The sequence below is a fragment of the Neolamprologus brichardi genome, chromosome 20 (assembly GCF_056152115.1).
Source record: "Neolamprologus brichardi isolate AB-2024 chromosome 20, ASM5615211v1, whole genome shotgun sequence".
Lineage (NCBI taxonomy): Eukaryota > Metazoa > Chordata > Actinopteri > Cichliformes > Cichlidae > Neolamprologus > Neolamprologus brichardi.
In genome coordinates, this window is record NC_142123.1 from 3,256,142 (window position 1) to 3,528,524 (window position 272,383).

The 272,383-nt window shown below is 41.1% G+C and overlaps 11 protein-coding genes across 18 annotated transcripts; 3 read left to right on the plus strand and 8 right to left on the minus strand.

The window, feature by feature from the left end:
- The first annotated feature begins 3,716 nt into the window (after positions 1-3,716).
- On the plus strand, positions 3,717-7,586 carry ptges3a (prostaglandin E synthase 3a (cytosolic)). Its single transcript, XM_006785599.3, has 8 exons — positions 3,717-3,883; positions 4,709-4,822; positions 4,917-4,986; positions 5,075-5,173; positions 5,724-5,813; positions 5,904-5,960; positions 6,073-6,100; positions 6,644-7,586. Coding segments are annotated over exons 1-8 (480 nt in total). The 5' UTR covers positions 3,717-3,881; the 3' UTR covers positions 6,664-7,586.
- Positions 7,587-9,949: 2,363 nt separating this feature from the next.
- Positions 9,950-14,092, plus strand: mipa (major intrinsic protein of lens fiber a). The gene is made up of 4 exons (XM_006785598.3): positions 9,950-10,664; positions 10,862-11,026; positions 11,152-11,232; positions 11,336-14,092. Exons 1-4 carry the CDS (start codon positions 10,305-10,307, stop codon positions 11,519-11,521), a joined length of 792 nt encoding a protein of 263 aa, XP_006785661.1. The 5' UTR covers positions 9,950-10,304; the 3' UTR covers positions 11,522-14,092.
- A 972-nt stretch (positions 14,093-15,064) lies between these two features.
- Positions 15,065-39,492, minus strand: stat6 (signal transducer and activator of transcription 6, interleukin-4 induced). 2 transcript variants are annotated; one of them, XM_087833987.1, is made up of 22 exons: positions 39,088-39,492; positions 30,538-30,683; positions 30,249-30,393; positions 29,864-29,944; positions 28,708-28,876; positions 26,777-26,877; positions 26,367-26,515; positions 24,881-24,997; positions 24,597-24,764; positions 23,634-23,721; positions 23,426-23,548; positions 23,183-23,275; positions 21,556-21,759; positions 21,387-21,481; positions 21,173-21,306; positions 19,216-19,365; positions 19,063-19,123; positions 18,939-18,983; positions 16,986-17,021; positions 16,759-16,821; positions 16,188-16,274; positions 15,065-16,093 (listed from the first exon to the last, which is right to left on the minus strand). In XM_087833987.1, exons 2-22 carry the CDS (start codon positions 30,669-30,671, stop codon positions 16,066-16,068), a joined length of 2,271 nt encoding a protein of 756 aa, XP_087690113.1. In that variant the 5' UTR covers positions 30,672-30,683; positions 39,088-39,492; the 3' UTR covers positions 15,065-16,065. The 2 variants fall into 2 exon arrangements, with proteins under 2 accessions (XP_087690113.1, XP_087690112.1); XM_087833986.1 differs by having other exon boundaries at positions 19,063-19,126.
- An 8,316-nt stretch (positions 39,493-47,808) lies between these two features.
- fignl2 (fidgetin like 2) lies at positions 47,809-62,736 on the minus strand. 2 transcript variants are annotated; one of them, XM_087834465.1, is made up of 3 exons: positions 62,609-62,736; positions 61,155-61,295; positions 47,809-52,243 (listed from the first exon to the last, which is right to left on the minus strand). In XM_087834465.1, the coding sequence occupies exons 2-3, from the start codon at positions 61,177-61,179 to the stop codon at positions 50,196-50,198; spliced, it is 2,073 nt and encodes a 690-aa protein (XP_087690591.1). In that variant the 5' UTR covers positions 61,180-61,295; positions 62,609-62,736; the 3' UTR covers positions 47,809-50,195. The 2 variants fall into 2 exon arrangements, with proteins under 2 accessions (XP_087690591.1, XP_087690592.1); XM_087834466.1 differs by lacking the exon at positions 61,155-61,295 and having other exon boundaries at positions 62,609-62,724.
- A 40,647-nt stretch (positions 62,737-103,383) lies between these two features.
- On the minus strand, positions 103,384-157,388 carry scn8aa (sodium channel, voltage gated, type VIII, alpha subunit a). 5 transcript variants are annotated; one of them, XM_087834470.1, is made up of 27 exons: positions 157,048-157,388; positions 153,707-154,040; positions 149,291-149,409; positions 147,564-147,653; positions 146,976-147,104; positions 145,393-145,484; positions 142,393-142,614; positions 142,070-142,133; positions 141,761-141,902; positions 138,782-138,988; positions 138,410-138,691; positions 135,305-135,586; positions 133,617-133,752; positions 133,141-133,379; positions 129,599-129,772; positions 128,733-129,089; positions 127,220-127,693; positions 123,930-124,047; positions 122,299-122,453; positions 121,647-121,820; positions 116,696-116,818; positions 110,510-110,794; positions 110,089-110,142; positions 109,402-109,539; positions 109,209-109,313; positions 108,835-109,105; positions 103,384-108,717 (listed from the first exon to the last, which is right to left on the minus strand). In XM_087834470.1, the coding sequence occupies exons 2-27, from the start codon at positions 153,983-153,985 to the stop codon at positions 107,561-107,563; spliced, it is 5,868 nt and encodes a 1,955-aa protein (XP_087690596.1). In that variant the 5' UTR covers positions 153,986-154,040; positions 157,048-157,388; the 3' UTR covers positions 103,384-107,560. The 5 variants fall into 5 exon arrangements, with proteins under 5 accessions (XP_087690596.1, XP_087690593.1, XP_087690597.1 ...); XM_087834467.1 differs by having other exon boundaries at positions 135,272-135,586; XM_087834471.1 differs by lacking the exon at positions 145,393-145,484 and adding an exon at positions 145,700-145,791.
- Positions 157,389-157,962: 574 nt separating this feature from the next.
- LOC102793534 (transmembrane protease serine 12) lies at positions 157,963-162,926 on the plus strand. Its single transcript, XM_006785594.2, has 5 exons — positions 157,963-158,100; positions 159,100-159,283; positions 159,413-159,690; positions 161,786-161,928; positions 162,015-162,926. The coding sequence occupies exons 1-5, from the start codon at positions 158,028-158,030 to the stop codon at positions 162,252-162,254; spliced, it is 918 nt and encodes a 305-aa protein (XP_006785657.2). The 5' UTR covers positions 157,963-158,027; the 3' UTR covers positions 162,255-162,926.
- A 1,509-nt stretch (positions 162,927-164,435) lies between these two features.
- On the minus strand, positions 164,436-211,235 carry dip2ba (DIP2 acetate--CoA ligase B (putative)a). Its single transcript, XM_087834338.1, has 38 exons — positions 210,969-211,235; positions 189,398-189,469; positions 187,926-188,081; positions 187,300-187,425; positions 186,937-187,173; positions 186,712-186,840; positions 185,788-185,907; positions 185,412-185,609; positions 185,012-185,103; positions 184,822-184,932; positions 184,336-184,459; positions 184,079-184,188; positions 183,793-183,895; positions 183,643-183,707; positions 183,444-183,537; positions 183,130-183,249; positions 182,898-183,012; positions 182,495-182,634; positions 181,191-181,327; positions 180,595-180,675; positions 180,383-180,510; positions 180,019-180,133; positions 179,735-179,936; positions 179,488-179,600; positions 177,194-177,274; positions 176,915-177,038; positions 176,659-176,780; positions 175,897-176,008; positions 175,424-175,533; positions 172,435-172,565; positions 172,178-172,346; positions 170,097-170,267; positions 169,825-169,886; positions 169,652-169,709; positions 169,449-169,523; positions 169,102-169,276; positions 168,715-168,838; positions 164,436-168,619 (listed from the first exon to the last, which is right to left on the minus strand). Exons 1-38 carry the CDS (start codon positions 211,051-211,053, stop codon positions 168,367-168,369), a joined length of 4,740 nt encoding a protein of 1,579 aa, XP_087690464.1. The 5' UTR covers positions 211,054-211,235; the 3' UTR covers positions 164,436-168,366.
- A 4,784-nt stretch (positions 211,236-216,019) lies between these two features.
- atf7a (activating transcription factor 7a) lies at positions 216,020-235,750 on the minus strand. 2 transcript variants are annotated; one of them, XM_087833401.1, is made up of 12 exons: positions 235,696-235,750; positions 229,129-229,200; positions 225,247-225,343; positions 224,933-225,045; positions 224,352-224,516; positions 224,018-224,166; positions 222,079-222,172; positions 221,857-221,976; positions 220,727-220,870; positions 220,243-220,431; positions 219,681-219,786; positions 216,020-218,991 (listed from the first exon to the last, which is right to left on the minus strand). In XM_087833401.1, exons 2-12 carry the CDS (start codon positions 229,174-229,176, stop codon positions 218,759-218,761), a joined length of 1,458 nt encoding a protein of 485 aa, XP_087689527.1. In that variant the 5' UTR covers positions 229,177-229,200; positions 235,696-235,750; the 3' UTR covers positions 216,020-218,758. The 2 variants fall into 2 exon arrangements, with proteins under 2 accessions (XP_087689527.1, XP_087689526.1); XM_087833400.1 differs by lacking the exon at positions 235,696-235,750 and having other exon boundaries at positions 229,129-229,931.
- Positions 235,751-239,844: 4,094 nt separating this feature from the next.
- On the minus strand, positions 239,845-243,331 carry LOC148096883 (uncharacterized). The gene has a single exon (XM_087834296.1). The coding sequence runs from the start codon at positions 243,114-243,116 to the stop codon at positions 239,856-239,858; it is 3,261 nt and encodes a 1,086-aa protein (XP_087690422.1). The 5' UTR covers positions 243,117-243,331; the 3' UTR covers positions 239,845-239,855.
- Positions 243,332-249,441: 6,110 nt separating this feature from the next.
- Positions 249,442-254,706, minus strand: LOC148096884 (uncharacterized). Its single transcript, XM_087834202.1, has 2 exons — positions 252,562-254,706; positions 249,442-252,423 (listed from the first exon to the last, which is right to left on the minus strand). The coding sequence occupies exons 1-2, from the start codon at positions 254,044-254,046 to the stop codon at positions 250,315-250,317; spliced, it is 3,594 nt and encodes a 1,197-aa protein (XP_087690328.1). The 5' UTR covers positions 254,047-254,706; the 3' UTR covers positions 249,442-250,314.
- A 10,104-nt stretch (positions 254,707-264,810) lies between these two features.
- On the minus strand, positions 264,811-270,453 carry asb8 (ankyrin repeat and SOCS box containing 8). Its single transcript, XM_006785593.3, has 4 exons — positions 270,262-270,453; positions 269,243-269,419; positions 269,044-269,148; positions 264,811-268,376 (listed from the first exon to the last, which is right to left on the minus strand). Exons 2-4 carry the CDS (start codon positions 269,369-269,371, stop codon positions 267,741-267,743), a joined length of 870 nt encoding a protein of 289 aa, XP_006785656.1. The 5' UTR covers positions 269,372-269,419; positions 270,262-270,453; the 3' UTR covers positions 264,811-267,740.
- Between the last annotated feature and the right edge of the window lie 1,930 nt (positions 270,454-272,383).

Consider the following 272,383-nt stretch of genomic DNA (forward strand, 5'->3'; position numbering starts at 1 on the left):
AGGTGAAGTTGCTGGAACGGCCATTCCTGGGAAGATTGTTAACTGTCCTGGGTGCTGGAACACCCATTCCAGGGAAGATTGTTAACTGTCTTGGGTGCTGGAACACCCATTCCTGGGAAGATTGGCAACTGTCTTGGGTGTTTTCCACTTGTGAATAATCTTTCACACTGTAGAATAATGAACTTTAGATTGTTTGAAAATGGTCTTATAACCCCTCCTAGGCTGATTGGAAGCAACAGTTGCTTAAGATCATTGCTGACACCTTGCATCCTTAGAATTGGGTAAACAAACACGTGAATGCTCCACACCAGAAAAATGCCCAAACCTCTGCTTTTACAGAGGCGCTCACATTTAAAGGTGATCAATTTGTCAAGTGCATTTATTAACAGCACCTAGCTGCTACTTACACTTTTAATTCTTATGGAAACAGTAATAGTGTGCTTACTTTTTCACACACTACCTTAACTTTTTTAAAATAAATAATGACATAGTGTAATATGAGATATTTTGTTTTTTATATGTCAATGTTTTTACCCAATTTTAAGACCTGCTAAGAACCAGATTACTTTTGTTAAAGCCTAATACAAAAAACCTGACAAATACATTCAGTAAAAACTTCATGCAGCAATCCCTCCTTGGAATCAGCTGTTCATAGTCTACCACACCTTAATAAGCTGGAGTGAATGAAGGACTGTACTTTCACCAGTGACCTATACCCTTCAGCAGAATGCATGAGGCATGCAAAATGTGCCATTACTGATTCACATAGCTCCCCTTTCAAATATTAACTACCTAACTTCACTGCTTCTGTCCCACGCATTCAGAAGCTGCAGGCATTGTTATTCTACCCGTTATCATCAGTGTCATCTGTGGCTCCGTCCTGACTGTGTTGTCCTCTTCTTTCCATCCACTGGCTTTTGTTCTATTTGTGTTTTTTCTGGCAGCTGCCAAGCCTCATACTGGCTATACTGCCTCTCTCCTCTCCTGTTCAAGTACAACTGCTTGAAGCAGCTCCCAAAGTGACATCAGCTCGCCACTGATTACATCCTCCGATGGCCTTCTGTCAGTTTTCATGTGATTTTCTGTGAGTGCTTAAGTGCTTTAGTTTACAAAGAAAGCCACTAGAAGTAAAACACAGAAGTAGCAGGTGCATATGACACCCTCTATTCCCGTGGGCCTAAAAAGCTGTGCTTCACTATGATTCATAGCCGAGGACAATGCTAGAAAGTCGTCTATCGAGCAAGCTGTGAAGCTAGATGCTTTGGTTTCCACCACTGTATCTCGGCCATTTCTTGTCTGTTTTGTAGTAAGATAGGCGTCACTACATTCACTCCTTCAAAAAAAATTTTTGCTCATATTTTAACTTTGTGTATGAGTCTTTTGTGTGTATTGTAGCATGACGGGAGGAGTACTTTGTGTGAAGACTCCATTTCTATCCAACGTTTGCTAACATGAGCAAAGCATTTGCAGTGAACCTCTCCTGAGAGGTGGTTTGCGTCCCGTTAATCGCACAGTACCAAAATTGGCTGCAAATTGATGGCACTCAAACAATCATTCTTAATGAAGCGAGCAAGTGAATAAGGGAGTAGCTTTTATTCCCTTATTCACTTTTATGTTTTTGTTTTTTTACTGGGAGGTCAATTTTGCCTGTAGAACACTTTCTACTTTAAGGATTTACAGCTATATGCTATATTCATCGCTTGATGAAGGCATATAAAATAAGAATGAAGCTTTCCAGTCTAAAACCCTGCATTATTTGTAATGACCAGCAGGAGGGAGAATCCACTGCATGGAAGCTTGTTTACACCAGTGAGGGAAAAAGAAACATTCTGATTGGCAGAGCTAAGTTTAACTTTAATGTTATCTCAAAATGATGATATAACTCAAAATTTTAAGTTATATTCTCACAATTCTGAGTTTGTAAGTCAATATTTTAAGTTAGTATCACAATTTTTTGACTTATCCATGGCAATTGTTTTTCAATTGAACAAACAAGCTTCTATAGGTCACATATGAAGGGACCCAAGATTTATTTTACTAGACTGCTATACAGTTTCTATATAGTTTCAAGTTATTTTTTTACTCACTAACTCAAACTTGTAAGAAAATAACTTAAAATTTAAAAAAAAAAAAACTCAAATAACGGCCGCCAATATACCCAGTGCATTGGTTGCTTCGTGCATGGGTGGTAACATTATCACAGAGTCACTTCTATTTATGCCGTTACAGCACAGGTAACCACGGTACTCTCCTGAATGATACATGTAGCCACTCAGACAATACCTCCACATCAGCACTGATATAGGAGCAGAAGAAGTCAAAACCAGAAGTAAAGAAAATTGCAGTTGAAGTTTTTGTTCAACCTTGAGACCTCAGAATTAGGGAGACATTCGGGGGGGGGAGTGTACATATATATACAAAAAACTTGAATTTTACAGTGTTTATTTATCGAATAAAATAAGTTAAATGTCACCGTTATTATTGTCCGGCGGACACGCCCTTTGCGGTCTAAGTGGGCCAGGTCCCACCAGGTAGACTGGAAGTGAGCAACTGTGAAATGGGACGGTCTAGCCTTCAGAGTTACGTCATGAGCTCTCTCGGTGGAGTGAAACTCTGCCGTCTACTCCTTGCTATCCAAAATATAACCGGACGCTAGCGTAAATTCTCGACCATCTCACACTTCTGTTTAATCCGTTTTCTGTTTTATTCAGCTGTGTGAAAAGCCCCGGAGGAACCCTCCTGAGGGATTAATAAAGTTTTATTTAATCTAATCTAATCTAATCTAATCTAATAACTTTAATCTCAGACAAACCGATTTACTCACGAACAATCAAAACACTGACAAAAGCCAAACAATAACATGTTTAAGTTATTTAAGTGACTTATATATCATGTTTAACCTGAGTAGCAAAAGACCGCAGGGGTTTGAAATTGATGTGCCGGGAGTTCGCTGTTCTCGCCGGCTCAGATATTTGAAGTTTACACAGCTACATTCTCGCCAGAAAATATGTTAAAAGTTTATTTTGCGACCCAGGAAGAGTAATAAGAGTAATATTAAAACTAAGTAGCTGCAGTAGTAGTAGTGGTTTTTCAATTTTGTTGTCCAGGTGGAAAATCGGGAGAAATTCAGGAGAATGCTGGCTCCGGGAGATTTTCGGGAGGGGTACTGAAATTCTGGATTCTCCGGGAAAAATCAGGAGGGTTGGCATGTATGGCAGTGACAGCAGCACAGCATACCATGTAAAAAAAAAAGAAAAGTGCATGACCTACAGAAATGGCAGCTACCGACAGCAGACGTGACACCAACTTAGTCCAGGGCCATGTCCATCTTTTATATACAGTCTATGGTTGTGCCAGAAATGGTCAGCTACTACTACGATGTGTGAACTCAAAGCAGTAATTGATGTAAAGTTTAAAGTGACAGTGAAAGCACTAGTTTGCACCTTGAGCAGCTCGCCCAGTTACAACAATCAATTCGTTTTCATAGTGACCCAGTTATCCTATTACTGTAGAACTCAAGGAAGCCTGCTTTCGTGGAGTTGTAAAACTCATAAAAGTATGAAGTGTCCTCGCTCGCCATCAGGTAGGACGACATTATTCAGGTGGTGGAGCTCTTTCACTGCTCTGGTTCCATGAGTACACTCTTTCTAGAATAATCTCCGGCGGCTTCGATCTGCCGAATACCGTGCTCACGTTCCAAATACCGGACGTCACGAGAGAACATGAAAAACACGCGATATTTCCAGAGACACCAGCGCATATGTTGTAAACCCGAGTTAACTGTTTAGTTGTCAGTAGTCATTTTTGCCGGGCACTACTGCCAGACAACAGTGTGAATACCGTGGTTCTTCGAGGGAGCTTAAATTGCTAAAACAGTGAATATGTAAGTCTTGATTTACCGTGTTTACCTGGTAACTAACTAGCTACTTGTTAGTGCGGATCACCCACCTCATACTAGCTAAGTGAGCTAGCACACGAGTTAGCCTCAGCAGTTCAGCCGTACTTAACACTGTTGCCGAGACAAAAAGGCACAGCTCTTCGTTAACGCCACAGGCTACAACTTTCCATCAACCTACTGTATTTTTGCACAATCCTGTCTCAAACTCCTAAACGTGAGCTTGCATTGTTTATGGACCTGACAACAGCTCAGTCATCGTTAGCTAGCATGCTAATGTCAACGAACATGACAAGGGTAATACTAAGAGTGGAAAAGCATGGTGTCACGCTCCGGGTAATTCACTTTAAGCTAACATAAGCTAACACGAGCTTTCACTTTAAATGTGATTGCAAGACATTCTTCTCTTAACCCCGTGATACAATGGCCTCAGTGTGGTTCACATCTAACAATGGCGGATTATGGTAGTATTACCCGAAACCTTTCAAGTGCGATAATCTAATTGTACCTCCGATATAAATATATATCTCAACAAGTGCATAGTTTGGCTTAAAAGATATTGTAAACTTTTTATTGGCGAACAAGTATTAGTATAGGACGAATAAAGAGGGCGTTTGGGAGGCCTATGTGCTAATCTCAATGAATGAGTTACGCCTTTCTCAATTCCACAGTGTGTGGGTACTGCACCCTATACACGTGGGCCATGATCTTATAATGCCCACACTAGGCAGTGGAAATATGAGATCAGAGAGATGCATTGGTTGTTTTGGATTGTCTTAATGTTCATTTTTCATTTTTGTTCTTGGTGTATAGGCAGCCTGCAGCAGCCAAGTGGTATGACAGACGAGAGTCTGTCTTTATAGAGTTTTGCATGGAGGACAGTAAAGATGTGCAAGTAATCTTTGACAAGTCAAAATTCACTTTCAGGTAATTTGCATTGTTAGCATATTAAATGATGACATTGTTAAAACCCTGTTTGCTGAAAGTGTCTTTAAAAAAAGTCTTCCATTTCATCTTACAGCTGTGTCAGTGGAACAGATGATATCAAACACCAGAATGCAGTGGAGCTTTTTGGGGAGATTGACCCTAAAGTAAGTTTTTAACTTGTGCAGACAGTTCAGGTTGGACCCTGCGTTTCCTTGTTAGAAACCTTCACCAGTTTCTCCTTCTGATATACAGGAATCCAAACACAGACGCACTGACAGGTCTGTGTTGTGTTGTTTACGAAAAGCAGAGCCTGGGAAGTCATGGCCAAGACTTACCAAAGACAAGGCAAAGGTAACTCAGCAGTATAACATTTACAACAACTCAGAATGCATCAAAATCTCATAGTATACATCATTACCTTATTGTTAACATTGTCTGTTACATTGACCCTCAAAGAGGTAAGATCAGGGTTTAAGTTGAAAGGTGGAGCATGTAATTTTTTTAATTTTATTTTTTTAAATGGAAGTAGGTATAAGTGGTTGACATTTTTGGGAGAATCAGGTTGTTCATCTTTCATTCAATAAAAAGAATTAAGAAAAAGGAAGTAGATAGGGGTTCGTCTCCATCAGGTTGCACTTTTATTAAGTATTTTACAACTTGCAACTTACTGTTTAAAAAATAAAATAAAATAAAATGACTCCACAGTTTCATCTGTCCTATGAAGGACTGTAGTATAAACCGTAAGCTCTCTGTTGCACAAACACTTTGAAACCATTTCCACATTACACCCAGCATTGTTCTGTTTAAAAAAAAAAAAAATACCTAAGTAAATATCAAAATTATAAAGTGACTGAATTTTAAACTTTGCCTAACCAAAACATTTTAATCTACTTGCTTTTAGTGCAACTGGCTAAGTGTGGATTTCAATAATTGGAAAGACTGGGAAGATGACTCAGATGAGGACTTGTCAAGTTTTGATAAATTCTCAGAGGTAAGCATGTCAAACATGCACAGTCTGCTCATTGTTTGATTATGTTCGGTTAAACTAACATGTTGATTTGTGTCCCGCACCTTCCTCCAGATGATGAATAGCATGGGTGGGGATGATCTACCAGATTTAGATGGAGCAGACGAGGAGGTATAATATTTTTTTATATATATATATAACTATAGTACAGCTGTAATTTGGCATTTAAATTTTATGTAACAGGTGTTACACATAATTTTAATTGTTTTTCCTTTTTTTGCAGCATGAGTCTGCAGACAGCGATGATGAAAGTACGTAGCGATCTGAAAGGGCTCTGTTGTGATTTATAATCTGTAGTCACTAGATCACACGAGTCCCAAATGCCTGGCAGTGCGGAAAAAGTGTCAAAACAGATGATTAATTATGGAATAATTTGAGTAAGAAATTATGCGTGTGGGGGGAAAAGTCACAAGTTATGAGATTTTATTTAATAGAATAAATTTTTATTTATTCAATGTTTTTGTTTTTATACAACAGGGACAATACATGTTAAGATTGCTGCGTTTAAACAAAATGCAACTAATGCAATGTACATAAGACTTTTAGCCACAGCTAATTTGCAGACCTTGTCCCTGGTTACGCTTTTTTCAGACAGTAATAATAAGAGAATTAACAGCAACCATGATAAATAAATCCCATAATTCATAGCACTAACACACATTTGGTATATCAGAAATTGTTTATTAGTTTAACAATCCACTTTATCCAAAAAGCCCATGGACTTTTTTTGTAATGACCATAGCCATAAAAATCAAATTTCATACTTAGATCATGTTTTTAACTTTCTCTTTCAGAAATGCCTGATCTTGAGTAGTTGAATATGGATGCCACCTCAGTAGTTAACAAAGTGAGTTCTAAGTTTGTTGAAGAGGGAGACTAGGCATGAGTTGGCATCCACGTTGAAGAAGAACCTAATCTCGACGCAGTTTCCAAAGCGACACCCCTGAAGGGAGTGGCAGGGAGTGACTGTTGGATGGAGACATGCACAGAAATCCATAGCAACATACAGTGCTGTGCTTTGCTGTTTTGTTTTGCATGGACAATTCTGTTCAAATGAAAATGTTATTGTTCATTGACTTAAATGATGATGTTATGGGATGTACTGATGTCTTACAACTTCTCTCCGTCTCTTTTTTTTTTCCTTTTTTTGCCGATGTCAGGTTATGTATTAAACGTTGTGATTTCTAATGAAAAGAAAAAAAAACCTCAAAAATGCCTATTTTCCAAAAAAGTAGATTTTTTAATAACAGATTTTCCCCTTTAATGTTTGTATTGTAAATTGCACATATTTTCTTTGTTAATTTAAGAGGCAGGAGTTCTGCTTGTAATGGGTTTTTCAAATGTATGCCAACATCTACGAATATTTAACAATAACTTTTTTTAAAAATATGTTTCAGCATTTAAAATAAACATGCTTGTGCAACTTAACAGCTTGTGTTGAGGTTATGGTAGTGGAGTGCTGCTGTTGTTCCTTAGCAAAGATGAGTTTCTTTATGCTGTTATATGAATCATCAAAATTAATTTTTTTTACAGCTATTCCGAGGTGACGGCAGAGATCCTGTGTAGTTAACAAAGTCACACAAATGGTTTAATCCCGTATAGATTATAAATGTTTATCATATACAACAGAACTATGATTGGAGGTTTGTTTGATTCAACATGTGTTGAATTCTTTCTTTGTCTTATATTGTGGGAGTTTGGCTATTAATTTCTAATAAACTTTACTGGTCACTGTAATTGTTCTCTTGCCCATAGTGGCCATAGTCTTGCCTTCCTAACAGTTCCATTGTAAATGATGGAAGACTGCACTAATATGCAAGTTCAGCTTCATTAATATTGAGACTTTTGCCGTGTGAGTCAGCGTATTATAAAGCTTTCCCTTTAAGAACAAAGTTCTCAATAGATTTTGTTTTTGCTGGAGCGATGGCAAAGCTCAAAGAATTGTATTAAGTTACTCCAATTTGCTCTTCAAAAGTATTTCACGCAGAACAAAGACTGCAAACATACCATAGTTCTTAAATTGAGCTTCATAAGGAAGGGGTCTTTTAAGGGTCAGTGCTAAGAGATTTGCAGCAATTAAAAGTCCATGTGGATCTGTAAGTACTGCATTAAAAAGAACTCTGAAAAATCTTTATATCCCACGATCCAATTTCTAAAATGAGAATGAGAATATGAAATAATGGATTAATCACTTCATAGTGTCAGGCTTTTCACAGAACTGCACTCAACTTTTCTCTAGCCTTTAAAAGGGAAATTCAGGGGCTTTCCATCGTCTTTGTTTACTAGAAGGAACTACCCAAAGGTCACAAGTACTGTAGCTCACCTCGGTGAAGTTCGTGGGCTAGATAAACTATTGCTATAAGGTTATAGTTTATTGATGAAAGATGTCAGTGATGATCCCAACTTCTCATAACAAAAGCCTGTTATATATATATATATATATATATATATATATATATATATATATATATATATATATAAGACATAACTTCAAGGAAGTTGGCCCATTTTTTATTTGAGCAGCTTCAAAAGTTTATGTTGTGTTTGCAGTTACCGATCCGTGTCCTGTATTCTGCAGTTCACATTTTCACCACTGTGTGGTGAGTATATTCCAGAGCTTCTAATCTAATGTGAGATGTTTAGGTGCTGCATGTTAGGTATGCGTCAGCAGTCTGGACCCAGAGACCAGGAAAACACAATGCAAGCACCTTTTCAACACCCTCCCCAGTAAAACTGAACTGTGAGCTTAAACCCACAATAGGTGGCTTAGGGAGTCACGAAAAGGCCATAATGCTACTCTCAATAGAGATGCCCCAACTGGACCAAAGTCATAAAGTGTCAGAATTTTTTTTTAAAAAAAGAAGAAGATAAACACTATTTAACAAAGAGTTGTTTTATTTAAAAGTTGTCTGTTCCATCATATTAAACAGACAACTTCAAAGGTGACCTGCTGTAGAAAATTAATATTTCTACCAATTATATTTGTACATAACGTTTACATCGAGCAAAAACAACCCTGGAACAAACATATAGTCACTCTGGGCTGTGGAAAAGTGAACTCCGATTCAACATCGAGGTTAATGCAAACAGATCATAGAAACTAGCAGAAACTGTTACTGCCAGCGTTTTGTTTAAATGGCTGAAAGGAGAAAATCAGTGAGCTCAGCATAATCCTTTCAAAGCACTGCAGCCGTCCCTTTGGCTGTCCTGGTCAGCATGATGCTCCAGTGCAGATGCTCAATGCCAGGCCTGCTCTCCCCTCTTCCTCTCCAACCGTGGATTTTCCACCGCTTTATCTGACCTGAGCCTCCAAACTATTCCAGCTCACACAATGTAAAACTCTGCCTAATCAGTTCTGTTGCCATCAGCCCAATTTGTACCAATCCAGAGAACAAATGGAGAAATTGAGAAATTCCTCGTGCTTTATAGATCACACCTCTGATTAGTCAATGTGAACTGCTGATGCTACTTTAACTGGATGAAATAAAAAGAAAATAGTTTAAAATCATTAAAAGAAATTTCACACAGTATTAATATTATCTTCAGTGCTTGGAGAAATATCTGGAGCTGGAAAATCAAACAAGTTAGTGCAGTTAGTTCACTGCACTAACAGGTCCTTCCCAACACTTGCTCACTGCTCTTGTTTTTGAGGTTCAAGACCACTGCAGTTTCTCAGGGGGGGTTCAGAGTCAGCGATGGGTTACTGATCGGTGTTTTATTGCCAGCTTTTTTGGTTGAATGCTTCAGCCAGGCTGTTGGAGGTACATAGGTGCTCTCATTCTCCTGCAATGAACCCAGAGTTGTAGCTGAAGCCCTAAAAAGCTGGAAAACCACATGGAAATGTAAGAAGTCCAAACTGTAAATGCTTGCCAACCATGATTTTTGTTCTCTGGCCCACTTTGATTAGTTCATGGCTTTTTAGGTTTGTGTTTTTCTTTTACAATAAGCTGAGGGTAATCAGGGCAAGAAAAGGGTTAAATTGCTTTGTTTTGATTTGCGGTATTGTGCAGTGACCCCTCCCCTGGACTGTGTGGCACTGCCTTGGACCTGGGGTGTTATAAAAAGGCCCCCGAGCTCCCCCTGCTCTGGTAAAGAGGCTGAATGTCTGCAGGACATGCTTACCGTTTGTCTATCCATGTTCTTCTACTAACAACCAGCGGGGTTGGCATATAGATGCGCAGAGACTGGCGTACTGCTCCACTCAGGAGCTCTCTATGACAGAAAGCAGAACAGCAGATTATTTGCAGTTGCACGAGAGTTGCAAGTTAGTAAGGTGTAAATTTTGTCGCTATTAGATTGAGAGAGGTCTTTTTTCGGTTTAAGAGCAAATTTTGCTCTTTGTTTTTTAGTGTCAAACTCAGTCAATCCTGTGGAGAAACAGCTTCTCCTTTTAGTTGATTAGTTGTTGACTTTTCATCCCTCCACTCAGAAGTTGCTTTTTGACCTTTCGCCACCATGTGGGAGTTCAGGTCCATGTCTTTCTGGCGGGCGGTGTTTGCTGAGTTCTATGGCACAATGTTCTTCGTGTTCTTCGGGCTGGGGGCGGCCCTCCGCTGGACCACCGGGCCCCATAATGTTCTTCATGTTGCCTTTTGCTTTGGTTTGGCGGCCGCCACCTTCATCCAGTCTATTGGCCACATCAGTGGAGGACACATCAACCCAGCCGTTACCTTTGCCTACCTGATTGGCTCTCAGATGTCCCTGTTCCGTGCTTTCTTCTACATCATCGCCCAGTGTCTCGGAGCGCTGGCTGGTGCTGCTGTGCTCTACGGGGTCACACCCAACAACATGCGGGGAAACTTGGCACTGAACACGGTAAGATTGCCGTCACCTGCTGTTACCTATCATTTTCCCATACACGGAAAGGAACTCTAAATTAAAATACTTTACAACTAGGTGCACTCTTTCTTGAGACAAAAGCTAAATGTCTGTTTCAATTTCAAACAGTGTTTGTCTTGATTTTGAATGTATGCACTTCAGTTCAGTCCATCCCTCTGTCTTTCCCTCTGCAGCTGCAGCCAGGCATCAGCTTGGGCATGGCCACCACAATTGAGATTTTCCTCACCCTCCAGCTTGTCGTCTGCATCTTTGCTGTGACAGATGAGAGACGCAACGGACGCCTGGGCTCTGCTGCTTTGGCCATTGGCTTCTCTGTGCTCATGGGGCATCTTCTTGGGGTAAAAACCAACCCGGGGTCTATAAATTTGAAAATACACTCCGAGTTCATACAACGATATCCTATCAAGCTAAACAAACATCTTTACAGTCCTAATCCCGACTTGTCTTTCTTTCTCTTCCCTAGATGTACTACACTGGTGCAGGAATGAACCCTGCAAGGTCCTTTGCTCCAGCTGTTCTGGTCAGGAATTTTGTCAACCATTGGGTAAGATAACTGTATCTGCAAAATTACTTCACACCATAGCATGAACATGACATCCTCAGACTAAACAACGCTGTCTGCTCTCTGTCGTATCTGTAAACAACAGGTGTACTGGGTGGGTCCTATGATTGGTGGCGCCATGGGTGCCTTGCTGTATGACTTCATGCTGTTCCCTCGTTTCCGTGGCCTCTCCGAGAGGCTCGCCACATTGAAGGGCGCCCGAACCCCAGAGGCCGACGGCCAGCAGGAGACCAGGGGAGAACCCATCGAGCTCAAGACACAGGCCCTATAAGCCCGGAGTTAGAAGATTGGCTTTTCTGAACCCCCTCTTCCCGCCCACCTCATCCCTCACCTGTCACGCCTCCCTCTGCACCCTCAGTCCTGGTCCATCCTCAGCCCACACACTATTTTTGCACACATACCTCCTCCCTGTCTCAACACATGCTACTATAGATCCCAAACGTTTTGTTTTCCTTTTTTTGAATCTAGAACTGGACTTCCTGATTTACAGTAAAGGGGCACCCACAGCCCTGGTCATCCTTTCTGATTTTACCTCTACCCATCCTACATTTTCTTCTTCTCCCCTTGGATCACAGGACAAAGATGGAGGGTTGGAAGAAGACTTGCCACTGACAGAAGCACCCTGTGCCCTGTGGTGTGGGGAGTCAGTCACTCCTGGCTGACCAGGTGGCTATATACTGCTCAGGACAGGGGCTGCTATTGCTGTCTTTCCTTTGCTTCCCTTTCTCTTTCTTTTCTATTTTCCCCTCCTTCCTATTTTGTAGTCTGCTAGGAGTGACGCTACAATAGAGCAGTGGACTTCTGAATGCTTTTATTTCCCCGTTTTGATCCAGTGTGATCTCGCCCTTTGTTTGTTTTGTTCCATGAACTTTGGATAAATTACACGTAGTTATTGTTCTTCACTAGTATTTATTCGGCTTATGTGCAAGTGCATGCGTGATGAGGAGCGAGAGAACGACAGTGTGCTTGCGTGTCTGTGTGCATGTGTATGCTTGTGTGTTTGTTTTAACTGATCATTCCTTTGTTTGTGTTTTGAGTTTTCTTTTCATCTATTTTGCCAGCTTTTTTTAGAGAAAGACGCTCCCTTTTTATTGCGCTCGCTAAAACCACAAAAGTCCAATACACCAATTCAATCAATTCCATGTTTAGAGTGGTCCTATTGTTTTTTAATAGCAGCTGAAGATCATTAATGCATTTGAATCCAGTCAGATTCAGGAAGTTCCAGGTTTGTGTCTCATCTAGTGAAGCACACACACTCACATTCATATTTGTATTAAAATAAACAACAAAAACACCAGTGAAATTATTTGAACTTAGTTATATAGTTAGAGTTATAATTGCAAATCCCTAAATTGTATTATTGCACCCATATATGCTAACCATTGTTTGTTTTTCTTAATTATTTCATTTCAGTGGGAAATCCGCTGGTTTACATAACCTCCACCATATCCCAAAACAGCTTCCTGAGAATTTGTTTTGGATGGTGACTTCCTGAGTTCATTTTTTTCTCCAAGCTTTAAAGCAGCGCTTACCAGATATTCATGTACAAGTGTGTAAAACTGGTTTGCTTTTACCTTTACGTGCCTGCCATGGTCAAACAAAGAGAGCGAACCTGACAGGAACAAGCATTTTCTCTTTGGACTGTGCCGTTTGACATGACTGAAGGGTCGTTCTACATCAGCTTGAGGTTAGAAATGAAAGAGTGCATGAGGTGTGACGGCTTCTTGCTGGTGTTAGCAAACACCTGGTGACTGGGTGGCTCTCAAAGAGTGAGATCACTTCACTCGACAAGGCCCTCGGATATTTTGGGGGAAGAGACTGAACTCTTTAGTGTGCTTGTACAGGGCGGTGGATGTACACCTTTATTTTCATACAGTCTACACATGAGAGAATGAACTTTGAAGTTGAATTGGCCTGATGTCCCCTCTCTCTTCCATCCCTCCTTCACTCACCCTACCTCCTCCCTTTGTTCACCAGGCAGCCACTCTGTTCCTCTGTCATGAGGGAACATCTTCAGCTGCTGGGATGGAGGGAAGGGGACAAGGTACCGAGATAAGTTAGCATTTTACAAATTTCACCAGAGCAGTCACTGAACCAGATATGTAAGCTGATTCTCTTTCTGCTTCCTCTACATAATCTTTGTGTGTGTGTGTGTGTGATTTCCCTGGCAGTGGTTGAGTAGAAATTACATTTTAATGGCCTGTTGAAACTAGAACTTGTTTTCTAATGGGGGGAAAAAAGCTTTGTGATGTACAGTGTATAGTGTTTTTTTTTTTAATTTCATGACTGTTGAAACTGGACAGACAGGAAATATAATACGCTAGCTATGCAATGTCTCCCATTTGGCTAATGGATTATGGAAGCGAAGCTGGTTATGTTATACAGCAATATGGTTTAATTCAATAGACAGCCTTTGTGGTAACAGGCATACCTTCCCAATCAAAATGCCATTGATTATTTTTATATTTAAAAAAAAATCTGAAAATTATTAAGTTTCCAACTCCTGTTTTGTCTCCTTTCTTTTAGAGTAAGTGTAATAAAAAAAATACAGGATTTAGATATATGCTTTCAGTCAGCATAGACCAATAAAGCAATTCTTATATTTATACAGCAATCGTCATATAGTTAATAACACACTTCTCACTCCCAAACGAATCATTTCCATAAACAAATCAGACGAGATTTTTTCCCCCGAAAGCTGTAATTCATCTGTCCGCAGCTGCTTGTACTGAAGAATATTCTCCACTGTGCAGTGATAACTCATGGATCTTGACTTAAGGGAGAAATGACCAATTTCTTGTAAATAAATTCAAACAAATGTTTTTGATTATTTACAGAAAAAGTGAAATTTTATTTGTCTCCACAGTGAAAGACTATAAGGATTGTAGTAGTATCCCCAGGGTGATATAAACAAAAGTCACTCCACAAGATATGAAAGGTTAAGTATACATATAACATCTGTTCTCAACATCCAACACACACTGTTATGTGATAACATGCACAGCACTGGCAGTGACGATAGGTAGTGCTAAACTTGTTGTAAAAACATCTTTTATGGGAATGACTGGTTTGGGTTAACATTCAATGCATATAAAAACAGCCATAATAAAATAAAAATTAAATTAAATTAAAGCTCGGACGAGTGAGAAAACACTATAATGTGTCAGAATTACCGTTAAGTCCATGGGCGTTTGTACAACAGCACAATGTTTGTAGTTTTGCATCTGTACTCCACCCCAGGGGTTTCTAAACCTGACAATCAACATGTGATTGAAGTGCAGATTTTCAGCTTTAATTCAAAGACTTTATCAAAAGTATTGCATTAAATGATCAGGAATTACAGACTTTTATAGACTATTCCATGGCAAACCCTCTGCTCTCATCCAAAATGCTGCAAAACAGTTTAAAATAGTGTTTCACATTGCAAAGGGACCCAAAGCAAACTGCTAAAGCAACCCAAGAGTTTGTAAAGGCAAAGAAAATAGGCTATACTTCAATGGCCAAGTCAACCACCTGATGTCAGCCCAGTACAGCACGATTTTCCTTTGTTAAGTGCAGAAATTTTAGTTTATCTAGTCATTTTAAAGCCTGTACTTTCCCAAACTGTTAATGCAATATTTTTGAAGCTATAAGTCTGCACTTCGATCACAACTTGAATATGTGATTTAAAAATCCACCGTGGTGGTGTACAGAGGCAAAACTACAAAGATTCTATTATTGTCCAAACATCTATGGATTTAACTGTCTGTTTTCCTGAACTGCTTACTTAATAACATTATTGTTGTGCTTGAAAATAAAGGGAAATAAGGGGAAATCGGTTTGAAAATATATTTTTACTTTGACTCTTTTTTGGTATTTTTTTTAGTATGCTTGGGCCATCAAAATGAGAACTTAAAAAAACATGCACAGTGGCACAAAGTTAGTTGAAAACAATAAAACTAGAACTACTAAGTATCAGCTGACATTAAACAACAAATTGCTTTGATAGAACAGAAAACACAAAATTGAATTTTTAATTCAACATACAGTAGATCTAATATAAACTTTGCCCGTCACCCTTCATAACTTCTGACATGTTGTGACAGTCTCACAGTCACCACTGCCAGAAAAGGTGTTTATTCCTTAATGAGTATTTACCATGCATTATATGCAGAGACTGAATGAATAATATACTGCGAGAAAAGTGAAAACACAAAGGGTTACATACAATGTATGACTAAAATAGACCAACATGCAATATACTCTAAACACTAATAAAACAAAGTCCCCTGGTGTCTTAAAGTCCACTGGCCAGCAATGTCATGAGCCATTGCCCTTTTTATACCCACTGTCACACTTATGGCCACTGTTGGAAAAATGCTATAGTCTGTACAGTAATCCAAATCTTTTCCTAAATACAAGCAAAGACACACACACACACACACACATACACACATACAAAACAGAAGAGAAAAGAAAAGCAAAAAGAAAAGACATTAACAGATCTGCCACTAGGCAAGAAACATACAAAGTTCTTGTTGACATGCACACAAAGGCACAGATGGCTGCAAAAAAAGCATTTTTGTTCTGGTTTGTTCTCAGTTTTACTTTGGATTTAAACTGATTTTCTCCTGTCGTGTAACACTTTCTTAACATGTTGAGTCCCAGACAAATCAAGTTTGTCTCAAAAGGTTCACTGGTCGTAGTCCAAACTTTAGCTGTTGAGAGTCAAGGAAGAGAATCGGCTCAAATGGTGGCACGTTTGTTACATGACACAAGTCTGGCTTCAATCTTTAGCTGGCTTCTTCTTTGCTCAGCCCACAGGAAGACTCTAGATTAATCAAAAAAGTTCAAATCTGGTAGCCTAGAAAAAGAGAGCGCAAGAATAAGATGTTACTGTCTGATAATCAGTAACTATTGCGGTGGATGTCATACAGAAATTAACCAAAAAAACGTACATGGGTTCCAGGCCAGAAGCTGTTGTTGCACCATCTATTATTTCATCAGGGAGGTCTGGTGAGTTGAACGGTGACTGGAACTGTTGCCTGAAAGAAGTAGCAATAGTAAAAAACCACAAAAATAATAAAAATTTAAAAAATTTAAAAAACGTATAGACCGCAGAAATCCACGATATAGATTCACAGATAAATGCGCGATGTAGTGAGTGCATGAAAGATGAACCGCGGTGTGAAGCAGGAATACACGCACATGTATAGATGTTTATTTCCGCGGCACCGTTTATTGTAAATAAAATGTTTTCACATTTTTCTCAAACAGACTGTCAAGTAGCATCGTAAATGTGGTACACAACAGTGAGTTTCCTGTAGATATGCGGTTTTCAAGACGCAATAAAGAATATTCAAACAAAGTTGTACACATTTCAATATTTTTTTGTGCCCAGAATCTGAATATCTGATAATTTATAGATATTTATGTTGAAACAGGGAGTACGTGGTACGGAAGTGAAATATATAGAGCTATCACATTATCACTGGTTAATATGAACAGATGTGTAGGCTTGATACTTACATAGAGAAGCTACTCTGTGAGGTTTCAGGCCCTTGTACTATAGGTGTTGGGGCAATAGGCTCCCTGCAAATGTATGTAAAATGAAAGGTAAGAACACAATGTGAAGCAAAAAGAAAGTCCAGATCAGTAGAAAAAAACAGTGGCTCAATCAGTTATTTAAAAGAAAAACACTGAAAGATTTAAATTAAGTAATTTGTGTGGATGTTGAGTATAAAAGCAACACTTACACATTGAAGCTAGGGTGAGGCGAGGGCATGGTATCCCTGGACATACAAAATAAAAGCACATAATATGAAGTGTAACCAAAGTCCAAGATAGCAAAACAAAAAAGGCAAACAGTCCAACAGCAGAGCTACTGCGACATTATCTTTTCTAACTATTAACAACAAGAACAAAATGAGACATGAAATGAAACATGTTTAGGCTGTGTGCAGGCAGGAGAGGACCCAAATGCAAACTCACAGGAAAACAGGACTGAACTCAAAATACAGCTTTATTGCTGACGGAAGTTAAGGTGATACAAAATAATATGAAACTAAACTGGGAAGTCATGAAGGAACTGACTCACGAGGAACCACACAGGCTGTATCCCAATTCAGGGTCTGCAGCCTTAAAGGCTGCATTTTAAGGCCGATTACGTCACCGCGACGCGACGAAGGCTGTCCCAATTCAAAGGCTGCTCGAAATGCGGCCCTCAAATGCGTCCTTCATTTCCCTGAATTTTAAGGACGTGAAGGTGTAGACTTCGTGGCCCAACATATCCCAGAATTCATAGCGCCGCGGTGGGTGTGGATAATTTTGCCGAAAAAAAACGGCGGATGAGGGGCACCCGAAGAGTAAACTTTAAGTAAGTACTGAATATTATGTCACTTATTTATGTGCAAATGTTTAATAACGAAGAACATGAAAACATTACTGTTGGCCACATGTCGGCAAAGTCATGTGACATTAGTGACGTTTGTACTAACTTGGTTTTAAAGCCTTTACTTTAAAATATACGCCGTTCAATAGCTGAGCTTAATCTTACAGAGAATGATCAAAGCTCATGTAGAAACAAACAAACAAATGAACAAAAGATTTTCTCCTTCATTTCTGTCAAACAAAGCTGTATGAAACGTTTCCAGCTGTTAGTATCATGGTTGCTAGGCAACCTGGGCAGCGCAACGGAGGCTAGACCGTCCCATTTCACAAGCCTCGCACTTCCGGCCTCAGCGGTCTTTAAGTACGCGGCCCTTGAGGATTGTTGAGGCTGCGTACTTTAAGGCTGCAGACCCTGAATTGGGATATAGTCACAGAGGGGCGCACAGTCACGAGGGAGACGCGGACATAAATACACAGAGTGTTAACGAGGGAAGTGGGCGCACACGGGGAACACAGCTGACACAGATAATCGTAACGAGACAGGGCAGGAGTGAACACCACATGACGCATACTGACGAGAGACTGTCAAAATAAAACAGGAAGTACACAGAGGTTCAGACAGGAGGAGAGAGAGAGCACAGACATAACGGGCTGGGGAAAACATTGAATGAAACATGAAACACAAGGAAGGGAGACGAGGGCTCACAGATACACAGAGGGGCACACAGGGGGTAAAAGTCACAAGGGGAAATCACATAAGGAACAACTTAACAGAGCAACCCAGGAACCGTGGCCTAAATAAAGAACAAAATACAAAAATACATGAAAACTAAGAATGCTGGGCCAACATGGCCCAGGATCACGACATGATCAGGCATAACTGAAGTATATTTTCTAGATTTGAAGCTTCAGTGCATTATGGCATTAAGCATAAATCAGGATGTTTAATTACACCACCTAATGTGATATTTATGCCACACCTACCTTAAATTAACAGTATTGTTCATTACCGTTAATGTTAAAATATAATTACTGTTGTTATCAATGAACCTTCAAATGCACTGTTTTATAAAAAAAAACATATCTATCTATGTAAAACTTCAATAACTTTTAGCTTTAAACACTAAAATGTTTGTGTTTTCTTATTTTCATGACAGGTGACCTCATAGATGTCATTGTAAATATAATTGTGACTATAATTGGGTAGCATTGAATTGCTGCCTGTGCTAAATGACTCTTCCTTAAATAGCAGAGGTGAATGATGGGTTCAGCTGGTGGTATGGAAATACTGTACCAAAGACTGTACAAGTGACACTCACATGTTGAAGGAAGATGGTGTACTGGAAGTTGGGCGTTGGGCATCCCTGCACACATAAAAAGATACACACACATACACATGACATGTTCCCTACATGTATTATTTTGTTATGAAGAGATCCTTACATGCCGACTTTAAGTTGGAGAGACACAGGGATGTAACCCCCGCCGATGGGCAACGTAGGCTCTGCTTCATACCACAAAAAGAGGTTAGTTTTTTACTTTCACTTTCTTTTCCTAAACTGAGAACAAACTGTCTTTGTGCAGGACAACCATTACCTGTGTAGAATTTTCTGAAAACATCATGTTTAGAAAATTCAGGATACAGATACGTTATGTGGTCAATGTCGCGGATGCGGTCCCCGAGGCCACGGATCTCAAGATCTCTCTTGGTGAAAGGCTGGATGTTTTGGATTTTTTGTCCCCCATCTGGAAAAAAAAGATTGATCTGTCACTTCATGTTTATAACCGCCAATTGCAAAAAGAGTCGAAATGCAGTGTAACATGCAAATATTTTACACAAAAATACTGGCTGCCAACAGTGCTACCCCTCAGCCTCCTAGTAGATGCACCTTTGGTACAAATTTGAAAACTGTAGGTGATTTTCTTGAGGTCAAAGTCACTGAGATTCAAGCTTGTCAAAGATTTTTAGCAGGTGCACATAAGGAGCTTGGAAAGAAAGTGATAATAATAATGGATTGGATTTATATAGTGCTTTTCAAGGCACCCAAAGCGCTTTACAATTCCACTATTCATTCACTCTCACATTCACACACTGGTGGAGGCAAGCTACAGTTGTAGCCACAGCTGCCCTGGCGCAGACTGACAGAAGCGAGGCTGCCATATTGCGCCATCGGCCCCTCTGGCCGTCACCAGTAGGCGGCAGGTGAAGTGTCTTGCCCAAGGACACAACGACCAAGACTGTCCGAGCCAGGGCTCGAACCGGCAACCTTACGGTTACAAGACGAACTGCCAACTCTTTGAGCCACGATCGCCCCGTGAAGTGACTGACTTCTTTAAGTTTCTTGAATACGTTTCACTTCTTATCCAAGAGGCTTGGTCGGTTCTACAACCAAAAGGTGGAGAATCTCAGGTATTTCAACCCTAGTTGGGGTTATCTCTTAAGAATGTCACTGACCCACTTTTAATCCCATCACAAGGTAAAAGCATGGGTCATTACTGACAGAGATTTTGGGTGAAACCCCTGTGAGATAATGCCTCACCCTATCATGTGACCTTTTGAGGTCACCTGAATGCAAGATGTTCTTCTTGCACTTGCACTTTGGGAGGAACACCCTTCAGTATGAAAGGGAATCAGGAAAACTAGTGGACCCCCTCTTGCTTTGACCTGAGAGGCAGACAGGCTCAACATAGAAGAGCAGGTGAAACCACTGTGAGAACTTGCATTATGCTATCACGTGAACTATTGAGGTCACCTGAAAGCAACATATCAGTGAAGCTTGAGACTGCATAGTAGGTGGCAGAGAGTTGGTGTCTGTTGGTGTTTGATGGTTGTTCACAGAGAGCACAGATGCCCCTGTTTCACTCCTCTTTCAAACCATCTGTCTTCTCTGTCCAAACTTTGAAAAGTGGCCTTTATCCTTTAGGTCAGTGTTCATTTTGACAGCAGATTTTGCTTTAGTTTTATTCATAATCTTTTGACTAAAATGTCGTTTAGTTTTAGTCATAATTTAAACATCTAAATTGTTTTCAGTCTGGTTCTCGTAGACTAAATATCATGGGATTATCCTAAACTAAATCTGATTTCTGTGAGTCGCTCCACAAAGTGTCTTATTTTCCCTGATGTTAAATGTGAAATGTGGTCACATGTCTGCTATTCTCTTATAACATTTTGATACATTTTCGTGAGAAACAGGGAGCACCTGTTTCTTGGCAGCAGATCAGACGTGTGCATCTAACCTGACTCCACAAGGATTTAACGATTGAATCACTTCCGAACTTGTCCAGCCTATATACACAACTTAATTAGTTCTGATTGGATCCCATGACTCAGGAACATTTTCATCGCGTTTTTATTTATCGACAAAAGTGTCATCATAGTTTTTGTCGTCGTGCATTAGTTTTTATTTAGTTATCGTCTTATTTTTGTTAGGAAAAAAACAACAAGTCATTGACGAAAACTATGATGGAAATTACTAGTCAACGAGATTAACATTGCTTTAGGTGCTGAGAAAACATTGAACTGAACATTAACCGGTGGTCTGTCAACACCTACTTTCAGTAGCAGACACATAAGCGATGGTGATGCCTCCAATTTCCGAGTCACTAAATCGAAGCAGGAATGTTCCATTGGGCCTGTCTTTGAGAATCAGGTGGAGATGCTGCTTCCCAATAAAACCAAATATCAGCCTGTTGGAGCAAAACACTGTAAGCTATTTTATCACAGGCTATTAACATTCACTGGTGAAACAGCAGCAGAATCTTCCAACCCTTCGCTCCAGTAGGTCTTCAGGTGTTTCTTGGTCAGCTCCATTACTCCCTCAAACCACTGCCAGAAGGTAAACGGTCGACCTGGGAGAACCTCCTGTAATGTTGAAAGGCACCGTAAGATTTGTAGGTCAAAGTGACCTGTGCCAGCGAATAGAAGCACATGCGTACCTTATTAAACTGGGCCCAGGAAACCATCATGTTGCTGAAATCCTCATTAAAGTCGGGCTTATCAAAGATCTTCTGTGCCAAGAAGTGTTGGTTGTACTGGTCCAAGTTGTGCTGCGTCCCAACCTCAGATGTAAATTTGCTGTTGAGAGTGTTGTACATCATCCTCCACGGCACGCGGTCCGGCACCACAAAGGGTATTCTGTCCTGATGGCAGTGACATAAAGGCTGATAAAGCGAAAACACTGATACACATATATATTTTTTTAAAATGTGTGAGGGGACGAGTAAAACCAAATTTAAAATGGAAAGAGAAAAAGGAAAATATATAAACGCACTATTATGGATATGTTAAATGCAGACTTTAGAATTTTGGTGAACTGCGTTTATTCCCTCATGATAAATGTCTGCTATTTATTTATGTTCTATTTTTATGACATTTCCACTTTCCCACACACGGGCTCTAGGGACACTCAACTCTTGCCAAGTTCAGGAAATTGGGTCAAGTGTGTCACTGCACTCATATTTTTTCCACATGACTGCTGCCACACCTCTTATCTAAAGTTCAAGTTTGATTTTTTTTGCTACATGCAGTGGCAGGTTGCCCTGCAGTGGAATGAACCCCGCCCCTGACCTTACACAAACAACACAGACATCACATGGGGATACAAGTCAGAGAACGGTTGCATTACAGGAAAAAACACTGAAATATACACTACAATGGGAAAGTACAAGAGGAAAAAAAGAGACCTCTACTCATGCTGGGCTATAGGAGGCAGCATGAGAACAGGAAACAAAAAAACTCCTCTGCACAGAAAGCACAGCAACGGGGTTGGGTAGGGGATGAGGAGTAATCCCAGGCAACACAGCAGCCATCCTGCCACTGCGCCGACTCTCCAGCGCAGGCCCAGACCCACCTCGTGTTCCCAGGAGGCAACAAGCATCGAAGGCATAAAGTATATGCTGTTAGCTGCTGCTTCTCCATTTGTGCATTTTATAAGCCACAGTCACCTCCTAACAGTTGCATCTGTGTTTCTTCCACCGCACCGGGGAAGTTGATATAATGCCTCGCCAGTCCCTGCAAAGATCAACCGCCATCTTGACGTCTTCCAACAACGTTGTCTTCGACGGCTGCTCAAGATCACATATCGGGATCGCGTTACCAATGAAGAAGTATATCGCCGTGCGGGAGTAGAGCCACTCCATGTCCAAGTCGCCAAGTGTCGGTTCAGATTTGCCGGTCACATCCTTCGTCTAACCGAGACCTGCCCGTGTCGCGGTTCTGTGGAACCCGAAGAATGGAAAGAGACGGCGAGGAAGACCTAAAATAACATGGAGGAGGACTTTCCTTGAAGATTTACGTTCAGTCGAACTGTCATGGGATGAAGCAACAACTGCCGCGATAGAACGAGTTCGATGGCGCTCTCTTGTCGCCCGATGCGCCGATCGGCGCGGGAGGATCTAAGTCTAAGTCTAAGTAAGTCCCTGCTGAATTCCAGTTCAGGGGTGAAGTCGAGAGTATGAAGCACATATTGTATGTCGTGGCTTTCAAACACTTGTAACAGCAGAAAAGACAAGCTGCAATACTGAATGTAAAAAGGAAAAATCAAAAGAAGAACTTCACACTTACTTGCTCAGAAAATGCACAGTCCCATATGATGGTGGCCACAGCATTGTTGTCTTGACTGCCGTGAACAATAACAACCACTGGCTGAGAGATCACCTGTAATCAGACATGTTACGTAATAGTCAACATAACTACACCGTGTGTGTGCTCAGCATGCATTCAACAAAACAGATCATAAGTTAGCAAAATAACTCAAGTCAACTGTAAACAGTTAAACAACAGTCAGAATGCCGGATGGGGTCAAACCTGTATCCTGTACGGAGTCTCACAGCCTGTGATGTTGATCTCTGAGGAGAACAGGAGGGCAAATTTCTCCTCTGTCACAGACTCTGATCCTTTTCTGTCTGCTCTCTTGATTTTCTTGATGGACTGTTAAATCCAAAACAAAGTTTGCATTTCCCAACGATGCTGAACATCAATCAAATATGAGCTGTAAATGTAGACCCGCACATACCATGTTTCTGAAGTTGGAGCACGTGCTCTTGGTGGCTGCGTTGTGTTCTAGGACGGCCGAATTGTTGATGAGTTCACCAACATTATCACTGCAGGTAACATCATTTTATTGTCAGTTATTTCCTCATACAACTACTGGACAGTCAGTACCTTGATATTAACCACTTAAAGTTTTAACCTCTGTAGTTAATTTGATTTAATTATGTGCTAATCTACAAGATGCTAAAAAAACAAACAAGATCGTGACATACATCCTGCACAGCCTCAGATCAAATTTGCACAGCAGAAATGCTTGTTGACAATATGAGGTGTTCAGTGTTAACTAATGAATCCAGCCAAAGCGAAACCAAACAGCTGACTCTGTTGTTAATGTTACTGTAGATAAACGCTACAATTGTATAGTTAGGCTTACTCACACTTTTGCCTTTCAAGTAAATAATAAATGGTTGCAGCTGATTTCTGTTATGTATCCACATTATTGTGTTAAAATAATGTGGGAAATTATTATTTTAAGAATTTTGGTGATTTTAATTTAACTGTGAACACAACATTTAAACTTTAATAACAATTAATAACTTTAATAATCCAACATGTTCCACAGCAAATAACAGGAGCTATAGAAGAGCTTTGAAAGTTAGGTGTGAATGTTTCCTGCCAATTGTGCTATAAAGAATAAGTAAACATGCCCACAGCTTCCACACTTCCGATGTGGGAAGATTGCAACATCAAGTACATGTTAGATCTTGTCCCATGCTCTGTTTGCTCTGTGGCACAGGCACACCTTTGGGGAAGCAGACACGCAGACCTAACGCTTCTTATGCATCCATGACAGAGACAGAGAGCAGAGGAGAGACCCAGCGATGGAGCTTGGTCACAGTTTTTATTTCTTCCCTCACATTTTGCCACAGTGAGGATATTCTGTCAAAGTGTGAGGGGATTTCAGATTCGGAAACACACGACTCACCCATGTACATTCGCCAGGTTCCTGGCCTGTATTTCATTAATGATCTGCGCCTTCACCAACACAGGCTTCCCAGGAGCTACCTTCTCTCCCAGCAGATATCGCACAGTTGTGGAGAACTTTGACTGTGTCTTTATCACCTGTGGGGGCTGCTTGTCCACTATAAGAGAGCTGAAAGGGTTACAGCGTTAGAAAACTGTCTTCTTCTTTTAAAAAAAAAGGTAATCAAGTGATTCCTTTACACTGCTGTTTGTGAGACAAGAAAGGAAACAATGGGACTGTGCTACCTTTCAATTAAAACCTGCACAAGTTGCGACAGCCCTTCCTGGAGCTCCGAGGTCAGTTCCCCAGTCAGCATCAGCTCTTGTCTCAGGTTTCCATTCATCCCAAGAAGCTGCTCAGCCCTAACAGAGAAAGTGTAGAAAGAAAGCAAAAACACAAACACCCAAGCTGGTAAAAAATGCAAAATATTTGTTTAACAACTGACCAATTTATACATTTAGAATTTATGCAGTCATTCTCCATCAGAGATTTTTTGTCTGTGTTAAATAAGCTGAAATTCTGATTCGGAGTCATTGGAGTGTCCAGTAAGTGGTGGTAAAAATCGGTAAGTATTCAAGAAAGTGATTACAATTGATCCTGAGGAGGGGTATAAAAAAGGACTTGAATCTAATGGTAGATTGGAGATCACCAAATTCATCATTTTCTCACTGCACAAATTATATATAAAGCAATAAATAACCTGCTTCCTGACAATATTCTAAAAATGTTTTCTAAAAGGGAACGAGGATACAATTTGAGGGGGGAATTAAATTTAAAACATCCTCGTATCTGTACAACATTAAAACGTTTTTGCATCTCTGTGTGTGGAGTGAAGCTGTGGAACAGACTAAGTAAAGATATGAAGCAATGTCCGAGCATGGTGCAGTTTAAAAAGCGGTTTAAGGAGATGGTTTTTACAGGGTACAGGGAAGAGGTAGAGATTTGATAGGGTGTTCTTGTCCAATATTTTCATGTGTGTGCGGGTGCACGGGTATGTTGGTATGGGTATATATATATCTGTAGGTTGTGTATCCTTTGAGGTGTTAATGGGGTTATTGAAAATGTGTATATGTGCGTATGTGTATATACGTATGTATGGATAGATAGAAACATATATGTATATATATTAAAAAAATGAATAATAATAATTTTAAAAAAAACACATGACATATAATGTAATTGCAAGGAGGTATTTCTGTAGTCTATTGATTACTAGATAGTGGAAAAGGGGTGGGATTAAATAAGCTTATGCTTCTTCCTGCTCCTTTTTGAACATGAAAGTTATTTGTAGTTGTGGTTGCTCATTTTCCTTTTGTTTTGCTTTGTTCATTTGTCTCTTTTAATTCTACGTTGTTGTACTTTTTCAACATGTTCAAAATAAAGATTCAATCAAATCAAATCAAATCAAACTGCAATCCATCCAAAAGTTCTAATAATTCATATTTGAGCAAAATGAAGATTTAAACAACAGATCAAACCGACTTTGCTACATCTGGATACTGATCAATAAAGTTTTCAAATAAATCCAAAAATCACTGAAAATATACAGACTTCAAAAACCCGTCTCTTAAACGAGAGTGCGCTATGTTACTGGATTGTGTGCATAAAGGTGCCCTCTTTTTAGTGTTTTAGTGTGTGTCAAAGACACTGAATTGTGGGTTTTAACCAGGACGGCATAAACCAACACCACAAAGGCTGTGAGTACAAACAGTGGAGTGGTGTGCAGCTCACCAGGTCTGCAGGGGGCTGAGGTTGTCATCAAAAGGAAATCCTATGGCTGCTTTGCGCTGCTCCCACCTCCACTCGTTCAGCCTGTTAAGAAATCGGTTCTGGCAGATGCCCAGCAGCTCCATAGACTCCTTCAGCAGCTGTGAACGTTTCTACAAAAACCAGAATCCAAACACATTGCAATTTGATTATTAACTGAAAACAAGTAATCAAGTAATAACTGTTTATCTATTAACTACCAGTATATTTAAATGAGCTGAGAAACATCGAAAAATCAAACAGGTTTAATTAAACGGGATGAAGATCTCGTCTTGTTCTTTAGTGTTAATAATCTGAAAATGTCTAAAGACATTTAGTTTAACTTCTCTCGAGGATGCCAGTAATGTTGATGGTAACATAAGCCCCTGGCTCACCGTGGCCATTGCTTGTATATTGTACTCCAGCTGTTGGATGTGAGTCTGAAGTTTCTTGATTTCTGCATTTGCAGAATCCAGTCCATTCTGCTGGAACGACCCTGTGAAAACAAGAAGCAACATGACATGTCGAGTCTTTCCTGCATTGTTGGGAAATGCTGCTTTGCTTTAAGTTAAATAATAAATTTATTCCTGTGCTGTACGTAGAAAACGTTTTTTTTTTCCCTCAGAAACAAGCTTTCTGGCAAAGAAAAGATTGCACAACCTAAAGGTGAGTTTCTTTTGACAGACTGACTTTTATGTTGCAGCGGGACACACAGACCTAAAAAAAAGGGAACATTCATCCTCTTCCACTTATGCAATTCAGGGTCACAGAGGGTTGGAGCCTATCCTAGCTATCACAGGTAATGTCTAATGTCTGAATTATGCCTAAGTGAAAAAGCCACATTGTAACCCTATTCCACAGCATTCCACCCAATCTGACCTGCATCTGCCAAGAAATGTGACAACACACTGAGTCGACAGAGTCCGCAACTACTTGAATGACGTGCAAGGTTGCGGTGAGGAGTTTTCAGATTCCAGTGAAAGTTAGTGTTCCCACAGAAAGACTAGATTTGCAAACTGACTTAATCCATGTATGTCTTTGGATGTGGGAGGAGTTCCCAGAGAGAATACACAAACTGTTCACATAAAGGGCACGGCCAGCCACTGGATTTTAACCTACGACCTTATTGCTGCAATGAATAATTAAATGATCAGTATTTATTCAAGTTTGGATGCACGCGTTTGAAAAAAACGTTTGCATAACGCTTTCTTTAAAAAGTGTAATTTCAATACGGCACATGAGCACAATCAAAGGGTTTAACTGCATATATGTGTTCGTTCATTCTTCTCTTTTGAATGTTTATTATCAGTCATTATTAAGACAAAAGTATTTTTATCCAGTTACTTGATTAATAAAATGAATAATTGATAGATTACTCTATTACCAAAGTAACTATTACTAAACTAGCATGCAGCCAGTTTCATTTGCTCCAACTTTTTGTTCCTTTTTTCTTTGTCCTTTACTTCGTACTTTAGACCGTTCGTCTGTTTTAATAGCTTTCTTATCAAAAATATAATCCTTAGGGATTAGTATTCTGATTCTGATTCATCAGTAGCTGCAGCCCTACAAACAAAACAACCTTGTGGTTAAATGCATAATAAAAATTATATCTAATCATACTTCTTTGAGAACATCATGCAAGTACTGTTTATGATGAGGGTCAAATGACCAACATTAAACAAAAAGCACCACGTAGAAATGCTTTGGTAGTGGGCAGCACCTCCTCTATTCATCATTCAGTTTTATTGGGTCTTCAAAAAGTGAGTGTGTGCTTCACATTTGATCTTACTACATTAGGTCTTGTATATAATTAGACAAAGCTTGACCTCAAAAACGGTTCGACACATCAAATGAGATAAAGATAAAAATAAATATCACTAGCAACATGTCTGGGGTTAAGGTATCTAAAAAAACCAAAAAAACGCCAACATCCACGTAACTGTGCCATCTCTACTTATTCTGCTTTGAAAAATGATAACATCTGCCACTTCCTACTGAGCAGACCAGCTAGAGCTCCAGTCGCAGCACCTGGATGTTTTTAATTTATGTCGCCGCCAGAGAATGATCTTCTAAATAAAGTTTTTATGAAAAATCTTTCTTTTTCAAGCATTTAAAAACAAATCCTCCAAAAAAATGAACAAGTGGAATTAAAATAGCTGAACAGACTCAGAAGCAAAGGAAGCAGAAAATAAAAAGAGATTATGATTTAACCTTGAAAAACAGGAACTCTGTTGATGTAAGCTGTAATTATCGCTGCGGTCTGACTGCTTACGGTATTTAAAGCATGCAATCATTCATGTATTGCTAAAGGAAAACATGCGTTTACCCTGTGTGTGTGCACTCTCAAAGTTTTGCCTCTCCCAGTTAAGCTCCTCTTGTATCTGGTGCATCTTTTTTCGGATCTCCTGGACTTCGAGCACCTTCAGGACCAGTTGGTCCACGTCCTGCTTGGATATATCGTTCGTCGGGTACGTTGGGTACTGTGCAGGGGAGGTCTATAAACAGAAAAAACATTAAACGGACTTGCAAAGCACCACAGCTTGACCTTTTTTGCTTTTGTGGGTTTTTCTACACAATAGTTTACACAATTAAACATAAACTGTATCTGGTAAACACATCAGCTTCACCTGGTTCCCCCTGAGATATAACCTCGTGGCTTGTGACTGCCAGCTATCACCAGTGTATTTTTATAAGGGTAGAAGTAAACTTGAAACAATGATGTCTTGTGGGGATTTCTAAGAAGAGCTAAGCTGTTTTATGTTGCGATATGCAAGTTAGATTTGATCAAAAACACAAGTATCAGGTCAGCATGCGTTATGACTCCTGGCTAATGATTATATAAAGAAAATAATGTTGTTTTTTAAATAACTGCACAAATTTTATTGCCACTCATTGCACAAAACCAACGCCTCTTCTGGTAGATAATTCCACTACCTAACAGATATGAAGTTCATTAAGGAAGATCTGTAATTGGTCACCTATCTGCTTTCGTGGGTGTCAGGCTGTTTTTCTGTTCTTAAAACCGCTCGCTCTCACTACCACTTTCCCACACTGTCAATCTCAATAATGAAATAGTTCCTCTAGTTCAATCAGAGCCAATCAGCCTCCACTTAAGTCTGTGCTCTCTGCTTGCGACACGCTTCCTCCCCCCATTTCCACCCCACCAACTTGCCACACCTGCAATAACACTGTTCCTATTGACAGACTCAAAGATGCTTTAATATCAAGGATTTGAACTGTTGCTACTACTGCAGCAGGAAATCTATGCAGTGGGTACATTGTAATCAAAATGTAACCACCCTGGAAATATAACAACACGTCTCAATAATAAGGAATAATAATCACAGTATCAACATAAGGACTAAAAACGAGAGATCGCCAAAATAGGCAGAATTGAGGTGAGGACGTGGAAAAACTTGAGGGATAAATACGTTTGCCTTTGAAAGAAAACTTTAGTTAGACTTAACATAAAAGGGACTTACTCCGTTTATCAGAGCCCTCTCCTGCCTGAGGATGTCTCTGACCATCAGTGCAAACTTCAGTGGCTGATGGTGATACAGTTCCTGTAAAATAAGCAAATAATACCACTAATTATAAGTATGCAATGCAATAATGAATGCAAATGATATCAAAGACAATGCATTCCTAACATGTATGTTGTAGCAGGTTTAAGGAAGTTTCTAAAGTTGTCATAAAGGCTACCAAGGTTTTTGCATTCTTCAGAAGCAACAAATGCTGCAGAAGGTTGAAAAATCTAAACAGGAATTTCTGCAAAGGTGAAATTTTATGGGTGATGGTAAAGCCCAAAAACTAAAATAAAATGTCACTTTCTTTTTTAAAAAATGATCATTTCTTTGGCTTTATTACCATGTTCCTGCTCATCTGCATCAGCTTCATCTTCTCGACAACATTGGCATTCTGCTGAGCAACGGATTGCAGCATGCTGATACCCTGGTCCAACAGAATTTGAGCTTGACTCTCTTGCTCTATCTTTTCCTGTGAAAAGTCCTCCCTGTGAGAGCACACACACACACACACACACACACACACACACACACACACACACACACACACACAGTCCCTTATGAATAAACACATGCAATATTTATTAAGAATAAACAAGCATGTACATGTACAGTATGTGTGTGCGTCATACCATCGTTGGTTCTCTATCCATTCAGATATGTAATGCCTGACTTCAATCGGGAAGGAGTTTGGTGGATAGAGGCTGCTGACTGTCTCATAAGGCAGATGCTGCAACATCTGGGTCATGTGCATCCACTGGGCCATGATCACGCAGGGCTAGGGAGTAAAAAGAAATGACATGTTTCTAAGCTTTCCCATGACCGTTTTTTTAAACACAGTGGAACTAAACAGCTCATCTTTCTGATTTAACAGCATATCAGCATTCAGGTGCTCCTTCATTCACCAGGTGACGCCACAGTCAGTAGTGTTTGATTTGATTTTTTACTCTAGATGTCCATCCTGACACAACCCCCAAGGGCGCTGTGCCTCCTCTGGGATCAGACTAGAGAGCTTTTCCTTGTTAGGCTAATGTGTTAACCACTACTTTATGGGTCCAGAGGGAGAAAGAATACAGATCAAAATTATCTGAATGTTTGTCAAAGAGACAAGAGCTGGATTGTTTAGGTCGGCGTCACTCTTTATGGAGAAAAGGTTAGGTTTTTTAATTTATCACCCAATAGGATTTTCATCTCTATGCAACGCTGTTCGTGTTTTTATAAACAAGCCAGCCATTGCTGTGATTCCCCTTTAGCCCTGCCAACCATGAGCACATTTAAACAATGAGAAATAAACTCCGAGCTGCTCTGTTGACACCATATTGTATTTCCTACCTAGTCGCCCTTTCCTGCATACCAGACAGCACATAAGCCAAACAACAGTAACTGTGAATCTCTGTGATAGGCCAGTATTGGTTGGTCATACTAAGGATCCACTGAATAGCATAACAAAGCAACAAATTGTTTATTTTTTATTAATTTGTAATATCTGCAACAGATATCAGAGCTCAACTGCGCCAGTAGCAAACATGCACATACGCTGTTCTTAAACAGTTTGCACAGCTGTGGAGATATAAATGTTTTTAAATGATCCTGCTGGGATCAACCAACTACAGTCTAACCGCACGCTTGTTTTTCTAAGGCTAACATGAAAGTCAGACAGTTGACCATAAGTTAAACTTTCCGACTGGCATGTTGATGAGCCGTTTGATTTTCACTGTAATACAAAGCCTTGCATATCTTTTGACAGTAATACTGTAATTATGTAAGTTGAAAAGGATTTCCTGATTGATTATTAATGTAAGTTGGTGGAAACATGAGGCACATGTTGTAGGACCTCTCCAACAGAAATGATATGCCTTTTAAGGCGGTGTGACACAAGCAAGAAAACTGCCATTCCCGAGTCACGATTTCTGTTTTGTAACATTGAGCAACTTTTTTAAAACTTTTGTATCTTAACTGACAAAACAAAGCATTGCGTAACAGCTTTTCCACCGAACAAGCCAGAATTCCTCAAATCCCGCAGCTATCACTCCACAGCTGCAGAGATTAGCAAGTCTGCACGTGTGTGTTGGATTGCGTTTGCAGTGTTACACATTCACATGTATGTTTTTGCATTTTGAATAGCAAACCTTTGACAAAGTACACTGCTTCAAGAGCCTCTTTAATATAAAAAAAAAAACATCAATTTTTATTATGTCATAGTCTCACATTTATCTTTTACTGAAAATGTAAAAAATGCATCGTCTCAGTGTTGTGGCACTTTTCAGCATGCTATCAAAAGCTTTGTCAAATATAAACAGCTTTTCAGATCTTTATCTTTAAAAAGCATGTTAAAAACAGTAACTGGCACAATCACAAAGGCAAATGCAGAAGTCTGTCTGTGTGTAGACATTTTGTAAACACAAAAACACAGCAATGTAGCAAAACACAGTAATAAAACCCAGTTTAAACACGGTTGTAATCTAAAAGCTTATCCGTAAAATTAACAGTAATTTACCCGTTACCTGTTCCAATAATTAAATTCTTCCAAGTCCCGGCATTCTTGTGGACGTCACATTAATATGCAACACCCACGTAAACATTGCCGTAGATCTGACAAACCCCATAAAACCCACTCCTTCCCTATAAGGACGACACACACCACTAAGGATGAGTCATAAACAGCCACAGGAGATTCAAAGCTGTTAATCTGATACAGATTAAATAAAATCCAGCAGTAAAAGTCTATTCCACAAAAGTGCCACCCCTCAGGTCACAGAATCCCAACATACTTAGGTGCCGTGCATCATTACACAACAATGCAGCCAGTTTTAATGTTTAGAAGAAACTTATCATGTTAAGAGTTTTAGTAGAGAGCAGCTGACTCTAACCCGACATGATCATTTAGTAACCAGTCTTTACATGCTTATGAATACTACAACTACAGATATGATGTTTGATTTCCCCACTTCACTCACAGTCGGAAAATGTATGGTAAATGTTAATGTTAATGTTAATGCTGACACCAAGAAACCATCTAAGAAGAGACGTTTATAACAGTAAAGGACTTTATAACTTTGACATAGTCCTACATGAATATGATTGAACATTACTAGTCAGATGGTAGCAAATCGGTCGATGAATAAATGCACAAAGAAGCCGACACAATGTACATGTTTAATTTGACTTTTTACTATAAAATAGAAACAGCATAACATAAATAACTTCACTGTACATGTGATTTTGTGTTCCTAGTCCCCCTGGTTGTGCTGTAACATTAGATTTGGGCAACACGGGACCCAAAACAGCTCAGAGGGAAATGTGTGGAAAAACCCTACATGCTGGAATGCAGGTCTTTCTGATGACTGAACTGGTTCTAGAGCTATAATTATGCAGGTGTGTCCAGGAGAATGAAAAAGACAATGGAATTATTTGAGTCTTTTCCTCTTGCGTTGGCCCTGTGTTTATACTGGGTTAGGGCTTTTTCAACGTGGCTCTTTGTTGTAGCCAAAACGCTGGTTTGTTCGACAGTTTGTTTGTATGTTTACACTTTATAAAAGTATGTTTACACTGTCAAGCAGCAGTTAATAACAAAGTTCTTATTCTCTCAGTTATCTAGAACCTCGCCGTGCTATACTTGCTATGCTGGTTGGGTTAAAGATTAGACCCTAATAATGACTTTGTTTGAGTTTAAGTGTATAATCCATCACTATCTTAGCTATTTCCTCTTTAAGCTGCTTAACAAACATAACTGAATTACTGCCAAGTCAGAGGGTTGCAAGTTTCTGCCCCTTATGTCACTAGTTTGTAGATAGACGTGGAAACTCGTGCCTGCCTGCCAATTCCTTGCTTTCTGTGCCTACATTTTCTGTCATTTGTTTAACATTTTTCCATTGAAGAACACTAATCGGTTTATTTTTTTCAAGACTTTGCATGTTTGTATTGTGTGATTATACGATATGATTATACTAGCGTTATCTCAACATCAGGAGCCTGCTGCACGTACATCCCTCTGGTGTGCAGAACAGCTTTCCAGCATTTATCCCCTGAGAGTAACTCAGGATGATTAAGTTTCTTCTGTCACTATTTGGCCTCACAAGTTGACATAGATGACAAAACTGCAACAAGTCCGGCTGAAATCGTTTGCCAGGCCAAATATTTACTTCCTATTTCTATGATAATGTCTAATATAGGCTAGATGTGAGTGGACGTGTCATATCGTGGGAGTTTCCCCAGTTGGGAGGCGGGGGGGCTCTACAGTGTGGAACAAAGTTAAAGAAAGAGATCACTTAAAATTGTCTTCTAACATGTAAACTTGCTCATATTATTCAATTCTACACAGATTATTTTATGGGAGTTTGCTTTTTCAAGCAAATCTTGATCACGTGGCTACAATATTATTGTCTTTTCTGGTTCCATTTAATAAAGTTACCCAAAATGTGCAGCGTAGAGAAATCCCCCTTAAACGGAAGCACTGCATGATCAGCAAATGAAAACAGTAGTTTTTATCTGACTGGCACGTTTGCTGTGAAATGTAACAATTTAAACGAGAATCCATCAGGACAGCTGAGAAAGTGTGCAACAGTTGTATTATGTTTTGTACTTTATCACTTTGTATTATTTTTCCATATTCATTATTATTATCAGTTAATGCATTATTCAAAAACCTTGGCCAGTGAAGGCTTTTGCAGTGTTGCAGAGACTACGCTGTCTGCAGACTGCTCTGGTGAATTCAGTCAAAATACGAAGGGTGACAGACGCACTGCTACACAGACACTGAGAGAAAAAGCATTTCTGCAGAAGCTCATTCGCATCTTGTTGTTGTGTTGATGGCCAAATGTGTCACCAGGTCAAGGTACGCTGTCATAAACAAACAGTGCCATAAAAAAGCCCCTTTTATTTTCACAGCTCAACGCTTTAAATTGTGTAATAAAAACAAATATTCAGCTTTTCACCAGGGATACAATATATCTTTTTTTTCTGAATAAACATTACTGGGTGAAATAGGTAAAAACCCAGACCTACCTGAAGACCTTCTGTTCATATCATTATATATGATAAAATCTGTTACGGGGTAGTCAAACCATAACTGGTCTTTTTCCACTGGCATTCTCAGAAACCAATGTGGGGAAATTTGCTTTTCTTATGCGACTTTTTTAAACTCGAATCGAATTATATGACTAGAGAAAATCCTATAATTTGGCTCATGGGAAGAAGAATGACTCCTTTAAGCCTTTTCATTAACTTCACTTTCTAAATACACACCCTTCCTAACACAATCTCCTACCACTGACAGTAAATAAAGATTACTTCTAATTATTTCATCATTTCAATTCTAAATCATCCATTCAATTTCTGTAAAATGGTAGAAAAAAACAAAACATCCCATAGAAGATTAAAAATCTTTGGAAAATTTGGTGATGAATTCAATTTAAGTCTGAAACAGCAGAGCGACTCATCAGTGATCCAAAGTGCCTCCATATTTCAAAAACGTGTTGCTACTTTTTGTCTCAAACAATAGCAAATATAATATAATATAATATAATATAATATAATATAATATAATATAATATAATATAATATAATATAATATAATACTGCAGAAAACACACTCAACCTTTACTTTTGGTGACTCATACATATCAAAAAAATTCTGACTAATAGTAAGAGTAACTGATTAATAAAATCAATTGATTACTTGATGAGTTCAAATCAAAATTCAATTCTTGAAAAGCAAAAGTGAAATTGCTGCTGAGTGATATTTTTTATTACAGTTTCCAGAAGATTCCTACAGATCTACAGTTATAACTATAACCATTCAGAAACAAATCCTAGAAAACATCAAGATCGAGTCAAAATTTTGCTTTGGCCAATGTTGAGAGCATTGCCAGAACTCGAGCTGCTCCGCAAGTCAAACTAGATGATTTGCTAACATTATGCTTTATAACCGGTCATGCCATAGTAGAGTCATACACAAATGGATCCACGCATATCTAAAAGAGGCAGAGAATCCCCTTGAAGCCTGGACATGTTCGCCATTTAATCTCTTAAACGAACTAGTGAGTAAATATACAAAAAAACATAACAAGTAATGATTGATACTTGTTTAAAAACATGGCGGGATATGAACAAATACACTGAAAGTAATCCTATACTGAGTTACCTAACACCTTTTATAAATTATCGGCACCTGGAATGACAAGTGCAGTGTTTCAGAGATAGCTTGGCGCAGGAATACGTGTGGTTGGTGATTTGTTTAATGGGAATGATTGTCACTTAATTACTTCAAGTTTTGATACTTTACACAATACAATGCAACTAGGACCCATGGAAAATTTCTTTTTACATTTAAATGCAGATAAAAGTACTATAAGACAGTCTTATAATACACTACAAGGCCATAACAAACATAATATTAGAAAACTTATCAGAAGTTGGGAGGGAGACCTCCAGTGTCATTGTGATGATCATGCCTGGAGCGAGTGCAGACAATCTGTGCATTCTTTATTCCTTAATAATAGATTTAAAGAAACACAATATAAAATTTTACATAGACACTTTTCTGAATAAAATTGATCCGAGTAGGTCAGCACAATGTACTAAATGTAAATCTGCAGCGGGGACCTACTTGCACTGTCTTTGGACTTGCTCAAAAATTTAAAAATTCTGGCTCTGAGTAACAAAAGAATTAAAGGGTTTTACTTAAAAGCAGAATACAAAAAGATCCAGCTCAGTATTTATTGGGGCTGCCAACTCTGAACAAATTTCCAGATAAAAACAAATATAAACTACTATGTAAATTATTGTTCTTGGCAAGAAAATGTATTGTTTTTAATCGGATCAATGAAAAACCACCAACAATAACTATAAAGAAATCTTTAGTCTTACCAATGGAAAGATTGACTAAGCGGTAATGACAATATCTTTTATATGGCGCCCTTTAATAATAATAATAGATTGCATTTATATAGCGCTTTTCAAGGCACCCAAAGCGCTTTACAATTCCACTATTCATTCACTCTCACATTCACACACTGGTGGAAGCTACAGTTGGAGCCACAGCTGCCCTGGGGCAGACTGACAGAAGCGAGGCTGCCATATCGCACCATCAGCCCCTCTGGCCATCACCAGTAGGTGAACTGTCTTGCCCAAGGACACAACGACCAGGACAGAGAGCACGGGGATCAAACCAGTGACCTTCTGGTTACAGATGCGCTTCCCAACCCCCTGAGCCACGGTCGCCTTACCTGACGATCTGAGGGAAATTATACAAACCCAACCTGCCATCAGCAGCCCCACTCTGATGGCAGGTTGGGTTTGTCAGGGTTTGTGGGGTTTGTGATACAAAAACAACAAAAACAAACAAACAAAAAACCCAAAACAAAAAAAACAACAACACAAAAAGCAAACCCAACCTGCCATCGGAGTGGGGCTGCTGATGGCAGGTTGGGTTTGTCAGGACAAATGTGTAAATGGGTGGTAGACCCAATTATTTACTATCTACCTAAATATATATATATATATATATATATATATATATATATATACTACTGTATTAGTTTTATATGTCTCAGACTGCTTTTTGTGTTGTTGTTTTTTGTTTGGGGTTTTTTGTTTGTTTGTTTGTTTTTGTTTTTGTTGTTTTTGTGTATCAAAAAAATCAAATAAAGAGATATTTAAAAAAAAAAAAACTAGATGATGGCAAATTACTTTCAAATTAGCAAAAGGATTTGTTTCTACATTACGTTCTGAAAAAGAAAAGTTCCAGTATACAAACCAGTCTGGCAGACCAATATCAGCTGGCCAATACATCAGTCAGGCAAAACTAGTTTTAAATGCTGAATGTGGCATTTCTTGTTTCTCAGCCTGACAGCTAACTTCACAACGAAGTCAACCAGAACATCACAACTAAAGCATTTGCTTCCCCTACTGACCAAGCAAACCGTATCTTTTGAAGCTAAACGCCAAATCATCCTTTTTCTGATAAGTAAGGCTAAAGTTCCCTGTGCTTGAAGTGAGATCACCAAAAATTACTTCCCCGGCAACTGAAAAAATTGTGCACAAAGCTGAAGTACAACATGTAGAGTGAGCAAGGCTCTCGGTTTTGACACAAATAAGGAGAGATTTCTCCTCCAAGGCCAACACAGATTATGTTGTGTACAGCGTAGACAGACGCAAACATAAAAGCCAAGAAAATGCAGAAGAATGTAGAGAATAACCACTTTTCCATGTGCAAAAGCATCTCCCTCTTTGCAGCTTATTCTTGGACTCTTTTGTGTGAGTGCAATAAAATAAAGGTTGTAGAGTCACAAACAACAGTCACACAAATCAAACTATTTGATTTGAAAGAGAAACCAAGAGACTTCCGCTTGTTTCTTTCGTGTACTGTGGGAAGTAGTGGGGAGGACTCTCGTGTTTCTAGGACTGCTAACTGATGGCAAGTTTATAGTGCGAATCATTTTCATGATAGTGCCCATCTGCCTGCCAGGAGCGCTGCCTTATCTCTGAACATTTGCAGGACATATCCTTGTCTTCACACAGCACCCATCAGCTACAAGGTGTGTGTTGTTTTCACAGCGGTGCCAGGCTGAAAACTGGACCCCTGCCAGAGTAACTATCTTTAGTTATTCTAAAGTTATTTTAAAGACTTAAAGTGCACACTTGCACGCAAAGGAAATGTGGTTTTACTAGAACTATAAAATTTGTGAGATGTCATAAGATTACTGCACTAGATGATATGAACTTGATGCCTATAATTATTTCTGGTTCCATCCAGTATAAGTGTTGATGCCACAAAAACGGCACACATTTTGGAGTAATGAGGGTACAGGATGAAACAGTTGGACAGCAAGGCATGAAGGGAGGGACTAAGGTGGCAACATTCATGCTGCCTTGATAATTACACAACTCCCTTCCACGTTTCGTAAAAGACAAGTATTTACCAAATACTTATTTATAAGATAAAAATATATTTTAAAAAAATCCTAATCACTGTTTTGGTGTTCAAAAAAATAAAACGTGACAAAACTGCGATGTAAGGCTGTGTTTAAGGCCGACGGACGTCCATCCTGCCTGTTGTTACACAAGCAAAACATGACAAACACTCGCACATCATCCATTACGCGCGATTCTGGGAACTGACACGGTTTCGTGCTGAGCGGAGATAACGCGAGCAGAATGAAACAAGGCACATTGACGCTTACCTTCGGCTAAGTAGAGAACTCAAAACATTGAAAAAAAAAACAATAGCTGCAGCTCGTCGCCTCTTCCCTCTCTGCTGGGCTTCCAAGTCCACCGAACAGTCCTACAGAACGTGCCCTTCTTCCATCACTCAGTGTCTCGGTGTAAGGCTGAAGCTGAATTCGGAGAGCTGGGCAATACGCGTCGATAAAACAGAAGAAAACGGAACTTTCGGTGCCAGCCGTTCGCGCTGGGCGCAGGCAACTTTAAACAACGTAGAAACTAGGTTAGACTCACTTCCCTGTTACGCACGAACAGAGGAGCGCGCTTTATTTCCTGCCTTCAAGTTCGCACATGACCTGTGTGTACTGTGTGTTTGCAGTTGGGACAGCTACCAGGGCTGCTGTATGATTCACAGCGAAGTGTTCCCGAACAGGAAAACTGCTTTTTTTCTCTTCTTTTTTTTTAGTCTGGGAATCGTGTCTGTCTCGTTATTGCCGTGGAATTTAGGCTACGTGAATTTTGCACTGTGTGGAAGACCGCGGGAGGGGGTATACTGCTGCCTCGGTATTTATCATTGCGCTGAAACAGAAACTGTAAGTGAGCGCAGTGGGCATGGTGAACTTCCAGAGAACGAGTCGTAGGCGGAGTAATGTTGAGTCATTTTGCAACATAATGTAGTCTGACTTCCAGTAAGGAGACACGTGATACCATATCTGCAAATGGCAGTGCCTTCAAGAGGGATAACTTCCCAACGGTAAAGCAGAGGGAAACTTATCAGACTCGCACTATTCGTCAACATGAAGGATTTAACTTTCTTTGAGCTCCGTGTTCGTGGTAAAGTCGCCCTTCGGTGGCTTAAGATTGTCGTTTTCCCGTTGAGCTCGGCGCAGTCGCATTCAGATATCTTCTGTGACTAACGTATGACTCAAAAATGCTGTTGACATGCAGTTAATAAACATGTATTCAAATAGCGTACTTAAGTAACGCAACTTCAGTGCGCAGATATCGGCCTCTCTGTTTTGTTTGACAGCTAAAGATAAATTAAATAACGAGGATTTTGCTCATAAAACGTCACAGCTTAACTCCTTGCTTCAGTTCACTGTTTTAATACTGACGAACAAAGCCGGTGTTGTGCCAAAGTAGGTATGCCCGACAGAATTTGTTTCCCCTGTGCTGGGAGCACGCAAGAAGTACTGATGTTTTCATTTTGTGAAAAATTAGTATCGTTACATTACCATTCAGTTTGAGGGTTACAACGGAAAATTATATATTTATTGCTCACGGGTGTCAGGTGGGATTATTTTAATAAACCATTAACATTTTGGCTGATAACTATTTTTATTCTCCTGTAACTTTACTATATAAAGAGCTAAATCCTCCAAAGTTTCAGGAGTAATGCGTCATAATAAGAAGTGTTTGTGAACGAAAAATCAGCAATGTGGGATACTGTTTGTCCGTGATTTACACAGGGGGAACAAATTGTGGCAGGATCAGCCTGATATTATTTGTATCCCACTATAACTTCGTTGTATAAAGAGCTAACATCTCAAAAATGTCAGGAGTAGTTAGTCATTATAAGAAGTGTTTGTAAACTAAAAATCAACAATGTGGGATACTGTTTGTCCGTGATTTGGACAGTCCAGCGTGTGCTCCCGACGCAGGGGAAACAAATTCTGTCGGGGATACCTAGTTTGGCACGACACCGGAATCAGAAGATAAAATGCACACTTGCCCACTCCAACAATGCAGATTAAGTAGCAACATTAACAAACTACAAAAACTTCTTTGAGTGATAAATGACAGATCACAGAAATAAAAGTACACCACATCTAAAAAAACAAAAACAAAAAAACATTTGGTTTTTTGAGAGAAAACCAATTTTTTTAATCTAATATAACATAAAAACTGATCATAATTATAAATTCTTAGGTAACACACTATGCTATTGCAACACCGAAGTGGTGGTTATAAGCTCTGTGTTTCTATCCATTAAAAATCATAAATTATGTATGACTAATGATCCCATTAAACATTAAATGGACATTGTGCATCATCACTCATCAGTTCATGTTTCATAAGATTAAAAAGAAAGTTGTTCACTTTTGAAAATAAGAACATTATAGCACTCTCAAATGTTTTTCTTTGATATGTGTTTTTCTTTAATGGCTCTTTAAACTTCTACACCTTACATAGAAAGTGCTGTAGGGCCAAACTCCATTTAATCTATACACACAGTACTGTGAAATATTTGATTTCCTTTTTTTTGTATTTGTCACACTTACACGTATCATATTATCAAACACATTTTAATATTAGACAAAGATAACCACATAAATACAAAATGTTTTTAAATGATGATTTCATTTATTAAGGGAAGAAGTACCCAACCACTGCCCATTCTTCTGTCCAAAATTAGAATTTTAATTCAGACACATTTGGATGTTTTTTAAGCAAGAACGACCTCGTTAAGATTCAAGTCTGTTCAAAACCTTCATCATGCTGTTTTAGTCATCCAGAGGTGGACTTGCTGGTGTGTCCTGCTGCATATCCTAACTGAGATTGAGCTTCAGTGCATGAACTGGCCGTTGATTCTCTTTCATGATTTTCTGGCACAGAGCAGAATTCATGTTTCCATCAATGACAGCAGGTCATCCTGAAGCAGCAAAGCAGCCCCAGACCGTCACACTGCCACCACCATGTTTGACCGCTGGTATCATCTCTTTATGAAATGCTAACATGACTCAAACCTTTCAAAACGTTCAGGTCTGTCTCGTCACAGTGACAGCGTTGTTTTTGTTCAGCAGTGGTAGTCACCTTGGAGCACTCCCATGGATGCCCAGTCTCTTTCTTATTATTGAATCATGACCTGAGGCGAGTGAGGCCAGGGTTCCTTTGTGATCTCCTGGATAAGTTCTGGATGTTCTCTTTGAGTGATTTTGTTGAGCTGGCCACTCCCGGGAAGGTTCAGTATAGTTCCATGTTTTTTTCCATTAGTGGATAATGGCTCTCACCGTGGTTCACTGAAGTCCCAAAGCCTTACTAATGGTTTTGTAACCCTTTCCAGACTGATAGATATCAGCGACTTTGTTTCTCTGCTGTTTCTTTAGCTCGTGGCATGACGTGTTGCTTTTTCAGATCCTTTAGTCTACTTCATTTCACACAAGTTTGGGCACAGCTAGTGAAACTGAACTCGCCTTTCCAAAAATGTGGTTAATCACAGTGAATACACTTACTTTTTCACACATGACCAGTTTGGTTTGTATAGCTAAATTGAATCTTTATTTAAAAACTGCATTCTGTATTTGTCTTTGTCTACTATTAAAATTATTTTGAAGATCTGAAACATCTGAGACAGATATATATATATATATATATATATATATATATAAAGAGAAATTAGGAAGGAGGCAAATGTTTTTGTTGTGAGCTTGGTTGAGCGACTAGGTAGGCAAAACAAGGTAGTCATAACAACAGGAGGAGTCTGAAATATAAAGCATATTTATTTTCCCAACAAAAACAACACAAAACCACATTTCTGGCTAACAACAACACAAACAGCAGAAGTTTTGGCAGTTTGCTGGTCTGCAGCAAGTGTTTGTAAATACAGTGTAGCAAACACTTCAATCTTTGGAGTGGACATACCACCAAAATAAGTCCAAGGTCTGCCCTACGGTGCTCAGAGAAACTACACAAAATCCAATAGCTACATCCCAGACTCTGCAGGCCTCAGCATTTTAAAAGTTAAAGTTGAAGACTGAAGAAGTGCAGCTTGTTTAGACAGGCTGCCAGGAGATAACTGCTTCAGTTTCTCTAGAAACCACAACACTCCTAGAACAATGTCCTTTCAAAAGACAAAACCAAAGGTGTGTCGATTTTTGGACATAATACGCAAACACTTCATGCTAACGCTTCAATTTAACAAATGTAATAGTTATCACCTTCTTTCTATTTAGGAGAATAATGCAAACTAAAACTACATAATAATCTTTAATCAGGGGTATAACATGGCATAAGATAATATTATAATCCCACACTAGCAAGACAGTGATTCCTCTTTAATTTGTTTTGCAAACACAGCACCTGGTCTCCTTGCAGTCCTGGTCTCCTTGCAGTCCTCCAGTTGTTGTTTTGCAGCAAATCTACAACAGAACTACTGGAAAACAAAAGATGTGTTGCAATGGACGAGTCAAAGTCCAGACCTCAGGTCACTGAAATGCTGTGGTCGCAGTCCAGAGCCACAAACCTCAAAGAACCCAAGCAAATTCACAAAGAAGAGTGGGCCAAAATTCTTCTAACAACGACGTGAGAGACTCAATAGTTATTGAGCTATTGCTGCTAGAGGTGGTGCTGCAAGCTGCTGCTGCATGGGGTGTACCAAGGATTTACAGCACTGCATAGTCAAAAAAAAAAGAAACCTTCCATATGTGTGCATGCATTCATAGAAATCTTGTGCATGCAGCAATATGTACATGCAAATCTATCTAAGTATTACTATTCTATGCACATTCACATTTTTGTAAATATGGGCACTGATTCATTACTGTCTTAGTTCAGAATGTAAATCCACTTTACTATAATTCTGCTTTTACAATTTATATTTTATTAACATCCCTAACATTTTTACCTCATGATGATGGCATTAATAGTTATAGCCTTTATCTTATGCACTGTACTTACAAGTAAATGCAATAACGATACAGATTATACAGTGTTTATCACACAGCATTATACAGAAACATGCACAAGCCATTCTAGCTATTATCTGTATGAAAAAAATATGTAAATATATACATATGCCTTCAGGATCTGATGCATCTGCACACTAGAAATCGTTAACATGAATGTAACAGTTCACTCTTGCATCACATGTTTATTACACACTGTAGATTTAAATTTTGACATATTTTTAAAATAGCTTTATGAATTATTCCAGCATCATTACAAGGTTGAGTCCTTTCCAATGTAATTTGTATTAAAGGCTTTTAAGCACACGCGTGAAAGTCTTGCCAAGTGAAGCCAGCAGGGGTCGTCGATGTGTTGAAAAAGCTCAGCTTCTGTTTTGCTTTTTCTGGTTTTGAATTTGCAGTAATTGAAAGTCGTTGTGGTTTTTTGACAGCGCCGGTGTTTCACATCCTATTTTATTATCACGGTTGGTGATTTCAAAACAACTCGAGATTGAATGTAGTGTCCTTTTGCTGAACACACAGCAAATTATAATTTAATAATCGGAGAAAGAGAGAGAAGTTTGCCTGAATGTTGATGGGAATTTGCACAAGAATAAAACAAAAACTCTGCAAAAATTCAGGGGAATCAGGAGTGGATTCGTTACATAATTTTGTCACTTGTGGATCTGCAGTTTCACGGATTAGCCACAAGGGGGGAGTAGTGACATACATACAATCTGCCACATGTTCAGGGATATGAAATAGCGCCATAGAGCAAAACCGCACAGGAGCATCTGCAGGCTTCCCAGCATCAAGCAAATCTAACCTAGTAGAATATCTAATGTTAACCCTTTGATCCCCTTCTATAAGTATCCCTGTCTAAAGCTCTTCTCTCACTGATATATATTTTTCGTTGTTCTTAAACACACAGTCTGTTTTTTCTCCTGTATATCTATTTACTATTTATTTATTCAGTGATCACACTTTGGTCATGTGAGCGGGGGGCAGAGGCCAAAGTATTTTAGCAGGACATTCCACCTGTCAGATCTAATTTCCTGAGAGCTTTGATTGACCAACACAGAAACAATGCTGCTGCAAAGGCTCGAGCTTTTCCTTTAAAAGAACCTGAGCAGTTTCTTTTGTGTCCTTTGTTTTTTCTTGCTCAGTGCCGATTTTCCATCACGTATGTGGCTTGAAGGTGCAAACTTTGCATAATAATTGTGTTGATGATTACTCTTTCGTTTTCCCGGTGTTGTCTCCTTAGCCCTTGCCTCTCTTTTCGGAAATGGCAAAATATTGAAAGCCTAAAAGATTAGATTCAGGTATTTATGGTAACAGCCTGTTATTAAAGAGAGAGCCTATATCTAATGTTAAATGACAAAGAGCTTATTCTGTGGGAAGGCTGCACACACAATATGATTTCTCTGTCACCAGTGTGGCAGGCACTGGAGCATGTTCTTTAGATTTCTGCAGCTCTGTGCTTCTCTGACGCTGTTTCGGGGTGCTCTTAGGTAAAGGACGCTCAATGCAAGTTTGCAACATCTGGAACCAATACAGATGTGCTAGCTATCTGTGGGACCGGGGGGCTCGGAGGTTGTAGGCTGATTTGGGTGGGTTGGGGAGTGAGGGGCTGGGCTAGTTGCTGCTTTGGCCCTGGGGGTCTGTGTGTCCCTGACTTCAAAATAGACTTGATTGCTAACAGCTGGCAGTCCTAACTCACCCCGTGTCAGAGCTGCCCTCTGATGTCAACCTTGTCAGTATCAAGGCCTGTACAATGGAAGGCCGGCAGCGCGTATAGGTAGGGAGGAGATCTGTGTCGGGGTGAAGTGAGATTCAGAGAATGACCCTTTTTTTTAATGATAGTTGTTACCATAAATAACATTCAGGTTTTGGGACCTTCAAATCGGGAACATTCAATGACGATGAACATCAAGAAGATTAGTTATGAAGTCTGAGCGCACGCTGAAAAATATTCAGTCTTATGCTGCCTGATCTGAGAGCACAACATCAAATACACAAGCAGATATTAAAAACACGTATTATCGGTCCACGTCTTGGTTAGACTCATTTGAGAACATCTTGTTAATCTTATATGACCACAATTTCATATTAAACCCACCCAAATAAAGAAATTAGTCTGGCAATGAATAAATATAAATTTTTAATTATTCTGAATCTTTGCTTCTGTGTGCCGCCGTCAGGGAAATGTGGCTGAGCTGTGTCCTGCTATTCACTACCACTTTATCAGTAAATAGGACAGCGACTCATTAGCATCTTTTATTATCCAGTTAGAAACTCTGCTCGCCTAATTACCTCCAATCAGCAGGGGGACAAAAATGATTGACTTCCTGGAGGACAGAACCCACTGTAGGACAAAAAGGACAAATTGCTTTTCAGGCTCTTCCCGGATGGACGTCAGGATATAAAAGTATTAAATGCAGAAGGTAACAATATGGGTTTTTTTTAAGTACCATCATTTGGTCAAATAATTGCAAACCCCCCTCACTGCAGTATCATCAAGTAGTGAGGGCAGCACTTTATAGCTTTATATGCGTCTGCTGCTTGCAGAAAAACGCGTTGGCTTCAGACCACAGTTGGTAAAATATTAGAAGCGTATTTATTCTTCATTGTACTCTGGAAACTCTCCCACAGCCACCGCGTGATCCGTCTACCTTTACAAGGTTATGTTGGTCTGCAGATAATGTTATCGGGATTGTGACAGCAAAAGATATTAAATAATTTTTTAAACAGCTGCGGAGACAATTATCCTTCACCAGAGGATGAAGGGCAGCTGCTGCACAAGGTTGTGCTTATAACAGAGCTATGTATCATTATTAGACAATTAATTACTCTTGTCATTAACGCCAGCAGCACCACGCTTCCACCGGGATTCATTCAGATGTTTCAAAACGCCCTTTAACAACCTGTAACCGAGAAGTGACGGAGTCTGTTCTCAGACTTAAGCTTTCACTTATTTGCATGGAGTTGCTCAAATTTACTTTTTAGTTTTGAGTGTTTGAAAGATGTCAGGAAAAGGCCAGAAATAGCGCGGGCTAGGCCACTGGGACGAGCTGTTGTTTACAGACAGTGACAGGGATGAAGGACCTCTGTGCTCTGGTGTTGGGCCTTAAGCCTCAGGGGTGTGTTCGCACTGCTTCTGGATGCTACAGCAGACACACACACACACGCTTGCAGACTGGCAAAATTATGTGCACAGTATCCTCGGCTGCCTTATCTTCATTACTCACATTTACAGGAGCCTTTTCTGTCTTTAACAGCACTTAATATGCCGACTGTACAACCAACTGTGTGAATTCAGTCCACGCTAAAAAGATCCAAAGCCTTATGATTTAACTTTGTGCGTAAAACACGCAAAACACACCGTCTATGTAAGCAACTGACCTCGATGCCGGTGTCGTGCCAAATTAGGTATCCCCGACAGAATTTGTTTCCCCTGCGTCGGGAGCACACGCTGGATTGTCCAAATCACGGACAAACAGTATCCCGCATTGTTGATTTTTAGTTTACAAACACTTCTTATAATGACTAACTACTCCTGACATTTTTGAGATGTTAGCTCTTTATACAACGAAGTTATAGTGGGATACAAATAATATCAGGCTGATCCTGCCACAATTTGTTCCCCCTGTGTAAATCACGGACAAACAGTATCCCACATTGCTGATTTTTCGTTCACAAACACTTCTTATTATGACGCATTACTCCTGAAACTTTGGAGGATTTAGCTCTTTATATAGTAAAGTTATAGGAGAATAAAAATATAAAAATAGTTATCAGCCAAAACCTTAATGGTTTGTTAAAATAATCCCATCTGATACCCGTGAGCAATAAATATATAATTATATAATGTTGTAACCCTCAAACTGAATGGTAATGTAATGATACCAATTTTTCACTTTTTCACAAAATGAAAACATCAGTACTTCCTGCGTGCTCCCAGCACAGGGGAAACAAATTCTGTCGGGGATACCTACTTTGGCACAACACCGGGATCAACCATAGCTATTACTGTTCCGTCAACCAGTGAAAAACTGCAACGAAATAAGTACAAAGTAATATTGACAAATTCTGTTTAATATTGTAGGATACTCTTATCTTAAAATACAGTCTTTTCTGAGGTAGACTATTACAGTTCAAGAACATAATCATTTGTTTTTGTTTTTTTAAACAGACATCAAAAAAGACATGAAATAAATACTTTCATGTACAATATGCCGCAAAAATGAGGTAGAAATGGTTACAGAAAATGTACAATAACCAAGAACAAAGTTACTGTGATAACAGATCCAAATGTACACAATAAAAGTTTGTTTTGTTGGACAAACTGTGAGAAGTACAGGGGACAGACGATCAAAAGGTTTTTTAAATTTATGTAATTACCAAATGAATTATCGCTTGCAGTTCCAGCACAACGCTGGCGGGCCAGAGGCTGTTCTGCTGGTTGGAAAAAGTGTTTTTTGAATTTCCAAGAGGGCAATCAGTTTAGTCAGTGGGGGCTGTATGGCATGACTGAAGCTACCAACTGGAAATGGAGGTCTGCACTGTGCTATAGGATTGCTGGACATCAATCAGACCCCTTCCACTCCAGAGGAATCGGTATAAGGAGAGGGGAAGGGGGTGGGGAGAAGATGCAACGCCACATGGCCACTGGGTTTTGTGGCCAGGGGGCAATCCAATCTAATGAGATTGCATCGGGGAGTGAGAAAACCAGAAAAAAATAAAAAGAAAAAGAGTGATGAGGGCGGGAGAGACGGAGAGAGGAGAAGGACGGTAGGAAATATTACATCATTCTGTTTATACCTCCTCAGGACCATGGCAACAGTCTAATGCACACAACCTCTGCTGCTGCAGACAAAAGACGGGTTTTCCCCACTTATTAAAACAACCACAGAGCTGCTGGAAAAGGGGAGATTGCTTTGGATTGTCTACATGTTGGGTTCTTCCACAATATGTACACATCAGCTGTGAATTTTCATACTTTGGGATTTGTTAAAAGCTACACATACTTCTCAAAACTCGTCTTTTTGGATGGCATCTTGTGCTTCGTCGTAGGCGATTGTGTGTGTTTATTGTATTTACAGTTTCAAGTGATGTTACGCAGCAGTGAAATCATAAAGCAGACATGCATATGCAGGATGTGTAAACACTAGATATCAGATTTTTGCAAGCAGTTTGTCCAACAAAAAAGGAATATTTTCTGTATTCTACATAGCATTTCTTCAACACAATCGTCACTTCACCATAAACTACAATAAAAATAAAGGTTAAAAGAACAGGGAAAAAAAATGTATATATTCATATATAATAATACATGGATTTATGGCATCAAAAATCCTTTGAAATACCTGAATTACATTCAATGTTACTCTTTGTAGCAGATTCAAGTTTCTCTCCCGAGGTAAAAGCCTCGTTGAAGTGGGTACTACAAGACCGTCAGGTTTCTCCTCGCACCTTTATCTCACGCTCCGCCACTCTCTACTAAGACCCTACGATTACATACATTCTTTATTTCATATTTCTGAGGTAAAATTCTTCCTGAGCATTTCAAACATGACTACATATTACCAAAAAAAGAAAAAGAAAAAAAAAAGCAGTAAGTGAAATCGAAAAAACAGACATGCTGAAGGAGAAGCTGGATGTGCAGGTGGATTAATGTGGCTCTAACTGAAGATTGAGGGAAACTGGACTTAAGGCGGAATGTGAATAATACAAAATTAAGTATGTGATCTTTAACATGACAGGAAATAAAAGATGCAGAATAGTAAGGAGAAGCTGCTGTTTCATGATTTGGTAACAAGCTGTCAACATCAACACACCGATTTGAAGAACCAGCCCATTTGGAGAAATTTGAGACTACTGCTGCTTTTGTATTTGGTTTAACAAGTTTTTTTGGTCAAAACTGGTTTGCTGAAATGTTGCAGATCCCAAGCCCTTTGCACTGAATGATTAGTGGCAATTCAATGAGTAAATCAACATTTGGAAAGCATGGAAGTGGACTGGTAATAAATAGGATCCTGAGAGTAGCAGCCAAAGGGGAGAGGGGGGAGGGATTTTCCAAACCCTGATTATCCATAAGCTTGGACCGCTTCACCTTGCAACAAATAATTGATTTTGTCCTGGACCCAGGCTAATCAGGATCTCTGAGTCATAAACAGCTATCTGATTTTCCCATTGGCCAAACTACTGATACACTTTAAGCCCCGTCCTTATTTTCTTTGGGAAAAACAAAATATTGCGGGTATTTACAGCAAAACAAAAACAGCACATCATTGCATGCTTCTGCCAGTGAAACAACCTTGTCATCTCTCCCATATTTGTGAGCTTCTCTGGCTCTTTTGGCTGTATAATCTGTAATTACAAAAACAAAAACATTCCAAAGGCTTTCTATGCCGATGCAGAGACAGGGTCATAATGCAGTCCGAGTACTGGGACTGGCTGCTTTCTCAGTGGCTATACATCTTGCTCCACTCTACGCAAGTGTCCAGTTCCTTTGCGGTGGTGTGTGGCCGCACCTTGCAGAAGGCGTTCTCGAAGTCTGTAAAGTCGGGGGGTTTGCTGGCCGTGGCGAGGCCGTGCATGGCTCCAGTTGAGGAGGATGCTGACGAGAGCACCTGCTGGCTGAGCTGCAGCAGCTCCCGCACAGTGAAGCCCTCCGTGCGCTGCAGCACGCCGTTCAGCTCCCTCTCGCTCAGGCTGAAGCCCTGGGGCGACAGCGCCTGCAGCAGCACCTCTCTGCGCAGAGCAACATCTGGTAGGCCGACGAGGTATCGCTTAGCAAAGCTCCGGTGGACAGCATCTTGCAGCAGATCTGGCCTTCCAGTGGCGCATACGAGAATCACCAGACCTGTGGTCCCCACCTGAGCTTTCTCCAGGGTGCTCAGCAGTACCTGCCTCAGGCCCTCCTCTTCCATGGCTTCCACCTGACTAAGTAGCACAACTGAGGGTTGCCGTGCCCCCGCCACCTGCAACAGAGACCCCAGAATGTGTTCTGCCTCAGGCTTCCCTTTAGAGGCCAGCATGGTTCCACTCAAACGGTAGAAGGAGGCCCCCAACTGCGAAGCCAGTGACCGAGTCAGTGTCGTCTTACCCCCTCCTCTGGGGCCGAACAGCAGGACGGTTCTTGGCGGCTGCACCACTGGACTTGGCCTCAACACGGGCCACATCAGGTCCTCCTCCAGGGCAGCTTTGGCATGCACGAGTCCAGCCAGCTCACCCCAGCCCAATGCGGGGATGCAGTCCAATAACTCCCCATTGATGAGGTCTAACAGTCGCGGGTCTGGACTCTTCATAGCCTCAGCAGTTGGAGCACATAATGGAGGGTGTTTGACAGCCTGGGAATGCTGCTGCTGCTGCTGCTGCTGGGTGAATCCCTGTTCTGTCATGCCGTTCTCCCCCGTCATGCCTGTTGGAGGGCTGTACTGCCCTGCCGCCCCAAACTGAGGAGACACCAAGGGCTGAGAGGAGGGCTTACTGGGCTTGAAGGTCTGAGGGTCTGTGCTGCCTGAACTACTGAAGCCATTTCCATGGCAATCCGTTTTATCATTCACGCTGTAGGGTGAGCTTCCCCCAGCCTTCACAGGGTCATAGCTGTATTTCCTGTACCGCGACCGGTCCCCACTCTCGTCATCTTCAATACCCATCTCAAAAGCTTTTCTTTTCAATGTCCCTCCAGATTCAGACGTCCCAAGACTCGTGCTCTGGTAACTATAGCTGCCTCCTACCACAGTGGGCCTTGAGGGAACAGGGGTAGGGGCCGGGAGACCTGAGGGGAGGTAAGCCGAAGAAGGGTGGCTGTAGCCAGAAGCAAGGCTGGTCTGAGGAGGGTATGTGCTGGGGGGGTAGTTGTAGACTGGCGTGGCAGGGCTATAGCTGGGCACAAGAGTGGGAGTGGATTGGAGAGTGTGGAGAGAGGCAGGGGGAAGTGCTGCGTTGGGTTGCGGACAAAAACCTGAGGAAAGATAGGTGCCATTGTAGCGAGAGGGGTACTCAGTGGACCCACTGCAGGAGCTGCTGCCACTGTAACCTGAGTCTGAAAGGTTACTGTTCAATACTGACGCGCTGCCAAGCCCCGGAGGGCCCGTGGTCGTGGCTGTAGTCTTGGACCCCGAATGGCCGTCATGGCCTCCAGGAGGCCCCAGGGGATAGGCTTCAGTGCTGTGCGTCAGTGGCCAAGGCTCCAGCTCAGTCTTTTGGTTATTTAGGCTCCCAAAGGCCCCAGACTCTGGATAGGTGCCCACAGCAGAAGGCCGGTCATATGGCGAGTCCAGCACGCCGGCATACTTCTCAGCATAGCGCTTCAACAAGTTGGAGGCTGTAAGGGCAGAGATGTCGTCATTGGCCCAGGCGTAGTTGTAGGAGCTGCGGCCACGGCCAGAGTAAAATTCTGACTTGTGGGCCGGAGAGGAGGTGGTGGAGGAGACGTCCAGGTGCTGCTCAGGCCACTGGCTGAGGGGCTGGGCATGCTCTGGGTTCCAGTGCATCTTTAACAGGCCTGATAGAAACAAAACAAAAAAATTAGTAAATAAAACAAGTTATATTTTTCTTTTAAGTAGACTTGCATCAGAAAAAGAGTTATTAATCATTACACTTTAAATTTAGACAGGAAAGCCTGAAGTGTCCACTTTATTGGTCATCATATAAGTTCATCTACGGCCATGTTTTTCTCCACAGTAGACGTTTACATGGGCATCTGGGTGCAGTAACAGCAAGACTTTCCATGATCTTAACTGTGGTTTTATTTATTTATATATATTTAAAACAAAGTGTCAGAATGCCTAAAATTCAGTTTTTCATTTTAATTTTTAATTTGTGGGCAAACCGGGGGGAGCTGATCAGTGGGTTGGATGTGTTGTTTCACACTTTCCCAGCTTATGTTGGCGTAGCGATAAGATCCCACTACTATTGCCTGTACTGCAAGCATCTGCAGATCTCCCAGAGGAGCTATTGTTATCTCCCTGTGCATGTTGCTCTGAATGCCTGCTCTCTTCGCCCTGCCCCCCCACGTACCACCCACCAATCCACCCACCCACCGTACACCAGAGCTCCAAAGGCCCAGTGGCCGGCTGGACACGGGGAGGGGAGAAATGAACAAGGGTGTGTGTGTGTGTGTGTGGACAGTGGTGTGGAGAGAGTGAGAAAGAAAGCAAGAAAGAAAGGGGGGTGGGTGGGTTTGGAAATGCAGCATAGTGTGCTATTCATCAGCACAGTCTCCTATGGAACATTGGGAAAGTGGAATGCCTGTTCCTCTGGCTGACTTCAGCAGCGGTCGTGGTCTAATTGATCATCGCTGAGTTAACAGGACAGAGAAGAGCAAGAAAAATCTGTTTTTCGTGTTTCCCCTCATGCAACGGATGTTTACAAAAAACAACAACACAATCTTATAATTATAGGATTGTTCATTTCATGGAGAGTGCTGCATCTTGCTACGGCACTAGCTTGACATTCCACACATAGCTTGGCATTACTGAACTGTCATGATTTACCCCAAGGTGAGGACTACGTCAGTCACAAACCGGGAGGTAAAAGGGAATATGGCGAAAGTCATCATTGCTGCTGTCTCTGCCTTTCCTTCAGCAGACGCCTGATGTTTCATTATTCATGGCTGTCTGTGTGTGTGGAGCCAGGACTCTTATTGCCATTTAAATCAAAGCTCAATATCCACAGTCCAAGATTAGAAGCTGCTGCTCTCTTGGTCTCTAGCTCACGCACAAACTTTGGCCTCCCTCCTCACCCGATTTCCAAACCTCCGCGTGTGTGTTTTCAGATTACGCCTGTTTATTCAGTCAGATGAGACCGGCAGACCAGATGGCCATTGGATTATCATGTCCTTCATATTCAAATGCACTGCCTTAAGTTCTCAATGGCCAAACCAGTTCAAGCGCTTCCCTAAGCTTCACCCAACCCACAGAGCCTCACACCCACAGCAGCAAGATGTACAAGAACAGTCTTGCACTGTGTTCACTTCTATTTTTAAAAACATGCTGAAGACATTGGCTTGTCCACACCCAGATGACCACTTTTTTTTTTTGGTCTGACTTGCAGGTCTTTGTCCAGGCTGCAGAAACCATATACATGTCCTGCAGGCCCTTCCCATCTGCAGCCCAACCAGTTTGTGAGCAGCCCCAATAATGGGGCCTGTGTGTGACAGAGATGGATGAGAGCCCAGGGGAGCTCATAAAACCTGCAGTGGGAGGGAGGGATGGTAAAGGCAGGGATGGAGGCAGGGAGGGGAAAGAGTGGACAGCAGGCACTTCGTCCTTTCTAAGCAGACTTGCGCAGACATTAGAGGACTCAGCGAGGCGGGCTAACTGCTGTCCTCTCCATCATTAGAGCAGTTCTAATACAGGATGGTACACTACCCCGCTGACCGGAGTAATGACCAGCTGCCCGTAACTGAAAAACCAATTCACTGTTAAATCTGAGCGTTATTATAATTCTTCCACAGAGCGATGCGAGTGATCGTTCACCCCTGATGAAAACAGCGGGGTTGCTGAGCAGTTTAGCGTCCCATGCAATTAGATCTTTCCCAGTGCTGGACTGTGGTTTTAGTAGTAGGAGTCGTAGCACTCCACAATGAACTGAGCGAGCGCTAATCTACACTTCTGCTTAAATCAGAGCCATCGTGCAGATTAATTCACTGGAGGGACGGGAAGAAACCTAAGATTAGAAGTAGGAAATCAGGACAATGTGGACATACTGAGGATAGCAGTGCAATCATTAGATTAACTTCAATGCATGCTTTAATGCGATGCTGGGTCGTGACAGAAGCATTAGCGCTGCTAATGCAATCACTAAATGTTGTAATCCATTTGCAAGTAACACTGATGAGCTGATATTTTTATTTATGCGCCACCATCCCCTGAACTCCGTCTCATATAAAAGACGACTTTTGTGATTTGAATAGTTTACAAATATGAATCAACACAATCGAAGCTTTTCTTCATGCTAACAACACAAAGTCAAGCTCCTCTGATCTAAATATAAAGTGTAATGTTTTCTCTTTCATCACTTACACTGTTAAATTTAAAGTGAATAAAAATCTCTTGCAGTGACCAAGTTAAATATACACAGATAATGACAGGGCGCTTCTGTTGAGTGCGACTGAGTGTGGGGAGGTTGATAAGAACCTTCTGTGTATGCATATAAAACTTCCCACTGTTTGTGTGTGTTCTTGGCCCCAGGAGAGACAGATGTTCTGACCGCCTTACTGTCTGTGCGGCCATTGTGGCGGACGACCATCCAGCAGACGTGCGCGGATCGGACAATCCAGTTGGCCCTGAGACAAAGCCTAAAGGATCCTATTGTCAGGGCCCTGTCTAATTATGGAAATCTTATTAATCTATTCAGCAGCAGTCTACTGACAGCTTTTGTGTCAGCCTGGGATTTATTGAGGAACTTGTGTGAACTGCATCCCATTGTAGGAGTGTGTGTGATGAAGACAGTGGCACAGCTCACTTCAGCAGAGACCAGCTTTCCTTTGAGGAGGCCCTAAAATTAAAATTAGGCTACTTATGCCAAACGGGGGAGCGTGTGGGGAGTGCTGCGATTTCTGCCCTCAAATGCTCAGATCTGCCACCTGCAAAGTCACAGAGTCTCCTGTTGACTGGCTGAAACTGAAGGAGCTCGTGGCCCATAAAGGCTAGTATCGCTCTCGACTGCGTTGTGGTTTCCTATAAAATAAGTATCAGTGAGTGAGGTGAAACCTTATCTTGGCTGGAAGCTCCGAGACGGAGGGCTCCAGTGCCATTTCACAGCTCCCCTGAGGTTACTGCTCCCCCCCTCTTCTCCATTCCCGGCACTTTTGTTTTCCCGGCCTCAAGGAACAAAACGGACACGGATGCAACAAGCCGCCTGGGACAGTGGGCTATTAAACCGCACCGACTGCGAAGAGGCCGCTTGTAAACAAGAGAGCTTTGGATCAATTTAATCTGGGATATATTCAGAGTTCAGCTCCACCCCATCCACAGACCAGAAAATAAATACATCTACACACCGAAGTTAATGTATTTGTTACATTGTTTCTAATATTTTATTTATTAACAAGAAAAGCTAAGCTGATAGAAATGATTGCTTAAATAAACTTAAAATTTGCAGTCTTGGAAATATAAGGAGTTACCCTCCAAGTCTGGCCAGCTATTCTACCTGAAAGTAAACATGAAAAAGTAGACTTTATGCCTAAAACAAAATTCTTTCAACACCTATGAACAAGACGTTGCAGAGAGCACAGTGTCGAATTGTTCTGAGAATGCTGCTCCGGCTGTTCTGGCAGTGTGTCAGGAATTCAACTGAGACAACTTCTCAGAAAACAGCCACTTCAAAAAGGGGCGCAGTCACACAAAGCACCGCACACCGATATTGCAAAAGGGGAATGAAAGTAGAGAAGGGCAAAGTGTGACGGGCGTTGTGTTTGTGCTGATAAATCACAAAGTTGATGTTCCAGTGACCGCATCAGTCGGGACGTGTTCAGCGAGCACAACCTGATCGATGAGTTATTGGACGAAACTCACGCTTGGCACTTATAAATACGTAAGACAGACTTTTCCCTTTTTCGTCTGAAACCTTTAAACACAACTGCTCGTTTTCAAAACCCAACGCACTGCTTTGAATAGGAAATCTCCCAAATGATCATCAGTTTCGCACGCAAACCACGAAGCAACTGAAAATCTCTTGTGTGTGTATGTATGTTATCTTGATTTGCCGTTTCAAGCCCTTGAAGTCCTCTGCTCTCAAGTTCACTATGATTTATGATACTAATATCAAGCAGGGCATTCTTTCTAGGCTGTATGCTGCTGCATGCTACCGGTGTGTCGTAAAAACACCAATCGGAGACACCGGCCACATTTCACGGCCTCGCTGGTGGACAGAGTAGAAAATTGTCTCTGGACGTTTTCACACTTTGGTATGAAATACACATTTTATCAGCCCCTTGCACAGTTCAGACCTGAAGACGGTGATAAAGATAATAAATTCCTGCCATAAATTTTGGATTATTTCATACGACACTCGTGTTACGCCGTGTTGAGTCACCCTGTGCATTATTACCCCACAGTCGCCTCTGTGATTGTGTGGGGTATTGCCAAAACGCTGTTAGAGGTCGGCTCTCCAGACCCTCGTCAACCACGTTAAAACGGGGATAATGCGCACCCGACCAGCGGGGATCATCATATATCAGGCATGCCTAATTGGAGATTGCTGAGGAAAATGATTATAAATCTAATTCTCAGTCGCAGGCCTGCTATTACTCAAATGAAACACAATCCCGCGCTAGGCCTCTCGCTGCATCTGGCTCATCTGCTCCCTCTTCATGTCCCTAAAAAGATGTAATAACAGAAGAGTGCGGGAGCTCTGTTGGGGAGTTTTCACACCTGCTGCCCAGAGCGCGAGCAGACGCAGCTCTTTTCAAAGACGCCTCACCAGTACACTCCCAGGAGGACGGAGCCCATCTCCTGCAGTGGCATTGAGGGATGTCCTCTGTGTGTATGTGTGTCTCTATACTTTCATCTTTCTGTGGATAGAGCTATCTGCACTCCATGCATCAGCATGACAGTTTGACTTACTCCTTTTTTGTTTCACCCTCCTCTGGGATTGTTCCAGGCCAGCTGTCAGAAGAGTTTTTGTCAGCGTGTGAAGCTAATATTACTTCACAAGAGGAAAAGGACAAAAGTGTGTGCGGGGTTTTAAACTTAATGATACAATTTTAATACCTTTGTAATGCCATGTAGCTAGGATAAGTGAAAAAATAAATATCGATTCAAAATAAAACAAAAGGGTAAATTAGAGGCAGATTAAAGTTCTGTGGCATTAAAAGTTGCTATTTTAAGCAAAGTGGATGGAGGTGGAGCAGCGGCGAAACTACCTGATGGCATTTTGCTAAACATTGATTAATTGACAAACGTGTTTAGAATTGCTAATGAGAGTGCAGCAAAACGCAAAGTCCTGTCTGAGAGCGAGCGCGCTCGTTTTGCGCTGCTTTTCTCAGCACTCTCCAAAAGTAGAAAGCCTCCAGAATAATTGCTGGATGCGTCACTTCATGCTCGTAATTTTAGAAACAACTCCCCCATCCCCCGTGCCTGCTAATGCACGTCCACAAATGGCAGTGGGTCCGTCGACCCCCCACCCGCCTTCCCTTCAAGAAGGAAAAAAACAAAAAAACAAAACAAAAACAAAAAAAAACAGGGTCCCTATTTTCTGTGACTACAGGCTGGCTTTAGGTCATTGTGTCCACTAATATATCAAAGAACAGCTGTCCTAAGGCTCTGTGATGACCAATCACCCCTTCCATCTGTCTCACCCACCCAATCTCTCTCTCGCTCCATCTCCTCCTCTTCAGCTCCGTCTTTTCCCTCCAATCTCCTATCTGTGTTTCTCCGCTTCTCCACCTCCCTTATTCCCCCACATTCCCACTGAGCATCTTGCACCCCCCTCCCCTCTTTTCTATCCAAATCCCTTGGTCCCTCTGTGCTCCCAGCTTATACTCGCGGCACATGGACAGCTTTGGGATTTGTTGTTTTCTGTTGGTACACACACACAAATTAGAGAAAGCTCGAGTGACATTCCACAGCCTCTCTTCTTTCCAGCAGAGCGTTTTCTGGACACTAGACTACAAACACCTACAAACACTCGACACACGACAATTAAAGTATGTTATTTCTCAAGTGTAGTAATTTACTAATTAGCTCTGCTGGTGTGGACGACGTGTCACATTGTCGAGCTCTGAATTCTGCTGCCTCAGGAATCCAGCTCAGCGCTGCCACCCGAATGAGCCTCAACACCCTGCTTCTTAATTGGACCCTTAATGGGAGCGGAGGTCTCCTTAATGAGCTGATAAACCCGTAGAGAGACAAACCGCAGAGCCCGTGAACTCACAGGGCCTGGGTTCCTAACCTTCTTTTCTTGTGGACGTAGACGCAAACGCACACAAACACACGCACGCACACACTCTGGTGGCTAATTGGAACCCATTCACACCCAAACTAATGATCCTAACACTTATTCGCACACACTTTAGGCTGTGTGTTTACTCAAGGGCCTCACAGACCTCCTTCTACTGCACCACTCATACCACTCTGCCTACAATAGAGATACGCGCTGGCGCGGCCCTCCGACCTCCTCCTTCAGGAGCCGGGATGAGATCTAGTCTTTTTTCCTCCATACAAAAACGCTCCATGACTTGCCGGAGTCATTCACAAAGACACTCGCACAAAACACAAAAACAGAGCAAGAGAGAGAAAGGAGAGGGGTCAGTCAGAGGAGAGAGCTATAAAAACTGGCAGATCTGGGCTCTTGTGTGTAGTCGCTCTGGGAGTGTGTGTTTGTATATATGTGTGTGCGCATGCATTTTGTTTTAAAAGAAAAGGTACTGCTACACCAGCAGGGGCCCCCAGCAACAAGAGTTAGGGCACTCTTGGGTTGGCGGCCTGGGACTGATTTAAGAGTGTGTTTGAAGTGCAGATTACAGATTCTTTGCACCAAATCCCTCCAGGAGTATCCATGGCCCCTGGAATCTCTCTCAGGTTTCTCCTCAGGTCCGGCCATAGCTGCTCACCCCAGCTTGAAGTATTCTGGACTGGCCGGAGACGGGACAAGGGCTGAACATGCTGATATAGAATCAGACACCGAATAAATATGACATCTTATTCATTAAGTCGAAGTGGTTCTGATTCCCCCCCCCTTTTTAAACTGTGTGTCGGTGTACCTGTCCTAAGCACATGTCACCTTGTTTGTGTTCATACAAGGGGACTTGACTCAGAACAGAACAGGAGGAGTCAGAAGTAGCACTGGGAAGCAGGAATGCTCCACATTCCCACAAAGGGGATTCCAGCATGGAAGTGAGAGTCTTCACATGCACTGCACATACTCAACGTCCTTATCTAAAAGACAGTACGCTGAGACATCACAATCAAGCACAGGGGCATATTTGTGTGTCACACTTGGTCTGAGAATAAACGGCAAAGCCTACCGAACCCTGCTGCACATGCTCATACAATCCCTGTGTGACCTTTGCATGCACAAATACTAGCAGGCTGCTCTGAAACGAGCTCGCCGCTGCAGAAACACTGCAGAACAGAAATGCACCACACATGAAAACCCATCAAGCTGTTGATCTGAGATGAAAAGAAGCACTGTGTGTCCTGATCACAACAGCAAAACACACGCAGAGGCCCACAAAGCCTAGAACATAATGTACCGGAAGAGTCCTATGAAGGCCCAACAGTGTGTCATCTCCGAAGGCATGCTTACTATTCCACCATCACTTTGTGACATTCTTAGACTCGCTGTCCATTTCAGCAGCGCCGAGTATAACTAGTGAGTGTGGACCCGCAGGTTGCAGGGAACTAAAGGAGTGACCTGCGAAACAGGCCTTTCAAATGCACGGCCAAACTCGGTCTAATTAGGGTCTGAACTATAAACAGCGTTTAATCAAAAAAATTAAAAGAAATTCTGGGAGCTGGCAATAATTCAACCACGAGCCACTTGTGAACGGACCTGTTTCAAAACAAAAACGAGAGGTCAGCTACTTATTTGGGCATTTAGAGGGTGAAATTCACCAAAAGCAAACAAACAGCATGGTTACTGTCAAACATCTGCTCGTGATGCTTTAATCAAACTCTGTTTTCCAGTTTGAATTCGCACGCCCACGCGCTCACCTACACTGCGACCGAAGCCACATTTAAAAACACGATCAAAAGTTCCGACAAACCGTTTTTTTAAGTAATACTTTTTAAATTGACCTTTCCATGTGATTTCTCCTCCTTTTCTTGTAACTGTCAAGCCAATAATGTTCCTTTGAGGCCATTTAAAGAGATGGGAAAAAGGCGCTCGAGGCCGAGGCCACGGAGGCAGCCCCATGCTGGCCGGCGAACAATGCCGTTTCGGAGAGCCGGAGCACTGGACTCTGACTCAAATGAAACCTGGTGGGAGGGTGCAAAGGGGGAGACGAACACTGGACATGTTAGTTATTAGATCAGCATTGAAGGAAGAATAGAGAGAGGGGAGGAGGAAAAAGCAGAGAAGGCAGGAGGCCGTGCGTGCAAGTAAAATGACACTTTGAGGACTGAAGGGTTTCTGTAGCTTAAACCATCAGCCCTCCAACCTCTTCCTCTCCCCATCTGTGTCTTCCGTCTGCTGATGAAACATTCACACAGGGCCAGTGCCCGGGGTTTAGCGTTTCCACAATGCACGTCAAGCAGGAAAGGGAAAAAAGAAAAGGGGAAAAAAGCCCAACACGTTTCTGATTGCACGATCAACTGTCAATTCTTCCTCTGTTTGCAAACTACACGAACACGATGTTCGCTCCTGTGTATTTTTGGAACGGAGACTCATTGATTAAGGCAAAGTCCAAGTCAGGGAATGAGGCTGTTTGGCGTGCAGAGCAGATAGAGAGAAGGGTATAGTGTACTCACTATAAGGGACAATAGGACTCAGCATTCTGTGGAGCTGGTCTCAATAAGGAGGAAGGCTGTTTTGTGAATGCCAGCTAAGGTTAGTGCCCGTCCGGCTGTAGTCCATCACTGGCATGAGCTTGCACTGACAACAGAACAGCCCTGAGAGAGCGAGAGAGAGAGAAAAAGAGGTGAGGGAGTTACTGGCTGCTGCACTGTGTGGACACTCAAACGTCAACCAACACTTGCAAGGCGAGCTCACAAGCCAACACGCATCCAAACACATGGACCTGAGAGCACGATCAGCGTAACAAGAACAGAATCAAACTTATATAAACACAAACGGACGCACGCACTCAGTCTACCAAACTGAGGCGCACAAGGGCGTTCATTATAGGCAGGCATTAAGCTGATTGTGAGGCTGCATCCAGCCTCTAAAGAGGGCTTTCTAAATCTGCCTCACAAAAAGACTCATGCATACCATTGCTCTGTGCACTGGGGCAATAAAGACTGCATTCTTAGCACACAGAGCACTTTTGGAGCCGTACTAACAAAATGCAGGAGAAAGATATAGCCAAAGTTCCAGCTTTCAAGCTGTCCAAACACATTGGCTTCAGCTGTAAAATGATTTAAAATGTATTTTTAATGTGGAAATTAAATATAACCAGCTATTGTTTTTGTCTGCTTTCAAAGATAAAGCGCATTAAATTACACCAAGTCTCTATTTAAGTTGAAAAGTCAAGTTGTGAAAGAGATTTTGATCACACACCAACTCAAATCAGCTTAAGCTTCTAGTTTTATTATGCTTTTCTCATCTGGAGCACCTCTCTGAAAAAGCCGTGCAAATAAAATATTTCCATGAAAGTTTTTTCATTGAGCTTTTGGGGTCATTAATGCTTTCTGTGAAAACCACATCTGTAGAATATTAAAAGTCATAAATTATATAATCTCAGAAACCAAGTCTTAAACAACCGTTTTATTTAATGCTCTGTTAAGACTTTTGGCAGCACTCTGTTTGCTTTAAAACAAACCTATCATACACAGATTTATATTCACAAATGTACTGTTCACATAGAAGAGAAATTACGCAATGACCACACGGCTCTGTGGACACCAACAGGCTGCACGTACAACACAGTATCAGACTACAAACCCACTCTGCTGCGACTGACAGTCAACTTTTACCACTCAGCCCAGAATAACATGCACACTACAGCGGCAAACCACAGTTCCCACTTAAAACAAACACTGCCCTGCATCAGCACAGGTCGGAGTGAGGCTGAAGGGAGAAGGCAGAGAAAGCTGAGTTTTCTCATGGAAGTGTCTCATGGTCAGCGGCCAAACAGGAGAGCTGTTTCAACACGCTCAGTTCCCGTCTTCCTCCAACTTCAGCCCGGCCAAGTCGAACAGCGGGGATAGCAGCGGGCTATGACAGCAGATAAACACATAGATGCAGAGAAGACCAGCAGTCTTACCTATTCATGCCTGCATGTCCTCCATCAGATCTGAAAGCGCTAGGATAATCCCTGGAGCAGACCAGACCTGCATGTGCACTGCTATGCTTTTTTTTCCCCACATATGGGACACAATTCGTCTCTCTCCCTCCCTCTCTCTCTCTCCCCCCCTCCCTCCCTCTTTCTCTCCCTCGTCAGTGACAGAGCGAGCGCTCAGCTCCCCTCCCCCATGGATCTCCCATCCCCCTCCCCTCCTTCTCACTCTTTATGCTAAAAGTATTTAAGTAGGAAGAGAGATAGAGAATAAGGGGAGTGCAGCAGGGAGGGTGGGGGACTGACCAATCATCCTCTGAAGGAGAGCGAGCGCGAAGGTGCTCGCTCATAATGAAACCTGGACACGGAGGACAGCAGAGTTTTTATTTGGAGGGAAATGCCCAGGGTAAGTTTGCTTTGACATAGGAGGATTAAGAAAGCTCAACAGCGCTCAAATTGCAGTGAAAACACACCGAGGAGCGAGCTCTTATTTCTTCACCGGCTGACTGAAACAGACACTTGAAAACTGATCCTTGAAAAATGATATTCATCTCTTATTACTAATTGAGAAGACAGTATTTCTCAAAAGCAGAATAATGCATCTTAGCCTGGTATGAGTGTATTATTATTTTCTATTTTTCAGCCAAGCTCCAAAAAAACCCAACAAAAAAACAAAAATGCCTTCCAAAAATTCCTAAGCTGCCACACCCACACAACATCTTGTATGTAACACGAGGAAGACAATGTGGTTCAGCAAGCAGCCAGCTTGGAGGTATTTACTGATCAACTGCCACATTAGCCATACGCCCACATCCCAGAAGACTTGTCTCCACAAAGCCCTGATGCATGACCATCACACCATACTTCACCATTCAGCACATCGTCACAGATAAGGTGACCTCGTGAACAAAGGTTCAGATGAGTAGAGCCAGAAACAGAAATAGCTCAATAAACTTTGACCTTAGTATAACAGATTGGATTTATTATGGACAAATTAATGCACGACTACAGCTGGAAACATGTGTCGAGCAACGGTCGCCACCGATACAAGCAATAAGCAGATCTCTACACATCTCCTGCACTGTTGTAGTTTATTTATTTTATGTTTGCATTGCTTAAAGGTCTTTAATTTATAAATGCAGGCTACATGGTTGATTGATAGATGTGCATCTTAAATGGAGGTTTAGAGTTTGTGAGAAAGAGCCAAAAGGAAGAACAAATTAACAAATTTATTAGATCGCCACCGATTTTAAGGGTTGTGCCACAGCTGCACTAAATTAACAGTACTGGTAAATTACCAGACTCATTTTAAATGTTTCGGTAATTGTAATTGTTAATGTACATACAAGCTCTATAATCAAAAGGGAATTTTAAATGGTAAATATAGTTACTGCTGTTAGCTTGAATTTTCAGATTCGGTGTTTAAAAATAAATAAATAAAAAAAATACAGTAAAGCACATTTTTTGATTAAGATACCAATTTAAATGTATTGCATATATTGCATTACTGCAGTTTAGCTAAAATTTGAGTATGAAAACATACATTCAGTTTGTTATTTGCCTAATAAATAAAATAATTTGTGGTTTAAGTTTTATGACAGGTGGCCCAATACATTTTTTATATGCACATCAAAAGATATATGTGGGGTTTTCTTGTTTTTGTTTGGGGTTTTTTCCCTTCTTAAATTATATTATATAAATTGGTTTAAAGGTTTAAAAAGTTAAAGAACTGAATCAAATAGAAAGAAGGCATTACTGACTGATAAGGTGTAGGCTGAAGATTTTTTTTTTTTTGTAAACCCTTTAAATTAATAGATTTAAACAAAACAAAAACCAAATAAATGAACTAAAAAACAACAAAAACTAATCTTTCAAATATAGGGCGATAATCATACTTCAGTCTTAACCTCACCACTAATTTTTAAACCTTTTCAACATTTGAACAGTGAACTACAGTCTTAATTGTCCCTTTATAACAATTGAAATGTCTGATTAACAAAGACTACAGAGAAATACAATTAAGTGCAATATTCACTTTCTCCAAAAAACATTGGACCATAACAATTCAGTGTTCTGCTGGAAAAAGTTACATCTTAGCCTTCTGACACATATACTAACCAGACAATTTACAGATCTAAGGATCCTGATAAAGAACCCAATGGCCTTAACCCTTCATCAGACCCCTCCCAGATTCCAGTCCGCCAACCATGCAACCCACTGGACATGCCACAATAGGTCAGGTCTGCTTTGATAAGGCAGGTGGATTAATGTCGTGGTAGACATGAAAAATATGTTCCACTAATGATGGTTTCAAAAGCACATTCTACTAATGAGCAGACATGATAAACCATTTAGATACCCAGTCGCTTCATCTTTTTTGTAATCAAACATTATTGCAGTGGGACCGCATCTGAGGGGGAAGTTGTAAAAAGCATAATCCACTACAATAAAGACAACAAAGGTCAACACAAAAACTGCAAGAAAAGAGTAGCTCAGCCTCCTAACTCCCAAATCAGCCCAGCATCTGGGGGCACCAGAAGAAGTGGCCCAATACACAGAAGTCCTACTTGGCACAGGACCCAAAAATCTGTTGCCATTGTCCTGGTTCCAGACACCAGAGTAAACCGCAGGTCTTTTGTGTACACCCCAATGTAGTGAAACCTGTGTAAAAGTAGGCAGATGGCTTTCATGTTGTGGCTGAGAAGTGAATATTCCAGTCACTTGTAGCAGAACCAGATGGACTGCTTATAAGTAGCATGAAGGGAGCTACTAAGTAAGTAAAGTTGCACAGGTTGGTCTTAAGCTTCAGTGTCCACAACCTCAAAAGCACAATCCACTTCTGTCCTTATCCTGGACCAAGATACATCCAACAAGCACTGATCAGCTCACTTCAAATGCATAGCAGACCTGTCACATCATGAAGAGCTCTGAAAGACATCACTGAAATCTTAAACTGAATACGAAATATCACAGAGAGCCAATGAAAACAGGACAGAACTGGTGTCACATGGAGTCTTTTAGTGGGCCGGTGAAAAGCCTCGCAGCAGCACTCTGGACAGCTTTTAAGCAATCAAGGAACAACAAAATGTTATAATCGAGCCATGTCAGAAATAAATAATGATAAATCCCATTTCAGAACAAGATGATAAAAGCATTATAAGACAACGAACATGTTTATCAAAGGTGAACTGATCCAAATCAATGCCCAGATTTCTGACCGTTCGCAGAACTGAAGATGAAACGGGGCCAAGAAAAGGATGATGTGACAATAATGACCGTTTTAAGATTTCTGATTTGCTCATGGTCAGGTGGCGTTTCATTTACTCACCTCTCAGACACACACACACAGCTGCTGGGCTGTTTTTAGCACCACATGGCCCAGTGATCTCCTCTTGTTACATGGAGCCACTACTCCACTCAAGCTTCAGCACTACACATGTTACAGCATGCCACTCTCACACACACACAGCGCGCACCAAAAATATTCATATAGAAATTAGCAGACCCAGTCAGTGGGCAGGCTGAAAATAGAGAGGGACACTGATCACGTTAGGCATGCATGGACTTTATCATACGACAGCATTAGAGAAAGTGTTTGCCCAGAGGAGGGTGGGTGTAATAATTTATACTGCACTGATCCTATTATAGCTCATTATGTTGTCATGTGATATAACCGTTTATTACTGGTGAATAATTGCAGTTGATAAAAAATATTCTGATGTTCCCATTTTGCTCCCCGAGTTTAATATTTAAAGCTTAGACAAAAAGAAATATCAGAAAACCCACATATCAATAAATCCCTCATTGTTAATAAAAACAGAAAAAAAACCTCCATTATTAACTTTTACAAACAAACTTTTTGGTTAACGTTGACATTTTTCCCCCTCAGCCCATCTGGTCATTTGTGTTCCTCGTTAGGCCGCCTTCTTTTAAAATCATCACGTTGTCAGGGCCTCAGAGTCGTTTTATTGTGTACGGCGTTAAAACCGTACTGGCCTCATTTGAACCATGTGGTTTGAGCTTTTTTAGGAGATGCTCCAGCGGTCAGTGACATGACTTAAATTGGAATGCGGTGCAATAAACCCATAGGAGGAAACACAGCAACTCATTAGAGGGGTTACCAAACTTACCACACCCAGGGAGACCCAGTTCAGAACCACAATTAGACTTTTTCCCTAATATGGGATCCTTAAAAGATCTGGTAATGGTGTCTTTGTGGGGGAGGGCATTAGGTAAGGGTACGGTTGAGTAGGGACGTTGAAAGCAGACAACTGGCGCTCCCTCTATCATACTATTGCCTTATTAGTGCTGAGGCAGCAGTGTGTGGACACAGGCAGCATGCTGAGTCCAGCACTACCACAGCACAAAGACTTCAGGGCCCCAGGACTTGAAGCAAGCCAAAAAACTGAAACACCGACAGAGTAACAATGAAACAGCAGGCATTATCTGCACAGACCACTTCCCCTGTCACAGAAGAGTTTGGCAGGTGCCACAAACATGCGTTGATACACGACGACACACCTGTGACAATGTTGGCTCTCCAAATTTCCCTGAAGACTTTCTGCACAGGAGACAGTAAAGAACACGGGTTACTGTCGGGGCTCGGAGGACTCGTCGAAGCCCAGTGGTTGAAGGTTAATGGAAAGATATGAGAGGTAGACAAAAGAGCTGTGGCGGATGAAATTACTCCTGAATGGACAAAGGGTACAGGTCAGCACGCTAGTGTTTGACCTCATACGCCAGCTCAACACCTCCATTCAGCAGGTTGTTCACCCCGATGATGAACTGTGGGAGCAGGTCAGCCTTTTTACATTGAGCCAAACCGTTGAATCAGGCTTATATTTAATTTGGTTAAATGAAAATCTGCATGCAGAGCAGCCCCGCAGGGTGATTAGCTAAGCAACATGTCACACTTATCAGCTGCATGGACAGAAATTATTTGACACAAAGTCAGTCCAAGTTGCAGTTTCACTGTGAGCATGCAGCAGGTGAGACATCCATCACCTAACACCTCAAAGCCGACATGATCAACGAATTATGTGGAATGAGTACTTTCAGCCACTCACCTTACATTACCCAAAAATATAATTAAACAATGTAAAAAAACAAAACAAAACATGCTAGTGTTAATTAGGGCTGCCACAAACGATTATTTTGATAGTCAACTAGTCACCGATTATTTTTGCGATTAGCCAACTAATCAGATCATCATCCATTAGACATAAAACGTACAGCTTACTGCACCAGCAGCATCTGCTCTTATATAACTATCATTAGCTTACAGCTTTAAGTGTTTAAGGTATGTGCTAACTAAAAATAAAGACAAGATCAGTTTATTAAATTTTAATGAAATTTGCAGATTGTTCCGGTTAAGTTTAATAAACTCCTTGCTATCTAAAATATAACAGGACACCAGAGTATATTCTCCAGTATCTCACACTTCTGATAATCAGCTGTCTCCTTGACGTTTATTCAGCTGTGTAAGAACTATAACTTTAATCTCAGCCAAACCGATTTACTCAGGAACAAATAAAATACTGAAAAAAGCCAAACAATAACGTTATTAACAAGTTATCTAAGTGACTTATATATGTTTAACCTGAGTAGCAAAAGACTGCGGTGGGTTTGAAAACGATTTGCCGGGAGTCCGGTGTTCTCACGGCTCTAGTGAGCCTAGCCCCCTGCTAGCTATCGAGCTAGTGGGTAACAGACGTCTCCGAAAACGTCGGAGCTTTTGAAAATATGTGGTGTCTTGATAAACTGAGCATATATTTGAGCTTTACACAGCTACATTCCCACCTGAAAATATGTTAAACGTTTATTTTGTGACCCAGAAAGAATAATAAGAGTAATATTAAAACTAACTAGCTGCCGCCATTGTTGGAAACTGAGCTGGGCTGCGCTATGAATTCTGGGACAGAGCTGCTTCTTCTTCTTCGGGGTTTAACGGCAGCTAGCATCCTTGTACATGCAGTGCTGCCATCTTCTGTTTCAGTCCATTATTACACTCTTAAATCCTACTACTTATTCCTGCGTCTTTTGTGATCTTACAAAGCTTCAAACGAGCGTCGACTATTAAATCAGTCGTCGACGATTTTGATAGTCGACTTAATCGTGACTAGTCGACTAATCGTGGCAGCCCTAGTGTTAATATCAGTAACAGTTACAGGTGACGTCTTTCTTTTTCTGGCTATTCCTGACCCAAACATGAAAGGCAGCTTCAACATGTCAGTAATTACTCATTGAATAACCTCTTTAAGAATTGCATCACTCAACTTGATTCTTAAAACATGTTTTTCTGCTGTTATTGAGAAAATTCAACAAATTTCAGATAAAGCTGAATTCATAGTTCTTCACCATTTCAAAGACCTACCTACACTGACCCCCATGAAGATCACACCAATATTACGTTTTCAATGCGCTGAGGTATTCAGAAAAACTGACATATCGTCAGTTGGCAATTACTTTCCCGCTAGTGTTAATACATAGTCTATAAATGACATTACTACCACTGCAAACAAGCACTAAAGTAAAAGCTAAAGAGGAGTGTGCCTCAGGTGGGTGTGAAAACATTTCAAAAATCCCCTGTGAGCCAAAAGTTTAAGCTTCAGACTTTTATGAACAGTTTCAAACATTTTTTTTCTCTGCATGATGTCATTGTCATTAGAGCCAGGATATCACTAACAAAGCACAAAGACCCCACCCACCTACACTCTGAGCCATCTGTTTGCAAGGGGGAGCCAATCAAAAGAAAGCTGACTTAAAGGGCTGGTGGCCTAAAAAAAGAACCAAACCTGCTTTTTTTCCAGACACAGAATGAACTGAGCAGCTGCAAAAAAAGCATGTAAAAGATAGACTAGGATTATTTTGGAACTGTGAATCTCAAAGCTACTCCGAGAAATGATCACATCCTTTTTTCGGGGAACTGAACAAACAAAGAAAACACATACTAGAGTATTCTCTTCCCCGTTTCTATTTTAAAGCATATATTATCATCATTTCCTGTATTCTTCTTCCTGTGGCAGAATTTTAAAGCTGACAGAGGCTTGTTTGTTTGAGGAAACCAACAAGAGTTTTTCCAGATCCTTTGCAAACGTACATACATATCCTGAGGAGTGTGTATGACAAATGTAGGTGCTTTAAGTATCTACAAATCATCCAAATGTGCATGCGTTTGTGTAGCGATAATCACTTCCAGGCTTACAAAGCTGGCCAATATCATTTCATTAGGGCAGAGGAGCGAGTGCTGAGGCTTCGGCTGAGATTAGGGTGGACAGAGAAACTCTACCCCGACCCCAGTTGTCCTGAAGACGGGGGCGGCGGGTGAGTCAGTGGGATTATTAGTGGGAGGTTCAGCTGTTTATTATTCCAATTCTATCTCTAACAGCTGAAAATTGCAGAATTAGGCAACAGCCCTGAGCAACCCAGGGATCAATGCAGCGGGGTTAAACCCTGTGGCATTGCTGCACACACCGACAGCGCTTTCAGATACTGACGCAGCACACACACACACCCCACGCCGCAGGGGTCATTCACAAAACTTAACAGACACATCAGATTTACCGCTCCGAAGTGATAAGACACTCATGGACTTCACAGGTCGATGAATAGCTTCGCACTTCAGTCGTGGAAGAGCCTTTGAAAAGCGTAAGGATATAGTAGATGGTTAAAGCTTTAGATTTTGGTGAAATCGTATGTCTCTTTTCAAGTGAGAGCACAGCATCTGAAGCCTATAAAAGAACACACGTACGACTCTGTACACCTTATCGCTTCTGACCGAAGGGTAACTACAAAGAAGGCAGTGAACAAGGTCTTTAAACATTTATTTTTTAAAAATAAAAATCACAGTTTGACCGTCTCTAAATACATCCTGTGACTTTCTCTGCGATCGACATAAACCTGTAGTGTCAGAGGGTCTGTAGTCACGTTCATGCATGTTGTTAATCTGGATAGGGTCATGTGACACTGGGAACCTGAACTTTCCACACCATGCAGGCATGCAGTCTGATGGCATGGAAACAGAGCTCTGGACATATGGAGGTCAGGGAGTTGAATTTGGATTTTAAATTGGTTTCAGGTTCAGATTTGGGCTGTTTAGGTTGGTTATTGTAATGAAGGAGGACAGAAGACTCCAAGTAGACAAAATAGAGAGAAAATAGAGCTCTGAGCTGAAATTAAATACAATGAGAGAATCCGCTGGCTGCAGGACCCAGCTCCAGTTACTGTCAATAAAAGTGTTTTTCCTGGCTCAGAATGAGCCTTTGGGCGTCGTTGACATGGACTCGTTACATTTACTTTCCGCTAAACAATGAGGTTCATGGTTGTGTGGAAAGTAAATGTAACAAGTCCATGTCAACAAATGTACTTTTTCCAATTTTCCAGTTATTTCTGACTGTTAATCGATAGATCAAACAGATTCTGCATGATAGCAACTGACGAGAAAAATACAAATTTTGAAGATGGGAGGAGGCAGCAAATATGGTTATATGGAAAAAAAAAAATCTGCATGTGATTGAATCTCAGCACCTACACAGTGCAGCTCTGCATGCATGCACTCCTGTGATATGTAGTAACTTCTATCATTTGAATCTGAGGCGTGCTCTAAATAAAGAAAGAGGCACGGCATGTCTTTGTCCTACAAATGAGGGCAGCTTCATCAGTAATGATAACTGTGCTTACTGAGGCAGATTGTAACTTGATGCTACAAGTCACTGACATTAATTTGCAAAAATGCTTACTTAATGAAGGTGATTTCCTTAAATAATGGCATGCATTTATTCACTGTGAATAGGTCAGCTTTAAATTGCATGAATGCATTCATTATTTCAAATGTCTTCCAATAATTTCAGTCTTTTGGCAAATGGCTGGACAATGACTCACAATGTGCATTTTCAGCCTACTCAGCTGGTAGAAACAAACTTTATGCAAGTAGCTGAGTCACGATCGCACGATCGAACGTTAAAGAGTTAACCGAGACAAACTCGGAGCTTCTTTCTACAAAAATAATTCAAAGGACGCCGATCAGATCATCTCTACCTGGCAACTAGCGTGGTACAGCTATGTTTGGATAAAATCTCACTTAATGACTCAGCTGTACCAGCAGGTTTTTATAAATTTGTGATAGAAAAGACTTTGAGAACATCGACTGAAATTGATTTTACTTTGAGAGGCCATTTCATAAATGCAGTGCAGGTATGAGAAAAATCAATGTTTGCCATCTGCTTGCAACCTTAACAGTGTGATTGTATCCAGCATGACATCACAGCGAGAAAACACAGGCAATGCGTTTTACAAATAAGATGGTAAGAAAGAGGATCTTTGCCTGCACATGTATATGGAGTGAAATGAAGAATGGGGTACGGCGAATACACAAAGACGCGAGACAAGGCAAATCAGGAGACACACGCGCACACACCAAGCCAGAACTTCTTTAGATATTGGCCGATGAACATGACCGAGAGAATGTAAATTACATCTATTACGCTTTTCCTGATTTATTGTCAATATATACCAAGACCCAGCTTAAACCTGTCCAAATTTTCAAATAATGAGGTCTGTTTATGTACATTTCAGCTGCGTGAGCCAATTAGGCTTCAGATTGTTCTAAATGATCCATTTCCAGAAGTTTCTCCCTCTCTTGGATCTCTATGTCAACGAGAGGGAATATCCTTAATATGGTGATGTCAGTGTTGGGGAGTAACGGAATACATGTACCGCCGTTACGTATTTAAAATACAAAATATGAGTAACTGTATTCCGTTATAGTTACCGTTTAAAAAGGTGGTATTTAGAATACAGTTACTTTGTTGAAATAAATGGATTACACGGCGGTACTTTCCTGTTTCATATTGTGGCGGGTCAGGACTGTTTGGGTTTTGTTTGACAGCTACGTTCTGTTGTTCCAGGTGGCAGCGTTACGGTTGCCATGGTTACAGGGTGACGCTCTCTCTCTGCGCGTTTCCTGGGTGAGAGAGGCCTTTTTGTTGTTGTTGTGCTAAGCTAACAGGCAGAATGCTACAGGTATAGCTCTAAAGAATGTAGCATCATGGGCAGTGTAGTCCGTGCTGCAGGGAGAATGGACTGCCATACACGTTATGTGTCTGTGAGCGAGGGAGGGAGAAAAAGGAAAAGTACGAGCTGTCATCGAGCAAAAACGGGAGCTGGAAGCATGTAAATATAATAATAACCACTGCAGCCAAGAAGAGAGCCTGACGAGCCCAGCTGTAAGTAAGCTATTAAGACTCGACTGTACACCGTGTTCGTGTTTTCCTCCGAAAACAATAAGTTCTGTTGGAGCAGCCTTTCAACGCCTCTCTCTGTCTCTGCTAGCAAAGTTGACCCAGACAACAAAGTAAAGCTAGTTTTCAGCTACGAGCCGACACAGAACCCATCATATTAGCCAGAGGTCCCTTTACTACGGTTCGGAGCCGCGGACCTTCAGTAACAGTAATAAATCTCAGCAATAGTACATTCATGTAGTTGTAAACAGCATGATAATATATTAAGTAATCCAAAGTATTCAGAATACGTTACTCTCATTGAGTAACGTAACGGAATACGTTACAGAATACATTTTGGGGCATGTATTCTGTATTCTGTAATGGAATACATTTTAAAAGTAACCTTCCCAACACTGGGTGATGTCAGGTATGCATAGAGGTCAGGGTATGAGCACAGCAGCCCCCCAGTAAGGACCGATCTGAACCGTGAATTAGGCCACTAATTAACTAACAGGTTAAAAACACTGTTGCAAACAAGTGACCGATTAGTGTTCTACACCCACTAGTAATTTCTTTGCTGTTGACTATCAGACAATATGATAACTGCACAGCTGAAGTTAGTTGCTGGGATAATTTTGATCTAACCACTGATTTTCCAAACTCTAGGTAATTACATTTTGTAATGACTGTGGCAGTGTTTTCTGCTCTGAACTGGTGGACAGGCTTCACCCTCAGGAAAAGGGAATTAGTTTCCTCTGTGATGTGATTGTCACAAGCTCCAATAGTTCATGTTGGTCTATTGGTCCCTCCATTTTCTCCTCCATCAACAGAGGCTGGTAGGGAGCTAATGGCTATTCTCCACTCCTTATTAAACCTTTTCTCCAGGGGCTAACCCGTGCCCAGTGTTCAGGGAAACAGGGGCAACAGAGCGGGGCATGGCTCACCGGGGTGTCTTTTCTAAACTGTCCAGCCTGTTGGAAAAAGACCTGGATAAAGCAGGAGCCCGGTGAAAGCTGCCTGTTGTCCACCTAATCCTGGCTATGGCCTCGTCTCCATTGACAACGCAAACCTGAACAATGCTCTCTTTCAAAAGTAGCTCTCTTCACTGACACACTGACATACCAACAAGAGAAGAAGACACTTGAGAAATGGAAAGAAAAAAAAAAAAAAAAAAAAAACCTCTTAAAACTCGTCCATGTGTTTTCCAAAGATACAGGATGAAGCAAGTGGAAATGGCTTTTAAAATGTATCAAGATTCTTTTAACAAAAACCAAGAGCAGAAGTGTAAATCCACAGACGTTCATACCTTCACTGATGAATAAAATAACCAGAAGCTTAGGATAGGCAGCTTGCACCAGGCCAAGGGGTGAAATATGCTTCACTGTGTGGTCTGCTACGAAATGATTTCTCTTCTTTGAGATCAGCTTTCCTCACCTTGCTTTTCCTTTCCTTTGAACACATTTGCTGACCAACAGAAAAGGAAGATGAATGCTTCCATTTCAGCCTCCCCCCCCCCACCACTCTCATCTTCTGCCATCCAGATTTCACATTAAACTTGTAATAGCATACGACCCTGCAAGGCACGATTCTCATTCAGGTAGGCCATGTTATATGAATGAGATTTGGTGAAATGCCAATATTTATGCACATACATTCGCATTCTGAGCCTCTCTCATCATTGCGTCTGCTTCGGTGTTAAAGGAAGAGCAGCTGTCACTTGATACATCAAATTACACTGAGGAATGCACAAACGCGCGCGCGCTACAAATCACAGCCGCGACAGGTACTACCACACCGCGGCGTCCAGATCCAGGTTAGTGTGAAATAAGCTTCGCACTACTGCTCACCACAGCGCTATCCAGCCAGCTAGCTGCGCAACCAAAGCTACAGTTGTTGTGAAGGTCAACTGTCAGAGTATGAACTAGGATGTGGCCATCTGCCATCCCAAGAAAGAGAGAGGAAAAAAGCAGCATCTCTGAAGGACACTTTCCCTCCTCTCCTGTGCTCTAATTCAATAGTTGTGACAGGGTAGTGGTGTCCCAGTGTCTGCCAGCCCAGTAATCTCTGTGTAATCGAGTTCCCAATTGGCCATCCATCAATAATGCATCTGGTTCCATGAGGGAAGAGACGACCACACTGCTCCAGCCCTCTGCAGGGAGGAAGGAGACAGGCTTCTGCTACGACAGGCCAGGGGTATCCATTACTTCCTGGAGTTCACTCCTGGCTTTGTTGGTTTGTATCACTCCCAAAGATTATAAGCTCCTTCAGAAAGCGGTTTGTTACATCTGACAGTACGTTGGTGGAGGCTGGTTAAGATTGAAAAGTAATCGGCCCACATATAGAAATGATTCAGCCTGTTCGATAATGTGTTGTGCAGAGTTATAATGGGAAGAAAAAAAAAAAAAAAAAAAAATCAATGTTCAGAGATACTGAAGCACTTCTACAAAAGGCTACTTTTTTCTTTTTTAATGGTGTTCAATAAAGCTTTATTCAAACAGCACATCCATGAAGACTCACACCTGTTCAACGTCTACCCATCTACTCCTCTCACTTCAACTGCTGTGCATCCCAACCCATCAGTTAGTGACCAAGACGTGGTCCAAGGTTAAAACGTACAGCTGTCTGAATGATTTTCAATTATACAGCCAGGAAGCCCCGACAGCACACAGACTCAGACCTCTCTGGTCCCACTGGATCATTTATAATACCCAGTGTCTTCCACAGATAAACTGTAAATCATCGCTTTGTTTCCCCCTTCCTGCACAACGTTATCTCCATTCCTGATTTCTAATCTTAGAGCACCTGGTGTCTCCTTTTAAAGCTTTTCCTCTGGCATTGTGCGTGATGAATAAAGTGCTTTTGATTGAACATGTTGGGGGAAAGAAAAAAAAAAAAACTAAGTTGTTCCCTGTATTTACTGTACATGTTATTAAACCTGCTTTGGTGCAAATTAGTGCTCACAGCCCAGCACCATGCAGACTGACTAGCATTCACCTGAGAACACCAGAACTTGCAGATCTCTTCATCGACAACAGCTTCACACTGAGCACATACGACAGACATCAAGGAGTCAGGACATGCCGCTGCGAAAGTCATCATCCAGCATGTCCAATTTTGCAGTGGGCCAGCGATGGCCTAGGAAGGCATCTGCTTAAAGTGTCACACACAGACCCATGTGTGAGTCTGTCGTATGCTGCTCCTGGTGCAGGACGATGCACGGCATCATGTAGCCAGAGTGTGTAGGCAGTTTCTGGTTGATGAAGGCATTAACACCTCTGACTCATCCTCACATTCTCCAAAGCTGAACTCAATGGAGAACCTCTGAAAAATCATGTATCAGCTGATGTGATGCTCAAATATGGGAGGAGACCCCCAATGACACCAGGCAGCGCCATACACAACACTGAGTCACAAATATGACACAAGAAGGATGAGTAAATGATTTAAGTCCTCAAACAGTAGATGAATTTGCTCATGCATCACATCAATCTCAGGGAGGATTTTCAACTTGAATATTTCATTAAATGCGTGATGTGCTGTATACTTCATGCAATTTACATTTCACCCTTGGGTCTGCCAGATTAATGGCTCATTTAAGTCTCCATCACATTACGTTATTCTACTCCAGCCAGGCCATACGACACACATTCAGAGAACATGTTACATGATGAAAATATGAATCAATCTCAATAAATCTCTGGATAAAATCAGTTTGATGTTAAACACTGGGACAAAAAGGTTTATACTGAGAGCAGCAAATTACTGTCACGGACAGAGAGACTGACTCTAATAGCTCCAAATCTATCAGCTTATCATATCAATGCGTCTAAAAAGCTCAGGCAGAGAGAACATTTGTATGTGTGCTCAGTTTTTTCTCTTTTCCCCCAGAGCGCTGCATTTCACTATTCAGTGGCTGATTCCTATAGTTGGCTGGTTGGGCCAAAAGTCACAGAACGCCACAAAACAGCACTGCTTGCCCAAGCACTTTAGAAAACAGACTCTGTGCTATATAATAGTGTGACAGTAAGTTCTCGGAAAAATCTCAGAATCGCACTCGTGAAAAAGGTATACGAACAGTTACACACACACACACACACACACACACACTCTCCCAGCTGGAGGTTAATTCAATCCCAGCGTGTTTCATTTTGAGGCTGCTGTCAGGCTCTGGTCTGCAGTGTGACATTGTGAGCTAGAGGTAATTACATTTTGGTCCAGTTCGGCGACTCAGCGTCTATTCAGAGGGTACAGACAGTGCCCTCCTCCTACAGACCACAACCACCAGAGGAATGTCCAGTGCTGGTCACAATGCCTTAAACAAACAGCTGCGCTGACTTCACCACTACACTTCATGAGCAACAGTGAAATTTAATGTTTAATCTGAAAATACTTGTCAGATTTCTTTAAATGGGTTAACTCTCCCATTAAAAACACATAAATGCTGCTTTATGATTAATAAGCAGAAAACTAAAGAAACAATAACCACGATGGGTTTTTTTGAAGAGCGACAACACTGAAAGAGCACCCAGTGAAGGGGGGCCAATAGAAAGAAAAATAAGTGACACATCCACAGGATGTGGGCTTTCAGGTAGGAATAAATACACTTTAAAAAAAGAAGAAAAACACCACCCAGCTGTTTTTATGGTTGGTATGTGGTTGCTAAGCGCAAAACTTTGTGACAGATTTATAGCTTTGCTGAGGCTCTCAGTTCACGTGTGGCCATGTTGTACTTGTCCATTGTGTACTATTGATCAGGCTCTGGTGAAACTTGTGACTAAAGCTTAGCCCTATCCCAGCAGAATAAATCACAGTATTGACCCCGTGGTTATCAATAAAGGTAATGACAAACATCTGGCCCCACCTTTAATGGAATCGACAGAGTCTTCCTGGCAGCAGCCCAGCGCCGGCCGCACATAGATTACCTTGATCTTTTCAGTGGGAACCCACTCTTAGTATGCAAATGAGCAGGGAGAAAAGCAATCACCATCCAAAGCAAAGCAAGGCAGCTATTGAACTATGAGCTGAAAATCTCCATAAACACCAAAGAGGGGTGGAGAAAAAAAAAGAAAGAAAAAAACAAACTTAAAATGTCTGCTGACAGTGGGCCTGTTTAGACAGACTTAGATTTATCCCGCCAAGGAGCCGTGACACAGTGTATCTGTGTCAATCGAGGAATGAGCGAGGAGATCAAATCAATGGTCGCTCCACTGAGGTCCAGAGGTGCTGAGCTGGACTTCTGGCTGCAAAGGAGACATTCTGTCCTGTGTGAGTCCTGTCAGGCCTGGATCTACTCAGGTTACAACAACAACAACGATAATATTATACGGGCTTCCATTACAATATACTTTAAGCTTACAGAACTATATCCTATATTCATTTGTGTAGCAGAGCAAAACTGTTTTTTTACTAGTTTTTTGTGGGTATATAAATAAGAAGTGGGGAATACACAGAAATGTATCATACTGAAGGAAAACACACTATAGGTAGTTACCCTGCAGCCCACTTAGTGTTTTACTGCAAATGACATTCAAAAAGCAGCACGCTCAACTAATAGTAAATGACAGAATGCAGTTCTATTGACAGTATTGAATTCTTAAAGGTACTGCGACAGCAAGCAATTACAGCTCTCCACCACATACAATTTGGAATAACATCATTTTTGCTCTAATGGAAATGTTAGATGTGACATTTTCTTTCACAAAAAGGACGACAAGGAAATGATGCTGGGGTGGTGGTGGTGGTGGGAGGGGGTCCACATAAGGAAAGCAATGTTATGTGTGTGATGTTGGATTTGTGCAAAATGGTGAAGTACACGGAGTTTAGACGAGTAAATATTTAATTACGTAAAAAGAATGAAGACGGGTTTGACGTCTCGAAACGAAGTGGGAGCACACGAGGCAATAACATCTTCAGTTGTAACTTTCCTGATGTTATGAGACAAGAGCTAGTGAAATTTTATTAGCACATCATAAAGTTCAGCCATGCGTCTCCAGGTTTCCATGATTTCTTTTGGGTTTTCACCTCATTTAGTAGATGAGGTGAATCCCAGCGGGTCAGTGACTCATAAAGAAGAGCTAGCACCACGACAAGCAGGCAGAAAACAGATTCACTAGAACAATTTCATTGTGAGACTAAGGGCTTCTGGGTCTGCCATCATCTCACTCAAACCTGAAGCTGCACACCAAAAAAGGACACGTGCAGGTTTATAAGCCCCCGCCCCCCCCAAACAGTTAATCCACCACAGAAGCACACTCGACCCGACAGCTGAAATTTGGCTAAAGTATCAAATGAAGATGACAAGGGCGTACAGTGTTTGCAAACTGCTTTCAATATTGGTACCACTTTGGACTGCAAAATGTTAGCGTTCCAAAGTTTCTCCATTTTGGAGAGATTGTTGGATTATATGGACCAACTGTTGAAATGCAATTTGCCCAGGTCACCAAGACTGTGTTGTTTGGGGACAGGGGTGTCCTATCACAGCTGAATAAGTATGTAATGGGAGTTTTGATGGTAGGTTTAGTGATTCGTGAGACGGATTCTTAAGTTTTAGAAAGAATCTTAAACTCAGACGCTGAAAATGTCGACCGGGATGCTTGGAAGATGTTTGGAAGGCTTAATTAAGCTATTGTGCAGAGGTCTGGGGCAATAACTATAAAACCACATTACATTCACTTTTTACTCTTCAAAAAAAAACAAAAAAAAAAACAAGCAATTCGAATCATCCACAATGCAGGTTATAGGGAACATACAAACTCACTATTTTTGCAGTCTGAAATATTGAAAATTGACGATCTAGTGAAATTCCAAACAGCACAAATTCTATTCAAAGCAAAAAATAAAGAACTGCCAGGTAATATTCAGAGTATGTTTTTTTTGAAAGAAGGGAGTTATAATTTAAGGGGTTTTTGTAACTTCAAAACAATGAAGGTACGTACTACAAGAAAAGGCTTTTGTGTTTCTGTTCATGGAGTGAAACTATGGAACAGTCTGAATATGGAATTAAAGCAACGTCCAAACATAAAACTGTTCAAAAAGAGTTATAAAAATATGATCTAGATATAGATATAAAGAAAAGGAAAATATTTAAATTAAGTGAATGTCTCTATTTAAAAAAAAAAAAAAAAAAACAACTCATGATGTGATATTATAGTATATGGTATATCAGAAATCTGTTCACTATTTTTATTACAAATTATATCAGTAAGGAAGCTGACTAAATATTAACTGATAATTTATGGCAAAGGGGTGGGATTAAATAAGTGTTTACTTCTTCCCACTCCCTTTCAACATGTAAATTAATAATTTTTTTTGTATGTAATTTGTACAGTATTTTTTTTTTCTTATTTTCTTTTCTAAATGTACCTGTATATTGTTCACATGTTGAAATAAATTACCAATCAATCAATCAATAAGAATATTAAGGAGCAATGGAACCTCTTATCTAAAGAAAGTGATAGTGACTTGACATGAACCAGACAGAGTGTAGTGGACATTTGGCAAGTAACTATTATCCAATAACTTACTATACACCTCACTCTGTCTTGGAACTGCTTTGTTCCATTTTGCCGTTTCATCTACGATTCATTTAAAATTTAAATTTTTAGAAAAGTAAAATATTTTCTGGAGCTACTGATGGACAGTGGTAACACTTCTACTCCCCCCATATTTCCTTTTACGAGTGAAGCCAAATTTTTTAGCTGACTAAACGTATAGTAACAAACACGAACTCTTGTGACTCCCCCGCCTCATATTTACGGTAAGGTGAGGCAGCGCTGAAACCTTCCAGTTTCCTCCCAATCCTGTTACCGACAGGATTTGTTCTGCTGTCCCTATAAAAGATTAGTCCTCGAGGAGAAAGAATTGACTTGATTAGCTAGACAGCAATTTAATGGGATTGTCAGAGAGCCTACTATAAATCAGCTTTTGTGATTAAATGGGATCTCCAGTAAAAGTTAGACGTCTCCAAATCAATAACTATTGAATGTTTTCCCTTTGTTCCAGGCAAAGATAAAATAAAAGAAAAGGATTGGAAAAATAAAAAAAAACAACAAAATTTCCTGTGGTCTAATGACCCCACAGCCAGTGGTGGGAAGCAGCTTACATGTTCAGTGGGAATTGGAGGAAAAGGGCAAGGAGCCATTCAGCCTGGAGAGAGAAAGAGGGATAGAGTGATTTGTATTTGGAGTAAAGAACAAAGCATCAGGGAATTGTTTGGGCATTAAGTAAAAGCAAATGGACTTAAGCAGAAGCGGATGTATAGCCATAATTGGACCGATGCTGTAAAAGCTTTGGGCATCTCTGTAATAGCTAAACACAGACAGCGCTGTACTACCTTCCCCGTCTGTCTCTGTCCACGAGCGCACAGGGATATGAGCGTATCCACGGAGATACACTCCATGTGCATCTCTCTGGTTGTGATTGAGCACAGGAAGAGCCGGGCTTTGTCTATTAGTGAAAAGCAAAACGGTGTGGAGGCACAAAGTCTCCAGCCAGCTCGTGACCCCAAGGATGGAGAGTTGTCCCAGTCAATTAAACGGCACAGCTCCGACTCCTCACTACATTCCCAATAAACAGAAGCACAGGCGATTCCAGTTTTAAAGTGAGGCACAGCTGACCAGGCAGCCAATTTAGGTCAATTAACATTGGACCAAAGTGATGGAGGGAAAAAAAAGAAGAAGAAAGAATCGTAGCTCATCAGTTTATGAATTACAATGAATCAAATACTATTATGCATCAACTAAAATGTGAGTTCCAGCTTCATTAATCCGGTGACGGCCACCTTATTTTTAAATTGAAGAAGTCAAAAATAAATTAAAATTAAAAGAATAAAAGAAAATTAAAAATCGGCAGAGAAACATGTAGTTGGCTTAGCCTTCCGGACTTAGTGATTTAAGTTCATAAATTAAATCACAACATCTTTATCCCTTCAACTTTTGAAGCTTTAATTTTCTGATAAAATCCAATAATGGTTCAAATCTTTTCTAATTAGAAACGCTGTGCCTTCATTAATAATGAAAAACCAGCTTTTCTAACTTCTAAAGCCGGCGTTCCACAGGGATCTGCCTTAGCCCACTCCTTTTTAGTTTATATATGAATGAATAAATGCCACAGTGATTCTCCGTTTCTTCCCAATCATTTACAGAGTGTGGCAGCATGGATTGAAAATTCTTCTCTTACACTAAACATCAGGTAAAAGAAAGTGCCAGTTTGCCCCCCCCAAAGTCCTCATTCTTTAAAAGAAGCTAAATTTAAGAGTAAAACAGGCTTCAGAGCTCAAATATCTTGACCTTATATTGGATCCCAATCTAAAGTCTGAGAAACATTTTAAAAGTTGCAAAAATAAGCTGTTACAGCTTGTAAGACTGTTACCATTTCATGCACATTATGATTTTCTGTCATTTAAATTATTGTACAGCATCCACAACTCTCAGGCCCATCATCATTTAATTTTTTTCCTTTCTTTCTATCTCTCTCAATTCTGGATTATCCTCATACGACCTGGTGTCCACATATGTGGACATCACATTTTTTGGGTTGTTTAGACCAAAATACTACATTTTGCTCTACAAGGGCCTGATATCCACATACGAGGACATTATACTGTCACTGTTCTATCGAAATTTAAAACAAATGTCCTCATATGTGGATCTCATTTTTGTCAAAAACAAAAAAACAGAACAAAAATCAGGTCCCAATCAGCCCAAACAGCAAAGGGAAATTAAAAATGCATGCTATGAAAGAGTTCGGGTCCTAGGAGGTTAAAAAGAAAACCATAATCAGAATACTTTGATAATCCCCAAACAAATTATGTAGAGCTACCTCACTGCAATGTGCTTAAACTAAACATGTGATTTTATCATATTCACTAAGCTAAAGTTACCGTATAAATGTTTACATAGTCAGGTGCTCAGTGACCTCATGGTTCCTCTTAGAGTTGGAGGCTTAGTAACGTGTTTATCATGAAATTGGAAATTGTGAGGTGCCTCTATGGAAATGTTCATTTGGGCAAATGGCAGTTTGTTATTTTATTGACTGTAGGTTGCCTTTTCTGGCTAAATAGATATGGGATCTGAATTTTGTAAGAGGCACCAAGGGGTTAAAAGATTTACTGACGTTCCACGGTATTCGGCGCTTTGCGAAAGCACACGAAAGACGACGCTCAAAGTGCATCATATGCTCAAGCAACAAAAAAAATCAACGTAGCAAAACACTGATTACTGTACTCCGAAAGTAACATTTAAACACTGGTTTAACAAGCAGGTCTGGTAAGCAGCTGTATGTCTATGTCCCTGCTTTGTATCTCAGCTGTATGCAGCGCTAAGCTCCAACTCAGCCCTCCACTTCACACATCACATCAGATCTGAGGTTTAGGAGAGCGTTCCAGGTCTCACCAGCCCGCTCTACATTCCTGCTGCTTTGATACTGAGGTGTGGGGGGGGTGGTCTCCCCCATGTCTGTCCATCATCATCGGCTCCCCTCTCCTCCACCTAAAAACCTTCTCTAATCCCCCCAACACACACACACACACACACACACACACACACACCTCTCTGCCTATCCTCCCCCAGCTCAGAAGAATTCTCCCACTCTCTGGACAATGTTTCATTTCTTTACAGGCCACATCTTTGATAGCTTAATGGCCCCACCAAAGAGAAAAGAACATGCACAGGGGAGGTACAGGGAGTCTAACCCAGATTCAACACCGTTTTGTTTGCCTTCTGCCACAATGAAATGATATGGGATAGCAAATTCTGCTCGCGGAGGGATGAAAGGAGCACGTCGACACCATTTCCATATGAGCTTGTATTATACAGCATGCTTAAATCGATGCAGCTTTCACAGGCTGCAGCTCAGAACACAAGGGCAGTGTACATAAAGAGGATAGCCTTGAGCATTGTCCGGCAGTGAGTGAAAACATTTTACACAATCAAGCCATGTGTATGAGACCGCACTGAATTCCATCTCCCTATTCACAGCCGATTTTCAATGAGCCATGGCAGCTCTGCTCTTTGTCAGCAGCATTTCATTTTGACATCACCACAAGTGTGCGAGCTGTCTACGTAGCCCTCTGCACTCTGAAGGTCTGTTCATTTTCTAAGATGAAGGCGCAGCAAACAGAGAGCGGCAACACACGAACTGATCTCTTTAGAAGAATTAAACTCTTTTTAGCGAGACATTTCAAAGCGTCTAGATCTAAAGCTGTGTCTGAAAAGATCAAAACATATTGATTTCTTTTCCTTCTTCTAGTGCTCATGGAACAACTCAAGAATTTTAAAGTATGACATCTCAGACATATCACTCTTTACCTCGAGCGATTTAACCATTTTTGAGTGTGCTCAGACACACTGTTCTGAAATTACAATAACTAATGATCTACATCATTACCCAGGAGGCAGCACGGCAGAGGAGCAGAGCTATCATTTTCCTTGGCAATATCCTGCCATCCTTTAAAATAGATTGTTTGCTTCTGGACTAACTAGTAGGAGTTGTACCACCTCCGTGTTGAGGGCGTCGTGCTGGATGCACGTCCACTGAATAATTCTGAATTGGCATATTCAGGGTGGATCTGCCACTACCTTGACCAAATACACAAAGGCTTAAATTGCAAATGGGATTCAAAAGAACCGGTGTAACAAGGTATTCAGCGAGTAGGAAGACTGGATCACATTCCTGGTTGAAAGCTTGTGGACTCCAAGGATAAAACCAGTTAGTCAAAGAGCAGGAGCACTGCTGATTATCGTCTGTCTGAAGTCCTTGAACTCCTGTCGATAGCTCCACCTTAAAATTCTACATATTATCGTAACTGGCTTCAGTTAACAAAAACTGAAGTTCACCTGTGGGGGGTTCATTAAACATGTCTCTGATTGGTGAAATCACAGATGGAGAGTCGTGTCCGACTGCTGACCTTCAGCTCCGTGATGCTTCTTTTACAACAGACCCCATCACTCTGCCTCTGTCTGTATTAACAGGGCTTATAGTCAATTTAAGCTATTGGACATTTTATGACAGCCGTAGTTATTATTGGAGACCGGGCCGCTGGCAGCAGCAGGCTGAATTTATACAACAAGGTGAAGGCTGACCCTGAACCAGCCCACACGATTGGCTCAACCCCGCAGGAGAAAAAAAACGAGAACTGGTAGACAGGCGGGATTATGGCAGGAGAGGGTGGGTTAATCTCAGGTGTTTTGAGAAGGTTTTAATACAGATGGTCAGTGAGGATGTGATATGAGATAATTGCTTCTGGGGTTGTCACAGATGGTGCTGGTTGATCGGTTAACTATGGCCGGGCCGGAGCGCAGTCAAGGACATTTTTACTGCTCTGATTTTCTTATCTCACCTTCACAATGTCAGTCAGTACTCGTGCTGCAGAGGGATGACTGTGTCGTTCATTGTGTTCTGCGTTTTATTTCCTTTGTTTAGCAGTTAAAGGATATTTGCAGCTCATATCAAATCTCTAATAAAACTGAATGCATTAAAAAGAAAATCCTTACGTATAACTTACTGTTCCGTTATTGCCACAATAGCGCATTTTTTTTCCTGATGAAATCACAATGTGCAAAAAGACAAACCAACAGCATGCACTGTAACAAAGAAATAAAGCGAGAGTGACAGCGAGCAGCAGGAGAAGGATAAAAAAAAATCTGTGCTCGACTCACATCAGAGATATTTCAAGAGGCCACCCTGTCAGAACACGCCCCAGATGAAGTCTCACAAGGTGGAGAGTGAGCTGTCATAGCAGGACGCCTGGAGGGCCGTTCCATCAGCTAAACAGCACTGAGAGGTGTTAGACACACAGGTCCTACCAGCGCGTGATGGTCCTGGTTATAGCCAGAGAGCACAGCCACGCAGACAGAAAACAATCATTCAGAGGCCTTTATCTCGCTCTCTGACTTATCCCCTCTTCTCTTGTTTTTCTCTTTCCTCTGAGGATGGAAGTGAGGGAGCGCTGCTGACAGCTTCACTTAAATATTTATGCTGACAGGGAAAAGACAAGAATGTTATCTCCAACAACTGACTCAGCCACTCACATGAAATATTTGCTTTCTAAAACCCTTCCTCCTCCTTTAAGAGATAGTTAAAAAAGGTATGCACAGAGACTGAAAACCCACAGATGGTCCCAAATATATGAAGTCGCTGTCAAAAGGTTTGGCAAATATTAATGCAATCTAAAATGACTGCAAATGTGTCAAGTCAGGAATTGTGACAATAATAAAATTTCACCCCCTAGGCGTTCGCTCCAACTACGTGAAATGACCTGCACCACCTTCACCCTACTCCCCGCTCAGACTGCCCTGATATTCACTCTCAGAGTTAATTTCGCTGTCCGGTTGAAACAACTCAAGGTCTAGCGTTACAAAAACGTGCTGGACCCAGGGGACGTGTGCGAAAAAGAGGCAGCACTGTACACAGATGCCAGATCTCATGTGATGCATATCCTATTAAAGGAGGGTGGACAGCTTCTCCAATCAACAAGATCACCTTTTCAAACAGGCCTTTGTTCCCTCGACCCATGGGCAGCTGGCAGCAATTATCTGCCAGGACAGGACACAGCAGTCCAGCTAGCCAGTGACTCCATTATGGTGCAGGGCCGAGTGAAACAAGTGACTGCAAGCCCGGGAAGTTATAAACAACAGAAGTGAGTACACCCCTGTGCAATATCACATGCTTGCCTAATCTCTCCCAATAATTGCATTAAAACCACAATTAAGTAAGAAAAAAATTTAATATTTGAAAAATTTAAGGACATTTGTTACCTCTAACCAACCGAACTGCAAGAACGTGCTCATAAAATAATGTGATTTTCCCAGTTTTTGATCATCTGCAACTCAGCAACTGACTGTACGTGGGAAATGACTGTTAAAGGAGTCGAAAAACCTGATTGTGACAGTCAAAAGAAAAAGGATATCTGAAGATCAGTGACCAGCAGTAACAAGGATGCACAGTACAATAGTTTTACAGAATGCTGTCAGACCACCAATCAGTGCTGCAGTAGCCTTTCTTCCTGAAACAATGCACAGTGAACAATCTAGCCTTGAAAAACAGAGACAAGTTCTTCAGACTTGGATGTCCGCTGATAACCCCTTTGCTGAGTTTCAATGACAGTTAGGATATTGCCTAACACCGAACTCCACAGTCACCATCCAGGGGGAAAAGAAAAAACCTCACACAAAGATAAGATCACACAAAAGCTGTTTAAGAGAAAGATTTAAAGATGGGATAGTAGAAACCAAAATATTGACTAAAAACTTAGCTTCCAGGGTCTTGCAGCTTTATTTGAGAGCATTACTTCAGCAACTTAACAATAAACAGGAAACATGGGCAAAAATCAGCTACATTCTGCAAAACAAAACCTTTAGCGTAAAAGAAAAGCAAAGCGACTGAGGCACATCCGGTCTGGAATCAAAAAGGTGGGAAAGAAGGAGTCTAAAAAAGTTAAAGAATTAAATCCCAGTGAAAAGGGGAACTAAGTTTTGTTCCAACAACTTCCTACCTTAAAGTCTCTGTCAGAACTGCCTTAACTCTTTGCGCCACAGACTTAAGGTGCTCTTAACAGATCCTGGTCCACATTCATGCACATCCATGATACAGCTCCCATTCCACCACATCCCAAAGACGCTCTGCTAGATTGAGATCTGGTGATTGTAGAGGCCGTTTAAGTACATCAAGTACCGCTGGCTGCTGCCACCAGGCGATGGGTACACTGTAGGGGTGGGGGAAAAAAATCGATACTGTGTAGTATGGTGATATTTTGTTTGCTAATAATGTATCGATACAGGGACAGCAGAAATCGATATTTTGTTACAAAAAAGGTTTTTGTGCTCTGACTTCAGAGCATGTTGATCCTTTTTCTGAGCAAGAATCCTGACATTCCTTCACTGTCCAAATGTGTTTAACTTTTTTTTGGCAGCAATAAACATGACAGTTTACTTATTTTAATTTAAGACATTTTATTTTAATTAAGTTTAAAACTTTTTTATTTAATGTAAAATTATATTTTGTTTTAATTTACTTTCAAATTCTTCAGTTGCTGAAGGGGCTGCATAGTTTTCATAAACTGCATAGTTCAGAATAGCTATAATTGTACCAGATGGTTGCGTTCAGTTAAGTTGGACTAGACTGTAATACAAACCGTTCAGTTTGTCAACAATAAAACTGAAATGAGAGAAAGACTGAGTGTGAGACTTTGATATTAGATAAAATGAATATTGATAAAGTTTACCTTTATGTACAGAATCTGAATATCGAAAAATATTTTAAAAAATTGCAATAATATCGTATCGTGCGTTAAGTATTGTGATAATATCGTATCGTAGGATGCCAAGAAATTACTCTATATTCCAAATGTTAGCGCAGAAATTGAGGTCCATCAGATTGCTGCTGTAGCCCATCTGCTTCAAGGTTCAGCATGGTGTGCATTCAGAGATGCTCTTCTGCTTTCTTAGATGTAACAAATCCCTAATTTTCTTACTTTAGCCTTCCCATCAGCTCAAAGCATTTTCCCCCAGAGAGCTGGTGCTCACTAGACATTTTCTCTTTTTGGGGCCGCTCTCTCTAAACCCCAGAGAAGGTTGTGTGAGAAAAATCCCAGTAGATCAGCAGTTTCTGAAACACTCAGACCAGCCTGTCTGGCACCAACAACCAAGGAGCTACTCAGTGCATCTGGGAATGTAGACATGACTATATATTTGTCAAGTTGGCACAACAGAAGTGATGAGCCCAGATTAGTCAGACTGCCAAGTTTCCCCTTGAAAAGTCTTGTTGCTGACAGCAATAATAAATTGCAATCTGACCAATCAATTATAGACCAGCAAGAACCCTTTAAGTCCTTAAGAATGAGAGGCTTGGGGAAAAAAAATCAATTTGCAATTTACATCAGGCTGATGAGTGTTGAAAACACTGAGAAACAGACAGCTTTGAGTATAATTACATTGAAGCCAGTGCAGAGCTGTGGCCCTAACATCATCACGGGTTTAATAATCAATCAGATATCACACAGGAAAGTGATTTGCGTCACATCAACGGGCAGTAAGTGTGTGATGACAGCCTCTTGGCGTCCTGGCTACCTGGATGTAACACAATCAAGTTAGTTAGAGGGGGACAGCAGTGAGGTTACAGCACAGAGCCGGTACAGTGCCTGCAGAGCCAGAGGCTACTGCCATCTTTCATTGAAGACAATAGGCTCACATTTGGTGCTGAGTGAGTGCTGGACTTTGAGGCTATTTGTAGACCATCATTTCCATCCTCTGCCAATTTCCCTTTGCTTTCAAAGAGGGTTTTGACACACTCATGCAGAGCGCATAGCGCACTGCCAGAGACAGAGCTAAAAAGTCATAATGACATACAGAAGCAGAGGGAGGTAAATGAATAGTCGCGGTTTCAAATAAGTTTTGTTTTCTAGCGGAGACAGAAAGAAGGGGCCGAAAAAGGAGCAGCTTCGAGGGGTTAAATGTTGGCAAAAAGCGGGGAGGGGACAAAAGGCCCATTGTAAGGGACAGAAGTGTCCCCGGAAAGGAGGGGAGAGAAATGAAAGACAGCACTGGCTGGTCCCCCGGACCTATTGTAAGCAAAGGGGAGTGCAGCCACGCATGACAGATGTCCCTGGCCATTGTTACCCCAGCAGCCTCCTCTCGGCCTCCTGCTCCGGCTCTGGAATTCCATGAGATGGCCTCCGCCTGGGAGAGTTGTTCAACACATCTCGTTGCACTTTCCCCACTGCTGTGCCGAGGTAGTGGGTGCATGTGGCGACTCGAGGTGGGGATGGGGCTGTGCTCAAGAGGGGTTTGTAACGGGGTGCCAGACATTATACTTGCGACTCACCACTGTTCCTGTGGGCCTTTAACATGTGGAACTGCACACAGATGGTTTTTATGTTGTATAAATATAAACATACTTATTACTAGAGACAAACAAGCTTTACGCATGCCAAAAAGGGATGAATACCAGTATAGCATCAAGAACATGACCTAAAATGTTACATTACCACCTTAGAAATCAATAAATACACAGGCACACATTTCTTCTCAGGCTCGGAGCTTTGAAACAAATGCAATTACAAACTAAGTGTTAAGTGAAGCGCAGGTGAAGAGAAAGAGTCGAGGTAAGCCGTTTTTAGAAAACAGTGACGTTTTGCATTCCCCATTCATCAGCCCACCATGTGGCAGACCTACAGAGGCGGCTTGTTGGGCTGTCAGTCAGAGCAGCAGTGCGCCAGCGGGAAGCGAGTGCAACAATGGTCGCGTCTGGTTAATGGGTGAGAGAAATAGCAGACAATCCTTCATTTCTATGTCTTACTACCACACTGTCTGTTCTCTGACCCATTCTTCGCTTAGCCTCAACCACATTCTGCCAACACTCGTTCACTCAGACTCCAGTTTCCCCACCCCCACTCGCCTGTTAACTTTCAATTCACACACACACACACACACACACACACACACACACACACACACACACACACGAGCGACAGAGAGAGAGATCTCTGAACAAAGTGGAAAATCTTTTTGAAAGCAATGAATGTTTACCAGGTGGATCAATGGGAAGCTGTTAAATCATTTAGTGAATTATAACAGTGCTGAGACGTAGCTGCTGCTGTAACACCCGGGAACTCTTTGGCACACCGTCTTAAACTCTGCCGCGCTGACCTCAAAGAAATCACTGCATCAGCACAACACAGACAACTTTCCTACCAGGCTAACAGACACCCTCTCTACCTTTAAGAGTTTAAGAGAACGGATCAAATACTCTGAATCCTGCCTTAGTTACGGTGCAATACTCATAGGCTGCTGGGGGCCTTTCATGATGCCCTGAGTGTTTTTTTCTTTACTCAGCTCTTTTCACTCTCCGTGTGTTTATACACCACTCTACATTTCCACAGCACATAGCTCTCCCTGCCTGAGCCTACCTGAACCTGCTGGAGGTTTCTTCCTGTGAAAAGGGAGTTTTTCCTTCCCACTGTCGCCAAGAACTATACTACAAGTCACACACAACCTGTTTTTATGTTAAATCTATTTGGGAACACTAAAATTTTATCTATATGTGAACTAAATAGCACAGAGGCATTTATTACTGCTGTGTTATCCTCAAGAAGGTATTCTGATTCATTTTGCTTGCAACTTTATATTAACAAGAAAATGTTTGATTAAAGTATTCTTATTAATGAAAACACCGCTCCCAGATTCCACACTTTTCTGTAACAAACATGCCTCCAATCGGCCAGAATCGGCACATCAAAAGGATCCAATCGGACCTTTTGACTTCAAAAGGGGGAGGAGTTGTCACAGGAAGCATGTCAGAATGAGAATGGATTGTGAATTTGTGTTTAATGTTTTATATGCAAGCTAAATATCAGTAAAATCATCTAATGGTTCTTCACAGCCTTTCTTTTCCCTCCCCAGGCTGTTTCCTGTCACTCCTGTTCTCTTTTTCAAGCTCGCTGTTATTTTGGCTCCAGTGTGACTGAACATATTGTACTGTCACGTCTGTCAGGTTACTATCATCAGACAAGAAACATGACTAACATACATGCTCTGCAACCCACCACGAACTAAGGATCCACCCACAAAGAGCATTTGTGCTTCCTAACCAGCCTCCTAAACCTGGTGGTCTGACCTTCAGTCCGGTGGTGTTAAAAAAAAAAAAAAAAAAAAGGACAACATATGGCTGAGACTGCCGGAGCACCCTGGACTGGGGCCAGTGGACCTCTGTGTAAAATCAAATGAATGCATGTAAACATTTAGCCGCCTCCACACTGCGCAGTGATCCCCGCATAGACTTAGGCGACCCCAGTGAACATCAGATAGAATAAAATAAGAAGAGGAACACAGGGGGAGAAAAAAACCAAAACAAATCAAAAAACAGGGTCAAACGCACTTTTAATAAACATACACGGTTGGCATTGTGCAAGCAGATCGGTCCTGTTCTCCTCACCATGGGCAAGCTGGGCACTCCTGCCTTCTAAACCACAAGCGGCAATTATGAGGAGCCCTCGATGCACGAGCTTTAGAGATGAGTAGATAATCTACTCCGGTGGATTTGAGACCAATCTGCCATTTCTGCTCTCCAAACCAAATCACAATGGCATATATATGGGCTTAAGCACTGATATAATGATTTCAAATGAGAGAGATTCACAGAATGACCAAAGGAAAATTTGCAGGAATATGATATAACAACAAGATGAATTTCTTTTTTTTGTTTAGATAGCCCAAAAAGTTCATTACCCATGACATGATTATAGTTCAAAATTGTGCTCTGGCAGCCAATAACCTTTTTCTTAAAGCTTAGTTACAGCACTATCACCCAGGAACATGCATCACGCAAGCGGACAGAGAATGGGTGTTTGGACAGCCGCAGTGGCAAGCATTACCCTGCCTTCAGAGATAACAACTATCAGCAGAGGAGGAAATAGAAGAGCTGGTCACGCCTTCATTGCTATGACATGCTACAGTTATGTTGTCATCCTGAGGTTTCTGTCTGTCACCACAAACCCACAGAGCTAATAACAGTTAGCAAACACTAGCTCAGAGGATCCTGTCAGACTGTCAGCAGGAGCAGCGAGGCTCTGAAAGCACCATTTCTGCACGGGCGCAAGAGCTTGTTATTATACACAAACATTCCCACGTGTGTGAAAAAACACACATAACCTAATGCACATCAACTCATGCGGCTGTCAGTGAACACTTCTCGTTCTGAGAGTGCTGGTCCTTCATTTCATTACCTCTCCCTACTGCCGGACACTTACAATCCCATTACCCTCAACACGTCTGCGCTGGCCGAGCCACAGCTTCTCTACACAGACAAACACCCTCATCCAAAAATCACAGGGCAGCACAGAGCGAGGGCACATGCAGGTCCCATATTCACAGCCACACGGTCAGCGAGGAAAGAAGTGCCAAAGTCTTCGATGCACTCCAATTTTTGTCACCAGATTACGAGAGGATTTTACTCGAGATTAAGGGCTTTCAACATTTTGAAAAGATTACCACTATATTTTGGTGCGATAGGACATGTGAATAATTTCTTAACTAAATCTCTGGCTGCTCTCGTGGCAGGTCAACAGTTTTGAGATTTCCAATTTAAAAAAAGGAAAAAAAAAAAAAAAAAAACGAAAAACGACTAAACCAACAAATTACACTCCTTTTAAATTCATTGAAAACCTTATAAATGTAAACATCCAAAGTGCTCCGAAGCAATCCTCTCCCTTCACCCCAGGGAAATTGCACAAGGCTATGAAAGGCAACAAGGCAATCACTTGGTGGCTGAGGTTTAAGACCACAGTTGTCCACAAGCATCCTGCAAAATAGAAAATAGACTTCCTCAGCTGCTCCGCAAGCACATTCGCCAAATCTGACGCTACACCACCCCATCTCCTATTACCACTGCAGGAAAAGGCTGCAGAGCACTGTTGGCTATTTAAGATTTCTTCCACCCCCCACATATGAAGAAAATATTTTCCCCATTTCTATTGGGAGTAAAACAAAAAAGGGGAAAGGGAGGAAGACAGGAAACGGAGACGGCACTTTATATTGATTTTGTGCATGGAAGCAAATACTCCAGCGTGGGGAAATTCACAACCAGTGTAAACGGCTGCGTTTTGCAGGCTTCCTTTTGTTTCTCCCTCTCCCCCCCAGCTCTGCCTCATCTACGGACTACGGCCAAGCATCCATGCCCCGAGTGCGCTCACTGGAGCACAAGGCCCTGCAAGAATGAAGCCTATTCAAACAGCCTGCCTCCAGATGCTCGCCAAAACAGTCCTCCAGGCTACAGCGGGGAGCAGGAGAGGGGAGGGAGAGCAGGAAAGGGAGATAGGAATCCGATAGCCTGTCATTAACAGGCCAAATAAATTGAAGAAAAAAAAAATCCCAGGCAGAATCACTGCTCTCACGTGTGATGTTTATAGGTGTAAGCCTTACTGTTTGGTCTCCTGCAGTGTTTCAAAGACTTGTCATGCCTCGCCAGGGAAGGCGTTTGTTGTTTTAGATAAATAGTCTAATATGAAGCATCCACTGTGACACACACAGACTTCAAGTGAGATGAAATCTATATAGGAGCACTGTGTGGGAGATTTTCTTCAGTGTAAACCAATCTTATACATTAGGGCTGCCACAAACGATTATTTTTGCGATAGTCGACTAGTCACCAATTATTTTTGCGATAGTCGACTAATCAGATCATCATCCATTGGACGTAAAACGTACAGCTTACTGCACAAGCATGCATCTGCTCTTATATAACTATCATTAGCTTACAGCTTTAAGTGTTTAAGGTATGTGCTAACTAAAAATAAAGACAAGATGAGTTTATTAAATTTTAATGAAATTTGCAGATTGTTCCGGTTAAGTTTAATAAACTCCTTGCTATCGAAAATATAACAGGACACCGGAGTATATTCTCCAGTATCTCACACTTCTGATAATCAGTTGTCTCCTTGAGGTTTATTCAGCTGTGCAAAAACTATAACTTTAATCTCAGCCAAACCGACTTACTCAGGAACAATTAAAATACTGAAAAAAGCCAAACAACATTTTGAAGTTATCTAAGTGACTTATATATTTAACCTGAGCAGCGAAAGAAAGCGGTGGGTTTGAAAACGATTTGCCGCGAGTCCGGTGTTCTCACGGGATCTAGTGAGCCTTTCCCACGGCTAGCTATCAAGCTAGTGGGTAACAGACATCTCCGAAAACGTCAGAGCGCTTTTGAAAATATGCGGTGTCTTGATAAACTGAGCAGATATTTGAGGTTTACACAGCTACATTCTCGCCTGAAAATATGTTAGACGTTTATTTTGTGACCCAGAAAGAATAATAAGAGTAATATTAAAACTAACTAGCTGCCGCCATTGTTGGAAACTGAGCTGGGCTGCGCTATGAATTCTGGGACAGAGCTGCTGCTTCTTCTTCGGGGTTTAACGGCAGCTGGCATCCTTGTACATGCAGTGCTGCCATCTTCTGTTTCAGTCCATTATTACACTCTTAAATCCTACTACTTATTCCTGCGTCTTTTGTGATCTTACAAAGCTTCAAACGACGCGTCGACTATTAAATCAGTCGTCGACGATTTTGATAGTCGACGTAATCGTGGCAGCCCGATTATACATACATAACATCCACCTTGAAGTTATCCAAATAAATTTCCTTTTTTTCAGATGCATGCAAATGCTAGAATAAAAGAAATGAAATCTCTTTATATACTCCACTGTCAGTCTGCTGGTTACCATTTGACATTAAGATACAGCAGAAACGGCTCAGAAATTAAAAGTAAATATATAGGACGAAGCACAAAGTGACAGCTAAATCAACAGAGAAGTCAGTCGTTGCAGACCTTCCCCTTACCGAGCTTTTACATGACGTGTTGTAAAGAAGTGGCCCCGTGCGAGTGAAGCAGCAGATCAATGCAATATTAATGTCTCAATCAGCACCAAGTTATCAAGCAGCAGCTGAGAGAACAGCACTGCGGGCACTGTGAGCATGACCCTCAGCTACACGATTCGCCTCATAATGATAACATATATCGAATATAGACTCAAACATTTATTCCCCCCTGCCTGCCCCATATGTCTCAGTCGTGACACAGGTGCACGTTTATTTCTCCAAGAATAAAACACCTTTCTTGTGAATGCTATATCACCAATGCTAACAGAGCTTCTTCAGAAGAACAGCCTGATCAAATATTTAATTTTCCAATCAGCATCTTTATCTCATTATGTCAGCTCTAAATATCCAATTTACAATGAAGGTTTACACTACCAAGGACTTTCAACTCATCATCCTGCACAAACATCATTTGTCATTCTTGGGGTCTGGGAGCCACATTGGGTTGGTTTGAAAACCAGAATGAAAAAAAAAAGTGAACTGAGTCGACAGTGTCTCAGCATTTTTTGTATTAATCAATCTGATATTTAAATATGAAAAACAAGTCAAGCTGTAACTTGGAACTGCAAACTGAAACAAAATCTTTGCTCAGAGGTGTTGTGGAGAGCAACATGCCAGTGCAGGAGGCCTTGTTGGATGCTCCGGTCAAGTGTGACACCTAGCGGCCAGGTCCAGGAAGTACATCCTAACGCTGGCAAATCTTAAAATATGAGACTCAAGTCTTTTCTGGTAAAAATAAAAAGTTAACTAGCTTTATCTCCTGATGTTTTTAGTTGTTAATCAGACAGACACGTGTCCAAGTGTAGGTGTATGACCTTTTGACTAAGCAAGACATTTAAGCATTAGGTTGTTAAAAAAGAAAAAAAAAATTCACCTTAAGACTAGAATTTGGAAATCGAGCAAAAGCAAAAGTAGAATCCATATAATAAGGGAATTATTAAAAAGCCATTTATATATTAGCCAATAATCATTCAACTGTATTTACATAGAACCAAATCACAAAAGCAGTCATATTATAAGAATAATACAGAGAAAATCCCAACAATCAGTTATCAGATGACGATTTATGAGTAAACATTTGGTGACAGTGAGAAGGAAGAACTCAGTTTTAACAGGAACAAACTTCCAGCAGAGCCTGGATCCGGGAGGGGCAGCTGCAGCCAGGTGGGGGTTAGGTCAAGGTCAGTGAGATTCAAACTCATCCAAGATTTTTAGTAGCTGCATCTATGGTATCAATGTCAAAGTCCTACGATGCCTCGTTCACGAGTTACGGCATTGACCAGATTTTCAGAAAACCTGACCTCTGACCTGGTTGAGGTCAGTGAGATTCATACGTGTCAACTATTTTTAGTAGATACTCCTGTGGCATCAATTTAAAGCTCGTACGCTGCTTCGTTTTCGAGTTATTGCATTCACAAACTTAGCTATCCACACCACCGGTGGGGTAACGAAAATACCATCAGCCTTTTAACGGCTGAGGGGTAATAGCGTGTATGCACACACACACACACACACACACACACGCCAACAATTTAACACAGACACTATTTGAGTCCTCACCACTGTCTGCCCAGTTGTGATGCTACTCCGTACATATCGTACAACATAGTGTCATTTATGTGACAGTCAAGTAGTCAGCTAGTATATAAAAGGGTTTAATGAAAGCTAGCCCACCTTTAATATGTTTAAAAGTAAAAGAAAAACAAACATCCACATTAGTTGCCCAGAACACAGAACCTAGAACACATTTATCCAACAGATTCAGTGCATTTTCAACTTTGTCTGCACTATTTGTCTTTTTATTTGAGGTTTAGGATGAAAATACTTGCCAGATGCCTCGGATGAGTGAGCCTCTTGAAGGTCAGAGAGAGGATGTTCTGTACTTCGTTCACTCATCTGTCCAGAAGTCCTTCACTGGGTTATACACTGCAGATCTGAGGGAGTCCAGCTCCTGGCCTAAAACATTTATGAAAAAGAACAGAAACATTTCAATCAGGACAGTATGGCTCCGTTCTGGGACTTCCATGTTTTCAAGTGCAAACAGGCAAACCCTGAGGCACGCAGAGAGCAGCAAGGAGACTCAGCACTGAACAGAGCTGTTTCACTGACAAAAGATAGGACACTGGTTAAGTCACGGCTTGAGATCTGACGACTGAATGTGAAGTAAGGTCGCATCTGAGCCATCAGCTGTGGGCTGGTACTGGGATCAGCTGGTCTGCCAGGACTGGCTAAGCTTGACTCTGTGGCCCACCTGAAATAACTGCTCCATCAAGTAAATGTCATCGTTCTAAAGGTAGCTTATATAGATCTTTGCACATCCCACAGGCAGCATCGAGGCTTCTTCTCAACACAGTACAGTTTCTGAGAATTATTCTATTGTGCGCAATTATTAATGCAGCTACAGGCTCCCAGACCTGTAAACTGCACCATGATAACTTACCCAACTGGAGTGCACACTTGCACAGTCAGAGAAGTGCATTTGTAACGTGCAAGTTTCTTAGATGACTTTAAAGAGAGCAGATTACCACCTGCACCAAAACGAGGCTGCCGGTGCTTTTTAATCTCGATATTCTCGCCATTAATTATTAAATAATTCTGTAAAATAATTAGAAGTTCCTGACAGCTAGAAGAAAACATTCTGAAGACTAACAATGAAGTTACACTGGGTCAGCTTCAAAGCTAGCCAGCAGTAGCACTGCTAGTAGTTTGTTATTAGCTTGCTAGCAATCAAGCTACATACTGTGGCTTGATTTGCCACAGGTGCGCAGACTGCACCTGTCCATAAGAGCGTATTTACTTGTAAATAAATCTAGTAAATAATCCTGGTTAGATAAAATGTTAACTGGAGCTGAAGTTTGTTTTGCTGCTCTCGGCAATTTGAGTCCAATATCTGCAGTTTTATGTTAATCTCCCATAACAGAGCGCATGTTAGCTCACCTCCGTGTGTGCTGTGGGAAAGAGACGCTAACGTGTGCCTCAGACTCGCTGTTATCCAGTGGCTGCGATTGGGTTAATTGAGGCCTATTTAATTGCAGTCCGCGAACTAGTCCTGTGTGATACCAAGTAAATACAGAGCCAATATTGCCGATATCAATACCGATACCTGTGACCTATAAAAGCAGCTCATGCAGGAGAGCAGTGAGTGAGTTGGCTTTTTTGAAGATCTGAAATGTAATTGTCTCCAAAGCTCTTCAGGACAGCTTCTGTTGTTTAAATAGGCTACAAATCAAACAGACATGGCAGTCAACAGGGAAAGGTTCAGACATCTTTTTTCATAGTGCATTTTCAGGTGTATTTTTTCATTTCCAAAAAAATTATTTAACACAAATTTTCAATGCAGAACTAAAAGAAACAAAGTATCGATCCCATCTTGGTAGTACCAATACCAATGCTGGTATCGATACTGTGGATGTTTGGATCCATATTCTCACCTCTGCTGCAAACACTGCTGTTACATTTTCAGTCTTTCTCTGGTCACGTGGGGAGCAGAAATAGCAACAAATATGACATCACAGTTCTATGAAGATACTTTAAATAAAAAGTAGAATGGTTTTAATGTTGCTCATAAAAATACCTTATTTTATAAATAACCCCTTCACAAATCATCTTCACTAAAGTCTATTTACTAATGTAAGTAAAGATATTAGACATAAAAACATCGGAAAGTCTCGGTTTTCTCTTCTTAACTGACAGGAGCAGCACATGGCATCGTGGTCTGCTGCTGTAGCCCTTCTGGATGTAAGGATGTGGGTATTTGAGTAACAGCTGACTTCCGGTGTGCTGATTCTCCATTGACTTTTCGCCTCAACAAGGCATTTTCACCCAGAAAACTAACGCTCACTGGATATTTTCTCTTTTTCAGACCATCCTCTGTAAACCTCAGAGGTAGTTGTGGAAAATATGAGTAGAGCAGCAACTTCTAACATATTCAGACTTGTAAAAGAAGGTCCAGTTGGTTGCCATAAGTTAGGAAAAGATGTCGTGGAGTTTACATGTTTATGTTTGTTTGTTGTTGTCAGCTTAACTTGTCCAAATATGGTCATATCTGGTTTATTTATTTAAAATAATCTTGTACCTACAAACAATGATTAGCTTTCTACTCTTCAAAGACAGCACAAAATGATTGCAGAACTGCAACTAAACAGCAAGCTGACTAGAATTCAGAAGCGAGCGACACGATTTAGGAATCACGTGGTCGTTGTCAGACACCAGAACAATTTCTTCGCACCTGCTTCTGTCTGTGTTAGTCAGAGTGCGCTCTGACTTTTGACCTTTCTGGAGAATACACACAATTCTTGTTGAGATGAGTCATGATCCACACCACCATAATGACTAACAGGCTCATCAGCTGTAGGAGGTGGCCTGTATGTCACACTAGGACACCTGCTGTCTTTATAAAGTGACAGAGGTAATCAGTACTCGTAGTTTAGTGTATCTTCAAGGTGTGAAGGGGCTTTTTCCGTGGCTTCTTCATCACTACACTTGCAGCAGCCAGGAAAGCACAGCTCTTCACTGGAGAGGTGTTAGGTTTCTCTGAGGTGAGCTGATTCATTCAGACCTAAACTTGAAAAATAAAAATAAATTTAAAAAAAATAAAAATCTGTTCAAATGATTTAGGATAAACAACCTGTTTGTATCTTTGCTTTTGCTTTTGTTTTTTTAACTAGGTGACCTGAGGATGAATCTGCCTGTGCTGTGTTTGCTGCTCCTTTGTATTTTTTCAGATACTCAGCAGGTGGTTTTGGACAAATCCGGGCCATCAAGGTATTATGTATGTTTGGATTATTAGCTGCAGTTCTGAAACACGTTTGTCAGTTAAACATTCTTCGTTCTCTTCAACACTTCTCCTAGATGGCTCTCATATCGGATGGAAAAGGGACATCATATGGTCGGAAAGCTCAAAAGGCATTCAGATGGAACATTCACCAGTGATTTCACACACTATCTTGATAAGATTAAGGCTAAAGACTTTGTGGAGTGGCTGACCGACCCCAAACAAGAAGGGTGAGCTGGAAAGTAACATTTGTTTGGACACTGTTTGGATTTCATGAGGGTTTCGTAGAAGTCACTCGCCTGAATTCGTCAGTTTTCATCCACAGTATACAGTTGAATGTTAATTGCAATTATTTGCTTTTACATATATGTTTCACAGATGTTGTGAAGCTCTGCTCGACATTGCGGCAAAAGTATGAAACCACCGGGATAAAACATGTTCCCATCACTGCGTTACATCATCTAGCAAATTTTTTTTAAAATTACAGTGAGTCTGCATTAAACAACACAATGCTGGTATCCTAAGATAAAGTGGACATTTAACATTTTATCTCGGCTTCATTATTTTAAAATATCCAAATTACTTTCTGTGAAATGTAAAGATCATTTACAGCATTACAGTTTTTAAAACCGAATCTGTTTTATTTATTTATGTATTTATTTCCATAAGGAAATGGGGGGGAAAGGATGCGTGTTTTGTTTTGTTCTACTTTCTTAAACAAATCTCTGCAGTATGAATAAACCGAGATGCCAAAAGAAAGAGAAAAAAAACTTGAATTTGGGATCTTTTCCAAAGCACTATGAATTCACTTGTATGCATTTCATGTTGTGTAACACATTTTAGGATTAAATCTTATAAAGGGATGTTTTGTACTGACACTATAGACCGATCACAGGTACTATAAATGGAATAAATAAGTATTGAATAAATGGAATGAAAAAGGAATGAAGGAAAGGACCACATAGTGTTCTCAAAGTGAGACCTGCAAGCAGATGCTAGTCTTCACATATGTTTAAAGAGCTCTATGACGATGACAAGCAAAGAATCCACCACTATACTCTTTATTTATCCACCGTTAATATCATTAAATGATCAGCACAGACTGAAGGAACATTTTCTTATTTTTAATTTCGCAGTTATATCAGACCAAACCTTTCCAGTGATTAAAAAAATCTATTTGTTAAACTTGTTTAACAATTAAAGAAAACAAAAAAGCACTAAAATAACAATTAGCAAGTTGAAGCACGATGCTCTGAACAGACACAATCTTATACCGTCTCCCTAAATTGGAAATCAGAGAACTTTGAAAGCCTTTTATCTGCTCGTATCTGTTTATACACGACAGAGACCACGGGTGGGTGCTGTTGTTCGGCAAATCGAAGGAATCACGCAGTTCATGCACAGGACAGGTTGATTTGGGAATTAAATAAATCAATATAAAAAATAAAGGCATTTGTTTTGTTTTTTTCAATACACATTTGCACTGTTGCACAACAAGGTTATGAAACCTTGCGGTTGCCTATATAGTCAATATTTCGTTGACAAGGAGGTGCTGGCAGATTTCATGCCGGTGGAGAGAAACAGGCCAAAGCTAGTGGAGGATGGTGGTGCAGGTTTTATCTATAATGTTGGGAATAAATCGAGGGAGGGGCTTTTCACGTTTTATGAGACTCACTGGTTTCTTCCTCTCTGGTTTCCGTTCTCCCTCCTCAGGGGAGAACAGGGGGGGAGGAGGGGAGAAGGAGGGAGCATCCTCCTCTGATCTTAGTCAAGGGTTGAAACGGGATCAGATGGTATGAACACACCCCCTTTTAACTCCTGGCTATTCGCATTTTTACGTTGAACATCAGGGAAGTGAAGGATGAGGCAGAAGGGACTAAAAGCTCAAAAAGCGGACAACGCCAGTTTCAGTGCAGCTGTAACATGATTACCAACAATAACACTCGTGACTGTGTCGGTTATAAAAAGCCAAACTTGTCTATGAAGCCCAGCCGTGGCACGTTTAAATTTAGCTGCTCAGGTTTTCCCACGGAGAAACCACACGCTATGTGGCAACCTAGCCTATTTCAGAAGGTGGGGGGCAATGAGAAGGAGGGGGAGAGAGTGGGGTGGGTGTGGACCTATACGAAGCTCCACTAAACACTTTTTTTTAAACAGTGGGCTTAGTCGGTTGCGCTTCTTCCGTGCAGCCCCACCCAGAAAGCTTCACATCCCGTGCAGAGGATGCTCGTCCGCCTGGTTCCACCTCCGGCACCAAGGACAGCTCCTCCGCAGAGCGAGCAGCAACGCCCGCTGCCGTCAGGGGGAATTGCTGCTCTCAGATGTGCTTAGCGAGTCTAATTTAAGATGAAATGCCTTTATTATAGTGTTGTTGTTTTTTTGTTTCGCGGGGGAGCCAGTGTGACCAGGCTGCTCACGGAGGCATTGGGCCAAATTAGGAGTGCGCTGCTGAGTCAGCCTCGACTGCTGCATTAATTTATCTGCACTGCAGTGCTCCAGCACCTCCCATCTCCCTTTTCTGGCTCCCTCCTCTTCCTCTCTCTCTCTCTTCCTCTCTCTCACAGTCTGCCCTGGTGTATGTGGTAATGCAGCGTTTAGAAGAGAAAGAGCTGGAGGATTGTCAGCGATAACAAGATTTTGTAAAAATGCATATGCGCACGTAAAAGACCAAAAAACAGGGGAAAAAAGGGAGGGTGAGTCCGAGGAAGTGCGGGGGAGAAAGAGAGAGAGCGAGGGAGGGAGGGGGTGCTTAAAGTGAAGAGTCCACGTGACTTGGAGGAGCTGGGAACCAGCAAGACGGAATTTTGTAACGTGGCAAAAAAAGGGAAAATAGAGCAGAGGGAGGTTCTCCACGGAGAGCTGGCCATCTTTTCAGTGTGAGGACAACTCAAAGCATCATTTACATAGCCTCCACCTCCACCTGCTCCATACAGTGTTTTCTCTCGTCTGTCTAACTAATGGCAACACAAACATGATCAATATCCCCCTGGCATGCCTTTCTCATGCGGTATACTGTGAGGTTGTGGGGTGGAGACTTTGATATCATGCCTCTGGGCGATTTACTTTATAGTGGACCACAAATAAGAGCGTCACCGCACAAATGGACTACATAATGATGGGGCTATAGTCCATCTTCTGCCTGCAAGGGGGTGTTGACACGGGCTCTTAACAAACTCAATAAGTCCATTACGTTTGAAAGGCTGCCTTTCAAGAAGCCAGCTCCATTTCACAGGATGCTCTGCGATTCTCCTCCATCCAAACCCAGCACCACAAAAGTAAACTACACAAAATGGTGACCACATGAAGTGCACACAGTGAACGTGAAAGCAAGTCAGACATGGCACTCGAGTCAAAGAGAAATAAACGTCTCGTTTAGAAACAACAACAGCACAGGAGGTGTAACTGGAAGGCTGCTTTATTGGTAATAAAAAGGTTCGTGCTCAAATGAAGACAATCTTTCATATATTCTTACCAAGAGTCCAAGTGGTTGTGCAACACACCATCATATTGTACTGTATAACCTCTTTTATCACGGTGTCAAATGATAACAACAGTTTGAAAAGCACTTTTTTTTTTTTAAATTTTTCAGCAAAAAAAAGGAAGAAAAAAAACGCCCATAATAAACCATGCTTTAAAAAAAAAAGGATGAGTCCTATAATCAAATATTGATACAAAAATAAATTTCAGATGGAAACAGAAATATATAGAAGAAAGAAAACCAAAATATAGAAGGCAAGCTGCTTTTTCACAAGCCAAGTGGGTGACACACATAGCACTAAGAACAGGACTTTTTTTTTTTTTGAGTTAGCTGTTTTTCTGTTAACATCACACACTGTTGAATATTAAGATGAAGTGGGGTGTCTGGATCATCCTCTGGCAGTATTTCTAAGCCGACATCCCTGATTAATGTTGTGCTCACCCCCCAAAACCTCCTACCCTCCACAGTTTCGAAATATGTTTTGGTTTCTTTCTCTCTCTCTCTTTAAACATTTTTTTTCAGTGTGGCATTGACATCCAAATTTGCAGAAAAAGCAGAAAAAAGGCACATGCCATAGAGTGGAACACTAGAAAGAAACCATTCAACGAAAATAACGTGAGAATGAGAAGCAAGTACGCGACTCTGTGTGTTGAGCTGCAATGGCACTGATGTGTGGGCATGTGAGGAAAACGTTTTTTTAAAAAGTCCCCGTGGTAGGAATTGTCTCAGGTTGCGTGAGGCAGTCAGTCACACCAGCTGACGTCCTTCTTGGAAGAGATCACCGGTGATGTTGGTGGGCAGTGAGGAAAAGTCACCTTCGTGTGTCTGTGACTGTGGGTGCATCCTGTATACTCTGACCGTGAGAGATATGACAGTTAAGTGAGAAATGTGCTGGTAACATTATCCATTTGTCATGTTTAGGCTACATCCAGTAACATCGCACATGAGATATTCCCCAACATAGAAGGGTGCTGGAAACAACCAGTTTTAGACATCCACTGAACGTGTTGCACATAAATTAAATGTGACAAACAGTGTTCTTCTGTTTTACGTATATACATATAGACATATATGTATACATGTATATATCTTTTGTATTATATAATATCTATATTTCATTCAATTTCCGTCAACAAAGTGAAAAGTGTCTCAAAAAATCCAAAAGGTAACAAATGTGACAAAGGGCATAGCTGGAAGCCATTCTATATTGTTGTTATTATTCTCTTTTTTTTTTTCTCGATTATTAGTAGTAACATTTTTAAAATTCCGTATTTACAAAAAAACACAACAAAGCATGCCGATAAAATAAAAGAATATAATACAATATTTATAGTTTCTCTCAAAAAGTTCATTCTTTTTCAGCGATTGTGCCATTTACATCAGAGCCTGCACTGTACATATATATGTTTTTGTGTTCTTTTTATTTTTTGTCTTTTTTTTCTTTTTGCTCGTTTTTTGTTTGTTTTTCTTTTTTTCCTTTTTTTTCAAGTGTGAATGCATCATTCTAAAACATTACATCCAAGATGAGCATGGGTAAATCTGATGACGTTACCTACACCTCCTGTGGTTCTCGTTGGGAATGTATTTGGTTTCAGTGTGCAGCAGCCAAACTGATTCAGAGACCTCATATTGTAAACAGACCTCAGTCATTGTTGTACAGGGGATTCTGGTATAGGCAGTGTTAAACACACCAAATGGCATTAGTGGTGTGATGATGGATGCCGGATTTAAGTCCGGTCATCCACTTATAAATAGGACCATCACTCCTGTGTAGAAAACAAATGGCAGAACACCGATGGAGGCAGTTGCGTCTTGTCTAGAAACAGACAAAGCCTCGGTTTTTTTGTCCTTGTTTTTTTTTGTTTGTTTGTTTTTTAATATGAAAAACACCCACAAAGCTTATTATACAACATAACTGCGTCGATGAGAGGCCTGCTGATGTATTTTTTCGGCGAGTGTTAGCCCTCCTAACTCCATTCCTGGCTAATTACTTCTGAAGCAGGTGACAGCGTTTTGAAAGGCTGCAAATATGTGAAAAGATGGTGCGAGTCTGGGTCCAACACCACACAGTGTTTTGAGAGGTCCCACAAAAGCACATTGATACACTGACAAACATGGGACTTTCAGCACTCCGACTCAGACCAAAGCACTACTCTGTTCATCTGCATTCATCTTCTCATGGCAGTCAGTCTTTAACTCTGAAGGGAAGATCTCGAACTATTTATTGGTCCACCGTTATCTGCTGACGCTTATCACACAGCAACCTCCCTGAAATACCAAACAGTATCCATTTAACACTAGCCCTATCGCTATCCACCTTACTTATAGGCTGGGCGTGTCCTGGTGATAATTCACTGCTAACTCCGTGGTATCAGATGGCCAGTGTCATTCCCACTGATAAAAGCCATTAAAAGGACATCAGAGAAGGACTTCAAGGCTTTTTCCTGAAGCTGGCAACTCAACATGTTTGAAAAGCACTGCCTAAGAAATCATTCACTGGGAAATTCTGAATCAGTAAAAGTGTTCAATGTTTTTACCCAAACAATTTTAAGTTCTCCCACTAGCCCTATACACTCACACACACAAAATAAAAGAACCAACAAACCACAAAAACCACAACCATATTTCTGTCCCCTCTGCAGGAACTACAGCAGTAAAGGGAACACCAACCGATGCACGAGCACTAGTGCCAGATATGGATTCCTTGGCGTGAAACATCACCTCCCCTCGCTGCCCTAATAAGGACCACAGGAAACAACAAAAGTGACTCCATGGTGAGTAAACAAAGAGATGTATGCCCCAGATTTGGCCCTCTAAATCTGTGCAGCCTCAACATGAGGATATTCTGCTTCATAATACTCTTTATCGTTGATAAACATCCAAAGCGGCAAAAAAAACGCTTCGACTTCGTGTTGTTGGCTGATCCCACTGAGACTTTGCATCTGAGTACTTACATCTTTCATTCACATTAAAAACAAAAATAATTAGGAGTTGAATCAGAAGATCTGTCAGTTCAAAAAGGAGAACTAGTGAAGGGTGACAGGGATCATAGGAATATCATTCCCCCAATACTCTTTGTTTCCATCTAAAGTTCTTGTAATTTCCTGCGTGGACAGCCTCTAACTTGTAGTCAAGCCACTGCAGTGGTCTGAGAATTTGTGTCTTGTGGACTATGATTACTCATGCATGATTCCTGGTCAAAACATGCCTTCATGCAAGTCATTTCTATGCATTGAACGAGCACAATAATTATTATTTATCTGGAACTCGGTCTGAGCAAGTCTCCTTCAGCCCAAGTCAAAACGATGACTAATGACCCCTACCCAGTGAGTGTGAAAGCCCATGTAGAAAATGTCTTTTTCAATGTCAGTATAACAAAGAGAAGATGGAAAGACCAGTGACATGGGCTAAATGTTATCTTTTTTTTTCTTTCCTTTTTTTTTTTTTTGCTGCTCAAATAATGTAAAGATGCAAGTATACTCGGCACAAACAAACAAAAATCTTTGTCTACGGTTCTGGGTTCCCCCTCCCTCACTAGTGTTTCTTTCAAAGCTAAACTTGCTCGGTTGATCACCGTTTTCTCCTCGATAAAGATGGTAAACTCAGCATTTAAGACCCTCCTTTAGACTGCTAATACAGTTCTCTTGGGATCGGCATGATCCAGTCCCGCAGCAAAGCTCCGGGGTTCCACACTCGGTGGTGGCAGGTATTTCGCAATTGTCCAATCATCTGGCAGAGATTTCTGTATCTTGGCAGTTGGTCCCCAAAGAAATAGTGTGCCAATGGCCAGCACACTGTGAGTTACTGTTTTTCAGCATTGTTTTTTTTTTAATTCCTCATTTCTATGAGCTTGGTCTCAATGCAGAAAAAGTTCAGCAGTAAACTGATTGTGTTTGGTTCAGCTGTCTTTGACGACATAGGAAACCACATTGCCTCAGCAGTATTTGAATATGTAAACATTTTTTTTTTTGTTGGGTTTTTTTTTTTTTTGTTATATTTCTCTTGCTTGCAAATGATCATCACTTTTTTGACATTTGTTGGGTTCAGGCTCAGAGTCTCGTCTGGCTGTGTTTATTGGGTTTTAAGAGTCACTGAATCCTAACACTTGGATTCCCACTCATCTTTTTGGTTTTTGTCCTTCTCTTTCCTGGCCCACTCCTCCTTGTTATCATCCTGTTTCTCCTTTTCGGGTTTGGTCACGCTGTCGTAAGACGGCAGAGAGGCTGTGGATGGTGTGCTCTCCTTCTTCTCCTGATTGGTCCCACCGTTCTCCAGCTTATTGTTAGCAAAAACGCGCTTGAAGATGATCCCGCGCCTGATGAGGTGAGCGCGGTAGGCATTCTGGATAGTTCTGGCAGAGACATCCTCCTGTTTGCGGCGGAGGGTGGTGGTGATGGGTTCATACGACACTTTGGAGGGGTTGGCTGCCACGAAACGCTCCTCCATCTGCTGCCTCAGCATGTCCAACTCACCGCTGTCACCCAGCACACGCTTTGTGAAGGCAAACAAGATGTCCAGGCAGTGTATGCGATCGCCACTCACCATGGGCATGTCCATGGCAATTAGTTCTATAGTGTTGGGCTTTGGCACACGAAGCGGGTGCTCCAAAGCATCAGCAAAGTCAGGTAGCTTGGCAAAAGAAATGAACTGAGAGGCAGTGGGATCGAACTTCTCCCAGATCTCATAGAAGGTCTCAAAGTCGTCCTCGCTGAGGGGATCGGCACTTTCCTCTGTAGCCACGCTGAAGTTCTCCAGGATGATGGCGATGTACATGTTAACCACAATCAGGAAAGATATGATGATATACATGACAAAAAAGAAGATTCCCACTGACGGGTTACCACAGTCACCTTTCACTGAAGTCCCAGGGTTCTCCAAGTTGGGATCACAGTCTGGCGGGTAGTTGAGGATCGGCAGTAGCAAGCCATCCCAGCCAGCCGATGTGGTGATCATGAACAGGATGATCATGCTGTTGCCAAAGGTCTCAAAGTTGTACAAGTCATCAATCCCCGCTCCATGTTTTACGTAGCCAAAGTTAGACATGCCAAATATGGAGAAGATGAACATGACGAGGAAGAGCAGTAGGCCAATATTGAAAAGAGCTGGCAGTGACATCATCAAAGCAAAGAGTAAAGTCCGAATGCCCTTTGCTCCTTTGATCAGACGAAGAATACGGCCAATACGAGCCAACCTGATTACCCTAAACAAGGTCGGTGACACAAAGTACTTCTCAATAAGGTCAGCCAGGAACATACCTGAGAAAAAGGAAAAGGGGAAAAAAGAAGAAAGGAAGTATAATCAGTATTTCGCTTCTTGAGGTGATATTTCTAAATCATGTGCTCTCTACTTCATCTTTCTAGTCTCTCACTCACCAACAATGGACAGAATGACCACCACAACGTCAAAGATATTCCAGCCGTTGGTGAAGTAATAGTGGCGGAGTGCAAAAAGCTTCAGCAAGAACTCCGTGGTAAAGACTACAATAAAGATGAAGTTGACCCAGTAGAGGACGTTCTCGGTTTCACCTGACTGATCGTCCGTTTCCACCATCATGGTGACCATGTTGAGGCAGATTAGTATCATGATGGAGATGTCAAAGACTTGCTGCGTCACAAAGTCAAACACCATCCCCTGGATTTTATTCTAAATGGTCAGAGGACAAGGAGATAGACATATAATGAGGTTTTAGCCAAACACGTTATACGCTGAATAAGCTAACACATTTGTCTAATGAAAAAAATACTACCTGTGGTCGAGGAATCGGTTTCTGTGGCTTTTTGGATCCCAGTTTTTTCATGGCGTTGTAGTACTTCTTCTGTTCCTCTGTCATGAAGATGTCCTGACCTCCAAAGTAAAGGGACAAAGACAGATTTGGTTATAATCATATCCCAACAAAATGGAAACTCGCTGTACAAAACAGGAAATTAAAATTTTCTTATCTTTTTCTTTTGCTGGTTGAAGTTGTCAATGATCACACCAATGAAGAGGTTCAGGGTAAAGAAGGAGCCAAATATGATGAAGACAACAAAGTAGATGTACATGTAGATATTGACTTCGTAGTCAGGCTGTTTCTCCACCTTGGAGAAAGGAAAACATGTGTGAAAGCAGTTTTGTATTTTATTAACACAACATGTAAAGGAACAGTTTAAGACCATCTTGCCAAGAGTTAAAGGAAGAGTTACAATTTAATTCTCCAAATTCACTATCAAGACTGGAAACAAGAAATAGATCGAGTGGCTCCGCCCAAAGGTAATGAAATCTGCCTCTCAGCACTTCTAAATACTAATAATAAACAGTAATTTATTTTATGTAAGAAACTGAAATCATCATTTCATGGAATTGGGCTATTTTCCCTAAAAAGTTATCAATTTTTAGCCACTTTATCACAATTCAGCAGGTTTTTAGCCAAAATGTTTCTTGGTCATCACCAAAATTTACCCTGGCTGTCTAAAGCTAGATCTAACCACGAATTAATCAGGTCTTCATGCTAATCTACGTGTTACCATTTCTAACTCTTAGTAACAAATTAAATAAACAAAATGTTGAACTACTTTTTTAAGAGCAATTTGCACACTTGCACAAAGTTATGTATCCCAAATTAGAGTCATACAGATATATAGATATACCTCTCTTGAATCCACAGCTGCATACATAATGTCCATCCACCCTTTGAATGTGGCCTTTTAAAAAGAGAGACATGGTTAAATATTTTTGTATAAACTAAGAAAATAATAAAAAGAAAATTATAAATTGCAATCATGGCAAACCGAAACTGAAGTACATCCTGTGGTACAGCTTGTGCACAGAAAGAAGCGAGTGAACGAAGAAAAAAGGTATATGAAGAGACGAGCCAATATACACCATGAGTATGAACAATAGGCATTATAGTACTGTGAAAAGCAAAAAACAAATGGATTGTGAAGTAACAACAGATCTTTAAGTGTAGAACACGAAGAAACACAAAAAATGAAAGTAAATGAGAAAGGGGAAAAAAGGCGGAAGAACAAAGAAATGGATTCTGTGAGCGACTAGGTGTGATGCTCTCACCACTTGCAGCAGTGCAAGATAGCCGGCGCCCACATTGTCAAAGTTGATTTTGACATTCTTCCACCTGACCTCAGAATAGTTTAGGTTAATGAGCTCGAAGCACTGGGTCTTGTTGTCGACCACGCTGGTGGGAAAATATTCCTCGGATGTCTCATTGAAACAGTAGTAGTACTTGCCCGCAAAGAGATTGACCCCCATGATACTGAAAATCAGCCAAAAGATGAGGCAAACCAGCAACACATTCATAATGGAAGGGATGGCACCCACCAAGGCGTTGACTACCACCTAGACCAGACCAGGGGAGACAGGACATGACAATGTCAGAACCGTAATAACGAACACACATCACTCCACCCCTGTGACACTACATATTGTTATGGCATTACAGGTAAAATTCAACCATTTGATACAGGTGTGTTAAGAGGAGCTGTGAAATTCCACTATGGCTTCATGTAGATGAAAACACAGCACTGTGTGGTGCATACTGAAGTGTGGGCAATTACTAAGAAGGAGAGTTGTATCAGTCCCAGCCTAATTAGAGCAGCACTGATGCGACTCTGATATGCTCTTTGATCTGCTGAAGCATGCAGCTAGAGCTGCTTAAGGGACACTCAAGCACACACACACACACACACACGTTCTATAGTGCCACCCATATAAATACCTTTAAGAGTAAAATATACCATTTTTATGATAAAATGGTATATTTTTAAAAATAAAAATGTTATAAAAATGTGATGTTATAATTTTTAATATTTTGCACATGGCTTTCACATGTGATGTGGATGCATTTAAAACATTAAAACAAAACCAGATTGTAAGTTAATATCTGTAAGTAATGGTAGCATGTTAATTTGGCTTGACTATTTATACACTACAGTAGATTTGGTTCTATTAGGTTGTAAATAGGTAATAGGCATCCACACACAAACACATGTTCCAAGTCACCAATCTTACAAATATATTTTAGAATTGCATATTTACAGTATAAATGGTACTTAAAAAGTAAAACTTATTTTATTTTTATAATGATCTTTTCTAATATTTAGTACGTGACATGTACATGGCTTTCACATGTGATGTCTAGTATTAAACTACCACAGTATGGCAGAAAATGTTATAACAGTTACTATAAATAAAAGTGATTTAATGTCTGTAAGTGACTGTAACATGTTGATCTGGCTTGGCTATTTATACACTACAATATATTTGGTTCTATTAGGTTGTAAATAGGTAATAGGCATCCACACACAAACACATGTTCCAAGTCACCAATCTTACAAATATATTTTAGAATTGCATATTTACAGTATAAATGGTACTTAAAAAGTAAAACTTATTTTATTTTTATAATGATCTTTTCTAATATTTAGTAAGTGACATGTACATGGCTTTCACATGTGATGTCCAGTATTAAACTACCACAGTATGGCAGAAAATGTTATAACAGTTACTATAAATAAAAGTGATTTAATGTCTGTAAGTGACTGTAACATGTTGATCTGGCTTGACTATTTATACACTACAATATATTTGGTTCTGTTACGTTGTAGATAGGTAATAGGCATCCACACACAAACACATGTTCCAAGGCACCAATCTTACAAATATATTTAAGAATCGCATATTTACGATATACATGGTACTTTAAAAAAGATTAAAAAATCACTATAAAAAGCCACTTTTTTAATATGATAGTTTCTATTATTTGCTGCATGGCATGACTTTTACACGTGGAGTATTAAACAACCACAGTATGGCAGAATTTTCAATGACAGTTTCTATATTAAAAAAAAACAAGTAAGTTAATTTCTTAAAGTGACTGTTACATTTTAATTAGACTATTTATACACTACAATATATTTGGTCCTATTAGGTTGTAGGTAGGTAGCACTCACAAGCACCCACACATACACATGAACACACTTCCCAAGGTTTATCTCTGTTAAGACTCACAAAATTGCCAAGTGTTCCTGTTATTATTTTACATGTACGTAAATTTATTTTTTATATAAATTTACAAAAAACTAATAAAGATCAAATAATAAAAGAAAAATTTGACAGTTTTGCAAGTGAGAAATACAATTTCCCGAAAAGTTGATTCTGTTCATCTGGACGTAGCGTTTTCAGTTGGAGAAATCTTTTGTCACTCATCCAAATGACCTATACAGGTCAAACTTATAAAGAGTACACTTGCATAATGACTGAAACTAGCACCACTGACAAACAATGGCTGTGAGGTCAATGATCGATGGTCTTTGATCAGTGGTTGTTGATCGATGGTCATGACAATATGCATTGATCAAGAAACTGACCTCACAGGCCATTGTTCGTGGTTCAAGTTTCAGTCGTTGTGCAAATGTACTCTTTATAAGTTTGGGGAAACCTGCAGTTAGCTAAGGCTGAAGAAGTCACTTGGATGAGTGACAAAACATTTCTCCAACTGAAAACGCTACGTCCAGATTAACAGAATCAACTTTTGAGCATGCATCAATACAATTTGCAATATTTTGACTATTTGATGAAGTTTACATCAAAGAGCTTTGGTTGTCAGTAAAAAAATTTAAAGTGTTTTAATGCCATAGCATTATGAAGTGTCCCCTATTACCACCCCAACCGTAGACAGTCAATATTTCTAATACAGCTTACTTTTGTTCCCACAACTAGCCCATTAAATAATATAACATTATAGCAGTAATACATTTTTCCCACCACCACCCCAAAATCTAGCAATCAAATCCAATATCCAATGTATTTGTCATTGCCAGTACTAAGCTCAGCACATAGTGAACCGCTCACTACCAGTGTTAGGCAGGCCGACCAGCAGCTCTCAGGCAGACAGCTGAGCATGCATGTCTTTGGCAGACTCGTTTTGTGGAGCCATATTCCCTCCTCATTGCAAACAGATAGGGAGGAGCTCTAGAGCAGGATTCTCTCAGCGTGTGCACGACCTTCACCCGCTGACTTGAGCTGAATCAGCGGGGATGCAAAGGGTACACTATTCAAATATTGTTTTTTTTATTGTTAAATGCAAACTGATAAAAAACAACAATTTTTCAAGTAACATTAAAGGACTAAAAGGCATGCAATTCACAAAATACCAGATTTCCCTTCACAGTGGCGCCAATGCACGTGCTGAGAGAATGACTCTTTTTGATTGAGCTAAGAAACAATTTAACCGCTCCCAAATATTCAATGTTTTGAAAAAAAAAAAAAGAATTAGGCCATGCTGTGTGGAAAGCATTCTCAAAAGAGGGAAAATGGCTTTCAAAAATGCAAAATACATGCGTGTTACATGGCATTGTGCAATCTCAAGAACTGCTCAAATCAATACATAAATAAACAGAGAAGTGTGTGGATAGAGAGATAGCAGCTAAAGAGATCAAGGCTGAAACCGTTATGATATGTGGAAAACATCTACAGCCTAATGCAGCAGAGGTGAACGACCATAGCTTGACCATAGTGTAAGCAGGAAATTAATGTCAATGGGGTTCAGAGGTTACATACAAAGACCCCGCAACATTTAAGGCCGTCAAAAGCTAGAAAAGCTAAATCTGCCAGGTTACTACAACTTCAACTTTAGTGGATTTGTAAAGAAAAAAAGGGGCATGTACTGAAGCTGCATTCCTGTGAAATGCATTTGTCAGAAAGCTAGAATTGAAATTGCAGGGCAGAATTATGAAACAAAAGAGAGCCAAGTACAAGGTCAGAGCCATTGCGTGTTAGGTAGTGCAATGCATTTCACTGTAGCTTCACTGCTCACTCGGATCGGCTCAGTTGCATCAGGACTCAGCCAGTGAATGTTTTTTAAAAGATGTAATTGTTATAATCTCTTGTATTTGGTGTCATCTCTCTATTCATTTGATTCTCTATTCATTTATTTATTGTTTTGACCTCAATTTTTTTCATTTCCAGTTCAAACAAAATGGTAACTCAATTGATGAACATAGACATTATCGTAAAAAACTGATACAGCAGGATTAAATTCCTCCAGTTTGTTTCCCTTCGCATTACTGGGCCACCCTCACCTCTCTTACCACATACTCCCAGTGAATGAGTTAATTCATAGGGGCATTGGTTTTGGCAGCAGTTCACTATATTTAGGCAAATGTGCCAAACCCAAAAATGACAACTTATCTTTGTGCAGCTCAAACTCAAACTGCACAATTAAACCAAAGAAATTTCAGTGAAACGTTTATGACCACATCCATAAAGCCTATCCAGGGCCTAAAAGATGTCTGCTCTTGTGCAACGGCATCATATTTTAGTCGCTGGATATGTAGTATGAATGAAATTTCACTACGAGTCAAATTTGAAGATTGAATCCACTTATGGTCAATCTGCCCTTAAAATAACCACCTAGGCCTTTTGTCTTTTATCTGCTGGTCTGTCATTTTTGGGACGTGCTTAAGAAGGACGACACATTGTCTGTCTAGGGTTGAGAGTGTTGCTCGAACGCTGTAGTGCTAGCGAACCAACGGGGTACCGTCCACCCAGAACTCAAAGTCAGAGTTTAACTGGGCCTGTTGTTGCCTCCCAGTTTCACTTCCTGTGGGAGTGGAAGGCAACAGAAAGCTAGGGCCTGCTGTATGCGCTACAGGATGCGGTGCCATGACATGACAGCAGTAATGCCTTGTGTGAAATGGCAGCCTAACATATTTGCAAAGCTTCTGCCTGCATTCCCAAAGGAAGGCATTAAGACTCGTTATACATACATTAATATGCACAGTTTTGAGAAGCATTTGCATTAAGAAGCTGCCACCAGAATGAACTGTTAGCAGATCGTTTACTTTAATAGTAGAAGAGTAGTGCTGACACTGGCAGAAGCTTAACAAATACTTTCCTCCCAAAGCCACAGCACTGTGAGTGTGTGGTTTCTGTCTCAGTCCCTGATGCAGAAAGATCCTGGACAAGCAAGAGAGAGTGTGGTGACCCTCCAGCAGTCTGGCCCAGCTGAACCGGGTCGAGGTGGAGTGAGTAGTGAAGGGGTAAGGGTGCGAAGGAAGGGGAGAAGGGGGGAGGAAAGGTGGGTGCTGCACAGTGCCGCATATGTGGGGCTGAGGAAAAGGTGGGGAGAGTCTGAGGTGAAGAGGAGAAGCTCAAACTAGAAGACAAGGCAACCAGTCCCAGTATAAAGAGAGGTAAAGACGAATGAGATCAGGAGACAGAGAGAGTAAGAAAGAGAAAGCGACAGAAGGGACTACGGGTGACAACAACCAGGTGCAACCTACTACTACCGCCAGTCACAAAGATGACCAATCAGATCTTTGTATCATAGGAAGAGACAGCCCAAGCAACCAGAGGTACTGTAGCAGCAAATAATTTCTGCTCTGCAAACCGACTCAGTTTGTTCTTACAAATAAGACACACTCCTCTGAGCGGTTGTTTGGCAGTCGTCCTGCACACTGAGTTTTTGGTGTGACTGGTTAGGCAGAGATTTTGGTGTCCCGCAGCTCCTCGGTTCCTGCTGGTTGTTCTCGATGCCAGATGCATTGAGGGATGGTGTGAGCTGAGGAAGAGGGGAGGTTATGGGAGCAAGAGGGAGGGGGGCATGTGGAGGGGAGAGGGGTTCTCAATTGAAAGCAGTGGTTGAGAATCAGGCCAAATGAACAGCTAATTGTTGATTTGAATGCTCTATGAGATGGCATGTAAGTCTGGTTAGCTTTGACCAATTTGGCATTCACTTTGGCCAATCAAGAAGAAACAAAGTAAAATGAAGTCATCGGAAATTTGTCACTCGTGTGATGAGGCAGCTTTGTGAATAAGATTTCTGTTGCTCTTTGGGCAATTTTAATGATGAAACAAATCAATTTATGCTTTTTTTTTCTTTTCTTTTTTTTTTGGTTGCTGTTGTTAAAGAAATTCAATTGAAATACACGTTATTCTACTAGTAATACAACTTTAGTGTTACTTTACTCAATCTCCCAGCTGCATCATGACTTCTTATTTCGCTCTAACAAAGGCATGGTACAGGATTGCGCATGGAAGGGTGACTTTTTGGATTTCATTTCCTGTTCTTTTAAAAAAAACAATCTCCCAATATTTTGGAGGTTTTTTTTAATTTGTTTTGTTTTTTGTTTTTTTTTTGTTTTTTGTCTTCTTAGTTTGCTTTTAGATCAGTTCTAGCATGCTTTAAACTGTTGAATGGGCATGCGGAAGGATCAGCTGCTTAGCTTTGGATCTTACCCTCATCCCTTCAAAACGTGACAAGGCTCTGAGGGGTCTCAAGGCCCTTAGTGTCCTGAGTGATTTAATGGGCCCTAGATCGGAGTAGCCCAGCGCATTAGCTACAAGGCTGACTATAGACACCTACACAAAAACAGAGAAGCAAAAGAGGTTCCAAACTGTTAGAAGTGAGAATATTCACTAGGGAAGAGAGACGGCCCTGGTATAGGCGGAGAGTTGCTTGACATACACACATAAATCTATGCATGTATATGCATGTATAATATTGCATTTATACATGTATATACACTGAGAGAGAAGATCAGTGTTTAGTATAGGTTTTATGTGCGTAGTATTTTTAGAAGCAGGAGGCCAGAGGGATTGTTTGTTATTTTGGGGCAGTTGACGAGATGTGAAAAGTCCTTTGTACCTGCAAAGAAATTTGTGGTTGAGAGAGAGAGAGAGGAGGTAGAGACATAAGACTCAAATAGAGGGTAAATTAGACAGAAAAGAGTGCTACATGATCTAGTAAAGATACAAGCGAAGGGACTGGAAGAGCAGAGGAAGAGGATTTGGGGAGGGAGGGAAGGAGAGAGGTTATCCTGTAGAAGCTGATAAAAACCCAACAGACTTGAGAGCCTTACCCTTGCCCCTCTAACACTGTCTCTCCATGTCGCTCTTGGGCTGAGGCATAAAATCCCATATAATTTAAGACAGACAAACTAACGGAACCTAAGAGAAAGAATACAAGTGAACATGTACAAGTGTGTCATTTTACCATTTTCTTTCTCAGACATCAAATCATATTTGCTACACAGCATTTAGAGTCATAAAGGAGAGCCACAGTCACACGAAACACACACGAGAAACAGGGATGGAGGTTAAGGGCACATCAGATATAGTTATTAGCACTGGATGGCACTGAAAGGACAAAAATACACCGAGTACAGTCGAGTTACACACAGTTAACAATGGTTAACGATAACGGCACACAACCTCAAAGGAACTGGTGAGGGCCCTTATTGTGCCCAGCAGCAGTCAGGAAGAGATTGCCACAGCTGGAGAGCAATTAATCTTCAAGTTAACTAACTACTTCACAAAACTGTGCACACATGCTCAGCAGTGGTAAATGTACAGAACTCTTATCGTAGCAATAAATCACCGTGAAATTTAGATCATGTCTGTACAATTTTGCTCTGGTAACAGAATCATTTAAAGCACTGAGTGGTACAGCCATTCTAAGCTAAGCACATAAACAGTATTGTTTTGCTAAGCAAGGAGGAAATGGACTATGGAAAGTGTGGTCAATAAGCTGCACTCACGTTCTCTGAGTGCTCAGAAGTGCAGTATTGACAGCGCCTTGATGAAGTCGCCTTAAAGGTCCTAGCCGCCATTATAGCCTGTCTTCAGCACAGGAAAGCATTGCAAAGATAAAAGGATCGCTTGGATGGATGCACATTTTCCAAGATGGAATCAATGTATCCAGCTGTACAAGAATCTGGCTTTTTTTTTTTGCAGGAATTGTACCCTCGGGAAGTTTTTTCTTTCCATAAATGCAATTTTCGTGATGCTGAAGGGTCTAAAACAGGGGGAGCACCAGTTCCTTACAAATAAGGAAAAATATCAACAGTAAACACATGTGAAAGCACCTCCAACCAGCCACCGACACCAACCGGTCAAACTCACCGCAAGAAGTACACAACATCCAAAGCTTACCAAAATCACGGAGGGAGGTTTATAACAGGCAAAATCTTCATTTTGACTGATGCCGTCATCAACACAGACAACATGAGACTTAAAAGTCTATAAAAGCTACAGATAAAAACAGCAGGAAAAGTATCGGCTTGTATTCAGATTTTCTTCTTACTATAAATAAAATGAATGAACCAAAATAAATAGAGAAATTCACATTTCTCCAAGCGCTTACTTTTTAAAAAATCGTTAACCTTGCCTCTTGAATGAATTAGCATGTATACTCAGGGGGAGGCAGTAAAATAAAGATTTTGCCTTAGTCTGCACTACAGTGTTTGGGGTAATTGTCACCTTCAGCCTGACCCCTTGGAGAGCCCCCATTTGGGGTGCCTGGCCTCTGGCCCACCTGCTGGGCCAGCTGTGTGGTAGCGGCCTCAGTGTCTCAACGTCCTTCTCAGAGAGCTCTGCAAGGCAAGGCCAATGACATCTGGGGCTGTGATCCCATGATGACGACAGCACAAACCAAACAGAAATAAAACCAACTGAAAACAAAGGGAAAAACACAACAAAACAATGATAATAATCTGAGTGAAAAAGAAAGATGAATGAAGTATGACCCCTGTCACCCTGATGCTCACACACCCCAGCGTCAGTTACCTAGCCTAATTTCACTGTCGTAAGATAAACAGATTATTTAAGACAAAAAGGTATATTAATGTGTATTCACATATTAAACATCTGCTTCTGTGATTTCTGAAAAACGAGTTGAGTAAATGAATGATGGCGATGCTGCAAACTGACTTAACGTGGCCGTAATATAATAATAAACACATAATAAAAATACAAAACACATTTTGAATGAAAATCAGTAAAACACAAATCAAATGAAAAACAGAAAGATACATAAGAGGGAAATGAAGAGGAACACACTCATAGAAAGAGCCAAGCACATCCACACAGGCTGGTCTAATGATGGTGCCCTCCCCACCACCACCCCTGCTTTCTGAGTCCATGGCGATGGTTTCACCCAACAACACAGGACGGCAGAGGCACACGGAGGCCATGACACAGCCCAGACTCATCAAGCACAAGTTCTTTGGGTGCTTTTTCTTTTTTCTTTTGTTTATTTCTTTGGAGGGGGAGCGCTAGTGAAGACCAAACTTACCAACGGCCGCCTGTCACCCACCATCATTACATCTCAGCACAATATCACCACATTCCTGAGGTTACACTTTCAAGAGGGAATAAAAGGAGGATGGGGGGGAAAGAAGGGAGGAGGGACATCACTTCTCTGAAACATGATCACAACTTGGGAAACATAGCACCTCGCGTTGCCCAGAGTGTGTGATGAGACAACACACTTACAGGTAGGGAGTCTAAAGTGGCGAGAACCACAATCAGTACAGCGTGGTATCATTATAATCAATACTATCAATACAAGATCTATGTGAGCTTTATGTGTCAACATTAAACATATCAATAATAAATAGCTTCTGTTGTTTTTCTGAACGCTGTTTTAAACTGTACAAACATGAAATGCTTTGTTTAGGCTTAATGTGGATTTCCTAGAGGATGTGATACATATAATATGCGTGTATTTGCTGTAGGGGGTCTGAATAACACGAGCTTATAATGGCAACCTCTGATACGAGTCCATTCACGGGGGCTGAGGTGTTGGACACTGTGGAGAGGTGGTTAGTTCAAGCAGAAAGTCAGAAGTCAGGAAATTCTTTTTCTATCCCGCTCTGCTACCTGGTGCTGACTAATTCCTGAATCAACATGTAAAATTCAAATCATTCATCTTACATCCAGATGTTTACCCTTATTTATCCCCTATTAGACTGAATTTGGAAACTCAGAAGCATCTAATATTATCTTATATAAAATTTAAAGCATTGAAATCAGAGCAGACCTGTTATGTTTTCCCTATTTCGTAATGATGAAAGCTCATATTGAACACGGCCAAAGTTTCAGAAAATGAGATTATGTGGAAGTAATCCCTGTGACTGCTCTAAACACTCATTTTCAGACCTTTTCTAGTCTTGGCCCAAAGTGACTGTAAGCATAGGCACACAGCTCTGGCTGTGAGTACAGCAGCCCCCGCACGCCTACTGTTTATACCTTCTGTTTGTGAGGGGCAGCCAATCGAGAGGAAAATGGCTTTAAGAGGAAAGCAGCACCAAACTGCTAGTTTCAGATGGAAGATAAACTGAAGGGCTGTGTTAGGCCCCGTATAAAAAGAAATAAAGATTATTCTGTGACTCATGCACAGCTGCTCCACAAGAGTCTAATATTAAAAACGAATGAGTAGGACATTAGGATAAATAGGTCCCCTTTAAATCTTATTTACATGTGTAGCTTCCACAGAATAGACCGGAGAATCATTCCTGTTCTGGACTTTCAGTCTTGAGTGACACGAGGAGCACAGCAGTACACAGAGAGAGAGGATAAAGGTCAGAAACACAGGCAGAGACAGCAAAAACACATCTTTGACACTTCCCATTGCTCTGAGCATGACTTGAATATGATTGTAATTGTTACAATAGGTGATTACACACCTATTGTAGTCATGAGGTGTGCTCTGATTTGATTCTAATTTGAGTTGTCATCAATATAATAAATATCTGTGTGTGACTTCACTTTATTGCCTGTGAAATAAAACATGCGGGCAGGTTTGCGGCGCTAAGCATGAGCAGTTTTTATTTATTATTCCACATATTCAAGCATTTCAGTGATAAACCAAGTAAAATATGGGAATAGCTGCTTGATGGAGTGGTAAAAGGTGGCTCGGGCATGTGTGCCTTCAATATGGACAGACTCCAGTGCAGCCTTGTAAAACACTGTCCTTGTTTAATGGAATTACTGTTAAAAGAGATGCACTCTCACATGCTGCAATCCATGAAGCAGATATTCAGTTAATACCCTGACCCTACAAACCTAACCACACCCGGTCAACAACAAAAGGGTACAAGCCATACGCCGACCAGCCCGGACATTAAAAGCAAGCTAGGTGAGGTGAGTAACACTGATCATTCAGGGGGACGGCACTTCGACATATTCCCCTCACCTAAACAGCGTTGCAGATCACATGGTTGTTGCAGCCTGTCGGTTTTAATGTTTTGGCTGGTTGGTGTATATGTTATCTGATACTGATACTGCTGATCAAGAGCCTGCATGAGTTTCTGTTGCACCCTATCGCTGTTGAACCAGGGTGTGGCTGCCGAGCAAGTGACTACTCTAGTCTGCAGCTCACACTGGAGGGAACAAGAGCCAGACTTACATCCACAATGAAGAAGTCCAGCCAGCACCAGGCATTGGTGAAATACTTGACAAAACCATAGGCGACCCACTTCAGCAACATCTCCAGGATAAAAATGTAGGTGAACACCCGGTCAGCATACTCCAAAATGATCCGAATGGTCTTCCTCTGCTCAATGTACACATCCTCGAAGGCCTACGGAGAAACAGGAAACACATTAGTTACAGAGAGAAGACGGTGACAGAAATATTACACGAGGTGATTAACGATGCTTCTAATGAAACTGTATACGGCACCACAGCCCAGCCGACGGCTGAATCCTAACTGTGATTTACAGGAAGAAAGAAAATTGTAAATAAGTCCACAAGAATTATATGTCTGCATCAGACCCGTGCTTTGTATTTGGCACATTTAACAAACTCACCAAATCCCCTGTGTCCTCTCCCATCCCATTTAACCGCACCACTGAGAGGCTTGTGTTACCTCCTTAATGTCACAAACACTTTTTGATTTCTATTCATTTTTTATTTTTGCTCCAATTTCCCCCAGTCGCTAAATATATACTTCACTCATCGGTTCAAGTATGTGGATTTCTTGAATTTAACATTTTCTCTTTTTATTCAACTGCGCAGTTAGCTTAAGTGTGAGCAAATGCTAACATAGGCCTCCTTACCAGAGCGCCACTGCTGAGGAGAATCATGAAGATGATGAGCGTCTCAAACCAGTTGTGTTCCACAATCAGGTAGCAGGTTTTTCTCAGGAACCACCAGCTCTTCCCCCATCCCATAGTGATGTCAACATCACAGCATTTATACTTGGCCACGCACGCTGAGGACGCACAGGAGAAGAAACAACATCAGACGTATTGAGCCAAAACAAGATGGAATGAACCAGCCGTGAGATTTGAGTCTGAGGTTTCAACATGTTTTCCTGGTAAAATCTTAAAAAAGCTTTTACATTTGCAAACTGCAATTCCCACAATGCACGTCTTTGTATTCATTTTGCCCACCCAAGGAACTTTGCCCAAGTTGAGCCTTCACATGTGGATTTAGATTTATCTAACATAGGGTGCAAACACATTATATTTGTGTTTTTCATTTTTTAAAACCCTTTAAGACCTACCATAGAACCAAGTCCGACAGAGCTTATATTATATTTTTACATGCTGTGGAGCCATTTTTGGGAGCATTTCAAGTTGCTATACATCAATACAACCATTACAGCCTAAATTTTAATAATATGCATGCATTAAGTGCATAGTAATTACATAAATTGCAAAAAAGTGCAATAAACTACAAAACAATTTAAAATCGTTTTTGTTTTTTTAACATATATTTCTAGTTAGAGAAATTTACGAGGCTTATCCCTCAAAACTGTAAATACAAAAAAGTTGCACAAAATAGTTTCCCACCACAGGAAATTTATTTTGAGTGTCTTCATAGTTTTATTTTTGAAATACACTATACACTGCAGGAAAAACGAAAATAAATATTATAGTGCAAATTTGCAAAAAAGCAGCATATGCATCAAAATAAACTATTTCCAGCAGTGCAATATGAGTCCTAAGCATCCCAGAAACGACACAGGAAGTCATAAAGTCAAAGATAACTTTTAAAAACACCAGTATAGGCTCATGAGGCCTCGATGGTAAAAATTCTACATTTCTGAAAAAATGACGTCACTTCCGGTTTCGGGCAGGTCATGGCGGACATGCGATAGTTCGTGCTGATGGACGTAGGAAGTGTTATGAACAGCTGATTGGATCGGCAAAGCGTGTTTCTGGAATATTATGTTTTTGTTGCTGCAAGTGCTTTTTATGCAGTTTTTGCAAAGCTACATGTGGAAGGAAACCGTGACCGAGGACAAGCTGATGGCATAAGATGTAAGTACAACTCCTCCAGTTTCATATGCAAAAAAACTTATTGCGCTAGCTCATGTGGTTGCAGAGCTACCGGGATTTAAAAATAGTTGCGCAAAACAGAGCGTTCCCGCTCTGACCAGTTTTAAAGGGTTAATACATTTGCAAAGAATTTTGAGGTAAAAATGAATTTAATTCATCTCGATGAAGCACAGTGATTACTTTCTGGATGAACTGTAAATAACAAAAATAACCAGCATTTTGTTTTCTTCTTCAATATAAAATGTATCTATAAATGCACTTTAGTTTATTAAAACCTTAGATTTATAGACAGATGGTTAAATAATGTTTAATAATAAAGCTCCCCTTCAACCCTGGTGCCCTACAGTTCCCACCCAGCCCCTGGGGAGTCGAGGTAATGGGTGGTGTGGAAGCAGTGGTCTCACCATCTGTCCAACATGGCTCTGGCTCCATGTATTCCTCAACCGTCTCCACCACAACCACCTCCTCCACGTCTGGTTTGATGTCGATGGTGCTGCCCTCCGAAGAACTGGTGTCATCCAGCTAAAGAAAAGCAGACGCATAAACACATTTTGTTAATGTGGCGGTGTCTTGTTTTTTTTACATTTATGTTTTTAATCATATTTTATTCTATTTGTTTTGGGTTTTTTAATATTTTCTTTTGTTTTATTTACTTTATTGATCTATTGATTTGATCCTGTTTGCTTTACAAAGAACTTTGATCAACCTCGTTGCTTTTAAATGTGCTACAGAAATAAAATTCACACTGACATTAAGAAGCAGACACATGTGGATAAACAATCTCACAAGCATAGAAACAAACATACAAAAATGCAAAATACAGAAACTTTTCACGTTTTATTTCAGTACCAAGAAGCGATGGACTCATAGTGCCTCTTAGAGCCTGAGGAAATGTTATTTCTAAATTACATCAGCTCTATCTTTAAATGGAAAATCTTTGATCTTTGTTTCTTTTTTTTCTGGGTTTTTTTTCATATTGTAATGGACTTCATAACAACCTTGAACATCACCTATCATGCGTTTGAACACTGGAATGGAATATCAAATGTCAGATAATCTGCTCTGAAAGTCTTCTAAATGCATTTCATCAAAACACATAAGTGACAGAGCGTCCATTCATCCGCAGTGCCTGCCTGCTCAAGCCAGTCTAGATGGCTCTATTGAGTAATGGGGTTCTATTAGTGTCTGAGCAACATAGAGTGGCCAGCCACACCCAGACTTTCACTGGCATGAGAGAGAAAATGGCACAGTGTTGGATAGCTGAGGATTATACACAACAAAAACAACACGTGGAGCATCAAATTGACAATGTAATTAGGAACCAGTGAAAGGGCCTGAATATCATGGACATATTTCTTTGTATGCCGTTCTTTCTTTCAGTAAAATCTCCCTGAATAAGACAAGCAGTCATGTTAAAAAAGAAAGAACACCTTCTTTCATTTTCACAGTTTTATATATCAGGACATGATGGGAAAAATTAGCCATAACCAGGTTTAATAATTATTTAAATACAACCTGTGATGCATACATATAAAAGATTACAGCATGTCAGTATTTATTTGATACACACTAAGCAGTCCTGTGAAAGACTAAGTAGACCCCACAATTCAATAGTCATAATAACTTTAAAGCTGAAGTAATTGCTTTCTGAATGACTTTATTAGTCGTTCACGTCGTTGTGATATGAGGCATATCATCTTACATCAGTTCACTGAGGTCTGCATGGGTTCATTTATGCACAGCTCTCTTAAGATCCTGCCTCAGCACTGCAATGCAGTTGATGTCTGGACTTGAGTGGGCCTTGTTTTGCAGATTTTTCAGCCTTTTGGTTGCAGAGGTACTGCTATGCTTGAGATCATCGTCCTATTTCATGACCCAATATCACCCAAGCCTCAGCTGTCAGACAGACAGCCTCACATTTTACTCCAGAATACTTCAGTACATGAGTTTATGGTTGATTCAGTGACTGCAAGGAGCCCGGGTCATGTGGTCTTATCTGTCCAATTGTCATTGTTCTAGAAGTCTTGTAGTTTGTTTAGATTTGACTTTGCTAACCTAAGCTGTGTTTCCATGTTCACGTAGAGAGAAAAGGCTTTCTCCTGACAAACCTTCCAAACCACCATATTTGTTTAGTCTTTTCCCAATTTTAATGCCATAAACTTTAACATTTAACATACATTAGATCTGTAGAGTCTGAGATGTGGCTCTTGGGCTTTTTGCAGTTTTAGTATTCCACAGTCTGACCGTGTGTTAAATATGCTGGGAAATCCACTCCTGGCAAGATTAGCAATTCACTTGAATGCTTTCTTACTGTAGGGTTGGATACAAGTAGGGCTGCTCAATTAATCGAATTTTAATCACGATTACGATCTGGGCTTTCAACGATCATTAAAAATGACTGAGCCGATTATTAGCCCCTCCCTCGTGCTTTACTCTCGCGCTGCTCCGTGTGGCAAATCGAGCGCACCTCTCTGCATTTCGAACACGCGTCACAACAATTAAGACTCTTAATTGTTGTGATGCGTGTTCGAAATGCACGAAATACACATTTCATGTATTCTCAGCCAGATTTGGTCCCCAACCTTTTTTGCGCCACGGACCGGTTTATGCCCGACAATATTTTCATGGACCGGCCTTTAAGGTGTCGCGGATAAATACAACAAAATAAAACTAGTACCGGTACCGAAAAAAATAAAATGTATTCATAACACACGTGAAAAGACCAAGGAAAACAGAGTAAACGATAAAAACAATAACAAAATAACGCTGAAAACCGATAAAAACCCTGAAAACTATACATTTCACTCCTGAGCCTCAACTCTCGCGGCCCGGCACCAAACGACTCATGGACCGGTACCGGTCCGAGGCCCGGGGACCGCTGATTAAGAGGACCCGAGGGAAGCTCGGAAAGCTAAGCAGAAGTTATTTGGAGAGGAGAGTGACTGCTGTTGGTTGAAAAGAGAGGTAAAAAAACTTCAGTGGTGTGGAAACATTATGGGTTCGCGGAGTCAGACGTGGATCAAGTAGACTTGCTACAGTGTCGTAGCTGCACCACAGAGCAACACTGCAAAGTTCACTAAACATAGATGTTTACATTTTTCATTTATTTTTTATAGTGCAAACATTTGCACTGTTATCAGTATTTGCACACTATTTTATATTATTTTTTGACAGTCTTTAAAGTCATTATTCAATACATTGTTATTGTTAAATAAATATCGTCAAATAATCGAGATCTCAATTTCAGTGAAAATAATCGTGATTATCATTTTTGCCATAATCGAGCAGCCCTCGATACAAGGCCTTTGAAATGGCAAATATTCTTCCCAGACTGATGGGCAGCAACAGTTGCTACATCATCGTTACTGTAATGATGTAACGATGATGTCTTTCCCCCTTGAACAAACACCTGAATGCTCCAGACCAGCAAACATTCTGATGATCAAGTGCATTTGATTATCAGCACCCAGCTGCTGCTTATCCTCTTAATTTCTACGAAAGCAGTAAGGGTGCACTTAGTTTTTCACACAGTGCTTCTGCATTTTGCTTAATCTATGTTAAACAATGGAACAGTTTAATATGTCATGTTTTGTAATCAGGTTGTATGTACTCGATGAACCTGATCAGGATCACAGAATTGCAATAGGACGTGCTTTCTTTTTCATGTGACCCTGTCCTGGCTGTTTTCACTCACCTCTTTGCTGTTCTCATTGTCTGACTCGCTGCTGAAGTCCTCCGTGTTGAGGTTCTCAAAGTCGGACTCTCCCACAGCTATTGGTACGCAAACGGTCAGATTTGGGTTGTGGATAAAGGACATGTGGTCTTCGTCGATCATGTACTTGCCCACGCTGCTGCCAATACCACTGGTAGTGCCGTTACCATTTTTGGCATAGTCCAGGTCACGGTTAATGTCCACCCCAGTGTGATTAGCGATACAGTTCAGTTTCTTGTCGTACATGTCTTCCAAAGGCTTCTGCTCATCTTCCATCGGTGGTTTCCTCAGCAGACTGGCCATCAGTATTCGCATCTTGGCTTTTATCCATGCGATGCCTTTCTTGATGCGCATGACAGAAATCTGCAGGTTGTTCGGCTCACCGTCGTCATCTGTCGCCGCCAAGTTGTCAGCACTGAATGAGCTCAGCAACAAGGCAAGGAAGAGGTTCAAAACCTTTAAAGAGTAAATGAAAAACAAATACATAAAAAAATGGCAGTTTTGAAGGAAGCAGGAGGGAATCCGAGTAACCAACTGCACACTTGTAAGGTAGCACCTTGTGATTTACAAGCCACACCCTAAATCATGCCATGTTCTGATTTAACATTTACTGTATTGAAGATTAACTTACACACTGACATTATGAGCTCTATTAGGTAATGAATCTATGAAGTAATAAAGTGAAAAGGGGGGTCTTTTTATAAATAAACTTCTATACATTCATTTCTTATTTTACAACTGGAGGAGTCGCCCCCTGCTGGTCAAGTGATAGAATGCGGGTCTTCCACATTGGGTTCCCCCATTACATACAGTGTAATATGCTATGAATATCAAATATTCCATACACATTGTTTCTTCCTGTTTTACTTGTGATGCTAATGAACTTTTTTTTAAATTCATATATGTGTGAAAAAGAAAAAAGGAAAAAAGTAATCGGATGTTGAGCTAAAAGGGGCATTTTTTCATTGGGCACCTTGAATTCCATTATTTCCATTGATGGATTGATTCCATTGATTAACTTTAGTCAGTGAGATAACTGTCATTCAAGTGGGCGGTACAAATGAGGCATCCAATGAAAAGATTGATGTCATATGTCGCAGTCATAGACCTTATTTATGGTCCAAACGCTATGAATTATGCAACAGTGATGTGAGTTTGTATTGGGACCCTGAGCGGAAAGCCCTGTCTAAGTAGACTTAAGTGTGTTTTAACAGTCACACAGCTAGTTGTTGGTAGTGAAAGTCATGTGTAAAAGGTTTAGGCTTGTTGTCTTCCTCCCTGTAACTCTACAGAGCTTCTAAACCTTCATCATTAAAGTAGCAAAGAATAGAAGTGCCGTTTTCATACCAAACACTTTACTGAATTCTGCCTGAAGTTTTGAAACGTCCACTCGCTTTGCTCTACCTTCTGGACGTCTCCCAAACTGTGTCAAGTGCACCGGAGTCATGTGTGAAGTCCCATTAACAGTTTCCAGCTAACAACATGGGACACTCACCACCAGGTTACCGATGACCATGACCATCATGAAGACGATTAGGCACATGGCCTGGCCGGCCACCTCCATGCAGTCCCACATGGTCTCGATCCACTCACCACACAGGACACGAAAGACGATCAGGAAGGAGTGGAAGAAGTCATTCATGTGCCAGCGGGGCAGCTCACATTCCAGAGAGATCTTACACACACAGTCTTTGTAATTCTTCCCAAACAGCTGCATGCCCACCACAGCAAAGATAAAGACAATGATGGCCAGCACCAGAGTCAGATTTCCCAAGGCTCCCACTGAGTTACCAATGATCTTGATCAGCATGTTGAGAGTGGGCCACGACTTGGCCAGCTTAAACACTCTGAGCTGAAGTGGGAGGAAAGAGTAGGAGGATTATGTTTTAGTCATAACATCCCATCTTTACGAACTTGTTGCTTCGATCCAGCAGAGTAAAAATAGCATAAATATACAGCAATGTTTAAATAAACACAGATTTTACTTTTGCCTCGTTTGCCTCAGATGCAGTACCAGTGCAGAGCCGGTTTTGTCTTCGTGCTTATCGAAAAACAGCCCACTTTCTGACAGGTTTGAGAACCTGTTTGAGATCTGCCAGTCTGGTTTATCTCGCAGTAACCCCGAAAATATCCACATCAGTAGTTCCAATGCTGTGAGTTTTTGACACATACGCCAGTTTTTGGGAGGTTTTTTTGTTTTTTGGAAGAGTTAAATATGTGCAAACAGCTCTAGATTAAACACCGACACTGCATTAGTGGAGAAGTATTGTTCGATGTGCAGAATGTGCATGATAACACACAACAACATGATGCAATGATACAATCTCAACTCTAATTTTCTAGGCAAAGATAGATATTTACCAATCGGAATGACCGCAGGACTGAGAGGCCCTCAACGTCAGCCAGAGCGAGCTCCACTAAGCTCAGAGTCACAATGAATCCATCGAAACAGTTCCAGGCCTCCTGAAAGTAGTAGTACGGATCCATAGCTACAAGCTTGAAAAGCATCTCTCCTGCGAAGATCCCCGTGAAAACCTGACATGCGAGAAGGAGGACAAATTTAACTTGGCTTCTAAACATATATAACAGAATGTAAAGCATAATGAGTAGTAAAAGAACCGACATATTTGTTCTGCAGAAAAATGCATTAGGTTAGTACTCTCAGCTACTGCAATTGAACTTAAACACAAATATATTATTTACAGAGGAAGCACATCTAGTTAATGTCCGTGCATGTGTCGGCTGCTCTGCAGTCACTGAGGATAAAACGGCACTTGTTTGTTCTCATCTTTAATAGATCACTGATGGCTGCCTTCAATCACACAGACCACATAACGATTTTTGGACAATGACACTTATTTTGTCATTTTGCCTCAGCACAACCAGCACAGTAAATTTTAAATAAAACAACCAAGATGTGACTGAAGTGTAGACTTTCAGCTTTAGATCAAACATTGCTTTTTAAGAAATGACAGATATCTTTATGTTTATAGTCCCCTGTTTTAAGAGATTTCAAATTAATTGGATTTAGTCTATAAATCATGGATATGACCAAATGCTGTTTTCTCTCTTCAGATGTTCTGTTAGACCAGGTGGGTTTGTGGCTCTTTCTGCATTATTTTTTTCCTTTGATTTATTGGGCTGAGATCTGGTTACTGATTTGACTGAAGAATATCCCATTTCTTTGCTTTGAGAAACTCTTGCTTTATCGGTTTACACCAAGGTTATTATCGTTAACGAAAACTAACGAAATAACGAAAACTAGAAGTGAAAAAACATTTTCGTTAACGGAAATAAAAATAAAAACAAAAAAAGGAAAACTAACTAAAACTATAATGAGTGTTCACAAAACTAACTAAAATTAACTGAATTTATAGCAAAAATGTGTTTAGTTTTCGTTGATGTGTGCGTGTCATACAATAGTCAAGGGTGAAAATGAAGTTTAGTTTACAGATTTTTTTTCTTGCTGTGTCTCATTATGCCAGCAGGTTGCAGCACGTTAGTCGAGTTGTCTGTGTTGCTGCTCCGTCCACGCGCAGAATCATGTCAGGAAAAGTCGGGAGCCAGAGTTCAATTTGGGATTACTTTGAATATGACTGTGTTTTGGATAAAGCAAGTGTCTTGTAGTGGAAACAGACAAATTATGAGGGACATTTCTAAAGGGAAAAAAATCCCACAAACCTTAAAGTGCACTTGAAAAGCTCACACAAGAAGGCTAACCTAGCTTACCTTGAGAAGGTAAGGGAGCACGCCCAACCCTCATCCCCAGAAAACAGAAGCTAACCCCAGGCAAGGCAGCGTGATGCATCCCGAGACAACAGGACGGGGATATCTACACAACTGTGTGAGTCAATTGCCTTCAAAAAGTTTATCAATTCACTTGAACCAAAATTAAGAACACCCGGTGCTGCAAGAGTTAATAGTCTCATTGGGGCCAAGATGTACATTTTATAGTTGCCTGGTATCAATGGTTGTTCATCTGCCTTTATTTATTTATTTATTTATTTATTTAAAGAACCCATAGGTGGGAATGTGAGTTGTCTGTCTCTGCGTGTTAGCCCTGCGACAGACAGGCGACCTGTCCAGGGTGCAGTATGGTAGCTGGAATAGCAACATACCCAAGGATGAGCAGAATGACTGATATGATGAAACTGGGATTTTGTTACACTTAATTATTGCAAACACAACTAAAACTATAACTGAAACTAATCAAAACTAAACTGAAACTAAGGATTTTCAAAAAAATAAAAACTAAACTAAACTAGCAAACAATTGGTAAAAACTAATTAAAACTGATATAAAATTGAAAATCTGAAGTCAAAACTAAATAAAAATAAAAACTAATGAAAATTGCAAAACTATTAAAACCCTGGTTTACACTCTGAAGTTCTGCCTGATCAGTTCTGCAACATTTCAGAATTCAGCATGCGACTTCTATCTGCAGTCGCATCATCAACAAACACTAGTGACCCAGTTCCACTAACAACCATGCACGCTTATGCCATAACACTGCCTCCACCATGTTTGACAGGTTGTGTAGCGTACTTCAGATCATGAGGTGTTTCTTTGAACCTCTGAAATTCGGAACTCTTAAACGTTTTCTGGCAAAGTTTCATCTTTCCTTCCTGGTCCTGAGTGTAACCTGTGGTTTACACCTTGCTATGAACTCTCTGTGTTCCCCTTCATGAAGACTTGGGTTGACTGTAGACCTCAAGTGTGATACACATGCTACCTCGAGAGTTTTTGTTTTAATTGAAATAAACGTTGTGAAGTTGTTTTTAATCATGGAAATAATTCTGTCATCATGCACTTCGGTTATCTTCTGTGGTCTTTTGGTGTTGCTGAGTTGACACTGCATTCATTCTTACAAGATTTTTATGGGTTGTTTTCTTTCACAAACATCAACCTCATACTGAGGATAACAGCAAACAGCTACAAAATGCAAGTTCAACACTTGGAATCAACTCCTGATCTTTTATGTGCTTCATTCAAATAATCATACATAACGAGGGAACAAGCCTCATGCGGCCATGAAATTATTTGCCACATAGTTGTCCAATTACTTTTGAGCTGTGTATACAAATGTAATTCCTGACAGTTAATGTAGTTCTTTAGTCAAACCCCTCGAATTAAAGCTGAAAGTCTGCACTTCCATGACATCTTGATTCTCTGAATTTAATCCACTCGGGTGGTATGAACTCGAACTCAAATCGACCTGTATACACCCTCGTTTGTCAGACTCCGTGTTCATTGGTGCGCAGGATGATGACTCATTGCATCAAGGTGACCTAGAAACCTCCACCTGTACCACCCATTAGTCTTTTCAAGTCGATTTTTATGAACCACAACTGGAAAGAACACATTTCACTGCTTTTTCAATTGTAAATTAATACGAAACAGCCATACACACAAAACTGTATATAAAAGAGCGTAAAACAATATGTGTTAACTTATGTGAAATGGTGCCAGTACTATGATTTACTCTGTTTCTTAAAGAAAAACAAAGCTTTTAATGAAAACAACCAGGTCTCAGAAATTATTTAGGCACCATTTTAGAAGAGCTCATCGATCAGCCTTCATGAAATATTAACACCGCCCTCCAACCAGTCAGCCAACCAGCAGAGAAGCAGGTGCATCCACTGAACCAGAGTACAGCGAGAGAGACGGGAGAAGAAGAATGGAACGTGTGTGCATGTATGTAAAGAAAAATCCACGGATACTAGGAAGCAGCGGCGGGTTTGGGAATGTTTTTTTTCCCCTTTTCATCTCAGAACGGCCAATTAAAGCACCGTCAATTACAGTCCCATAAATAACACCTTTCTGTGAGCTACTGAGAGGAAGCAGAGAAGATCATTTACAAGAATACCAGATAAAAACAACAACAACAAAAAAAATCCACTCACCAGATTTCCTACAGACAGCATATCTTCAAAGTCAGGGGTCATGGGGTAATGCTCCATAGCCATGAAGAGGGTGTTTAGGACGATACAGATGGTGATGGCCAGGTCCACAAAGGGATCCATGACTATAAGGTTCACAATCTCCTTGATCTTAATCCACTTGGGGCTGCACTCCCAGATCAGGAATGTGTTAGCAAACTTATACCAGCATGGGGGACACTTGCGCTGAGACTCCTCCAGTTCTGAAGACATAGCGCGGATCATACATCAAAACCAAACATACTTGCGTGCTCAGCAAACTGCATGCAATGGTATAATAGGATAGAAAAAAATTTTATGCAATGTATGTATCTGGTACTTTTGAATATGCAAAGCAGATAAGCAGGAAATTCATGTCAAACTAATCAAACAATGAAGAGCAGCCCTAGTTAAAGAATAATGAGAGAGCAGGTTAAATAGCTGGGTTAAAGTGGCAGTACCCTCCACTAGTGTGTTGGTAATGACGCTCATGACACTGTTGGCCCGCTCTTTCCGCCCAAAGGAGGTATTGAGCTGGTCCACAGACACCATCAGGGAGCCCGACAGCTTCTTCTTCACCTCAACCTCAGTAGTCGGCTGTCAGGAGGAGAGGAAGAATCAAGCACCCATGGAGAGGACATGAACACCATCCCACATCACCACCGGTGGCCGGCGGAGGGAAGTGCACGACAGCAACGGCAGGAAAAAGTAGTCGAGGATCAGAATTTTTGGGGTGGGGGGGCAGGGCACGTTTCATTCTCGTCTACTTGTATGCTGGTTTCAAGGAAGATGTGTGTATGCTGTAAATGCATGCAGGTTTCAGCCAAAGTGGGAGCAGTGGTCTAGGGCTACTTGACCTAATTGTGTTTGAATGTAATTAGCTCATCCCAATTAGATAATAAATGGATTGTGAGACGCTGTGCGAGGAGAACTGCTTCTGCATGAATGCATTCTCAGTCCCGTCATGCAATAATGGAGGCTTTGCTGCCATTGCAATATAATCATGAGGTTATTTTACAAAATGTCTCCCAAATCTGGCCATTTGTAACACAAACTTGCAAATTGATGCTACTGTATCTTCCTATTTTGAAACCATACAACTTATATTGCAACCATCAAGTCAAGAGCATTGTAAATAGGTCATATGAAGGCAGGTAGTTCAAATTCATCCAGTTGTCATGCATGAGCATGCTCCAAGTCAAAGAGAAGGAGAGGAAATAACAGACATCATAACCAAAGTTTGGTTTGTCTACATCATGCTTGTTCTAATTTGGGGTTTAAATCTACCATGCTAACTAGAATGACGCACAACTAATTTGCTAATGCTGACCAGGGAGAGACTGGAAAACATAGAAAGGTATAGACAGACAAGGACAGCAGCCCTCCTTCATTTCTTAAAGTATTTTTTGAAAGACTAATAGGATGGTGTGTTACTTTTATATATTTATGTAGATAGCGAGATACATATACTCTGGGGTGGAATCAGGGAATTAGGGAAGCAGATAAAATTGTCTGTGGCTCTATAAAGCTGGTCCCCTCTGTTTCCTCCGGCTTCTATTGCAGATCTACCCACACAGGCTAGCAGAGGACCTGGATGCCTGGAGGAACACATCAACACACTGGAGCATGTTAACCAATCATTAGATGCCATTTGTTAACAAAAACTGTGTTTCATTACTGCTAGTGTGTGAACGGGAACTTAAAACACAAACCTGTGTGTTACTTCTTTCTCTGATCTGTACACTAGCGGGTCTGAAGGATTTTGAGTGCATGTACTTTATGAGTTATAAGTTTGATGCTGACATATTCAAAACATTAACAGTCATCATTCATTTCAAACAGCAAAATTGCCTGGAAGTCACTGATAGACCAAGTATGAAGCTAACTTGTGAAAGGTTTAAGTATAAATGCTATAATCACGTTTATTTTCCCATCCTTTGCCTACAGTTGGAGGGCAGCATACACTGCAGGGGCTGGGGGAGGGGAGGCGCGAGCGCTTAGCCAAGAGATACATACGGACTTGCAAAGATGACAGTAGAGGAGAGAGAGCCAGAAAGAAACGTAACGGACGAGAGGGGGGCCATGCCTAGATAGGTCTACTCATTGACTTCCTTACACTTTCGTCAGTAGCTGCCTTATCTATTTTCACCTCAGGCAGAAGGCGTCCACCGGGCCCGGGGCCAATGAGCGACACCACGCCGTTGCAGTCCACCGTGCTGTTCCTCTTGCCGTGGAAGCCAGTGTAGCTGCTCCGCCGGTACGGGCTGAACAGGGAGCCTCGGCGCTCCTCGCACTCCTCGACGGTGCTGTGCTCATCGTCGGCGAATTCGTTCTCCGAGCCCACGTCCTTGCTGCGGCCCTTAAAACTGAAGATGCTGCTCTTGCTGTTGTGGCGTGAGAGGAAAGGTGAGCCCGGTATACTCAGGAGAGACTGGAGGAAGGAAATAGAAAAAAGGATGAGAAGTGGATTTATTTGTGTGATGGAGCCCTGGGCTCTTCTGGGCCCATCAACTCCAGAGGACAAGATGAAAGCCAACATCTGTGGGAAATGTAATGCAGCGAGGGCTCCTTCCCACGAGGAGCCATATTCTTCTGACTAAATAAACAAGAACTAGATAATTAGGTTAGTGATATGCTTCAGTGTCAAGGTCACACACGCACACAGGACAGAGATACAGAGTGCAATCTGAACATGAGTCATGACAGCAACAATCTGGAATGTAGCTAGCATTGATCCAGCTATTTTTTTTAGCTCTACACAAAGTATGCTAGCTCACGGGAAATCAAATGTTTTGACAATAGTCCTCTGGTTGTGTAGAAGATGAGTGAAAAGCGCAAAGGAACCCTTGCATGTCACATGAGGGATTTTCACAGACGTGTTGAAAAGCGTTACATAAGGCCCGTAGGCCTCGTTAACTCATCAGCTGAATATAATAATAATAATAATAATAATAATAATAATAATAATAATAATAATAATAATGATAATAATAATGATAATAATAATAAATATAAATAAATAATATAATAATAATAATAATAATGATAATAATAATAAATAATATAATAATATATCATAATAATAATAAATATAAATAAATAATATAATAATAATAAATAAATAATATATAATAATAATAATAATATATAATATAGCTCCGTAAAACACAAAAAAATTAGCGAAGTCAGAGAAGCTCGAACACGGTCTAAGCACAGCAGCAGGACGGCTCCCTGTTACAGATTTGTGTAAATAATTCTGAAAATGAGGCCTCACACATCAACACAAAAACAGGCCAAAATGAGGCGCACACCACTTCCAGCACAAAAGTTTATATCCAGAACAAATGGCCAGGAAAATGCGAGCATCTCTGTGGAACCGTTGACCTACGAGTACGCAAGAAAGAGGAAATGGAAACTGATGGTGAGGTGGTCAATGAGAGGAATGATGCTCCGACTCAGAGTAAAATGGCAGATAGACCGGTTCTTATATCACACCTATCTATTCTATCTGAACACTCCAATACGACATGCCTCAATCATCCACTGACACAAACACTTTCTATCTAACCACACAGTTATGAGCCGATGTATCTTACCCATGCACACTGGAGAAGCAAGGAATCGAACCATCAAACTAACAGATGACCTGCATTACCTCCTAAGCTGAAGCAACCACAATTGTTAGTCTGACTTCATGATGCACTTTTTCACTAACACACATATTAACTTCAATTAAGTGATCCAAGTATTTAGCAGTGTTATTTTAAGCTGTTCTGTGAGCGCCCTTAAGTTGCAGCTGTAACTAAAAACTTCGCTCACAGAAGACTGAGCCAAACTGTGAAAGGACGTCTGGCTTCCTTTCATTGATAGTTTTACCTCCCATTAATCAGACAACCAGATTTTCATGAATGTCATTGCTTGTCGAGATCTAAGACAGATGATACAAAATTAGAGAACAGCAGAAGAGTCAGTAGTCCACCGTATCACCAAGTTAGTGAGTGCCATAAAGCCTCCTCCGGTACGTAAATTTGCTGTCTGTGAATAAAGCCGATGCGTACCCTCACCAGAGCCTCAATCATACTGCAGGCCAAGTTCAGGCAAGAAAAGATCAATTTCTACCTTTAAATGACATCCTCAGGCGAGTGGTATCACAATCATTTTGACAAGCTTTAAATCAGTCAGCTTGATTCCTGTAAAACAAATAAATGCTGCTGCAACACATAGAGCTGCAATGAATGCTCAGGTAATCCCAGAGGAATGTTTGACTGGAAAACCAAGCAATTAGTAAAAAAAAGTAACATTTTATTTATATAGCACCTTTCGAGATAAAAATCACTAAGTGTGCCACAGAAGCTAAAACATAAAAATAAAAATCAACCAAAAGCAAATTTAAAAAGATGATTTTTTAGCTGTTTTTTTAAAAGCGACCACTGAGTCCACAGATCTCAGGCTCAAAGGGAGAGAGCTCCACAGTTTGGGGGCCACAGTTACAAAAGCTCTGTCGCCTCGTGTGTTTGACAACCAGTGAGCCCTGGTCACATGACCTCAGGGACCTGCTGAGAATGTATGGATGCAAATCACAAAAATTTAGCCAATTATGAGGCTCTTTGCATCAACCATTTATGGTAGAATTTGCACATGCAGAGGTAGGATATGAGGCCGATCCACACACCATTTCACGCCTTTGTACACTATCTATGCCTAGTCTTAACCACTACTGAGGCCCTGGACATGTGCTTCTTTATTTCTGATCACTACACGCTGCTCTGTAAGTGCAATCTTATATTTCACACACTGAAAATGAAAAGTAGTACGAATGCCACCCCTGCAGCCATGTGACTTACTGACACCTATATTCTATTCATAGACATGAAAAGGTATCTGTTCTAATTCTGTGTGTTGTTTGAGTTTCATTTGGTCTCATTTTGGCACAAAAAGCCTCATACAGCGTTACGCTAGCCATGTAGATATTTTCTTATATGTTGGTGATTTTAGATTTTCTTTTTCCTGCAAGACTTCTAGTACCAACCCCAACATGTGTGCAAAAATCTACATCACAGCATGATCATGAGTGAAAAACTCCTCCCCAGAGAAGAGTTTGTCAAATTCAGTGTTTTTATTCTTGAGCTGCAAATTCTGTTTATCGTGTAAAATTACTACCGGTTTACATCTTGTTATAATTTAGCTTAAATTTTCCTTTCAATCAAAATGTCAGCATCCGATCATTGCTAACAAAAGGGAATATCTTCCTCACCTGGTTCATGATGGAAGACTTTCGGCCCAGGCGGTTATCGGGGAATCTGAAGCGGCTCCTTTTGCTGCCATCGTCCGACTCTGACTTGACAAACTTCTCGCTGTCGCCTTTCTCCTTCTCCTGCTCCTTCTGCCGCCACTTCTTCTTACGGTTGCGGCGCTCTTTAGCGCTCTTGGAGCTGAGCTTCGACATCTCGGACGAACTGCAGGAAAGACGCCCTCCTCCATCGTCCTCGACCGCATCCTCCGACACTGTGCCTGCAGAGGTTGCCATCGCAGCCGTCTACCGAGCAACGAGCACGCGAGTGAAGTCAGAACGATATTTTGACACAATCCGCGAAAAAGTTTTGCCTTCAACTTGCAGAGGACTCACCTGAGCATCTTCTTGCTGCTTCTTTAGCTGCTCCAGCATCGCCTTGAATTCTTCTTCCTTCCGCGTGGCCTCTTCCATGGTGGCCTGATTCTGCTCCTCATAGGCCATGGCTACCACAGCCAAGATCAGATTCACCAAGTAGAAAGAACCCACAAAGATCACCAAGACAAAGAAAAGCATGTAGGTCTTCCCTGCCGCCCTGAGGGTCTGTTAGGAGGCAGTGCCACAGAGGTCCGGGGAGAGAGAGGAAGAAAACAGCAGACCCGTGAGATCTGATACATGACTTCAACGCCACAATCAACGTCAGCCTCACTGCTCATCTCTTAATATGACTCATCAGAAATGAAACAGAAGACGTACACTGGTCTGAGCATTCCTGGGGGCAAAAATGAATGCAAGCCTCAAGTGAGGAGGGTAAATGTTTCTCACCTTCTGAGACAGAAGAGTCAAATCTACAAACTTAAAACAGCTCGCACGATTTCATTTGTCTGTTTCTGATGTGAAAATAATGTGTGGAAATAAATTAAGTAAATGATTTTATACTTTGTGCTCATTAAAAGCCTCCATGTGAGACTGTATTGTTCATCAGAAAGAACTGACCTACTTTGCACGCTCGCTGTGAATAGCCAAACTATTTCTACACATTTGGACGCTATGCCCAGTGGAGATGAGAAGTGAGGAGACTGAGCAGCAGAGGTGCAGATGAACAGATGAACACAGGAGAAAGCTCATTGCTCTCACTTTGTCTTCATGCTAACATACAATGGTTAAAGTCATTCTCGCGCTGTTATACTTTTAGGTTTAGATAAACCAGCAAACGAATAGCCATCATGAAAGGATCCCAAATGTTCTCGCTCATGCACCTCCTTCAAAAAATGAAATACGTCTTCAGGCAGCAAAACGGACTAGCAGGTAGAGAAGTGAAATATCCTCACCCATCAATTATGCATGCAGTTGATGTGATGCTGAGAAGTGCGTGCAGGACATTTGGCTCAAACGCTCTATTTTAGTTGCACAAATCACTAAATCTTACATATATAACAAAATGTTGTTTTTTTAAATTCTCAGTACTGGGAAATAAATATGATCCATGGGAAGGCATTTTATTACTTAATGTCCTTACACCAAACCAAAAGCGGCTGCGTAATGATTATTCTACACATACAGCGTACAGTATGAGTGAGAGCCTGCAGTCTGAAGCTGAATTTCAAAGATGAGAGCGAAAATAGAAATATGTGCCAGGATGCTCTCATCAGGTCTCATCGCTCTCATTGGTCATACTGTAATCCTCAGCTCTTAATATTTCATGCTTCCTTCCTTCCACTTGTACGTGGAGGCAGGACTGTCTCCACCATTTCAGGGAAGCTTAATGTGGAACAGCCTGCAAGACAGACCAGATGGCGGTGACGGGGCCACAGTATCCACGTGAGACTGAGAACAGGGGATAGACTTGGAGGTGAGCTAGAGCTGAATGCAGAAGCCACCACCAGTTTTTGAATAATATAATTTGAATAATTACAGGATGACATCTTATGCCATCAGCTTGTCCTAGGTCACAGTTTCCTTTAATCTTCTTGGCATTTGTGCCAATAAAAGACACTTACTTTTGTAAATGTAGATAAACAGCTTACAGAGTGCAGCTGAACTGCTGTATTTCTTCCTCTCTTCCTGTCTAATCTTCACTAGTGAAATAACCAGTAAAGGCAAAAGAAATCTTTAAAAAACTGCTGTCACTAATAATGGATGAGAAACAAGCCATCCATCGCACCATCCTTTTTTAATAATTTCATTGATAATTCATTGATTGACCTACCATAGAACCAAGTCCGCCAGAGCTTATATTATATTTTTACATGCTGTGGAGCCATTTTTGGGAGCATTTCAAGTTGCTATACATCAATACAACCATTATAGCCCAAATCTTAATAATATGTCTGCATTAAGTGCATAGTAATTACATAAATTGCAAAAAAGTGCAATAAACTACAAAAAAAATTTGAAAATTGTTTTTGTTTTTTTAACATATATTTCTAGTTAGAAAAATTTAAGAGGCTTATCCCTCAAAACTGTAAATACAAAAAAGTTGCACAAAATAGTTTCCCACCACAGGAAATTTATTTTGAGTGTCTTCATAGTTTTATTTTTGAAATACACCAATTTTTATACACTGCAGGAAAAACGAAAATAAATATCATAATGCAAATTTGCAAAAAAGCAGCATATGCATCAAAATAAACTATTTCCAGCAGTGCAATATGAGTCCTAAGCATCCCAGAAACGACACAGAAAGTCATAAAGTCAAACATAACTTTTAAAAACACCAGTATAGGCTCATGAGGCCTTGATGGTAAAAAACTACATTTCCGCAAAATGACGTCACTTCCGGTTTTGGGCAGGTCATGGCGGACATGCGATAGTTCGCGCTGATGGACGTAGGAAGTGTTATGAACAGCTGATCGGATCGGCAAAGCGTGTTTCTGGAATATTATGTTGTTGCTGCAAGCGCTTTTTATGCAGTTTTTGCAAAGCTATATGTGGAAGGAAACTGTGACCGAGGACAAGCTGATGGCATAAGATGGAAGTACAACTCCTCCGGTTTCATATGCAAAAAAAATTATTGCGCAGTGGTTGCAGTGCTACAGGGATTTAAAAATAGTTACGCAAAACGGAGCGTGCCCGCTCCCACCGGCTTTAAAGGGTTAAGGGTTGTACTATTGGGGGCGGAGCCTATCCCAGCTGTCACAGGGCAAGAGGTGTGATACACTCTGGGCAGGCTGCCACTCTATTGCACTTCAGACTAGCATTATTCATTTATCTATGCTTTTGGTGACTTTGTTTGCATTCTAATATATGTTCATCAAAATTAACACCTTTGAAACCTCGATAAAATCTGTCCGAAGGCCAAATATCAATCAGATTTCAGCACTGAGGGCTGTTACAAGGTGAAACAAGCTGAAGTTGTGGACACATCTGCTTTACCAGCATGTAAAGGTTCTCCCAGAAGTCCTGTGTCATGAGTCGGAAGAGAGCCAGGAAGGCCCAGCCGAAGCTGTCAAAGCTGGTGTAGCCGTAGTTTGGATTCCTCCCAGCTTTCATGCATGTGTAGCCCTCCGGGCAGCGGCTGAGGGGTGGAGAGAGAGCGAGAGAGAGAGACATAGAGACAGAACAGGGCATTCAGCCCAAAAATGAGTCAGCACTATTTACTGATAATGTAGTCTGACTATAAGCACACAGAGGAGCTACAGCAAATCTTGGTACTCTTTTTGAAGGGTGGAGAAGGCAACTCACCCAGAGTCTGAGCTGTTCCCACAGAGCAGAGCGTCCAACTGGCCGGGCAGGAAGTAGAAGTTGGCTGAGAGGGGGGAAAAAGGCAAGAGAGAAAAACTGCCAAACTGAGTCATTTCGCTCGCATTCTGTCGAGATTTACTAAATTTAATCCATTCAGCACATTTCTGACTCCAGCTCACTCAGAAATTTTGACTTCAGTTCATTTGAAACGAATTCCTTTAAGTGCCAAAACGACATATTGTTTCCCCATTCAAGCATATGGGTTGACTCATACTCTGACCTCCGTGCCAGGTCACCGTTGGTGACGCCTCGACTCTACTTACTGTCGTTCGTGATGTATTCGTCCCAGTCGAAGCCCTTACTGCCGTTGGCTAGGTAACTCTCGTTGGTGTTGATTGGCCAGAACACACACTTGTGGCGCAGGTTACCCATGAAGAGCTGGAGACCAATGAGGGCAAAGACGCTCAAACAGAAGACGGTCAGGATCATCACATCCGAAAGCTTCTTCACAGATTGGATCAGGGCACCCACAATGGTCTTCAGGCCTGCAGGCCAGCCACAATCACACACGCGCACGCACACACACACACACACACATTCACAAACCACACAGGTGATGCAGGAGCTCCTCATGTCCCATGTGTTAATCTCTGGAGTGTCAGCTGCTACTAGAGCTCATCTTTTTAAATTAGTCACTGGGACGAAGCCCGTAAATCCCTGCATCTTAAGATATTCATAAAAATCTGGCTGAGACTACATTTGAAAACCTTCCCACTGAATTTAATTATAAATAAAAATAACAGATGCATTGTCATCGACTTGAATATACAACTAAATGTTCATTTGGGATTTTTAACTAAATTCAACATCAAAACAAAATCATCTTATAAATAAAAATCTGAACTGGTAAAATACTATAAATTTTAGATATGGGTAGTAATACATTTTGGACAAAACTGGGAGTTTACATACAGAACATCTCTAGAAACAACAAACAGGAAATATTCAGGAGCCTTCCCACTCTTTTCAGATTATTGCAACAGATCTCAAATCTTCAACAGAAGAAATTAGCATTTCATTGCCAATGATGGATGAAGTAAAAAAAGAGGGGGAAGACTTTCTATAAGTGAGAGGAAATCCATAAGGAAAAGAGCACAGCAGCACAACGAGAGGCCATGAGAGGGACAGAGGCACAGGCAGGGGGGCATTAAACCACATGCAGGTCATTTAAACTCCAAGGCTGAACAGAAGCAATTCAATGCCAGTGCCGGTGTGGGCACTTTCTTGAACTGTCTTGTGTAAGGTGTCATTAGGAAAGCACTGACTCCCCATACCGCGACCCTGTAGTCTGTCTCATCCACTAAAGACAAAATCGCTTTACCTTCCAGACCAGCCTCCTCTGGCAGCATTCGCACAGATCCACGAGGAACTCAAAGATGGAAGCAGGATCGCCCCGTTTTTACTCTTCACCCACTACACGTACAGCAGGCTCGACCTGCTACAAGCTTTCGATAAATTATGATCTTAATTTAGACTTTCAAATAATCTTACTAAAAGCTCCGTCAAACCAGACATGTAAGGAGCTGCTCGTGTTTAAAGGGACCTGTTATAATTTTCTTTACTTCCTCATGTGCTGTTACAGCAGCTGATGTTCATGCTATGTAAGAGCAAAAACCTCAGGCTTAAAGCAGGTAAATGCTCCGTTTCTGGCAGTTTTTTCAAGGATTTCAAGATATCTAAATGCACAGAAGCTCCACCCACTTTTTGTTTGCAAAGGACAGCCAATCAAAAGAAAGCTCCCTATAAAGGGAGGAATGCAACGGGGGTCGCACAAAGCCCCAGCGTAATCTAAAAAAACAGTAAAGACTTAAACTAGAACTCAGAGTCCAAGAATTAAAGCGTGGAGCTAGAAATAAGCATAGTAGGTCCACTTTAAATCACCATACATCTTATTTACAAGCACATGAAAAAAATTATCAAATCAAACTAACAGATCTATGTTTCCCTGGAAAAAAGCCCTCCCGTTCACATGGATTACTGTTCGCTTTATTAAACAAATCTATAAAAATCAATAAAAGCTCCAATTTCATTACTTCTGTACCAGCATTTTAACAGAGAGTCCAGAATTTTGGGGAAATATGTTATTAAGTTTGTGGCTGAACGCTAAATTAGAAGATCAATACATCCTACCAACCAGTGTTTCGTCCGATTTTACAAAAGCAGATACGACGTGTTAAACAGGGATGTTTGGAGCTGCTTTCAGGTGGCTGCTGTCTTTGGACAGAGCAAAGTCTGTTTGCAGTCTTTAAGTTAACCAGATGCTCGCAGTAACTTTAAGTACTGGCGTGAGAATGGTATCAATTTTCTCATCCAACTTTGAGCCCAAAAACAAACAAGCATATTTCCCAAAACGCCAAACTGATATCTAAATCGTCTGCACTCAAAGAAGACTTTTTCAAATTTCAGCATGAATGTGTAATTTGAAAAAGAAAGCAATCTTTAGTGGCTGTTTTGCAACATGTGTTTAATGTTCTCCGGTCAGATGTCCGGTCAGCGTTACCATTCCATCTGCATTCCCAAATATATATATTTTTTTATGATATATCATTCAAGGAGGTCGTAAAAACAGAGAAAAAAAATCAATCAACAAGCTAAAAAACAAAAAAGAGGGCAAATCAAACTTTCAATGCCATTAATCAGCCAAGCTCTTGGTAGGCTAATATTATAAAAGCAAGTGACCGAAAAGCATCATGCAGCATAAGAGGTATGTTCACAAACTAGGCTTGGCAGTCTTCATACATAAGTAATGGGTATGTAAGATCTGTATAAGAGCTTTACCTTTTCTCATAAAATGTTTGGACCCCGTTACTAGGAATCCTCTCAAACTTCCAATTAGGAACAACTACAGGGATTAAAGCTGTCTGATTTTTCTTTTCTCATAAAACATAACATGCATATTGTAAGTTTACAGTGTTCTAACAACACGTTTCTTTGCCATAAGTAACGGCATTTGCTTCTTCTGAAAAGCTAGTTGAAGTTGAAGCTATTTCTCCTTAAAGACAAAAGCTGCCTTGGAAACAAGAGCGCTACCGGGGCAGAAGAGAGTGCAGACACTTTGGAGGGCCCTAGAGGAGACTGCAAAGCCTATCAAAAATGTATTAGTACCATTTTTGATAATTTTGGAGGAAAAATAAATCAAAAAATGGTTTTCTCCAATTTTTTTTTTTTTTTAATATCGCTAAAATCATAATCGTAATTATAATAATAGTGAGTAGAAAGGAAAGGGTGAGAGGATCAGCCTTAGTGTTTAAACTGAGTCTCACCTGGAATGACAGAGATAGTTTTCAATGCTCGGAGAACTCTGAATGTTCTCAGCGCAGATACATTGCCCAGGTCCACAAACTCTGTTATATATCTGAAATAGGGGAAGGATCACACACAGAACAAACACGATGACAAAAACCACACACGCCAAGAGCACAACACCACCGAACCAGGAGGAAACGACGCCACTCACAGAGCCTGTCCACTGAGGAGAAGGGTGGAAGGTAAAAGGAAAGAAAGACACACACACCTAACACCGACCCCGCCCCACTGCCCCCAACCCCACCCCGCACCATCCTGTCTTACCTGGAATTACAGAAATAGTTTTCAATGCCCTCAACACCCTGAACGTGCGCAGAGCTGAGACATTGCCTAGGTTTACAAACTCTGTTATATACCTGCAGGATCAAACCACAGTTACAACAGCTTATTATTTACATGCAGATAAAAGATCAATTCAGACAAAGATGGGCTTTGTGAGAAACAATGACATTTTGTATGACGGTCTTTTTGGAGGGGAGGGGTGGGGGCTGTATTTGCTCATATGGAAATAAGTAAACTAGGTGACTTATAGTCGCTGGGAAGACACTGAGTAGGGATGCAACGATACCAATTTTTTCAAACCGATACGATACCGATACTTGGATCTGAGTACTTGCCGATACAGAGTACAAAAAACGATACTTCTACCACACACACACGCACACACACAAATACAATTAATTGGAAGACAGGTTTTATTATATTCCCTGCCGATAAAAAATAAAATCTTAATAAAAATGACCACAAAAAAATTTCAAGTGAAAAATAAGCACTTCTGTTAAATTATTGCAGAGTCTCCACATTGTAATTTAACAAAATATCACTGAACTATTGGCACTGTCTCGAGCTTTCAGAATAATAAATAAACACTTCTGTTTGGAATAAAATAAATACAAATTAGGTTTGAGAATAAAATAAACGTTTAAATTATTGCAGAGTGTCCTTATTGTAAACAAACAAACAAAATAATTATTATTGAATAAATAATAAAATATAAAAAATTATAAAATAAATAATAAATAAAATAATAATTGGCCCCCTAGTGGCCAATCTAAACAACTACAACAGAAATGACAAGCCACCCTGATTAATGAAATAATTTAGTATCGGTTCATGGTATCGGTTAACTTTTACGAGTATGAGTACACATTTTACAGTATTGGCACCGATACCCGATACCAGTATCGGTATCGGTGCATCCCTAACACTGAGCATTAAATTGGATTTTGCAGGCTCCTGACGACTGAGAGAGAAAATGTGAATGACAAGAGTTGGATGGCGAGAGGGAGATGAATCAGACTGAATGACAGTGAGGTGTGGGTGTTGTCAAGGAGGCCGAGCAGTGTCAGATGGAGATCTTCGATTCCCAAAGAGAAAACCAGAGAAGTCTCGGCTCAAATGAGGAAACACAGAAGACGGGTTATCAGATAGGAAACAACTAAAACATTCGTTTACTTTAACCCAACCCAAAAACACAACGTATTTGTGCACAATTTAACGTCCTATTTACTCAGAGCTCGATCGAAATTAAAATACTTACGCCATCGAAATGACCATGAAATCCAGCCAGTTCCATGGATCTCTTAGGAATGTAAACCCATCTATACAGAAGCCTCGCGCAGTGATCTTTACAAGAGACTCAAACGTATAAATTCCCGTGAACGTGTACCTGGAAGACAAAGCGTTGACAGAATCAGTTCACCGCGCCGGATCAAAGCTCGCTCATTTCTAAGTGCCTGCACTTTCATTAACTGTTAAAACACCCAGGAAATGCTGACGTTAGATAAAATTAGAATCATGCAAAATCAGATAAAACGCTTTTCTGTCGGTCTAATAATGTTTTATTAGAATGTTGCTTCATTACATTTGAGCCACACAAATTTCCAGAAAACAGGTTTTCAAATACGCTGCGCAAAATTACAAATAGTGTCCTGCAGCATTTCTTCTGAAATCTTGATTCTTGTGTGAAAAATATGTAGTATGGTTATTGTGCAGGGTTTAAAGAGAAAATTCAAATTTAAAATTTCACAGAATTTGACCATCTGTGACTCAGATGTAGTGCCAACATAGGGACACAAACTTTTATCACCCATTTATATAAGTATGAAAACAGATAAAGTGTACTTACTCTACTTGTTTTGACCACTCAGGAGGATCGCTAAAGGTCATGAATATACAGTTGGTCAAAATAGTACACATAATGATCATGCTGAAAAGAGTGAGGAGCATGTTAAGGAAAACGTAGACTGTAGTGGTGATCACATACATCACAAACCTCTATGTAACACATAAGAATAAAAAACACAGCTTGCAGTGGGTAGCGTATGTCCTACAGTCGAGTGCGCATCAACAGCCAGCAATATTTAAACAGTTAAAGTCAAGACATGAACTCAAAGCACTTAACTGAAGGTGGTTAAACGTAACCACTACCATTAAATATTTAAACCGGATATATTTAGGGGAAATGCAAAACTACAGTAGATTTTAAAGGTGCAAAGCTTTCAGTGCAGAGAGGCTGACACTTAAAGGAAACCAGGGAAACTTCAGACTTGGCTTTAAATGCTGCAGAGGTCAGTATTAGTTGTGCCTTGAAATATTTGAACAATATTTCTGTACAGCGTTAACCAGCAGTTGCAAAGACCTACACGGTGCACAATACACAAATGTAGATTTATTTTGGCAGGAGGTGGGCAAAATAAAATGCCACTCACATTACTGCTTCTCTATTTTATTTGACTTACTTTTTTATATATATATATCTATAAACGCCATCAGACTGTTTAACACCTCTCTGGAGGGGAGAGGGAGGGGAAACAGGAGGACAAAGGAGGGGGGAACAACTAAGCTGTAGTGCCTCTTCACTTCACTGTGCAATACCTTTTGTGCAATACTTCTGTTAATAGTCAACGGTGCAATAGACCTCAATACTTGAAGTGTGCAATTTCACTTGTATTTTTATTCCTATTTATTCTATTTATCCCCTTTGTATATTTTATTTATATATGTCTCTGTATTTATATATGTGTGTATATATATATATAATATTCTGTAACTTCTGTCGGTGCTGTGCTTTTTTGGAAACCGAATTTCCCAGAGGGAATTAATAAAGTTTTATCTTATCTTATCTTAAAAAATAATTAATTTGTGCCTAAACTGGAAAACCTTTAATTATGCACCTTGCCTCATTTAGTATCTATGCACAGATCTTTAAATAAACCACATGTATCTGCGGGCACCACTAACTCACAGGTTGCATTGCTGCAGGAAGGAGGCACAGTGGGGGTCCACACAGCCAAAGTGTGTTTGTTGTGCAGAAGATGAAAACCTTCTGCTTGATTTTTAAACCAGATGCCCAAACAGCTGTGTGTCACATGACACGCAGCTGGCTCACTTCCCTTAACTTGTGCAAATAGATAAGATAACCAAGTCAAATAAAATATATTTCAAAAATCACATAAAATATTAACATGCAGCTCTGATCCGCTGAGGTCCTAAAACAAGTTTCCTTTTATGTCTTTAACAGTGCTTCAAATGGAGAGGGGTGCATCCTCCAACTGTTCCTTCTGGATTCTTAGATAATGCACCGATAATGTGCTCACTGAAGAGGTCTAGTTTGGCTTACTGTTAAGGATGACTCATCATTTGTGCTAGCCTTTCCCTTCAGTGATAAAATGGCTACTGCACGGCGTCCTCTGTGCTCTTTCTCGACTGTAACAAACCGACTCTCTCCTGTACCTCCACTCGCAGGAAACGTCGATAGCAGCGCGAGCAGAAAGACAGAACGCATCATGAATAATACACATAAACAGGAAACCTCTTCAGTCCCAGCAGTTCAGACACCATTTCAAAGGATATGAATGTATCAAAATTTTAATAGCTAATCGCCTAACCGGATTAAAAGGACTTATTAAGTACAAGGCAGGTGTGGCACTAAAACGGAAGATTGTCTTCCCTTTATTTATCACTATAAATGTCTGTGGAGAGAAGAAACAGAGAGAGAGAGAGACAGTTAACAATCAGAACGATTATAAATAGACAAAGAAGAATAGCGAGGAATATTTAAAAATGTATATGTCATCCTATTTGAAACATTGTGAAAACATTTTCTGCATGGCGTACACGGCTAGTATGCGGACGATAAATAAACAACGTGCATTTGGTCATTTAAGTAAAACGCTGCTTTTAAACAAATGCAAATAAAGTGAGAAGTGCTGGCAGGGTGACTGTGTGTTGTCCCAGGATCTCAGTGCTGCACCGCCCACTGTGGCATCTTTAAGGGGAAGGAAACGGGCAAAACCGAGAGGAGCCTGCGAGCCACTTTCTGTGGGTAACCTCGTAATTGTTTAAATAAAACATGGCGATTTGCATGAAACATTCATGGAACTGTGCATTTGCACAAGTGATACGGGGCCCTTGTGCTTTTAACAAGGCATCTCTCGCTCCACGTTAGGCCTCTGAAGAGACACCGACGGTGGAGTCAGGAGGGAGGGAGAGGAGGAGGAAAGAGGAGAAGCAGGGGGGATGGGTGAGGAGGTGGGAAGCAAGGCGCCTCGCGGCGGTGGCGTCACATGACCGCGTGTGTTTTGTGCGTTTTGGACAGAAATAAGTTCTTACTATAACATAAACGTCTGAAAAAACACAAAATGACGAATGCGTCCACTTACAAATACGACGGATCACCCCTGATGTCAACATTACCTAAATGAAGGGAGACGTCAGCACAGTTTCAAATGACTGGACCCACTTCCTTCCTCCAACCTTCCTCTCTTATTATAATTATAGGTCAGCGCAGCATCTCCCTCATCATCAACACTGTCATCTACCAGTCGAGACAATCACACGCTTGGAAATGTCCCATCATGACATTTCTCTTAAACACAGCCATCGTGCACATATGCAGGGCGCACATCCACGACTCACAAACAAACGCATAATTACACACATCACATGCAGCAGCGGCACCACAGCACAATCAATAACCACCACTGTCACCCTGACACACATGCACTCCACAGCTGTCCATGAAGCGCTTTTTTATTTTTTTTTTGGTAACACATGACAAAAGTGCTGCTGCAAAGCTACTGAAAATTTCATAATCTAGAGCTGAGCGAGGAGGAGAGGCAGAGAAGGCGGGGGGGTGGAGAGCGAGTGAGGCAGGCAGGCAGGGAGCAACTGTGGCAACAGCAGGCTGAGGAGAAGCAGGGCACGAGGAGCCAGAGCGGGGAAGCTGGGCAGAAGAGGAAGAGGAGGACGGGAGGGAGGGGGGGGATGGGTGGGAGAGACCAAGAGAGCGGCTTCGACACAGAAGCTCCATCCAGCAGGCAGGGCTGCAGCATCTGCATCCGTGAGGGCCGCAACCCCCTTTTTTTGACCCTTGTGGCAAGCGATAAATGGGCTGCGTTTATGGCGCCTTTAGCCCGAAAGCCCCACAGTCACAGAGACATTAATATATGAATGCTATAAGGCCTTCCTATGAGATGTCCGTGCATTCCTTGCCGTGCTTTCGCCCTGTTTATGCCATTTGTTGTGCAAAAAAATAGATTTTTGCATTGTCTCTAGAGGCATGCTGAAATATTCCTGACAGTGTTATTAAAATAGATGAAAATTAAACCATTATGGACTGTAAGGTAATATTACTGTAAACCAGTCCACACGGGACAAAATCCACTGATATGATGGGGCAAAGAACTTGTGACAGGGGTGACTTCAGTCATCTTTTGAGTCGCTCTGCTGTGTCTGTGGCAGATCTTTGTCCTCAGCAAAACATGTTTTGGTTATCTTGGCTGCAGCATGAAGGACAGCAAATGTGCTCATGCATCCTTGCACATGTTGTCTGTTTCATCTCTCCCTCCCTCCCTTCCTTCTATGTCCTCTCCTTGAAATCTTTCGCCGGCCTTGAACAGTGATGCCAACCACGACCCGGCCTAGCTCAGCTCAGCGTGGCACAGCCCTGCTCGGGCCACCAACCAGGCGGGGAGGGCCGTTGCTGCGTCATCACCTAGCTAGCCTCCCGGCCTTCTGTCTCAGCTATAAGATGACCTAAAAGAGTCACGAATCTAGATTTATCTGGAAGATGAGGAGCAACCTTCCTTTACATATATTCCCCCTCATCTTTCTGCACCTCCTTCCTGCAAGGGAGCTATCCAGATGCAACCTGCCACCTCTCAAATGACAAAGACACACAGGGCAAACGTTCTCCCATCAAGGTCACCACCTGATCCGGTGTCACTGCAGCATCGGCTCCCTTTGGTATCAGAGTGACACTAGATTAGGGGCCGTAATTAGATTTGCCTGAAGCCAAGAAGCAAAGAGAAGAAGCAAGAGCAAAAGCGAGGCTGCACGGCGCATGTGTGTCATTAATATGGAACATGTGGGGGGAAATAGACAGGTGAGCTGCATGTAAGCAAGCGAACAATCAACAGTGGATCCCTGGACATGTTTGCCACGTGTCATCTGAATCGTGTCTCCTTGTGCGCCGGACTGGTGCGTTACATAACAGTCAGCGTGCACGGTGTAAAGACGGAGAGGTATAACACGGAGACAGACGGAGAGGAACGCTGATGCTGATGCCGTGCAGCCAAACGCACGCACGCACAATATCTAAACAAATCTGTTCAGGTAGCGACGATGACTAAACACGCCGTTACCCTCCTGTTTTGTCAGGTGGGGTTTGCTATATTTTGAGATACTCTGTGTGGACCGAGGTTTGCACAACGCTGTTGTCAAAACGTGCAGCAGTTTGGAAATGAATATATGATCAAAGGAGACCATCTTGAACGAAGATGCCAATTTTCTTATATAACTTTTTTTTGACTATAAATAGACGACAAACAACGCTAGCATGGTAGAAGGTTTTAGCCTTCACTGCTCGGTCCTGTTATGAACACGCGAGCATTGAACTCACCACAGTGCACCTTGCGTTTGCACTGACGCTTAAGGAAAGGAGAGAACAGCCATTTTATGATAAATTATTCTCGCACTCCTACGAGTAAAAATGTAGAACTCTTAGAAGCATCTTTAGCTCTACAGCTTTCCATAATACGGTTTCTTTATAGTTTTCAACTTTGAGCCTCTAATTCTCCCTTTTTCAATATCTGCAAGCCGCGTCTTCTGCTCTTTAAGTTCGGAGGCTTTTGCACAACAAACACAGTCGAGTGAAACAAATGCAAATGTTTAGGCTAACAGGTGCACATTAAAAGACTGTCAAGGTCACCCGTTTGTCCTCACGCTGAGGACGACCAGACGTCAGACATGACAGAAACCCCAGAGAGACACGTGTCTCCTTTAAGACGACCAGAGTCCTCTCAGCCTGCTGCTGCTTCTCTCTCCTGCCACAGATTAATTTTTCAACAATTAGGAAAGTCTGTCATGTGGAACAACGGTCTTTCAACAGTAACTGCTTCTGACCTTTTCCCCAAAGCCCTGCGAGCACATTGGAGATACAGCAACGGCCCACTCAACAGCTCGAGAGCTCGGCTCCAACGCTCCCCAAAGGTCTTCGAGGAGGAAAACGTAATTACCTCCCGCAGCCTAATTATAAAATTAAAAATAACTGTAAACATAGCACCCCTGAAAGTCAAGTGTCAAAAAACCCCTAAAAAACCCCACAGTGACTCTGCTGTCTGCGTAATTTCCGGTCATAACTTGTGACTCACTTCAACATAATGAAGTTTCTTATCTACTGAATGCTGTCCAAACCAATTATGTCTGAGTTTATCTGATGTAAGACAACGTCAGAGGGATAACAACACAATCACAATGTCTCAGGTTAAAATTCACTACAACCACTACAGTCAGATGCTACAGATGCTACAGATGCTACAGATGCTACAGATGCTACAGATGCTACAGATGCTACAGATGCCACGCAAACGCTGGATTTTTGTTTTAAACTGAGCTCAACTGATTGCAATCAAATCTCTCAAAATGAAAAACAACATTGAAAAAAGATCAAAAGAAAAGTGTTTTATGACAAAAAAAAGAGTGCAAACACAAATCAGGCCAAGCAGAAGGGTGGAAAGGTAACAGTGATGTAACAGGGTCACATTTTCACTTGCCAAATGCAATATTAAAGGTTTTTGGGAGGAATATTTTGAGCATTTTGGGAGCCTGAGAGCGAGGGACAAACACCAGCAACATTGCACTGCACCAATATTTGCAGCAATGAGAGTCAGATACTTTGTTTTAGAATAAAGCCAGCGCTCAATTTGTGTGTGTGTGTGTGTGTGTGTGTGTGTGTGTGTGTGTGTGTGTGTGTGTGTGAATACTCACTTTTTGAGAATTCACGTAGAATGGGTCCAGATCCTCCAGTGGTATCGCCGCCATTCCCTTAGGGAGGTCTCCATAGATGTAGGGCAGGCTCTTCCCAGCCTCCAGGTCACTGTTGGGTTTGGGCTTGTTCTCGTCATCGTCGTCACGGTAGCTGCTGTCCTGCTTGGGCGGCTTTTTGTTCTTCTCCTCTTGGATGCGCTGCTCAAGGACCGCCAAAGATTCTGGAGTAAACTTCCTGAAGCTGTCAGGTCCTGGCGGTGCAAGAAGGGGTGCGGCCATGTTTTCATCCTGCAGCTACTTAGTCTTTAGGTTTGTACCATCCACGGTAGCAGCTCTGCGGGAAGCAGGAGGGGGGGAATATAACATGAAATGACGTACTACAAAAATGGTGGCCTGAAATTAACAGTTAGCTGGGTGCCCATTTAGAAAGATTACAGAAAAAGGAGACAATAAAGCTGCAAAATGTTATTTTAAGCACCAAAAGAACAAGAAAATGTTGAGATCTTGTAATGTTAAATATATATATATATGTGTGTATAAGCATTTGCAGGCTAACAGATCTCCTCCATCTACTTTATCTCCATTAAGGAAGTGAACTGAAGAGAACCATTAACAGACATTTGTTAAATGATCCTCTGAAGCAGCAGAGTGTCTGGTTGACTTAAATAAAGAGAATATTTTAGATAAGAGTGTTAAAGAGCAACGCATAATGGTTATTCTCATAAGACGGGGGAAATATCAGATAATATACTGAGGAAGCCTCTTGGATGAGAGGTTTTCACAAGCCTAAAGAAGCCCAGTTCTTATTTCAAGCTTTCTAGTCAACCATGACCTGGATGACTGTGAAGCTACACAGGCAAATGTGTAGGTTTATATAAAAACATGCATATTCAGTCATTTTCAACCTTTGAGGAGCTGTTTTACCAAGAAAGAACTCCAAACTCCCTCTCGCAGCCTGAGATCTTCTAATCGAAGGCTGTTGTTGTCCCACGAACTCGTTTTAAGACCAGAGGAGATCGAGCTTTTAGAGCGGTGGCCCCCAGATGTGGAACGCTCTCCCTACATCATTACGTTGCCTTGATTGTATTTATTCTTTTAAAAAGCAGCTTAAGACTCATTTATTTAGATTGGCTTTTAATTAGATTTGTGCTGTGTTTTATTATTAATGTATTTTATGTATTTCTGTTTTATATTACCGTGAAGCACTTTGTGGTTTTTATCCTGTGAATAGTGCTATATAAATAAATTGATTTGATTTGAAACCAGTGGTAAATGCTTCAGTTGATGAATATGGTCACTTTTGCCATTTCACCTCAGGTTGTGTTTTTTTATTGGTTACATATATTTGCGTTGCCATGGTAAATCAGATGTTGCACAGGTTAACAAACAAATATGTAAATATTAAAGAAGATGTATTTTATAATTAATTGAATGAAGATCAAGTTCCACCTGCACAAAACATCAAACCACAGGTTTAAAAATCTCACCGCTCATGACTCTGTTAAACAAAAAGGCCTTACAGTAAAGGCTTTCTCCAAAACGCAAAGAGGGGAACATGACAAATGTTTAAGCTGCAGGAACACCGGGCGGTGCTGAAGCAAAGAGGAAGGAGCTGAAATTAGAGTTTAGTTAAGCCAGACTTGAAAAATTAACGAAATCATTAGAATTTTTGGAGGCTTTCTAAACCATCACCCTCCCCTCTCTTCGCCCTGTGTTCCACCTGCTGCTGCAGCGCAAAATCCTTTCATTTCAACAGGAGCAAGGTGTCTGCAGCCCGAACAGGACAGGCGGCCATATTTGAGTCAGCGGGCCCCGTCACTTCCCTGCCTCCCTCTTACATAACAGCGTCTAATTGAAATGTTTGACGCGTTAAAGCTGGCATCACACGGGAAAGACTCCACTCTGCGTGTCCCGACACTCGGTGGAAAAAGCACAGGAGACGTGAAGCGGGTGAGGTGAGAGGTCTGTTTTAAAATGGACACCAGAACCTCGGAGCCTTCTGCTGCGAGGCTGGCGCTGTCCGCTTCAGCACCGCACGAGCTCATATTCATACACGTGCGCGCGCACGTGAGTGCCTACAAAAAAAAGGTGCGGGGGGGTGCACACAACCCTCCGTTCTTTTCTTTTTTCTTTTTCTTCCCCGACACCTTCAGGCCTCTAGTTTATCCTTCAAATCTCCTCAATTATTAAGTCGTGGTGGCAACACTCGTCTCGTTATCTGTCCCATCGGCTGCTGCTTATGTTTAAGCCTAGCAGTGCGACCAGTGTCACACAGAAACGGAGAACATTCTGGCATCTTCTCGGTCAAATCAACTTGTTTCCTAAAGGTTTGAATTAGAGAGCCACTGCGTTTCCAATCTGAGCTTCACAGAGAAGCTGTGGGTTATACTGCGCAGTGAAGTGGCCCGCTACAACCAAATTGGCCAAAGCTGTATTGCTGCAGTGGGAGGTTTACATGTTAAAAATTGTCACGCTGAGGTAAGCGCAACCGTGGATCAAAGTCACGAGTGTGGTGTCGATGTAAAAATAACAATCAGGTACATTTTGTCCTCCCTGTGAAACAGCAAACATGGTTTTGTTTTTCTTGGGGTCTTTTTGTCCTCTCCGGGATGTTCTGTGCGCTTTTGCGCGTTGTCTTCAAGGATCTGCACCACACCCGTGAAGCCATGTCGACTGCCAAATCAATAAGGCTCTATCTGTGCACAAATAAGCCAGGCTGCGAAGCTAAAAGTAACACACAGTCTGCACCACGGCGTTAAACACGACGATTAGAAAACAGCAATGCTCGTGTCACGCCAAAATCACCTGGAGGAATGCAAATTTCCCGTCTGTCGGTGATGGGAAGAAGATCGGGCTACTTACATAGCATCAGCCCCTTCTTGAAGCCTTGTGGGGTTTCAAGTGCATCATCCTTTAGTCCGGAGGATATAAAGAAAAAAGCCCAAATTAAAAATAAAAACCTACAAAGTTTTCTGGGCTTCGAAGAAGTCAGACGGCGCCCTGCCTGAAGCCTAACCTATGAGACATTTTCTCCTCCCTCCCCTGTTTTCTAATCAGTACCTCCGATCCTCGGTGAAATGGTTAATCTGATAAATTCCGACAACAACTGGCTGTTAAATATATTCCCCCCCTCTTCGCACTGGTCCAGCCGGTAGATGCCCATCGAGCGCAGACACCCTGTTTCGTCGCGCTCGCTCCCCCAAAAAAAGATGCGGGGCAGTGTGCAGCTCTGCGACATTTAGGCTACGCAGGGATAGCCTACCGACGGAGAGAAAATCTGCCCTCACCTACCGACGCGCGCCAGGCTTTCCCCCCAACGGTTACAAACGAAGGATACTCACTTCGTAAGCGTTACAATGAATCCAGAGAGCCGTTGCAGGACTGCAGATGTGAAAAAGCTCGGGGAGAAACTGCGGTTGTCGCCATATTGTTGCTGCTACCTTCCCCCTCAGCGCGAGCGGTTTTCCTGCATAATTGATGACTCTCAGCAGAATGTGAGGGAGTGTCGGAGAGCGCGTTTCGTAAAATCGTAAAGGTCATTTAGGCCCGCAGACTCCAAACCCCCCCAGTGAGCGCCTCACAGCACAGGATCAGGGATGATCCATGGTGAGAGACTGTGCGCAGAAAACACGCTCAAGGTTTTTCTGACAAAACGCATTGGCTCACTGTGTGAGCAGTGTGTGTGTGCAGTGTGTGTGTAGTGTGTGTGTAATGCAGGAATTTATCATGTGTAGGCATTCAAATAGGGGAGGCCACTACATGTCTGAGATATGGGGAGAAAATAATAGTTTCTTGAAAAACATTAAAGCTGGTGAGTGTATGAAAAGACAGTTACGCACACGCGCGCGCGAACACACAACTGACGCCTTAATTGTTTCTCTTTCTCACATGTTACACATCAGTGTTATAAACATTTGTTCACTTATCGTCACATACTTGCAAATATATTATTTAAGCCGAGCACCTCATCTCCAAATGACTGTTTTCACTTACAGGCCTCCTCCAGCACTTCGCCCTTTAATAGCACAAATTGAAATGCAAATAGGCAGCTCTTAATCCGCTAACCTGCCCTCTGTCTTTTTGCTGTTACGTAATGCGCGCGCTCGTGTGTGTGAATCAATGCAAACGGAGCCTTAAAATATATCAAGAGCTTTCACATTTCTGTAGCGTAGCTGCTTTTCCGTTAAAACTTTTTTTACGCAGATCAAAAGAGCTGAACGTGCACCTGACGTCATCGGTGGTCGGAACAGTTTCTGTTTGCGATCAAAAATACACATATATGTTTATATATACATTTATGAAGGAAAAGAGTTGAAACTAAATGGAGTTAAAAGGTTTTCTCCTGTGTCTGAACGTCTGCTATTTGACTGCATTATCCACTTCGCCACAGAAGAGTGAGTACCTGCAGAAGGTTTAGTGTTATTTCTTCTTTTCCTCCACTTTTTAGTAAAGTATTCAGCCAGTTTTTGATTATCAGTAACTTCAGATCCTGTTTTGCAGTGTTTTTTGGGTTTTTATTTTTAGCAAAGCCCCTCTTTCTTGGACCCGAGTGTTATTTAGGTGAAATTTTCTAATGAACTAATATAAGTTTTGTTTGGTTTTAAACAGGTGTCTCAGTTCAGCTTTTTGAGATGATGGCTAATATTGAGCAGCTAACTTTACTGGGTCCATGTGCTGACTGTGACTCAGCACTTTCCCTGATAAACATTTTATTTGTGTTATGATATGATGAGGTCTCAGTGAGACTCAGTTCACTTCCTCGCTGAAAATGTACTTTCTTTGTTTCTTTACTAACAGAAAGATTAACTAGCACATCACCCGCAGTTTTGCACCTTAAGAAAAAATTAAACCATTCACCCACTATTCACTATTATGTGTTATCACAAAAGCAGACAAAAACAACTAATACAATTTTATTCAAATTTTTATATTTTATATATATTCGTTTGGTTTCTATCACCACTGTTGTCACCAAAACCTATATAATCATTGGCTATTTTGGATGTCTGTTGCGCTTTGAAAATTATTCGGTAGCACTTTTTAGTACAGCTCGGCAAGAATGTGGTAATAGGGGGTGAACAAGGAGAAACAAGCAGGTAACAGTGTAAAAATAGCAGGTTATTATAGATGTTGGATCCCTCTCAATAATCCAGTTAAGGGGATATTACTAGTATCCAAGTAAAGTCCAAGTAATTAAGGTATGGTTAATGCTATTATCATTATATGGTAATAGTGTCCTAATATGTTAAAGCGTCAACCAGTACTCCAATATTATTATGAGACTACTACCAATATGACCTGTATATTTGAGTGGTGAGTAACACTAGATGTGTTTTTCACGTTAAAATGAAAAACACATTTAAAGTTTAAAACCTTTTTATAATCTTCATTAGGTTGTGGGGAACGGCCTCTTTTTGGTCCTCCAGGTGATTCTCGGATCGTGGGTGGCCGGGAGGCTCCCAAGGGGGCGTGGCCATGGCAGGTCAGCATCCAGATCCAATACAGACACCTCTGTGGTGGCACTATCCTCAACAGCGTCTGGGTGCTCACTGCCACACACTGCTTCTACCATCACATGTGAGTCCCTTAAAAGTAACAGTTAGGGCACTTTGCACAAACAATTGGGGTGGGGTGGGGGGTAAACGCTGAGAGAGTCTGCTTCCATTTACGTATATGTTTTTTTTTACTCTTTTCTTTTGTGTGCAGACGGATCGGCCTAGGCTATTTCCGTGTGGTGGCTGGACTAAATACGCTATCTTCTCCAGGAAAATACGCCCAGGTCCGCTCCATCAGGGGAGTGAAAATGCACGATGGTTACAACATTATCACATCCGATAACGATGTGACGCTGTTGCTGCTCAGCTCGCCCTTTAAGTTCACCAACTACATCCAACCTATTTGCCTTCCTGGTGATGTGATCAATGAGGCCATGCTCAACCTCAGCCACTGCTTCATCAGTGGATGGGGAAGCACCTATTACAAAGGTGGGAAAGGCCAGAGTTACTATTTTAAAATAAGAAAAATTAGTATTTAGTTTAGGGCAGGGATGTCAAACATAAGGTCTGGGGGCAAAATTGGAGCCAATAAGGCCCATTTTTGGAAAAAGTGAATGATAAATTTTTGGACTTATTTTTATAAGTTTTACAACTTTACATGCTGACAAAGACCAACAGCCACACCCATTTATACTATATCAAAGGAGCTAAGTAATAGATGACAAAAAAGTTTGTTTTCCATTTTCTACCATAGAAATTTTAGTTCAACAAAAGAACATTTTTGAAAATTAATAAAACCTGTTTGTCGTTTTTGTAAATAGGAAATAGGAGAGTCTGTACAGTGAGATAGCAGAACTTTTTCTTCAATTTTACACATTTATCAGGTAGAGAAACAGAGATTTACTACTGAACATTTACTTTTTATCTTTTATTAACACATCTGAATGTGGGCTCTGCCAGCTCCTGGCAACACAAGTCAGATGAAAGGTTAAGAAAATGATGGAAATAGCTGAGTTTATTGATGTCAACCAAAGCATGCAAAAAGTGAAGGGGTTCTGGAGTATTTGCAGCTGTATTATCTGTATGTCCGGTTTTAGAAGTCATCAGTGCAGCAGACAAACTTCTCATCCTCTGGAAGTTTAATGTGAGAGCAGGAAAAGTTTACAAAGAGAACGATGAGAAATTTTAGTAAAGGTGAACTTAACATCTACTTGACTATTATGTGGCCTTTCATAGGTTCTTATCAACAGAGATGATGCACGTTGCTGAGCTCGTCTTAGCCCTGAAGCCTACCTCATAAGATGAAAACTAGAAAACTTGATGTTGTGAAGCTGGCATGTGTTGAATACCAAAAAGATTTGCCAGGGCAGTTGATCTGGCTCTTGAAGATTCTCAAGAACATCTTGAGATCTTGAAGGCTGCTACTCAAGATACAGCCCGCTGGTTTTCAGAGGATTGTGTAGAAATCCAGAAACTTCTAGAAAGTCAGAACCAGCCTTCCTCACAGTAAAGACCAAAACGCAGAAAGAAAGAAGAAAGAAACACTTGGAGTTCCCGATGCTACAAAAAGAAGGAGAAGAATCGCAGATTCTGTCAGATAAGAACGACTCCCAAGGCTTGTTTGCTGCACTGAAGGCAAACTGTGGTGACGTTACACCGGTGACATCTGACAGGAGATATGAAGGACACCGCTGAGTGATGAAAGGAACGGTTTTAGAACCTCTTTAACACAACTTCAAGTCCCAGTTAGAGCTCGGCTGTGTATGTCCATTTCAATGGATGAGCCATAGAAAGCACTCAAGGAAACTAGGAAAAGTTGGGTATCAGGTCAGGCTCTTATATCTCTACAACAACTCCTGGAAACAGAAAAGATCACACAGAATAGAAAGAAAGAATCAGTGAAACACCATATGGAGAGACTCTGAAACCTGAGAAGTGCCGAATTATCAAATCAGGTGTTCATGCTGCACAAAGCATTTGTTGACCAGGTTACAGTGCCTCACAAATAAGGTGGCACATCAGCTTCGAGTTGGGCGGTCACTCAGTGCAACAGATGTGGAAAACTGTCATTTCTAGGGCAGGTCGCACAAGTGTGGCTATCACAGTCTAATCTACAACTGAGTCACAATGGGCTGCTAGTCACCTGTTTTTGAATATATTATATCATGTAGTGCTTTTAAATCTAAACTACGGATCCTTGAGGCCAAGTCCATAACATGCAACTGTTTCAATTAGATTGATTGTCATTTTAACTCACTTTTTTATTTTTATTTGAATTTTATTGAATTTTATTTTATTTTATTTGTATTCTTTCACTTATTGTTGCATGTGTGTTGTTGCTGCCTGTGTTTGAGTAATTTCTGTAACTGTGAGACACCTGCTGCTGCCTATCTTGGCCAAGTCTCCCTTGAAAAAGAGGTTTTTAATCTCAATGGGATCTTCCTGTTTAAATAAAGGTTAATAAATAAATAAATGTAGATACTGAAAGCATGATTTTTTCCCCCTGTTTTTAAATGTCACTCTCACATTACGTCACATATATTAATAAAGTTTTTTCAAAGCATCTTTGGTGTGTGAACTGCAGGCCCGCAGACGAACAAACTGCAGGAAGCTGAGGTGGAGCTCATCGACAGACGAACATGTAACCGGGTCACCTGGTACAACGGCATCATCACCGAGAAGATGATCTGCGCAGGACTGGAGAGCGGAGCAGCCGATTCCTGTCAGGTGCTGATCCTTGGGTTTTGTTTTTGTTTATTAAGTCACTACGAGCTGGTTGAAAGAAAACTTCACGCTGTTTGTGTCTGCTTCAGGGTGACAGCGGGGGCCCGCTGCAGTGCTACAGCGAGAATCAGGATAGGTTTTATCTGGTTGGCGTGACGAGCTTCGGAGATGAGTGTGGACTTCCTCACAAGCCCGGGGTGTACGCACGAGTCAGCATTTTTTCAAAGTGGCTGACTGCGAGTCAGACAGCGGCAGCAGCATCTGCTGTCCACAGAGCGAGCACGGGAGTCATCGCAGCTCTGCTCGCTGCTGCTTCGACGCTGCTCTGAAACATCCAGACTGGCAGCAATAAACATCCAAACTAAAGCAAACGGCTCTGAACGCCACGCGCTTATTTTTTCATACACGGTTCATAACAACAACCCTGTTAGAGCTGTCAGAGCTTTTTTAAAGGCACAGGAGAGCCACATTTCTGATTCAGCAGCTTACTTTGGAGTGATGGTGTAATTTGTTGTCAAGCCAGAAACGCTCTGATTGTTTCACATGATATCTGTTTATTCATTTTCTTTGTACAGCATGTAAATACAGACAGAGACACACGTATGTGATGACATATGCTTCGTCTTAAAATGAGCTCACATTTTTTAACACGTTGCTTTTGTTATCAGTAATAGAAGAAGAAGTGCTAATAATGGATGGTTTTTATTTCTCTGCTGCAAGGAGTCGTTTCCTTTGGAGAGACGAGTCCATTAGAAATACGACAGCTGTAATATGACTGTGAAAGGCAGCTGCTTCCTTGGAATTCACTTTATTCGTGACATTTCCACAACAACTTATCTTGCTTAGATTATCTCATAGAGTTTTTAAGGCACTCAGCAGAAGAGAGAAGAGCTTTTAAACTCCTGAGTGGGTACAAAAAAGATGTCAGAGCTTTTATTTATTATGAAGACCAGAAGTTTCCTTTTTTTTCTAATAAAAGCTTTAAAACATCCAGAAAAAAACTTTATTAAGAGTGACAGATTGTATTAAGTTTAATTCCTGGATTAATGGCACGTCTGTAGGTGATTATATAAACGTATTAAGCCTGATTTAGAGTTTCTAGATGGTGTTTTTAAGAAAGCTTTTCTTTTAAGAAACACGTTTCCAGTGTCTAATAAAACTAAATTATTCTGTTTCAGAAATCTAATTATTCTTGCATTAATATATATAAGAAAATAAATGAATAAAAAAGTAACTAAATACACAGCTTCTTCCTTTCTGATACTACTTTGTTACACTGCAATAGGCCTAGACTGCTGGGGTCTTCCCATGATGCCTTGTTTCTTTTTCACTTTCTTTGTGTTTCCACTCTGCATGTAATCCTGACTTATTATCAATCTCTGGCTCTCTTCCACAGTGTGGTTTTATCGCTCCCCCTGCCCCTCACTCCTAAACGGGCGTAGCAGAAAGCTGCCCCTCCCTGAGCCAACCAGAGGTGTCTTCCTGTTAAAAGGGAGTTTTTCCTTCCCACTGTCGCCAAATGCTTGCCAGTAGGAAGTCGTGTGATTATTAGGGGTGGGGGAAAAAATGGATACTGTGTAGTATCGTGATATTTTGTTTGCTAATAATGTATCGATACAGGAACAGCAGAAATCGATATTTTGTTACAAAAAAGGTTTTTGTGCTCTGACTTCAGAGCATGTTGATCCTTTTTCTGAGCAAGAATCCTGACATTCCTTCACTGTCCAAATGTGTTTAACTTTTTTTTTGGCAGCAATAAACATGACAGTTTATTACAGTTTTATTTTAATTTAAGACATGTTTTATTTTAATTAAGTTTAAAACTTTTTTATTTAATGTAAAATTATATGTTGTTTTAATTTACTTTCAAATTCTTCAGTTGCTGAAGGGGCTGCATAGTTTTCATAAACTGCATAGTTCAGAAGAGCTATAATTGTACCAGATGGTTGATTCAGTTAAGTTGGACTAGACTGTAATACAAACCGTTCAGTTTGTCAACAATAAAACTGAAATGAGAGAAAGACTGAGTGTGAGACTTTGATATTAGATAAAATGAATATTGATAAAGTTTACCTTTATGTACAGAATCTGAATATCGCAAAATATTTTTAAAAAATTGCAATAATATCGTATCGTGCGTTAAGTATTGTGATAATATCGTATCGTGGGATGTATGGTGATTCCCACCTCTAGTGATTATTGGATTTTTCCTTATATATTGTCGGGACTTTAATATAAAGTGGTTTGACGGAACCTTTGTTGCAATTAGTTGATCATCAATCAACTATTAATTATTTGTTGGTTCAAGTAAAGAAATATCTGATTTTATTAGATGTGAATATTTGTGAGAAATGCAAAACTGAAGTGTGGCATCTTAACACCCCCCCAACACACACACAGAGCAGAAACACTGACACCTGCTGGAGGGAAGATGCCATTTTCTTTCTTGTAACAGCAGCTGGTTGCAGATAAATAAGAAAAGAAGAAGAAGAAGAAGTACAAGACAAGTCTGACAAAGCAATTTTTTTATTATTTGACATGAAACACATCCAATGACAGAGTGACAGTGTTTTTGTCAAGTAAGACATGTTGTTGTTGTTGTTGTTAGAAGTTATCGCACCATTAACCAGTTGAATGTCTTTGCTGCAGCTCGACGATGCATAGTGAACAGACAGTTGCTGAGGTATACATTGTGGGCCCTTGAGTTTGTGGGGTTTTGCGTGTACGAGTAAAAGATCCTAATTTCATTACCTCGCAGGTGCATTTACATTTTGTGCTTAGGATAACTTTGGAGGTTTGAAATGTTCGCCATTCGTCACAACACAATATGAAAACTCACATAAATATTCAGAGCGCATCATCCATCAGATCCCGAACTGATGATGATGCAAGTATGAGTGACTGAAGACATGTTGGCATGGAAAAAGAATGACTCGGTTTCACACAAAAGGGCATCTTCTTGTAATGACACTGGAGAACAAAACTGTCAACTTTCCCTTATTGAATAGCACCAATGTCTATTGAAAAGGCTTGAAGGCCAACATGAAATTATAAAACTTTATTAAAACTTGTCAGAGTGAAACAGTAGCGACAAAGCAATAATCACACAGCAGCCTCAGAAACCTCAGAAGACGCGTGACTCCAATTTCACCGGCACGCACACACGCCGTCGGTGTCGGTCACCGATTGAAACGTGGTTTAATCGACGTGCGACAAAGCCGCTCCTACATCAAACCAGCTGCTTGCAGATAAAGATTGCATCAGGAAAATATTGATGAAATCCTTAGAAAATATATTAAAATTCCAATTTTGGATGGAAAGAGTAAAAATACAGTGGAGGCGACATTAAAAAAAAGAAGAAATAAAAAAAAACAGGTTTACCATTTTGGGAAAATTCTTACAAAAGACAAAACTTGTTGCACCATAAAAGCCAAATATCACTGCTGAACACACACGCGCACACACACACACTCACACACACATAAAATGATATTGGGAAAGTGCACGTTTGTTCCTGCCCACTGAAACCTTTTTTTGTTGCGTGCGATGTGGTAACCTTAAAATAAAAACAATGCAGAAAATGCTGTCAAGTATGAAAGATCAAGTCAAGTTTTTTTGTTTTGTTTTTTTTTTTTTTATCTACAGATTCATTTTCATGTACACATTAACACCAGTAATACAGTATTTGACCTCTAAAATACAGTATACAGACATCTTTATTACTTCACTTTTTAAAGGAGGGTTCTGCAATTTTTAAAAAATCTTTTGAATCACAGGTTTGTTGCGGATTGTTCCCAGTTCATTTTCTTTTTTTTAGTGTTGCCCACGTTCAGGATTAATGGGTCTGAGTGATGACGGTTATGTTAAAATCAGAAAGGTATGAGCACGAACATAAAACACCAGCCTTCCTCTTAAAAAACTTCTTTTTTTTTAAATGTATGTGTGAGTTTTGAGCTACAAACTGGTGTCCGATTTCTCGCTTAGAGTCGGTGAAACAGTTCTTTAAATAAGCAATAAAAGTACAGAAGTTCCACAGGTTTAATAAGGCAAAGCTCCTCATTCTTGATTTCTTTGTTTTGCTTTTTTTTTTTTTTTAATTCGATGGTCCATTATCGTAAATGTCACCATGGTAAAAGGCACCGACTTGCCTTCGGATTTTCTACATTTATCTAATCAGCTGTGACACTAAATGAAACACGTTCTTTGATATAAGGTGGGAAACTACACACAGACTGAAAGCTAGCAGCTCACTTCAGAACCTCGGACCAAGCCAGGCGAAGCCGAACAAAACGGCCCTTGAACACAGAGAAGTTGGACCTTAAATTTTGTTTAGCGTTTTTTTGGTCTGCTATTGTTTTCAGAGCCTCGAGTGCCAAACTCCAGATTAAGCCTCCGATGTATTAACATCCATTAAAGCCACATTAGAGCTAAACATTTGACTTTATAAAGAAATTTGGCGACTTCACCCACAAAAAGAAAACCTTGAAAACTTCCCTCAACTTTCTAATTTGAATCTCTCCCTGGAAGTTCCCCGTGCATAGCTCAGCTGCAGGAGCCTGGATTAAATTGGCCTTTGCTATCTCTCCTACTTTCCTAAGGTTACCAAAAATGTCCCTGCAAAACTGCCAGACTGAGCAAGCTGGTTGTCATCTACAACCCAAAGAACAAACAATAGTTTTCAGCTGATGAGTCCACAGCATCCAGGCCCAAAAGCTGCACATCACGGCAAATTCTACTGTGAAGCCTCCCTGTTGCACTTGCTGTGCCAGATTTGTATCCCTGAGGTGTTTTTCCTCTTCAGCAAAACTAAATCCAGTCTGAAATGTGTTCAGTCTAATGCACCAGTGAGAGGTGCATTAGCTGTCCTGGGGTGCACAAGGAGACCACACTGAAGGAGCGATCGGACAAATTTCAAATCACGTCCGGTTAGTTCTTCTCATGGGTGAAGTCACAAAAGTTTGTGAGATTTTTTTAAAGAAGATAAATACCCGGTGAGAAAAACGACACATTCACACAGAGACACCACTGTTCTCAAGATATTTCCTTAAAAACAAAACCTTTAGATGAACCAAACGCTCATCTATACTGGCTATAGCTACATTTGAACAACACAAGCAGTGCTGTCATTTATAGTCATATGTATTTATTTCTTTACAACATTTTAGCTGACAGATAAAGAGTGAAGAGAGTTAACTGCAAACATGTTAAAAGGAGAAGAGAAACAGAAGGTTGTCTGGGAATAACTTCAGAACATTCTCGGTCTCCCTCATTAACACCGGGTACTTATTTCGTCTTGTTGAGCGCCGGGAGGCTGTGAATGCTTTTACACGAGAGGCACAAAAACTGTGACAAAGCCTGAACATTCAGCATAGGCAGCGAAATAACTGCTGTGAGAATCCTTGGCTCGCGAAGCTTGTTTTCGTTTCGTTTCGAGCCCGCGTGTAGACGTCACCTGCGCTCCCAGCTGGCATGCACACCTAAACACAGACTATAGTTTCCAAAGTTGTTCTGAAAATTGGCGCTTTTTAAAAAATAGATTAGTACTATCACAATCATACGAGCTATCTAACCCACCGACTCCTACTCACACCGAAGATGAAGAATCTGTTTCATCTTTACTACTCGGGTTCACGAAGTCTTTCTTTTCCCACACCAACGAGTAATTCGAGCATTTTTTTTAAAGATATTTTTTTGTTTTGTCATCGTCGACACTAAGTCTGCCAGCAAACATCGCGTGTGATGGAAAGTGGACGCCACTGTGCACCTGGTGGGCAATTGTGTCAGGACTGCCCGCTGTGGGCTGTGCTTGCTTGTGGCGCTTTTAATACTGATGTGGATTTGCTCTTTTTGACAGCAGCAGGCATGAGGGGTGGGGGAGGCAGGAGACGGGAAATCGAGGTGCGAGGACGTAAAGTGCAAGGGGAGAAGTTCCAGTGCACCTTCAAGATTAGACGGGTTTAAAAAAACAGAAAAGTCTGACACATGAGCATGCATGGATCAGGAGGAAAGCAAAAGGATAGAAAATGAGGGGATTCCATTCTTCTCTTTCTGGGAGTAATTAAAATATCCTAAAAACATGAGTTTGACGAGGGAGAGGTGTGTGCAGGAAAAAAAGGATGATGGGATTTCTCCCAGTCGACACGTGCGTCTACCTCTCAGGAGCAGAGAAAGTGTCAGGCCCCACAGTAGAAATCTCAGTGAACCTGGACTGCAGCAATCGAGCAGGTGGAAGTAAAGACAGAACAGTTTCTGAGAGGGAAGCATGTTGTCGTTACAGTACTTGAGTTGTTTCTCGCGTTCCCACGCCGTTTGGCATTTCCAATGAGTGCGTCTGAGGTTTTAACTTCGGGGCTGCTACTGTACACGTCCCCAAAGTCCTCCTCCCTCGTCGTCTGTTCTCGGAGCCTGGCTCAGGTTTCTGCATCAGTTGGTGAAGGGCGTTCACATGTTGTAGGCCACGTAGATGGGGTCCAGTTGGTCAGCCAGGAAGGAGTCTCGTAGATGCATCCTCTGCTTCTCTCCCCGGGAGTTGATGGGGATCACCCCCGGGTCCACGATGACCACCACTCCGACGATGAGGTGGTGCTCCTCCAGGACCACGTTGGTGACGAGTGGCACCAGGTCCAAGGCCTCCTGCTCCGAGCCGCTAAGCTCCGCCACCACCACCAGCAGGTTGGTCCACGTAAACACGGCGCTGCGAAGCGAGAAGTGGGAAACGTTCAGGTTTCTGCTACCGTTTGCTACGAGGATCAGCAACGCCACGTTAAGTGCACATCTGCTGCTCCTTACCTCTCTGCGATGCTGCGGTGGGCGCGGGACACGGACGTCTCGATGTCGATGGGGTGATAACGCAGCCCCCTCAACTCCAGCGTTTCATCCAGGGATCCCACCACAAACAAGGCATCATGGCGATCTGTGGCGGGGACATAAAACTATTTGATTATTTACAGTTCCTACAATATAAAGTGTCTTGTTTTAAACATCTGGCCACAACTGTGCAACCTGTACCTTTAATAGATTAATAGATTAGGGTCCAATGTTGTGATGCATTTGTGATGAGAACTTTCAGTACAACCAAGCATTTACGTTTTAAAGGGTTCAACACCAATTGCTCCTCCAAGTCATTATTACATTATTACAATGTCACCAAACATCTTTTATCAAATGTCCTCTCACCTCCACTTGCATCCAGCAGCTCTGTTCTCTTGATGAAACCCAAGTAACTGGTCCTGGCCCACAGAGTTTGGGGCTCCCCAAAGCTGAGCCTGGTGTTGAAGTGGTCTGCCTGCAGGCTCTCCTCCCCATAAATGGTGTAGTAGCCACTGGCATTGTGTGGGCTGTTCACCCAAATCTGCACAAAAAAAAAAAAAAAAGACTTTCTGAATTACTTTGGCTGCTAACTTTTGACAAGAAGAGAGAAATTTGACTAAAAATCAACATAAAATAAATCTTTTGACTGTCGCCCTCTTCCTTTACTCCCTGCCGGTGAAATCGGAGTTTGTGGCACATGTTTGCGTACTCACCTCACCAAGATGCGAGTCTCCCAGTGGGCCTCTGGTCTCTGGGTTGACTATGATGACTCTCACTCCTGGTAGGATCTTCGAGGAGGAAATGAGAGGAGAATTTCACTTTAAGACTCCTTTAACCAACTCTTTTAGTGCTCTGGTTCTGTGGCCACAGTGAGCATCACATAAGTGAGTTTTACCAGTCAGTGATCAATACTTACAGTGCCCGACTCCATGAGTGGAAGACTCTGTGGCGCTCCTCTTTCCACTAGCCTCACCCTGAGGGACACAGAGAAAAGACAAGCCTGTCAGGCTTTCTGTTGTTGTCCACCAGCTGCATCACGTCACTAATGTCGTTGCCTTTGTGCTGCTTTATGAGAGTCTTCAGCCTTACCTGTCGTGACGCAGGGACTTCATGTCAACATAGACAGTGGAGGGGTCTGGTCCAGCAGTGCCCTAGTGATACGGGAGGGGGGGTAATACATTAAAAACAAAGTTTTTTAGCTTACAGAACATGAATAAGTTATTATCATAAGTTATTAACATTCAGTACATCTCCTTGTGCAGCTCAGATGACATGGATTGTTATTTTTGTTGAGCAGAACCCAAAAAAAGCCTGATTTGGGTCAAAATGTCCTCATAAGACTGCATATTTGCGAAACCAACCTGAAGGCAGATGGCTAGGTTGACCCTCGAGCCAAAGGCGGTGCTGACGGCGCGAGGTGAAAGGCCGAGGTCTTTGAAGAGCTTGGAGAAGGACTGCGTGAGAGCGAGGCGAGGACGCTCCTCTGCTATCACCACACAGCTCCGCACGCACGACAGGTTCAGACCGCGCGCCTGCAGACACGAACGGCTAAAGGTCACTCACTTTTAACAGGTGTAGACGGTAGCTTGACGCAAACATGGACTCTGCATTACTGAACATTTTCATCCAAAGTAAAAGGAAAACTGAATGAGGACAGATAAAGGATAAAATAAAGATAAGCACAGACGGAGACAGAGTGATTTTAAAACAGATATGATACATGTAAGGCCCATAACGCTGTAAACATACAATCTACTTAGGCTACGTCCACACGTACACGGGTATTTTTGAAAACGGAGATTTTCCGTTTTATTTTTTGAAAAATAATCCCGTCCACACGTAAAGGCAGAAATGAAGGAAAACGCTGCTAGGAACATGCCAAAACAACAGGTGGCGCTATATTCCTAACCGTGTAGAAATGTTGGCCAATCAGAAGTCTAGAAGCCTCGGTGGGAAATAGTAAACAAAGCTGGGGCATAGAAGCAGAACCGCGTCGTATGTGTGGAGGGACAGTAACTGTGTGTATATGTAAGCATTTAAACACTGCAGAGAGAACAGTTAACAGTAACAGTATTGTAAAAATTCATTTCACCGAAACAATAACGTGGCGCACACTGTGACGTCAAAAAAAGGCGCACATCTTTGACGCTGCGTTTTCTCCGTTTTTCTTTGTCGGTGTCACTACCCGATCCGTACCGGAAACCCGATCGGTACCCCGCATGCGCAAATCTTACGTCACTTCCTCTCTTTGCCAACATTGCGACATTCAATATATTTGAATGATACGGTTAGCGCCCAGTTAGCTCCTAGCATTTCTCAACAGCTCTGCCTCCTTTTCGACTGCCCGGGACATTTAAACAATGGATAATCCTATACAAACAAATTCATGCTTTTCTCCTCAACAGAGAACGTTCCCCGATTGAACAACAGCGCCGTAAAATAAGAAGAATGGCGCCTAATTACAGACTTAATAATATTGATTTAGCAATGTGTCACGTGAAGATTCATCAGCCAGATTAAGTGTTTACTGACAATTGACAGTGATAGCGGACATCATCATCACTATTCCAGTCAATCCTCTCCTCACAGACAAGCATAAACACACTCGACTATCACTAAATCAAATTTAACACACGTTTGTAATGACGCCAATTCATTTTACAATGGGGTTCATTCGCTCGGTCAGCAGGTGGCAGTATCCTCGTACACTGGGGAGTACACTGCCATTAAACAAACAGAAGAAGAAGAAAACATCGGCACATGCGCGGTACGGATCGGGTAGACCCGATTTGTACGGTCCGACTTTGCACATGCGCAGTAAGGATCGGGGAGTCCCGATCCGTAACTATCTTTTTATTTTTCGTTTTTGTCTACATTGTACTGAAATGCTTCATTATTGCAAACATTTTAAGATATACTTATTATTCTTAACATCTTAACAGATACTCTGACCCGTAACTATCGTAAAACGCTTCGACCGGAAGTAGACACCTTTCGCGCATGCGGGGTACCGATCGGGTTTCCGGTACGGATCGGGTAGTGACATTCTTGTCCGTAAATGCAAAAACGGAGTTTTAGAAAATATCCACCCTGGCCGGAGTTTTTAGAAATCTCCGTTTTCAGTGACCGAAAACGCCGTTTACGTGTGGACGAAAGGTGCAAACGCACAGAAAAATCTGCGTTTTCAAAAAATACCCGGGTACGTGTGAACATAGCCTTAATTAGCATGCTAGCTCGCTGGCAGGTGATCAGTCTGAATGAATAAGGTGAATCATTTTTTAAGCCTGAGACAGGTGTTTATTACTCTGCTTCACAGCAGTAATATTTTCTGTCATAAAGTAATTTATCACTGTGTTGTTTGTCAGAGTAACAACAGAAATGACAGCACGGTAATCTGAGAGGAGGAACCACATTTGGGGGATTATGCGAGTGTGTTTGTGACCTTCAGCATCTCCGTCTGGGTGCCCAGGCCTTTGGTGCAGAGCTCCATGACAGAATACGAGCAAAAGGTGTCTCTGATCTTGTACTGACTGAGCGTGCTCAGCCACACGGGCAGCGAGCTCTCCAGCTCCAGGGGAGGGATAAGGATGGACTGGTGACCTGAGTAAACACTGGAAACGAGAGAAAACTGTCAGCAACAGCAGAGCTGTGAGTTACAAGAATAATGGCCTTCTGTCTTTATGTTTGTGTTGGAATTACCTGGAGAGGCACCACAGGACGAAGCCCAGGCCACAGTATGGGTCCAGGCAGATGGCTACTTGGCGTGAGGAGTAGAGCTCACACTGCAGTTTAATGGAGCGGCACAGAGTACTGACCGCAGCGTGAGACATCTGAAGAAGCAGAGAAACTTTTAAGAAATCCACCAGACTCCATTAAACTTCACCTCATTAGTATGATTTTAATACCTCAATATGAATCAATAAAGACGTAGTTTGATGACCATTAGAACAGGTAGCATGTTAGAGTTAAAAATGTGTATTCTTCTTTCAGCTGCTCGTTCTAGGGGTCACCACAGCAGAACATCTTTCTCCATCTCACCCTATTCTCTAGCATCCTCCCCTCTCATATACAGTGGCTTGCAAAAGTATTCGTCCCCCTTGAACTTTTCCACATTTTTTTACGCAGCTCCACAACTGCTCTGTGACGCCCTCAGAGGTTGTCTAAGAGAATATTGGGAGCAACAACACCATGAAGTCCAAAGAACACACCAGACAGGTCAGGGATAAAGTTATTGAGAAATTTAAAGCAGGCTGAGGCTACAAAAAGATTTCCCAAGCCTTGAACATCCCACGGAGCACTGTTCAAGCGATCATTCAGAAATGGAAGGAGTATGGCACAACTGTACCAAGACAAGGCCGTCCACCTAAACTCACAGGCCGAACAAGGAGAGCGCTGATCAGAAATGCAGCCAAGAGGCCCATGGTGACTCTGGACGAGCTGCAGAGATCTACAGCTCAGGTGGGGGAATCTGTCCATAGGACAACTATTAGTGGTGCACTGCACAAAGTTGACCTTTATGGAAGAGTGGCAAGAAGAAAGCCATTGTTAACAGAAAACCATAAGAAGTCCCGTTTGCAGTTTGCCACAAGCCATGTGGGGGACACAGCAAACATGTGGAAGAAGCTGCTCTGGTCAGATGAGACCAAAATGCAAAACGCTATGTGTGGAAAACTAACACTGCACATCACTCTGAACACACCATCCCCACTGTCAGATATGGTGGTGGCAGCATCATGCTCTGGGGCTGCTTCTCTTCAGCAGGGACAGGGAAGCTGGTCAGAGTTGATGGGAAGATGGATGGAGCCAAATACAGGGAAGAAAACCTCTTGGAGTCTGCAAAAGACTTGAGACTGGGGCGGAGGTTCACCTTCCAGCAGGACAACGACCCTAAACATAAAGCCAGGGCAACACTGGAACGGTTTAAAACAAAACATCTCCATGTGTTAGAAGGTCCAGTCAAAGTCCAGATCTAAATCCAATTGAGAATCTGTGGCAAGATCTGAAAACTGCTGTTCACAAGCGCTGTCCATCTAATCTGACTGAGCTGGAGCTGTTTTGCAAAGAAGAATGGGCAAAGATTTCAGTCTGTAGATGTGCAAAGCTGGTAGAGACAGACCCTAAAAGACTGGCAGCTGGAACTGCAGCAAAAGCTGGTTCTACAAAGTATTGACTCAGGGGGCTGAATAATTACACACACCCCACTTTGCAGTTATTTATTTGTAAAAAATGTTTGGAATCATGTTTGATTTTCGTTCCACTTCTCACGTGTTCACCACTTTGTGTTGGTCTTTCACGTGGAATTCCAATAAAATTGATTCATGTTTGTAGCTGTAATGTGACAAAATGTGGAAAAGTTCCACTGTAAACATCAGCAAGTCCTCCTTCACAATATCCATGAACTTCCTGTGAGGTCTTCCTCTTTTCCTCATGCCTAGCAGCTCGACCTTCAACATCCTTTGCTCACTACATCCACTCTCCCTCCTGCGTACATGTCCATCTCAGCCTGAGCTTCCCTCTGATGTAATCACGACACCTTCAGCTCCATCTCCAAACCATACATCACAGCAGGTCCCTCTGCTATCTTGTAAACCTTTTCTTTCACTCTTGCTGTTATCCTTCTGTCACAAATCACCCCTGCCACTCATCTCCACCCACTCTACCCTGCCTGCACTCTCATCTTCACATCTCCTTCTTGCTTTGCATGGTTTACCCCCAGGTATTTAAACTTATATACCTTCAATATCTCCACTCCTTTGTTGTATATAAAATCTGATCTAAATTAACCATTTCTTACATGTCTTTTAACCTCATTAAAATCAACAGGCTCAACAACTTTTATTGGCAAATAAATCAGATTTATGCAAACAGTATTTAGAGGTCCTTCTTCTAATAAGTTCTGATGTTCTCTGTGGCAAGTTGGACATCAGCTTCTGGGCCAATTCCCGCTTTAGCAATGCTCGAAGCTGACTGCAGTTTGTGGGCTTCTGCCTGACCACACTAAAAGCTTCCTCAGAGAATAACTTCTTCCTCCACCAAAGGAGCACTTTAATGCTTTGTGCATTTTACAGCATGATGGATGTCTCCAGCACCACGTCTCAAGGCGAAAGTGATAACTTAGTGGCTCTGAGATCATCAAATTAACATTTCAGAGCCACGGTCAAGAATCGATGCGATCAAGAATTTATGGTCAGCCCTAAAACAAGTGTGTGAATAAGCAGAAGCCCACAAACAACCTCAATACTGATGAGGCAGTGAATCAGCTTAGGAGACGGACAGTCAGCATCCCAAAATGTCAACACACTGTAAATACTGACTGTAGGCATAAATTTGACTTATTAACCAATAAAAAATTTTGAATGTCATTTTAACTGCACAAATGTCCTTCACTATATCATAAAAACAAACAAAGTATGTCAAATAGACAATTTGTGCAACTACCAAATATTTTTGGCCACGTCTGTGTAGATATGAAAATATTTAATCTCCGTGTCATAATTCTGTTGTCAATATACTGAACTAGACCAGCTGAGTAAAGGTCAAACATCCAAGAGAAGACATAGAAGCAGAAAATTAAACATTTTCTGGCTAAAGAAAGTCATATAAAAAAAATAAATGAAATCACAGTCATTTTTGTTCGTTTGTTATGATTATTTTTGGAGTATATACAGGATTTGTGGGAGTAATCTACCTTGACTCCAGTCAGCATGCCTGTGGTGGACACACTGAAGTCCAGATAGGCCAGCATCTCAGCTGTAGGAGGTTTGTAGATGTGTGGAGGCCGCTTTCTTGGAAGATCATCTGTAATGCGAGCGAAGTGAATTTATGTTATGTCTTTATTGTACAAAATAAATCAAATACTTCTTGCTAATACATCTTGCTCTTAATGCTACAGTCTGATAATAGTCTGGTTGAAAGGGAAGGTGATATCATTGCACACGTAATTTTATCCTTTCAGTGCACATGTTAAAAATCCATACTTTTATTTTTAACTCACTGCAACACTCTTATCTTCAGAAATGAGAGCTTAAAATAACTGAAACCGTACGGTACATGTCTGAAGTTAGTCAAAGCACAAACAGTGTCTATTTCAAGCTAAACCTGCTAGCATCTAAAGACGTGCACAAACGCAGCGACGCCCAGCTGCTTTCCTAACTCAGTCACCTGTATCAATGATCGTGGGCCACGTTTTGACATTGACGCTGGCAGCCGCCTCCCTGGACCTGAGGATCCTCATGAGAGGCTGAGTGGTGAGGATGCAGGCTGCTTTGCTCACCTGTGGCACACGACACAGAGCACAGACGCGGTCGTTTAGAGCCACAGATTAATGTGAAGCATTCAGTTATTGATATTTCATTGATCTCCAAAGTAAAGCCCAATTTCATTTGCTTTGCCCAGGGGAAATCAGTTATAGTGGCCAACAGAAGTATTCATTTCATTAGTGAAGGGCACTTCTGTTGATGTGATAGTTTATTAAAGTGGTGGCTAAAAAAGCTTCATATTTGTTTTAAGGTCAGCGATGCATATTTCAGGACAGTATGGACTATGTCTGTCTATTCAAACATCTCTATTTTCAGTGAAATTGGGAATAAGGAACCCTAGTTAGCTGTGACTGTGGATCACTTAAAAACAAAAACAAAGCAAAATGATGTATTTGCATTAGAGAAGACTCACAGAACTGTGTTCTCATTGTGAACTACTAGTTTTGGATAAATCATTACAAAATTAAGTGAAAAAAAATAAAACTGAAAATAAAAAATGAGCGCTTCTGGTGTGTTGAACTTTAAAATAGCTCTTCAAGGTAGAATAAGTACAAAGACAGTTTAAATACTACTCAATGTACTCAAATAATTCCACATACATTACTCCATTATACTGTGGAAATACTCGAGTAAAAAAAAAAAAGCTGTGGTGAAGTGCACTCACGTCAATGATCATGCGGACAGTGGGGAGAGTAGCAGCCAGATTCTGTGGGTGGGGCGGCCTCACAGTCACAGGGATGACCCCCGCGTAGAGACAGCCATAGAAGGCGGCTATCAGGTCGATACCTGCAGGAGGAGGAGACGGGAACCTGGTTGAACTACGACGCCGTTAAAATACTACATTAAACAACGGCACTTTTACATATTATTTGATGTGAAAAACTAGGAAGAGGTGAAACGCATAATAACGGCGTGCATACCCGGGGGATAAAGCAGCACCACGTTGTCTCCTGTGTTGAGACCTCCTCTCTCCATCAGGGTAGCTGTGATTTTCTCTGCTCTCTTGTGTAGCTGAGCACAAGTTGCTGTGCACACTGCTACCCCCTAGAGCAGAAACAGTGCTGGTACAGATGATCTCATACAACAAAATGGATCACCATTCACAGAGTGGCACCATTTCCGAGGTAAAAGAAAGGTAATGGTGCACGGCACGTACGCGCACGTTTCTTGTGTTTACTGCATGCTCATGTTTAGCCTACCTTAGCATTGAGCAGCACGTATAAAACATGGTCAGGGTCCATTTGGGCTCTCCACTGCAGAGCTTCAGACAAGAACTGGTGCTGAAAAGGCAAAGAAAGGAATCGCTCATTACATACGCATCACAGATGGATGATTAAACACACAAACAACGTTTTAATGCACAGATATAATTACACAAAGCAGCACTGTTGGCAAATAATAACTTTAAAAAAGTGATTAAAGAGAAAAATATTTTAAAGGCTGTCTTCAAAATGACAAATAAATATATAATCAGTCCTCTCTGTGACAGATTTGTTCAATTTAAACAGAAAACACTTTAAAGTACGTCAAGGACACAGTGTGACGCAACAGGAGCACAGAGGTGTCCAGAGTATTTGGGTTTTATAAGTTGTGAAAGGTCATGCTGGGACCATCTGCACCAGGAAGGAGGCAAACTGGAGCCACAAGCTCACAATCTCTGGGCCTTTAAAACAAAGGAGTCATGACTAGTCCCTCAGAATGCTGTTTCTTAAATAAAGGTACTTCACAAGATTTACGCAGTTACATAAACGAGTATTAATAGAACTATTAATATATTAAAGTCATTAGTCTCTCAATCTGTGGTGTCAAAAAGCCGAGGAAGCAGTGCACCAGACACACAAGGACAGGACCTGAAAGTAAAGAATCCCTTTACAAGACAGAAGCCAGGTGACCACTAGGAAGCACGTAAAAAAACAAACATTAAAAAAACAAGTAAAGATAACACCAGCTAGACGTACAGGGATATTCAGCAGTATCGCACCGTCAGACACTGGAAAAGTAATCGTTTGTGCGTCGTGCTCTGGTCAACAATGAGTGAGGAGTCACATCATGCAGACCAGCTGCCCTGGCAACTCATAAAGCCATGCTGCACGTGGGAGCGTCACAGTGAACACAGGAAGCAGAGGTGCACGTAAAATACTTCTAATTAATATTCTAATTCGTACTAATGCACAGGACTAGGGGAGAGAGGGCTTTTGCTGTGGCTGCACCCAGACTGTGGAACAGTTTACCTCCTCACATCAGATTCTCCACAAGCCTAGGAACTTTTAAAACTGCTCTTAAAACTCACCTCTTCTCATTGGCTTTTAGCAAGGTTTAACTTACTGTTTTAACTTATTGTTTTTATCAGTGAGGTGTTTTATGTACTTGTGTTTTATTGTATTTTATATTTGTATTTTATTGTACAGCACTTTGGTCAGCCTTGGTTGTTTTTAAATGTGCTTTATAAATAAACTTGACTTGACTTGACTTGAGGATATACGATTAGTACATCGCCGTATATTATTAGAACATCTTCTGCAGTTATATATGCTAAGTGACAGATCATAATTGCTTAAGCCTCGCACTTGCACATTTTGTAAAAGATAAGAAACTTCTTCTCACTCAGAGGAGATCGATGTCTTTTAATTCATTGCTGACTTTTTGGTCTGGCAAAGCTGCAGCAGGCTGCTGGCCAACTCCAGTCTTAAAATAAGACGGCGACGTGGGACTATTAAATAAGGCCCGGATGAATGTAGGATGTGACCTCATTTGTAATGCGCTGCTGTATATTAGTTTTAATGTGTGGACCTCTGCTGGACAAGGAAGCTAGCCTGTGCGGTCATCTCACCGGGCTAAGCTGTACCTGGTGGCCGTCAGGTTATCGCAGCTGACTGACAGAAGCAGCACGAGCAAAGAGGCGGGTGGGGGGGGATGCAGGGGGGAGGGGAGGCCAGACTAGAGCCTTACCATCATGGTGGGCCACATACAGAGCTAAAGCCCAACCCAAGCAAAGTAAAGGCAGAACAACAACAGAGATTTAGGATAAGGCATCAGCAGTCATACTGCCTGACAGACGCAGGCTCGTCTCATTAAACCTGCATTCATGGCATGTTTACACATCAGTTTACTTTACCAGCTTAATTTGAACAGGTTTGTATGACATTAAAATGTTATACAGTTACTGCATGAATTAAGCTTTTTTTTTTATCCAAAATCCAAACAAGTTCAAGCTTATAATAATGTCAATACAGCAATCTGAACAAAACACTTGCTCATAAATCTTCTGCCATCTATAAAGCAACCATTGCAGTTTTGCTATAGCGTGCAAATCTTTTATTAATGGTCTCACTGTGCAGGTGTTGTACACATCATAGACACTGACTCCTTTAGATATTAAGGCAATTCAAATTCCTACAAACTAAACTGCTGGAAAACTGCGTTGCACTCTGCTAAATCCACTACTAGACCTCATATATATGAAATCAGTGGAGTTTGGTCTGTGTGGCAGTACCTTTCGAATGAGATCCTGGTCCTCCACCACGCCCAGCTCTCTCCCTATTGCCTGGGCGATCCGTTTCCCTGCCACCAAGTTGCCAACCAGCATAGAAGCTGGACCAACGTCCACTGAGGAGATCAGAAACAACGACAAACTTTCAACTGCCAGCTGATGGCACATCCTCATTATTTCTAGCTCCCTCTTCATGCTGCAGCTTTATATTGTATACAAGAATGATTCCATAATGTCTAAGACAACCCACCTGGCTGTTTCTGCCGGGGCTTGGGCAGGTTTGTAACACAGGTGTGTGGGCACATGAGGATATTACAGGGGTGAAGGTTTCCCTCCAAAAAGTTCTGCTTGGTTTCACAGATGTGGATGCCTCCCAGAGGCGTCTTTGGGAGGGTGTTGGCTGGGACGAGCGCGAGACAGTACAGGCCAACCTGGTGGATACTGTCAATGGCCTAAAGATGGAATATGCATCAAGTTAATACAGTATAACATAATATTAATAATCAAGATGATATGAGCAGATGTGTGATTCACCTGCAGCACTCGACTCATCCACTGGAAGCTGTCTTCTTCACTGGCATCGGGCCTCTGCTCTGCCACAATCACTATCCTCTCATCATAAAACACCGTCACAGAAAACACTGCGATCCTGCACAGATGCCAACAGAGGAGTGAGTGCAAACACACAGTAGACAAAGAAAGCAGCAGAAGCTGCAGGATGCTGAAGGGATTTTTACTAATTACCAATTAAATATCACTAAATTATCCCCGCTCACATGTGTGCGTCGCTAGAACATTCTTACTCAGTGTGCATTATGAAGTAATGTAATGCATGAACACACACGCTGAGAGCACAGTGGAACCTCACTGTGCTCTCAGCAGCCTGTCAGTGTCTCACCTCCCCCTGTAAACTGTTTTGACAGGCTCCACTGCTAGCGCCGTGGCCACCAGGTCGTCTGCATTGTGCCGTCGCCCGCTCACCATCAGGAGCCCCTCAATCTTTCCCACAACAAATACCAGACTCCCCTGTGGAGCAGACATATTTAACTCAGCACAGACATCCAAATTGCAGAGTACTGGAACTACTGTAATTGTGTATGAGCGACCTACCGGTCCCACGAATCCAAGCAGGCCAGTTCGAGTGAAGGGGATTTCTCCAACGGGCGCTCCGGCTTGATTTACTGGAATCACCTAGAAATTAGCACAGATGAGAGAGACTAGTGTCATAAATACAGCACAGATTGCATTTCAAGGGTAAATATACTGCATATACTGCAGTTGTAGTAGTACAACATAGTATAAGCCAAAAAGAAACACTTAGTGGGTTCTATTAATAAAAATAATGGGACAATATTTAAACTCCATGAAGTCTATAAAGCATTTTATTAGTAAATGAGGAAATAGAAATAAAGCAATTATTCAGTGACGTCTGTGGCTCCATCTAGTGGGTCATTTAAAACTAGTACTCCTTTTCCATGAGTCCATATTTTAAATACACAAGGTCAAACAAGAAGGGACGGAGCTCATTATAGCAGAAATAAGAGGGGACGTACGGAGACTGATGTAAACTTCATATCATGTCTCATTCCACTGATTCAAAAGCCACAGTATGTTGTACCTTTTTATGCCATCAACATTTATCATTTTAAAAGTAAATGTTGGTACAAAGCTGTAATTTGTGTGACAACATTAAGCCTGTGACAGACCTCAAATGTGTTTTTGGTGACACCCGGTAGGCCGTAGTACAAGGTGCCTCCAGCACGTGAGTTGATCACGATCTCTCCTATCTCGTCCGTCTTGCACAGCTGAGGAGATCCCTCTGGTTTCACAATGCACATCAGAGCTGAAACGAACAAAAACAGGTCAAAACATTAGAATTATCTAATACTGACTGCTTTCCGTCCTGTCCACCTCCATCCCTTTTGGATGATATTTTTGATTTTAAACCAAATGCCAAGCGGGTTATAAGTGATGTTTATGAGCTGTTAAGTAATTTTAGGCTGTCTACATTGCAATCACTTAGGGAACGATGGGGAAGTGATCTTGGCCAACGGATTGCAGATGAGACTTGGCATAAGATAATCAATAGAATTTCTTCGTCATCTATTTGCCTTAAACATGTGGTGATTCAGTTCAAAGTGGTTCACCGTCTCCATTGGTCTAAAACTAGACTGAGCAAAATCAAGGATGGGTTTGACCCCACATGTGACCGGTGCAAACGAGAGCCTGCTTCCCTATTTCACATGTTCTGGGCATGTCCAAAACTGGGTAGCTTTTGGAAAAGCATATTTGAAACCATGTCCAACATATTTGGTGTTCCAATTGCACCCTGCCCGTTTATAGCTATTTTTGGGGTGACGCCTTGTGATGCCAGTCTTTCCAAATCACACTCTGATCTTTGGGCCTTTTGCACTCTTTTGGCCCGTAGAATGATATTATTGAAATGGAAAGAGCCACTTCCACCTTTATATGGGCAATGGGTTAAGGATGTCATGTACTATACTCAGCTGGAAAAGATCCACTACACTGTAAAAGGTTCGGTTCGGAGGTTTTATGACACATGGCAACCTTTTCTTACTTACTTTGAAAGATTAAGTCCAGATACTATCGCTTAATGTGCGCGTGAGTGGGTTTGTTTTTTTTTTGTTTGTTTTTTTTTTCCCTTGCTGTTGTTCATTTATTTTATTATTTACTTTGTATCTGTAATTTTATTTTATTTTATCTCTTCTTTCCTCTCTGGCTGGGTTTTAGTTACACTGTTCGGGGGGGGGGGGGGGGGGGGGGGGGGGGGGGCACGGGCACGACTGTTTGTTAATATTGTCGTAATTGTTGTTGGAAGCAATTCTTTGTTCAATAAAAAGACCTTGATCAAAAAAAAAAAAACCATTCGAATTATGTAGACTCGAGCTTCTGTATTCTAAAAAAAGGTCATACAGTCAGAATGTACAGTAAAGATGTGACAGCTGCTGCACTTCTGCACTGCCAATTACACCTAACAGTTGTGGCTAACCTCCAGGCATAATGTGACCCACATCCTGTACAGTCAGAGCAGAGTTCTTGTCTTCTGTGTTCACCCGGATCACTCCGTGGCTCAGCCCGCCCATGGACAGGATGGCCCTGGCTGGCAGCGGAGCGCCTCGTGCACCTGGCCTGCACAAGGTAAAAAAATGTACATGCTTTTAACTTTTTATTCTGAATAGTGTATTTTTCCATTTTCATGACCCATACTATTTGCGAGTAATTGCTGCATCCTATGAATATTTACAGATTTCATGCATTTTCAATAAAGGACGTCTCAGTTAAATTTAATTATATAAATTTTGTTCTTACAGAGATCAACAAATTTAATCCTGTATGTGTGAAAAGCACACGTCTCTCTGTTTATCTCTTTGTTCGTGTGGTTCATGTTGTACCTGCGGATGGCCACAGTCAGGGCCTCGGGCGAGGTGGCACACGGACAGATGACCTCAGGCTTCAGACCATGAGACTGGAACACATTCAGGAAAGCATCACATGAGGACACAGACCCTGAAGGTAAACAAAGGATGAAAACATTAACAAAAGTAGGTAAAAGCAGCTTAAACCCACAGCACAACATTTTAAATTGGCCATGTATAGTGACTGTTTATTACACGAGTTACTCACATGGGTTGGCTCCATCAGCTACTATAAGCATGCGTATTGAAGACAAGTTGATGTCTTTCTGTTCTTTATGGGCCATCATGGCCCAGTGGAGGTCACGGCACTTCACCAAGGCCACACGTGCTATGAGAGGGTAAGAAAAATCCCTTAAGCATCATTTCTCTACTGTTTTCTTATTTAAAAAAAATTCTAACATTAGTATTATCCTAGCAGTCTGTAAAATACTTTGTTTTATTAATATTGTTTTCTTATTAACTAAGCAAACATAGTAAAATTATAAGAATATGGAGTATAAAAGTAAGAACATTTGGCTCAACCTTTGTGAATGTGAACCCTTTGCACCCAGGACATGGGACAGGCCTTCATGACAGCATATGGCACAGTAATGGTGTGAATTCTGTTCATGACACTCTGCAGGGAAGGAAAAAATATAAACCAACAGTGTCAATAACATACTGCACCACACACCAAAGTAATAAAGGGCATCTAGTCAGCAGCAGAAACATCCAGTCTCACCGTTAAGACGCCATGCCACAAGCCCATATCTTTCTTACAGTCCAACACATTGACCAGTGTCTCCCCTAAGATAGAAAACACACGAGCAAATGAGTGCGTTCACCAGCTTCAAGTCCACAAAGTTACATCCAGCGTTTTATAGTCTCTGACCTTCACAGTAGTTACAGGCTTGTGTCAAAGCTTGACAGTGAGTCAGCATGGCGATCTTAGACACAGCGACTCCCATCACTGTTCCCTCCTTACTCGCTTTGTACTTCAGCGAGAAACAAACACACAGACAAACACACAGATGTCAACAACATGTCAAAATTAATATCAGAGTCAAATAATAGTGTGCGAGTTACAGAAGATAAATAATTGAATATATAACAGTTTACTAAAGATAAACTGAATCTAAATTAGAAGGCAGAAATTAGAAATGCATTGAACTGCCTACCTCTATGTAGGCAGTGTCTGTGTTGGCAGTGGGAATGTGAGGCTGCCAGTCTTTGGATGGTTTGGTCAGGTACTTAGTGTCGGTCACTACCCATTTCATCCTCGGCCAACCTGCAACATGCAGACGCAAAAACTATTACAGCTGTCACTAGGAAAAAAGCTGCACTAATTACACTAATATTGCAATAAAATGACAGCATCCAGAGATGATTCCTGATGAGCCAGCAGCATTAGCAGAGGCAGTTTAGTCTTGCTGACCTTTGAACTGGATGATTTCTCCGTTTTGTGTCTTGGGCAGCCCTTTGAGACACACCTCACTGGTCAACGCCAAACTCACGCCACAGCTGCCCAATAGGAAGCCAATCTGCTGGCTCCCTGCATCCTATGACAAGAGGCTTAGGTCAGGAAACTTTAACACACAAGGACAGGCAAGCAGACAAAACTGTGACAACTAAAATAAATAAATTAATTAATTAATTAAAAAATAAAAAAATAAAAAATAAAAATAAAAAAATAAAAAATATAAAAATATAAAAAAAATAAAAATAAAAAAAAAATAAAAAATAAAAAATAAAAATGAAAAATAAAAATAAAAATAAAAATAAAAATAAAAATAAAAATAAAAATAAAAATAAAAATAATAGTGAGGCTCTCATTATCATAAACCATGCATTTGGTCCTAAACATGTGTAGCATTTTTCAGAAATCCCACAGAAGAACTGCTATGAAAACAGGTATATTTACCTGTCGGGACAGCGGCACCTCAATAGGCACAGGGATGACTTCAGCTAACAGACAGCCATAAAAGGCCACCCAGAACATGCCAGGATCACTGTTTGGATACACCAACGCCACCTAAGAAGCAGAGGAAATGATTTTCCTCGCTGTGCTGCTTTACAATTTACTTAGGAAGAAATGACTGACAAACTCTTACTCGATCTCCAGGTTGAAGGACAGGCTCGGTCTTTGTGCCCAGTTTATTCAGAAGGGTATAGGCCAGTTTCAGACTGCGACTCCACAGTTTACCTATACAGGTTTTTAAAAAAAAAAGGAGAAGAAAAATGTCATCGTTTTCCAAAGGCCAGATTTCTTACTGTTAAATTGCCGTGTATTATTGTTGCATAACTGTTCCATGATCGCTTAACTTCCCAACCCACTATGGGTCCACACTGGAGGCAATGTAATGTGGGAGTTGTTCTACTCGGGCCAACAAATATTTCTTCCTTTGATCCAGCTCATATGCAAAAAATATACCTGACATTTATAGAGTGGACACAACAATACAGACACCCAAAATCGACTTTAATATTCCTACGAGGCAACGTGTCGCTCACCATATGTGAGAGTGTAGAGTGGTTTGCCAGTGATGTCCAGGGCAGTGAGGGCAGGGCTCTTGGCCTGAGTGGCCCCCCAGCGGGCAAGGGCAGCCTGCAGGGCAGGAGGCCAGTTACTGACCACCCCAAGGGGCTCCCCCTTCACTGGGATGATTTGACGTCCCTCAGGCTTCGGGGTGTTGGGGTCCGGTTGGGGAACTAGGCATGAGAATTGGCAAGCAAGAAACTGTGAGTACTGCAACGCTGTAGTGTAACAACACTCTGGGTGACTTCCTAAAGAAGTGAAAACCCTTTTCAAAACAACCAAGAGGATTTATGTGCTGTAGTACACACAACAGTGAAAATCAAGCATGACGTATCGTGTTATGTGCCACACCTTCTACGATTTCCTCAGAGTCGTCGAGGAAGAATTCGCTGAGCGGTGGTCTTTTGGGTCGTTTGAGTGTGTTCAACAGCTGCTGGATCTTAGTGGACACCCTGCTGCTGACAGGCACGCCTGGACAAACACGGAGAGCAGCCGCCGTCACCAACATATGCAAACAAACAATGACACGCAGACACCCACACATGCACGTTTATTCAAACACGAATCTCTACTTTAACACACGCTCACTCGCTCACACAGGCAGTAACCTACGCACTAGCACAGTCAGGAACAGAATCAGCAGCAGGGAAAATTTGAAAGGGAAATTTGCACACAAGGAGACACAGAGTGGACAATTCTTTCAGGAAAATACTATAAAGGAAGAGTTCTACTTCTACACCTACAGCATGAGACAAACGTAAAGAGAGGTAGATATCAGGATGGAAAGCAAGCTACTTGGGGCCTCTTCGGCATCCCTCCCCTTCCCCAGGTTCGATGTATATTACCTTTTCTTTTTCCTTTTTTAAATCAAAGTCAAGACAGGGACAGGATTAATGGACCCAAAAGAAAGAACACAAAATATCGGTCGTTAGCAGCATTCACCACACAGTGACATGAGGATGATGTTGAAGGTGATCGAGGATGAACATGGGTAGATTGCATGTTGATTGGAACACATTCAATCGCTTTTCTCACTGCAATGCTTTGAACCACACAGTCAATGCAAAACAGTCAAACATCGTCCGATGTCATGATTAGAATACCAAAATGACTGAACTGCTTGAAATGAGGAAAGAACCAAAAGACAGTCACCCAGATTCCAAATATTTCAGAAAATGAAGAATACTTTAGAGTTTTTCTCCCCACATAAAACTTTATATATATATTTGTACCACAGCCAGACGTTAACAGACATTCTGGCGTAAGTGAGTGTACCGTCAGCAGTATCCAGCATGCTGGAGCGGCTCTGTCCACGGCTCATGCCCCTGACTGCTGGGGGAAGATCCACCCTGGACCCTCTGTCTTGAGAAGCAGAGGACGTCACATCTGGGGGGACACTGTTTTCTATTAGGGCGGAGAAAAATAGCATCATTAATGGCAGTGACACTATCACTGAGATTTATGGATCAACGCTGGGAGTTCTCCATCAGGACGGTTTACCGATGCGTGTGTGGGCTAGCACGTCAGCCAACAAGGAAGCAGCAGGCTGAGGCTGGGGCTGGGGCTGACTCTTGGGCTCTCCATGGGAGAGGGTGGAGGAAGCAGATGAGGATGTGGAAGAGCTTTGGACGGAGCGGTTGATCCAGTAGTCGGGGCTCTGCAGGGTCTGAGCTAGTGCTGCACTGAGTGCTGCCTTTCTGCGCAGTGAGCCTTCATCCTCTGATGCAGAAGATGTGTCTAAGAGTAAGAGAAAACGTGAAAGAAATTATGATTCAATAACTTTTAATGTTTTAGTAAGGGGATTTTTAGGAGCTACAATCACCAGCAACCATCTGATCTCAGAGTGGGTGGAACCAAGCTTACCTGGAGGTGTGCAGGTATCTATGGGAGACTGGACAAAGGCTGAGCGCCTCTTTGTTGGCATGGGAAGTGCCATTTTCTCCTCTTTATGTTTGGCCAGTGCTGCCTGGACAGCTTCTGTATGGATGTCTGCATAAATATAGAATAGAGAATAACCAGAGTGAGAACAACAACAAAGACAAAACCTGTGAACTTCAGGTTAGTGATCATGATTAATGGCACTCATTAGATTGATCAATTCTCTGGTATATAGATATCCAAGGAGAATTATAGATTTACAGAGGTTGATAAGGTCTCTTGGAGAAATTTCTGTCACCCTGAGATGATAAGGATGTTTAGGAACAACCCAGGAACCACCAAGGCTCGAGCCTGCCATGGAGTGGAAATTGCTGGAGCACCAGGTTATGCCATTAGCGCGCCAACGTTAAACCCTGTTGAAGATTTGTGAGGATATATCTCCCAAATAAAGGAAATTCTATAATTGTTTTAACAATTAAAGTTAAAACAATGACTTGAATTGTTTGCATTCATTCCAAATCAAAGAAACTATTTACAGGTAAACTCCATGATGTAAACTTTTGACCCCAACTGTACCTGTGTGCTTTTGTAGTGAATTTTGTGATGCATACCTGATCTGTAGCGCTCGTCCCTGGCGCCTCCGCTGCGGTGTGAACGATGGTGTCTGGAGGCTGAGGAGGTGGAGGGGCCCGGGGCCTCAGGACTGGGGGTAGGGTCGGCACTGCGGCTCGGGGAAAGCTGCACATCTGGTAGAGGCAGATCCACATCTACAGAACAGAGCCCAGCATGTGAAAAGTCAAAAAAGTCTATATTTAGGGGAACATTACTAAAAGCAAAACAAACAATCTAACATGAGATCCAGGAAATTCAGACAAACAGAGCACACGTTGCTTTACATAATGCTATTACAGCAACGTGTAGGCATAAATATTATATGACCTTCTCTGAAGCTCTCCAAATTTAGCCTCATACAGCCTGTGAACAGTGAAATAAGGACATGTACTTGACTGATGCAAGTTATACTGCTAACAGAGTACATGAAACTGGGTCACATATATATTTTTAGTCAACTGTCTTTTCCTCCCAGAGGGAACTGGGTAACTGAGTCCCTGAGGAGATGATGGTTTTGAGGGATAACAGGACGAGTGAAGGAGCACGCGGTCACCCCTGGAGATTCAAAGCTTTCTGGTGTATGCTCTGACATTCAAACCAAGCTGCCAGCAAAAGTCAAACGAAAGCAAAAATCACTAAAAACAATGGGACTTTCATTCAAGTATTAAAAAAAAAGTTTTTTCCAAATGAAATCTAGATTAATATACAATATTTGCGTGTAATCACATAAATGTTTTGGCAGCACAAGTCAAAACAAAGGTTAAACTAGAGGAAAGGGAAGTGTAGTGGTGCTCTCTTTTTTTTAAATAGCTTAAAGTGACACATCGAGAAAGATGTTTTTTTCACGCCGCTGCTGGCATGGTGCAATACTTTCCGAAGGAAACGCCACACCCTTGCTTGAGGAAACTGACAGACAAATCAGTTTGTCTGTCACATAGTAACACAGAGAAGCTTTAGTACTTCCCCACAGCTGTAAACTGAAACAGTTTCAGAATGTATCACATTTACTGGGTACGCACTAAATACAGCAGAAAGTCTGACAGGAACTATGGGTTTGTTCAGCTGTGGCTTACCTGTGGTGATGAAGTTATTAAAGATATTTGTGCATCACTGGTTACCTTATGTGCAATTCTCATTTTGGCCACTAGAGTGCCACAGAAAGCCAGAAATTATGTTGCTAACTTGGACAAAGGCAATCAACACTCACACTGAGAAGTCAGTCAAGTTTCTTCTCAAAGACATGAAAAAAGGAAAAAACTACAACACGACATAAAGAATCCTTTTTTCCCTCTGTAAATGTAAATTTGAGGAATCTTCTTATGCAATCTAGCCTTGTTTTGCTTTTCAGCCTGAACAACAATAACACTGCTGATAGGGGAGGCGGGAAAAAAACACAAATGGAGAAAAAGAAGAAGGAAGGCTTTAATGTGACATGAAAAAATTCCAAGAGCAGAAGAAGAACTGGTCTTACTTGGCAAATGGGAGATGTAGGAGGCCAGCAGCTTGGCTCTCTTCTTCTCATAGCCCTTCTGCGTGATGTCACCTAGGAGAGAGGACAGCAACACCAAACTGTTAGGTTAGTCATAATTACCACACAAACTCCAGACAACTACGTACACACAGACTCACAGACACACACATGTACAGCCTCTGCTTTCCCTAATACATTTTCAAAGGATTGAGTCATAATAATAATAATAATCCACTTTAAACCAAATCCACTGAACTCCACATGCTGACAGCTAAGTCCATTTACAACAAGGCGAAGAGATAACGCCATTGTTTGGCCTTACATTAGCCCCAGTGAATAAACATGCCTGCTGGCTATAAAACCCAAGTATGACTCCGCCGAGCAGCACGTAACCAGGCAGAGAACAATGCCAAAACATTGGGAATAGTTGGGATGGTAAGCAGAGCAAAAAAGGAAGCCATGTGAGCCAGTTTCACATGGGACTCGGTCATTTATCTGTCCCGACCTTTTCCCACTGTAGACCCAGCACCACCCCTTCCTCATTCGGCCTCGGCCTGGCAGGATTCCCAGTGATACTAGAGCGTGCTAGAGAGCCGCACAGGCCCGACAAAGTCCATTTAACTGGGACCCCAAAACACACAGTCTGCTCACTGCAAACATGCATGAAAGACACACCCTTACATACACACTCCCCTTGAAAACACAAACAATCCTAATGCTACAATCTCCCACACTCTCTCTGCTAGTCGCCTTCTTTTGTGTCCAGCGATAACACCGCATGCTATGTCAAGTGCCAATCTCAAACGGCTGCTTAACCTCAATCTCCTGACACCTCCTCCACACTGACCAGCGACAATGAGGGGGACCTACAGAGAGCATGGGGGGGGAGCTGAGAGTCACTAGCAGCAACAGGGAATGCAGACCAGTGTGTGCATTAAGCAACAATGAAAGAAAATAAGGAGAGAAACGGTGAGCCAAGGTTCAGCAGGGAGACTGGAGGGAGGTGTGCTGGATAAGCCGGGGCCGGGTGGGGAGTTTCGTGTGGGACTGAGATAGAGTGTGTTTTTTCTTAAAGTTTTCTCACACTCTGGTCACTATCCAGTGGAGTGTAGGATTTGCTTGTATAAACAAGAGAATCAGAAAGGAAGTCCCCTCTATGATTGTGTGTGCGCCTGCCAGAATGGGTTAAATATGAGACTTACAACACTCGTATTATGAGAAGCAGAGTAAAAGTGAATAACATTCGTAGAGAAAAAGCCAACAAAACAAAGTTGAACAGTTTTAGAGTGAAAGGCAGTGTGTGACTGAGTGCCGAGTGCTTTGTCGTTCCCTCTGTGCAGGGGAGCAAAAAGGAAAAAATGGGGATGGCGAGCATTCAGCTTGGAGTTCATGCCTGGGTTCGCACACTAGGCTGAAATTCAGACACAGCAGCTTGTTGCAGTCTTTGTTTCTCCATCTCTCTGGCATGCTACAGACTTGTTTATACACAGGAAAACACTCATAGGCAGACATGCAAGCGAGACAATCAGCAGCAACTTGATTGGAGTGGAGTGGAGCAGTTATTGTTGTCGGAGACAAGGTTACGCCAAGCCCGGTCCTGGTGCCCAACTGGTGCCGGGAGGGAAGAAGGGGAAGAGATGGAAAGATGGACGGAGCGCCGTCGGTCATTAACGCAGACAGAAGAGAGTCTGTGCTGGTGTCGGGCGAGTACAACAGGCACGGATTGGCACAGGCACACCAGCTATGTGGCTGGCAGTGGGAAGAAAGACACTGAAAGGCTCTGGGTTTAAAGACTGGCTGTGACAGCTGGTTCAAAACAGAGAAAAAGCTGTATGTGTTAAGTGCAAGAATGTGGTGTTTTTGAGTGTGAGCGTGAACAAAAACAGTACAGTAACTGTGTGTGTGTGTAATCTGAGGTCAGGGGACAGGATATGAGCATTACCCCACCCTGTGTGTGTGCTGCCAAAATCGTCTCACTGTGTCTGTCTAGAGAAAGAGGAATGTGCTGATTGGAAAACACCATACTAACAGAGAGGGCCAACTGGCCAAGAGAGAATGCTCATAGTTCCAAAAACGTCCCTGAGGTGCAGGAAGCTAATGTATCCGTGCATGTGTATGTGTGTATACACAGCTGGGGCAGGTTAAAGGGCGCTTCAGCACACAAGAGAATGAACGCTGACAGGGCCTGAGGTGTACTGGCACTACAGGCCTTCTCTGTGAGATGTGTGTCAGTATGTCAAACCAGGAATGCGTACTTCGTCCAAGGATCGGCTGAACCTGCCCAGCATGCTGTGATAGCGCCACAGTATCACTAATGAATGTATCTTTAAGAGCGTATTAAAAATGTCTGACAAATCTCACATCTATAAGCAATTATCAGTCCTTCTTCTTGGCAGCCAGACCTTCTAACTGACTGTTTTGTGTTAATCGTGCTGTTCGTGACATTTTCAGAGCTCATTCAAGACCAGATGACAGTGACCCTGTGAGTCTTCTTTTAAAATATCCGATCTTGACCTCATACTTCAAGACAAGTCATACAGTGGACTGATCTCCTAATAGCTGGCAGCGCAGGGTCACAGAGGGGATAAACACACTCACATGAACGGCATTCCCAGCCACGCTGATAACTGCGGAGGGCTACAACTTTTTCTGACACAGTAGGGGATTACGGAGCACTTCAGATTTAATCTGCACTGGCATTCTCCACTATGATCCGGCACATTAGAGCCATTTGAGTTTTTGGAGATTAACTGTTTATTTGTGCACTGTGCATCACTCCACGCGTACACATCTTGATCTTGTTGTCAGGGTGTTTTCCTGGATGCTCCGATTGGGTCTTAGACAGGTAGCAACGCACAAAGGCAATTTTTTTTCTAGTTATTTCTGATCATTTGTGAATGAAACCTCAAACTGTTACAACGATGATTACTTTCCTGTGGGTTCTTTGCTACAGCCTCCCTGGGAGGAGGCCACAGGAGAACACCCTGGTTGTGATTTCGACTTATATGTGGCATGACATACGCTCGAAAAAGCGGAAAAATATATTTTTATGAACCTGTGAAAGAGGATAAAGTCACTGTGTGCCCTGTGACCGTGTCAAATCAAATCCAAGAACTGAAACCATCATGAAAAGTGAATTTCTCTCTGACGACATGGCTGGGCATTAAGCATTCATGACATAACATTTGCTCCCTGTGGTTTTCCAAGCAGCTCAAATGTTGAATCATCGGACTGGCTGTAGCTGATACAGCTAAAATTTCGCTTCTTGGATTACTATTACCCATGAACAGCACCCCTTTTTGTTTTCCAAATACAAAGGGAAAAAAAGCTGTTAAAGAAAACGCTTAATGGTCAGTACATGACCTGGACGTATACAGGAGGTTGTTTTTGGTTGCGATTTGTCTCGGTTTTTGTGTTTTATTGTCTTTACCTTAATGCAGTGTGATCTTCTATGCACACCTTACTCTGTCCCTCCCAACCCACTATGTCTGTGCTGTTCTTTTACCATCGGGAAGAGCTGAAATTTGTATTGGAAGCAGTTTAATTCCAGCTGCCAATACCCAGAAACAGCACTGCATTTGAGATATTTATATAAAACTAAAGCAACGAGGTCAGTGTCTGCCTCAGCCACTCTTTCAATCAGTGCCACAACTGCTGCCAAGATTTCTTCTCTTTAAATGATATTCATTAGGTCATGAACAACTGAGAGGCTCAGTGAAGCGCTTTTTAATGCCAGTGATTTCCCTCAGTCCTGGAATCACTGCACAGTTCTCCTGAATGAAAATCCAAATCTTGGCCTTGAGCTTCAACCCTGAGATAACAGCTGATCTATGAATCTCTGTTTAACAATTAACACCCACCCACCCATCAGCCTGATCTACACACACACACACACACACACACACACACACACACACACACACACACTACATTAGAGCTGAAAAGCCTCCTGGCATCCACATGCTCATGATATATGAACAAAAGGCACTGAGACAGCATTTTTCCTTCGTTTTCTTTCACTTCTCTGTAGAGGATGTTGCAACAATCTGATGTAATCTCAGCAAACATGGATTGTGTCACAGTGAATGCAAACTCCAAGGACCCTCTCTTGTTTACGCATATGTATTCAAGCCCCCTCCCCAACCGAGAGATCTCTATAATTACTTTGAGCAGATTAGCAAGTGACATGACTGTCACCCACAATTTCCGCTTGCCTGACTGTCTTTTGCACACAGAGACCTGCATGTGACACGTTTCCTGTCAACCCATAAATGCACACAACCATGAAACTCAAACAGGATAACTGGCTGGATTACACAGAAAGCTGTAAATAAAACGCCGCTTTTACATCTTGAAAGCCATCCAGTGCTCACATTTTGGTCTCTATCCTAATCTGTAATCTGAGATTACATCTAACCTAACAGATTATATCTCTCCGTCTGGACGTTTGTGTAGACGGGGGCACAAATGTCTGAAACGAGGCTCTGTACAGTGCAGGACTGTTTTCTAAGCGTGGTGCTTCTAGCCAGCGATACCAGTTTGCTCTGCATAAAAGTGTCTTTGTTTGCCTGTGGGTTACAGTTTGGTGACAAGAGTGATGCTAATCTAGAACACCGTTACTACCCTATATCACAAGAAATACATACCAAGGCAAAAAGTTGCTGTTCTATTAAGTCCACCATGAGGAAATGACTGTGAGATAAACAGGATAACTAGAGAAAACAGCACACCAACAGCCACAGCCTGCACATTTACATATAAATACACACATAAACACAGGGGCTGAGAAAGGAGGAACTAACGTCACCCACAAGATCTTATTTATAGAGACTCTGAGCAGTGACACGAAAACAATGGGCAGACTGTGCCGAGAACATGGATAAATAGCACTTGACAGGAAATGCAAACGAATGAGTATGACACCAAGGCCATTTAATGGCACCTGGTCATTAGTTAAAGCAGATGTAAGAAGCTTATTTCCATAGAGCATGCTCTAAAAGGGACGCAGTGTGACGAGTACAAACGTTCCACTGCTGTGCTTTTGCATACCATGAAACTAATTTCATTTCAATACTGTTAACTGGGTTTGAAATGATTATCATTTTAATTGATCAGGTTGACTGACAGTAAAGTGTTGTTTGATGATTGGGAAATCATTTAACTTACTCTTTTAAGAAAACTGAAAACATCCCTCGATCCAGCTTGTTAGCTGTGTGGATCTGCTGCTTTTCACTGATCACAAATGAAATATCTTTAAGTTTTGGAGCATTAAAAACAACCTGAGGCCCCTTATCATTAGCTTTATGAAAGCTCAACTTGTGACACAGTTATGTATGCGTGATTATTTATCAAAGAGTTCTATACTGTTTATATAAACATTCAAAATAGACATAAACATATGAAACATGCAGAACCACTGGATGTGACACTAGAGCACCAGCGTCATCTCCCACACACCAAAACAAACACACACAGACGCACAGCTGGACTCTCTACCACAACAGAGGAGAGAAACTTGGATTACATTACACACAAAAGAGGGAGTGTGACTTCATTTTTCTTAAGCATTCAAGGCAATGTTACACAACTATATATTTACATGGGAAATATTTATAGGTCACCATTTATCCTTTAAAATATCTAGCTAGCTATATATCCATCCATCCATCCATAGACGGAGGGAGAAAGAAAAACTAAGGCAGTAAAGTTTGTTCATCCAGAAAGTCGATAAGCATCCTTGACTAAATGTGGGGGTTTCCCTCAGTTTACTAGCAGTTAAATCAGGTTTTGAGTATTAAAACCAATCAGATATCACTCAAGAGATATTTGGTTCATGCCTGAATAGTGATTCAAAAACACTAATACATAAACCTCCCGCTTCCAGCACAATGTTTTTCCACTCCAAATCCAGGCCAAAAATTCCTCTGGGACCCTGGGAGTCCACGTGGGGGTTTTGAGGCAGACAGGGAGGATGAAGTGATCTCTGGACGGCTAAAGGGAACTGCTGGCCAGATAAGTAAGGGTCTGAGTAAGTGCACTTTCTCTTGTCAAAAATCTCCATTGGATTCGGTTTGTGTTTGGTTGGATGGAAAACGCAACTCTGACAGCCCAGCCTAGTCACGATTTAGCAACAGTGCCCAAAATATGGCTCGTTATCATTTGTCACTTTAACCTTCTGAACAATTTTTATGTACATCTTTCCAATAATGAATGATGCAGAAAATAAGTGCTCAAGTTCTTTTATTAGGTATAACTTATTCAATTCTAATACAAGATCTCCCAGTGACATAAAACGGAAGCACAAAAACCTTTTAGAAAAATCCAACAATAGCACCAAAAACTCATTGGTCACTGCAGCAACTAAGTGATGCTATCATGTCAAAATCTCAGCCCTGTGTTGAATCTGTGCCACAAAGAAATAAATAAGCTTTGAAGCAAAACCTCCAACCCAGTACAGTGGCCAGTGAACATAGCACGGTTATAGCATTATTATACATACAGTTGACTCAACGCTTCACTAAAACTGTTTCAACAAAAGCTCAACATTCCTGGCAGGGGTGTTGTATTAGGTCACTTTAGTCTTATCTAGCTGTCCCTACCCATATGGAAAAGATATATATAAATCTTATAAAGTTTGTATCTGTCTTGTGTGAAACTTGTATGAAAAGCATACAAGAGTGAAAACACATAAGATCCCTTGAAAAATTATATAATGAAACTTGTATGTTTTGGATACTTACTAAAACAATATATGAAAGTAATGAGAAAGTGGCCGCTTTCATGAGTAAATCATATAAGTTTTTACTATTTCTTTTCCATATGGGTAATAAAGTGAACTTACAGATAAAAATTTGACAAAAGATATGGGAATGTCTTCTGAAAATTACACCCTAAAAAAATACAACCCAAAACTGGTGACAGCAAAGTTAATAATATATATATTATATTATTATATTGTGTAATATGTGACAAGAACAGACGATGTAACACAGTTTAGTATACAGTGCTTCCCCCCGAAAGGATCACCACAGCGGATGGATCCACATGTTTTGATTTGGCACAGAAATCACGCCGGATGCCCTCGCTGACGCAACACTTCCAATTATCCAGGCTTAGCACTGGCACTTGGAGCACACTAGCTTGTAAGTCCCTGTGTTATATGCTGGGTCTGTGTCTTTGCCTGATTTCCAATCTATTGTGAATAAGGTGAATGCAATAGCCACTACAGATTAGAGCTATCAACACTATTATTTGAAAAATATTTCTTTTTATATTTTATTTATTGCCTTTCAGCCTGCTCCAGTCTGTGAAGACAGATCTAATTATGCCTCCCTTTTCATTTCTAAGGCATACTCTTATAAAAATCTCAATAAAACGAATGTGAGACAAAAGAAGTCCAAGGGCTGTGCTTGGCCCAGATTAGTTCAAATGAACAATTTGTGCGTGGCTTTCACAGATCAACAATGTGTTAAACCCATTTTCCAATAAATAATGAAGCAATGCCCAGCAAAGAGGATGTAACGGAAGAAGTGCGTCATACTGAGAACTAGAAGTGAAACCACTGTAGTGACATGTCTAACACAGGTACGCCTCGCAGGGAATTACAGAGAAGGGCAAAGAAAAAATGATAAAATAAAGATTCAGCAGCTCTTAACGTGGACACGCGTCTTAGTGGAACAAATGTGGGGCAATCCCACCTTTTAAACTTAATACCTGAGAAACACATAACACTCGAAGAAACACACCCACACATATGCAAACACAACGACCGGTTCAACCACACCCGAGTCAAGTACCGAAACATTCGGTGAAGTCAGACCTTCCTGTACAGGACAGCAACAACAAAAATAGTGCTGGCACTATTAAGATAAAAACAGAAGAAACAATAACACTGGACAGTCAGCATCCTGAAACTTAATTTACACCAAAAGTGTTTCCTTCGAGCTTTTTAAGCATTCATCTTGTGCTTGAGTTTAGAGCCCTACTTCCTCCATTACTTCTATTATTATTATTATTACATCAAGCGTTCTAGAGCCAGCTGGGAGTTTTGAGCTGGGAACTGCTGCAACAATAAAAGCTATCAGAAAACCACAATGAAACAAAAAAGACGGAACATTTTCTTTTATTCTTCTCCATAAGCAAGACGGCTTCTTCTTCACTTTAATCTTACTACTGTTAATGTACTACGCACACTAATTTGGGTCACGCCATTTCCCTCTAGATCATCACAGGCCAGCTGTATAATCTTGGCAGTGACAAACAGTTGCTGTATAGATAAATTTATATCACGTTACTTCATCAAAGTGATATGGTTGGCAAACAACTGAGAGGACAGATTGTGGAGTCAGAGAAACTGACGTCAGGCAAGTACAAGTGAGCTGTTTGTTAGTAAGCAGCAAAGGTTAATGCAGGTTGTCCTCACTGAGACTGTACGGCAGACTACAACTGCAATGAGCTTTCAACTAACAGGTCTATGTTTGCATAACTGAGTGAGACCAAGGCCACATCCCAGGCTGATTTCTGGTCAGATTAGCTTGCTACCCCTGCCATGAACTGTATCCCCTACAGCAACTACGCAGGTGGATGAATACTACCTTAGTCATTTATTAATAAACAGTTTTATAGGCAGACTTGTCACTGTAGTTAATAAAGAAGTTTTATAGCTTTATATCTGTGCTTCAATGCCTGCTTTTCATTTACAGCAGCGACTTTCAGGGTGTCATTGTTGTGGGCCGACTTAATGAAAGACCTACACCTGTAGTTCCCTGGCTATGACAAGTTAAAATGAGAGCTGTGCCAAGCTTGCGTCAGGTAGAGGCACTTCACAATACTAATGTAGTACTTGTCTCTCCTTCTGTTTCTTCTAATCCTTTCATCTTAAAAAAAAAAAAATCTATATATATATATATATATATATACTAATTAATTTGCACTTCCTTTGTTTAATCAGCATCTAATCCAGAAACATGAAGACAAGTTGTGATCTTAGGTTGAGCTTTAATCATTCCAATCACAAACATTCGATGCACCCTGTGGTCTGGCTGTATTTTCCCACTCTATCAAATGTCTAACTCAGAGAAACAGACCAGTCACGCTCAGATTCATACCTAAGGCCAATTTACAGTCACCAATCAACCTAACGTGTATGTGGGAGGAAACCAAAGTACCCAAAGAGAACCCACACAGTCACATGGACAACATGTAAACACTTTGAATCCAAGACTTTTTCCAACCACCACACAGCTGTCCCATTTCTTTTTCCCACATTACAGAGGATAATTTGTGGCAATTCATGCTGTTATGTGATGCACAAATTCCAGCCATTCGTGTGCCATGATGGCTATGATGCTTTGAGTAGGGATTATAAACTGATACCTTAAGTCGACTATGTAAGGTTTAGCAATACTCACTATACGCTCAGACAGGTCTGCAAAATAAACTCCGGCTCAAGTGACAAATGGTTGATTTCAGACGTTTTTGAGAGAACCAGCAGGAAGTTACCCAACATCCAGTCTTGACATTAGGTTGAGTCAAACGCTCTTTGGCTCCAACTTCACCTTTTATGTTTCGACTTAACCGCGAGCAAGAAAGCAAACTTTTGAAAACAAAACCCAACATACAACGAGCCTACAATAAATAATGGGTACCTAAACAGCAAATCTAAAGTAACAAGTCACGCCTGTAAGCGAGCACTACAGCATATGTTTTACTTTCAGCCTTTTTAAAAAGAAAACCTTGTGTCTGATCACACTAATTCTTTCTCACACTGACATGAATTACTTGAACAGTCTAAAGAAAGCCAGCTTGTTCTAGTGCGACAAGTCATAATGAGTCTGCCGTGAAAAGGACCGAGTCAGTGGTAGAAATTTTGATAGCACCATGAAGTGAGTGCAGCTTGACTCCGCCTAAATTCAGTCCACTGTGAAGAGAATAAAAAGAGAAAAGAAGCGTATTTAGACAGAGGCATCCTGGCTAGCAAACTGCATAATAGACTAGTGTTTCAGCATTGCTGGGTAACCACAGGGTATTGAGTGGTGAAAGTGAATGTAGAGGTATCAGGTTTCACTGCAGCAGTGTCGTAGTGAAGATAAACAGGGGTCAGAAGTGTGGGACGGACCTGACCCGAGGGTCACTGAGCACATCAGCTCAAGTATCATCCGAGTCTTCTGTTCACCTACACATATATATAAATATTGCTCAGCAATATACTCTTTTATGTTGTACCTACCTCTAGATGACATGTGCAGAATTTGCTCATCGACTACGCCTAATAGCTCATGGTTTAAAGGAGGACGTTAATGCAGGAGGAGTAATGTTAGGCAGGAAACAGCCTCATTAAATCAATATTATAATCTCATAACAAGCCATGAGCGGCCTTTGAGAAACGCTTTGATTCTGGGTGCTGAGTCCGCCGTTGACACTGAAACCGCAGACCTTATTGCCTACGTTCCACTCTCTGGACAGCTCACGGTCCTGACCTCATACCACCCACCAATCGCAATCATTAAACAGGCTGTCGTCAAGATGCGAATCTATCGGCCGCTCTGAAGATCATGGCTCTCAGTCTGTGCAAGGCGCTCAACAAATGGGCAACACTTGTGTAAAAGAGGCGCACACACTGTGACGAAAACAGGTTGTCTAAACGCCTGTCGAGCTCTAAAATCCACACAAAAAAGCAGTGACAACAACTCACTTCACATGCAACTAAAAGTGGAAGGTCACAGAGGAAGGGCTGTGGGGCGCTGTGTGTGTGTGCAATAAACCACTCACCAAAACCAAGGGCAGGTATGGGATTAAAGTGTGGTTAGTAAAGGAAAAGAGCAGCAACTGAAACTGATGTGGTTCCGATTCCTCTAAACAGCATCTGAAACACCACCACGTTCCTCAAGCTCAGCCAACAAAAACAGAATATTTTAAAGGCTTTCTAAATTATAAAACCTCACTTTATTGCTTTAAAGTCTTTAGGCTCAACATTACACTCTCTTAGAAAATATAGTCAGCGTGAAAGTGATGTGCCGCAGCAGGCAGACACTGAACAAAGTCAGTGGCCAGTGATTTTATTGCCAGATGGGCTGATCTCAGCCACCAAGGCCAAAATGACTACAATGAAAACATTAGTCTGACTTGATGGTGGTGATACTCAAAAAGCTGCCTTAATTTTATTATATCACAGCTGAAGATTTTCAACACATACATCAGCGGGGACGAACTAGACATGACGCTCAAACTTTAATGACACCCCCCGTCTGACAAAAACTCTACTGCCTCGAGGTGTGTACACCATCAAGTCTGCACATGATCAGAGTCTAAAAGAGACGTTTTATTGGTTATTGTGAGAATAGTGTATCACCACAATCACAACAGTCATCAGTGCGTTGTCACTCTCTGTGGGAGTATGCAACACGTGACACAAAGCCACTTTAAAACCAGGCTACCCACTGGGATCAATGTTTGAAAAATATTACTCAGTGTTATGCGGCAGTCTCAACTCTAACATTCCAAAATATGGTCCAATATTCACATAAGAGGCTCTCAGCAACGTGGGTTCAATGCTTCAAGACTCACAAGCAATTTTAGCTCATCTCCAGGAAATGACTAAGGTCAGACTTGCCAGAACAGCAGCTGTTTCAAAATATAAACCTGGCGCTTCCTTTCAAGACAATAAAAGGTAATATATGGACTTACGGGACCAACGGTGCTATTGACAGTCAGGGATTAAGAGGCCTAAGCCACACCCACAATGTTCAGTGTGTTTTCAGGGCCTTTGTTTTACCTCGCTCTCTAGAGACTTGAATTAAAGGGGTCTATGACTACAGGCCAAGCTCTAGCACAATGTGTGCTGTGGGGCCAAGAGGGGAGATAATCATCAGGTTGTTGAGGAGGCTTCCTGAGGACTTTTACTCTTTGGGAATTTTTGATAACCCTTTGGCTCTGCTCGAGGAAGGTGAGGCACATTTCCAAAAGAACAAAAAAAGAAAACATGGCAACTGACCTTTTGGAAACTTTCATTGTACATTTACAGCAGGACTGGATTACCACTGAACTCTGGTTTCCCATCAGCCCTTCCTGTGACGCAGGCCTGCGATTTCATATATAGAAACTGGTCAGCTGCTGAGAAAATACCTCGTGTTCCTCACACCCACTTCAAAGAACTCCAATGATCAGCTGTGGCTGATCAGCTGAAGAGCGACAGTGAAAGAGTCAATGAGACAGAAATGGAGAGATACTGGATAACAAGAGGCACCGGGTTTGTGGTCAGAGTGGTCTGGATGTTTAATGAGTTAATACCGTACTTTGTTACCATTTCCAACCAACAATCATGCGACTGTCCCATTATTAGTCACAGTTTTTAATAGTGACAGAAGAACGCAAACCTTCGAGGATATCCAAAGTGATCCTTTAGCATCCATGACTACAGTAAGCCAAAAATATGTAAGCTACATTATTAAAGAAAATGTTACTGTCCACTGCGGTTCACACTTCACAGCACTTGATATCAGGCTGTGAATATTTCCCTGGTGCTTGTTGTTGACTACAGCATAAACGTGTTGCCAGATAATAAAATATGCAGGCTTATAAGCATCCTTTTGTGTATATATATATATATATATATATATATATATATATAGCATGTTGGCATGTTGTAAGATCCAAAAACACAAAATGTGAAGAAAATTACTATTTGATATGCTTTAAAAAGGTTTTCCAAAAGTTGCTGTGAAGCCAGTAGCTGCTCGCAAGGTTTGAACACACACCAATAAACTTGCACTTGCTCAACTTTACTGTTAAACATTAGCAGGTAACGGACAACAAGACAACTAAAATCACTGGGGTTAACAATTATCACGCTTTTAACAACTTTCCAAGGGAGTCAGAAAGCAGGTGATTGGCCTAAAGAGGACAGCCCCGAAGAGGCTCCGGTATTTCACACACAACCCACGGGCGTAACAGTGACCCACATGTAGCAGCCAACCGGCCAGTTGGTCGCTCGTGGATGAGTTTGCCACTGGCTGATGTCTACTAGCCAGGAAAATTAGCCTCAGCGCCAAAGACACTCACACACACACACACAATTAGGACTGACTCCGAAGGATTTCGAGAGGGTGGCCTCCACTGCAATAATGGGGGAGCTTTTGTGTCAAAGAGATGCTTGTTTTCTCCTCCTCAGGCATGAAAGAGAATTTGTCTTGCCAGCCAGGTCTATTTATATTCACAAGAGCATTGGCACGGTCACGTGGCCGACTGGGCAGTGGATATATACTAGCGATAGATTAGAGGGGCTCTGCATTAACTCTCAAACTGACACCACCATAGAAAAGAAACAACTTTAATTTCCATGAGCCCATCAGACACAGATCAGAGAGTGTATCACTGAGCAATGCCAGGTGTGTCACAGCACTGGCTCTGCAGGGCACAGAGGGGAAAAAGTCCCTGACCATCACTTTCAGTTAGATAAAGTTGGTTGAGTGGTAAATGAAGGTGGGTGCATTGGCAAGCTGTGATAAATGGCCTGATATGATAAAATCAACATTCATTCTTTCCTTATGATGACTCAGAGTTGGCATCACGTCTATAAAAGCCAAAGCTTGAACAGGTTCAATCACTTTGCAGTGGATTGTTATGCCCTGAAGTAGAGGACACGCCTAATAACAGTGACTCACAAATCAACAACAAGACAAGCCTAGTCAGTAAACATGTTATCTAAATACTGTTGGTTTAACTTGACATACATAAACAAGCTACCTATCACATAAATGGGTGGATATTATGTAGTGTTAACCCTTATCCATATACTTTAAACAAGGTAAGATCAACCATTATACTTCAAGTTTTCCAACAAATTATAGAAATAAAAGATAACAGAGTCCTCTCACACCTGTATACACCCAGGGAGAAATTAATTTCAACTAGTTCGGTCTTAAATTCTTATATTATGACAAGAATACACAATAATAATAGATGACACACCTTGACGAGATGAAATAGTTGCAGGTCCATCTTTAGGTTAACACAGAGAGTCATCTTTTCCACGTTGTGCATTTCCACTGTCACATCTATCCAGTTATTTATGGTAGATACTACATTTTCCATCCATCTTTTGGTAATAGCCTTTTTCTCTGCTGCTATCACTATATATTTATTGATGCCTTTCGCTGATCAAAGTACTTCTGGCAAAGTCCAGCCCAGATATAAGCTCTTTAAGGCAGATACTAAATCATTTTCACAGCTTTTTTCATGTCCTTTTTGCCCTCCAAATACAATAGGATGCAAAGGTCTTGAGCCACCACTGCTGTCTATATATCTGCTTCCAAGGAACCAGGTTTTCTTGTCTTTTTTAAAGTGATCTTGAGCAACAGTTCTCCAGGATTTGTGAAGTTCTATCAAATTTTATATTTTTACATCAGAGGGTTTTGTCATTTTCAGTCCAGTCCTTGTTCCAGACTTTTCAGAGGAATGTTTTTTGTTAAGCCACATAGCACCGACCTATGAATCAATCAAGCATAAAAAAGGCATCTTATGTCTACACAGGCAACTTAGCAAAGCATCTATGCAAAATATGAGAATAACAGACTGTTATAACGCGTCATTTGTTCCCATTTCTTTTGTTAAATCTACCAAAGCTACCAAAGATAGCACAGGCTGACATCACAGCTTGATTTCTAAAGAGCTATTAGCCAAAGGAGCAGTGCATCATTGAGTGTCTACAGGCATCTACTGTGTCGTGGTTTAGAGCTGCATTTCAAACAGTGGTCTTGTTGAATCTACCATCAGATGAAGTACCATCAGATTTTGATCAGTGCCATCTGGAAAGCCCTTCATTTTTCAGAATGACAATGATCCTAAACACACCGCCAATGCAGTAAAAACATCTAAAAACATGGGATCATCTAAAGGAAGCCAGTATCCAAAGAAGAGCTTTAAATGTCCTTCAAGAAGCCTGGAGAACTACTTAAAGGAGAGAAAGCTCAGGCTCAGAAAAATAAATACTGACTTTCAAGCTTGTTAAAAATTACAAACTCTGTTTTTGTCTGTTTCCCATGTTATTAACGAAATATAAAGAAATGAGCAGATACTCAAGACTTTTTCACAATACTGTCATTTAACAGGACCACGTTAGTGATATTTCAACCAAATATTAGCACTGTACTTTTATGTTACAACATTATTATTGCTTATTAATATATTATAACATATTAATAAGCCAATGAATACGACATTAAAAATGAAGTAAATGTGTTATTCATTGTTTCTGAGCTATAGTTGGGTTCCTAACTGTTAAAGATTTCCAAGGAACATCAAATTGAATGTTTCAAGTATCATCTTGTTATTTCAGTCTCAAACTCACATGCATAATTCAGTCGTTGATTTCTCAATCCAACCTCACATCACGAGTGAACTCGCTCAACAAGTTCAGCATCTTTGACAATAAAAAGTTACTTTCTCACACCAAAGATCTGCAGGTCTTACGAGCTGATGAGTGGGATGTCGATATAGCCCCTGGCATGAATTTGAATACGATCTTATGTTTTTTTGGCATGCCTCAACATGTACCTGGGGAACATAAAAAAGTCAAGCTGACTTACCACACACACCCACACCACTCTGTGTCCTGGTACTTAATGAGACCGTTTGAATAATTCAGCCAACTATAGGCCCAGAGGAGGGAAAGGGACTCCAGCCATCATTAACTATTCACAGAAGCTGTATTACGTCAAACTCACATGTGCAAATATACTGTTTACACACAAACACAACAAGACCCTTACCAGATGAAATGCCCTGGCTCTGAATCTACAAGGAGGGAGATGAAAGCTTTTGGGATTCTGACCTTCTGGGTACTCTACAGAGATCAAACACAAGCACAAACTTGTGCAATATCCACTACAATATGTAAACACAAAATTTATAGCATGGTAAGAAAAATCACAAGACTGCTCAAATCCAATTCAAATGCCGTAAGAAATACTAGACGAATGACTTAAGCAGTCTCGCGAACAGCGCTGGAAAAGAAACCATCTTTGTCGTTTATAATCCGTCTTTAATATAATTACACTGCAGTGCAATGTATCCTTTTTAGACACTTTAGTGGCTTCATTAATTTCTTAAAAGAGATAGAAATCTGTCAGACAACAGTCTCTTTCTCGGTCACACTTTTAGAGCTTTATTCAGACATGTTTAAACGTGCACGCACAGCAGTGACAGAAAAAGCAGTGATATTTTACATATGTGCAAAAGAGTTGTCATGCTTTGTGGCAACGAGCATTGTCGGTTGCACTTCTGAATGTGTGTGCACCATCCTGAAGCTGAGAGAAAGCTACACCCTATTCACTGTGCACAGAGACAGCTTTCTCCTCTGGATTGAGTCAGACAAATCTCTCAGGCTTATTGTACTTTGTGAACAGACATCGTTTTAATGTACTGTTTATGTCATGAGCAGTTGTAATGCTGCGCATGCCTGCTCACTCATGCAAACGGACAAAAATTAGACTGAAAGGTGCTAAAAGAGACCTGCCAAGATTGCTTTTGCAACTTGAATTTAGATGTGATCAGATTAATGGAAAGCAGTGCAAGTCCAAGAGGAGGTTTCCACAACAAAATAAGCTAAATTTGACCAGGCTCTGTTAAACAAAATCTGTCAGTGATACAAGAAATGTTACCATTCTGTTCTATATAATATGCCCTTTATTAAAGCAGATGGGAAATCTCATCAAGATTGAAAACAAATCTCCTTTTCAAGAGAGATGCGTCCAAGAGGGGAGCAGAAACCGCATCAAATGTAAATATAAGAAATGAGTACAAGTGATATTCAGTACAGAACACAAACAGTAACATGGACTCGGATCATACGCAATAACATATCAAGAACAAGAGCATCAAAACAAATCACACTCACACTGAAGAGAGACATTTTCTCGATCCTTTAAAATGGACATAAACTCCCCCACACTTCTAACAATTTCAGCTCTTTCTGTAGATTATTCCACAAAAAAGGGGTTAGAGGAAAGAAAAGAAAACCTTCTCCCCTCCAATTCTGTTCTGACAAACGTTTGTAGTGAGCGCAAACGCCGTACTGGTTCTGATTTTTACACATGTATGCAAATAAAACAAGACTAAACCATTTCACTCGATGGGATAAACACAGCTTTTAAATACATGTCATACACTTCCATAAATGAAGTAGAAAAAAATGACTCCATTAGCTGAGTTGATGGGGAGATTTGTCGCATGTCATTACCTCCTCTCTCCCTCGGTTTAATCTAGATAATCAAACTCACAATAAAGACAAACAAAATCAAAGTATTGGGGCTGAAAGTAAAATACTGATGACATCATGCTGCGAATGCTTTACGATATCAATTTTACCGCATTTCCACCTGCTATTTGCAAGAGATCATTGGAACATCTGTAAGAAGCATGTAGTAAGACGCCTATTAGAGTAAGAAGTTGAGAAATGAAATCTGGGTAAAGATTTCATCTTTCCAGTCAGTGTAAGGCGCCTCTTATTCCTCATTTTACACCAGAGCAAAAGGCACCTTAAAAACGCACGCACTGCAACACATGTTCTTCTGTTTGAGGAAGTGTCCATCACATGTCTCCAGTCTGCCTTAAATTTAGCACCGTTTTGACTGTGTAACAAAAACAACTGTTTGCTGTTTAACACACTGATAAATAATAAAAACAGCTCAGAGACATTGTGAAAACCTTTATGACCTAAATATCGTACAGAACAGCTGGAAATATTTTTTCATTTTGACTATAAAATTACAAAATAATTCTCATCTTTCAGGAATTTAGAGAATTTTTGCATCTAGCCCAAAAATGGTTGAGTAGTTCAGGTAACATGAAGCCCACACTGCAAAATCTAGGCGGAGCTGATTTTTCTGTGTTCAGACAGCGTTACGTTGTGAATGCTTTGTGCTACGGTGATACACCAAATATCCCCGTAAAGCTCGCCTTCTCCTCTTACCGGAACTGTCTGAATTTTGTCTCTAGCAAAAATGGTAATGGAGTTACAGTCATTCAAAGAGCGCTGGACCGAGGTAAAAATGAAAGCGTTTAAAGGGTGGGAGGAGAGTCCTCCTTGACGATTCATCAGACTTCGCCCTACATGCTGTCACTGATGACCAAGGTCAGGAAAGCAGGTAGCTAAGAAAGGCTTAGTCCATATTAGTGCTGACATGCTCTGCTGAGGGCCTTCTCTCCTTCATACACAAATGAACACAGCCTACTTCTGCTACATCTGAAGGATTGGCCCAGAAAAGAAGACTCTTTGCATACTGATCAGAGATGCAAACAGACAGCGACCCCACACACATATCAACAAGTGCACTCCATGCACTAGAAAGCGCTCAGAAGCAGATTGGGAGGAACTGCCAATCATTTCCAGTTGTATTGCAATGTCAAAACAGCACCTCGGCACGGAGCATCAGCATTAGCCGACAAACTGGAACTCATCTGTGCAGAATTTTGCTTGGGTCAGCGATTTCTCTCAAGCAAACTTGACAGACGGAAGGTGATATAAAGCAGGTAGGCTGGACACAGGGATGAACAAGACATGAACTTTTACCTCTGGCCCAGTAGAGAGACGGGAGGGCGTGCACTCCCAGTGGAAATACACACTGTGTGTCATCTTCTTGTGTGTATGACCAGTCAGCGGCCGTTGCCTTCTCTTCATATGGAGGCGGCTCATTCCAACGTACACACAAAGATCGGGTTCAGCTGAATGGCCTAAATGGCAGCAGAAGCTCCTGGCCACAGCGGCTCAGACCAGCTGAATGGTCCTCATTGTGTCCACCACAGTCACAGGGGGCTCGCAGAAATGAGTTGTTTTTTAAGAGGCCATTTGGCACGCCAGTGTTCTTATCCGAGCAACGCAGGAACAAGCATTTCCACTTGCTTCAGATAAGGGCTTGTTATGGACTCAAGAAAGACGGCCTATGAGGCACGCATCCAGTCACAAAGGGACTAACAAACGTATACATACATGGACGTGAAACGGACTTTATACCACCGCCCCCAACCCACTCTTTCCACTACACTCAGTGTCTCGCAGCTAGAATTTAAAAAGCATTGCATTCATAAGCCATGATGTCACACGTGCATGTGTTGAAGTCTAAGTGTCAACACCAGAATACTGGGAATTTGCCCGCTTCTTGTACCAACCGGTTTTTGAACCTCGTGTTTCTGACGGGCGCTCGTCAACAACAACAGAAATGCAGAGTTTTAAAAGCAGTTCCTCTTTGCAAGAAGTGCGTTACTGTGCAAGTGCGTAACAGACCAAAAATAATGGTGACATGCTGTTAACCACAAAGATTAACCACAAGCAAGTTCCGATTCCGGTAAATAATCAGAAATAACTCTAAAACATGTACGTATATTTGCATTTTTACTCTTAAAGTCATAAATATCAGTGTAATTTGCTATATCAAAGAATGTATTGGAAGTAGAAATGATGCAAAACAACAAACAAATTTAACCCACAATACACCCTGAGATTTTAACGCTTGTTTAATATTATGTTATGTCTTTGTTTTATCTGTCTGATGTATCTGGTTCTTATCTATACTTTTGTTGTTTATATAAATGCTACCAAGGAACCAGAGAAGGCAGATGAAAATCAGCCTGTAATTCGCCAAACCTGCTTGTGTTAATTTTTGTACCATGTGTCCATTTATAGAAAATGAGCATAAAGATGAAGGAATAATTGGCAAACCTTTCTTAAATAACCTGTCATCTAATATAACATAGCGATCTTATAGACCTCAGTCTCCCCCTGGGGCATCTAAAGGTGTTGACCCAAAATGACTCCCTTCCAACAAGAGTCCCTCTAGTCGCGTTTCATCGCTGTGGTGCAACGAGAGCTCGTGCTAACCTACAGAGGCCCGGCATGTTTAGTCCACATAACTGCATTGCGTTTTACTATATATGGATGTTTTAATCTGTTAACGTGAAAGTAGTACTCACAGCCCTCCATCTAATTTTGAACGCGCTATTAAAGACAACTTCACTTCCTTTAATGGCGTGTTGTTTAAAAATGTGACATATCACTGCGAGACTAATGAGACATTTCCACATACAGGCTGTACCCAGCCTCTCGCCCAGTGATCGTCTCCTGCCTCCATGGAGTGGATGTACTGTATATACCACTAATGTTTTAAAGGGCTACAGTAACCAAAACAGAACAACTGCTGAGATTCATCAGCAGGTCAGGTCAGCACACTAAATCCTTTTTAAATCTACAGCTGAAAACACCTTTGAGTAATGGACTAATATCATTATTATACTCTGATCGAACACTTTGGTATTTTTATTGCAGTCAGTATCTTTTTACACAGTGTCATAACCCCCCTTTTAAGCCTTTATTACTCCCAGATATAAAATCATCATGTATTTACATCAAAACGCATGCATAACCAATTATAGGAGGGTAGCTATACATGATGCTATATTTAGAAAAAACGATAACAAAATGCTATGGACGCTGTGGATAACTAGAGGGGTCACTGCACAGGAGGATTAGATTTAGCTGCATGTATGGGGGCCACAAAGCAGGGGAAAAGGAGGGGGTACTGTCACGGATGTGTGACAGTGTGTCATTGGTAGGGTAGTGGGGCAAGCAGCTGCTCTGGGGGAGGGGTTGATATCAGCCCTGCTTTGGATAAATGAATGGTCCCAATATTGGGGTGTATACACGTGACAACAAGCCTCACATCACTGTGACCACAGGCACAGGGCAGTGTAGTATATGAGGAGGAGCGTAGGTAGGTAAACCCATGATTCCAGTAATAACAGGGCTGCACAGGTGTGCAAGGCTCGGCAAACTCTACGTTATCACTCCGGTGAATATCACTGAGGTCACAAACTACGTGTGGTAACTACGGGCAGTCATACATGACAGACTGTATCTTCATATGACACCACGAGCGGATGATGACTACAGGCCTGCTCATCTGATTTCAACACCACTCACAGTGACTCACACTTTTATAGCAATTAGCCGGATTTTTTTTCCCCAGATGAAAGTTGAGGTTTCAATTACGTCTAACTGGGAGCCATGTGGTTACAGCTGAATAAAATCAATACAATATGAAGAAGTACAACTAGATAACAAGAAAAGGGGTACAGCCCTGAACGCCTTTCAACCAAGCTACACACACACACACATAGTGGTGTTTAAAGACACACATTCACACAGCAAACGAGAGGATTTCTGATATTGTTAATCAACCTTCAGCTTTAAATGAGCTTCGAGAAAAAGAGGAATATAACAAAATAAACAGAAACAAGGGGAAATGGATGGAAGCCTTTCTCTTCCTCATGTACAATGCTGCTTGCCATGCACTGCTAGCTCATATGCCCACATCCTGTACTAGCACAAAATAAGCTAGGTGGCAGAGCCTGAGAGCCCGAAGCATGCTCTCATTCAAATTTTTCATAAAGGAAAAGTAGACGGTGAGGATGAACCTCTGCTATAACCTATGCCGGTCAGCCCAGACAGCTGAGACATACACAGCTAACCTGACAATCTGCTACAGCATCCCCCCCCATCAGCCCCCCGCCCCTCCTTTACCTTCAGACAGCTCCAGATCCAACTCAGCCAACTGGTCTCTAACCTCTTTAGGCAGGGCGGACAAATCCACGCCGCGGTCCGCCATGGCTTCGCCGATAAACTCGAGTGGCGTCTAGTTGAAAAGAAACCGGGCTGTTGCGGGGAAACGTTAAAAAAAATAAAAACAAAACCCCTCCCTCAAGACACAAAACAAGCACCGGAGTGGGAGAGACAGTCCATCCGCACGGCTGGCCCTTCCGCCATAATGGGGAAAACTCACCAACGGCAACGGGCGGTCACGTGACTGCATTTACCTCGCCTGCGTGTGTTGATTCGCCGCATCCGAGAAGGGAGGAGGAGGTGGAGGTGAAGGAGGTGAGGGTCTCACCGACACCGCTGCTCCCCCTGGCGTTTCAGTGGCGAACAGACACACACAGAGAAACACGGACACACAGTCCCCGCCCTTCATTGAGTTCAAGAGGGTTAAAAGAAAAGATTAAAACTTCTTTATAAAGATGGCTGAAGGATTTTGGGGGAGAAATACAGGTTTCACGCACGAAATGCACATGTTTTGTGTGATCATTTACTTAACTGTGCATGTATAAATCAATTAAAACGTATTCGACTTACTAAAAAAATATATATATATAAACCACAAAAACAGAAACTGGTGCTGCATCTGATTCCTGCTGTTAGTAGCTTTCTGGGACTCAGAACATAACCTAATGGCTGATTTACACTACAGACGTGCAACGATAGTCAATTTCCAGAGAGATCAGGGAGAGAAACTTTGCTGGAGACCAGAGGTAGTGTATATGTGTCACACTTAAATGCTTTGGATCATCAAACAAACTTTGATATTAGACAAACATAACCTGAGTAAATGCAAAATGCATTTTTTTAAGTATTGATTATGTTTAGCAATCAAACCTGCGTAAAAAAGTAACTACCCCCTTTGTTAAATCATGAATTAAAAGGCTTTTCTAAGGCTTTGGGACTCCAGTGATCCACGGTGATAGCCATTAGCCACTTATGGAGAAAACACGGAACAGGGGTAAACCTTCCCAGGAGTGGCCGGCCTACCAAAAATACTCCAAGGCTCGAGATTCATCTAGGAGATCACAAAAGAACACAGAACAGCATCTAAAGAACTGCAGGGCTCATTTGCCTCAGTTAAGGTCAGAATGTGATGCTTAGTTGCTTGAAAACAACTTGCCCTAGGTGATGGACACATGAATTCTGCTCACTACCACAAAACCACATTCCTGAATGGCTAAAAACAACAACAACAATAACGAAATGAAAGTTTTGTTGTGGCCTAGTGAAAGTCCATGCTTAGATCACAATGTGTTGTTTTAGCATGACCTTAAACCGGCTGTTAATGCTCAAAAACCATCCGGTGTGGTTGAATTAAAACAATTCCTCAACAGCAGAGTGAAAGACTCTGTGCTAGTTATGAGAAATGCTTGATTGCAGTTCTTGCTGCCAAAGGTGGCCAATTATTAATTATTAATAACCAGTTATTATGTTTAGGGACAAACTTGGGTGAAACATGAAGGTGTGACAAATATGCAAAGGTATAATATTAATAATTTATAACATTGCCTAGTAATTTCCTGTTAAGAAATTACTGGAGGGTTTTTTCTGTTCTTGTAAAGAACAAACAGGAAGTGCCACACAGGCCTATATAATGCAGAGAGTCAGATGTTTGAAAAAGCCACAGCACATTTCTCTGGCTCTGACATGAGTTGAGAAGAATTTGACTTTTAGTCAGTCTTTGCAAAGTTCACGTAACACACAGTTGCAGTGCTGAAAACTGCCTCTGTAGAAGCTCATAAAGTGACCTTGAGCACTTACGATCATCAGTGTGGCATCTTCACTGTAACCGCGCTAAAAATAAATATTCCCTTCAGCCACTCCCGCAGCAGTTTAGGACTTCTCCAAAAAGTTAATGTTAATGTTTTCTTCTTCTTCTAGGAAACATGGACATTGTCTTGCGAGGAAAACAAGCTTCAAAGCAAACTGAACATAACAACTTAATTGCAGACTGCTGTCACTCTGCATTTCCAAAAATACTGGATTACTGGACAGCAAAACACAGCTTAAAAGCAGGGCCACAGCGAGCATTTTCTAGGCCAACAAGAACCCCTTCACACGCCCGTAATGTCACAGGTAGTTATAATTCTTTAACCATTTGGATTTTGAGCTAAATGTCTAAGTATATGGACTGTAAATGTCACAGGATGGTTTAAACATTTACTGTTTTTTTAGTCCAGTCCTTGTACCTGAGCATTTCAGAAGAAAATGTTTTATTATTTTTGTTTGTTTGTTCCTTCTTGAGTTATCACATTCACTATATTTTGAGAAACACTTGACCTTGAAATCGAGGTCACTAAGATTTTTAGCAGATTAATCCATGGTATGAATTTCAAAATCTTACATCCCCTCGTTCTTGAGTTATCGCATTCACAAACTTGGATGTCCATGCCACCCGTCCACCTGCTAGCCTGGCAGGCGGACAATACTCCATCAGCCTTTTATATCTAGCTGACGAATAAAACATATTTTTGCACCAACCAAAATTACTCCACGAGCACAACAACAGCAGGTCACAAAAGAACCGGATTCTTCACATGTGTCAGTTAAGGTCAGAGTTCATGATTCAATAATAAGAAAGAGACTGAACAAAAATGGCATCCATGAGAGTTCAAGGAGGAAACCACTACTGACTAAAGTGAGCGTAAAGGCTTGTCTCACATTTGCCAAAAAAACACCTTGATGATTCCCAAGACTTTTGGGGAAATACTTTGTGGTCTCGTATTAAACTAACACAGTGTTTCAGAAAAGGAACATCATACCAGCAGTAAAAGAGGGTGGTGGTGGTAGTTTGATGGTCTGGGGCTGTTTTGCTGCCTCCGGACTTGGAGGACTTGCTGTGGTAAATGGAACTATGAATTCTGCTGTCTATTCAATTCAATTCAATTTTATTTATATAGCGCCAAATCACAACAAAAGTCGCCTCAAGGCGCTTCATAGATACAGAGAAAAACCCAACAATCATATGACCCCCTATGAGCAAGCACTTTGGCGACAGTGGGAAGGAAAAACTCCCTTTTAACAGGAAGAAACCTCCGGCAGAACCAGGCTCAGGGAGGGGCGGGGCCATCTGCTGCGATTGGTTGGGGTCAGAGAAGGAAGACAGGATAAAGACATGCTGTGGAAGAGAGACAGAGGTTAATAACAGATATGATTCAATGCAGAGAAGTCTATTAATACATAGTGAGCGAGAAAGGTGACTGGAAAGGAAAAACTCAATGCATCATGGGAATCCCCCGGCAGCCTACGTCTATTGCAGCATAACTAAGGGAGGATTCAGGGTCACCTGGTCCAGCCCTAACTATATGCTTTAGCAAAAAGGAAAGTTTTAAGCCTAATCTTAAAAGTAGAGATAGTGTCTGTCTCCCAAATCCAAACTGGAAGCTGGTTCCACAGAAGAGGGGCCTGAAAACTGAAGTCTACCAAAACATCCTGAAGGAGAACGTCAGGCCACCTGTTCATTACCTCAAGCTGAAGCGCACGTGGGTTCTACAGCAGGACAGTGATCCACAACACACCAGCAAATCCACCTCTGAATGGCTTAAGCAAAACGACATGGCCTCGTCAAAGTCCTGACCTGAATCCGATTGAGATGCTGTAGCATGACCTTACAAAGTTGGTTCACTCTTGAAATTCCTCCCACATGGCTGAATTACAACAATTGTGCAAAGATGAGCGAACCCATTGCCAGTTGTCGCAAATTCTTGATTGTACACTGGGTGACCCAACCAGTTATTAGGTTCAGGGGGCAATCACCTTTTCACACAGGGCCATGCAGGTTTGGATTTTATTTTCCCCTTAATAATAAACACCTTCATTTAGAAACTGCATTTTGTGTTTAATTGTGTTATCTTTGTCTAATATTTAAATCTGTTTGATGATCTGAAACATTTAAGCGTGACAAACATACAAAGTAAGAAATTAGGAAGGGGGTAAACACTTTTGCACACTAGTGTATTTTGGTATGGACAAGCAAAGGACAAAAGTAGATCGGTAGACACGGTCGGCCTAAAAAATATCTAATACATATGAAAGTGTCTGAAATTCATGTACTTAAATTTTTTTTTTGCTGAAGCCTCATCAGAAATAGTCTCAGTGTCAAGAAGACATGCTTAAAGGGAAATGTGAGACACTGTCAGTCATGGATTGGCCTCCTCGGAGTCCAGACCTCAACATTATTGAAGCAGCGGTCCCCAATCCCCGGGCCGGTACCGGTCCGTGAGTCGTTTGGTACCGGGCCGCGAGAGTTGAGGCTCAGGTCTGAAATGTATGTTTTTCAGGGGTTTTATCGGTTTTCAGCATTATTTTGTTATTGGTTTTTATCGTTAACTCGGTTTTCCTGGGTCTTTTCACGTGTGTTATGAATAAATCTTCTTTTTTTTGGTACCGGTACTAGTTTTATTTTGTTGTATTTATCCGCGACACCTTAAAGGCCGGTCCGTGAAAATATTGTTGGGCATAAACCGGTCCGTGGCACAAAAAAGGTTGGAGACCGCTGATCTAAAGGCTGCTATCAGCCAAAGAAGAGCTTTGAATGTCCTTCAAGAAGCCTGGAGAATTAATCCTGAAGATTATTTAAAGAAATAACAGGGAATCTTATGTCACAGAGTTCACACTGTGCTGAAGAATAAAAGTGGTCATACCAAATATTGACTTTCAAGCTCATTAGAATTGTACAAACTGTTGTTGTTGTTGTTTTTTTTGCCTTAAAAATCCACATATGTCTGCATGCTTCAACAAATCCATGCATCAATTTCCCATTTTCCAAGCGCAATATTTAAAAAGTGAGGCGTGTCTCAAAGTCTTTGGACAATATTGTAGAAGTACTTGACCTTTGTATACATCATTTCCTTTCATATCTCTTTTTTAATCAAACTAAGTCTCCACTTTAATCATTCATATTAATAATTACATTACAATAGAAAACATGTTTTTGATATGATAACTGAACACAGATAAAACAGTATAAATGTTCATTATGATGTAGTTTCTTTAATTAAAACTGCAGCACTGTAAGTGTTCATGGTATTCCTCTTGGACATGCATGGAAAAGTAAATATATTCATATAGTACAGATATGTACAATACAAGGACAATTTTAGAAATCATCAGTCCAACAAAGGGAGTGTGAAAAACCATCAATACACTATGTGTAATTTTCACATTACTGTATTTCTCACTAAATTGCTATGTTTAGAACAAGTCTGGCCCATCGTTAACAGGCCAAAGACTGTAAAGATTATTGTTATTTGACCAATTAAAACAATAAGTTAGACAACGAAGCTCAAAAGACACGACCGATTGTTAAAAGGTATTAAAAAAAAGAAGAAGAAAAAGAGGGGGTAAAATTTCTTTAAAAAAAAAAAAAAAGAACAAAAAGCACAAGTCAATTTTTCTGTTGAGAAAACAAACAAAAACACAAATCGTTGTGTTAAAGAAATTAGTCTCTATATTCATCAGCGCAATCAGAAGCGTTATGATGAAGAGCGTGTGGTGCTAAAGACGGCACGCAACAAAAGAATACAAGAAAACATAAAAGCTAAATGCAGTTTGAATTTTCATTTCAAATGAACAATCGTCTATTTGACTGCCAGCAAATTACACAAATTGCCAGGGTCGCCATTGAGACTGCAGGAGGAGAGATTCAGTCAAAAGGGAAAAGGTATTAAAGTTGCTCAGCAAATTCCCATTTGTGTATACAGTACAGATAACAGAAAACCATTAAAGAAAAAACAAAAAAACATTCTGATATCTCTGAAAAAAAATGTAAATTGAACAGAAATACAAAGCATTACTTAACCTGCATTAACCTGCATTACTTTAGTGCATAAATGTCCTTTTGTTAATAAGTCATATCCTGTTTTTGAAATATATCTCGCGAAAATATTAAGAAAAAGGGCAAAAGAGGGAAAAAAGCAAACCACTTTGAGCATTCATGTAAAAATATATCAATATCTGGATAAAACATCTGGGGGATATTGTAAAAGAACTGGAGCCTTTCAGAAACAGTCACAAGACAGCTCGTCTTCTGCCCTTAAAGCTCTGACCACTGGAGATGTCTTTGCTCCGTCTCTCCACCAGATGACAGACAAGTACTTCAATATTTTATCAATATTCTAAAAAGACACTTTTTATTTACTTAAAGGCCTCAAAAAGCTTTGTTTATTAATTAAATGTTATATTTATTGATTTTCATTTTTTCCCAATTTATATACACTAATATATATTTCTCTAGAGACGTTTTTTGCCCCCATACAAGCAAATCTGTATATATTTATGTGAGGGGGGGGTATCGGAGGCACAAATGTGATCTTAAGGCAAAATGATCAAACACTGTGTGAAAGACTGTGTGTAAGTGCAAGTTACAAGCAGTGATATACTGTCATAGTGCCACTGCAACCTCTGAATCACAAAATAACAGTCAGGGTATTCACTTCTGTCCCAGGACAAGTACCAGATAGTCTTTGGAGAGATCCGTTATGGCTTAGTTTCGGTTTGGTAGAGAGCATACAGAACAAGGGGTTCATCGCATTTTCAAACGAGCAGCAAAGGATGTGCAACCATCCTGAAAAAGTGTGAAAATAACAGTTACACAGTAAGTCCAGCAGGGCCCACACACGGAGAAAACACAGTCACCAGAACAGTTACATGTAAAAATGGAAAAAGGCATCCATTTACATACCAATAAACCACCTGCCTGTTTCAGGAAATATGAAAAGGTGGAAAAAGTTCAATTCCCTTCAGGTCAGAAAAAAAAATCTGCTCCAACAAACTTATTTTTAAATCGCAATCTAACATAATTTTGGTTACATGGGTCAATCTGGGAGGACGCGCCAATTAGTTAAAAGAAATATAGCTGCACATACTGTATCAAAAACATAACACCCTATTAGAAATGTCACATGCTAACAATCTAGCTAATAATGCATCAGATCAGGAGTAGGCAAACTGCTATGTTCTGATGTACATAAATATACAATCACACACACACAGTTAATACACTTTATCATAAAGGGGTGTACATGAGGTAAGGTTTTTGGGTCTAGGTTGAGATCGTGTTGAGGCTGAGAACCATTTACTAAAGGTCTGAGTGAATAATTGAGATGTGAGTCAGAGAATTCTAGACGACTATCGCATCTTTGGAGCTGAGGATGTATAGGGAGGCATTCTGTGATGGCATGTGTGGGTGTGCGTGCAAGGCTAAAGTGACGAGGAGAGCAAGGCACTGTTCCCTGCTGGAAAAAGTGTAGAGCCCTGTGTGCTGTTTAATATCGGATTTGATTCACACACACACAAAAAAAAAAGTTTACGAAACACCTGTGCGGCACGTGTCCACGTGGGAAGATCGTTATGGCAGTATACTTGATGCAGTCCTACAGTCCAGTGAAGAGTCCTTATTACTGAGGGTGAGGACAGCTGAGTAGGGACGCACAGGAGGAAACAGGGGGGAGGGGGTATTGGAGTCCAGCCCCTGTAGTCTATGGCAAAGTTAACAGGAAGCTCTCTTAAAAGTCTCAGTCCTTTCCCAGAAGGCTGCTGATGAGCTCCAGGCCCCAGCAAGATGGCTCCCCAGGAGGGTTAGAAAGACCACAGAGGGGAGGGGAGGCAGAGGAGAAGATGTGAAATTCTGAATTTAAAAATGAGGGAACCTGGGAGGTGGGAGTCTTTTCTACCCTGGGTGATGAGCCAAGTGTGGGCCTTGGTGGCATCGCTCATCATCTGGCAGCAGATTGAGACTGTGCAGCCATGATAATGTGAGAGGGTCCGCTCTCAGCTCTCTGCTGCTGGCCCATTCCTGCCAGCACTGACATGGCCATAGCCTCAGCTGCTGCCCTTGAGCTCAGGCCGTTTTGCCCCGTAGAAGGGCTAGGCGCCAAAGAGCTGTGCTGAATCACCGGGGCAGGGGAACCTGTAGGCTCTGACATGTCTTTCATGCTCTCGTCTGCAGCTATACAAAAAAATAAAAAAATATTTATCTCATTTATATTGAGCACATTCCACAGTTTTCATTGTTGAAAATATTTGGACATTATGTTCATTTTTATTCGAGTGAAAATCAAGCTATATTCAGTAACTTTATCCTGTCCAAAATCAAGGAAATGCCCCCAAAAAATACTATAAATAAAACAAGAAGTACTGGAACAAAGATTTTGCTACTTAATTATAGTTCTTGTTTTATTATTGTAATGTTACCATCAGCCCTTAGCAATATCTAAATTGCAAATGTTGCTTTTTTATCCAACTCTATTAATACTTTTTAGACACATTATTATCCACTGTGGCCATTGCCATAACAAACTGAACCCTAATTATTTCAACAAAATTACAATTGCTTTGTGGGCACTGAAGAAAACTACAGCTCACATGAAGATACTAAAGCCATAGCAGCATGGCTATATTGTAACCTAGGCCTGCTCATTTCTTCTTGCAATAACAAATAGAAAGCTACACACCAAAGCCGTGTGTTTCGATTAAAATGTGAGAGCGACTTTGAGGTTCAAATTTCATTTTCACTCTTTATGCTTTGCGCAATACATCTACTATATTTCTACATATCTAAGACATGCAATTCAGACTCAAGTTTCCTCTAACTTTAAATAGCACCATGTGAACAGGGCATAGCTGTGCAGGGCTCACCTAAGTAGGCAGTCTTCTTTTGTAAGGTGGTTACAGGACAGTCCTTGTGGGCCAGCAGCAGCTGCTTTAAATGAGCCACCTCATTACGCAGCAGAGACACTTCATTCTGAGAGGATGGAAGAAAAAATAAAAAATCAGACTGATTAGTACTACAATACTACATTTCAGAAATTACATTACACTTCCCAAACCAATAAGGAAAAAAAGTAATGCTTCGTTATGTAATTTAAAATACAGACTTCCCATATTTTTCTTCCCTAATGGATTTTCCGGTAGAAAAAAAAAAAGTTGAAATGGTTTTGCTTCCACTGCAGAGCAGCGTACATTTCCCACAAGGCGTAAGGTGTAAATATTACCTAAAATTTCCATTTGACAAAATAAAGATATGAAACAAGATGTAGTGGTTTCCATTGTTTCAAATCTATCAGCTATGTTCATTTGCAAAAAGAATTTACTCAATACTAATGCAAACTCATTTATCTTATCTGGAATCCACCTCTCAAACTTTTACAAGTAGTTAGAAGCCCCATCAGCAGCATCCACCCACTGGAGGCCCACTCACCGACAGTGAGACGTTCAAAGTGCTGAGCTCCTCGGCTTTCTTCTCTAGGGAGCTGACCCACAGTTTGCGTTTCTGTCTGCAACGGGATGCTGCCGCCCGGTTCCTCTCGAGGAAACGCTGTCTTCGTTCGTCGGGGTCATCGTCTGTCGTCCGCCGTCGACGCCCACCTGTAGGCTGTGCTGGAGATACCTGGAGAAGCAGGGTAAAGGTCAGAAGGAAACGCACAGACAGACGAGATGAGTGGAAGAAAGACGAGAAAAGGGAAGTATGAGTCACAGTTTCATTTTAGCCAGCACACACCAGAGTCAGCTCGGCAAAACAAGAACATCCCCAATTTTCTGTTAACTACAACAAGTGATGTGATATATAATAAAGAAAGCTTAGATGACTTAGATGTGATCATCTTTAATCCAAGTTTAAAGCATATTTTGTATGGATGAAAAAAACATGTTACAGTCAGGAATTTATACTTAACATTGAGTACCTGAGGTTGTGCAGGTGATGGTGCGTCTGGCTGCTGGACAAGCAGCTGACTCTGCTCTGCCTTCTGAGGTACCATGGGGCTGCTGCCCATGGCCATGATCCCCATACTCTGTCCTGACGGGCTTTGCAGCGCAGCCTTCAGACGCTACAGAACAACAGTCAAATAAGCAACATCAATAACAGCCACAGGGATTTAAAAAAAATCATGAAAAACTTCATTGTAACTTTGTAGAAATCCACAAGTCATAATCAAAGCGTGTCTGAATCAGTGCCAACAGCATGTATACAACTTCACTGTGCTGCATCTACATTAACTGATTCACACTTTGCAATAACAGCCTGGACAAGACCTTAGTTACCAATTTTTGTCATGTTTTAAAGTTGTTTAAAACATGGAGAAGCCTGATTCTCTCCGAGGAAAACATTTACTGATGTGGTCTCTCTGAACTGTTTTCAGCAACAGATTCATGTGACCTCCCTCAGTCAGATCTGGAGGCTTTATATGCTCCCGCAGCAGTTCTTGGATCATTTGCTGGATTTTGATCATGTTTGATTTAAGTTGTGACTAATTCAGCCGTGATGATAAAAAAAGATATGACTGCAGCCCTGAAGGTACACAAGCAGTCAAATGTTATATATATATACACAGCAACCTCGACAATGATCATATTGTATTAGGAGCGCCATGAACAAAAAGATTCTGCACATCAGCCCAAAACCCCCCCCCCAACCCCAAATAAAAACAAAAAACCCAAACAAAAGTTTGTCTTTAATTACACCGATGATCATCTTCTTACGACAGAAGGAGTGAGGGGCTAGGGTAAACAGAGGAATGTGCTAAAGGGGATACTTTATATGTTTTAAATACCATAAACAATGACTGCACTCTCTGTTTCATCTGGGACATAGCTGCAAGGTGGAAACTGTGCATGAATCTGTGTGTGTGCATTGCACTATCATAAAATGATTGCAAACTGTGTTGTCAGGTGAAAGGGTTACATAAACAAGCAACCACAGTAAAAGATCATATGACGAAGGACCTAAGCCTGTGCAGCGGAAGGCTGGAGGGTGAAGATGGAGAGAAAAAGAACAGATAAATAGATAAAAATAGAGAGCTAATCTAGTGCTGACCATCTTGGCCTCTAAGTGGATGCTGTAGCCAGAGGGGGAGTTGGAGCCGCTGCTGCTGCCTCCCAGAGGAGGACCAGGGATCCCAGGAATGTTGGGTACCATGCACATGGGTCGAGCCAGCTGGTGATCAAATATGAGACACAAATGCACGGGTTAAAACTGAACCAACTTCTAAGTTATAAAGTAAAGTTACAACATACTTAGACTGTTAGTCTGCCTTACATTAATGACAGAAGGCATCTGAACAGGACCAGGCAGCACAGGCACTGCCTGACCAGAGGGAAGCATCATCATAGGGTAATGGCTCGTCGGTGAACTGGAGAGACAGACAGCAGAGGACAAATAAGAACAGGAGATTCACTCTTGTGTTTGTTAATGAATTTTAAATTATGTTTTTTAAGAAATAGAACATGCAGTCCATCGCTTAATGATGAGAAAATATTTCATAGATTCACGAACTAAACTGTATTTTGTTCCTCTCAGGGTCAGCCACAATCAAATGACAAACCTGGGTTGATGTGTGTAACACAATATTATAATCCAGTAAAAAATACAATTTTATTTGAGTTGTTCTTGATCAAGGTTATTGTGACTTGCTAAAAACTAAACTAAAAACTAAAACCAGTGTGGAAAACACATTTTAGATAGTTAAATAAAAATGAAAACAACACTTGAAAAATAAATATGAATATTTAAATTAAGCTCAACTTAAAACATAATTTTACTGTTTGCTAGTTTGGCCAAAAAACAAAACTATTACAACCTCCCTGATAAGGCAATGACGGTCATGTTTACTGAGACTTTCTATAGTTTTGTGTTATTATTATATTTATCGATCCATCTACTAAAAAATGGAAAATAATACAAACTCGACTAAAACTAAACAATTTCAAACAATAGAAACAAAACTGAGACAAGAAAACCCAGAGTGGAAACAACTGAAACTAAACTGAATGAAAAACAAAACATCAAAATGGGGAAAAAAAGACTATATTAGTTCTGATATTAATGACGTGAAATTGTTTGATCTTAGCTTAAATATCCAATTCTGTCAAATATAAATTTATCTGAATGCAAACACTCCAAATTATGATTTAACATATATGCATAATACCAGTTTTTAACCAGTTTAATGCTGTTTCACATTTTACATGTCCAAAAAAAGATAAAAAGTTAATATTTATATTATGACTTCCTTCAAAACCTTGAGTGTGACAAGCTCTCTGCAGCTATTTTCACAAATGTGTTAAGTTGTCGACTTTTGTCTGAAACACCGTGCAGCGTCCGTGCTTAACTTGACTGATTCAACAGCAAATATAAACATTACTTTATCATATTTTATTATTTATAATGGTTATAAATCCTATGCATATAATATTGCTGCAGACATAAGGAAGAATCATGTTACAGGTCCATGGGCTGAGTTTTGTGCAGCATATTGCAGGCTGTAGTTTCCCGTACAGTAATTGACGTACTACACATCGTTGGGCTTTTATGCAACACATTAATGTCCATAAATGAGAAACATTTTGATAAGTTATACCCAATAATAAAATGCATGAGTTTAGAATGCAAATAAACTGATATGCTATAAACTTTCTCTTATTAACGTGTACTTGTTTTCAGTGAAATGTTACAGATTTGATGTGAACCATGATCATCTTTTCCATTACCCCAAGATAACATCTAAATTGCTGCTGTGTTACTTTACATACATCTGTATATGAAAATAAAGAATTTTGTGTTAACAGGAAAACTGCAACAGCTGGTAATCCTAACACCTATTTTATAGTGTCTGTAACAGGAAAAACTAATTCAATAGTTCCCTTTAAAGCTGTGTATCTTTCTTATTAATCATGAATACTTCGCAAAACTTCACATCCTATTTCACAAGATCAAAACTGGCATAATTTTTTGTCAGTAGAGCACAGCTTTTGGTTGTTTTTGACTGTGGCTGACCCGTCGGGACCACAATAAAAGAAGAAAAGAAAAAAGAAAGAACATGATGCCATCTTTGATATTAAAGGTTCACTTGCAAGAACATGAGATGTTGTCACATTGTTTGCAAAACGTGTTTTTTAAGCTAGAATTTATTTTAAGTTGAAGATTAAGCTTAAAGAGGTTAGCAAAGACCAACCAAAGGATTTGGAACTTAACTTACCCCAAAGTACGATTTGAGGGTGGAGCCTGTGTGATGACGGAAGTGGGTGATGGCATGGTGGGCTGAAGAGCATCAAAGCCCAAATGTAGTGGGAGGGAACCTGGACGCACAATAGTCGGGGTAGGGGCTGAATTCCTGGGTGGTGTGTCCTACAAGATTAAAACAAAAAAATAAAATAAATTAGGCTTTTATGTCACACATCATTTGTACCCCCAAACAAATTTCTGCAACCACTGCAGCCACGATGTATCATGAATTACTTGCAACATCACTTAGAGATACTCCCCTCTTCTCTACACACCTATGCAACCCCCCTTATCAAGTTTTCTTGTACCTTTCCTTTAACTAGAGGCTCCCTGTTGCTGTCTGACTTCCCAGATGTGGAGTCAGGGCTGCCAGGGGGTGAAGAGTCGACTTCTACAGGTGCCTCCTGTTTCACCTTCACCTCTGATGGTGTCTGCAGGCTCATGTCCAAAGCCACTGAGTTGGAAGCAGGGAGCTGAAAAATGAGTTACAGATAAAGAGAATAGACTTACACTACGTATAGACCAAAGTATATTAAAAAAAGAAAGAAAAAAGGGAAGTGGGCATTCATCACAAACTAAACAGCCACAACCCAGCTGTGAAACGCATATAAAGTGCAATAAAACACCAAACAGTTTAAAAACAAATTGCTGCAAAAACTGAAATGTAACTGACACACGGACTGCGTGCAAGGCAGGAATTTCAAGTTTGTAATTTTTTTGACTGAATTAATACTTGAGATAAAAAAGAAGGAAGTAAAATGTAATTCTTTCTGGTCATGTCGAGTCTCTGTAGAAAATTTCTTCGGTTACTGTACACTGTAATGCACACGGTCATGCACAAGCGCAGAGATAAAAGAAGATAAAATCATCAACCGCAAGTGTTGCTTACAGAGTTCTTGGCCCTCTTCTCATCATCATCTTGTTCAAAGGAACTGGCCAGCTCATTGAACAGGCCAACCTCCTCGCAGTTCTTTAGGAAACGAGTGGGAGTAGGTGTCTGGTCTAGGGAAATGTAATGAGCAGATATAACTATTCAAAGTAACAACACCAGTTAGTTCACACTTACACTGAATGTAAAACCCCATGTGATATCTAGTGTTGGAGCACGCTGACGTTAGGGTAAATATTGTTCATCTGAATGCTGCTTGAGGACATTTAAAAACACAGCGAAGATGAATGTCTGTCTCACACGGACGAGAGTACCTGCAATAATGACCGAATCAGTCCTGGCTGGTCCGAATTTCAGCGTCATCTCATGTTTGTGTTTGTGTACTGCCAAGTGGTCCTCGTTGGTAAACCTCTGGAAAAGCGAACAAGACGAAAGAGAACATTATATGAATTAGCCAACGAAAAACGGCAACTGCGTTCTGAAGAGACATCCTGTTTTTTGCATTGCTAAAATCAGCGATAGATAATCTTTTGTGGCCAACACATGCACTCTATGGAACACCCAGTATGTGACAAAAAGGTGAAAATGTCAACAACTTGATAGAGAAGTATATATAAATAAAAATAAAGGAAGAGGGAGAAAAAAAATAGACAGAACTGACCACAAAAGCTGCAGAAATAGCTGCACACGTAACTTGTTGTCCAAAACACATGTATGAACTGTGAGTCTGTAACGATAAAAGAAAGTCTGAATTCGGTTTCTTCCTTTTGGCTGCTTGCAGCTTAAGCTACAAGCAGCCTGGCGTTACCTCAAATCACCCGCACAGACGGCATTAACAGCCGTCCTCGGAGACATGGAACTTCTTTTGAGAAGTGGCGAGGTGATTCACTCGAGAGACGTAGGAGAAATAATCTTGGCTCTGGCACCAGCCTATTCACCATTCACTGAGGCCTATTTTAGGGTCCCGTGTTGCAGTTGCGAGTTCAGTCGTGAGAGTGAAGTGGAAACACAGTCAAGTGTCGGGGGGCTTATTTTTAGCCCGACCAGGAGCATCACCAATACGTGTCCCATCTGTCTCATTCCTCTGAACAAGGCAGCCTGGTCTTGTGGAGAAAAACTATCTCCAACTAATCTCCATGTATGAGAAAATGGCAGCTAGGATTACTCCTCCCCACGCAATAAATACTGGGCATCATATAATAGGGGAGCTGCTGTTGTTGGTTTTGTTGTTGTTGTTGTTGTTAACTTGGTAAAAGGAAAATCCTGAGCAAAGCCAGGAATCAATCATCCTTGTTCTATTATGGGCATGATTCAGACTTTCCCAGTAGAGAACTGTTGCATTTAAAAGGGCAGCATGAAAACAGTATTTGGACATAAAGGATACAATAATTAGCAGCAAATCGCAATTAAAGGCCAGAAAATGTATAAACATATAATGAAGGTGCTGGCAAATGTACAGGATAGAGTTCTGAACCTCAATGCCTTTAATACCGACCACTACCGCAGAGTAGTGGAAACCATCAAATCGAACGGAAATTTGATTGTTGCCAATTTTAGACTGTATTTGCATTTACATGCATTACTTGCTTGTTAACATAACACCAAGCCGGTGTATATCAATATTTGAATATTACTCCTGTTTTAACTGCTGTGGCATGTGAGCTGGACCACTTTGGGTAAGAACCCTGCGGAGCACTAAACTGAGATTTTGTTGTTTTGGTTTAAGAAAAAAACAAAAACAAAATCCCTGGTTACCAAAAATCTGATGATGTGGCTCCATCACTAACTAATAATAATGGATTGGATTTATATAGCGCTTTTCAAGGCACCCAAAGCGCTTTACAATGCCACTATTCATTCACTCTCGCATTCACACACTGGTGGAGGCAAGCTACGGTTGTAGCCACAGAAGCGAGGCTGCCATATCGCGCCATCGGCCCCTCTGGCCAACACCAGTAGGCGGTAGGGTAAAGTGTCTTGCCCAAGGACACAACGACCAGGACAGAGAGCCCGGGGATCGAACCGGCAACCTTCCGGTTACAGATGCGCTTCCCAACCCCCTGAGCCACGGTCGCCCCAAACTGAAGAAACAATTCATTTAGCTTGTTAATAAAGTAGATTCATTATCAGCTACAGAGCCACATTTTTCTCTCAGAAGTAGGCAGAGATGAAAACCGAGCTAAAAGAAAGTAATATTACAGTTAAGTGATCACAAACATGACTCCCCAAAAAAATTCTGTAATCTTAACCAGCGAGAAGTTGTTACATGTGTACCATGACAATTTTATTCAATTTCACCTGGTTTTTTTGGTTTTTGTTTTTATTTCACTGATGCCTTTGACTTGTGTGTGTGTGTGTAAAGCAAGTGCATCTGATACCCCCGTGTTGGTGTGGTTCCTGCATTATCTTAACGATTTAAAGCCAATGGTATCATATTTGATACACAGTTTCTACAAATTAAAGCTAATACATGCAAATGATTGTTTTTATCTCATCAGAAAGTTCAATAAACACTCAATTTCCAAAAAATTTGAATTTTCTGGCAATTATTTCATGGTTCAGGCTTTAGATCAGGATCAGCAGTGGAACTGAACGATCATGTAGTTGTGATACAGGGAGTTTTTCCTTCCCACTGTCGCCAAAGTGCTGCTCATAGGGGGTCATATGATTGTTGGGTTTTTCTCTGTATCTATGAAGCGCCTTGAGGCGACTTTTGTTGTGATTTGGCGCTATATAAATAAAATTGAATTGAATTGAATTGATATTGTAGCTTTGCAATGTGGGGAAAAAAAGACATGTTGTTCTCTTTGTTTATATAAAATTCTGTTCTGGAAAGAATTGTAAGAATTTCAAGTGTTTATTTTTTCGTACAATAGAATAAATATATGATCATTAGCCAAATTCTTGCTACTCTAACATAATTATCATGACATAGAAACACCAACACAGTGATATCAGATAGTGTGTGTAAAGTGACTGTGTTTCTTAAAAGATGCTAAACAAATGTGATTTCTTTTCTCATTCTTTTTGTTTTGCATTTCTTCTGCCTTTGACATAGATTCAAGCAAAATAAAAGAAAGAAAACTGTTTGTTTATAACCTTGTACGGGTTCTCTAAAGTGAGGTGGCACTGCGATACTGACAACATACCCAAACATCTAGCACCACTCTGCCATCCCACACCTGTTTATACAACAGTCTGGCTCTAAAACAATGCTTTGAGGGTGACACAGCTGCAGACCAGCACCGTCATCCACATCACCTTGCCTCTTTAGGTCTCTGTTGCTTAAGCAGTAAAATAAATTAATAATCAAACCAATGAAATATGCAGAGTATTTACATCACAAAAACATGTAAAGAAAGACAAAGGAAGGGTCCCTAGATGTCTGCGATGTTCTGAAAAGAAAATTACCAAACAACTCATCATCACTTATTTATCGACTATGCATGTTCAACTGCTTTACATGACTGCTGTTCAAACCACAATCCCATTCTTCTGATCAGAGCATGGAAGAAGTCCCAAGAATCCCAAGTGTTGCGTAAACCCATAAACACTTTCTTCCTTCAGATTCCCAGGAGGCATTTCACTACTAGCTCTAAGGATATCGCACCCAAATGAACACAGCACCAGACATGATGATTTCCTGTGTTGAATAATCATGAGTCTAAGAACAGACTCCTTTTTAATTTCTTCCTTCTTCTACTCTATGATATCAAACCAAGCCTCGTCGAAACACCACGTAACAGACATGTGAGTGCACTACTGGCACTCAGCTGAGTCACTGCCTCGGCTCAAACCTGTGTCTGCAGGCGCTTAGAAGTCAGCAGTGACAGGTTGAAACAATAACGGTGCTGATTACTCACTGGAGCTTCCAGTGAGTCATTGCAAAAGGAGACAGCATTGTCTCACAAAACGGCGTGCTAGCATGAATGTCATCGGTGTGATGTTAATTATAAGTGTTGCGTAAATATGTCCGTTTACGCTTGCAGTGAGAGCGTATCTTGTCAGGGTTGTTGTATATAGCGCTACATTAAAACCAGTGCGTTCTCAAAAAGAATGTCTATTTATTTTTTGGTTTCATATAGTTTTCTTTGAGAAGTACAATACTGTGAAGTGCAGTACTGACCTTTGGTAAGCAATTACAAAAGGCAAAGATTACTACCACAGAGAGCAGGACATGAAAAGAGAGGACTTACCTGTCCGCATCCAGGAGCATTGCACACGAAAGGTCGGTCGTCCCCCATTTTTGCAAAGAGCCTGCAATGTAACTGTGGTAGAGGAGAAGAAGAGAACATTGTTGCAGCTTTTTTTTGTTGGTGTGTGTACTGGCAAAATCCTGAAAATAACAAAACAGAGATGCTGTGGCTTGTAGTCTTTAGTCTGAGCAGGAAGCCGAATGGTATTTAAAAATAACCCTGGCAAGGAGGAAAACATGCACAGTGGCAGCGAGAAGAAGTTTCCCTGGTGATACTTCCTTCACACACACGGGGGCTTCGGGCTGGCCAATGAGGAGCCTGCTTATACGAGAGGACGGCAGCTACCGTTTACACAAAGACATCTCCGTCTCCTTCTCTTTCCCTGTCTCGTTTTTCCTCACTTCCAATGCCTCCTTCTCTCATTACTACTCTCTCCTCACCTCTCTGCCACCTTGCCTCCCCTCCCCTTCTTGTACCCCTCATTCAATGTTTCCCGCTCTCTGAGTCAGCTGTTTCTCTGTGCACGCACATGCAATCTAAGGTTAAGTACCTCCTCATTCATTTTATGAAGGTTTTCATGTGTTTCCACACGACAGATCTCTGGCACTGGACACATTCCCATTGACCTCGCTTCATTTTGTTCTCCAGGTCATCTTACTACTTCTACATGAACATCTGATACTTATATTTTAAATATTATGAAATTTGCAATCTTAAGGTGGATGGTTCCGCTCCTGAGAAGCAGGATGAAGAGTTTTAAGGTAATTTGACATAGCTAAAACTAACAAGTTTTTTGAAACATGAACATTTAACCACAGTTTAATGTTCAAGGTTCTTTATTTGTCACATGCATAGTTATACAAGTATAATGTTATATTAGTAAGTACTTTAAATTATGTATAGTTTTTTTTTTACCAATATGTATATATTGTTACAGTGTAGCTACCTTTGGCTAGCTGGTTGTTAACATGACTTACAAAAAACACATTAAACATAAAAAAGTTCATCAAAAGATAACCATTATTTCAAAATTATTTCAGGGCATAATCACGCCGTTTTGTATTTCTTTACTTCTAATAAATGTGCCCCAGGATTTTAGTTTTAGTGTACTATCAACACAGTGTTAACAGTATTTTGTAAAGTAAGTAAAAATAGAGGCATATGTGGGCAGCACTGTTGGCCCTTCTAATCTACTGAAAATACCTAAAAAGCTTTCCAATAAAACTTATACACAACACCCCTCTCACCTTCTTATTAAATGCTGTTGTTGAGAGTTAAATACGTGTATGTTTTATTTGTTTTCTTCTTCTGAAGTGGCAAAAGAAATGCTAGCATACTGCTTCAATCTCCAATGCCACAAACCCACCCCCACCCTGCGCTGCTCTGCACAGCTGAACAACACTGCACGTGGAGACAAACTGGGAAGTTTAGAAAAATAACTCATTAAATTTAAATCGGGAAATTGGAGGGGGGAGGGGGTAGAGGCAACGGACATGAATGTTTTAGCATTCTCAGCTGGCCCAGAGTGACGTCTGGCAGCTATTACACAACACTGTCCCACTGAAAATACACCAACTGCACCGAGGACTTTGTTATGTACACACGCAGACACAACCAACATGTAGACAAAGGAAAAATAAAGCCACTCACTGGTATTTATGTAATATACTGTATATATTATACTCTATGTCCTCCAGCTCTTGAGCAAAAATGTTGTCAGACTTTTGTGATTTAACACAAGCCCTAGGACGTCTTTTGTGATTCACCTCTTAAACTTTTACTTTAAAAAAAAAAATGCTGATTTGAAGCCGGGGTAGACTCTCTGTTTTTACCATCAACTGACACTCCATAATTATCTTTCAGTTTATTGCAATTCAAAAAGCAAGAGCAAAACTCCTGCACCTTTGCTGTTTTCCAGCTTTAGAAAACATATTTAGAAAATATAGCCGATGGGCCAATCACAGGTCTTTCAAGACCAGACCAGTTGAGCACTACCTTACAACCACTGGCAGGCAAAGTGAATAACATTATACATTATTTCATTACAACAAAACATTCTGCTGGAAAATCCTCGCCCCTGGTATTTATGTATTATGCATTTGTACATGTTACTGTGACACATACCAACCAACTAAGCATTGAGGCAGTCTGAAGTTGTCATGATACTAGAATTTCAAACTCGACACTTGTACGCAGAAAAATATTCGATACCCTTTTCAATACCACAGGCAAGATTTTCTGCATCCTGCAACTAAATAATGTCAAAGTAGTAATATTGTGAAAAAGTTAACTTTTTTAAACTAATTTTCCCGAAATTACAGATTTTGAAGGTTAAAGAAATTTATCTTCACGAACAAAAACTGTGAAAGACTTAACCGGTCTTTGATTGGATTTTAAAACTGACCTCACAGCTGGCAACAACAAAACAAGAAACAGATTTTAATAAACATTTGTTAAAAAGAAAAAATTTAAAAATTTAAAAAAAAAAAAAGCTCAAGTTTATCATCTGGTCCACATCTGCTGGCAGCAGATGTTGAATACAGTTCACACTGCTCCTCAGTCTGCAGCTCTTCACATACTCAGCTCTGCTCTTCAAGACTGAAACCCGTCCAATTCTGCTGCACTGCTCCAGATTTCACTCTCTATTTGCTCCAATTAGTTCTCCACACTTTGGACTCTCTGCTCAGTTCAACTATGCTTCCCCAACTGCTCTGAAAAGCCAGAAAAATGCCCAGTTCTCCATGTATCTGTAATCCAGTCTGTCACAGCTCAATAGCCCATTCAGCCTGCAATAATTATTCATCTTTTGTCTAACTACAGTCGACTATCATCTGTTAATGATAACATATTACTAATGTGGCTATGGGGCAATTACTAATACTTAAACAACTATCATTACCATGTGTGCTGGTTAGATAACTGTTTAATATTTCAATGTTGTTGAAACTAGAGCTTTACTGACCTCTGAAATTCCTTCTAAAGTGTTGTTCGGTATTATGGACAATAACTACTTCCGCTGATAGTGAGGGGAGGAGCTGTGGGCCTGACTACAATGGTGCTGCATGCAGTTGTGTGTCAGCTGGAAGATGCAAAGACACCACTGTTTGCATTGATACTCTTGCAAACAAGTATCTTAATTTAATATTAATTTTGAGCGCAGGTTTTTTTTGTGTGTGACAACAATGGTAACGTCACTCGTCCTCGCCCGATTCCTCACTCAGCAGGACAATGCAGCCACTACAATGCAAAAACTGATGAGTACAACTTCCAACATCCTAAGGTGATTGAACAGCTGCGAGATGCACTGGAGCAAACACCACACCACACAGCTACCCATACGGCCCAAGGGATCACATCGCCAAAGTCATCCAATGAGAAGGCACGAGACATTCCCAGACGTCCCAGGTCAATAGCCCAACAGGGCAGAGATGTTATGAAAGAACACGTTCACCTGGGATATAAGGATTTGAATCTTGTTTGCAGCCAAGCATAGACAAATTTTCAACAGGTAGGGTCAAAAACCAAAGAGGAGAAATCTGTTGAGAGGAGTATAGTAACACTGCAGTCTCATTACTTTTGAGCAAATTTTTTTGTGAATTAAAAAGTTGCTTAGAACATAAAGGTTTTCGACAAACTGGAAAGAAAAGACAAATTAAAAATGTTTAGCATTTCACTATTTCTGAGTTACTGACCACATTAACCTCGGCTGTACCTCTAACATGTGTTGTGCATGTCATTTAACATTATTGAGTGGGACAGATTATTCATTTTTTTGGCGAGGCATAAATGTCTGAAAGTTTTCCCAATGTTGAAGTCAGTATATTTTCCTCCTTCCATCTCTCCCTCTGCAGTCCCTGAGCCAGCGCGCGATTACCGAAGCCTTGCGCTGGAATAAGACATTCTCCCGTGAAGCTTAGCTTGTAACAAACCTAACGGTTTTGTCTCTCTGCTTCATGAGAAAAGGGGTCTGCATCATTTTTACAGGCAAACGCTGCCCCTCTCTGCACACGTCAAAGAACCCATGAAACAGAGAAGTCTGATTTCTTGCAGGCAACAGGTCAGTGCAAGGCCCCTCACAAAGTGCTTCCAATCTACTGAGTCTATTTGGGTGGACGTGTCTGCAAACGAGATACTCCATCTAGCTCGTTATACCGAGGGTGTGGACTGTTTGAGGAAATGGACACATCTGGCATCAGGAGTAGGAACAGATTTCAAAGTTTACATCTTACTAAAGACATGCTAGACATTAACTTGGCTGGCACCAACATGAAATGTGGGATTTGATTTTGTGGAAAATCCACCATAAATTCCAGATGACAGGGGTGGAAAACACCATTTGTTTTCATGGCTGCCCCAACCAATTGCTTAAACTGATTAAAACAGATGTGTTAAGGTCTTTTCTTCACCATCTTTTACTTGCTTCACATTAAGAAGCCATCCGTAATTACCGCCTCGATTTATTTATTTTTTACAGGTAGAAATGATACAGTTAAATTAATGTTGCGACTGTCAGAAGTGTCTCACTAACGTTTTCCTATACCCTCAAATAGCTACTTCATGCAGACCCCCAATTTCATGCGAGATAATCAGTCAACTCGTTACATCAGTCCTGATGCACATCACTGATATCAATTACAGGTTTTGATATCAAGTATTTTCACCTCCTTTCATCCAAGGTGACATGGAAGCACTCAAAGCGTTCTCATTTCTGTCTCTCTCATTGAGTCGATGCCAAAGTCCCAACATTAACTTGGATTTCTCCGACTCAGCAGGTGTAAGGGAACAAGTCCCAGCTATAATCAGCCACAGCCATCCAGTGTTTGACGCCGCCTGCTAGGAAACTGACTAAACAAACTGTATTAATAGCTTGCACTGCAGCCATGACTGTGGAATCTGGGGCTTAAATTGCCAGAGGGTAGGGAGACCCCACAAAGAGAAAAATAACTAAAGGGGGCTGGAGGGGAGAGGGATAAAAAAAGAAACCGTGAAAGAAAAAAATGCAAATCAAATATGTGCTTGGATAATTATGGGATCAGAGGTGAGGTGTGTGAGCATTTGAGACAGGACATCCAGGTTTATGGCTGGGTGCGTGCAAGAACCAAAGTGTTTTGTTTATGTAAGCAAAGTGAGCACAAGATTTAGTAAATGGAACAAAAGAAATCCTATTCCTACTTCTGCATAACCAACAAGGCCTGAAAGCTAAATCAGTGTCGATGCAGGACAATACAGGATGGACTCAAGGGAGCTTCCTAAAATTAAATCAGAGACATTTTGTAGATTTGATTGTGGTCTGCAACTTTAACAAGCAAATATAGATTTATAACTATAAATTCAAAAAGAAGAACACCGCATTGAAATGTAGCCAGTAGCTTTTACCCATGCTCTACAACACTTTCAAGCCAATCATTACTTAACTAATCTAATCAACAGAAATGCCTAAAAGCATGCAATATACACTTTAAAAAAAAAGTTTAATTTTCAAGCTGCAAAGAACATTTGTGTTGGGTCCAACTTCCAAACATCTCGCATTACTCTTCAGTAATTGCATGTATTTGGTTGGACAAGACACAGTGCAGTTTTCTCTGTTCTAACACTTCTCTTAGTGAAGGAATGATGCACAACTCTGCCAAAAACATGACCTACATTTCTCAGGAAGGTGTTGACATGGATGGAGACATGGATCGTGGGGCGTTGAGCAGTTCAAATTGCAATACTGTGGATATCATTAGTACTTTTTTTTTTTTTTTTTTAGGTTTTCTTGCAAACCCAAATTCTCGCAATATATCCTACCGCCAAAAAATCTACACGAGCGCGCTTTTTTCCACATATTCGGCAATATAAACGAAGATAATTTTAAAGTTGAATTCCCAAAGTTCCACAAACTTTAGTTCCTTTGTGAAGACACCGCTTACTGTGTCGAAAAGGTTTGTCTTTTTTAGCCTCCATTACCTCTGGCTACGTACGGGTACATAAGCCCAGCCTTTTCCCGTAACAATGCCGCCTATTCTGTTCAGCAATTGGCCACGAGAGCGTCAGTTAGCGACTTCTAAGGCACTCATAGGTTTGAACCCTGTCAATAACATCAGGCAGCTGAATCTGATTGGCTAAAATCTCGAAATCAACTTTTTTTCCCCTATCAACGCAAAACTAATGGCTAGCTAATGTGGCTAGCGTTAACAACAGGCCGAGCGCACACTTAAAAAGTGAGTCATAGCAGCACTTGCTACCACTTTCTGCCATGACAACAGACATATATTAAAATCAATTTAATAACATCCGACGTGAATTGCTGTATTTCAAAGTGCACTTCGGGTATTTAGAGTAACAAAAGCCGAAAAGGCTAGCACTTAGTTGGTTGGCGGAGTGACACTTGAGTGCAAAGCGAGACACAGTGGGTCCGAATGAAACGTTGTAGCTCCCACAACAGTTTTGACAACTACATAGACGTGTCGTTTTAACGTCAACAAACACTGAAAAGTGTCGTGTCGAGCGCGACATTGTAATCATTTGCTATACTCGAATAATCTATGGTGAATTTAAAGGTTAATAAAGTGTTTACAAACTCACCCTCGCGCCCCTCTCTCTGACTCCCCTCTCCTCTCTCTTGGAATTTGACACTCCCCTCGACGCGGACTTATCGCGAGATTTCGTACAAGCTATCTCTGCCTGGCCACATGTAAAGAAATGCACCAGAAAGCTCCTACATTTATTTGTTTTGTTTTTTTTAAATTTAATCATAATGAAAGTTCTGTGTATATAAATTCAACCCAAATTTTCTACAGTTTAATGATGAAACGAAACTTAATTTTTGAACATTTTTCTGACTCATCAGAAATTGTAACCCTTACTCTTACATTTTTTTTCTTGCTGCTATTTCTGTGTCTGTATTGCCCCCCCTCAGCCTTTGTATGATCTTTAGGCATAGGATGACTAGATCGGAAAACAGTCTTTATGTTTTCTGTGTCATTTATTAAAGCTTAAACAGAGAAACATTGACTTCAAGTCCACCTATACAGTGGGTGCAATTGCAGCAATTAAGATATTAGTTGTAACTGACTCGTGAAAAGAGGTAAATTTGGCTTTGCAGGGTAACAATTCCTCTCATAACTGTATGAATTTGATGGGTTTTCGAACAATAAACTTTTGCGAATATAACACATCCTTTTAAGTACTGTACATGGTATGTAGACGCTTTTTGGAAGCTTGAACTGTCACTTACATTTTTAAGATATGTCTCATTTGTCTGATATCATCAACATGTCATTAATTTAAAAAGTTACTGACTGTGCATCTGTGTGATTCAAAAAAACATGATAAAATGTTAAAATGATGATATTTGTGGTGCATATGGTTATTAGTTTCATGATATCTTCTTTTTTTCAAGTCACTGATTGAAGTTTTGTTACATGGTATGTCACAGCTGTCAACAGTGGGGTCTTTCCCCTCATGATTTGGTTTCCCTCCTGATACTCTCAACTTATCCCTTTGTAAAGGTACAAGCCCCAAGTAGCTGGTTAAAAAAAAAATCACAAATGAATATGCCTGAACCTGTGATCATGTAAATGTAGCTCTTCTTATACATTTGAAAAATGCATTCAAAAATGTATTCAGATAAACTGGCTGATGTAATCCACAGCCAGTGTTGCTTAACAATACATGTTTCCTCCGATATAGAAGTGTCACATTTACTTCAAAGGCAGTCTTACAAGCTGGTGACTTAGAGACAGGGCTAGAGGGACCCCCAATGGATAATATGAGAATTGAAGGTGCTAATGGTAGCTGTTTTGCTGTAGTCTGATGTGACTATGTGTTTCACATTGCTTTTTCTGTAATCGGGTGTCATTACACTAACTACAGTACTAGTGATGCTGTGATAAAACCCTGTGAATATGTCGAATCTGTCCGGCCAATTGCTTCGCCAAAACACAGATCACACAAAGCCCCATTCAACAGCTCATTTGGAAATACTGACATCTGCTGGTCATTCACTCTACAACAGCCCTGCTGTGATATATCAGTGAGTATGTGAACGTAATCATGTATCAATTGCAGAATACCCGTATGAGGTCCAGTGTGTGTGTCTGTGTGTGTGTGTGTGTGTGTTTATGAAACGACCCATCCACTCTGCGATTGCTTTGCGAATATGTCACATGCTCACAAAATGCTGATAATTTTAACATTTTTAGTGGCTCCATAATGTGCTTTCCTTCTCCTCGGAATCACCTCAGACCCAGATCACGTAAAACACTGCCTGGAATTCTGTAATGTGTTTTCAAAAGCTTGAATCACATAACGAGGGAGTAACGTTGTTTAAGAGAAAGGGGGCTTCGGTTGTATTTGGTTAAATGACATTCTGAAGAACGACAAAGGCCTCGACACAGACGTAACTTCCCTACTAACTAAACAATTTAGAACGAAAGAAGCCCCCTGCTTACTTACATTATGATGAGTGTAGAATGGATGTTTTCACAGCAGGTATGGACAAGCACATGATCACAGCTACCGACATTTTCCCAGTATTACTATTGTATTGGAGTATTAGCTTTAAAAATGCTGTTTTAAAACAGGCTTGAAACAAAGTGATTTTAAGCATTCCACATGAGCTTTTCTAGAATTTGTGTCACTTAAAGCACATTATGTCAGTTTGTTTAAGAAGCAGGGTTGTAGCCATTTCATTATGATGTCACTCTCAAAGATCACAGAGCAGATCACATAGCATTTGTAGAATCAAGAGATCTGGTACAAAGACGTGCATGTGGTGTCTTATTGCACCCCAAAATGATATGTGGCGGGATCTTTTAGTGGTTTTTGTACAGCGGATCGGTTAATTTGTGCGCGCATACCACCCCGAATGTACCTTGCATTCAAGAAAGACCTCAACTGTTACTGGAACATATAGCTCAGCTAAAATGCAGGTCCAGGTTTACAGGTCCGCTTTATTTCTGCTACATGCACATGGAATTGACACTTCATTGCATATACATTTGCCTCCCGTTCCTTTTGTTGTTTTAGGTTAATACTTTAAAAGGCAATTTAAAAAATTAAATAATGTGAGACTTATGTCAGGTGGCATTGTATGTGTGTGAAAGCTGTACATTTCTCCTCAAATCAATGTTTTGATTCAGTGTGTCAACCCATGTGGTACTTTAAATTACACAAATGAAGGTTTAGAGTACTGCAGTCTAGTAGGTGTTGACTCAAGCAAGATTTAAAAAGCATTACAATTTGATCATGACCCTAATTCAGAAAGCATTAATTTTTTCCTGCAAAAGAACACAACCTCCAGGCTTTTTCAGTTTGTGCAAAGAATCATTTTCCACTACAAGTACAACAGGTGAAAAACAAATTAAAATAAACAAATTAAACCTCCCAAGTGTTTTTTTAATTACTATTATTTTTCATTTCCTAAAGATTAATTGAAAGGTCCATGGAGTTTGGAGGGTGAGGACCCAGGAAACCGCAACAAGGAGGAGAGGGACAGAAAATGGCAAGTCATAAAGGAGGTCTTGGAGACCATGATGAGAATGTCCACCTCACTCAGGCTCTTTGCTTTAGACTTTCCATTCTGGACCAATCTATGTGCAGAAATGTGCCTAAAACCCTGAACACTGTTAAACTTACCACAGATATTCACTTAGTGTCTATAATAACAACATTTAATAGTTTCAGGAATTGTGTTCATCTCATACCCAAACCACCTTTATCAAATTCTACTCTAAATTCTGCTCTAATACAATACCAGTACTCATGACCAGAGTGCACAAATGCAACATTGTTTTTTCATACTTGACAACACAAGAAAACACAAGAAAAATCAGAATATGTTTGAGATTAGGATTTTTATTTGATGGTAAATCTATTTTTTTATGTCAGGTTTTTTTTACATTTCATTTTGTTTTACTTAGATGCTATAATAGATGATTTTAAAATTCAGTTACATCTAAGATTATATAGCATCGCAGCAAAACAAGAGTCTCCTCAAGGTGCTTTATAATGTAAGGTGAAAACCCTACAGTATTAGCAGGAAAATACCCAACAATCAAAAGATCCCCTTTGAGCAAGCACTAGGCGACAGTGGGGAGGAAAAACTCCTTTTATAAGGAGAAACCTCCAGCAGAACCAGGCTCAAGAAGGGGCGGCCATCTGCTGCGACCGGTTGGGGGTGATGGAGAGACAATATAGGGAGACAAGATGAAATATACTTCTGTTGGCCAATTACATTGTTTTTGAATAAATTATTAAATGCTTCGAGATCTTTAAAGAAGCATTGTAGTGTGTGTGTGTTTGTGTGTGTGTGTGTGTGTGTGTGTGTGGGGGGGGGGGGGGTGACATGCACTGGCTGCTTAGCTTACCTGCACATTTTTCCAAACACGAGGCTGCGAGAGAGACCATGCGTCGAAGGTTTTTTGTGGTTGTCATTTTTCCACTGACATAAACAGCAGGATCCGTAAATCCGGGTTGTAAATCCACTCGGCGACGGTGGATAGGAAAAACTCCCTTTAAAGGAAGAAACCTATTGCAGAACCAGGCTCAGGGAGGGTCATCTGCCTTGACTAGTTGGGGGGGGGGGAGAGAGAGAGAGAGAGAGAGAGAAAAAGGATGAAGAAGGGAGGGGAGAAAGAAAAAATGGAGAATGATGGAGAGGTGGAAGGAGAGAAAGGGCAAGAGGGGAGGTATAGGGGTGAGGAGATGAGAAAAGCGGTCGAGGAAGACCAGGCTATGCCGCCTCATGATCCAGTGAGGAAGCAGGAGGATCCCTCCTCCTGAAAAACCAGAAGCGTTCCTCTTTCTTTTTCAGCCACTGTTCCTGGAGCTCTTTTTTTCTGTAGGATGAGGGTTTTCAGTTCTTCGGTTGTTACTGTAATTTCCTCCTCAAGTTTCTTGCATTTTTTCTCCAGTTCTGTAATCAGTCTTGCAATGCACTGCTTAGCTTGATTAAACATTATTCCCCAGGCCTCATTTATGTTATCCACGTTGGGCTGCTTCTGTTGGTTCACCAGCATTTCCTTGTGCCTTTCTTCCAAGTCTTTATTTCGGCCTTCCAGTTCTCTGTATTCAGTGTCCAGTTGTTTCTTCTCATGTAGCACTTGTGCATTTCTTTGCAGTGCTTCATTAATCTTTACTTGCAAGACATCATTTTGTTTCTTCATGTTGTGAAGTTTGCATTCCATCTCTTTCTCCTTTATATTCTGCTGTTTCTTCTCTTGAAGAAGCTCTTGGTTTTCCTCCAGGGCTTCATCAAGCTGTACTTGCAGCTGCTGATTCAGGTTGACAGCGTGTTGGAGATTCTGTTGGTTCACCAGCATTTCCTTGTGCCTTTCTTCCAAGTCTTTATTTCGGCCTTCCAGTTCTCTGTATTCAGTGTCCAGTTGTTTCTTCTCATGAAGCACTTGTGCATTTCTGTGCAGTGCTTCATTAATCTTTACTTGCAAGACATCATTTTGTTTCTTCATGTTGTGAAGTTTGCATTCCATCTCTTTCTCCTTTATGTCCTGCTGTTTCTTCTCTTGAAGAAACTCTTGGTTTTCCTGCAGGGCTTCATCAAGCTGTACTTGCAGCTGCTGTTTCAAGTTGACAGCATCTTGGAGTTTCCCAGAGATCTCCAGACTAACAGCTTGCGCTTGTTGAAGCTGGCAGGACATTGTTCTTAACTCATGCCTGTTCTGCTTCTTTTCTGTCATCAGTCTTGCAATGCGCTGCTTTGCTTGATTAAACATTATTCCCCAGCCCTCATTTATGTTATCCACGTTTGGCTGCTTCTGTTGGTTCACCAGCATTTCCTTGTGCCTTTCTTCCAAGTCTTTATTTCGGCCTTCCAGTTCTCTGTATTTAGTGTCCAGTTGTTTCTTCTCATGAAGCACTTGTGCATTTCTGTGCAGTGCTTCATTAATCTTTACTTGCAAGACATCATTTTGTTTCTTCATGTTGTGAAGTTTGCATTCCATCTCTTTCTCCTTTATGTCTTGCTGTTTCTTCTCTTGAAGAAACTCTTGGTTTTCCTGCAGGGCTTCATCAAGCTGTACTTGCAGCTGCTGATTCAGGTTGACAGCGTGTTGGAGATTCTGTTGGTTCACCAGCATTTCCTTGTGTCTTCCTTCCAAGTCTTTATTTCGGCCTTCCAGTTCTCTGTATTCAGTGTCCAGTTGTTTCTTCTCATGAAGCACTTGTGCATTTCTTTGCAGTGCTTCATTAATCTTTACTTGCAAGACATCATTTTGTTTCTTCATGTTGTGAAGTTTGCATTCCATCTCTTTCTCCTTTATGTCTTGCTGTTTCTTCTCTTGAAGAAACTCTTGGTTTTCCTGCAGGGCTTCATCAAGCTGTACTTGCAGCTGCTGATTCAGGTTGACAGTGTGTTGGAGATTCTGTTGGTTCACCAGCATTTCCTTGTGTCTTCCTTCCAAGTCTTTATTTCGGCCTTCCAGTTCTCTGTATTCAGTGTCCAGTTGTTTCTTCTCATGAAGCACTTGTGCATTTCTTTGCAGTGCTTCATTAATCTTTACTTGCAAGACATCATTTTGTTTCTTCATGTTGTGAAGTTTGCATTCCATCTCTTTCTCCTTTATGTCCTGCTGTTTCTTCTCTTGAAGAAGCTCTTGGTTTTCCTCCAGGGCTTCATCAAGCTGTACTTGCAGCTGCTGTTTCAAGTTGACAGCATCTTGGAGTTTCCCAGAGATCTCCAGACTAACAGCTTGCGCTTGTTGAAGCTGGCAGGACATTGTTCTTAACTCATGCCTGTTCTGCTTCTTTTCTGTCATCAGACTTGCAATGCGCTGCTTTGCTTGATTAAACATTATTCCCCAGCCTTCATTTATGTTATCCACGTTGGGCTGCTTCTGTTGGTTCACCAGCATTTCCTTGTGCCTTTCTTCCAAGTCTTTATTTCGGCCTTCCAGTTCTCTGTATTCAGTGTCCAGTTGTTTCTTCTCATGTAGCACTTGTGCATTTCTTTGCAGTGCTTCATTAATCTTTACTTGCAAGACATCATTTTGTTTCTTCATGTTGTGAAGTTTGCATTCCATCTCTTTCTCCTTTATGTCCTGCTGTTTCTTCTCTTGAAGAAACTCTTGGTTTTCCTGCAGGGCTTCATCAAGCTGTACTTGCAGCTGCTGATTCAGGTTGACAGCGTGTTGGAGATTCTGTTGGTTCACCAGCATTTCCTTGTGTCTTCCTTCCAAGTCTTTATTTCGGCCTTCCAGTTCTCTGTATTCAGTGTCCAGTTGTTTCTTCTCATGAAGCACTTGTGCATTTCTTTGCAGTGCTTCATTAATCTTTACTTGCAAGACATCATTTTGTTTCTTCATGTTGTGAAGTTTGCATTCCATCTCTTTCTCCTTTATGTCCTGCTGTTTCTTCTCTTGAAGAAGCTCTTGGTTTTCCTCCAGGGCTTCATCAAGCTGTACTTGCAGCTGCTGTTTCAAGTTGACAGCATCTTGGAGTTTCCCAGAGATCTCCAGACTAACAGCTTGCGCTTGTTGAAGCTGGCAGGACATTGTTCTTAACTCATGCCTGTTCTGCTTCTTTTCTGTCATCAGACTTGCAATGCGCTGCTTTGCTTGATTAAACATTATTCCCCAGCCCTCATTTATGTTATCCACGTTGGGCTGCTTCTGTTGGTTTATGAGACTTTCCTTGTGCCTTTCTTCCAAGTCTTTATTTCGGGCCTCCAGTTCTCTGTATTTAGTGTCCAATTGTTTATTCTCATGAACCATTTCTGCATTTCTGTGCAGTGCTTCATTAAGCTTTACTTGCAAGACTTGTTGGTTCTTGACAAACCCATTGTGCCTTTCTTCCAGCTGTTTATTATGGGTCTCCATTTGTCTGCACTGCTCTTCAAGTTGAATCTTCTCTGCTTGGATTTGTTTAATCCTGTCCTCTAGATTTTGGTTTACCTGCCTACTTTCAGCTGATGGGGAATTTGGCTGTGCACCCTCGAGAGGACAGCCAGCGTAAGCTTGTTGTTTTTTGCTGTGTTTTCTTTCAGACATGTTGTAGTCTTGATAAAATGACTGTTTCAAAATGTTTCTAAGGCGTACGTTTGAATGCTGCGAACACGAGTGCTGCGAATAAACTGACTAAATGTTTAGGATTCCACCCCTATTTAAGGCTTTCAGATCAAAGGGATATTTTGATCGTAGTATGATGTCATACTACGTGCCTTTGATCGTAGTATGATGTCATAGGAATTAGGCTGTCACATGACATAACTGAATAAGGATTCTTTTTTTTTTAGGTGAGTTTAGTTTTATTCTGTTATTTTTAGCTTTTAGCTTCTATTTTTCTCATTTTTAACATTTATATTTTTAAAATTATTCAACTTTATTCAACAAAAATTTCCCATGTATTTCAGTGGAAAGACCCTTCAAATTCTCATTCAACTTACTCCTCTTTAAACTCTTACCACTTCCACATACATTGACATAGAGCCACCATTCAAACTTTAAAACAAAGCCAAAACATTCAACTATTCAACTTGCATTTATATTTTCAACATCTATTATACTTTTTCTTCAGTTCCAGTTTAAATGTCATCCTTTTTTTTCCAGCCGTTTCAGAGTTTATAATGGGTGTGTATGGGACGGAATGTTGGCGCTAGAGTGAGACAGCTCAACTACCAGAGTGAGAGGAGGGGGGGAATTAATCTTAAAATCTTTTCTTAAAACTGCTGCTGTGTCCACAATGTTCGCTCTACAGCCATCATTTTACCCTCAAAACGTAGCCATCGCTGTCTTCTTTCATCCAATGTGTGTATTATTGTAATAGGTGTTATGGTTCTTTCATAAATGTCACCAATGCACAGCCTCCTCCCTCCAACTCTTCCATAGACTCCAATGTTAAAATGGCTCAGAAAGTTTGTTTGAAAATCAGAGGTACAGGCTGTCTTTACACTGTCACCATGTCCATATAATAAACTCCACAGGCATGAAAACTGAGAAATCAGTAGAGTAGACATTGCTGGTGCTCACGGTGAAAGAATTTTGTCAATACGACTTGTACTTTTCATTTGGGAACGATTTGTTTTGGGCTGACTTTTCTGTTCATTTTAAGCAGCAGAAGTGAGGCGCATGTCTGTGTGCGTGCCATTGGGTGCAGTCACTATAGCAACCAGGCTCACATCTGCCTGCTTAACGAGCTCTCTCTGGGCCTTTCTCAATATGCGTACTTGTGCGTACTTGCGTTCTCGTGTACTCGTGATACGTCATCAGTCGGAGACCAAGTACTGTTCCAATTCGAAGTACGCATCAAGCTGAGAACGCGAAAAAGTCCCGGATGTGTTCTTGCTCCGCCCGTTTTATCGAGCATGCATCGGTGGTGACTTGTGTGGACTTGGTACAGCTAAATATCCCAGAATGCATTTCGTCCAAAACTCAAACGCGGCAATGGCGGACGAGCGGGGCTGAAAACTTTTAAATATTACTCTTTCTGGGTCACAAAATAAACTTTTAAGTTCTTTTCAAGCGAGAATGTAGCTGTGTAAACTTCAAATATCTGCTCAGTTTATCAAGATATCATATATTTCCAAACGAGGTCCAACGTTTTCGGAGACGTCTGTGACCCGCCAGCTCCATAGCAGACAGCGAGGTCGAGGATTATTACAGCCGGCGAGAACAGCGGACTCCCGGCAGATCGTTTTCAACCCCCCCGCGGTCTTTTCGCTACTCAGGTTAAACAAACCCCAAACCCCAGTAGCTGTCTCTTGTATTGAGTGTCCACTAAAATAAAAATAAAAGCGTTCTAACATCTCACCTGCTTGTTTTTATTAAGGTATGTACACGTATGTACATGTACACTATTTTTATTAATAGAGATTTCACTACTGAGGTTAAACATGATATAAAAGTCACTTAGATCACTTCTAAATGTTAATGTTTGGCTTATTTCGGCTTTTTATTTGTTCCTGAGTAAACCGGTTTGGCTGTGATTAAAGTTAAGCTTCATAATATATTACTCACAGTTAAATTAAGGACGGCAGTAAAAACTCCGGACCTGTGACATCATCAAGTACGCTGGTGTTCCAATTGTACAAATTGCGAGTCCGTGCTCGCGTTCTCGGCGAGTCCGTACTCCCGTGCGTTCTCGGCGAGTACGTACCCGCCGAGAACGCGAGTACGTACTCGCGTACTTGAGAATTGAGAAAGGGCCTCTCACTCTGCCAAGGTTAAACCTAAAAATGTCTGCTGCAGCTAAGCAGTTGTAGTAAGATTAACTTTTTCAATAGGTACAATAAAACAGATTTGACAGGGTTTTGCCACAGATTAATAGTTTGTCAGTAGTTAGTATATGCCAACTAAGTAGAGCATTGTGATTGGCACACAGGTTTTTCAGATCTGGGCAGTTGGAGTCAGTTGATGACTTTAAAATCATCCTTTCTGACTGGATAATTAAAGCTCACAGCATCTACCTGTCTGTAGTTGATTTTCCCACATTTTAATTAACGTTTAACTAATCTAATCTCATTTAATGTCTCTGTTTATAGTCTGTACAGTTTATCTCCCCACTAACACACTTAAAGTAGTCTTAAAATGAAACCCACAAAACAGTTCAAGATGAAATACTTTTTATTTGCTCATGTAATGCCAGTTGCCGTGTTTTTCTGTATGTCACTCATTTCCTTATACTCGGGAAAAAAGTACCAATTTGTACACTAGTCTAGTGTATTTTTTCCCTCTATCTCTCTATGGTCGTGTCCAAATTCATGGGCTGCATCCTCCTGAGGCCGCATTTGTAGACCGATTACGTCACAGCGACGCGCCGAAGGCTGTCCAAATTCGTAGACTCCTCCGAATGCAGCCGACAAATGCGTCCCCCTTTTCCCCGAATTTGAAGGATGGGTCGGGTGTGTCCTTCGTGGCCTACCATACTAATTCATAGCGCGGCCCAGCCAAACTCCAGTTTCCAATAATGGCGGCCGCTACTAAGTTTTAAAATTACTCTTACTAATCTTTCTGGGTCACAAAATAAACTTTTAACATATTTTCAGGCAAGAAAGTAGCTGTGTAAACATCAAATATCTGCTCGGTTTATCAAGATATCGCATATTTGCAAAAGTGCTTCGACGTTTTCGGAGCATCTGCTACCCACCAGCTCGATAACAAGCCGGGAGCTCAAGGGTCACTGAAGCCGCCGAGAACGGCACAACTCCCGGCACATCATTTTCAGATCACCGCGGAGTTTCGCTACTCAGGTTAAACGCAATATATAAGTCACTTAGACAACGTAAAAATGATATTGTTGGGCTTTTTTCAGTGTTTTATTTGTTCGTGAGTAAATCGGTTTGGCCGAGATTAAAGTTATTAGATTAGATAAAATAAAGCTTTATTAATCCCCCGGGTGGGTTCCTCTGGGATTTTCACACAGCTGAATAAACGTCAAACAGAAAACTGATTAAACAGAAGTGCGAGACGGTCGAGAATTTACGCCAGTGTCCTGTTATATTTTAGATAGCAAGGAGCAGACGGCCGAGTTTACTAAACTCCACCGAGACAGCGCTGACACTAATCAGAAGGTTAGACCGTCCAATTTCCCCAGCCGTTTACTTCCGGCCTACCCGACCTTCTGAGGACCCGGCCCACGTAGACCGCGAAGGCCGGGTCCTCAGGAGGATGCAGCCCATGAATTTGGACACGACATATGTCTCTCACACACAGAGACCAACACACAGACATGTTCAATGATCAAATTTCCAAGCACTACTTGAATGCCTCATCTGTTTTTAACCCATCACTGGACCAACTGTCGTCATTAGTGATGGTAAATTTGATTCTTTTTACTGAATCGAGTTTTAATGAGTAACTCACCAAAGTGACTCGTATTTTTTGAATCATTTGATTCACTGAGTCAGTTGACCAGAGAGTGCAAAAAATGTACATTTTCACTCAAACTTAATTTGTTTCTCTTTTCATGTAAATCCTACTGCTAAGATGAATGATTCTAAAAGAAAACAACTATTTTATAGAGCGAAAAAGAACAAAAACATTTCTAAAATTAAGCAATTTCCTATCAAAATTGCTTAATAAACATTTATTTGATTTTATTAGTATTTTCCTTAAATGTGTTAAATATATATTTTCTCATCTAAATGTCCACTGAAATGTGAGCCTGGGGGCGGTAATGCGCCTTAACATTGGTTGCCAACCAAGAAGAAGAAGAAGCTGTTAGCCAGGAGGGAGGGGGTGAGCGAGTGAGTGAGTGAGTGATTCGTTTGCTCTATGATTCAGCACAGGAGGGAGGGGGTGAGCGAGTCCTGAGTGATTCGCTTACGATTCAGCACAGGAGGGAGGGGGTGAGCGAGTCCTGAGTGATTCGCTTACGATTCAGCACAGGAAGGGAGGGGGTGAGTAGCTCAAATGTGCTGTTAGCATGTTAGCAGAGCGATGCTACTGTGAACGGAGGAGCTATTTTCTTGATGTGAGCTTCTACTCAGGGTTTTTTCTTCCAGTTCAGAGCAGAATTTTTTTTGTTACGATACTGGATGTTGTGTTTTTCTCCACAATTATAATTATAAGCTAGATACATTGCTGCTAACAGCAACAGGGATGAGTCAGTGAGTCAGTTGGCCTTGTGAATCATGATTCATGAGTCAGTAAAGTGATTCTCGAGTATTGAACGATTCGTTCATGATTCGCGCATCACTACGTCAGACTTAACGACCGGATAAGGAGCAAAGAGTCGGCTCTAAGAGCCGTCTTGTTTCGACCAACACATCACCAACAACCATGATGAAAAACGCTAATCTGCTTCCATCACCATCAGCTGATTAACATTGAGCTGCTGCAGTCAACACCATCAAACTAATTTAGTGTTTAATGTTATGTTATTTAATGCTTTTATTTTTAAATCTTTACCAGAGCTTAAAGACTGTAGATGTTCACACCTGTTGTTAGAAAACCAAGCTCACAGCAGTATTTTTTTTATAACAGGAAATTTAATTTTTTATTGGTTACCGTGTTTATTACCACTTTTATCAGTAATGTACTTCCTATAAAATAAAGATTTGATAAGTTACCGGTTTATTGAAATCAGCTAGTGAACACATCGATCACTTTATTGAACTACACGCCTCACACTCTTGTGAACTTTGGTTACTAACAGCAGGTGTGAATGTTTGGAGTCCAAAACGCAGATAAAGATTAGAATAACAAGGCAATGTAAAATCAGTTTAATGCAGTTGACAGTAGCAGCTCAGATGGAAATCAGCCAATTGTGAGGGGAGCAGAGGACCAAAACTCTAAGAGTTGTGGGACAAGTGAAGAGAACACTTTTGGATTATTGTTAGCATAGAAGATGGAAATTTAAATAAATGTTAAATTTTAAAATTGATCATTGCCTCCTGTGCCTAAATAAATATATATATACTGAATACCAGTAAAAAAAAAATGAAGTAATGCACTCCTTTCAAGGATGCCCCAAAGACCATCACTTTTCAAAATAATAATAATAATAATCAGTAATACAAATAATATGAAAGTTACTTACATGTCAAAGATGGTGTTTGTGATCTTGAAGAATCTTAATGTGATAAGGAAATGAAAGAAAGTGCGTGAGGAAAATAAATACAAACATTTTTGTTTTTTCCCAGGATAATTCAATATAAAAGATTCACTTACTAAAAAAATGAACAGTGTAATTAAAAGTCTGAAAGGCACTGCATGTGTTTATATGGTAAACTGACTAATTCAAGCAGCAAACACTAGCAGTGCAAAAATGTATCTAACTAGCTGACAGACTTTAAAGTCACATGAAGATATATCAAAATGGTGACTTGTGCCAGAACAAATGACTTGACAGACATAAATCCTAAATTTCCTTTAAGTAAAAAATTGGTGACATAGTAATAAGTGGTCCCTAGTGGTTTTCAAATTATTACATGGCTTGTTAATTTTTTTATTAAATTATTAAGAAGCCAGATGACTTCAAAACATTTACTAAATTACTATAAAGCACTATCCAAACTTCAAAACAAAATAATATATATATATATATTTTTTTTAATTAATTACAAATACCTTATAGGAAAAGCTAAGAAAAGGTTGCAGAAGCACAGAAACCAACTGCCGTGTACGTTATAGTATGTAAATTCAAAAACTGTATAGAGAGAATGGCGCAATGAAAACAGAATAAGATAAGATAAACTTTATTGAGCAGAATATAGGCAGTAAGAGTTTTGTAATTAACTTTTAATTAAGTTTGTCAAAGACAATGACAGTAAATTAACCCAGTTCTACCTGCTTCTCTTTTCTCTAATACAGTAGAGTCTGATCTACTAAAAATCCTCATACTTGACAACACAATAAAACACAAGAAAAATCAGAATATGTTTGAGATTAGGATTTTTATTTGATGGTAAATCTATTTTTTTATGTCAGGTTTTTTTTTACATTTCATTTTGTTTTACTTTGATGCTATAATAGATGATTTTAAAATTCAGTTAAATCTAAGATTATATAGCATCGCAGCAAAACAAGAGTCTCCTCAAGGTGCTTTATAATGTAAGGTGAAAACCCTACAGTATTAGCAGGAAAATACCCAACAATCAAAAGATCCCCTTTGAGCAAGCACTAGGCGACAGTGGGGAGGAAAAACTCCTTTTATAAGGAGAAACCTCCAGCAGAACCAGGCTCAAGAAGGGGCGGCCATCTGCTGCGACCGGTTGGGGGTGATGGAGAGACAATATAGGGAGACAAGATGAAATATACTTCTGTTGGCCAATTACATTGTTTTTGAATAAATTATTAAATGCTTCGAGATCTTTAAAGAAGCATTGTAGTGTGTGTGTGTTTGTGTGTGTGTGTGTGTGTGTGTGTGACATGCACTGGCTGCTTAGCTTACCTGCACATTTTTCCAAACACGAGGCTGCGAGAGAGACCATGCGTCGAAGGTTTTTTGTGGTTGTCATTTTTCCACTGACAGCAGGATCTGACCGTAAATCTGGGTTGTAAATCCACTCGGCGACGGTAGATAGGAAAAACTCCCTTTAAAGGAAGAAACCTATTGCAGAACCAGGCTCAGGGAGGGTCACCTGCCTTGACTAGTTGGGGGGGGGGGGGGGAGAAAAAGGATGAAGAAGGGAGGGGAGAAAGAAAAATTGGAGAATGATGGAGAGGTGGAAGGAGAGAAAGGGCAAGAGGGGAGGTATAGGGGTGAGGAGATGAGAAAAGCGGTGGAGGAAGACCAGGCTATGCCGCCTCATGATCCAGTGAGGAAGCAGGAGGGTCCCTCCTCCTGAAAAACCAGAAGCGTTCCTCCTTCTTTTTCAGCCACTGTTCCTGGAGCTCGTTTTTTCTGTAGGATGAGGGTTTTCAGTTCTTCGGTTGTTACTGTAATTTCCTCCTCAAGTTTCTTGCATTTTTTCTCCAGTTCTGTAATCAGTCTTGCAATGCACTGCTTTGCTTGATTAAACATTATTCCCCAGGCCTCATTTATGATGTCCACGTTGGGCTGCTTCTGTTGGTTCACCAGCATTTCCTTGTGCCTTTCTTCCAAGTCTTTATTTCGGCCTTCCAGTTCTCTGTATTCAGTGACCAGTTGTTTCTTCTCATGAAGCACTTGTGCATTTCTGTGCAGTGCTTCATTAATCTTTACTTGCAAGACATCATTTTGTTTCTTCATGTTGTGAAGTTTGCATTCCATCTCTTTCTCCTTTATGTCCTGCTGTTTCTTCTCTTGAAGAAACTCTTGGTTTTCCTCCAGGGCTTCATCAAGCTGTACTTGCAGCTGCTGTTTCAAGTTGACAGCATCTTGGAGTTTCCCAGAGATCTCCAGACTAACAGCTTGCGCTTGTTGAAGCTGGCAGGACATTGTTCTTAACTCATGCCTGTTCTGCTTCTTTTCTGTCATCAGACTTGCAATGCGCTGCTTTGCTTGATTAAACATTATTCCCCAGCCCTCATTTATGTTATCCACGTTTGGCTGCTTCTGTTGGTTCACCAGCATTTCCTTGTGCCTTTCTTCCAAGTCTTTATTTCGGCCTTCCAGTTCTCTGTATTTAGTGTCCAGTTGTTTCTTCTCATGAAGCACTTGTGCATTTCTGTGCAGTGCTTCATTAATCTTTACTTGCAAGACATCATTTTGTTTCTTCATGTTGTGAAGTTTGCATTCCATCTCTTTCTCCTTTATGTCTTGCTGTTTCTTCTCTTGAAGAAACTCTTGGTTTTCCTGCAGGGCTTCATCAAGCTGTACTTGCAGCTGCTGATTCAGGTTGACAGCGTGTTGGAGATTCTGTTGGTTCACCAGCATTTCCTTGTGTCTTCCTTCCAAGTCTTTATTTCGGCCTTCCAGTTCTCTGTATTCAGTGTCCAGTTGTTTCTTCTCATGAAGCACTTGTGCATTTCTTTGCAGTGCTTCATTAATCTTTACTTGCAAGACATCATTTTGTTTCTTCATGTTGTGAAGTTTGCATTCCATCTCTTTCTCCTTTATGTCTTGCTGTTTCTTCTCTTGAAGAAACTCTTGGTTTTCCTGCAGGGCTTCATCAAGCTGTACTTGCAGCTGCTGATTCAGGTTGACAGCGTGTTGGAGATTCTGTTGGTTCACCAGCATTTCCTTGTGTCTTCCTTCCAAGTCTTTATTTCGGCCTTCCAGTTCTCTGTATTCAGTGTCCAGTTGTTTCTTCTCATGAAGCACTTGTGCATTTCTTTGCAGTGCTTCATTAATCTTTACTTGCAAGACATCATTTTGTTTCTTCATGTTGTGAAGTTTGCATTCCATCTCTTTCTCCTTTATGTCCTGCTGTTTCTTCTCTTGAAGAAGCTCTTGGTTTTCCTCCAGGGCTTCATCAAGCTGTACTTGCAGCTGCTGTTTCAAGTTGACAGCATCTTGGAGTTTCCCAGAGATCTCCAGACTAACAGCTTGCGCTTGTTGAAGCTGGCAGGACATTGTTCTTAACTCATGCCTGTTCTGCTTCTTTTCTGTCATCAGTCTTGCAATGCGCTGCTTTGCTTGATTAAACATTATTCCCCAGCCCTCATTTATGTTATCCACGTTGGGCTGCTTCTGTTGGTTCACCAGCATTTCCTTGTGCCTTTCTTCCAAGTCTTTATTTCGGCCTTCCAGTTCTCTGTATTTAGTGTCCAGTTGTTTCTTCTCATGAAGCACTTGTGCATTTCTGTGCAGTGCTTCATTAATCTTTACTTGCAAGACATCATTTTGTTTCTTCATGTTGTGAAGTTTGCATTCCATCTCTTTCTCCTTTATGTCCTGCTGTTTCTTCTCTTGAAGAAACTCTTGGTTTTCCTGCAGGGCTTCATCAAGCTGTACTTGCAGCTGCTGATTCAGGTTGACAGCGTGTTGGAGATTCTGTTGGTTCACCAGCATTTCCTTGTGTCTTCCTTCCAAGTCTTTATTTCGGCCTTCCAGTTCTCTGTATTTAGTGTCCAGTTGTTTCTTCTCATGAAGCACTTGTGCATTTCTTTGCAGTGCTTCATTAATCTTTACTTGCAAGACATCATTTTGTTTCTTCATGTTGTGAAGTTTGCATTCCATCTCTTTCTCCTTTATGTCTTGCTGTTTCTTCTCTTGAAGAAACTCTTGGTTTTCCTGCAGGGCTTCATCAAGCTGTACTTGCAGCTGCTGATTCAGGTTGACAGCGTGTTGGAGATTCTGTTGGTTCACCAGCATTTCCTTGTGTCTTCCTTCCAAGTCTTTATTTCGGCCTTCCAGTTCTCTGTATTCAGTGTCCAGTTGTTTCTTCTCATGAAGCACTTGTGCATTTCTTTGCAGTGCTTCATTAATCTTTACTTGCAAGACATCATTTTGTTTCTTCATGTTGTGAAGTTTGCATTCCATCTCTTTCTCCTTTATGTCCTGCTGTTTCTTCTCTTGAAGAAGCTCTTGGTTTTCCTCCAGGGCTTCATCAAGCTGTACTTGCAGCTGCTGTTTCAAGTTGACAGCATCTTGGAGTTTCCCAGAGATCTCCAGACTAACAGCTTGCGCTTGTTGAAGCTGGCAGGACATTGTTCTTAACTCATGCCTGTTCTGCTTCTTTTCTGTCATCAGACTTGCAATGCGCTGCTTTGCTTGATTAAACATTATTCCCCAGCCTTCATTTATGTTATCCACGTTGGGCTGCTTCTGTTGGTTCACCAGCATTTCCTTGTGCCTTTCTTCCAAGTCTTTATTTCGGCCTTCCAGTTCTCTGTATTCAGTGTCCAGTTGTTTCTTCTCATGTAGCACTTGTGCATTTCTTTGCAGTGCTTCATTAATCTTTACTTGCAAGACATCATTTTGTTTCTTCATGTTGTGAAGTTTGCATTCCATCTCTTTCTCCTTTATGTCCTGCTGTTTCTTCTCTTGAAGAAGCTCTTGGTTATCCTCCAGGGCTTCATCAAGCTGTACTTGCAGCTGCTGTTTCAAGTTGACAGCATCTTGGAGTTTCCCAGAGATCTCCAGACTAACAGCTTGCGCTTGTTGAAGCTGGCAGGACATTGTTCTTAACTCATGCCTGTTCTGCTTCTTTTCTGTCATCAGACTTGCAATGCGCTGCTTTGCTTGATTAAACATTATTCCCCAGCCCTCATTTATGTTATCCACGTTGGGCTGCTTCTGTTGGTTTATGAGACTTTCCTTGTGCCTTTCTTCCAAGTCTTTATTTCGGGCCTCCAGTTCTCTGTATTTAGTGTCCAATTGTTTATTCTCATGAACCATTTCTGCATTTCTGTGCAGTGCTTCATTAAGCTTTACTTGCAAGACTTGTTGGTTCTTGACAAACCCATTGTGCCTTTCTTCCAGCTGTTTATTATGGGTCTCCATTTGTCTGCACTGCTCTTCAAGTTGAATCTTCTCTGCTTGGATTTGTTTAATCCTGTCCTCTAGATTTTGGTTTACCTGCCTACTTTCAGCTGATGGGGAATTTGGCTGTGCACCCTCGAGAGGACAGCCAGCGTAAGCTTGTTGTTTTTTGCTGTGTTTTCTTTCAGACATGTTGTAGTCTTGATAAAATGACTGTTTCAAAATGTTTCTAAGGCGTACGTTTGAATGCTGCGAACACGAGTGCTGCGAATAAACTGACTAAATGTTTAGGATTCCACCCCTATTTAAGGCTTTCAGATCAAAGGGATATTTTGATCGTAGTATGATGTCATACTACGTGCCTTTGATCGTAGTATGATGTCATAGGAATTAGGCTGTCACATGACATAACTGAATGAGGATTCTTTTTTTTTTAGGTGAGTTTAGTTTTATTCTGTTATTTTTAGCTTTTAGCTTCTATTTTTCTCATTTTTAACATTTATATTTTTAAAATTATTCAACTTTATTCAACAAAAATTTCCCATGTATTTCAGTGGAAAGACCCTTCAAATTCTCATTCAACTTACTCCTCTTTAAACTCTTACCACTTCCACATACATTGACATAGAGCCACCATTCAAACTTTAAAACAAAGCCAAAACATTCAACTATTCAACTTGCATTTATATTTTCAACATCTATTATACTTTTTCTTCAGTTCCAGTTTAAATGTCATCCTTTTTTTTCCAGCCGTTTCAGAGTTTATAATGGGTGTGTATGGGACGGAATGTTGGCGCTAGAGTGAGACAGCTCAACTACCAGAGTGAGAGGAGGGGGGGAATTAATCTTAAAATCTTTTCTTAAAACTGCTGCTGTGTCCACAATGTTCGCTCTACAGCCATCATTTTACCCTCAAAACGTAGCCATCGCTGTCTTCTTTCATCCAATGTGTGTATTATTGTAATAGGTGTTATGGTTCTTTCATAAATGTCACCAATGCACAGCCTCCTCCCTCCAACTCTTCCATAGACTCCAATGTTAAAATGGCTCAGAAAGTTTGTTTGAAAATCAGAGGTACAGGCTGTCTTTACACTGTCACCATGTCCATATAATAAACTCCACAGGCATGAAAACTGAGAAATCAGTAGAGTAGACATTGCTGGTGCTCACGGTGAAAGAATTTTGTCAATACGACTTGTACTTTTCATTTGGGAACGATTTGTTTTGGGCTGACTTTTCTGTTCATTTTAAGCAGCAGAAGTGAGGCGCATGTCTGTGTGCGTGCCATTGGGTGCAGTCACTATAGCAACCAGGCTCACATCTGCCTGCTTAACGAGCTCTCTCTGGGCCTTTCTCAATATGCGTACTTGTGCGTACTTGCGTTCTCGTGTACTCGTGATACGTCATCAGTCGGAGACCAAGTACTGTTCCAATTCGAAGTACGCATCAAGCTGAGAACGCGAAAAAGTCCCGGATGTGTTCTTGCTCCGCCCGTTTTATCGAGCATGCATCGGTGGTGACTTGTGTGGACTTGGTACAGCTAAATATCCCAGAATGCATTTCGTCCAAAACTCAAACGCGGCAATGGCGGACGAGCGGGGCTGAAAACTTTTAAATATTACTCTTTCTGGGTCACAAAATAAACTTTTAAGTTCTTTTCAAGCGAGAATGTAGCTGTGTAAACTTCAAATATCTGCTCAGTTTATCAAGATATCATATATTTCCAAACGAGGTCCAACGTTTTCGGAGACGTCTGTGACCCGCCAGCTCCATAGCAGACAGCGAGGTCGAGGATTATTACAGCCGGCGAGAACAGCGGACTCCCGGCAGATCGTTTTAAACCCCGCCGCGGTCTTTTCGCTACTCAGGTTAAACAAACCCCAAACCCCAGTAGCTGTCTATTGTATTGAGTGTCCACTAAAATAAAAATAAAAGCGTTCTAACATCTCACCTGCTTGTTTTTATTAAGGTATGTACACGTATGTACATGTACACTATTTTTATTAATAGAGATTTCACTACTGAGGTTAAACATGATATAAAAGTCACTTAGATCACTTCTAAATGTCAATGTTTGGCTTATTTCGGCTTTTTATTTGTTCCTGAGTAAACCGGTTTGGCTGTGATTAAAGTTAAGCTTCATAACATATTACTCACAGTTAAATTAAGGACGGCAGTAAAAACTCCGGACCTGTGACATCATCAAGTACGCTGGTGTTCCAATTGTACAAATTGCGAGTCCGTGCTCGCGTTCTCGGCGAGTCCGTACTCCCGTGCGTTCTCGGCGAGTACGTACCCGCCGAGAACGCGAGTACGTACTCGCGTACTTGAGAATTGAGAAAGGGCCTCTCACTCTGCCAAGGTTAAACCTAAAAATGTCTGCTGCAGCTAAGCAGTTGTAGTAAGATTAACTTTTTCAATAGGTACAATAAAACAGATTTGACAGGGTTTTGCCACAGATTAATAGTTTGTCAGTAGTTAGTATATGCCAACTAAGTAGAGCATTGTGATTGGCACACAGGTTTTTCAGATCTGGGCAGTTGGAGTCAGTTGATGACTTTAAAATCATCCTTTCTGACTGGATAATTAAAGCTCACAGCATCTACCTGTCTGTAGTTGATTTTCCCACATTTTAATTAACGTTTAACTAATCTAATCTCATTTAATGTCTCTGTTTATAGTCTGTACAGTTTATCTCCCCACTAACACACTTAAAGTAGTCTTAAAATGAAACCCACAAAACAGTTCAAGATTAAATACTTTTTATTTGCTCATGTAATGCCAGTTGCCGTGTTTTTCTGTATGTCACTCATTTCCTTATACTCGGGAAAAAAGTACCAATTTGTACACTAGTCTAGTGTATTTTTTCCCTCTATCTCTCTATGGTCGTGTCCAAATTCATGGGCTGCATCCTCCTGAGGCCGCATTTGTAGACCGATTACGTCACAGCGACGCGCCGAAGGCTGTCCAAATTCGTAGACTCCTCCGAATGCAGCCGACAAATGCGTCCCCCTTTTCCCCGAATTTGAAGGATGGGTCGGGTGTGTCCTTCGTGGCCTACCATATCCCAGAATTCATAGCGCGGCCCAGCCAAACTCCAGTTTCCAATAATGGCGGCCGCTACTAAGTTTTAAAATTACTCTTACTAATCTTTCTGGGTCACAAAATAAACTTTTAACATATTTTCAGGCAAGAAAGTAGCTGTGTAAACATCAAATATCTGCTCGGTTTATCAAGATATCGCATATTTGCAAAAGTGCTTCGACGTTTTCGGAGCATCTGCTACCCACCAGCTCGATAACAAGCCGGGAGCTCGAGGGTCACTGAAGCCGCCGAGAACGGCACAACTCCCGGCACATCATTTTCAGATCACCGCGGAGTTTCGCTACTCAGGTTAAACGCAATATATAAGTCACTTAGACAACGTAAAAATGATATTGTTGGGCTTTTTTCAGTGTTTTATTTGTTCGTGAGTAAATCGGTTTGGCCGAGATTAAAGTTATTAGATTAGATAAAATAAAGCTTTATTAATCCCCCGGGTGGGTTCCTCTGGGATTTTCACACAGCTGAATAAACGTCAAACAGAAAACTGATTAAACAGAAGTGCGAGACGGTCGAGAATTTACGCCAGTGTCCTGTTATATTTTAGATAGCAAGGAGCAGACGGCCGAGTTTACTAAACTCCACCGAGACAGCGCTGACGCTAATCAGAAGGTTAGACCGTCCAATTTCCCCAGCCGTTTACTTCCGGCCTACCCGACCTTCTGAGGACCCGGCCCACGTAGACCGCGAAGGCCGGGTCCTCAGGAGGATGCAGCCCATGAATTTGGACACGACATATGTCTCTCACACACAGAGACCAACACACAGACATGTTCAATGATCAAATTTCCAAGCACTACTTGAATGCCTCATCTGTTTTTAACCCATCACTGGACCAACTGTCGTCATTAGTGATGGTAAATTTGATTCTTTTTACTGAATCGAGTTTTAATGAGTAACTCACCAAAGTGACTCGTATTTTTTGAATCATTTGATTCACTGAGTCAGTTGACCAGAGAGTGCAAAAAATGTACATTTTCACTCAAACTTAATTTGTTTCTCTTTTCATGTAAATCCTACTGCTAAGATGAATGATTCTAAAAGAAAACAACTATTTTATAGAGCGAAAAAGAACAAAAACATTTCTAAAATTAAGCAATTTCCTATCAAAATTGCTTAATAAACATTTATTTGATTTTATTAGTATTTTCCTTAAATGTGTTAAATATATATTTTCTCATCTAAATGTCCACTGAAATGTGAGCCTGGGGGCGGTAATGCGCCTTAACATTGGTTGCCAACCAAGAAGAAGAAGAAGCTGTTAGCCAGGAGGGAGGGGGTGAGCGAGTGAGTGAGTGAGTGATTCGTTTGCTCTATGATTCAGCACAGGAGGGAGGGGGTGAGCGAGTCCTGAGTGATTCGCTTACGATTCAGCACAGGAAGGGAGGGGGTGAGTAGCTCAAATGTGCTGTTAGCATGTTAGCAGAGCGATGCTACTGTGAACGGAGGAGCTATTTTCTTGATGTGAGCTTCTACTCAGGGTTTTTTCTTCCAGTTCAGAGCAGAATTTTTTTTGTTACGATACTGGATGTTGTGTTTTTCTCCACAATTATAATTATAAGCTAGATACATTGCTGCTAACAGCAACAGGGATGAGTCAGTGAGTCAGTTGGCCTTGTGAATCATGATTCATGAGTCAGTAAAGTGATTCTCGAGTATTGAACGATTCGTTCATGATTCGCGCATCACTACGTCAGACTTAACGACCGGATAAGGAGCAAAGAGTCGGCTCTAAGAGCCGTCTTGTTTCGACCAACACATCACCAACAACCATGATGAAAAACGCTAATCTGCTTCCATCACCATCAGCTGATTAACATTGAGCTGCTGCAGTCAACACCATCAAACTAATTTAGTGTTTAATGTTATGTTATTTAATGCTTTTATTTTTAAATCTTTACCAGAGCTTAAAGACTGTAGATGTTCACACCTGTTGTTAGAAAACCAAGCTCACAGCAGCATTTTTTTTATAACAGGAAATTTAATTTTTTATTGGTTACCGTGTTTATTACCACTTTTATCAGTAATGTACTTCCTATAAAATAAAGATTTGATAAGTTACCGGTTTATTGAAATCAGCTAGTGAACACATCGATCACTTTATTGAACTACACGCCTTACACTCTTGTGAACTCTGGTTACTAACAGCAGGTGTGAATGTTTGGAGTCCAAAACGCAGATAAAGATTAGAATAACAAGGCAATGTAAAATCAGTTTAATGCAGTTGACAGTAGCAGCTCAGATGGAAATCAGCCAATTGTGAGGGGAGCAGAGGACCAAAACTCTAAGAGTTGTGGGACAAGTGAAGAGAACACTTTTGGATTATTGTTAGCATAAAAGATGGAAATTTAAATAAATGTTAAATTTTAAAATTGATCATTGCCTCCTGTGTCTAAATAAATATATATATACTGAATACCAGTAAAAAAAAAAATGAAGTAATGCACTCCTTTCAAGGATGCCCCAAAGACCATCACTTTTCAAAATAATAATAATAATAATCAGTAATACAAATAATATGAAAGTTACTTACATGTCAAAGATGGTGTTTGTGATCTTGAAGAATCTTAATGTGATAAGGAAATGAAAGAAAGTGCGTGAGGAAAATAAATACAAACATTTTTGTTTTTTCCCAGGATAATTCAATATAAAAGATTCTCTTACTAAAAAAATGAACAGTGTAATTAAAAGTCTGAAAGGCACTGCATGTGTTTATATGGTAAACTGACTAATTCAAGCAGCAAACACTAGCAGTGCAAAAATGTATCTAACTAGCTGACAGACTTTAAAGTCACATGAAGATATATCAAAATGGTGACTTGTGCCAGAACAAATGACTTGACAGACATAAATCCTAAATTTCCTTTAAGTAAAAAATTGGTGACATAGTAATAAGTGGTCCCTAGTGGTTTTCAAATTATTACATGGCTTGTTAATTTTTTTATTAAATTATTAAGAAGCCAGATGACTTCAAAACATTTACTAAATTACTATAAAGCACTATCCAAACTTCAAAACAAAATAATATATATATATATTTTTTTTAATTAATTACAAATACCTTATAGGAAAAGCTAAGAAAAGGTTGCAGAAGCACAGAAACCAACTGCCGTGTACGTTATAGTATGTAAATTCAAAAACTGTATAGAGAGAATGGCGCAATGAAAACAGAATAAGATAAGATCAACTTTATTGAGCAGAATATAGGCAGTAAGAGTTTTGTAATTAACGTTTAATTAAGTTTGTTAAAGACAATGACAGTAAATTAACCCAGTTCCTCATACTTGACAACACAATAAAACACAAGAAAAATCAGAATATGTTTGAGATTAGGATTTTTATTTGATGGTAAATCTATTTTTTTATGTCAGGTTTTTTTTTACATTTCATTTTGTTTTACTTTGATGCTATAATAGATGATTTTAAAATTCAGTTAAATCTAAGATTATATAGCATCGCAGCAAAACAAGAGTCTCCTCAAGGTGCTTTATAATGTAAGGTGAAAACCCTACAGTATTAGCAGGAAAATACCCAACAATCAAAAGATCCCCTTTGAGCAAGCACTAGGCGACAGTGGGGAGGAAAAACTCCTTTTATAAGGAGAAACCTCCAGCAGAACCAGGCTCAAGAAGGGGCGGCCATCTGCTGCGACCGGTTGGGGGTGATGGAGAGACAATATAGGGAGACAAGATGAAACATACTTCTGTTGGCCAATTACATTGTTTTTGAATAAATTATTAAATGCTTCGAGATCTTTAAAGAAGCATTGTAGTGTGTGTGTGTGTGTGTGTGTGTGTGTGTGGGGGGGGGGGGGGGTGGGGGGGGTGGAGGGGTCAAGCTGGTCTTTTAGTCATCGCTGCTGCCCTTAAAGCAGCTCCTAAACGGCTTCATTAAAGCTTTTCCCACTGCTCGAAAGAACCTTGTAATTTTAGACTTCAGTGTGGGCTTGAGTACAACCTCAACAATCATGTCCAGGAGATCCTGAAAAAGTTCATCAAAAGTGGAATCATCTGGTGTAAGAGCCGAGTGTACAAACTGATCTGCAGAGTCAAGCTCCTTTATAAGGGCTTTACTCATTTTCTTTAGAATCCGCCGTTTGTTATTTTTAAGAGCACTCAGATATCCTGGGATTCTGACCTTATCTAGAAGCAGATCTGTAAGACGCCTGGTGATCGCTTCGTATTTTTCTATATTCAGAGTCTCTGTGTCGAAACTACATTTCTCCAGGAGCTTATCTAACAGACAGTTAATGAAGTCTCTGACAATTTTCTCAGTCTCCTCCTGTAAGTTTTTAGAGGTTGATGGCTGACTTTGAGCTTCTGTAAGCCCAGCTTCAGTGATTGGTTCAGGCTCAGGGCTGGTTTCTGGGGGTGGGCCCTGCAGGTCTCCTGTCTCCTCCTGTAAGCTTTTAGAGGTTGATGGCTGACTTTGAGCTTCTGTAAGCCCAGCTTCAGTGATTGGTTCAGGCTCAGGGCTGGTTTCTGGGGGTGGGCCCTGCAGGTCTCCTGTCTCCTGCTGTAAGCTTTTAGAGGTTGATGGCTGACTTTGAGCTTCTGTAAGCCCAGCTTCAGTGATTGGTTCAGGCTCAGGGCTGTTTTCTGGGCGTGGGCCCTGCTCTAGTACACTCACGCAGGAGACTGTTTCATTTTTGGGAGGACAATCTGGACATGACTCTGGTTCAGACAGTCTGTCATTTTCTTTTTGCTCTGTTGGAGTCAGTGCTCTTAAAATCACATCCTGGATGTCTCCCACGGCACCAGAAATCTTGTCACTTTGGACAGTTTGATCCAAAGCATCATTCTTTAACCACAGAAGAGTGTTTTGCAAAAACTTTTGCACTGAGTCTTCTACAGTCACATAGAGGACCTCGGGCGAAAAGGGTAACTCATCTGTTGGCTCTGCAGACCTAGAGATCACAGAGTCTGAAAGACGTTTTCCTGATAGCATCACAGGGAGTACATATCTTTCAGTTGACTGGAGATGGTCATACACTTTATCTGTCAACTCCCTGGAAAACATCTCAGTTGCCTTTATCTTTTCCAGGGGGTTCCAGATAAGGTTAAAATGTTCTGGCCCGTTTAATTGATTAAACATTTGTTCGAGAATGGGTTTGATGGTGTTATAATCAACTGGGGAAGAACTTTTAAGCGTGCTATCCATCACTGGTGTGTTTACATAGCTACAAAAAGAACTGTAGTTGTCCATACAATCTGCTCTCTGATCATCAAGAGACTTGACCGGTTCGTGGAGACAGACGAAGAACCTTTTGTTTTTCTTCACCAGGTGTTTTATCTCTCTGATCAGTTTGTAAAACTGCTTTTTGGCAAAAGCGCAGAAGTGGTCTTTGTGCAGCTTTTGGTCATTGCTTTTTCTGGGTGGGATGCGTGACGCGAAAAAGTTTTTCACCTTTTGGATAATTAACTGCTCATTAAAAGCAGGTTTGCGTGAGTCACATTTCTCACCAGATGTGACATCTTCACCATCAGAAGACTGCAGATTATCAATTATTGTGTTTACAATGTCAGCTGCAGCTATTTGTGCTGGCGTGCTGGGACGCTGGAGACTTTCAGCTGTCTCAGTTTCTGTGTCATCTTCGGCATTCGAATTCTTCAGAGTGTCAAATATTGCATTGACAACATCAGCCACGATCACTTCACCTGGGGTGCTGGAACGACTTTCCGCCATCTCTCCAGTTTCACTTTCTTTTTTCTCTACAGGCGTCATGTCATTTTCATCCTTATTGTCCTCTGTGATTCCTGTGTCTGTGCTCCATTTGGTGAGAGCGCTGCTCACCTCCTCAACAACCATTGCCTTCTCAGAGATCTTTGATTCAGGACTCTCTGCTCTTGAATTAGACGGGCTAGCAGAACTAGCTGCGCCGCCCTTTGACATGCGCTGGCTGCTTAGCTTACCTGCACATTTTTCCAAACACGAGGCTGCGTGAGAGACCATGCGTCGAAGGTTATATGTGGATATCATTTTTCCACTGACATAAACAGCAGGATCTGACCGTAAATTCGGGTTGTTTAAGAGTAGAGTCACAGCTGAGTTAACCTTTTCTGAGATCTCCGATTCAATCAGTTTTGTCAGCGTCTTACTGGACGGACAGTTTTCATGGGGGATGTTAAGAGCGATGCCGATGCTGGTTGAAAGAGAGTCTCCCAGCGACGGAGCTATTTTTGCCACAGGTATGCTAATATCTGTTTGGGACAATTCGTCTGTCATTAACTCCTGAAATGTGGGAAGTACAGATTTCAGGATGCCGGTAGAAACTATCTGAATGATTTCGGTTATCATATCAGCCAGTAATGCTTGGAGATCAGAGTCCCAGATTCCCTGTTCAATCATTCCCCATTGTACCTGGGAGAACTGATCGAAACACTTGGTTAAAGTAGGTAAAATATGCTCGGGAATAATGGGGATAGAGCCTGTAGTCTGAAATTCAGCCATTGTGGACGTTTCTGTTTCAGTAAAATTATTTGAAGGACTTTGAAAATCGAAGTTTCTAGAGTGTGAAGATCGCGGTCTGTACATCTCATTTACTTAACGGTAAGTAGTAGATTGTGAGGGCGGGGCGGGGTTTATATAAGGGCTCAGTTGACTGTAACGTCACGGGCACGTCAAAGCGTTCGCTACGTCACAGGCGATCAAAGCGTTCGCGTCTTCACGTCGCACGCATGCGCACTGTCTGTGTTTTGAACTCCCACGCACAGGCTGCCCGACTTGAACCGCTAATAAATTCTTACATACACATCTTGTTGGTGTAAAATACAGTATCATGCTCCTCATACAATGTAATATTTTCACATTTATTATTTGACAAAAAAAAGGGAAAAAATATTAAAGAAGTTATTTAATTTGCTTTAGAAAAAAAATGTTTTAGTGATTGAATGTTATGTCTGATTAATTTCTGAATTCTCAGACTGGTCCAGTGTGCAGGCCAAAATATGGGTATAAAAAGATGAATTCAGTTCCTTTGACTTTTAGTTTTAAACAAGTTTTTGCCAGATTTAAAAACAATATTTGTGCTTTCCTGTTATTAATGACTGCTGGTCTAATAAATGTTTTAAGCATTGTATCAGTATGATATGTATTCATTCTAATACACAAAACTATTTATACAATTTTTTGCACAATTCGTTGGTTTGATAAATTAATCTTGGAACACTCCTGTGAGTAAAGCTGGCATACAAACATGAAATCACTTAAAATACAAGAAAAGGATCTTTTATAAAGCCCACTGAGCCTGGACATAAACCCAAAGCTACCTGAGAGTTTCTTAAAAACAGGTATATGAGATGAATAAACTCCTAGAGAGAAAAAATGAAACAAAGTTTGATTTATCAAATCTGCTTATGAACTAAACAATAGTAGTAAAGCACTCCCGGTTCTCCCGAGTGATCACTGAACAAGCTTTTCTTCTTTTCATCGTGGAAACATTCACGTGATCTTTTTTTTTGTTTTGTTTTGTTTTTGCATTCTTTCCCACACACTGAAGTAACGGTATAATTGGTCATTTCTTTGACTTAAATATGTTTGTCAAGAGCTTTCCCCAGAAAAAAAGCATTTAGCATTTTAAAATGTAAAATTAAATACAAACCTTATGTTTAACTGTTGTAAATAGCATTTCTATCATAACTCCATCGATACTCTGGGTATTTTTTGCACTACAATTAGAAATTACTTCACAAATACTAAGTATAAATATATTATCCGTTTCCTCTGAACTGCTCGCTGTAGCCGCTGTGATCCACTCCAATATGCGTACTAAAACTCTTATTTTTTATTATTCATGCCCTTGAGAGAATATGTTAGATGCAGAAGATCATGAATATTACTTCTGAATTTAGGTTATACACCCACTGGTCACTTTATTAGGTACACTTTTCAACTGTACATTAACACAAATATCAGCCAATTACATGGCAACAACTCAATGCATTTTGGCAATTAGAGATGAAGACGACCTGATGAAGTCCAAAATGCACATGAGAATGGGAAAGAAGAATAGTTGGACTGCTTAGACCTAATAGGAAGGGAACAGTAACTCAAATAACCACTCCGTATGCAAAAGAGCATCTCTGAACATGGAACCACAAAGCATAAGGGCTACAGCAGCAGTAGACCACACCGTATGCTACTCCTGACAGCTGAGAACAGGAAAGTGAAGCTTGCCTAAAACAAAGCACAAAGGATTTGAAAAAACGCTGTCTGGTCTGATGAGCGTAGGGTCCGAAAAAAACAACAACATGAAAGCACGGATCTATCCTGCCGTGTAACTGTTAAGTCTGTCGGTGGTGTAATGGTGAAGGGATATTTTCTTGGCACACTTTGGACCACTTAGTAACAACTAAGCATCATTTAAATGCCACAGTCTGAGTGTTATTGCTGAACATGTCCGTCCCTTTATAACCACAGCGTAGCTATCTTCTGAAAAATGCACCATGTTACAAAGCTCAAATCATCTCAAACTGGTTTCTTGTACAATGACAATGAGTTCACCAGAGCACGCTTGGGATGTGGTGGATCGGGTGCTTCACATGATGGACCTGTGGCCCTCAAATCTGCCCAACTATGTGATGTCGTCATGTCAATATGGCCCAAAATTTCTTAAAAATGTTTCCAGCAGGCGAACCTTGTTATGAAGAATTAAAGAAGCTCTGAAAGTAAAAAAGGGGTCCAACCCAGTACTAGCAAGATGCATCTAAAGAAAGTAACACGTGAGTGTATATTTTGACAAACCTACATATGTTGTTATGTTATGTTCAGTTCATGGTAGCCTGTAGCCATGCACTGAGCTTTAATAATTGCACTCGGTCTATGGTCTCTTTAATGAAAGATATTTGACATGCCAGAAGCAGGAACAAAGTTTTAAAAAAACATCATGACTTGTGTTTTAAAACGCTGTCACTGTGAATGTTTGGTCATCAGTCACAGTGCTTACTGTGCCAGTTTGTTATTAGATATAACCTGTGTTGTATATGCATATTGTAAAGCAATCACAGCGCTGTCAATAACAGGTATAGACATTAAGTATTCTCTATTAGATGTAATTAATTGCGACTTGATATATATGAGCTATCAATGTGTGATTTTTGTGAAGAGCAGAGAGAAAAGAGTGAGCTGGAATATAAAGGCATTTACTTGCAGTATGTTTACAAAGAAGAAGAAGAAAAAAAGCACCTTTGCTGGTGTACACAAGACATGATCTAGAGGTTAACTTTTACACATTTGTAGAAAGGCAAACATAATCAAGCACAGAAATTGTCAGATTGTAGACAAGTGCTTTAACAAATTGCAAGTTAGTGAATCCTTCAAAGACACAAACTTAGTCATCATGCCATATCATGGTCCTAATACATAACAATTTAAAATAAAGTCACTTTCAAATATCCTGCAAAATGTTGGACCAGCGAGCACCCTTGAAACACAAACTTTTGCAAGTTAAGACTGAAAACATCCACTGATAATAAAAACAAAACAAAAAACAACAACTTTATTCCTTATTGGCAACTGGAACTGAACCTTTTTATTTCATTTTATTAAAATATAGACCAAATAAATACTAAATCACAAGACTGCAGACTTGCTAGAGCAGAATAACTTCCAAAGACTATGGAGGCAAAGTTAGTGTGCCTGGCACATCATGTGAAACCAGTAATAGTTACCAACCTTCTGCTGCATCGACATAAATAAAACTGCTGCCATCTGGCATAATTTCTAATCTGCTCAAGTGTTTTCTTCTATCCATTCATCCATTTTTGAGCCTCACATTTTTTTTGGTGGGGTGGGGCTATCCATCCCAGCAGTCACAGGACAAAAAGAACGGTGCAACCCCAACAGGCCGCCAGTCTGCCACAGAGCTAACACAGAGAAAAACGAACACTCGCAGCCAATTCTCTAGTTAACCTGACATGCATGTTCTCAGAGCGTGGGAGTAACCTGGAGTAACCCAGAGAAAACCACGCAGGCATGGGGAGAACATGAAAACTTCACACCAGCCATCCAGTGGATTCAAAACGAGGACGTTCTTGCTGTGTTAACCCCCACACTCTGTTTTCTTTAAATCTGATGTGTTTACTTCTATTGGTATATCAAAAATGACTGCAGCGTGAGCTCTTCAGGGTGTCTGAGGGAAAGGTGACCACTCCAACTCCAACATATAAACCACCTTCACACGACACAGGACAGCATGCACCAATGGCCATGAGTCCTCATTCATCAACTGTTTGTTTCACTCTAAAAAGGTATAATGAGCATATACTCATTCTGTAATTTATGACTTTCCTCATTGTCTGTGGCAAACTCTTTTAAATTATATTTACATTTTAAAAAGTAACATTCATACTTCCTGTGAATTTAGCAGGCAAGATGATAACTTTAATTTCTGACTATTCATGAACCAAAACAGCTGGATGATTGGATGCAAAAACATACACCGTTACTATGGTGGAGCTGAATAAACCTGATGTTATACTTTCTTTCTGCAAAGAAAGTGAGAAAGATTTCCTTAAAACAGGCTTTGAGATACTCAACGCATGAGGAGAATGAACTGGTGCCAACTTGATTCGACAAATTTAAATATATTCATCTGCACTTCACTCACTGCGTATTTAGATTTTTTGTAAAGAAAAATACATTAAGTTCATTATTCCTCCTATCACATATATTGTAATAAATTGCAGAAAGGTTGGACAACTCTTTAATTCCGTGGAGACACTTCCTTGCAGTGTGATGAGCTCTTTAATAATGAGCCAGTGAGGTCTGAGGAAACAGCTTCATTCTCAGTCTCTCAACAGCAGATAGTCTTTGATAGTCTCTGGTAAAGGAAGCTCTTTGACAGCCGTGGGGAGGAATTGCACTCCGAGACTTTGCCGTACTGCACAGCGTGCCAGAGAGCGAAGCGTGGGCGCCTGAGCCACCATGTTGGTCAGCCTCGCCAGCAGCTGGGGATCTTTACTCAGCTCCCTGGGAAGGGTGCCATCGGCCCGTCGAATCTCAAACCTCCCTGCTGCTCGACACAGTAGCTCCAAACACTCTTCCTCTTGTTCGGTGCCCAGGCCTCGGGCCAACAGGGCCACCAGCCGGGAGATAGGGGTCTGGCCCTTCAGGTTAGTTACATGGACCTGCGCTCCATAGTCTAATAGCACTTTGACACTTTCAAGGTTGCCTTTCATTGCTGCCCAGCTAAGAGGTGTGTCATTGTTATAGTCACGGGCATTGGGACAGGCCCCGCTCTCCAGCAGGGCCCTTACACACTCAGGATTATCTTTGAAGGCGGCCCAGTGAAGAGGAGTGTCTTTATTGCCATCCAGGGCATTTGGCTGGGCTCCATATTCCAACAGCAGCTCCACACAGCTCTCATCCTTCTCTGCTGCATAGTGCAGTGCTGTACGATTATAGCCATCCAAAGCATTTACCTGATGAGAAAATTCAGTATAATGAGCAGTCTTATGCCAACAAGACTTAATTAAATAGCACAAAGCTGCAGGGTGCCCTGAGAAGTGACTGTGTAGGCATCTCAACACCTGCCAGATATTTTGGCTCATGTGCTGCAGCACAGATGTAAAACGAGGGTGAAATGGAATAACCAGATGATTCAGAAATTGTTTGCACCATTAAATTATATCAAAAGCAAAAGAACAACAGTCTACCAAATAGTCCAAATGAAAACTGCTCAGTGATCATCTAAAGAAACAGGGAATGAATGTGAATGCTGTGAGACCTGAAAGTAAAACTCAATTTATAGAGGATAGTTTCCATTAAATAATTGTAACAATTAACCCTTTAAATTCTCCCATATCCCCACCACATATACACAGTACTACTAAAATAAACTGATACAATTTCACTATCTTTCCAGACAGCCAGTGGTTTCAGATCATGACTCAACATGAATCCTTCAGTGTAAACAATGCTAGGTTTCTTCTTTACCTTTTAAAAGCTTTTAACCCTTGTCCTGCTCACACTTACACTGACTGTGTTTGCATGCATACTTACCCGCCTTAAGGCCAAAACCTTTAAAGGTGCCGAATAAATCTAAAGTGAATATGAAAAACTTCCGTGTGCAAGTCAGCTGTAACATACCTCTGCCCCCTTCTCCAGCAGCAGCTCCACACAGTCAGCATCAGCAACCATACAGGCACAGTGCAGGGGTTTGAGTGTGCCATGCATCCGATTCACATCAGCACCCTTAATCAGCCAGGAAATAACAATATCAACATGACACTCGTGACACTACAGGGGATTGTTTACGTCAGTTTGACTGGAAGATAAGCAAGCCTACCTTACGGATAAGATCCTCAACATTGTCGTGCGGGAATGAGCGAATGGCTGCAATTGTTCGGATGAGCCGCTCAGACAGGGAATATTTACTCTGAATGCTTTGCATGATGTACCACATAGTAGAGCTCATGTGTAACAGAAGAGCATTGCACCCAGGCAGGGGTGACGCTATGGCACACTGAAACACAGTTTTTAAAAATTACTTGATTACAACTTCTAAGACACAGTGAATCTTAAATAAGTCAACAGAATATAAAACAGACATTTCACAGTTTATCGTGCCTAAGTATGCACGCAGACCTGTTTTATTCAGTATACCAGTGCTTTGGTTTGATGAGTTATATGCTTGCTATAAATACAAAATATTTTCAATTCACATACAGAATGTGTTAGAAATTGTTTAACTAAAGACCGAAATTTCACACAGCTTTGTTAAATTACCAAAATTAATATTTAAAATGATCTTTCCCGACTATTATCTGTTTGGGTGTGGGTTGGACACGATGTCTTGTCGTATAATCTAGATGGTGGAAGGCTCAGCTGTAATCTGGGAGATGACACCCAACTTTATTTTGCTGTTGCTACCTAACTGAAGTAGATACGAGCCACTTGTCAGCCATATATATATAAGCAGCTATCGCCGCTGCTTTTAACAAATGACTGACACACACAGCTAACCTTAGCTCACTCTGCAAAAATAAACAAAGTCTGCAACAATGACACAAGGTTTACAATCAAGTAAAAGCTTTAACGTTGACGTAGAAACCACAAGGGTTACTTCGCGCTGACCGGTGGAGTTTATAGGCAAAAGAAAAACAATCATACCCGGCTACACTTCCCACTATCCTGCTAGCTAGGCTAGCTAGCTGCGAGGTAATGTTAGCTTCAAGATGCAGGAACAAACGACACTCACAGACGGAGAAAAACTGCTGACATAATTACCAACTACTTGTAAACTCGCCTTCCAACACAGCTCGCACGAATCAACAAGAATTAAACAATGCTGGTGAAAACCCATACCGTTTACAGTCCACGGCTTGAAGGTCTGGCAGGTTACTGTATAGACCGACCGATGCTAGCTTTCACATAAACACGAAACGTCACCACTAGGGCCACGCCCTCTGTCTCGAACCTCGGTATTTAAACGCGGGCAGAGCGGACGCTGACTGTCCGCAGTAATTTGGTATAACCTGACATTTTCTCTGAACACCGAGGTTTACGGGGCCTGGCACAACTTCACGTCCCCGCCAAGTGTACTCACTTATCCCAATAAAAGCATGTATGACGGCACGGCAGGCTACCACCGGCGTGCCACGGATTCTTTCAGTTTATGTCCATGTTAGGGGCTCAGCTAGCAGAAATAGCGGCAGAGGAGGTGGGGAGTTGGACTCCGATGATCAGGAGAGTACTAGCTAAGGATAAGCAGTTTTTATCATCTTCTTACTTTATCCCTAAGGTTTAACCTAATCCTGAACCTGATAGTCCCATGCCGACATCAACCCTCAGTATACGAGCCTAAAAATGGGTAGCCGAACCACATATAGGCCATACGTCAGTGGCGGATCTAGAAAATTTCACATTGCGGGGGGGGGGGGGGCAAAATGTCTTGGCAGGGTGGTACATACCTCTTCAGAAAAATATGTCAAAATCCCCTATACGTAAACAGAATCAAGAAATTATTGACAAAAACACTTAAAAATTATTTATTGTATCATTATCTCATAAGAAAACAAAGGCTATAAGAGGCTTTTGGACAAACAAGCAATTAGTTTGTACAAGGTGGGCAGCTTAGGGGGCAAGGCTCTACAGCAGGAGGGAAGCTCCCCCCTCCCCTACAAAATATGTGCTAATTTTATTTTTTTGTTGTTGTTGTTTTCCAGCAATTATGAATCATCATAAGAGTGCATGAAGCCAAATGAAATTTGTCATTCAGGTGGGAGGCAGAGAAAAATTTTTATGGAGTGACACAATACTTATTAACACCACCTGTGGCATTGCAGTGAAAACTCTAGACCCTGTACCAGCTGAAATGCATGAATCCATTCTCTTGCGCTTATCCTTGTTGGGGAGGGGGCTGAAGCCTATCCAAGCTGTCTCAGGGCGAGAGGCAGGGTACACTCTGGACAGGTCGCTAGTTTGCTGCAGGGCAAAGAAAGAGACAAACAACCATTCACACTCACATTCACACCTATGGGCAATTTAGAGTTACCAATTAACCTATTCCCACTAACTGCATGTCTTTGGAATTTGTGAGGAAGCCGGAGTACCTGGAGAGAACCCACGCAAACACGGAAAGACCCTGGCCTGATGGTGGAACTGAGACCAACAAAATTTCTGATCCACTGGGATTTCCCCCTACAGCCATTTACTGAGAATGGTCTGATAAAATGATATTCACCATGTGGCAGGTCTGTGTCAAAATGACTTGTTGGTGGCAGAGGTGCCAGCCAGCTTTGAGCCAATAGTCACTCAAATAACCACTTGCTACAACAAAAGTATGAGGAAGAGCCTCTGAACACATTGGACCGTGAAGCAGATGTGCTACAGGAGCAGAAGACCACACTTCTGAAGACTGAAGCTGTAATACACACAATTTCACAGTGGAAGACTGGAAAAATGTTGTCTGCTCTTTTTGACTTTAAATGTTTTAAAAAGAATAAAATAAAAATAAACAATGTAACAAATGATCAGAGATGCAGGATAGTCAGTCTGTAGTTCTATTAACAGCTTGATACACTAAAAGAAAACATATGTTTCATGTATGTGCTTAAAACAAAACAACAGTAATAAATGTGACACTGGGAAGCCAAATCAAAATAATTTATTTTTGGTGACATTTCATACAGTTCTAAGATTGTGTCTCAAACACTTGGTTGATTCATGACTACATTTCCATTTGCCACCCCAACCCAAATTAACAGAAAATAACCCAAACATATTGGGGGGCAAGGGGGGGGAGCAAATCCTGTAGGTATTTTTGCAAGCCTGTCAACATCAACCATATGCTTCTAAAATGATTTCACATTACTCATGAGTAAGATTCTTTTTAAAAACAAAGTTAGTGCATTTCTTTAATTATACTAAATCACTAGCTGCTCATACTTATTAATGAAAAAAACAAAACAAAAAACAGCTCCAGTGA

What these genes read in the sequence shown, in the direction of transcription:
- ptges3a (XM_006785599.3), top strand. An exon ending in AAGTCAAAATTCACTTTCAG is followed by an intron (nt 4,823 to 4,916) that starts GTAATTTGCATT and finishes TTCATCTTACAG; the next exon opens with CTGTGTCAGTGGAACAGATG. An exon ending in TGCAGACAGCGATGATGAAA is followed by an intron (nt 6,101 to 6,643) that starts GTACGTAGCGAT and finishes TTTCTCTTTCAG; the next exon opens with AAATGCCTGATCTTGAGTAG.
- mipa (XM_006785598.3), top strand. Translation starts at nt 10,305, where the DNA reads ATGTGGGAGTTCAGGTCCATGTCTTTCTGGCGGGCGGTGTTTGCTGAG. An exon ending in TCATGGGGCATCTTCTTGGG is followed by an intron (nt 11,027 to 11,151) that starts GTAAAAACCAAC and finishes TCTCTTCCCTAG; the next exon opens with ATGTACTACACTGGTGCAGG. An exon ending in GGAATTTTGTCAACCATTGG is followed by an intron (nt 11,233 to 11,335) that starts GTAAGATAACTG and finishes TGTAAACAACAG; the next exon opens with GTGTACTGGGTGGGTCCTAT.
- stat6 (XM_087833986.1), bottom strand. Translation starts at nt 30,671, where the DNA reads ATGGCCCAGTGGATGCACATGACCCAGATGTTGCAGCATCTGCCTTAT. An exon ending in AAGACCTACTGGAGCGAAGG is followed by an intron (nt 21,307 to 21,386) that starts GTTGGAAGATTC and finishes TTGCTCCAACAG; the next exon opens with GCTGATATTTGGTTTTATTG. An exon ending in TTATGTGTCTGCTACTGAAA is followed by an intron (nt 19,366 to 21,172) that starts GTAGGTGTTGAC and finishes TTTTTTTTCCAG; the next exon opens with ATGGGGGACAAAAAATCCAA.
- fignl2 (XM_087834465.1), bottom strand. Translation starts at nt 61,179, where the DNA reads ATGCTGAGTCCTATTGTCCCTTATA. An exon ending in GAGTCCTATTGTCCCTTATA is followed by an intron (nt 52,244 to 61,154) that starts GTGAGTACACTA and finishes TGTTTCTATCAG; the next exon opens with GCCTGTTAAAGATGCACTGG.
- scn8aa (XM_087834467.1), bottom strand. Translation starts at nt 153,985, where the DNA reads ATGGCCGCACCCCTTCTTGCACCGCCAGGACCTGACAGCTTCAGGAAG. An exon ending in AGTCTTCCATCATGAACCAG is followed by an intron (nt 135,587 to 138,409) that starts GTGAGGAAGATA and finishes TCCTTCCTCCAG; the next exon opens with TCTCTCCTGAGTATACCGGG. An exon ending in ACAATGAGAACAGCAAAGAG is followed by an intron (nt 124,048 to 127,219) that starts GTGAGTGAAAAC and finishes GCTTTTCTTTAG; the next exon opens with CTGGATGACACCAGTTCTTC.
- LOC102793534 (XM_006785594.2), top strand. Translation starts at nt 158,028, where the DNA reads ATGGAGTTAAAAGGTTTTCTCCTGTGTCTGAACGTCTGCTATTTGACT. An exon ending in ATCCACTTCGCCACAGAAGA is followed by an intron (nt 158,101 to 159,099) that starts GTGAGTACCTGC and finishes AATCTTCATTAG; the next exon opens with GTTGTGGGGAACGGCCTCTT. An exon ending in GGGAAGCACCTATTACAAAG is followed by an intron (nt 159,691 to 161,785) that starts GTGGGAAAGGCC and finishes TGTGAACTGCAG; the next exon opens with GCCCGCAGACGAACAAACTG.
- dip2ba (XM_087834338.1), bottom strand. Translation starts at nt 211,053, where the DNA reads ATGGCGGACCGCGGCGTGGATTTGTCCGCCCTGCCTAAAGAGGTTAGA. An exon ending in CATGCTGGATACTGCTGACG is followed by an intron (nt 185,908 to 186,711) that starts GTACACTCACTT and finishes GTGTTTGTCCAG; the next exon opens with GCGTGCCTGTCAGCAGCAGG. An exon ending in TGCTTGGATTCGTGGGACCG is followed by an intron (nt 180,511 to 180,594) that starts GTAGGTCGCTCA and finishes TCTGCTCCACAG; the next exon opens with GGGAGTCTGGTATTTGTTGT.
- atf7a (XM_087833400.1), bottom strand. Translation starts at nt 229,227, where the DNA reads ATGTTCTCTTCTTCTCCTCTACCACAGTTACATTGCAGGCTCTTTGCA. An exon ending in AGAAGAGGGCCAAGAACTCT is followed by an intron (nt 224,517 to 224,932) that starts GTAAGCAACACT and finishes CTCATTTTTCAG; the next exon opens with CTCCCTGCTTCCAACTCAGT. An exon ending in AGATGCCTTCTGTCATTAAT is followed by an intron (nt 221,977 to 222,078) that starts GTAAGGCAGACT and finishes TTTGATCACCAG; the next exon opens with CTGGCTCGACCCATGTGCAT.
- LOC148096883 (XM_087834296.1), bottom strand. Translation starts at nt 243,116, where the DNA reads ATGTCTGAAAGAAAACACAGCAAAAAACAACAAGCTTACGCTGGCTGT.
- LOC148096884 (XM_087834202.1), bottom strand. Translation starts at nt 254,046, where the DNA reads ATGTCTGAAAGAAAACACAGCAAAAAACAACAAGCTTACGCTGGCTGT. An exon ending in AACAAAATGATGTCTTGCAA is followed by an intron (nt 252,424 to 252,561) that starts GTAAAGATTAAT and finishes GTGAACCAACAG; the next exon opens with AATCTCCAACACGCTGTCAA.
- asb8 (XM_006785593.3), bottom strand. Translation starts at nt 269,371, where the DNA reads ATGAGCTCTACTATGTGGTACATCATGCAAAGCATTCAGAGTAAATAT. An exon ending in TTGAGGATCTTATCCGTAAG is followed by an intron (nt 269,149 to 269,242) that starts GTAGGCTTGCTT and finishes TGGCTGATTAAG; the next exon opens with GGTGCTGATGTGAATCGGAT. An exon ending in TGCTGGAGAAGGGGGCAGAG is followed by an intron (nt 268,377 to 269,043) that starts GTATGTTACAGC and finishes TTTTCTCATCAG; the next exon opens with GTAAATGCTTTGGATGGCTA.